At 41.7% G+C, this 254,690-nt stretch overlaps 1 protein-coding gene across 1 annotated transcript; it reads left to right on the top strand.

Moving 5' to 3' along the window:
- Positions 1–99,333: 99,333 nt before the first annotated feature.
- Positions 99,334–243,429, top strand: LOC126198545 (mitochondrial mRNA pseudouridine synthase RPUSD3-like). The gene is made up of 5 exons (XM_049934954.1): positions 99,334–99,914; positions 127,245–127,437; positions 181,869–182,067; positions 182,161–182,430; positions 243,179–243,429. Exons 1-5 carry the CDS (start codon positions 99,734–99,736, stop codon positions 243,386–243,388), a joined length of 1,053 nt encoding a protein of 350 aa, XP_049790911.1. The 5' UTR covers positions 99,334–99,733; the 3' UTR covers positions 243,389–243,429.
- Positions 243,430–254,690: the final 11,261 nt, after the last annotated feature.

Here is a 254,690-nt window from a genome sequence, read left to right on the forward strand (position 1 = left end):
TTGTAACAGCTGCAAACAATAAGTACACAGTTGGAAGCATTTCCTTAAAAGCCTCCAGACAGACAACATTGAAAGTGAATCATTCAACACGTCTTCACCACTCTTCTGCTAAGTGACGAATAGTGCTCACATCGAACATTTGTAGGAAAAATTATAGATTTGCTCTCTCATTTTATGTATTATTTGTAATTGTAAATTGAATGTAACAAATACTACAAAGCCTTAAAACCCAATATTCATTTTGAAACATCCAGTACTTGGACCAAAATAGTACTAATCAACACACTTTGATAATCACTTTTATTGTCATCTGCAATCAATCACTTCATTAAATGAAAACATGGCTTTTCATTAATTTTTTTATCTCTCATATTTTGAACCACAGCAGTCTCATTACTTACCTTTTCTTTGGTGTTATGATGAAACGTGAGGGAGTGGATGATGGCTGTTGCAGAGCACCGAAGTCTCTGTGAACAACATCCGATACCACCATTTTGAGAGGTAGCCTGCTTCTGGACATTTGACAAAGGTGAGGGCTGTGCATCACTGGTGCTGTGGCACCATAATTAGGAGATAGTATCTGAAATATGAATCTTCTTAAAGCCAAAACCATTATTTTTTTAAAAAAAAAAGGCAATTACTTCATAAGAAGATTTAATTAAATAAATTGCAATAAATTCTATATGCATTTCACATTGCCTCTCACTTTCTTTACTTGCAGCCTTGACCATTCAGTCTCCTCACCCTCTTCTCAGTACCAGTGTGTTTCTGTACTGTTGATCAGTATTTATTTCTGTCCATGCATCATAAGATGTTCCTATTAGTTCTCTTGTGGCATAGTTAATTCAAATACATTATTTCCTTGTACAGACACACACACACACACACACACATTTAAAATGCAGTAAATACTACAGTTAAAAGTACATTTAATGATAAAAATTTACCAGGGTGGCGATTTAATTCCATCAGATAATTTGCCTGACATCTCTGACTATTCTCAGGTTGAAATTTAAAATTACCTTGAATCAATTTCTCTTGTATGTGACATATGGTTCTTCTTCACTAATGCTCACTGAAAACACACAGATTTTTGAGCTACCTTATCACTTATTAGTGACCAGCCCAAGTTCAGCTAGGATTTAAAATAACCTTGATATGAAGCCCTTTTTTATCTATGTTACTAAACTGCTAAAATGGTGCAGGGCGCTTGACCCAGTTGCATCTTGCCTATTTAATGGTTTCCAGTGGCCACAAAAATTAGACTTTCAGTATGTCATATAATTACTGACCAATTTAAAATTCTGTCTTAATTACCAATTTAAAGGTAAAGCATTAACACAAGAAGACAAGAATTGACATTAGAAACTATGTGTATGTCTTTACACACCATAATTCATGGCACACGAATTAGCCAGACTATATTCATCTTGTATTTGGGAATGAGAGCACTTGGTTAACTTCCGAGAAATTTTTCACATACTTTCAAACATGTCTGAAACTTTTTTCTCATTGACACCCCCTCCCCCCCCCTCCCCAATAATAATAATAATTTTGCAGGCAGTATTCAAATATATCACTGAATGTATCTGAATATTTATATCATTTTGTGACACATAGTTCAGGAAATAGGATGTCACAGACATTGAGATGCATTTTTCTTTCATTTTCTTCATTAGCATGTGGTTGTTTTGATTTGATTTATTGATCATTTTTTAAGCATTTTCCATGCAACTGATGTCGTCATTTTATGTACATTGTATAGCTGCATATAAGGTCATAATAATTTCCCAAGGATTGCACAGGGTTCAATACTGGGTCTTTACCTGTTCTTGCTGTATATAAATGATTTACCATTAAAAATTGATGCTCATTCAGTCTTGTTCGCAGACGACACCTCAGTCCTGATAGAAAATGATACAACAGAAAAGATTCCAGATAGTATAGAAAATGTTCTGGGGAAACTGGAATCCTGGTTCCATAAAAATGGACGAAAGCTCAATGTCACTAAGACCCAGATAACACAATTTGTTTTTTATCATGTTGAAGGAATATACATGATTTATACGTGACACATTCAGTAATCATTAAATATAAATCTATTACACACAATGACAAAAGGAGAATCAGTACCATACATGTAACACAATACACATACTGAGAAAAACATAACGGTCTGAAACTAATATACCCGACATAATTAGTTTTTCTACCTTCAAACGTACGGGTTTTACATGCTTAAAATCAAATATTTAACAAATTAACTCATTTGTAAATTTATCAGACATCTGAAGCTGTTTTATACATAGGAATTCAGTTCTTGAAAGAGTACTGTGTGGAGTGGGAATCACTAGCTGTTTCAGAAATAACAGGCAAGTGTAATAATTTGAAACAAAGTTAATGCAGAAAACTGAAATGATTTCTTACAAATATTATTTTCACTCAGAAAACCCAAACTAGACACACAATCTTCGTTATTTTATGTTTCAGACTATATTGAACTTTGGCTTATGGCAAAACAGAAGAATAAATTCCCATAATGTAACAATATTCATTAACACTAAAAATAAAAATAAAAATTTAGGACCTAATAATTTGTTCCACCGTCATCCTATAGTGTAAACTTTTTCAAACCCCCATCTCTCTCTCTGTCTGTCTCTCTCTCTCTCTCTCTCTCTCACACACACACACACACACACACACACACACACACAAACAAACATACTATGTTCCACAAATCCCACCACAATCATGAAGAAGAGCCTTCAGGGTTATGGAACAAGTCAAGTTATGTGTTAATAGGTAGAGGCAGCCACTGTAGGGCATTTCTGCGAAGTACTAAGAACAAATTACTAGTAGGCAAATCTATTCATACAAATAATAAGTGGTAGTTCTTATAGATCACTTTTTACATAGACATTAGGATAAAAGCAGCTACTCTGAAAAAAGTCACTGTTGTTCTTCTAACTCCGATCACTGAGGTGAGAGCAACTGCCAGCAACAGCAGTTCATGCTTGCGCACATTGTTTAGTTTAGTGTTTTTCTAGTGTGTGTTTACCTGGGCTCAGTGGTATTTACTAACATTTCCTTAGTGCTCCACTCTTTTTTTCAGGCATTGATATTGATGTTAATTAACTTAGTAGGCTAATAACTAAAGACGAGATTGTCATGTTGCTAAGAGTACTGTCTAAGAGCAGAGTAGAACCAAATTCTGACAGAAAAAAGCATCACAATTAATGATGCATTTGAGAAAGAAACTGGGGAGGTTACTGTAATCAGATATGTGGAAAATCGTGATTATAATTGAATACTCAGATAACATAATTAAAATATGCTAATTAACTCCTTTTTCCCAGTATGTCATACTTCTGAATAGACTACAACTTCCTTTCATATTTTGTACTTATTAACACTAGGTTACCATTTGTAGGGTTAGTTTTGCTAAGGCGTGTTTCAGTTTTATGGTACAAAGCATACAGAAAATAACGTGGAGAGTGTGTTATCCGAATGCCATTGAAAATAGATGTGAGAATTATTCCAAGAATATAGATGTAGAGTAGAAAAGGTATTAAATAATTAAGTGACAAATGAGTAAATTAATGATTATTTTTCATCCTCTGTTACTACTGAATATGCTAATCAGTTATTTTATTTCAGTAGGGTAATCTATATATAAACATGTCTTGTGATTTATAGAGTAATAATGATTTTATTACAACCCTTTAACAAAAATGTCTATTTATTGCACAAGTACTGGCTTATTTAATGATTAAAATTGTTATATAATTTTCTATATGATATCTTGTACACAATATATATTTTTCTTTAATATTTGCTAAAACTGCCAAATTTTGAACGCATTCCATCCACAGTTGACAGAAATGTATGCATAATTTGTACATATTGAATAATAGTGTAATTAGATACCATAAAAGAAGCTGATTCTTCTCACACTGAAACTAACTTTGAACAATATTGTGGAAAGAACAGATTGCTACTCACCATAAAGATGACACACTGAGTAGCAGACAGGCACAACAAAAAGACTGTCACACTCTTGGCCACATCCTTCTTCAGAAACAAAAACACAGATACATTCACACACACATAACTGCCATCTCTGGGCACTGCAGCCAAAATGCCAACGAACCAACATTTGTATGTACATTTGGCAACTTACTTTCATAATCTGATCTTCGAAAATATTTAAAGCTACTAACAAGCATATTATTCTTGTATCTCAGCCTGACATTTACTGTTTGATCACATTCTTTGTATCTTTCAGGTCTTGAATTTTCTTTAACTCTAGTGAGATCATGTAATTTGTAGGAAAAATAGGAGGCAAATGAATATGAAGTCTAAGCAGGAATTCAAGTGAAGGAGACAAAGATGGATGGAAGATCCCAAGAGACTAGGGAGAAGGTGAAAACTAACTGAAATTTTTCTATTTCAGTGGTTACAGGTACATCTGTAATAAATCAATACCCCTCCTCAACATTATTTGGCATGTGTCAACACAACTTTCTCACATAAAGTTTTTTCATCACTTTCTGTTGCATCCATACTCTGGTGGCATCTCTTGCATAAGTTTTTGCATGAAATTATGGGGGGGGGGGGGGGGGGTTGGAGGTAATGTAACAGATCGAGACCCATAAACTGTAGAACATGATACATCAGTATTCTAAACAACATAATATGCATGTAAATGTATGAGGGACATTCAGTAATTAAATAGACAAATTAAGGAAGAAATAAACAGTTTGTAGAATGAGTTTTTTACTTTCATAGCTTTAGGTTGGCTTAACTGGGATGAGCCGAGAATAGTTGATGGATAAAAATTGTTTTACAATATTGCAGTGCCTATGTTATTTCAAATTATGGTGCATTATCATATTTGTCCGCCAACACCAGGCAAAGAACTTTCAAGTAAAATATCTCTCCTGTACAGGAATATACCTAATGGATGTACGAATACAATTCGTAGTCACATGATTGATGACGTATGGAAGTTTGGGTTTGGCTGCGAGTTGTGCTCGGATAGACAAATGGTAAGGTGACCACTAGTGATAAATGGGAAACACAGGTTCGAGTCCCGGTCCAGCACAAACTTTCATTGATGTCATTTCATTATATAGGTGAGCCATCCTGAACATTATTTGGCCTGAGTCAACACAACTTTGTAACATAAAGTTTTCTTTTCATCTCTTTCTGTTGCATCCATACTCTGGTAGTATCTCTTGCATAAATTTTGCGCATCAAATTCTGCAAATGTGAGAACGATTCCAAATACATTTCATGCAAAAATTGTTTTGTTTATAACCAGAATGCAAATAATCAGCAGCAAAAGTCATGTTGACTGTCTTTTGGTATGCTCAGGGTCTCAACTTTTCTGCCTGTTTGGAAGATCAGTGTAAAATAAACAATGTCTATTACTCAGACACACTGATGAACAAAGTAAAGCCAGCAACAAGAGACAAATGCCGGGGGGGGTGGGGGGGGGGGGTGAAGGGCGCGTGATATTCCTACATGACAATGCTCACCCTCACACTACTCAGTTGACCCAAGCAAACATTGACAAAACAGGTTGGAAGATACTACCTCATCCTCCCTACAGTCCAGGTTTGGCTTCCTACAAATTTTCATTTGTTTGGTCCACTCAAGGAGTTATTATGTAGAAAAAAGTTCAACAAGAATGAAGAGGTCAAATAATTTTTATGAGAAAGTGGCTCAGACAACAAGATAAAGACTTTTTTATATCAGGTACAAAAAATATATAGTTCATTATTGGGACAAGTGTATTGATATTGGTGAGGTTATGTTAAGACGTACTGAAAGTCTCATTTTGTAAACATACACTCCTCCTCCCCTACCAACATCAATTTCTCTCTTTAATTATTGAAAGTCCCTTGTATGTGATCACATTTTATTTTCTGCTTGCATTAATTGTTATTCAACATATTATAAGGAAATTTGCTTAAATAGTATGTTTACCCAGTTTTTGCAAAATCAAGCATATTATTGTCTGTCACATAAATGCATGCCATTATTGTAAACTTTCTTACAAACGTAAGTTAAGATAAAATTATGTAAAATGTAAAAAGGACCCAAAACAAATGAAGGCTAGAGAAAGTTCAATTTAATTATGTACAAAATCAACAGCTTATGACATCTCCCGTTCTAAAAAAAATTAGACTTCCAAATAAACTTCATATACATAAAACACTTGCAAATTAAAAATATGGAAAGACTGAACTTTATTACAGAATACTGTGTTGACAATATTTTGAAGATAGTTGTTACACATTCTAGTATGCAAACTTGAACACTTATGACACCACGCACAGCATCATACCATCCTGTTTATCCTTGAGGTATATATTTTACTTTGCTTGTGTGCCATTAGATGAAGCAATAGACACAAAATGTTTTCCTTCTCTTCTAGTAGAAGTAATCGGCTAGAATATTAAGTGTTTCCTGTGCCTTGTTCTCTCCTTTTTGTTAATGACATGCTTTTAATAAATTGATTTCATTTTGTGAAAAGAATGCTATATTTTTGTACATTCTTAAAGTTCTTTACTATTTTAGGAGAACAATTCATAATCAGTTCAAAAAATATACACATTTCCCTTTAAGGGGAGTTGGAATGCCGGAAAATGGAAAAAATTCACATTTTCAGTTTTTAACCTTATAACTTAATTTGAAATTTTCTGCTTAAAATGGTGCAAAATTTGTTAAGAAATTCCAATTGGAAGTATTTTTATTTAATTTTTCAAAATTACATGTGCGCCCAGCAAAGTTACCCATCTTGTGATTTGTACACATTTAAATCTTCGCATTTCCGAAAACATTACATATAGAAGGCTGTGGATTTCACTCTTCAGTTGTAGAATCTTTGATCCTTCCATAGGTACCATTGTTTTTACGACTAGCTGTGTTTATTGTTCAGTTTTTGATCTGTGAGTGTTTGTTTTGAGCCTCGAGTTTAGTTTGTCGCTCATTTGGAGTTTGTTATCTGTCTTGTTTTGACTTTCAGTGGTGAGTGCGTAGTTTCTACGATGCCTAGGAGTGCATCATTATTTAAAAAGCGAAAGTTTCGCGGTAATAGATTTACAAATAACGTTTGTTCAAGTGATTCTGCTTCAGCACCTGTTGATGCTGGTGAAAGTTCTGACGTTTGTACAGCTGAGATGTGTGAAGGAGACACGCCCACCAGTGCATCAAAAAAGAAGTTATCAAACTGTGCAAGTGAAATTACAGATGAAGCTTCTAATGAACAATATGTTTTAGTCGACTTTCCTGTTTTTACTGAGTTTATGAAGAAATGTTTGTGTTGTAATCTTTGTGGAGGTTCTTTTGATATGAACATAACAAACTCTATAGGACTTTCCTGCAAAATTGCTATAGTTTGTGCCAGTTGTGAAAATGAGACCTGTTTTTGGAGCTCTAAAACATGCAGTAGCAATTTGTTTGAGAGTAATATCAGGCTAATGTATGCAATGAGAGCAATTGGTAAAGGACATACTGCTGCTCAAACATTTTGTGCCATAATGAATCTTCCACCTCCACCTGCTAAAATTGACAATTACACTGAAGTGATAGGAGATGCTGTTCAGTCTGTAGCAGATTTATCAATGAAAGCTGCTGCCAGTGAAGCAAAATATATAAATGAAGGAAACCCAGATATCCCTGTTGCTTTTGATGGAACCTGGCAGAAAAGGGGTCACACATCCAAAAATGCTGTTGCTACTGTTACTAGTGTGGACAGCGGTAAAGTTTTGGACTATGAAGTGCTCACTAAACATTGTTACCATTGTGCATCTGGTAAGAAAGAAGCAGCTCACATATGTAGCAAGAATTATGAAGGTACGAGTGGAGGCATGGAGGCTGCCGCTGCTGTGAAAATGTTTAGCAGATCAGAAAAAGAACGGGGAGTATTTTACACAAAATTCCTTGGAGATGGGGACTCCAAGGCATACAAAAGTGTTACAGAATCCATGCCATATGTCAATAAGACAATAACTAAACTAGAATGTGTCGGTCATGTTCAGAAACGAATGGGCACTCGTCTAAGGAAACTGAAACAGAATCTGAAGGACAAAATTTTGTCAGATGGTAAAACCATTAGAGGTCGCCTGTCAGATAAAATTATAAATGAATTACAACAATACTATGGTATGGCAATAAGAAATAATGCAAATAATTTGCAGGAAATGAGACAAGCTGTATGGGCCACATATTTACATCGATCATCAACTGATGATAATCCTCAACATTTTGCTTGTCCAGATGGTCCTCAGTCATGGTGCAATTATAGAAAATCTCAAGCTACTGGGGATCCTTATCACCATAAAAATTATATTCCATTGGCTGTTATGGAAGTAATTAAACCAATATATAGAGACTTGGGGCATCCTGATCTTCTGCGAAAATGTCTTCATGGTTGTACCCAGAATCAAAACGAGTCGTTCAACAACCTCATTTGGACTCGTGTACCTAAGAATGTATTTGTTGGGATAAAAACATTGAAATGGGGAGTCAGTGATGCTGTTATTTCATTCAATGATGGTCATATGGGTAGGCTAAAGGTCATGGCAAGGCTCGGCATTGCTCCTGGTATCAACACCATCAGAGGTCTTCAGCTTCTGGACAGCGTGCGAGTAAGGAAGGCTCAGTATGCAGCTGAATTTAATACAAAAAAAGCAAGGGCAGCAAGGAGAAGAAAGCTTCTAGGTGAAGAAGAAGAACTAGAAGATGACCCTGATTACTCTGCTGGACACTTTTGATAATAGAATAAAAGGTATTTGTGAATTTTCATAATAAATTACTTTAATCGCATTTTCTGGCATTTGACATTTTTAGTGTTACATGTACCTTTATCTCATAAACCACTCAACCAACAACATTCAAATTTTCAGAAATGCTGCAAAACAGTTCAAAGAGGCCACTGAACTAGAATCATGACAAGAACTGGCTTATTCTCTGAACTAGGGAAGTTTATGTTATACTTTTTCCAATAAAAAATGGCTTAATGGTAAAAAATTCATAAATACTATACCAACAAAAAGAAAACATTGGTTCTAGTTCAGTGGGCTCACAATATATGCTGAAAACCTCTGCCAGAATTTCAAAGTTCTGAAGATAATAGTTCCAAAGAAAAAGGTACACAAAGTTAGCAAATTTAACATTGGCGAGATAGGGCATTCCAACTCCCCTTAAATGCTACACTGTATTAATTTTAAAGTTAAAACATATTTTGATATATCCTCAATATACAACCAGACTGGTTTTGTACTGTATCATGTATCTACATGCCACCTGTACAAACAGAAATGTAAACAAATTGTAACTTCAGGTATAAGGCCGACAGAATATAAAATATGCCTGATATTTTTATAATTGAATAATTGTAATGATGAATTTGGAGGAAGGAGCCATTGCTGGGTTGTTTGGTAGCATGTAGTTATTTTCCCAGACCCCTTTCCTCCTCCCTCCCCCACTAGCTATGATGTTGGGCCAAAAATTTTTCTGCTATTTTTTTTTTAATTCTTGTGTGTGTGTGTGTGTGTGTGTGTGTGTGTGTGTGTGTGTGTGTGTGTGTGAGAGAGAGAGAGAGAGAGAGAGAGAGAGAGAGAGAGAGTGTGTGTGTGTGTGTGTGTGTGTGTGTGTGCGGGAGGGGAGGGGGGCATAAGCAATGCTACAATTAACAGTGGTAAGACATAGTAAATCATACTTATGCGTCTCTGGTTACTGGTTCTCTGGACCTTTTGGAGCTGGGCACACCTCTTTTTCTGGTAGAGGCACTGTCTTAACAGTCACAAGCTGGAATGCTAGGAGTCATTTTTGGGGTTTTGCATGGAATGGTCGCATACAGTTGAGTTGCACTAAAAAGTTATTTGAACAGTTTGCTGATGTCATAAAATATGAATTTGGAAGTTTTCTCACTTGATTAGTGGCTAAATCAGATCGTTGTTCTTAGTCAACAGCATCCAATGACAGAACATACTTGTTACTGGAACAGTTATTAAGTTCCACAGGACCAGCAGCGTGTAAGGGGTATGATTTACCACACCATACATCATAGAAACTAACCCTTACAAGGAGAGTGGGATTCATGAAGATTCTTAGTATCCTTCGTCCACTCGTCAGGAAAATACCTTTTATTTCTTGTTATGAGGAAATACCAATTTACTGGTTGTAATTAGCTTGTATGGTAGAGTCCACCAGTAGATAATGCTAATTGAGACAGTGTAAGAAAAACCCTGACAGCTTGTCAACTTTCAATTGTGAAGTGCTACCAGCTGCAGCCAAAAACAGTAGCAGTCCATAGAGCTGTGACAACAATGAGGCGTTGCTATAGAGACATTTATAAAATCACGTTACGTTATTGGTTAAGGTAGTCCCACGAAGCTGCCATGACCAGCTCAATGCAATTGTCAGAGATCAACTTATGCCAGCTCAACTATAATATTGATGATGCTAGAGGATGAACATCCTTTCTGAGTATTCTGCTGTGAGAGACATCGTCCAGACTAATGAATGTATCAATTCCCTCACAAGAGTATGTATTAAGCTTACCAGTATGTTTTTTTCTTCATAGTAAGGTTTCTTACGTTTTATTTACTGAACAATGATAGTTGATAAAAGGTTTCTACCGTGTGGTATGGGGTGGCAACAATTAACTGGTATAGGATTTTGCAGTGTTTTAATTTTCTGATAGTATAATTATGGTCGTGTTTTTTTTTTTTTTTTTTTTTGTTTTTTTTTTAGTTTTTTTTTTTTTTTTTTTTAGTTTTTACTGTAGCTAGTAAATTTAGTAACAGGCTGCATGGGATGGATGAGTAGTCTGTTCATTTTGTAACCAGATTCATATGTTGAGCATAAGTTTGTGAACTGCATAGCTCCGCATAGGCTTTCCACACCAAGGTGCTGGAAGCAATTTTTGGGGCTGCAGAGAGGAAGGCAGACAGTGACCATTTTGTAGTATTGGTGAACATTACGTCACTGGCCCACTGGTCACATCTCTCCATAAAGAAGGTCCTATAGTGGTATTTGGGAAGGTATCCTGTCATTCAGGCTATCTTATATCCATTTTCAGGTACAACGTACCTTACGTTTCTTTTCCTTTCTTACTTTATCTGTGGCACTGACACTTTATGCCACTTGCAATTTCCACTTGTCTACAAATAATGTTTTACATCCATTTTGTCCATATTTTGTTAATATTAATGTTGATGCATAAGTTAATAGGTTTTTCCATCATCATCATCATCATCTTGGACAGAGTCCAGCCTCTGGCTGGTCTGTATGGAACATAGGCCTCTCCATCGTCTTCTGTCTTGCCACCATCTCTCCGTCTTCACCTTGGTCCAGTCTTCTCCTTTCTTCTGGATGCATTCCTCTACTCCTTTCAGCCATCTGTCTCTTGGCTTTCATCTCTTTCCTTCCAGTTTTATCTCCTGTATCCTCCTGGGTATCCTCTTCTCCTCCATTCTCTTAATATGCCCATACCATCTTAGCCTTGATTTCTCTCTCTCCTGCTGTAATGGTTCACCTTCATTAACTCTCTGATCCTCTTATTTCTTAACCTGTCTACCTTTGTCACTCCAATACTGTTTCTCAAGACTTTCATCTCACTAGCTTGTACTTTGCTTTTCTCTCTTCGTTCCATAACCCAGGTTTCTGATGGATATGTCAGGATTGGGACATAGTATGACTGGTATATAACCTTTTTACTGATTTGGGATACATGCTTGCTCCATATCAGGCTTCTGACACTCTTCCAAAATGCTTCTACTTTTCTTCCACGCTCGTTTATTTCTCTGGCATTTTTTCCATCTTCCTGTATCGGGCTTCCTATGTGCTTGAAATTCTCCACTCTCCACAATAGTTCCTGACCAACTATTATTCCAGTTGTTCCTCTCTCCTTCTTTCTTGTTGTGATAATCATCTCACTCTTACTTATACTAAATTTCATCCCATATTCCTGTACTTTTCGTTCCCATACATCCAACTGCTCTTGTACCACCTCCTCCTTATTCCCCCAAATCATCAGATCACCTGCAAACACCATAGCTTTCATCTTCCTTTCACCAATTACTTGAGCTACTGTACTCATTATATCATCCATCACTACAATGAAGAGTAATGGTGAAAGTTCACTTCCCTGCCTCAAGCCATTCTTATGTTCAATCCAAGCTGATCTCTCTCCTACCACTTTGACACAGTTCGCACTTCCACGGTACATTTCCATTATCCTCCAGATAATTTGTTTTTCTACTCCTCTGTTCTCCAGGGCTTTCCACACTTTGCTTCTATGTACACTATCATATGCTATATGCTTTTTCAATGTCCAGGAAGGACATTAGTAGATCTGTTCCATATTCATAGTGCTGTTCCTGCAGTTGTCTTACAGAAAAAATTAGATCCACTGTGGACCTTCCTGTTCTGCTGCCATGTTGCTCTTCTCTCATCCTTCTAATTTTGCGTGAATTTGTGCTTCCAAAATTTTCTCAAAAATCTTTGCACAATGACTCATCAATGTTATTCCCCGATAGTTCTTGCATTCTTTTCTATTTCCCTTCTTAAAGATCAGGACAATTATTCCCTTCTTCCATTCTTCGGGGATCATCTTCTGTCTCCAGACAATTTTCATTACTCGATATAGCCATTGTAGCTTTGCTTGGGCTCAAACATTTCTTTCTTTTCGCATGTTAGCATGACGACATGAATTCTTGTCACTAGTAATGATACAGGATAGGAATGGTTGGTGCTGTTCGTGGGCCAGTTGATGACAAGGAAGGGGAGATGTATATATCGCCACCCACTGATTTCTGTGATTTTGGCTTAGAGCATGTGTACCCATACACACGATTTTTGAACCTTCCTCTTTGCGTGCAAATGCTGCACAAAGGTGGAACGATGACAGTTAATCACATCTGCTAGTTCCTGAGTACATTGATATGTTTCATTGTGGATAAAGTGCTCAAACGATCTTCATTCAACCCCGAAGCTCTTTCCGAATGTGAAGTGTCACTAGTGTCAAAATGTTGTTGTTGTTGTGGTCTTCAGTCCTGAGACTGGTTTGATGCAGCTCTCCATGCTACTCTATCCTGTGCAAGCTTCTTCATCTCCCAGTACCTACTGCAACCTACATCCTTCTGAATCTGCTTAGTGTATGCATCTCTTGGTCTCCCCCTACGATTTTTACCCTCCACGCTGCCCTCCAATACTAAATTGGTGATCCCTTGATGCCTCAGAACATGTCCTACCAACCGATCCCTTCTTCTGGTCAAGTTGTGCCACAAACTCCTCTTCTCCCCAATCCTATTCAGTACCTCCTCATTAGTTATGTGATCTACCCATCTAATCAGTGTCAAAATGATCTTCCTTAAAATGAGAAAACCATTTTGTTGCTGTACTCTGTCCAGTGACTTTGTCCCCATACATGGCACAAATATTTCTGGCTGCCTCCACTGCTATCACTCCTCTATTGAATTCGAACAGAAGAATATGTCAGAAATTTTCCAATTTCTCCATTTGGCACTCCATATCGTGGCATCCACAGCTCCCCTCAACATCTCTAAATGATAAAATTATAATATGTAAACTCAAATAGCGATAGTGAAGTGCAAATAAAAAATGACAATTGATAAATAAGCCAATAGCAATCAAATTACCAACATGCAAACCAAAAACACTGTGAACTTATGCACGAACCTAATATTTAGGTTGTGTTATAATTTTGTACTGTGTACAGAATTTTACACACAGTAATGTAAACTTCAAAACAAACAGTTTATTGATCCATGTTTAGTTTTACTTTAACAACTGAATATGGAAAGCTGGAGAGAAGTCCGTCTGTGTTACATGTGCTGGGTATTTATTCTCTGTAGAGGCCTAAAGGCCACCCTCATGAGACGTGTTTGTTGAGATCCCTCGTGTCGCAGCTACTAAATGCAGAACTATGTGTCATAGAAACAAAATCACTCTCCAAGTCTGTTCCCATATCACTGCAAAGTTGGACTATCAGAAATGCAGTGAATTAAATAGCTTTAAACTTAAATATTCACAATTACGCTGTGTGTTTTTAAGCACGGAGGAAAGTACATCTATTTTTAATTCTTGTCAGATATTACATTGATGTACAGCCTGCCTCAGGTTTTCCTTTTACATAAAAGGAACTTGTGTATCTTGTATATAAGGAATGATGGGTCTGTTAGTATGTTTGGAATACAACTGATGACCTTGATAAAAACTTAAACTAAAAAAACGTACAGGTTCAGTTGCTTTTATAAAAAGAGCAATGATTAATAATTTACATATTTTAATTCATTAGTGTCATATGAGATAATGTTTAGGGCTGGTAAAAACTATTCATTGCACAGAGGAAAGAAATTAGAATGATGCGTGGGCTTCACAAATTCACATCTTGCAGGCATCTGTGAAATCAACTGAGAATATAAACCACACCTTATGAAATTTGTTGTCAACAATCTGTAGCTATTTGAGAGAAGAGAGATATTCACAAGTACAGCAGGAAAAATCATCTGCACTTCCCTTTGGTGAATCTAGCTTTGACACCCTCAAAAGATTAAATAACATAGGTATAAAACCCTTTTACAATCTGCTCATGGAAATGAAATGTACACAGCAGAAGTGTTTTCAAATGCAGAGTCAACTGTTTATCCTTAACAACTCCTGCATCATAGAACAGAGGGTGCTCAATGCATTGATCGCTGATGACCTGTCGATTGCCCATGGCTTTATGAGTCAAAAATCTTTCTTTGAAATCTATTTAAATGAGCTGTTTTTAAAAAATACCAGTTTGTTGACAATGATTGTTTCATACAGTATTTGTAGGCAGTAAATCTGACAACAGTCTCCACCTCTTTCATCCCCATATGCATTTCGCCACCTTTAACACTTGCGCCAAGCAGCAGTCTTTCCCTCTGCATGGTGAGGTAACTACTCACGAACTGTAACTTAGTGTGTTGTGAGCGGGGCATCAGGATGAGCAGGCAGAGCGCTCAGGGTTTGCTGTGGGATAAGTTGTGTATGTGTGTGTGTGTGGGGGGGGGGGGGAGGAAGAGAGGGGGGGTGACAAGCTCTGTCTCCCTGTCTCCACCAGGCAACACAAACCTCCATTTTCAAGCTTCTAGGAGACAAAACGGGCACGATGGAGGGAACGATCAGTTAAACACTTTGCATTATCAAAACTGAATCACTGTTTGTATTAACATTAAAGGTTTCATTTTTCTTTACGACATATAGCAGAGAACGCGAAATGGTCATGCAGTCGGGTTACAGTTGTATTTTCTGTTTATGTTTTGCCGCAGCAAAACTATAGAATTTTGTTTAATTGTACTTTGCTCTCCCCAGCAATTTAAATGTAGCATACCTCTTCTTTATTTAACTCACATTTCCAGAAAGCAGTGTAAAGTTTAAGTTGTTTCAGAAACTTTGCACTGTTGTTTTTGTTTACATACAGGTACGTATAGGCCAAATTTGTGGAATCATATTTTCATGTTTATCTGTAATTTAACTGGATTATTCTTAATAAACTGTTATGTTTATCATGAGTGAAAAGTGCTTGACTTGCCATAGAATTGTTGGGGCTTTGGTGTGACAGGCGCTGTAGTTTTTTCCATTTGGGTGACTGTAGTGGTGTGGGAATAGAAGAAGTAAATGGGACTCATCAGTGATTTTGTAGGATATGTAGTAGAGATAGGAAGATACTAGAACAGGAGTGGAAAATTGCTGCCCTTCAGGCTGAGTTAGATAAGGCCCGGGGAGAACTTGACAGGTTAAGGAGGGAGAAGGGTAAAGAGAGGTGGGAAGTGGCAACAGGCAAAAGGAGGAACAGGCCTAGAACTTTGCCTGACAGATTCGTGGTGAATGTGGAAAATAGATTTGACCTGTTGCTTCAGTTAGAAGCTGGTGAGCCTCAAGCAGTTGCAGGTGTAGACAGGGCACAACAAACTTTCAGCAGCAACTTGGAAAGTAAGAATGTAGGGAAATCAGTAAAGAGAAAGAAATTGTTGTTCTTAGGTAGTTCCCATGGAAGAGGTGTTGGCCAACTTTTGCAGGATGAACTAGGATCAGAATACCAGATCACCAATTTTTTTTAAACCTAGTGCTGGTCTGGAGCAGGGACAGAGGATTTAGGATCACTTTGCAAAGATTTCACTACAGAAGATACTGTGGTTCTAGTGGGTGGGTCAGGTAATAGTATTGACAGAGATCCTGGGTACAGTATAGAGTGTGATCTGGCAAATATTGCATCAGCATCGAAGCATACTAGTGTTGAATTTGTATCTGTTCTTGGGCGCCTTGACTGACCTCATTTGAACTCTTCTGTCAAGAGAGTCAATTTGGAGTTGGAACGGCTGCTTATATCAGGTGCAGGGTCACACATTGGTGCGGTTTCTGTTGATTCTCTCAATAGGTGGGATTATACTAGGCATGGCTTTCACCTCAACCGGAAAGGGAAGGGTAAACTGGCTGGGGAAATAGCAGGAAAGTTAAAGGTTATTGGGTTCAGAAAAGACCCTTTTTTAGGGTAGGGAGGACAGAAAGAAACAAAGTTTTAAGAGAGGTTAGGATTGAGACAAACCTTCAGTTTGAGAAAGAAACCAAAAAACATAATTCTAGCTTATTACATCAGCATAAACAGCTATTGGTTAAGAATTTTCAACAATCAGCAGAAATTTCAACTCTACCCAATTTTAACTGAGTCAATGTGAAACGTCAGCTATCTTTATTGCATCAAAATATTCGAGGACTGAGAAATAAAAATAATGAATTAATTATCTGCATAAATGAATCAGGGTCCTCAAACCCAGCTGACATAATCTGCCTCTCTGAACATCATGTGACCACTGGTATAGAGCTTTTAAGTGTTACAGGATTTAGGTTAGCATCTCACTTTTGTAGAGCAGAAATGGAGAAAGGAAGAGCTGCCACATTCATCAGGAACAGTCATAAATTTAAGAACATAGACATTCATAAATTTTCCTAGGACAGCATACGGAAGCATGGGCAACAGAAGTAGAATTTCACAAAAAATCCTTCATAATATTAAGTGTATCTTAGAAGAAAGATTAAGGAAAGGCAAACCTACGTTTCTAGCATTTGTAGACTTTGAGAAAGCTTTTGACAATGTTGACTGGAGTACTCTCTTTCAAATTCTAAAGGTGGCTGGGGTAAAATTCAGGGAGCGAAAGGCTAGTTACAATTTGTACAGAAACCAGATGGCAGTTATAAGAGTCGAGGGGCATGAAAGGGAAGCAGTGGTTGTAAGGGAGTGAGACAGGGTTGTAGCCTCTCCCCAATGTTATTCAATCTGTATATTGAGCAAGCAGTAAAGGAAACAAAAGAAAAATTCGGAGTAGGTATTAAAATCCATGGAGAAGAAATAAAAACTTTGAGGTTCGCTGATGACATCGTAATTCTGTCAGACACAGCAAAGGACTTGGAAGAGCAGTTGAACAGAATGTACAGTGTCTTGAATGGATTGGAGGGCAGCGTGGAGAGTAAAAATCATAGAGGGAGACCAAGAGACGAATACACTAAGCAGATTCAGAAGGATGTAGGTTTCAGTAAGTACTGGGAGATGAAGAAGCTTTCCAGGATAGGGTAGCATGGAGAGCTGCATCAAACCAGTCTCAGGACTGAAGACCACAACAACTACAACAATATTAAGTGTATATCGAGCACCTGCAGGTAACTTTAATCAGTTCATAAACCTCCTTGAAGCTGTACTGGTCCATTTAGCAACCAAAAACAAAGAAATAGTGGTAGCAGGAGACTTCAATGTAGATTTCCTTAAAGACTCTCCCAATAAGAACTTATTTGAGACAGTAACACTATCACTCAACTTAATTCCCACTGTAAAGTTCACCACTAGAGTAGCAACTTGCTCATAGACAGCCATTGATAATATCTTTATAGAAAAGTCCAATGAACAAAATTATACTACAAAACCAATAGCCAATGGCCTCTCAGACCATGGCATGCAGTTCCTTCTGTTAAATGTTAATACTGAACAGGATATAAAATCTGTCAAATCCGAGCTCAAGAGGGTAATCAATAAGCCAAAAATTGATTATTTCAGGACACTCCTCAGAGATAATTCACTGGAGTGACATTTACAGTGCTCATGACATGAATGAAAACATTTTTGCTAATAAAGTGCTTACCTTATTTGAACACTGTTTTCCCCCAAAACTAACCAAGGTTGGAGCAAAGTCTACAAAGAAGCCACAGATTACTCAAGGGATAGAAGTATCTTGTAAAACAAAAAGAAAACTGTATCTGTCAATCCGAAACAGATCTGATGTTGATGCTATAACACATTACAAGAAATACTGCAAAATATTAAAGACTGTAATATGGACATCAAAGCAAATATATTACAAGGAAAAGATAGTCATATCAGATAACAAAATAATGACAATATGGAATGTAGTAAAGGAGGAGACCAGTAGAACCAGATATGAAGAGAGACAAATAGCATTAAGAGTAAATGATACCATTGGTGACAGATGTGTATCGTGTTGCAGAACTTTTTAACAAACATTTTATAACTGTTAGTGAAAAGATGGGGTTGTCACATTCTGTAGATGCTGCTGTGGAATACCTCAGACCAGACATTTCAAGTAACTTCCATAATATGAATTTGACCCTCACTATCCCAGCAGAAGTAATGTCCATCATAAAATCTTTAAAATCAAAAGCATCTTGTGAGTATGATGAAATATCAACAAAGTTAATTAAAGAATGTGATTCTGAGTTAAGTAACACATTAAGCTATCTGTGTAATCAGTTGTTTATCAGTGGAATATTTCCTGAATGGTTGAAATATGCTGAAGTTCAGCCACTGTTTAAGAAGGGAGATAAAGAAATAGCATCAAATTTCTGTCCAGTTTCACTTTTGCCAGCACTCTCAAAAATTTTAGAAACGGTAATGTACAATCGGCTTTATAATCATCTTATCACAAATAACATACAGTCAAAGTGGCAGTTCAGATTTCTAAAGGATTCTGATATTGCGAAGGCTATCTACACTTACAGTGAAAATGTACTTAATTCGTTAGACAAAAAGTTACAGGCAACTGGTATATTTTGTGATCTGTCAAAAGCATTTGACTGTGTAAATCACAATATCCTTTTAAGTAAATTAGAATATTATGGAGGAGCAAACCACATAACTGCTGAAGTGTCTTAACAAATCTCTATTTGCAATGCGAATTGTGTCAGACATAGGGGATATAAAAATGAAAAAGCTGGCATACTATGCTTACTTTCATTCCATAATGTCATGTGGGATTATTTTTTGCGGTAATTTATCCAGCCAAGCTAAAGTTTTCCGGGCACAAAAACGTGCAATAAGAGGTATATGTGGTGTGAACTCAAGAACATCCCGCAGATGCCTGTTTAGGGAACTAGGGATACTAACTACTGCTTCCCAATATATTTATTCCTTAATGAAATTTGTCATTAAAAAAATATCACTTTTTCAAATCAACAGCTCAATTCATGGAATCAATACTAGACATAAGAATAATCTTCACAAGGATTTAAAGTCACTTACTCTTGTACAAAAAGGTGTGCATTATTCAGGAACACACATTTTCAATAACTTGCCAGCAGCCATAAAAGGCTTAACAACCAATGAAATTCAGTTTAAGAGAAGCCTAAAGGATTTATTGGTGGCCAACTCCTTCCACTCCATTGATGAATTTCTCAGTAGAACCAACGGATTTGTATATATACAATCTAACTTCTGCACCATTTCAGTGCAGTAACGTGTTCATTGTAAATAAGTATTGTAGTAGTTCTATTATATGTTTATTACCTTATAAATAAATAAAAAACTTTTTTTAAATTTTAAATTCCATGCATTAACGCAATCTTAGTAATTGAGTGTTTTAAAATGATAATGCAATCTTAGTAATTGAGTGTTTTAAAATGATTTTTTCATATAGTGTTCATTAAAAAAAATGATCATCATTCTACTTGGGACCTGTGAAAGTTACATTAGCTTATTTGTTTCAGTTGCAAATATTTGTCATGTATTATTGTTTTTCTGACACGTTCTACACCCTGGAGGACCTCCTCACTACACATCAATTGGAATGAGAGTAAATCTAATCTAATCTAATCTTCTGTTCTTATGAATAGTGAAGAAATCCACAAGTCAACTCTATGAAGGCAGGAAATGCTGCAAAATGGTTCAAATCTTATATTAATAAATGAAAAGCACCAGTTTGCTTTTGTTCTACAATATTGTAGAACAAAAGCAAACTGGTGCTTTCCATTTATTATTATAATGTTGTTCTACCAAGAACCGACGGAAGATTCTGTTAATATGACAAATCTTATATCTCTGGCAGGAAACAAATGGCGTTATTAGGAAAAAGACATGTATTAAGCTATCAGGCATCATCCAACTGGGAACTAATTACATGTGGGGTCCCACAGGCCTCCGTCTTAGGGCCCTTACTTTTTCTTGTGTACATCAGTGACCTTTCATCAGTAACATTACAAGATGCCAAGTTTGTTTTGTTTGCCGATGATACAAACATTGCAATAAATAGCAAATCAAATGTAGTCTTAGAAAGATATAATATTTGTGGACATTAATCACTGGTTACTAGCCAATTCTTTGCACTAAACTTTGGAAAAACACATTACATGCATTTCAGAACTTGTAAGGGATGTCCCATGAGTATATGCCTAACATACGATGACAAGCAGATAGAAGAAGTGGACAGTGTTAAATTATTGGGATTACAACTTGATAATAAATTCAACTGGGAGGAGGACACCACAGAAATGCTGAAGCGTCTTAACAAATCTCAATTTTCAATGCAAATTGGGCCTGACAAAGGGGATATAAAAATGAAAAAGCTGGCATACTATGCTTACTTTCATTCCATAATGTCATATGGGATTATTTTTTGGGGTAATTCATCAAGCCAAGCTAAAGTTTTCCAGCCACAAAAATGTGCAATAAGAGTTATATGTGGTGTGAACTCGAGAACATCCTGCAGAAGCCTGTTTATGGAACTAGGGATACTAACTACTGCTTCCCGATATATTTATCCCTTAATGAAATTTGTCATTAAAATATATCACTTTTTAAAACCAACAGCTCAATTCATGTAATCATTACTAAACATAAGAATAATCTTCACAAGGATTTAAAGTCACTTACTCTTGTACAAAAAGGTGTGCATTATTCAGGAACACACATTTTCAATAACTTGCCAGCAGCCATAAAAAGCTTAACAACCAATGAAATTCAGTTTAAGAGAAGCCTAAAGGATTTATTGGTGGCCAACACCTACTCCACTGATGAATGTCTCAGTAGAACCAACTGATTTGTGTGTGTGTGTGTGTATGTGTGTGTGTGTGTGTGTGTGTGTGTGTGTGTGTGTGTGTGTAAGTACACTCTAACTTATGCACCATTTCAGTGCAGTAATGTGTTCATTGTAAATAAGTATTGTAGTAGTTCTATTATATGTTTATTACCTTATAAATAAATAAAAAATATTTTAAATTCAGTGCATTCTTGTGATCTTAGTAAATGAGTGTCTGTAAAATGATTCTTTCATATAGTGTTCATTAAAAAAATGATGATCATTCCACTTGGGACCTGTGGAAGGTACATTAGCTTATTTGTTTCAGTTGTAAATATGTGTCATGTATTATTGTTTTTCTGACATGGTCTACACCCTGGAGGACCTCCTCACTACGGATCAATTGGAATGAAAGTAAATCTAATCTAAACTAATCTTCTGTTTTATGACTAGAGAGTAGCCAAAGTGAAGAAATCCATGAGTCAACTATATGGAGGCTTTTGCCATTTGTTCTGCCATAATATCTTCAAGTGGCATTGCCTCCACTCATCGTGACACTCTGTCAATTGTCATACGACTGTAGCAGAAACCACTAGACACAGTAGCAGTCCCATGAAGTCTAAATGAAGATGTTGCAGCCTCCCAGGTGGGACATCAAACTTGCCCACTGGTGTGCTTGTATGACTCCCCACCTTGCATCTCTGAAAGTCCGTGCACACTTGAGCCCACTGTCAGCAATCATGCTTCATACCAGGCCATACAAAGGATTCAGTCACTGACTGAACCAACGGACATATACCAGGATGAGCCAAGCCATGCAAATGTTTGAATATAGTCAATCTCCATTGCTTTGGAATAAATGACCACTTGTGGCCCTGCAATGTGTCCTACCACAATTTACAATTCATAGCAGGTAGTTGGAAACAACTTAAGACTAGTTGTATCATCTGTTAATAATTGCCATAGTTCGTTACCATTATCCTGAGCTTTCAAGAATTGCACCATGTAAATGGAGTTCAACAAGGCATTAAGGAAGTCTGCAATCAAACTTTCAGTTTCACAGTTGTTGAAAACTGTTCAATAAAATCTAGATGTCTGAAATGATGGGGAGGACAGTCTCTGTTTCAGTTTCTATATATTTCACAGCAACTGAAAACAGACCAATAAAATCTAGATGTCTGAAATGGTGGGGAGGACAGTTTCTGCTTGGGTTTCTAATTGCATCCACCAGTGAGTGGTGAACCATATACACCCCTGGAAATTGAAATAAGAACACCGTGAATTCATTGTCCCAGGAAGGGGAAACTTTATTGACACATTCCTGGGGTCAGATACATCACATGATCACACTGACAGAACCACAGGCACATAGACACAGGCAACAGAGCATGCACAATGTCGGCACTAGTACAGTGTATATCCACCTTTCGCAGCAATGCAGGCTGCTATTCTCCCATGGAGACGATCGTAGAGATGCTGGATGTAGTCCTGTGGAACGGCTTGCCATGCCATTTCCACCTGGCGCCTCAGTTGGACCAGCGTTCGTGCTGGACGTGCAGACCGCATGAGACAACGCTTCATCCAGTCCCAAACATGCTCAATGGGGGACAGATCCGGAGATCTTGCTGGCCAGGGTAGTTGACTTACACCTTCTAGAGCACGTTGGGTGGCATGGGATACATGCGGACGTGCATTGTCCTGTTGGAACAGCAAGTTCCCTTGCCGGTCTAGGAATGGTAGAACGATGGGTTCGATGACGGTTTGGATGTACCGTGCACTATTCAGTGTCCCCTCGACGATCACCAGTGGTGTACGGCCAGTGTAGGAGATAGCTCCCCACACCATGATGCCGGGTGTTGGCCCTGTGTACCTCGGTCGTATGCAGTCCTGATTGTGGCGCTCACCTGCACGGCGCCAAACACGCATATGAACATCATTGGCACCAAGGCAGAAACGACTCTCATCGCTGAAGACGACACGTCTCCATTCGTCCCTCCATTCACGCCTATCGCGACACCACTGGAGGCGGGCTGCACGATGTTGGGGCGTGAGCGGAAGACGGCCTAACGGTGTGCGGGACCGTAGCCCAGCTTCATGGAGACGGTTGCGAATGGTCCTCGCCGATACCCCAGGAGCAACAGTGTCCCTAATTTGCTGGGAAGTGGCGGTGCGGTCCCCTACGGCACTGCGTAGGATCCTACGGTCTTGGCGTGCATCCGTGCGTCGCTGTGGTCCGGTCCCAGGTCGATGGGCATGTACACCTTCCGCCGACCACTGGCGACAACATCGATGTACTGTGGAGACCTCACGCCCCACATGTTGAGCAATTTGGCGGTACGTCCACCCGGCCTCCCACATGCCCACTATACGCCCTCGCTCAAAGTCCGTCAACTGCACATACAGTTCACGTCCACGCTGTCGCGGCATGCTACCAGTGTTAAAGACTGCGATGGAGCTCCGTATGCCACGGCAAACTGGCAGACACTGACGGCGGCGGTGCACAAATGCTGCGCAGCTAGCGCCATTCGACGGCCAACACCGCGGTTCCTGGTGTGTCCGCTGTGCCATGCGTGTGATCATTGCTTGTACAGCCCTCTCGCAGTGTCCGGAGCAAGTATGGTGGGTCTGACACACTGGTGTCAATGTGTTCTTTTTTCCATTTCCAGGAGTGTAGATCATGTATTCCCGCCTCTCTACATCTGGTTTGAATTACCGAACTCATTCATACACAGCTAACAACTATTGGTCAAAAGCTGACAATTTTTGCTGGGAATCTGACAATTCCTTCGAAAAAATCTAAGGGGGTAATGCTGCCCCTGTATAATCTGATGCAGAACTCCACCTGTTGCCTTGTCATTTGCATCAGCTGTGAGTGTCAATGGCGCATCTGCTACAGGGTAACTTAAAGTAACGATACTTTCAAGGTTACGCTTAATGTCTGTATATGCCTGCTGCATTTCCTCCATCCATTTTTAAAACTCTCTTTCCTTCTTTATCATTACCAGCCAATATATCTGTTAGTGACACTTGTCCCTGTGCAGCTAGGGGTAAGTGTTTTCTGCAAAATTTACTGTGCTAAAGAAATTGTGTAATTCATGGAAATTTGTTGGATGTGATATTTTAGGGATGGTTTCTGTCCTCTCTGTTGTTGGTCTCATCCCCTCATTACTAACAGAGAAGCCTAAAAATGCTAATTGTCCCTTACGTAAATTATATTTTTCTAATTATTATTTAATTAGTAGAACGCCATTTAAGTCTAGTGTACAGGAAATAGAATTTAAATGTTTCTCATGCTCTTCTGCTGACTGGAAAAAAAAAAGAATCACATCCAAACAGCAGAAATAGGATGGCATACATCTGTACATCGAATCAATCAAACCAGGGGCAGCCACGATTTCATCTCTCAGGCTGTGCCCAGGCAAGAGTGCCAAAGCACTCAGCCTCACTGCACATTTCCCTCAATGGCATGACACACCGTATGAGAGCGAGGAGAGGGAAGAGAGGGAGACTGTGAACATGCCGCATATAAATAGCAGTGCAGCTGCACTGCATACGATTTGGTTTTATGTTTCACATTTGTCAACAACATAGAGCACAAACAAAACAAATTTCAATATTACTTAATTATCATTGGAGCGATGAAGACATAATACAGGGTGTGTCAAAAAGAACCATCCGATTTAAAGAAATCATAACTATTATGTTATCTGATTTACATGATTGAACAGCATACTGTTGGAAAGAGCACACTCTAGAGTTTTACATGGTTCCCGCTAGGTATCAGCAGTGTGTGCCCACTTCAGTTCCAGTAAAAATTGTGTCAGGACAACAGAAAGCGTTTTTTGTTCTACGTTTTGTGCAGTGCAGGTCAGTAATAACTGTTCAGTGTGACTTTAATGCCAGGTATGGTGTGGAACCTCCTACAGCACAGACCATCAGACAATGTCATGAACAATTCTGAGAAATAGGTTGTTTCTGTAATGGCAAATCGCCGGGCCATCTCCGAGTCTCTGACGCAGACATTGAACACATCTTCCATAGTTTCACAAGAAGTCCCCAGAAATCCATACGCCGTGCAGTTTGACAGCTCGACATGCCCCCGATGTCCATCTAGGATGTGTTGCATTGACGTTTACATACAAAATTCAGCTACTGAAAGCTCTTCAAGAAGGTGACAAACTCCATTTAAATGGAATGTTGCTTCGTCATGAAACGCTAAGCGTGGAAGAAAACTGTCATCCTCCATCTTGCCAAGAATGAAATTGCAGAATTCCCGCATTGTTAAGGTGAACCATCATAATGTGAGAGGGTGGGGTACGGAACTGCCACATGAAGTTGTACGACATGAGAGAGACTCTCCAAAATTTATTGTGTTTTGTGCAGTTTCACAGGAAAATGTGTATGTCCATTTTTCTTTGCCAAGAACACTGTTACAGGAAGCACATATCTCGATATACTTGAGAACTTTCTTTTCCCACAGTTGGAGACTTACTTGAAAGACCTCATTTAGCAACAGGATGGGGCACCACCACACTGGCATCTGGAAGGGGGGGAATTTTTAAATCAAAGGATTACTGAATGATGGATTGGTTGCACTGGACCAAATGATTCAGCCTTACTTTATAGGCCTCCAAGGTCACCGGACATGACTGTATGTGATTATTTCTTGTGGGTGTTTATAAAAGAGTCTACTTATGTACCTCTGTTACCAACAATAATGAATGAACTGAAACATCGTATTACAGCAGCTGTGGAAGCTGTAACTCAAGACATGCTCGCTGCAGAGTGGAAACAATATGAATACCACACCGACATATGTCGTGCATCTCAAGGGGGGCATATTGAACACCTACGAAAAGCTATGAAAAAACTTTTTGAGTTTCAAGTTCATCAAAAAACAAAATTCATTGCATATGTTTATTAGTTCCATAAATATAAACATGCCAAATTGGATGATTCTTTTTGATACACCATATATAATTTTTATCTGGCATATGGAGAGATGCAAACTACTTCACAGAGTTTAGCACTCAAGTTACCATATAATTCCGTGACTTACTAAGCTTCATAAGAGAATAAAGGTCTTTCACACAAATATGTCAATCGAAATAATGTAGCAGTTTTGTAACTTCATAAAGGAGGCTTGGAAACTCTATCCGAGGAAAGCAATGTAGATGTTCTGGATAGTTTTAATGTAAAAATATTTCTCATTACAACTGGAATTACCTTGCAGATCAATCAGTTACACTTTCAAGTGCTCAAGGAGCTTTCAACTGAAATGGCAGACAGTCTCGAAAACAGCTCAAAAACAGATGTAAGATTAACAGTGTCCACAAAACCTTTATAGATCCCCCTTGTAGTTCTTTCAAGGCCACAATGAATTCTTCAAACCTTGCATTTTCTTTAATGCCACTGAGCTTAGGGAACTGGACTGTCTTTGTCAGCATGTGCCCCTTCTACAAAGTGATTTTCTTCATAAATGCATCCTCATCAAGAGATAAGTTACCTTTCAATGTCTTTCTGTCAGCACCGTGCAGTCAAGTTCACTTAAAATGCAAAGTCTGTAGTCCATTCCTGATGTTCTAATTTCCATTCATGCAATCCTCTTTGATTTGTAAATTCAACAACAGCGAATTTTAAATCTACATCTACATCTACATGATTACTCTGCAATTCACATTTAAGTGCTTGGCAGAGGGTTCATCGAACCACAATCATACTATCTCTCTACCATTCCACTCCCGAACAGCAGGCAAGAAAAACGAACACCTAAACCTTTCTGTTCGAGCTCTGATTTCTCTTATTTTATTTTGATGATCATTCCTACCTGTGTACGTTGGGCTCAACAAAATATTTTCGCATTCGGAAGAGAAAGTTGGTGACTGAAATTTCGTAACTAGATCTCGCCGCGACAAAAAACGTCTTTGCTTTAATGACTTCCATCCCGACTCGCGTATCATATCTGCCACACTCTCTCCCCTATTACGTGATAATACAAAACGAGCTGCCCTTTTTTGCACCCTTTTGATGTCCTCCGTCAATCACGCCTGGTAAGGATCCCACACCACACAGCAATATTCTAACAGAGGACGAACGAGTGTAGTGTAAGCTGTCTCTTTAGTGGACTTGTTGCATCTTCTAAGTGTCCTGCCAATGAAACCCAATGAAATGCAATCTTTGGCTCACCTTCCCCACAATACTGTCTATGTGGTCTTTCCAACTGAAGTTGTTTGTAATTTTTACACCCAGGTACTTAGTTGAATTGACAGCCTTGAGAATTGTACTATTTATCGAGTAATCGAATTCCAACAGCTTTCTTTCGGAACTCATGTGGATCATCACACTTTTGGTTACTTAGCGTCAACTGCCACCTGCCACACCATACAGCAATCTTTTCTAAATTGCTTTGCAACTGATACTGGTCTTCAGATGAGCTTACTAGACGGTAAATTACAGTATCATCTGCGAACAACCTAAGAGAACTGCTCAGAAGGTCATTTATATAGATCAGGAACAGCAGAGGCCCCAGGACGCTTCCCTGGGGAACACCTGATATCACTTCAGTTTTACTCGATGATTTGCCATCTATTACTATGAACTGCGATCTTCCTGACAGGAAATCACGAATCCAGTCGCACAACTGAGACGATACCCCATAGGCCCGCAGCTTGATTAGAAGTCGCTTGTGAGGAACGGTGTCAAAAGCTTTCCGGAAATCTAGAAATACGGAATCAACTTGAGATCCCCTGTCGATAGCGGCCATTACTTCATGCAAATAAAGAGCTAGCTGCGTTGCACGAGAACAATGTTTTCTGAAACCATGCTGATTACGTATCAATAGATCATTCCCTTCAAGGTGATTCATAATGTTTGAATACAGTATATGCTCCAAAACCCTACTGCAAACCGACGTCAATGATATAGGTCTGTAGTTCGCTGGATTACTCCTACTACCCTTCTTAAACACAAGCTCATTCCAGGCATGCCCCTTGACTTAACCAACAAACGTTTCAGTAATATATGAAGTCTCCATACTCTTCGTTCACTTCAACTTAAAACTGTTGCAACTGACAATTAAATAATTCTAGCAACCAGAAATTTTACTATTTGTACCATCAATTTCTTCACGTGCTCAATGCCTACAAATTCAGAACAAAGTTTTTCTTGACGTACAGGAGAATGAATCCCATCTGTTTTTTGTTGTAATTGTTTGCTCTATCATTGTCAACTAAATAAATTCTCTCGACATGGTATTGTGATGTACCCATCACTTATGCAAACTGACAATTCTCATCCACACTGATAACCTCGCTGTTGAGTGGCCGAAAGCTCTCAATTCTCATCCTCCTCTCCCATGATTCCCATTCATTCTAAAGGATTCAATAGATCAATAGGCTGCCTCTTTTTGTACAAACAGCTCCTGGATCTGTAAACATCCTTCATACCATGAACAAATAGTGAAGAGTAAATAGTGCTGACACCACAATTCTGCCAATCTCAGAGAGATGTGGTGACCAAAAAATGCAGCACTGCAATGCTAAATGAAATGTCACATATTAACAGAATCTTCCGTCGGTCCTTGGTAGAACAACATTATAATAAATGAAAAGCACCAGTTTGCTTTTGTTCTACAATATATTGTAGAACAAAAGCAAACTGGTGCTTTTCATTTATTGAAATGTCACATAGTTCCGGGTACTTCCAAGAAGGACCAAGCAAAGCTGAGTGACAGGCCGGGCCTTGACCCACGCATGGCCTGCACATGCTGCATGTATTAAGTTTGGCATTCCATGGCTGGCCCTGGATAAAATATTGCCATGTCTGGACAGTGTTTTTAAATCTGTATGGCATTCAAACAAACTCAAACAACATGACTGTTGTATTGTTTATGTCAGGTGGGAACTTAGGGATCTGGTGGTATGCTTTTGTGTTTATCTATTACACTGAAAATTTTTGTGCCTGCTAAAGCATAAGAGAAGTCAAGCAGATTTGGTATCTGGTACATAGCTAGTACCATACGTGAATTGAGCGCTCTGTAATCCCTGCAGAGGGTGCACAACCCATCATTTTCTGAGACTAAATTGATCAGGGAAGACCATGCAGTGGAGGAAGGTCTAATAATTTCAGAATTTAAAGGGTATTCAACAATTTTCTTAGCCTTTCAAAGACTGGCACGAGTGTGTGCTCTCTAGCGACACCATGAAAACGTCCTCTGTTTGAATGTGATGTCTTGTGTTACGTAAAACTCTTCTCCCGTCGCTCTTAGTCTATATTAGGTAATGTTGTTGTCAGTGGGTAGAAGTGGCTTCTGATGTCACTATCTCTAGTAGCCATTGTTTCGGCCATTGATATGAAGGAGATCGCCACTAGCCCTGCTGAAATTTCTGCTCCTATTGTAGTGGAGTAAGCTGCTGTTGGCGGCTAGGTGGCTGGGATGCCACAAGAAGCAGTTGTGATGCTGCTAGATGACATGGAATTCAACCCCACCAGGATAACTTGCAAAGTGTTTATAGGAGTCAGGAGAACTACTGCCTCTTGTGCTGATGTAGTGATGACTGATGTGTCTGTTGCGATTGATGGGAACATTGCTGCTGGATGCCTTACCCTATGTCTTGTGACTGTTGTTGGGTAAATTGCTTATGACCATCACGATCTTGTATGATGCATTTTAGTGTGAATAAGGCTGTATTCAAATCTTGCAATCTTAATTCTCGCTCTATAAATCTTGCAATCTTAATTCTCGCTCTATCATTCAAGTCTGCAAGGATTCGTTTTCACAACATAATGATGCAACTTCATGACTAACATTCCATAATTGTGAGCTCTTGCCAACAATGCCGCTTTCTGTTTGGTGTCTGGAGTCCATCAAACTCCCCTGCTGTCTTGTTCTGACAGTTTGTCATTGTGCCCAGCATGTTCCATTGCGTGCACTATATTTTTCATACCCACATTGTTAATTTCCATGATATCAAAAATTGTTGACAGTTTATAGTGACTAAGAAAGTTCTGCACCTATAATCATAGCTGACAATTCAGCGACACAAAAGTTCCACACAAAACTGTATTTGTCCCACATCAACTGTTATAAGTGCATAGCCGGAATGCTGCACTGGTGTGTCATTAACAGCCCTTAAGGATATTTACCTACATTCATCGCCTTCACATGAATATTCATAAAGGATGGTTCTAACACTTGAGCCTGAGTCAATAAGAAAGTGTCTTTGTGATACATAATCCCACACAAAAATTCTCGGGTCTCTAGGAGGTGAAACATCATGCGTGATTTTAGCCTCATATCCTGACAATATGGAGTCGTGTGCTGTCACTTTGTTCAGTGTGTCTATGTGTGGTGGTTGCATCTGCTGTGAAAAACTGCAGGGTAAGTTGTAATTACATGCAGATGAGCCAAACATTGCATGGAATCAACAGAAGTGTACCGAGTGGCATTCCTCTGTGTGCTGCTGAGTGATGGACATAGTCTGCGTAGTCAATGCCCTGCATTCCAGGTCTCTTGCTCATAAAGCTTTGTCTGTCGCCGGCACCACTTGTGTAGCCTATATCCAGTGAGCCGGTCTGCCAGTCCAGCTTCTTGTGTACTCGGAAGTGGCTGGGAAACACTTGGACCACGTCCATTCTGTTGTATAGGACTTGCTGCGTGCACCACAATGAGTTACACAATACAAATACCTTGGTCTTCTCTCTTCTGAAGCACAAAAATCCTGTCTGACAAATCAAGTTTGCTGTGAATACGATACCCCTGATTGGTGACTAATGCTATTTTAAAGCCAATGGCAACTTATGAATCCAGATCCTATATAAAGCAAGCTCATTGGCATAGACACTTCATGCATTATCCAGTTAGAGACCATATACTGGATGCTATTTACTACTGGCATAGTTTGCAGTCATTTCCCACTCATGTAAACATATCACTGCCACAATGGCACACTTCGAGCAGTCCAGTATCAACAACAGCTCCATTCAGTTTGTGTTCGGCACTGCAGTAACATGCCACATAGAGGCATACAACACTTTGATAGAGCCAGGATAGCAGTTTTACTTTTAGCATTTCATACACAGCAAGATGTTGCCAATCAGTTACATGTCACTCAAAGTGGTGTGCCTGAGGTGTGAAGAAAGTACACAGAGATGGGAATGTATATGATAGACCTGATTAACACATTCGACACCAGGATAATACTGACTCACCAGTGGTGTGCTCCAAAGATATTTTTTGAAGGGATCAGCAGTACCAGGATTGGATGTGATGGCCCGGGAAATCAGCTTTTTAACAAGGCTGATGGGGTAATTATATGCAGTGAGGCCTGAGGTGAGAATGGTGGTGTATTGCTGTAAAGAGTCTGCCTCCAAACAAATATGTTTGCTTCGGATGCCAAGGCTGTATGGGAGGGAACATTTGACATGGAAAGGATGGCAACTGTCAAAATGTAAGTACCGTTGTTTGTTGATAGGTTCAACGTGGACAGAAGCGTGTAGCTGCCCTTTGGTGATGAGGAGATCAACATCAAGGAAAGGAATGGGATTAGAAATAGCACCATGTGAAATTTAATTGGGAAAAGGTATTCAGAGATCCCAGGAATTTTAGCAGGTCAGTCCATATAGTACAAGATGTCATCAATGTACCTCAACCAAATCAGGGGCTGAAGACTTATGGATCCCAGGAAAGCACCCTCCAAGCACCCCATAAAAAGGTTGGTATAGGAAGGAGCCATCCTGGTTCCCATGGCCATACCCCTGGTCTGTTTGCATGTCTGCCCCTCAAAGGTGAAGTATATGGGGTGTTCAAAAAGAAACAAGCCAGAGTCTGGAATGCGCAAACCAGTGACAGGAGGGTAACATCGTGGCATGTGTAACAAGGTGTGGTTCCAACCAGAGCATGAAAGTTCACAGCTCATCACTAGAGGGCATGCGTACATGTCATGTGACTATACACAGGTAGCAGCAGCATGCATCAATCATCCAACACTGCCAGTCTGACATTCTTCTTTGACCAAGATGGCCCCCTTCCACAAATATATGTAGCACTTTGGCAACAAACATTCAGTAACACGTAAACAAACTGCTTCAACGAAACAAAAGTAAATACTAGCAAAGGTAATCATTTACAGACACTAGAAATCTGCACTGTTACCAACATATACAATGTATCATACATATAATCGCTGGAAACAGAAAGTTCACAGTTATTTTCAAAATAATATTGGTTTCTGTAACAGAAATAAAAAGGGTGTGGCGGCATACATGACCGTAACTTTAAAATTGTGTATATATATATATATAGGTCATTTTTCACCTGAAACCCTATAATGTATACATCAATGTAATCAGGAAAGACTATAGAACTTACTAAAGTCATAAAAAAATTCGATTTTTCCACAATTTATAACTACCCTGTATCCTTAACCAGTTCCGCATGTACAGCTGGACGTCGTCATCCAAGGTGAATCGTTTGCCCCTCAGAGCCTTTTTACGGGGACCAAAAATGGCATAATCACAGGGAGAGAGGTCTGGACTGTATGGAGGGTGGCCGAGAACCTCCCATTTGAATTTCTGTAGGAGTGCTGCGACTGTGTTGGCCATATGAGGCTTTGCATTGTCGTGGAGCAGAATAACCCCAAGTGTTAGATTGCCTGTCGTTTTAATTTGATCACTTGGTGAAGGATGGTCAAGGTTTGCAAGTAACATTGGGCATTCACTGTTGCCCTGTGCTGCAAGAAGTGATAACTGTTTAGTAAATGTCTTCATGGGGGCACTCAGAATATAAATGAAGTGCAGAATGAAGACTATGCTGCAGGAATGTTCTGAGACACAGTTTAATTGAAGTCATATCTTCATTTGCAATTTCCCGAAAGTTGTATTTTTAAGAATTCAGGTACAAATATTTCCTAAAGTTTATAAAGCATTGCTCAAAATTTTTCCTGTAACTTTCAATAGTCCACACTTATGTAGTAGACCTAAGCTTTATTGCAGAATCAACTAAATTATAGTAAAAAGAACATTTTTATTACGAAAAGAATTATAAAAACTAAAATGTAAGATGTGGTATTTTTTATCCTTGTAATATACATAATAGGTGGAATTAAATAGGTCTAGTACCTCAGCCATCATGGCATTGCATATCTGGTAAAAATTTGGTCTCCTGCAAATGAATAACATAGGGTTAAATGGTACCTGAATTTAAGGAAGCATTTTGAAAAAAATTGCATCAATTTTTTGTAATTGTTTTTAAGAACCCTAAGCAGGTTCAAAAATATTCAAAATACTACTGATTTGTTTAGAAAGTGTGCTGCATTACCTGATATCTACAAAAAATCATTGAAACACATACATTACAAACAGTGCCTGGAATAAATAGATGTTGATTTTTACATAACATTGAGCCAGGAAAGTACCTTGTATCCTTAACATCGCAGCCCTGAGAATTTTATGAGACAGCCATTCACCACCTTGTGTCACAGTGGGACAAATGTGTCAACAGCCAGGGTCAATGCTTCTAACAAACAGGTTCTGGTTTCTGTAATTATGCCTCCAGCTTGTTTCTTTTTTAACGCCCCTTATAGTTGTTGGTAATTATAAAGTTGATTAAGGTGAGTAGGTAGGATGTCATAGGTTTGGAATCAAGTGGGCGCTGACTGAGGAAATGTTCAGCAGCAGACAGACCATGTATTGGGGCGGGGATATTGATACAGAGGGAGGTGGCATCAATGGTGACAAGCAAGGGGTGTGTGTTGGGAGTGGGACAGGCACGGATTTCAGACGATCTAGGAAATGGTTGGTATCTTTGACATAGGAGGGGAGTCTTTGTACTATGAGTTGCAGGTGTTGATCAACTAAGGCAGAACGACATTTGTGGGTGCTTTGAAGCCAGCGACTATACGATGGCCAGGATGATTTGGGTTTGTCGGCCTTAGGAAGAAGGTAAAAGGTGAAGGTGTGTGGTCTGGGTGGAGTGAGAAGTTCTATGGATTGAGGTGTTAGTCCTTGTGAGGGGCTTGGGGTTTTAAGGAGGGACTGCAGGTCAGTTTGAATCACAGGGATGGGATTTTGATGGCAGACGCTGTATGTATAGGTGTCAGACAGCTGGCGTAGACCTTAACAAACATACTCCTTTTGATCAAGTATTACAGTGGTAGATTCTTTGTCTGCTGGGAGTGTAATGATGGAGTCATCAGCTTTCAGGGAACATAGAGCTTTGAGTTCTGCTGAAAACGAGTCATGGTCATGTTGTAGGGACCTGAGGAAGAGTTGTGAGGCAATGCTGGATGTGAGGAATTCTTGGAAGGCTTGTAAGGGATGATTGTGAGGTAGTGGTGGCGGATCAAGTTGGGATTGTGGTCTGAACTGTTCAAGGCAGGGCTCCATGTCAGGTTCACTGTTGGAAAAGGTTTTGGGATTGGGTTGCAAAGTGATATTTCCAATGAATACTGCATGTGAAGGAAAGTAGGTCCTTCACCAAAGCAGCATGATCAAATGCAGGTTTAGGGCTGAAAGTGAGACCCTTAGATAATTCAGGAGGGGCGGGTGCTTTAGATGAGAGGTTAAGGACACTGTACTGCTGTAACTGGTTCTTGTGATTGTGGGCTATTCTTGGTCTGGGAGGCAGTGATGAAGGCTGTGAGACATTAAGGAGGTTGGCCAAGCTTGGTTTGTAGGAAAGGAGTTGTGGTAGATGGTGTGGAGCTGCAGAGGGACAGGAAGGGAAACAACACTGTTCAGGCAGTTCAGGAGAATGTGGGATAGCTGTTTGAGGTGAAGTCTGGCATGTTGATGCAGTTTGAAGTTGGCTTGTTGGATGATACCATTCAAGGAAACAGGAGGAGCAGATAACATGCACAATTTTGTAGAAGGAGAGAAGTCTAGTAGAGTGGAAATTGGCTGATGAGGAATATAGATCATGTATTAGCTGGGTAAGAGCGAGAGACTGCTGTATTTGTAACTGTAAAAGACCCGGGTGTAGACTAGGATTACATCCAGGTATAGGGACTTTCAATGTTAGGCCTTTTGGAATAACTCCAAGGGACAAGCAGGTTTCAAGAAACAGAATGTGGGACCTCTGTTTTGATAGAGCAAAAGCATGTTTTCACCAAAGCAACGATTTAATATGAGATGGACTCATTGTGGCAAGAGACGGCACTTTGGAGAGTTAGCAAACGGGGAGTGGCACAAAAAATTATAAGCTGAGGGTGAAAAAGATAGAAGAATGGAAGAAAAGTAAGGAAAAAATTCAGAAAAATTAGAAAAATCAAAAATTTGTACAAAAATTGTTAATAAGCGGTAAAAGTGACGTACGAAATGGCAATAAAAGTCGATCAGAGCGGTTTTCCGAAAAACAAATGCACAAAAATGTGAAAGAATTACGTATAAACAAGATAAGTGGATGGTGGGAAAGAAACTAGCAGTAAAATTTGCAAATAAATTGGCGAAAGACGATCGGGAGAAGGCCATGCAATGTAATGAACTGTAAACTGTTATAAGGAAATTCGTAAATAACAATGGAATTGATACGCAAATAAAAAATGGACCCATCTACAAGCACTAGAAAAGATGTATGGGCAAAGTGTTGATTCATCTTGTGATACAGATAAAAAAACGAATGGATTAGCACATAAGGTAGAAAACAGACGACAGTTTGAACAAGACAGGTGACAACAAAGACTGACAAGAGGGTTATGTAAGTAGGAATGATGGCCACATGAGCTGATATATCAACAAAAACAATCAATTATTCACAAAATAATTTTACTGGCTAGATAAAAAAATCTGCTCACCAAGCGGCAGCAGAACACACACACATAAAAGACAGTTGTAATTTGCATGCTTTCGGAGCCAATGGCTCCTTCTTCAGGCAGGAGGGTTGAAGGGGAAGGAAGAGGGTTAAAGGGAAAGGACTGGAGAGGTCTAGGAAAAAGTGTAGATTTCAGGAAAGTTACCCAGAACGGCGAGTCAGAGCAGAGTTACCACATGCGATGAGAAGGAAAGACTGATTGTTGTGGACTGCATCGCACAAGATTAGAAATCCTGAGAGCTCAAGGGGAGTTGGAACGCCCTATCCCGACAATGTTAAATTTAGTGACTTGGCTTCCCTGTATTTCACGAACCACTGTAGCCATTGACATGAAACTTTTACAGGGCATTAAACTGTGTGTTCCGAGTCTACTGAACTACAATAATTGCATTTCAGCCACTGCTTTCGGAAATACAATTTTGTAATTACATGGTTAAAATTTTGTGTACTTTTTTGTATGTTATTGTAAATAATTTTAATTATAGATAACATTATGTTCTTTTAGTTCAGTAGACTCAGGATATGTATGTCATTACTCCCTGAAAATTTGAATACTCAACTCGAAGTGGTCTCTGAGATTTAGGGAAAAATGCAACAGAAAATGTAAATTTTCTGGAACGGCTTCTAAAGTTTCAAAAGACTGTAACTCACTTAATATATGGTTAATTTTTTTTTTATTTTTAGTCACTCAGAAGCACCCTGAACCATTCTTTATATTATCCTCTTGATCTTTTTCCAAGTTTTTTCTTCTGTTCTTTCTGGACTCCTTAGTGACCAACTGTGCTGCATACTCCGCTTTATCAATGCAAAACCTTGTCCATCCGTTCAAGTACTCTGATGCAGTTTGCTCCAGGATTAATTCCCATATGCTGCAGCACTTTCACCCAACCAATGTTGCCACCATTAAAAACAATAACAGCATCACTGACCCCCCGCTTTAGTGTCTTCATTCCAACAAAACCATTTTTTGGTAAGTGAGTCCACATAAGATTATTGAATGACTCATTGGGGTTTTGAGTCTGACCATGCAGACCCTTCTTCGGTAATTCAGAATTTGCCAGGTCTCTGTAAATAGGTTTTATGATATCCATGACTGCTGCTGGGATGGAATGTTTATGGCTGTAAGAACTGTTTGAGTACTGGGCATTGTGGTAATTGCACCATGAATCAGATCCAGGAGGGTAAATGTGGTGTACTGGTTTTTCATCAGTTGACTATCTGTGGAATAAGGTAGCCCACACTGCATGCTCCATTTTCAACAAATCTCAGAATTGTTTCCAATGACCATCCTATAATACAGCTGTAGTTCATCAATGATTTTGTATGTCTGTCTGCCTCTTATGGTTTTACCATCAGAAAGTTTCTTGTCTCTCAAACTTTGTTTCAACTTCCTCAACCTCGTGACCGTCCTCTTCTGGACATGACCAACACTGTTTACGTTTATAACACAGCTAGAGACAGCCTTCTATATAAAAAATTACCGATTTTATTAGATCTTGAAGTAATGCATGTAAAATTTTTAACATTTTCAACCAGTGCAGATTATATTTTAAAAAATAAAATAAAATACTTCCCATGTGAGTTTATAAGTGATGTCTCTGCCCAAACTCTTTGCTTTTACATATATCTGCTTGTGTCTGTGTATGTGCCGATGGATATGTGTGTGTGTGCGAGTGTATACCTGTCCCTTTGTCCGCCTAAGGTAAGTCTTTCCGCTCCCGGGATTGGAATGACTCCTTACCCTCCCCCTTCAAACCCACATCCTTTCGTCTTTCCCTCTCCTTCCTTCTTTCCTGATGAAGCAACCATGGGTTGCGAAAGCTTGATATTTGTGTGTGTGTTTGTGTGTTTTTTAGTGTCTCCTATCAACATACTAACGCTTTCGTTTGGTAATTTTAGAAAATGGCTTCTCTGAAAACTATCTGGAACAGATAGTTAGGAATCCCACTCATGATGGAAATATATTGGATCTAATGGCAACAAATAGATCTGGCCTCTTTGAGGATGTGCCCATCAAAACAGGTATCAGTGACCATGAAGTGATTGTGGCAACAATAGTTACCAAAAGTACGAAGGACAACTAAAACAAGTAGAAAGATATATATGTTCAGTAAACTAGATAAAAAATCAGAAGTGTCATATTTCAATGATGAACTTGAAACATTCAGCAAAGGTCAGGAGCATGTAGAGGAACTATGGCCTAAGTTTGAAAGAATAGTTGATCAAGCAATTGGTAGATATGGACCCAGTGGAACAGTTAATAATGAAAGAGAATCTGCATGGTACATACAGCCATTGTAAATAAACTAATAAGGAAACAGTAGAAATTATCCACAAAACTACTGTTTAATATTCTTGACACTGACTTATTATGGAATCTTAGAACATATTCTGAGCTCAAGCATAATGAGGTATCTTGAACAGGATGACCTCCTCAGTGCCAACCAGCATGAATTCCAAAAGCTCACACTTTTCTCACCTGACATACTGAAAGCTTTGGATCAAGGCAACCAGGCAGATGCAGTTATTTCTTGATTTCCGAAAAGCATTTGACACAGTACCACACCTACACTTATTGTCAAAAGTACAATTGTAGGGGTATCAAGAGAAATTTGTGGCTGATCTGAGGACTTTTGGTAGGGAGGACACAGCATGTTGTCTCGGATGGACAGTCATCATCAGATGGACAATTAACTTTGAGTGTGCCCCAAGGAAGTGTGTTGGGATCCTTGCTGTTCTTGTTGTATATTAATGACCTTGCAGACAATATTAACAATAAAATCAGGCTTTTTGCAGATGATGCAGTTATCTATAATGAAGTACTATCTGAAAGAAACTGCATAAATATTCAGTCAGATCTTGATAAAATTTCAAAGTGGTGCAGAGATTGGTAACTCATTCTGAATGTTCAGACATGTAAAATTGTGCACTTCACAAAACGAAAAAACATAGTATCCTATGACTATAACATCAACGAGTCTTTGCTGGAATCAGCCAAGTCATACAAATACCGTATGTAACACTTTTTAGCAGCATGAAATGGAATGATCACATAGGTTCAGTCATTGGCAAAAGCAGGTGGTTAACTTTGATTTATTGGTAGAATACTGGGGAAGTGCAATTAGTCTACAAACGAGATTGTTTACAAATCAGTTGTACAACCGATTCTAAAATATTGCTCAAGTATGTGGGAACGTATATTGAGAAGGGCAGCATGAATGGCCACAGGCTTGTTTAATCCATGGGAGAGTTCACAGAGATACTGGAGGAACTGAACTGGAAGACTCTTGAAGACAGATGTAAGCCATCCTGAGAAAGTCTATTAGACAAAGTTTCAAGAACCAGCTTTAAATCATGACACTAGGAATATACTACAATCCCGTATGTGTTATATATATTAACTAACGCCTTAAATTATCTTAGATAATCACTTGATAAATAACTTTACTGAAGTTCTTTCAATTACAATTGGCGTGATTCTGTGGTTTGCTCCACAAATTTCTGAGCACTGGCCGAAAAATAATCCAGGTCGGTTTATTGTGAATGTTCCTTGATTTAGTCGGCCTGGTGTGGCATCAGTTTTAACCCCTAGAGCAGGTAATGCTCACGAGTGAAGGATGAATCATGAGAATAAGATTAGAATAATTACTGCATGCACAGAGGCATTCAAACAATCATTCTTCCCATGCTCCATTCATGAATGCAACAGGAAGAGACCCCAGTAACTGGTACAGTGGGATGTACCCTCTGCACAGTGTAGATGTAAATGCAGATGCACAAATAGGGCTTGACAATGGCATACTTCAGTCTCTATGGAAAAAGGCCTCGAGTTAGTGATGCATTGAGCAATATTTCAGATATGACTGGGCTTATTATAGTGGAACAAATGTTTCGTATTCTACTGAAAATACCATCAAAACCATATGACCTTTTATATTTGAGAGAATATGTAATTTTATTAACTCCATAAGGAGAAGTTGGTGATAAACTGACTGAATTTTTTGAGAGTTACTTTTCCTATATACTGTTGCGATTTTTCTCTTGAACTGTTTGTCCCTATACTTACTACTGTATTTAAAAAGTGACAGTTAAATATATTTGCTATGTGTGACTCTATTTATAATTCTTCCATATAACGTGCAGCGGTGAGAGACAAATATAGAGTGGTCGCAATTTTTATTACACAATATCTAAAATTTTCGAAAATAGATGTAAGCTCATACTCCTCTGAATTAAAACAGAATTCAGTTGTATGAGATTGGTGTATAAGACTGATCCAACAGAATATCATAACTGTCAGCTAGTACAGATCTCAAAATGGTAATAGGCCTATTGGGTAACACAAGGGATTAAAAAATCAGCAACCACCCTTAGAAACCTAAGCAAACATGCTAAAATAAATACAACAATAAAACCATACTATAGGAAATATAGAAGGGTCTATAGGAAGGTTTTACAGGCAGCAAAAAGGCTAAGCAATGATTCATACATTAATAATGGAAGAAATAAATCAAAATCGATTTGGAAGGTTATAAACAATAGCATAGGAAAATGTAAAACCAAGGCCCATAATTTCAAAATTAAAAGTGAGGGTAAAGTGATAGAAGATGCTCAACAGGTAGCTAATATGTTCAATGAACATGGCACCAAACCTAATTAGAAGTCTGTGCAATTTACACAACAAAAACATAAAAGTACCAACTTGTGAAAAGACAATGTTTCTGTACCCAGTAACAGAATGTGAAGTTACAAATGCTATTAATAACCTAAAAAATAAAATGTCCTGTGCTATTGACGGAATTCCAGACAAGGTAGTCAAACAAATAGATACTCACCTAACTGACATTATTAATACTTCTTTCAGGACAGGGGTGTTCCCATCAAAACTAAAACTCTCCATAATAAAACCACTTCACAAAAAGTAAAGTACAGCTGACATAAAAAATTATAGGCCAGTGTCATTATTGTCAGGTTTCTCTAAAGTAATTGAAAGAGTAATGTATGAAAGGCTAGCTGACTTCCGAATAAAAATAAAATACTGACTAATGCTCAAAATGGGTTTAGAAAAACAGATCCACAGAAACGGCAGTCTTCCAATTCATGGAAATGGTTCTAAATGCCTTGGACAAGAATGAATTAAGCTGTGGAATATTCTTAGATTTATCTAAAGCATTTGATTTAATCAGCCACAACTTATTGCTTATGAAACTAGAATGTTATGGGGTCCGGGGACTTGCCTTCAAATGGTTCAAGTCTTATCTCTCTGATAGACAACAGAAAGTACAAATATGTCATGAAGGCAAAGATATCTTTCAGATTTCAAAAAAAACTAGCTATGGAGTGCCCCAGGGTTCCGTGCTAGGCCCTCTGTTGTTCTTGGTATACAAAAACGATTTGCCAAACCATCTGACAGTTGCAAAAACGGTGATGTTCGCTGATGACATTAGCATTTTTATAAAAGGATACACAGGATGATCTACAGCAGAGTGTCTCTAGGACAATAAATGAGACAGGAAAATGGTTTAGTGATAATGCTTTGATCATAAATAAGGATAAAACAGTATTGATGAATTTCAATAATATTAAAAGTAAAGCTAGAAGAAGAGTAAAAGCTGAGTTAGGGAACTATGTTATTGAACAAGCTCTATACACAAAATTCCTCGGTATATTGGTGGACGAGTACTTGAGATGGGAAAAGCATCTAGAAGTTTTGAGTAAAACGTTAATGCTGCTATGTGCTAAGAATGCTTCGGGAATGCTGCAATAATGAATCATTGCTGTGTGTACCTATTATGCTTACATGAACAGTTTGCTTAGATATGGTGTGATCTTCTGGGGAAATACAGATATGGCTAAACAAGCTTTCAAACTTTAAAAAAGGGCTATTAGAATAATGAAAGGGGTTCCCTGCAGAGTTTCATGAAGGGAAATATTTAAAGAATTTAAAATAATGACTCTTCCTAGCTTATACACCTATGAATGTGTATGCCTTCTAAAAACTCACCAGGAATTTTTCAACATTAAATAATCAGGTTCATAACCATGAAACAAGGAACACGGATGATTTTCACAGAGACACCCACAAAGGAGCACTCTACCAAAAAAGTGTAAACTACCAGCCCAAAATACTTTTTAGCGCATTTCCTTCTACAATAAAGAAAATTAAAGAATTTCATAAATTCAAGGTAGATCTTCAACAATTTTTACTAATACATAGTTTTTATAGCATTGAAGAATATCTGAATATGGAAAAGTAATATTATTTATATATTGATATAAAATATTTGTATTTATTGTCCAAGTTTTTGAAACAAACAAATTAAAAACTATATTGTAATTGACTACATCCATACAATGTATATTGTTAACGGATGAATAAAGAGATTTATTTATTTATTTATTTATTTATATTAATTTCTTTATTGAGAAATTTGAACAAACAATGAGAAAAATTCTTTAAATCAAAACAAATGTTGCAATATGTGGTGATTTCAACATAGTGTTATCAGGGTCAAATGAACCTAACTCAAAAACATTTTGAACCCACTCATATCACTAAATTTGTATTGTACTACTAACAATAGGCCTACATGTGGGAATACCTGTTTGAACAATATTATACTATATTTCTCAAGAGACTTACACACTGTTAGCATAGTAGATGTATGTTTGCAGATCATGATTCACTACTTCACACATTCCACTATGCACAGTCAGATATTGATTATGTGGGTGCAAATAAGATGGGTTAGAGGTCACGAAAAGGAATGTGCTAAGTTATTCACAGACTGTCTTGGAAATGCAAATGGGGACTTTCTTTCTGAATATAATGTAGACAAATCAGCTGTTAAAACTCTCTTTAATAATTTCTTTAAGACATACATTGATGTGCGGTACTCTACCTCACCACTGGAAAGAAACAGTACTAAACCAAACAGAAAAGATAAAAAGCTTAAATGGTACACTGATGATCTTGCTGGTATCAGGGAAAAGATGCTTTCACTTTAAAAAATGTATAAAAATAATTGCAAATGTGGTACAGAACAGTGTACTATTTCTTACAAAGCTTGCCTGCAATGTAAAAGACATTAAAAGTAGGAATTAAACTTCTTGCAAATTAATTTGCCGATAAAAAATATGTATCAGGAGCTCTGCACAAATGTAAGGCTGCCAGGGGCATTATAAGTCAAGAATTTACTTCTACCGAAACACAAGATGTTCTGCTACAGCCAGAAGAGCTCAATAAAAAGTACTACAGTAAATGAATTATTATGTGAAATAAACCAATCAAACACATCAGCAACTGATATACTCACTGATCAGCTTTCTACACGTCATGAACTCCATTGGAATCTTGTCACACCCACGGATATAGTAAATGCTGTTTCAAAATCTTCTATCTTGAAAAGCATTGACTGCTAATGTCTATCTAACTACACAATAAAAAGGACCATACACTTTATTTGCAAACTGCTTGGATTTATTATGAATAAATGCCTATAATTTGGAGTTTTCCCTGACCAGCTCAAAATTATGGAACTTACTTGTACCTCTATGCAAAAAGGGGGGAATGCATCTCCCTGAGTACTACAGCTTAGTAACTACTTAACCTTTTCTGTAGTGACCATGGTTTTGACAAGGAAAAAAATACCACTCTTGTAGTCCTTGAAACAGTACATCATACCTGTGCTGGGTAGCGTGTGGTCTGAGACGTCTTGTAATGGTTCCCACGGCTCTCCCCATCGGAGGTTCGAGTCATCTCTCAGGCATGTGTGTGTGTGTGTTGTCCTTAGGATAAGTTAGTTTAAGTTAGATTAAGTAGTGTGTAAGCCTAGGGACCGATGACCTACGCAGTTTGGTCCCATAGTCCTTACCATGGTGTAAACTGCATTTGAAGATAAGAATACAGTCTCTCTTGAGATATCCAATTTGACTGTATCCCTGTGTCCCCTTTGACATCTTACTAATGAAAATATTTATAATATATCTTCAAGTTGTTAGAATTCTGTTAACCATTATTTAAAAAATCTAATCAGTTTTTCCAACTGATGTGCTACCAGTTTGACCACATGCCATTGGGTACATGACCTGAGGGAGTGGGGGACTTGAGAGATGATTAGATTATATGAATCTTTTTTTTCCGTAGAGAAGTGAGAAGATCATCAAGGATCTTCCGCAACACACCGTCAGGTGGCTTGCAGAGTATGGATGTAGATGTAGATGGATGTAGAACATGTTGTAAAATGATAATACTTAATACATATTTACACAAAAAAATATAGATGCTAATGTTCCTTCTGCAGATGCCACGAGAAATGACCTTCATGGATGTGGAATAATTCAAAAATCTTAAACATATACACTTCAAGGTGATTTGCAGAATATGGATGTAGATGTAGAATACTTTCATAATTTGGCTGGACTTAAATCCTGAGTGGAAGAAACGAATCAACTACAATACAAGAGAATTTCTTCCTGAACTGGAAAGTCACTGTAGTAACATTCCTGCTCTTCATTCTCCTTCAGCACAAATGCAAAGGTGGGGAAAACGTAGATGAAGCTCCCTATGCAAATGCTCCATGAAAACAAAACATCCAGAAAAGTGCAGAAATGTTTTTCTTTGATTTTAGTCAACATTCAGAGTTTCTATGTTTTAAATGTAAGAACGAATACATCTAAAATTACTTAAACACTTAGTTTTCTTGTTTTCAATTCAATAATGGTTTTTTATGTCAGTTCATTAAAATAAATGAAATTTCTGCCAATATATCCTGCATAAATTACTGAAGGTATTTATGACCCCAGTGGTACTTACTGTCAAAACAAAAAAGTCCTTGTAGTAAGGGAGTTACGGTAATCGAGTGTGTGAACTCAGTGTTAATATTTTCGTGTATTAATTACCTCCTACAATTTGATGAATACCCAAGAACTTTAAGTTACAGGTTGGTACCATTAATTACAATTTAAATATTTTGTATTTATATCAATGGACTGCAACTGATCTCGTCTTTGTGATGTGATAATTAATTTCTCTCTCTCTCTCTCTCTCTCTCTCTCTGTGTGTGTGTGTGTGTGTGTGTGTGTGTCCACAGTGCTGTCGTCCGTCAGAGGATAATACGTCTGGCACACTTTTGATAATTCATGTCAAATACCCTCTCCAGTCTGCTTGGAAAGGAAAATTTTGGCAATTTTAATTTCTGTTTCAGCACAAAGAGGAAAGGGTGTCTGAAACAGAGTACGAAACTATGTGGCAGACGCATTATAGACGTTTGACGGTTGGTCAATTGCGGTACTTGACAGCATTCAATTCATGAACAGTGCCCAACAGACGAGGCAATATTGTCTTCAAATTGATTGTAAAAATGTGAGATAAAATTATAATAAAATAAGAAATTCAGCTTTTAAGTAAACTGAGTATCATTGTAAAACATTCCTATCTATATTAGTGTTACTGAGTGTATGGAGTATCTAGCCATCTCTCTCTCTCTCTTCCAAGCATTCAAACACTGCCGCCAAATTAAACTCGTGGCATAAATCGTACTGAATATTGTTCCATTTAATTCAAAACTGACTTAATGCTGTTCAAAACTGATTGTACTACATTGTGACATATTTTTCTTTTTTTCGCCCATCTACTCATAAGTTCTTCGGGAAGTTGTTACAAAGAAAAGTTAAGCAAGGACTGGGAGGTTGGGTCTTCCATTATAAATTATTCATACTTAGAAACACTACTGCAAGTTTCAACATTATGTTAACCTTGCTTTGTTCATAAAAAGAACGACGGGGACAGACGATGATTTCCAAACGTAAATATAGGTCGTCAGTAAGCTATATCCCACAAATACCCTAAGGATGTGGTATTAAGTGTATAAGAGAATTATAAACTTGCGTCAGTATCTCGTTATAAATTCAGTCATGGCAACCATGAGTATTACTATATGATGTTCGATTTCAGTATCGAGTGCTTAAAAAAATTTCGTTTCTGACTTACCTCGCTTCTTCCTCCAGAAACACTCCTCGTTGCTTTCCCACTTACGATATGTTTACTGTTCAAATAATTACGATACTTAGAATCAGAGTCATTTCGCCACATTGTGCTTTCTTTCTTTTCTGTTCCAAGACAACAAAGCTCCCTCGTTAGGCAGTTTGAAATGCGCGGCATTCACAGTTTTTATTGTGTCAAGTCAGGATCACAGATATAAAAGTTTTATTAAATTTTTTGGGCTTTTCTATATTAACAATTCAGCCACTATCCAAAACCAAGTTCTATCAAGATTAATTAAAATAAGTCAATCTGTGTTACGCACAAGTTACGTTAATATCGACTGGATGCTAGACCTGAGCAACACCATTAAATTAATATTTTAATGAATCTGTGTCACATATGTATATCATTACCTTTAATGGTGTTTCTTTTAATGTTATATCTGCACCTTTCATGTATACTGCTGGATCGGCAGCAAGCTGGAGGTACTCGTAGGCTAATAGACACTCAGTTTTCTTATCATATAACAGTGCTACACGGTTTTGGTCTGTCTTACTGTCCAGACGCTGCTGATAGATGGACGAGACACCAACTTCTAACGAAGTGCGCCCAAAGGACATGGTAAAAATTGTGATTACAGCAGCACTGGACCTAATTACAAAGATAAAGCAGCGTTTGAAGATAGAGAAAGTGTGGCACTCTATGTCCTCAGCAAGACATTTGACTGCATCCCGCACAAAATGCTACTTAAAAAACTTGTGGCAACTACAATGGCAATAACACTGAACTATGGAAATAATGGAGTAGAATGGGATCGATTTTTGAGCAAGCAAGACTTTCCCGCATAAATGGACTGAGATGCGAAACTTCCTTGTCAGTGTAGGGCCCTCACTCTATCTGACCTTTAATGTTGATGCGCTTGTTCAGATTTATGAATAATATAGTAGTAACTGTGAGTTTCAATGGCGCTAATCGTTCTTGGCTCCAATTGCATTCGCTAGTTACATACAGTGGTGACCATGACTTCATAGATTCTTTATAACTTTTAGGTTTTTAACATTGGGCAAATATGGAACATTTGCTTACAATGGCACATTTATATCATCAGCAAGAGGATGGGTACCCTTTTAAAAAGGAAAAATCAAACGGCGAACTTCACACCACCATTATTTCATCAACACAACAAGACTCAAATCGGAGAGGAAATGTGGCAGTGACTGTTTATTTCATGGGTCATAGAGCTGATGGCGGACCAATAGGTGAACAAATCAATGGACAGCAACATAATTATAGTGTGCATGCAACCATATTTCACGATGCCATGTATAGTGAACAATACAGACAGACACAGACACAGGTGGGTCAGTTTTATAATCAGCCAGCATTATTGCGAGAGAGAACAGCGCCAGGTTCTATCACGGTGGATTCTAGAGTGCCAGTTCATAATTTGACATTTCCGCCCACTTCGCATTGTACTCTGCAATCGTTGCAGCAACGTGATGTTGTAACACGTATATCGATGAGAAGTAGGTTTATATTATGCAACTGTGTATCTGCAGTTATGGAGTGTGTATTCTTTGTTATTTGAAGTCCTAGATTTGTGACAGGAAAAAAGCAAAAAGATTTGTTAAAATAATAAATTATTATAATATGTGTATTTGCATAACAAGAAAATGTTTATTGAAAGCTGGTTCATGCTTAGGGCACTCGTATTTGTAATATATTAATAAAGATGTAGGGATGTCCCTCCACAATAGAAGTGGCATGACGCAATGTAAAAGACGGGTTTGGCGGTCGAATTGAGCGGCTCATTGGTGTGAATGGTACGCAGTATGTGGCTAACCATAGCACGGGACACTTCGACAGTGCTAAGAGAGGCAGTTGGAAGCTTTACAATGGATTTGCCTCGGATGTGGGTCTGGCTATTATTTGGTATTCTCAGAATCCGACGCCAAGAAGAGATTTTATAGAGCATTCGAACTTTAAGAGCCATGAGTACAGTTAGCTGCAATGTTGCTTGCCACCTATCTTCGCCACTGTTTCACTGACTTCATACATTCAGTAATGTAATGGGCAAGGACTATTCAATTTGTGTGTGGTTTTGTGTCCAGAACCATACCTTCTATCCTGATGAACCTATGCAGGGTCCTCACCTAAGTGCTACTAGAACTGAGTATCCTGATTTAGATGAACAATCTTGCATTTAAGTGTTTTAAAGTGATTTTTGCTTAATGTAAAAGGAGTAATAAAAGTTAAAGTTAAAACCACAAAAGTTAAGTTCAATGGGATTTTCCTAAAGTATCCTTAGTTTATTACAAAGTACAGTTTTGCAGGAATACAGTGCAAGATTGTGTAAATATTATTGTCCAAAATACCTTCTTCACAGATTATAAAAAAGCAAATAAGTTAAGCTCATTTTCAAAAATAGTGTGGTTTTGATTTCTATCACGAATGGTACCTTTTCTGAAGTTAATTAGCCCAGTGTTGTGTTTTATTGTCTTACAAAGTAAATTTGAACCACTCCAAGTGAAGTGAATGATTATCTTTTTGAATTAGTCTTTTTTTTACTGTAATAATCAGAGAGAGTTGACTAGAGAAACTATACTATTTTATGGGTCCCCATCATATTCTCCACTTACTAGGAAAAAATTGAACTATTACTGTTGTTAAGGAAAACTGATGTTTTTAGAGGAGCTTAAACAGTGTATTTAAGATATTATTCATTTTTATTGATTTCCTTGTATGTCAGTTAAGATAAAAGCCCCCCATGTCCAAATTTAGTTCTGCGCTTCATGCAGTAACATTTCAGTATTTGATTAAGTAATGCTCTTGGGTGTAGCTGTCATTAGTCTGAACTTGGAGCAAAATTACTTCTTATAATTTATTGATGTGTGCGTTATTGGTAACTGTTGCTACACACAGTTCAGAGTACACAGTGTCAGTTTGTATACTGTTTGCTATTCAAAGGGAAAGCTCAACGAAAGTAACTTCAGTAACCAATATTCCATTTTCTTAAACGTATATTTCCGATTTAATATGCCAAATTGGGTTAGCGACCATTCATTTTTTTCATTCACTTATGATTTTATCACTTTCACTTACAATGTTAAAGTTCTTTTGGTTTTTTTCTGTTAATTTCACCAAATTCAAAATTATTGCCCGACTCCATTGTCCATTAGACACAGGCATGGTCAGTCTTTAAAATCCTCCCAGAGGGTAGCATTAGCTTGTTTCATGGCAAGTTAGTGTTATAGTGTGTGCTCCAATGACTCAAACACTTAGGTATTAACTGCACAGTACTGCGAAGTGTGCATTGGGTGTTCTAGCATGCCAGCAACATTCGTTGTACGAATCTGACAATGCAATGCCTCTCCAGCGAGGGGTTAGTACTGAAAAGCGGCCAGTGAGAATCATTCCAAAGTTACCAACATTCCAGTCCAGCCACACACAGACTTGGTTTCAAATAATTGAATTCCTTTTACGAAGTTATGGATTATTGGATGACAGACATAATTTTGTAGCAGTGCTGAGCAATTTAGCCAAACATTCTCATATCATCTGTGATATTGTTGCCTCTTCCCCTACTTCAAACAAGTTTGATATGATAAAAAAGGCATTAACGTGACACCTGTTGTAAACATCTGAACAAAAGCCATGCGACGACTTGTATGAAGAGTACATTGGAAACACAATACCTTCGCAACTATGGTGACACACATTGCGATCTAATATATTTTCAGATGACACCTTCTGCAGAATATGGCTGCTCAATGTTCCACTGTAGGTTCAAGTTACACTTATTTCAAAGGCGTATGTAACTGTAGACATCAAATTACACTTGGCTGACAGATTCTGCTCAGTATTATGATTGCATAGGAAGTACATTCACACATGAGAAATATTACTATAGTGGCCGGCACGGAAATAGGGCTTCCTGGTCATCTCGCCGTCTTAAAGCATTGCCAGTTTTTTTATAGTGATAATTTCAAATGTTCATAAAAACTGAAAAAAATATTGGGCAACTCTATTTTTAATCTATAATAAGATGGAGTACTTTCCAGAAGAAAATTCTCACTAGCTGCTAGGAAAAAATGAAAATTAACGTTACAAGAAATTTTGGAGGAAAATAATTTTTAGTTAAACCTGTGGTAGTAATAGAATCACTAATGTAATTGGACTGAAAAAAATATATGAACATCCTCAAAGTTTATAGATGCATATGCTGAGTCTTTTATTTCGGAAACCTAAAAGTATTTTGAGATAAAAAATAAATATTATAAGAGGTGTGAAAATGTGCCGACTGCGGAGCGATAAATGTAGTCGCTGATGAATTTTCGTTCTGTAGGACTGCGAAGAAACTTCCCTCGAGAAAGTTGTTAAGAAAACTACAAAATTATTTTTTGTAACATTTCAGACTTCATTATAGTGTCGTATCAGGTACAGAGGCAAATTACTTTAGCGATATTCCGTGAGCAGCAGCGCGCGAGACGTTGTAGGCCATCGCCAAGAGTTTTGTTAGGATGGCTCGCTTTAATATGACCGAGAATATTCCCTAATTCCCGAAAATATTTTACTGGCTGCCAATACATACCCTTCATCATTGCATCCATCACTCAAAACGCCAATATACGCTACTCAAAAGTAATTGTTGTTATTTTGAAGCCAATATTTTCTCTGAAGTCGAGCAAAATATTTGTTCTAAAGGTTTTGTAAAAACCCAAGTTTTATCTAAATTTGCTGTAAGCCTATTATTCTCAGCACGCAATAGGTGCTTGGTACACCAAAACCTCGTTCTTACTACAGCATTTCCCTGTCTTGTGTTACAAATGTCGTCCATCATTACAGTTTCTGAATTAAAAACCAAGTGGGCAGGGAAGACAGTGCATTGAAGTGACTGACCAAAACAGTCAATTTTATCGCCGATATTACCCTGTATTTCTCCAGCAATCGGATACTATCCCCTATCATACTAAAGTAATAAAATTCTAGAGTCTAACTTTTTGTAAAAGTCATAAAATATCATAGATTTATACGCTCTTCTCGGAGAATCAGAATAGGTACTGGGACTATTCTGACGTTACTGCACTGTTTATATATACAGTCGATACAGAAGCACCACAACGTTTTGTCATTTCATGAACTGCATTACCCTTACTACAAAACAGCCAGTAAATCCTTCTACGAAAAAAAGGAGTTAAATTTCAATGTACAAGTAAACCGAATGCAGTAAGATTATATCCGAATGTTAAGACAATCGATACAGGTTTTTAGGAAAAACTGTTGTTAATTAATGCAGAGTTGTCAATCTTATTTTAATTGACAGTTACTGGCGAGTAAACTAATCGCCAGCACTTGTGATAAATTTATCAGAAATCTACTGTAAGCGAAAAACATTTGCAGTATGTCCTCTATAACTCAAATGAATAGAAAAACATCTAAATCAAATGCTTCAAATGGCTCCAAGCACTATGGGACTTAACATCTGAGGTCATCAGTCCCCTAGACTTGTTGTAATTGTTGTTGTGGTCTTGAATCCTGAGACTGGTTTGATGCAGCTCTCCGTGCTACTCTACCCTGTGCAAGCTTCTTCATCTCCCAATACCTACTGCAGCCTACATCCTTCTGACTCTGCTTAGTGTATTCATCTCTTGGTCTCCCTCTTCGATTTTTACCCTCCACGCTGCCCTCCAATACTAAACTAGTGATCCCTCGATGTCTCAGAAAATGTCCTACCAACCGATCCCTTCTTCTGGTCAAGTTGTGCCACAAGCTCCTCTTCTCCCCAATTCTATTCAATACCTCCTCATTAGTTATGTTATCTACCCATCTAATCTTCAGCATTCTTCTGTACCACCACATTTCGAAAGATTCTATTCTCTTCTTGTCTAAACTATTTATCGTCCACGTTTCACTTCCATACATGGCTACACTCCATACATATACTTTCAGAAACGACTTCCTGACATTTACATCTATACCCGATATTAACACATTTTTCTTCTTCAGAAATGCTTTCCTTGCCATTGCCAGTCTACATTTTATATCCTCTCTACTTCGACCATCATCAGTTATTTTGCTCCCCAAATAGCAAATCTCCATTACTATTTTATGTGTCTCATTTCCTAATCTAATTCCCTCAGCATCACCCGACTTAATTCGACTACATTCCATTATCCTCGTTTTGCTGTTGTTGATGTTCATCTTATACCCTCCTTTCAAGACACTGTCCATTTCGTCAGCTGCTCTTCCAAGTCCTTTGCTGTCTCTGACAGAATTACAATGTCATCGGCGAACCTCAATTTTTTATTTCTTCTCCATGGATTTTAATACCTACTCCAAATTTTTCTTTTGTTTCCTTTACTGCTTGCTCAATATACAGATTGAATAACATTGGGGATAGGCTACAACCCTGTCTCACTCCCTTCCCAACCCCCGCTTCCCTTTCAAGCCCCTCGACTCTTAGAACTGCCATCTGGTTTCTGTACAAACTGTAAATAGCCTTTCGCTCCCTGTATTTTACCCTTCCCACCTCCATAATTTGAAAGAGAGTATTCCAATCAACATTGTCAAAAGCTTTCTCTAAGTCTACAAATGCTAGAAACGTAGGTTTGCCTTTCCTTAGTCTTTCTTCTAAGATAAGCCGTAGGGTCAGTATTGCCTCACGTGTTCCAACATTTCTACGGAATCCAAACTGATCTTCCCCGAGGTCGGCTTCTATCAGTTTTTCCATTCGTCTGTAAAGAATTCCCGTTAGTATTTTGCAGCTGTGACTTATTAAACTGATAGTTCGGTAATTTTAACATCCGTCAGCACCTGCTTTCTTTGGGTCTGGAATTATTATATTCTTTGTGAAGTCTGAGAGTATTTCGTCTGTCTCATACATCTTGCTCACCAGATGGTAGAGTTTTGTCAGGACTGTCTCTCCCAAGGCTGTCAGACTTAGAACTACTTAAACCTAACTAACCGAAGGACCTCACACACATCCATGTCCGAGGCAGGATTCGAACCTGCGACAGTAGCAGCAGCCCCGCTCCGGACTGAAGCCCTTGAACCACTCGGCCACAGTGGCCGGCAAATACCCAAATCAAGTTAGCTTTTTACATAGACGGCACTTGCCTAAACTGAAGGATCTTCTGTCTCCGTGTCTTCAGATTCACTGTCGCTTGTTTCAGGCAGGTGTATCATCACAGATTCCAGTATGGTGTCTCTAGTCCCTGGTTCAGAAATCAGTTTCTTGCAATGATTCTGCATGTTTTACACTTCTCTCCCAGTCTTGCTGGGTAACACTGTCAAGAGCTTCGTGTGTTAATTTCTCGACATCAGCAAGTTTGAAAGTAGTATTTCTTTTCTTTACTTCTCGCTTTACTTGGGCTCATGTCAATTCAATGGGATTATACTGGCAGTAATTCGTAAGTCTTTTTGGCACCTACTTTTTTTTCCTTAGGCAGGAGTTCAGCCTTCGTTTCATCAACTGAAAATGAAACATTCTTTTTGTTTAACCACTCCATAGTATCTGCCTTGCGCCAATTTGAACGAGGCAGGTTTTCTATCTGAATGGAGTGGTAGCTGGCGTTATCCATCATGTTAATTGACCCCTCTTCCAGTGCAGACAACAGTCGAATAAACCAATTCTTAAAAACATCTCCATTCGTTTCTGAATGGTAATCGGATTGGCAAGAACTTTTCCCACCACGAAAAACAAGTGTGGCCTCTGGTATGAAGCCTGTGGTTAATGAACCAGCGTGGGCGCTGATTAATCTGTCACCGCTACAAGAAGGCACTTTCAAACCGCCGTTTCCTTTGGAGTCGTGCCATATATACTTATTGGTGCGGTTCTGTGAAACCCAAGTTTCATCCAAGTACACTACAGGCCTGGTGTCTTCAGCACGCAAGAAGTGCATTGTACTCAAAAACTTCGCTCTTGCTGCTGCAATGTCTCTGCGTTCCATTAAGAATTTCCGTCCGTCATTACACTTCTTGAATCGGAAACTAAGGGAGTGGAGAAGACGAAGAATGGAGGCCTCTGAGCCCGAGTAATTAATTTTTTCACGGAGCCCAGCCTGTATTTTTTTAGCTGTTGGATACTCTCCTCTGTCATAATATCCAAGTACAGTTCTATGCACGAGCTGTTTGTTAAAATCGTCAAAGTCGGCTGATTTCCGTTCACGTTCGCATCCCTTTCTTGGAGAATCGGAACATTCATTCATGCCTGGAGATTCTGCCAATGACACAGATTTGCTAATACAGCCTACAGTTGACTTGGAGACACCACACGCTTTAACAGTAAGTTTATAAAATTGCGCAAAATTAAAGTTATTTCTCGCTTCTTCATTGTCGGCCAGATCAGTAAAAAACTTGAGTATTTAGCCACGTACTACTTATTACAATCTTCAGAAAGACTCACGAAGTAGTTAGGCTACAATATTTTATTTTTTTATTGCAACGAAAAGCTCATATTAACATTGAATCAATAACAACAGAACTATTATATATAATCAAAGAATAAACAATCTGTCCCTTGTGCGCGCCGCCACAGAATAATGCTATCCTTCACTGTGCGTCTACGGATGTTCTGCTGGCGACTCCCACACAGCCCCCCTCCGATAGAGCGGAGCTTCGGGAATGTAGGGGTATTTATATTTCACCCGACGCCCAGCTCTTGTGTGTACTGAAGACATTGGTTGAACTTCTTCAGCTTCTGTTGCCGGTAGTGACGGTACCGCTTCCTCTTGTGGTGGTGAGGTGGTGTCATCCTGGTCCAGCGGTGTGGAAGGTGGCGCTTGGTGCCTAACCTCTGTGTCCTCTTCAGTCAGTAACATATGTGCAGGTTTGAGCCATTCCAATGATACCACTTGACTCTTTCCATTTATATCTATCTGCTTGGTATGTTAATCCTGTGAGAGCACTCTGTAAGGTCCAGAATATGGAGGCTGCAGCGATGACTTGACAGCGTCTGTCCGTAGCATCACATGTGTACATGAGAGTAGATCTTTGTGCACGAGCGTATTTACCGCTCCATGTCTCGATACAGGAGATGGGCGAGGTCTGGCCATATGCTCGTGTAACATTTGCAATGTAAACGGCAATTCGGTCTGTCGTTCCCCTTCTTTATCGGTGAAGAATTCTGCAGGCAGTCGTAAGGGTTCACCATAAACCAATTCTGTAGTGGATGCCCCCTAAATCCGTTTTCAATGCTGTGCGTAGGCCCAACAAAACTAGTGGTAACGCTGACGACCAAGATTGTGCATGGCACATTAATGCAGCTTTTAATGTTCTATGCCAGCGTTCCAGCATCCCATTGCTCGCTGAGTGGTACGCTGTGGTGTGGTGATGTTGGAACCCGCAGAGGTTGGCCAATTCTGAGAACAATGTCGATTCTAACTGACGCCCCTGGTCTGTGGTGACATGTAAAGGGCAGCCGAAACGTGTGATCCAAGATGAAAGAAATACGCGTGCCACCGTTTCTGCTGAAATATCCGATAACGGAATCGCCTCTGCCCATCTGGTGAAGCGGTCCACAGCAGTGAGGAGATAACGGTATCCTTCCGACGGCAAAAGCGGTCCCACGATGTCCAGGTGCCCCAGAGAGGAGATAAGTCACCTTCAGAATTTTGGCGGCACCTGCGACTTAGTCAACGACACCGAGTTGCCAGATACGACACTGCAACATGTATGGCGTGTGCAGCTGCCAGAGGCAGTTAGAACGGCTGTGGCGCTCTCAGACGCACAAGATATGTGTGAAACGTTGTGTGGTAAGTGGGAAGTTTCCTACTGCTTTGTACACGTGTCGTCCCACCTTGGCCCTCTGACAGTCCAGGCACATTTTTGCCCAATTACAGCAGTCTCTATTTATACCGGGCCACACGAATCTGTCTGTCATTAGTTTGACGCTGGCGTTTATTCCCGGATGAGCCAGTCCACAGATGCTATCAAATAATTGTCGTCGCAATCTCTCAGGTACGAATGGTCTCAGTTTTCCTTGCAATACGTCATACCAAACTCAGAAGTGTTCACCCGTAGATTGTATTTGTTGCAAGCGTAACCCGAACGTACTATCACAAGAGACTTTAGCAAGTTGCTGGTCTGTTTCCTGTGCTGCAGCTATTTCCCTGTAGTCAATAGTCTGAGAGATTCTTTCCAACCTAGACAGGAAATCTGCCACGGCGTTCTCAGCTCTCTTTATGTGGACCGAGCGAGGTGGCGCAGTGGTTAGCACACTGGACTCGCATTCGGGAGGACGACGGTTCAATCCCATCTCCGGCCATCCTGATTTAGGTTTTCCGTGATTTCCCTAAATCGTTTCAGGCAAATGCCGGGATGGTTCCTTTGAAAGGGCACGGCCGATTTCTTTCCCAATCCTTCCCTAACCCGAGCTTGCGCTCCGTCTCTAATGACCTCGTTGTCGACGGGACGTTAAACACTAACCACCACCACCTTTTATGTGCTGCAGGTCTGGCGTAAACTGGGCGATAAACTCGAGTTGTCTAAATTGTCGTGGTGAGCAACCATCCTTTTTCTTACTGAAGGCGAAGGTAATTGGCTTGTGGTCTGTGAAAACAGTGAATGGTTTGCCTTCTACTTGCTGTCGGAAATGTCTGATGGCTTCATAAATTGCCAGTAGCTCCCTATCATAGGCACTCCATTTTACTTGTGATGATGTAAGCTTGCGGGAGAAGAAACCTAGGGGTTGCCAATTGTTTCCCACCTTCTGTTGTAGAGCTGCACCTATTGCCTGCTGGCTCACATCCACAACAATTGCCAGTCGAGCTTGAGGAACCGGATGTGCAACATTATTGCCTGACGTAGATAGATCTTGTTGAATGCCATCTGCATCTCTGATGTCCACTGTAAAGGTCGTTTGCCTACTGCATACTTGCCGACTAGTGCTGACGTAAAAGGTGCTGCCGCATTAGGCAGATGTTGTCTGTAGAAGTTAACTCCTCCAAGAAACCGGCGTAGATGGCGATAGTCGATGGGGCGACTCTTCGATAAGGTCGAGTTTGTCTTGCAGTGGCTGGCTCTGAGCACTATGGGACTTAACATCTGAGGTCATCAATCCTCTAGACTTCGAACTACTGAAACCTAACTAAACTAAGGACATCACACACATCCATGCCCGAGGCAGGATTCGAACCTGCGACCATAGCGGTCACGCGGTTCCAGACTGAAGCGCCTAGAACCGCACGGCCACATCGGCCAGCCTGTCTTGCAGTGGGCTGATACCGGCTACTGTCACTGAGTAGCCCAAGAATGGCACCTGACGTCGTCGACGTAAACACTTTGATTCATTGACCGAAATGCTATATGCCTCAATACGTTGATAAACAGTCCTTAGATGTAATTCGTGCAATTCCTCAGACAACGAAAAAACCAAGATGTCGTCGAGGTACGCGAAGCACTATGGTAAACCTTTGAGGACTTCGTCAATGAAACGCTGCCAAGTTTGTGCCGCATTTTTTAACCTGAACGGCATACGGAGGTATTCGAATAAACCGAATGGTGTCGTGACAGCCGTCTTCGGTATATCAGCAGGTGCGACCGGTATCTGGTGATACGCTTTTTTGCAATAAATGACACTAAAAATAGTCGCGCCTGCAAGTGCGTGCGTAAAATGCCTGATACGTGGTATTGGATAACGATTGGGGATGGTACGAGTATTTAGTGCCCTGTAATCTCCGCATGGTCTCCAAGTCCCATCTTTCTTCTTTACGAGGTGAAGGGGCGATGACCACGGATTGTCGGATGTACGGACGATTCCCAAGCGTAATAATTCTTCGAACTCTGCCTTCACTGCAGCAAAACGATCCGGAGCTAACCGGCGTGGGCGTTGAGACACTCGTTGACCGGGTGTAGTCCTGATGTGATGTACCTTATTGTGCTTTACTGTCTGCCCACCAGACATGGATTCGCAGTTTGCTACTTGTCTGCAATCAGACATGGACATAGGGTTTCGTCCTATGGTGCCTCTAATGCACGGTGTCCCCCGTCGAATGCTCACTGAGCTAATAGATACCTCAAGTGCATAATGAAACAAGAAATCTGCACCCAATATTGCGTCTGAAACATCGACAACTACGAAAGTCCATGGTAAACTTTCATGGAACCCGAAGTCTACCTCTATCTGACGTTTTCCATAAGTCGCTATCGACGTCTGGTTTGCTGCTGTGAGTTTCAACTGAGATGGAGGGAGCTTCACATCACAGTTTCTAACAGGCAATGCATTAACGTCCGAACCTGAGTCGACTAGATATTCACGGTCGGACTTAACGTCTGTAACAAACAGCCGATGGGACAGTGAAGGTAAAGAAGACAGGTTACTCACCCGTAGCTGCCCCTCGTCGGTGTCACCTCGTAACAGTAGGCGCTGGTGCTCGAACTCGCGACAGGCGGCGTCTAACGCCGGCCGCTGTCCCCATTTGGGTGATTGCAGGGAGATTTGCAGCGCGTCGCCTCGCTTCCGAATCGTCGACGGTACCAGCAGATACGCTACTTAGACACAATGTCATCTTCCTTGCTCTTTTTGTTTGTGCCTGTCTTGCCTCCGAGCAACGTCGATATCTGCTGCTTCAATCCGTCAACTTGTTTTCGTAGGTCATCCAGTTGTTGAGAAACGTCCGGCTGTTGGCGTCGTTGTATCGCCGCCGTTTCCTGTGAGTCTGTACTGTTGTGTCCGAACATCACCGTCGACGTATGCGCTGCGTCTAGCGAGGTGTAGACCTTGTCGACTAATGAGATCAACAACGAGATATCTTGTGCGTCTGAGAGCGCCACAGCCTTTCTAACTGCCTCTGGCAGCTGCACACGCCATACATGTTGCAGTGTCGTATTTGGCAACTCTGTGTCGTTGACTAAGTCGCAGGTGCCGCCAAAATTCCGAAGGTGACTTATCTCCTCTCTTTTCACCGTGCAATACTTGCTGGATACGTTGTTCCACCGGCCGACGTAGTCACTCAATGAGTAACTGCTTAAAACGCGTATACTTTTGCGTGGCGGGCGGCTGAAGTATTATATCTGCGCTGATAGTTGCTGTTTGATTGTCAAGCGCACTAACGCCGATCATAAATTTTGTCTCTTCGTTTACAATGCCATGATGCTGAAAAGTCAGATCACGCATTGCAAGCCACAGTTCAGGTTTATCAGGTATGAATTGCGGTGGGCGTAATTTCATTTTGCTACTGTTCTCTGTCGAAAGGCCGTTACTTGATGGCGCAGAAAAATTCAACACAGCGTTTTCTTGTTCTTCAATGTCGCGTCGTAATTCCTCAATGTTCTTTAGCGCCGATCCGTAATACTCTGTGTGCCGCGCGGACTCGCCGATCTCCTGGTAGACGAAATTGAACTGGGCTGCATTTGTTCATCTACAACGAAATTCTTTATACGGGGTCACCACTTTAGCCACGTACTACTTATTACAATCTTCAGAAAGACTCACGAAGTAGTTAGGCTATAATATTTTATTTTTTTATTGTAACGAAAAGCTCATATTAACATTGAATCAATAACAACAGAACTATTATATATAATCAAAGAATAATCTGTCCCTTGTGCGCGCCGCCACAGAATAATGCTATCCTTCACTGTGCGTCTACGGAAGTTCTGCTGGCGACTCCCACAAGTACGAGTACATTCGATATGATTATTTTCGATTGTTTACGAATGTCTTTCCGCCCTTTACGCCCACTGACTGGAAGAGTACTACAAGTAGGCCGTTGCTCGTGCATTGTTGTTCACCACCGAACACACGTCAAAGCACCTTTCTAAAGACAATAAGACACTGAGATCAGACGGGAACACTCGATATAGCATGGTGCAACTGAGCTTTCAGATGCTCTTACCTACCACACCGCTAACGGTACCTACATGGCAACAAAGCAGAGAGGCGGGCAAATCACAACCCACTGCACCTGCTGACGGCAGGCAGCGGCCGTGACCTTGAGGACTCTTATTTTCGTGCCGGCCACTCTAACACTACTTAGGGAGCCATGTTTCCACAGCAGTAGAGTAGTAGTTCTGGGGAAGTACGAACATTTAGGAACTCGCAAGATGCTAACATTTTCCGGCGTGAGGGTTCATGGGATGCACAGAAACGACACGGAACTCTGATTATGGATACAGGGTACCTTTCTGGCTCAATATTATGTAAAAATCAACACCTATTTCTTTCAGGCATGTTTATAATGTATATGGTTTACAGAATTTTGTTGATATCAGGTAACGCAGCACACTTTCTAAACAAATTAGAAGTATTTTGAATATTTTTGAACCTGCTTAGGGTTATTAAAAAAATTACAAAAAATTGATGCAATTTTTTTCCCCAAAATACTTCCTTAAATTCAGGTACAATTTAACCCAATGTTAAACATTTGAAGGAGACCAAATGTTTACCAGATATGCATGACATGATGGCTGAGGTACTAGACCTATTTAATTCCACCTATTATGTATATTACAAGGATAAAAAAATATCACACCTTACTTTTTAATTTTTATAATTTTTTTTTCCTATAAAAAAGTTATTTTTTCTATAATTTAGTTGATTCTGCAATAAAGCTTAGGTCTACTACGTAAGAATGGACTATTGAAAGTTACAGGAAAAAAATTAGAGCAATACTTTATAAACTTTAGGAAATATTTGTACCTGAATTCTTAAAAATAAAACTTGCAGGAAATTGCGAATGAAGATATGAGTCCTATTAAACTGTGCCTCAGAACATTCCTGAAATATAGTCTTCATCCTGCAGCATTTCTTCATCTTCAAGCTTCCTCTTGGCATTTCTTTTAGCACTTATTGCTTCATTGGTAACTTGAACAGCCAATCTTTCAGCTTTATGCACCCATTGTCTGTCACATGCAAGCAATTGATCTTCCATATTAGAGCCACATTTAATGCCTAAGTATTTCAGGACTTCCAACCTTCCTACCAGTCCATCACTGAAACATATCACTGCATTTAGTACACAAACTTGTAATATATTTAGTCCTACAAAAACATTCTTGGGTAATCTTTCCCATATGCAATGGTTGAAACTTTCATTTGTATTCTGAGTGCCCCCATGATGAAATTTACTAAGCAAAACAAAGTCACTAAGGTCTCTAAAAATTGGTTTTATTTCATTCATAACAGGCTCAGGAAGAGAATGTTTATGATGGTATATTTGATCACTTTCTTTTGCTTTTTGGTAACCACACCAAGAATCTGCTCCTTTAGGGCAAAGTATGTGAGCAGGGTGGTCATCTGTGGACAACTTATGAAAGTAAGTGGCCCATACAGCTTTCTCATTGCTGTAACATCATTCAGAGGTACAGTTCGTCTAATGACCAGTCCATAATAACTCTGAAGAAGGTCTATTTCAGTTTCTGTCAATCTGCCTCGGCCAGACAGAAATTTTCCATCAGATAGCAACTTTCCTTTCATTTCCCTTCGTAGCTTCCTCAATCTAGCACCCATCCTCATTTGCACATATCCGCAACACTCCAGTTTTGTTACCAAGGTATCACCATAAACATTGAACTCATTCATTTTGTTGAAATACCCATCGCCTTGGTACTTCTCATATCCAGCATTATAAACGGACACCGACGTCAGAAATATTTGTAGAGCTTCATCACACTCCATACATCCACTGTAACCATCATAATTCTTAGAACACTGATGTTCAATATGTCCTTCAGTGTTACCATGGCAGGTGTAGCAGTACTTAGATAAGTACTCAACATCAACAACTTTTCCATTCTCCAGAGAAGTAGCGCTTACAACACCATTCAAGGAACAGTGTCCTCGACATTTCCATGTCCCATGAAGTTCAGCAGCAATGTCCCTGGTTCCACTAATATTTACAGTTTCTTCTACTGCACGTTTCATAGGTGCTTTAGACACAACCGTCAAGGCACCTAAAAGTATTTTTATGTACTTGCTGGACCTACTGGGAGGAGGAGGAAGGACCATCAAACCACAAAACGTTTGAGCAGCCTTTATACCTTTTCCTATTGCATGCACTGCATACATTAACTTCAAATTCACATCATATGAATTATGCACAATGTTCGAAGTCATTTTCTAGGTAGATTTATTGCAGGATCTACACAGAACAACTAATTTTGACGCTAAACCCTTCCTGCTACTTTGTTGTCCAGCTATTTCCAGGCAGCCTACACCATCACAGTGTTTACATTTCGCCACTTCCTTTATCAAAGAAGAAAAGATGCCCACATCACCAACAACAAATCCAGTACATACAGCGTCATTGTTAACACAAAAATTTGAATCACCAGGAGGTGTGCCATGTGAGAGTTTCTTCCCTGAAGAACTGGTACATAGATTACTTTCAACAGTGTGGCTTGCTTTGTTTTTGAAATGGATACCATGAAATTTCCTTTCATTGAATTTCTTGATGCATGGCATAGCTCGTATTTATTGCACACTGAAGGATATGCTCTTCCACAAATATATGTACCTCTTGGGCAACAAACATTCAGTAACACGTGAACAAACTGCTTCAGCGAAACAAAAGTAAATACCAGAAAATATAATTATTTATAGACACTAGAAACTCGCACTGTTACCAACATATACAACGTATCATGCTTATAATCGCTGGAAACGGAAAGTTCACAGTTCTTTTCGAAATAATACTGGTTTCTGTAACAGAAATAAAGAGGGTGTGGTGGCATGCATCACTGTAACTTTAAAATTGTGTATATATAGGTAATTTTTCATTTGAAACCCTATAATGTATATATCAATGTGATCAGGAAAGACCTCAACATTTAATAAAGTCATAAAAAATTTCGACCATTTATAAGTACCCTGCATCCATACCCAACTTTTAACAGAAGCAGCTGACTCCCCCCGATGGAAGACCATTGGCCCAAGGTTCTTAGATACACGAAGAGTGCTTATCAACACCATGTGTAATGCGGGCTCATTAGCAAAGGGCATACTTTATTTTGGCTTCAAGAGAAATTCTGAGCAACAACGCAAATGTATTTCTCCTTGCAGTTTGGCATAGCAGCAACAACATACTATCAGTGTGTTGGACGACAAGACTCAAGAGGAGTGCACTCTACAAGGTGTAAAGGAGCAGAATAACATTTCGTTTTTCCAGCTTAAGATTCCAAGGAGTTGTGTGCAAGATAGGATGTCTGATCGCAGCTTGCTGGTAGACTCTGGTTCCACAGTAATCACCATACCATGGGATCAGTGCCACTCAGGCTGCAAATCACTAAGGACCTTGCTACATGCCGTTAACTACAAACGATTGCATGATTGCGGAACATATCATCTCACAATAGACTATGAACTGCAGTGCACTTTGAACTGAATTTTTGTGATAGCAGATATATCTATGCCAATTATAGGAGCATATTTTCTTTGCCACCATTCACTTTCACTGGACTTAGCAAAGGGAATGATTAATTGTTCTATTATGTGACATTCAGAGAAGATGCACATGCACAATATAGGCACAACAGTACAGGGAGACAAAAGGAAACGGTTGACAAAATTATAGTCGATAACGAAGGGGAGATCATCAAGACTCACACCAAATTACAGTAGGTGGCACAGCAGAAAGCCTTACAGCGTCAATAAAATTCAGAGTTATAGGAAGCAATAAGGTACTAGGCTGGAAGAGGCAAAATACACAGGTCAGTGGAGTGCAAGCCATCAAGAATGAACCTGGTTATGTCGGCAGAAGGATATATGCGGTCAATACAAAACGTGGGCAAAAATCATCTGGAGATGTTTGTTGTTCAAGGAACAAAGCATTACCTTCATACATCGCAAGGTCGCCCAGTCGACGCCAAGGCAAGGAGACTTGCACCCGACAGACGTCAGGTGCTAAAAAGTTGTAACAGGACTTTTCCACTTAGGCAAGATTCGTCCTTCTTCTTGTAAATAGGCATCGCCGATTGATTTAATATCTAAGAAGGACAGTTTTTACAGATTGTGTGGAGATTATAGATCACTTAACTCCTGTATGATACAAGACAGATATTCTTTTCCCAACTTAGAGGACTTTTCACACACTCTGGCAGTTTTAAATACATTTAGAGTGATAGATTGTAAAAGCACCAACCATCACATTCCAATGGCGCTTCAGAAACAGTGAATTCGTACAAAAGCCTTATGAGTGAAAGAAAAAATTCAGCTCAAACATGGCAGTGTTGTATCAACTCAATAGCAGAGTTTCTGTTCTGTTTTTGTTACTTGGATGATATACTGCTTTATTCAAAAGCAGCACAATGGCATGAAACACATTTAAAAATTATCTTTGCACTCTGTCTTATATCTTCCTTGGTTGCTGTGTGGTTCTTAAGTGGATACAGGAACGAGGAACAGATGCTGTTCATGGACATGGAATTCAGATATTCATGTATTCTACATCTAATATCAAATAGTAAAAAGAATACACAACTTTGTTGCTTTTCTTGCAGCATCAGTTGCTAACAGTAGATTTGAAAGTGTATATATAGTGAAAGTACTACTGTTAGCAACAGATATATAAATATGTGTCTGGGAACACTTCCAATTATTTATTGCACAAGAACCAAACATTGTACAGATATCATATATATGCCATTTTGAAAGTTTTTTTTCGTGTATTCTGCCACAGCACAGTTTGGTAATTTGTCGATAGTCAGTGCTAGTCAAAAATATGCCGAGTTAAGGTGCGGAGCGAGCTGTTTCATGTAAAGGCCTCCCCAATCACCAGATCTCACTCTGTGTGTGACTTTTTTCTCTGGGGACACATTAAAGATCTGGTGTATGCACCACCTTTACCACGTGATGTAGCAGAGCTCGAGGAGAGAGTACGGGAAGTGACTGCCACAGTTGACGATGCCATGCTGGGATGGGAATGGCAAGAATTCGATTATCATAGTGACATCTGCTGGGTCACTCATGGTTCACATATCGAATGTTTGTAAAAAAAACTTTCAGAGTTTCTCTTCAAAATGCAATGTGTATGACATCTGCACAATGTTTAGATCTTGTGCAATAAATAATTGAAAGTGCTCCCCGACTTTATGTAGTATCCCAAAAAATGTATACACTCTTTGAAACTGAACATCTCTGTAATGAAACGGGTTAGAAATACAATTTTAGTGGTGTTAGCTGCCTCGTGCTCCGACTTAAGGTGGTAAATGTTCAAACTGGTGTCCGTCCACTGCAATACACCGTCGACGGCTACGGCTGAGCGACATGTCAACTTCACTATTTCCAACGGAATAGCATCACAAGCTTGCTCAATTTGCTGTCTATGTGGTCTCGCTGTGTGGTCTTGCTGTGTATGTGGTCTCGCAGCATAAACTGTGTTCTTGAGAGTACCCCACAGAAAGAAGTCTAGAGGAGTTAAATATAGAGATCGAGTGGGATACTCCACACTCCTTCTTCGTCCTATCCATGTGGCAGGGAATGTACGATTGAGAAATGCCCTCACCTCCAGGTGAAAGTAAGATAACGCTCCAGCCTGTTGAAAGTAACATTCATTTCCAAACACAACGTTAAGACCAGGAGTTATCATTTCCAATATTTCCAAGTGTGAGTCGCCCGTGATAGTGTTGTCAAAGAAGTACGTCCTGATTAACCTTCTAAAGGACAGACCACACCAGACTGTTACTCCTGGTAGATTAACATGCCTTTACTCGGTTACGTACGGATTCTCCCTGGCCCAGTACACGAAATTATGATGGTTAATTGTTCCATCAAGTTTCAACGTCGCTTCATCTGACCAAAGAATTCGCTCTTGGAAACGTTGCTCTTCTTCACATCTGTTAATGAACCACTCACGAAATTCGCTCTGCCTATCAGTATCATTCTCGTTAAGAGCATGGAGAAGTCTTGGAATGTAAGGCTTAAACTTCTGAGACCGCAAAATTCTATGAGCACTGCTTCAGCAGATCTCAGTCTCACGAGAGCATTGCCTCACAGATCTCTTTGGTGATCGTGTGTATGCCTGGATTACTGCACCAACACTCTCATTGTCTGTTGAACTTCTCTTTCGTCCACTGTGTCTCTTCTTCATATCATGCACCGTTCTTCCGACGTCAAACTTATCTCTGATTCTTTTAATTGTTACTCTTGTCGGTGGTGGTGTTCCAAATTCAACTCTCCAACGTCACCATACTGCACTCACATCCTCTGTTTTACAGGAACACTTTAGCACCCATTTCCGTTGTTCAAAAGATAACGCCATGTTTGCTGACAATCCTGAAACAAAAGAAAACACTGTTATATTTATCACCGCCTTCTAAATTATTACCAATAAAAACTGTATTCCTGTCTCCTTTAATTAAAGAGATATTCTGTTTCAAAGACATCCTGTATATGTACACATATCAAAGAAAGTTTTGCATTATCCCCGTTTCCCAGAATTCCTGAAGACAGACGTTGACTGTGGATATTGTATCACAGACAGTCCCTTTGACTGTTCCGAGATGCCACTAAACCCGCCCAAAGATTTGAACAACCATGCCTGAGCAGCGCCTATTAGACTGGGCTGGGGGTTGTCCGACAGCCGATCAGTTCTAGTCATTCCACAAGGAAGGAAATACATGGCTCGTGTTGTCTGTAGTTCAACCATGCCTAGACGGTCAATACCGCGGTTCGATGGCGTCTGCATTGTTACTTTATGCCAGGAAGGGCTCTCAACAAGGGAAATGTCCAGGCGTCTCGGAGGAAACCAAAGCGATGTTGTTCGGACATGGAGGAGATACAGAGAGACAGGAACTGTCGATGACATGACTCGTTCAGGCCGCCCAAGAGCTTCTACTGCAGTGGACGACCGCCGCCTATGGATTATGGCTCGGAGGAACCCTGACAGCAACGCCACCATGTTGAATAATGCTTTTCGTGCAGCCACAGGATATTGTGTTACGATTCAAACTGTGCGCAGTAGGCTGCATGATGCGCAACTTTACTCCTGACATCCATGGCGAGGTCATTCTTTGGAACCACGACACCATGCAGTGCAGTAAAAGTGGGCCCCACAACGTGCCAAATGGACGGCTCAGGATTGACATCACGTTCTTTTCACCAATGAGTGTCGCATAAGCCTTCAACCAGACAATCGTCGGAGACGTGTTTGGAGGCAACCCATGTCATATATATAACTTTATATAAATCTGTCAGTCTTCAATACAATATCTGTTCAGAAGATGTTGAGCCCTGGACGCTATGAACCTATGAACGTCTGTAAATGCTATTCAACTGGCAAACGCACAAAATGTGGTCAGTGCATGAATATTTGAATATTGTTCCTTTGTTTGTCTTTGTCTGCAGATGATTACGTTGTCAAGATAATTAAAAACAGGAAGATCCTTTGGACCTTACCTGTTCGAGAAATTTTTGAAATACCACAGTCGCAGGTGCACTTCTGTAAGGTAGGCGTTGATATTCAAACAAGCCAATATGAGTATTCCCAACAAAAATGCGTTCTCTCCATCCAATGGTAATTGCCATATGATTCTGTAAGATCAATTGTTGAGAAGAACTGTCCTCCTGCTGGGCGATCCAAAACTTACTCTTCATGGGAGTGGTAGAAACTAATGCTTGTCTGCGAATCACCGTGCATTTAAAATCTGCACAAAAACGCATTTTCCCATTTGGCTTACAAAAAAATGTTCAAATGTGTGTGAAATCTTATGGGACTTAACTGCTAAGGTCATCAGTCCATAAGCTTACACACTACTTAACCTAAATTATCCTAAGGACAAACACAGACACCCATGCCCGAGGGAGGACTCGAACCTCCGCCGAGACCAGTCGCACAGCCCAGGACTGCAGCCCTCAGACCGCTCGGCCAATCCCGCGCGGCCATTTGGATTACAAATGACGACTAAGGGTGACGCCCACTGACTTGCTGAAATAGGTTTTAGGACACCAGTGGATTCCAGTTTCTGAATTTCTGTAGCCACGTCGACATGTAGTGCATATGGCACAGGGCATCCATGGAAAAATTTGAGCTGCACATTAGCTCTCTACATAATGCGAGAGTGAAAATCTTTTGCACATCCTAGAGTACCGTCAAGCAGGTGTTGATACTCGACACAGAGTTGTTGAATTGCGGCAGGGAAATTTTTGTGCCAATGGCATGCATGTTGTTCTGTAGTCTAAAAATGGTTCAAATGGCTCTGAGCACTATGAGCCTTAACATCTATTGTCATCAGTCCCCTAGAACTTAGAACTACTTAAACCTAACTAACCTAAGGACATCACACAACACCCAGTTTCTGTAGTCTATGTCTAATCCGAAGGAATCAAACACATCCATGGGACTCTTGCTTGAGTGAACTACAGTTGAAGGTACTCCCTAAGTCGTGTTTTTGTAATTTGCAGTTAAATGAAACGTTTCAAGCACTGAAATACGGCCGGCCGTGGAGGCTGAGCGGTTCTAGGCGCTTCAGTCCGGAACCGCGCGACTGCTACGGTCGCAGGTTCAAATCCTGCCTTTGGTATAGATGTGTGTGATGTCTTAGGTTAGCTAGGTTTAAGTAGTTCTAAGTTCTAGGGCACTGATGACCTCAGATGTTAAGTCCCATAGTGCTCAGAACCATTTTAACTACTGGAATACTGTAATCGTTGTAGACAGTGGGATGCAGACTTGATTTTTGCGAAGGTCGTTGGTCAATTTTTTCATATGTATGTAGGTGACAGAAGCTCCGGTGTCTGTCTGAAAAGGCATTTTGGTTACAAATTTTCAATGTAATCCACAGTCTGTGATGTGTTCGCTGAATACATTTGTCCATTCCGTGTTGTGAGAAACTGTTCTCTATTTCCACCTGCGCACTGAGGCATTGGTGAATTTCAAAACTGGGAGAGCTTTATGAAGTGTGTGGTATTCGCATAAACATGTGTGTGAGTGTTTTCTGCATCTTTGCTTGTCTGATGTTTGAGCAGGAGAAGAGGCAGAATCTGGACATGAAATGACATTGGTTTCCACCTGTTCCTGCTTTGCTTTATTCCAAGGTGAAATAGAGGAGGGCTTTCTAGTTTTCTGCGGGCAAACCGGTTTTGTATGTCCCGTGCTATGAAAAGTTGCATTCAACTTGTCTGAAGAATCAGTTCTTCTAGTCATGGGTGACCTAGCATTTCAGCCGGCCTGTGTGGCCGTGCGGTTCTAGGCGCTTCAGTCTGGAACCGCGTGACCGCTACGGTCGCAGGTTCGAATCCTGCCTCGGGCATGGATGTGTGTGGTGTCCTTAGGTTAGTTAGGATTAAGTAGTTCTAAGTTCTAGGGGACTGATGACCACAGATGTTAAGTCCCATAGTGCTCAGAGCCATTTGAACCATTTTGAACCTAGCATTTCACACACGACTTCGTTGTGTGCGGAGCCGGGCCAGTGTTATCAACGTTGCGCCGGCGCGGCAAACGCTATATATACACTCCTGGAAATTGAAATAAGAACACCGTGAATTCATTGTCCCAGGAAGGGGAAACTTATTGACACATTCCTGGGGTCAGATACATCACATGATCACACTGACAGAACCACAGGCACATAGACACAGGCAACAGAGCATGCACAATGTCGGCACTAGTACAGTGTATATCCACCTTTCGCAGCAATGCAGGCTGCTATTCTCCCATGGAGACGATCGTAGAGATGCTGGATGTAGTCCTGTGGAACGGCTTGCCATGCCATTTCCACCTGGCGCCTCAGTTGGACCAGCGTTCGTGCTGGACGTGCAGACCGCGTGAGACGACGCTTCATCCAGTCCCAAACATGCTCAATGGGGGGCAGATCCGGAGATCTTGCTGGCCAGGGTAGTTGACTTACACCTTCTAGAGCACGTTGGGTGGCACGGGATACATGCGGACGTGCATTGTCCTGTTGGAACAGCACGTTCCCTTGCCGGTCTAGGAATGGTAGAACGATGGGTTCGATGACGGTTTGGATGTACCGTGCACTATTCAGTGTCCCCTCGACGATCACCAGTGGTGTACGGCCAGTGTAGGAGATCGCTCCCCACACCATGATGCCGGGTGTTGGCCCTGTGTGCCTCGGTCGTATGCAGTCCTGATTGTGGCGCTCACCTGCACGGCGCCAAACACGCATACGACCATCATTGGCACCAAGGCAGAAGCGACTCTCATCGCTGAAGACGACACGTCTCCATTCGTCCCTCCATTCACGCCTGTCGCGACACCACTGGAGGCGGGCTGCACGATGTTGGGGCGTGAGCGGAAGACGGCCTAACGGTGTGCGGGACCGTAGCCCAGCTTCATGGAGACGGTTGCGAATGGTCCTCGCCGATACCCCAGGAGCAACAGTGTCCCTAATTTGCTGGGAAGTGGCGGTGCGGTCCCCTACGGCACTGCGTAGGAGCCTACGGTCTTGGCGTGCATCCGTGCGTCGCTGCGGTCCGGTCCCAGGTCGACGGGCACGTGTACCTTCCGCCGACCACTGGCGACAACATCGATGTACTGTGGAGACCTCACGCCCCACGTGTTGAGCAATTCGGCGGTACGTCCACCCGGCCTCCCGCATGCCCACTATACGCCCTCGCTCAAAGTCCGTCAACTGCACATACGGTTCACGTCCACGCTGTCGCGGCATGCTACCAGTGTTAAAGACTGCGATGGAGCTCCGTATGCCACGGCAAACTGGCTGACACTGACGGCGGCGGTGCACAAATGCTGCGCAGCTAGCGCCATTCGACGGCCAACACCGCGGTTCCTGGTGTGTCGGCTGTGCCGTGCGTGTGATCATTGCTTGTACAGCCCTCTCTCAGTGTCCGGAGCAAGTATGGTGGGTCTGACACACCGGTGTCAATGTGTTCTTTTTTCCATTTCCAGGAGTGTATTGTGTCTGGCCTTGTTTATGCGCTGCTGACATTCGAATGCTGTGGCTGGGGCGCAGTTTGTTTCTGGGACACGGGTTATTTGTCGCAAGTGAAACGATAATTGGAGACAGAAATCTCGGTCTGTTACCTCTTGAACTTTGTGTGCATCTATAACTTGAAGCACTACACTGAGGCTAGAATTTCGGCCCTCTGTCTCGGATCTGGTATTCTCAGTGATAGTATCGCGAAACATTTCATCCCAATAAGTTGCACAATGGACACAATTGATTTTACAGTTTTGGTCAAGCTTTGCAATTCCGGAGGGAGGGGGAGGGAGATTTTAACGTCCCGTCGACAACGAGGTCATTAGAGACGGAGCGCAAGCTCGGATGAGGGAAGGATGGGGAAGGAAATCGGCCGTGCCCTTTCAAAGGAACCATCCCGGCATTTGCCTGAAGCGTTTTAGGGAAATCACGGAAAACCTAAATCAGGATGGCCGGAGACGGGATTGAACCGTCGTCCTCCCGAATGCGAGTCCAGTGTGCTAACCACTGCGCCACCTCGCTCGGTGCAATTCCGCAATCCATTTTTCATTTTACTATGATGTTGTGTGCGGAAAATACAGGGTGATCAAAAAGTAAGTATAAATTTGAAAACTGAATAAATCACGGAATAATGTAGATAAAGAGGTACAAATTGACACACATGCTTAGAATGACATGGGGTTTTATTAGAACCAAAAAGATACAAAAGTTCGAAAAATGTCCGACAGGTAGCGCTTCATCTGATCAGAATAGCAGTAATTAGCATAACAAAGTAAGGCAAAGCAAAGATGATGTTCTTTACAGGAAATGCTCAATATGTCCACCATCATACCTCAACAATAGCTGTAGTCGAGGAATAATGTTGTGAACAGCACTGTAAAGCATGTCCGGAGTTATGGTATGGCATTGGCGTCGGATGTTGTCTTTCAGCATTCCTAGAGATGTCGGTCGACCACGATACACTTGCGACTTCAGGTAACCCCAAAGCCAATAATCGCACGGACTGAGGTCTGGGGACCTGGGAGGCCAAACATGACGAAAGTGGCGGCTGAGCACACGATCATCACCAAACGTCGCGCGCAAGAGATGTTTCACGCGTCTAGCAATATGGGGTGGAGCGCCATCCTGCATAAATATCGTACGTTCCAGCAGGTGTTTATCAGCCAGGCTGGGGATGATGCGATACGCATTTCCATCTGTCGGACATTTTGTGAACTTTTTTTTTTTGTTCTAATAAAACCCCATGTAATTCCAAGCATGTGTGTCAATTTGTACCTCTCTATCTTCATTACTCCGTGATTTATTCAGTTTTCAAGTTTATACTGACTTTTTAATCACCCTGTATATACCACGCAACAGTAATGTGTATTTGACTCTCACAAAATTCGTCTAATCTTGCAATGACTATCTAGGACTGGATTTGGGCTCGCTCAGGGGAAACAGTTTCACTAGGAGTATACACTCCGACGCATGAAAAGAAAAAAAGGACGACCTGATTCACATGTGATTTTTGTATGCGTCGAAGTGTTTGTGCAGGTGCATATATATATTCTGTCCATGTTTGCTTCGTCTCATCGAACTGTCGTAATGGCGGAGGTGGCAGCTGAATTCCTCCTTTAGTTTCTGGCGCCTTATGCTGCTTGCGCTTATACGAGGCAAGAACAACCACTGTGTTATTTGTTGACAGACTGAACAAGAGGTGATACACGCTGCTCAGTACTCTGATGTTGCTCTCCCTGGTTTGCCATGATTCCTTCAATATCTCAACTTAAATATTTCAGCTTACGTATTTTAACTTAGTACACGCACACACACGTAAAGGAGTCAATAGAGAGAGAAAAAATTGACCTACGTCGTTGTTCCACTTCCTTTTGCTCGTCACCAGTCTGATATGTGTTCCATGCACACTGTGTGGTTCTGCAGTGGATACAGGAGCGGGGAAAAGAAGTTGGTCATGAATGTAGAATCCAGATATTAATTTATTCTAGATCTAAAATCAAGTAATAAAAATAATACATAACTTTGTTGCTGTTCTTGCAGCGTCAGTTGTTAACAGTATATCTGAATGTAGAAATATATACAGATACAAGGATTATAAATGAGTCACTCTTCAGTGCAATGTCTATTCAGAGGATGTCGAGCCCTGGCCACTATGAAAGTCTGCAAATGTTATTCAATCGGCAAACACACAAAATGGGGTCACTACTCGAATATTTGAACTTAAGTACAACAACCACTGGAGCTCCGGCGAGGGGTGCTTGCGTCTCACTGGCAGCGGCGTAATCGTCGTGGCAGTGCAGCCTAGTCTCACTCTGGTGGCTGCAGGCAAGACCACAATAATATATGGTAGGTGGTCTCGCTGCTGGGAACTCGGCGGTGTAACTGGCTTCGCGCGTGTTTGAAAGTGGTGCCTATCAGATACTGGCCGATACCGCACTCTCAAGATACATGGTGTCGAGGTCATGAAGAGAAGTGCCAGCTTCTGAGAAATGAGGCAACCTTTTTCGGTCACTTTGTTACTGGTCCCACAGCTGATAGGATTGTGTAACCTCCCAACAGAAAAAAATAATTATAACATTCACATTTAGTGTAACGTCCCAACAATTTATTATTCCGTAACCTCGCAATAATAACGTGACTAATCTCCCAATAAAAAATATGACTCATATATAACCTTTCAATAATTAACTGACTGTGAATCTAAACTGGTAAATTTGGACGTGAGCAGTGCTGCGTCATAGCCCTGAAAGATCATTCTGAATAAATTGAAAATTCTTACCTCAATGAAGTCGCCAGATAACGCGTATAAATCTGCTCCTATAAGAAATTTTTCTGGCACAGCCCAATGCAATGCTGGCCGCTAGATTTGTCATGTATAAAAAGAAACAACTGATTTTTCTTTACGATAATCGGGATGACCATGGAATGCAGAAATTAGTAAATTCTTTAAATTCAGATAAATGATTGTCAAAAAGCTAATTTTATAAAAAAGATTATTATTAAAAGATTTTAAAAAACGTTTACATGGGACTTGATATAACAATAGTACTAATAGCGGTTGCTTTTACCCTATACTACATCGCTCAGGCACCGCCATCGCTCCCCACGACCGGTCCCGCCAACTCCATACACCAGACTGCTAGCTACTACTTACTCCTACTGACACTGCCCTTACTGCAGCCAACACTGCTCTCTGGTCTGAGATTCTCTTATAGCTTACATGTCGCAGGCAGCGCGTGAGCAATCCATCGAAATTACACGTGCTCGAGTGCGCTAGCAATAAATTCCTTAGTCATGGACCTCTTACAATTGAAACTATCCGCTCCATGCCTATACTTAACAATCTTCGAAGAGGTGCAACGATTTCTTGGAACAGTCAACTTTTACAGGAGACACCTTTGACGCACACCTTAATGGGCAAACATAATCGTGAGAAGCGTGTACTGAAGCAGGCAGATGATATGCCACAGGCTTCTGAGAAGATCGTCAACAACTATATCTATACTCTGCAAATCACCGTGATCTTAGAACAGTTAGTTACACTAGTACATCCACCAGAGGATGCCCCTTTAGCTATGACAGCAGACGTGAGTGACGTCACAATCGGAGCAGTTTTACATCAGATAATCAATGGAAAACCTTACCCCCTGAAATTATTTTTTAAAAATGGTTCATATGGCTCTGAGCACTATGGGACTTTACTTCTGAGGTCATCAGTCACCTAGAACTTAGAACTACTTAAACCTAACTAACCTAAGGACATCACACACATCCATGCCCGAGGCAGGACTCGAACCTGAGACCGTAACGGTCGCACGTTCCAGACTGTAGCGCCGAGAACCGCTCGGCCACTCCAGCCGACTATCTCAAAAAAAAAAAAAAAAAAAAAAAAAAAACTGTCTGTGGCTCAACGCAAGTGGTCGGCGTTTGACAGGGAATTGCACACGGTTCCTGAGGCAGTCAGGTGCTTTAAGGCTGACATCGAACGACGACAATTCACAATGATAATCGATCACTGTCTCCTGCTGGACGCGACAAGGAACCTTAGTATAGATTCTCCGGCTCGACGGTATCAGCACTTGCATTTGATCACCCAATTCTCGATGGATGTGGTATACATTAGAGGGGCGGATAATATTGTGGTGGATTACCTTTATGGAATAAATTCACTTTTAATATGCCTCGACCTCGAATACATTGCAGCAGGCCAAGAAAATGACGAGGAGCCCTAGTAGTTGTTACTAAACAACACAACGAGTCTAAAATTTGAGCACAGGTTATGGTGTGATGCATCACAAGGACGCGCCAGAAGGCTCGTTCCTAAAAAGTATAGTCAAACCATCTTTCAGAAACCCTCAGATTATTGCATCCAGAAATATGCCCATCTACCAGACTAGCGCCAAAACGTTTTGTGTGACTTAACATGAAAAAATACTTTAAAATTTAGACACAAGCTTGTTTATATTTTCAAAAAAGCAAATTAGGAAGACACACGAGCCATGCATTAGGCACAGACGATGTTGCAGCTGGTTGTGTACAGAATGTTCACTTGGATTTGATTATCCCCTTTTCCATGTAAAGAGGCTTTAAACACATCTTATCTGTCATTGACAGAATGACAAGATGGAAGCCAGTCAACTAAATGTCACCACACTTGAGTTTACAGCGAAAGCATTCATTGAAATACGGATGGCTTACTTTGGATACCTAGTGTTATCACAATAGGTCAAGGGCAACAATTTGAGTCATCATTGTTCAGCAATCTTCGTAAAACGTGCGGTGTGAAATGCTTTAGGATCACTGCTTACCAACCCCAAAAGCAATGGGTTGGTAGAGTGGTGGTGTTGTGCATTAAAGGCAGCATTAATGTGCCATGGGAGTGAGGGGCATGAACCTCCCCACTGGATCTTATTAGGAATGAGATCAGCATTCAGAGGAGACTTTCAAGCATCATTAGCAGAATTTTTGTGTGGTCAAACTCTGAGCCTTCTGGTAGAGTTTGTCAAACGAAAAGCCTTACCAGATTCTGGGGAATTGCTGAAATTAGTACAATGTGAAAAACTTCGTATTAGCAATATCCACTCTCTTCCCCTGTGTTCCACAGGCTTTTGTACACACAGAATTGCAGAACTTAGATTTCGTGATGTTGAGAGATGATAAGAGTGAGACAGTATTCCAACAGCAATATTCGGGCCCACATACAGTGATGCTGTGAGGTGACAACACTTGCGACGTTATACTCAATGGAAAACCACCTACAGTCTTGGTACAAAGGCTAAAACCAGCATGGATACTGCAAGTTGAGTACACAATACAAGATTCACAGGCTATTTTCAACAAGCAGGATGACATCAGGGATTCGCATTATGCGCAGCACTAACTGTCAACCCCACACCACGCCAAAGAGACAGCTGACTCGACCTGGTCACACCCATTGGGTGGGCAACGTGGTGGAATAGTTGTAAGTGCTATATTACGCCAAGCAGCGACTATTACATGTGTTCACAAATAATTTTTGTTCTTCCTTTCTCTTTTTATTACATTACTGTGATAATATGACTTGGACCTCAAACTTATATGACTGATGAAGTGGGATCATAGTTGTATTCATACATAATTGTATTAGTACATAACCTAATCCAGGTTCGAGACCTGGCCCAGCATATATTTTCACTGTCGTCATTCTGTTCTACAGCTGGAGGGGTCCCATATTCGCAACTGCGAATTTATTTCATTTATTTCATAACAGCTGTAGTCGCTGCAGTGGGTGTTCCTTCGGATATGTATGCACATCGAAAGGAACATTGTCTGATATAAGGAACTATTATTATTATTAAGCATCAGATTGAGAAGGGGAAGCAACATATACTTACGTAGCTCTCTTTCCCGTTTAGAAAGTGCCGCATACCACTGTGGAACAGCAAGGCTTTGTGCGAGCGTTGTAGGATTTGAGAAGTGAAGTTTGCTAAGAAATACCCGGACGTCACTCGCACTGAAAATGTAGCTAAGGGCCAGTTTACAACAGAGTTTGAAGAATATTACAAGGGGGCGGAATAAAAGTAGTATGTCAACGTCGGCCTCGACTCTTCTGTCCAACAATGACACGTCGGACTCGGTTGGCTCTGTGAAAAATACTTGGCACATAGAAAGTAAATGATGTCCAACAACTAAAGCAAACACAAATTTGAGGTAATTGACAATATAATTACGAGCTTGGATTTAAAACACATATAACATGTTAACACTTGCGTCAATAACAATGACAGAGCCTGAGTGGTTTGAAAAGTTTAGAAATCATGTAGAAATGTTCATTCATTAACCACTCTGCGTTTTTCTCACATACTAGTCTCACATGCAACAAAATAACAGTATATCTCTGTAGATTTAAACAAATTGCAAATCTTATAATGACGCCTATGTAATGGTGCGTCCGTATTACACAGAAAATAAGAAGAGATTGACATCGTCCGGCGCGCTTGTGGCCTAAAAATTTGATCTCTTGTTTCCCGAATTTTGACTTCCTGAGGTTAGCAGTAACTCCGTAGTCCGTGAACCTTCTGAATACCTCTGAATACCTTCTCTATCAGGTGGCTGTGCTTTTCCCATGAAGCAGTGGCAATTAACAAGTCACAAACATACACCGTCACTTCGTCTAAAATTTCTGGTCCCAGAACGTGAACCAAAGCCACAATAATGATTCTGGAACTTAACATTCAAACCAAACGGAACTACTCTGAACTGATATTACTGACCGGCGAAAATAAATGCAGTGTACTTCCTCGATTGTTGTGACAGGCGGACCTTCCAGTAGCTACTTGTTAGGTCAACACTAGACTTACACATCTAAATTTCTGTAATTGCTCTTCGAGCGGTTCAGGCCTCATGCAAACTGGTGGTATTATTTTATTAATGTTGCGAGCATCCAGTACCAACCTTACGCTGCCATCCACCTTTAGAACAGGAAATAAGGGGTTGCAATAGGGTGAATCAGAGTTTTCAATAATGTTCCACTTGAGCATTTTTCTTATCTCGTCTCCGGTGCCTGCCTTCTTGTATTGCGGAACCAACCATAGGTGGTCTTGCATTATGTGTCATGGGGAATGACCTTCATGTCGAACTCAAAGCCTCTTATATCTCTGGCTTGGTAGAAAATACGCGTGAATATCTCATTAAAATATTCATCATTTTGATTTGCAGCTCCTGGTGTTGGCTGTGTTTGCAGTTAAAACTGTTGGATGTGAGGTCCGTCAGTTAGGCAAAACACCGTTTTCTCTCAATACCCAGACATGTTTTGGCACCACTGGGCCATCATCAGTGAGTTTTCGTTTTTTTTTATTCTGTAATGTGAACATTTTTGTTAAATGATAATAAAATTATGTGTCACGACGTTTTCGCGCTTATATTCGATTTTACTTACATTTTCGTGTGGCAAGCACTTCCATTCTCTGCATCATGGTGAGGTGTTGTGATGCACACGTAAGTATAACAAGTATTTTCCACAAATAACGTAGTAAAACACTTTTCACTTCGCCAAAACACAATGTGATTGTGGTTTGTTGTGTCTCCCAGCCCAGTCAGTGTTCATTTGTTCACCAGAGAATTCGGTGCCAAATTTGAATTTTGTTTGCATTTTATCTTTGTGTGTGTGTGTGTGTGTGTGTGTGTTTTCTGTACGTTTCTTAGCTGTCTGTGTTGTCTTTTGTATGATATTCGTTTTGTTTGTAAATGGTGTGTCTTTGCAGATTTTAGTGTATCTATTTTTCATGTGTGTGTGTGTGTGTGTGTATGTGTGTGTGTGTGTGTGTGTGTGTGTGTGTGTATGTGTGTGTGTGTGTGTGGGTGGGTGTGAGTGTTGGTGTGTGTGTGTAGAGTTTATCTGTTTGTGCTGTTTTTATTTGTAAAGTTCCTTTAATTTTGTTAAATTATGTGCCTTTGCAGAGTGTAATGTATTCGTTTAAGACCTGTTTTACTTCTGCTATTGCCTTCTGTATATGGACGTTTTCCTCAATGGTCAGTTTGCTGTATAGGCTGTGGCTGGGTTTTAGTATTCTTAAGTCTGTAATTATGGATGAAAAAGAATACATAGAGAAAACACTAGATTTTCTCAAAGACAACAACATCACCAAACTGATCAGTGACCCAACAGGAAGATACCAGAAAAACATTCAAAAGACTCTGAAAAACATCAATAATACGTTCTCAAAAGGCCAGGTAAAGAGGATGACACAGAAAAATCCAAAAACACCCACCCTGAATTCTCTACCAAAGGTTCACAATGATAATATCCCATTAAGGCCTGTCATTAGCTTCCAAACTGCTTCATCCTACCACCTAGCCCAACAAACACACACACTACTGAAAGAACTGTACACTTTTGACAACAACAGGAGTCTGGAAAACTCAAAGGAGCTAATTGACAGAATCAAGAACATACACATACCGGACACAGCAACTCTCATATCATTCGACATCACATCAATGTACACTTGTATTCCAATAAATGAAACAATCAACATCAACACACAAAGATTAAAACAACAAGGGAACACACCAGACACACACATCAATGAAATAACAACCATACTCAGGACCATAACATTACAAAAGTATTTTGTGTTCAACACAGAATTTGATTCTCAACATGAAGGACTGCAAATGGGATCACCAATTAGTGGCCTCCTGGAGAACATGATCTTCAGACACATAATAACACCAAAAAACTACAAAGTTATATACTGGTACCATTATATTGATGACACAATATGCCTGATTGATGAACCACTTACACACACAGAACGGCTACATGATGAAATAAACAACTTACACCCAAAAATTAACTTCACATTAGAAAAAGAAACCAACAACACACTACATTTTCTAAATCTCACCATAGATAAAACAAACAACACACACAGCTTCACAATATTCAGGGAATGGACAACCACAAGCACCATCATTCACAACCTAAGAAACCACTCATTGACACATAAGCAGCAAACTTCAGATTCTTGCTCCACAGATTAAACAGAACACACATGAACAAACAGAACTACATACAAGAACAAAACACAATAAAACAAATAGCAGTAGAAAATGGTTATATGACCCATATGTTAGACAAGTTAAATAAAAATATATGCAAACAGTATAAAAATGAACAAACCACACACACACAAATCCTCACCCAACATAGAACAACACAAAACACCAACAATGACCACACACAAGACACAACAGAACAACAACACACACACAAAACGAAATCGCACGTAGTATGTTAACATCGGCCTCGGCTGTTCTGTCCACACAATGACACATCGGACACGATTGGCTCTGTGAAAAAAATTTAGCACATAGAAAGTAAATGATTAAGGTTGTCCAACTACCAAAGCAAACACAGATTTATGCTAACTGACACTATAATTACGAGCTTTGATTTAAAACACATATAACATGTTAACACTTTCATCAATAACAATAACAGAGCCTGAGTGGTTTGAAAAGTTTATAAATCATGTAGAAATGTTCATTCATTAACCACTCTGCGTTTTTCACACATACTAGTCTCACATGCAACACATAACAGTATATCTCTGTAGATTTAAATAAATTACAAATCTTATAACGACGTCTATGTAATGGTGCGTCCGTATTATACAGGAGATAAAAAGAGAGTGATATCGTCCGGCAGTGGACGATGGGTTGCGCGTTTTTTTTTTTTTTAATATTCTTATGTCTTCAGAGTCTGTCTTTAATACCCATGTTTTTACATGTGCACTGAATTAGTCTATAGTTTCTTAGGCGCGTCAGTGGCACTGGATTCATTTCTCCTTGTACATCTCATCGATGAGAGTTTGTATTTTGACACCACCACATCTCGTCACATAAATCACTGATTTGAGAAATGAAAGAGGCCAAGAGCTATTTATTTGCCAATGTATAATATTTAACTACGCATTGTAATGATTTATTTTGACGATTGACAAGGAGAAATGAATCCAGTGCCACTGACATGCATAAGAAACTATAGACTAATACAGTACGCATCTAAAATCATCGATATTAAAGACAGACTCTGAAGATATTTGAATATTTAAAAAAAAAGAAAACGTGCACAACCCAACATCCTCTGCCGGACAATATCACTCTCTTTTTATCTCCTGTATAATACGGACTCACCATTACATAGGCGTCGTTATAAGATTTGCAATTTGTTTAAATCTACATAGGTATACTGTTATTTTGTTGCATGTGAGACAAGTATGTAAGAAAAACTCAGAGTGGTTAATGAATGAACATTTCTACATGATTTCTAAACTTTTCAAACCACTCAGGCTCTGTTATTGTTATTGATATAACACGTTACATGTGTTTTAAATCAAAGCTCGTAATTATAGTGTCAATTACTCTAAATTTGTGTTTGCTTTAGTTGCTGGCCAACCTTAATCATTTACTTTCTATGTGCCAATTTTTTTTCACTCAGTCAACTGTGTCCAATGTGTCATTGTGTGAACAGAATAGTCGAGGCTGAGGTTAACATACTTTTTATTCCCCCCCCCTCCTACCACCTTGTAATATTCTTAAAAGTCTGATGTAAGCTGGCCCTTAGGTGCATTTTCAGTGCGAGTGACGTCCCTGAATTTCTTAGCAAACTTCGCTTCTTAAATCGTACATTGCTGGCACAAAACCTCACTATTCTACGATGGTACACGGCACTTTCTAAACGGGATAGGGAGTCACGCAAGTATATGTTGCTTCCCCTACTCAATGACGCTTAATAATAATAATATTTCCTTACATCAGATGTGACGCCCGAGCGGTGACTTGAATCCAAATCATAGCTAATCCTCTTGGTTTTAACTTCATGTGGGACCGGAGATGGGAATTTTCTGGAAAGGACGGACGTGGAAAATATTATGGTGCCTACCAACAGAACGATAAAATACAATTGCAGGCTGTAATTGCACTTGCGAGTCGCTGTTTCAAGACAGAGGAGGAGATTAGTGTTTAACGTCCCGTCGACAACGAGGTCATTAGAGACGGAGCGCAAGCTCGGGTGAGGGAAGGATGGGGAAGGAAATCGGCCGTGCCGTCTCAAAGGAACCATCCCGGCATTTGCCTGAAGTGATTTAGGGAAATCACGGAAAACCTAAATCAGGATGGCCGGAGACGGGATTGAACCGTCGTCCTCCCGAATGCGAGTCCAGTGTGCTAAGTTTCAAGACAATTCTAAGTGAGTAGGATCCTTTGTGTTTGCGAAAACCCCACTTCCATCTTGTATTTTCTGACATTTAGGTGCTGTGCTCATTTAAAATCCAGCTTTCCCAACAAACCCCGCTCCGTTTCGTAAATTTGTTCAGATTAGTTATCTCAAAAACATTTCTTTGCAATTTTTAAAGTCAATTTTATTAAAGTGCAAAATTTTTATTGTTGTACTGTAACTGTCTGTATATGTTTTCTTGATGTCATTCTTGTCATTTAAATCCAAAATGGTGGAAATACAGCATTGGTGACAGACAGCAGCGTTTTCTTCAATTGTTTACATTCAGTGGAATCCATATTGCCTTTTTCGTGTTGTGCTATTCAGTTTTCATTGCCGCCAGTGACAATTGCCTCAGAGATAGACACTCCGTGTGAGCAGTACAGTAGTGTATCTAAAAAGATGACCAGTGGTTCTATAGTGAAATATTTGGTTGCAAACATGGCACAAGACGAGCGAGTGGATAATTCTCTAGATGAACTTTCCGAAACAGACGCGGGTACTTACCTGCTCTGCTCGCGTATAATTTCTAATCGCCCGGAGTCCTGGCTAAGCGTGTTAAACATTGAGGACAAGGAGCGTGAGCTAAGATTTGGACAAACATCGCAGATGAATCAATTAGATAAACTTGACATGTGTATCGAAATGTGGCAGAGAGATAAACGCGAACGGGAAGTGGAAAAACAAAGAGATACACGCAAACGGGAAGAGGAAAAACAGAGAGAAAAACGCGAACGTGATGAGTATGAAAGGCAATGCGAAGAGAAGGAGGAGGAGTGGGACGAGAAACAAGCCTTGTTATTCTCTAATTTAAAATCGGACATGGAGACTAAATTTGATTAATATGATTCTGTGGCAATTAACTTGAAGACAGATTTAAGAACTGACTTTAAGGCAGACTTAAAAGCAGAAATAAGTTCGGCAAAGGCAGATGTACAAACTAAACTTGACTCAATGAATAATAATTAAAAGTGGATATTGGTAAACTCGGATCACAAATGGTTACAGTAATGGCAGAAATCGACTCAGTAATGGGTAATATGAAAACCAAGTTTGGTACAGTGACAAGCAAGACAGATTCTGTAAAGGATGAACTAAAAGAAGGTTACAAACGTGAAGTAGATGCTTCTTGATGCAATAATTTACCCACAGCCGCATGTATTGTAGAAATTTATTTTATTATATGAACTTCTATGTGCTACCAGTTTCGGCATTACATTGAGGTCATCTTCAGCACCACACGTCATAGTCGTAAAATCGCTATACACAGAAGGAGCCACATAACTGGATCCGTGAATCAAATCGTCCTGCAACAGCTCTTTGTGGCCAGGCGACACAGATTCCGTCGTCCCACGATCCATAATGGATCAATGAAGATGAAGTAGATGCGGTCAAAACCGTCTTACGCGCGCAAATAGACAGTAACATTTCCACAGTAGCCGAGCAAATTGTGAGGTTGAAAATGGCATGAAATCAATGGCCGACCGACTTCAGCTTCAAGTAACCGCTGGCCAGTCTGAGGCGGCGAAGACGCTGAAAAAGTATGAAGAAGTGTGTGGAAAGGTCAACAAACCTGAAGACAATATCAAGAAAATAGGCGAAAAAACGACAGAATTGTCAGATGACATGGCTAAGTTGAATATGGAAAGTAAAATAAAGCATGGCTTAGACACATACACCACGGAACTGAATAAGAGCTATGAAGATTGAGTGGAGGCCAAAGAAAGAGAAATTTCCGACAAGGTAATGAACGAGCTCAAAGGCGTTGTAAAATCAAGCACGTTAGAAGTTTTAGCTGCTCCCGCAACTTCAGGAGACAGTCTGTAGCGAGTTCGGGCAGACTCGACGTATCTTCATGAGATTTACCGGAGCGGAAACGCAAACCAGACGGTCAAATTGAGACAATGCAACACCGCTTAGATAATCTCCAAAACAATGACGTGCAGGGTGAATCCCAAAGCGAATTACTAACCGCAAATAACTCGCCGGTATATTTCGACCGCCAACAACAACCTTCCGCACGATTAGTACCGAAGCAGGACTTCCAGCTTTTCCAACTCGAACAAATCGCTCAAGTATCGCTTGCGAATCTATTGAAAGAAGAGAGCGTATTGAAACATAGAGTCTTTCAAACATTCATTCCAGAGAAGAGAAACATTCACCCTGTCGTATTTTTAAAAGGATTTTATGGCGTGTTCCCAGAAAGTTGGTCAGACCGCCAACGCATACAGTTTGTTATCGGATTCATTCAAGGAGAAAATGCCTAATGGGGGACAGATAGATATGCTCGATAGATGTCATATTTATGCTGAATTCGAACACCAAATTTTGCATAAGTTTTGGAGCACAGGAGTACAGCAGAGACTTCGGAAAGAAGTGTATAATGCCGAACCTTTTCATGCCAAATTTAGGAGTCTAAGGAGGTATTTCGAGAAATACTTGAGGAAGATTCGCTATAGCGATACACAAGTCACCACTAAAGATGTAATAATGATTCTCAAGTCGAAATTGCCTATATCGATAAGGGAAAAATTGGTAAACGTTCCGGATGACGACCAGGAGATGTTCTTATCCGTGATGGACAGTTTATACCTCATCTATGAAGACGCGCATGTTCAGAACAACCACAATTACGGATATCAAACGCCAAACGCACCGGCCGCCGACATCCACGCCAGCGTGAGCGGGAACAGTCAGGGTAGCCAACAGGGAAACGCTAACTGGCAGCAAAGCGTCGGAAAGAATAATGGCAACTATAGCAATGGAAACCAGCGGATCAGACGTAACAATAATTACAGACACAACCCCATTGATAATGACAGTCAGAAAAACTATGGCAATGGCTACAGGTGAAATAGATACGGCAACGGTTACCAACGTAACAACCACGGTGGGAACCAATACGGCGAACAAAACGATGGATGCTACCAAAGTGGGTCACGAAATAATAACAATTTTGAGCAGCAGATCCAAGTCATTCAATACCAACAAAATGCGCCACCACAGCAAGCAACGAATGCAAATAATCAGTAGCAGTTAAAACAAAATCAGAAGCCGCATGGAACATACAATCCGCCCATATTCTACGCCCAAGTCAGAACGCAGCCGAACTTTAATTTTACCAACTAACCGGAATTCTTACCAATGGGAACATGGTATCCAAGCCCTACCGTAACGATAACTGAAGACAATAGCATGTGGGTTAATTCAAACAGCAGTAGCTCAGCCCAAGTGAAAGTGGAAAACTAGAAGTACCTAGTCCAAGTCTCATGCGTTGGCTGCGGATGTGCAGGGGGCGACTTGATGTCGGAGTCAATAAATCTCATGCGCTGTGATCAAAACTGAGATATACGTGAAGAATTAATAGGAGAAAAGGTGACTAAAGCAACAGAAGCCTTATGGGAAGACCGAGTACCAGCTTCTGCGCAGATATATATATCGCTGATTTACCCATCATTACGATTATTGATACAGGTGCGAACGTGAATTCAATGTCGTTGTGTGCTTGCAGAAAAGTATCTGCATTAGTCAAAGTACCCACTTTACCTGTTCAAGACTGTACAGTCACTGGTGCTGTCGGTTTCATGATTCAAAGAGTAAACCTTAAAACGCAAATACCGGTCCGAATAGAATCAGTAACAATCTCATGTGTGCTTTTAGTTGTGAAAAGTCCATCCATTCCTTGCATACTCGGTATGGAGTTTCTCCGCAAGACAAGAGCAGTAAATGATATTTATAACGGTACATGCAAGTAAACAGTCAACGACAAAGCACTTATGGTTCAACTTTTGCGTGACAAGATAAGAGAAACAGATCGAGAATGTCATGTTTTGATGCGCAGACTATACAGGAAGGGTAAAGTATGCAACGTTCACATGCTGCATTTCAGCCAACACATTGCCGATTGCGACGAAGACGAGCAAATACCGGCTCAAGAAGAAATAATCCAGAAAACCATGGAATCACGTGAACTAACAGACCCCCAACAGCAAGACTTATTCCATCTTTTAATAAGATATTCACGCGTATTTTCTACCAAACAAGGGATAATAAGAGACTTTGTGTTTTACATGAAGGTCATTCCCCGTGACACATGCTGGAAGACCACTTATGCGGTACCGCAATCCAAGAAGGCAGCCGTCAGAGACGAAATAAGAAAAATGATCAAGTGGAATTTGTAACCCCGTTCGAGCAGATAGTCAACAACCAACCCCACATGTCAACCAGTTACACGCCAGCAGAACTGATGTCGAATCAAAGGGAACACAACGAGTGGATCGATCCAATACCTAAAATTCAAAGCGATGAAGAAGAACTCGATGAAAAACTCAGACAGGCCATGATTTCACTTACTGCTCATGCGAATACCAGAAAGAGAGCACACGATAAAAAGATTGGGACAGTGGTAGACTACAAACTTAATGAAAAAGTATTAGTGAGGACGCATTACAAACCTTCATTAAAAAAAATCAAATGGCTCTAAGAACTATGGGACTTAACATCTGAGGCCATCAGTCCCCTAGACTTAGAACTACTGAAACGTAACTAACCTAAGGACATCACACACATCCATGCCCGAGGCAGGATCAAACCTTCATTACTGTACCGTCTCGATAAAAGGTGGAGGTACTTGTACGAGGGTCTGTACATAATTCTGCGCAAACCACACATTGATTGCTATCTAATAGCCGATTCCGTGTCTGGAAGAATAAAGGGTCTATACCACCATCAGGACATTAAGAAGTATGCTTCGAGCCGAGGAAATAATAATGACCATTGAGGAAAATGTTGCCGATCACATCTACAAAAGATCTCTGAAAGACAAGAAGAAGAGTTAATCTACGAGTCAAGACACTGCCGCACAGAGAGAAAAGAAAATTACTAAAGAAAGTCGCCGACCAGATTTTCAGAAGAAATTATCGGATTAGTTTGAAGTTAGGTATTAAGAAGATGAGGTCCTACACGGCTGAAGGCCATGGATGCATATTTATATTGAGGTTTTATTTGAATACCAAGGAAGGACGTAGCCGTTGAGCCGACTTCTGACATTCTACATGATGACTTTTGTTAGATTTAAGATGAAGATAATTTTATCCGAGGAACAGATGGCACGTCACAATTGGGAGAGAACAATTATTCGTCACCACTGCATGTAACGACAGATATAGACGCGCGGATGATGAGAGGAACTCCAACGGCAGGTGAGATAATGAAACACGTGGACTGAGCGGTAAGAAAGAAAACATGGCAACGTACGGCGTGACCCTGACGGCAAACACGCACGGAATTTATCAGTCATTTGTCCCTTGACACGCCCAGCTTAAATACACTCCTGGAAATGGAAAAAAGAACACATTGACACCGGTGTGTCAGACCCACCATACTTGCTCCGGACACTGCGAGAGGGCTGTACAAGCAATGATCACACGCACGGCACAGCCGACACACCAGGAACCGCGGTGTTGGCCGTCGAATGGCGCTAGCTGCGCAGCATTTGAGCACCGCCGCCGTCAGTGTCAGCCAGTTTGCCGTGGCATACGGAGCTCCATCGCAGCCTTTAACACTGGTAGCATGCCGTGACAGCGTGGACGTGAACCGTACGTGCAGTTGACGGACTTTGAGCGAGGGCGTATAGTGGGCATGCGGGAGGCCGGGTGGACGTACCGCCGAATTGCTCAACACGTGGGGCGTGAGGTCTCCACAGTACATCGATGTTGTCGCCAGTGGTCGGCGGAAGGAGCACGTGCCCGTCGACCTGGGACCGGACCGCAGCGACGCACGGATGCACGCCAAGACCGTAGGATCCTACGCAGTGCCGTAGGGGACCGCACCGCCACTTCCCAGCAAATTAGGGACACTGTTGCTCCTGGGGTATCGGCGAGGACCATTCGCAACCGTCTCCATGAAGCTGGGGTATGGTCCCGCACACCGTTAGGCCGTCTTCCGCTCACGCCGCAACATCGTGCAGCCCGCCTCCAGTGGTGTCGCGACAGGCGTGAATGGAGGGACGAATGGAGACGTGTCGTCTTCAGCGATGAGAGTCGCTTCTGCCTTGGTGCCAATGATGGTCGTATGCGTGTTTGGCGCCGTGCAGGTGAGCGCCACAATCAGGACTGCATACGACCGAGGCACACAGGGCCAACACCCGGCATCATGGTGTGGGGAGCGATCTCCTACACTGGCCGTACACCACTGGTGATCGTCGAGGGGACACTGAATAGTGCACGGTACATCTAAACCGTCATCGAACCCATCGTTCTACCATTCCTAGACCGGCAAGGGAACTTGCTGTTCCAACAGGACAATGCACGTCCGCATGTATCCCGTGCCACACAACGTGCTCTAGAAGGTGTAAGTCAACTACCCTGGCCAGCAAGATCTCCGGATGTGTCCCCCATTGAGCATGTTTGGGACTGGATGAAGCGTCGTCTCACGCGGTCTCCACGTCCAGCACGAACGCTGGTCCAACTGAGGCGCCTGGTGGAAATGGCATGGCAAGCCGTTCCACAGGACTACATCCAGCATCTCTACGATCGTCTCCATGGGAGAATAGCAGCCTGCATTGCTGCGAAAGGTGGATATACACTGTACTAGTGCCGACATTGTGCATGCTCTGTTGCCTGTGTCTATGTGCCTGTGGTTCTGTCAGTGTGATCATGTGATGTATCTGACCCCAGGAATGTGTCAATAAAGTTTCTTCTTCCTGGGACAATGAATTCACGGTGTTCTTATTTCAATTTCCAGGAGTGTATTTACGGACTGCCATGTGAAGCGAATACTACACAGCGCAGGAAGACGGAATAATGCGACCACACCTATTCAAAATGAAAGTGTCCTCATTTAGAGATTGATCAAGCTACTAGAATATTTAAGCGTTACAAGAACGAAGACCAAAATCTTTTGCTATATATCAAGAAGCGTGCAACCAATACAAAAGAGGGGTTTAGTGAAGCAGGGGATACAACCCGTCGGCTTTGACCAATGACGTCATACATCACTCATAGATAGTAATGTCTTCACTTTGAGCCATAGATAATGAAACAGTTCTGTGTTCAGGATAAGCACTATCATTGTACACTAAAATAATTGAATGTGAAATATCGCCACATACTGCTGAAAATATTCTTCATGTGCATTTATTAAATTGGTTGTTTCTAATTCATTCGGTACTTAATTTCATTCTTAGTGATACTGAGGTAATTTGGACTATTAGTTTTTTATTTTAGAACAATTTTTAGTATTTTATTTCCGTTTATAGGTATGGATTTATCTGTCCTGATGAACTTTGATGATTTACGAGACGCTATGGGCGAAAGCATGTTGACAACGATTTGTTTTTTTTGCAAATGTGTGGTCTCATTGCTGAGGATGTTCGATGTCGTGAGTGCGGCGAACATATGCGCCTAGATTGTGGCGATCCATTATAAGAGGGACGTGGTTCGAAAAATCTAAGATCTCCTTGAGAGACATTATGAAATCACTTACTGTTGGTGTTTGAGATATCCTGTGTGGCTGTGTGTGCATTAATGTCGTGTGAGTAAGTGTACTGTTGTGGATTGGTATTCTTTATGTAGGGAAGTGTGTGGAGAGTACATGAAATATAGGGGGCCGTTGGGGTGGGGGGTGTTATGGTCGAAATTGACGAATCACATTTAGGTAAAAGGAAGTACAATAAGGGGGAACCTCCGGTGGGATTATGGGTTTGGGTGGCAGTAGTTTCAAGTCAGGAGTGTGACAATATAGTGTTCAGGGTAGTACCCAATCGAAGGAAGGAAGTTTTGGTCAGCTTAATTGAAGATCACGTTGCAGAGGATTCCATTGTAATTTCAGACAGGTTTTCTTCATATAAGGATTTAGGGGAAAGGGGTTATCAGCATCTCGTAGTAAATCACAGTATTGAGTTCAGATCATTATACACAGGGGCTTGCACAAATAGCATAAAGGGTTAATGGTCAACTGTGAAATCTCTTGCAGGGAAAGAGAAACGCCAGATTTCCACACTTCAAAGTCACCATATTCATGGAGACATAGTATTCCCCAAACATATTGCCCATTTAAATGTTTTATTAAACATGTTTGGCAGATGGACCATCCGAAATATGTTAGCTAATTTCACAATAGGATGAGTGGTGGGGGAGGGGGTGAATGTGTGTGTCTGTGCATGTATGTATGTATGTATATATGTATGTGTGTGTGTGTGTGTGTGTGTGTGTGTGTGTGCGTGTGTGTGTGTTTTCGTAATATTGTGTATGCACGTGTGCACTGCTCATGTGAATCAACAAGTGACAGAATTATAAAGTTGTGTTTTCCTCATGTGAATTGGAAGTGACTAAGTTCAAGTGTATAATCACCAATTAACACAAAACATCACAAGACACATTAGGCAGTGAGAATTTTAACCAGTGCTACTATTTTCACTACAAAGTGTATGCTGAAAATTTTAAATGTACTTTTTTGTTCCAAGTCCCGAACATCAGGGACTTGGCTTTATGGCCTAGAACCTGTGGCTAACTCGGGTGTACTTACCTGCAGGCGAGTCTTGCAGCTTGCAGACGATGAACCACAGCAACGATCCAAGGACCACAAAGTGAAGTTCGCCCTGTAGTGAGCTTCACAGATGCGTCGAACACACTCATGATGCAGTCAAGTAATCAGTTATCAACGAAAAGACAATACTTCAAAGGCAACTTAGCTAACCCGCAGATATGGGCAACAACCGCCAAGCCTGTACTGCACGTGAATGGCTAGGATAGTTACTGCAGCAGTGGCATGTATCGCCTCTGACAATGCTAACTGATTGACTTAACAGCTGCGTGCCCAGCGGTAGTTCAAAATATGTACATGGACATTTCCCAGAATATAGAGACCTGTATAACAATAAATGCATCCAAACTCTGGACTTATATCAAGTACCGAGTGTACACTAAACACGAACAGCGGTATAGTCATTTCGGAGCGAAAATAAGATATTACTGAACAATGTATAAATGAAGTGAGCGAGTACTCACGCTAGCTTTGTAAATCTGATGTTCACATCCTTATCCCTTACCCTATTAGTGATGTAAGCTTAGCGTTAAGCAGAGCCTAACTCAGGTTTTCTTTGTTGTTTCATGATAAAAAAAATGCACCAAAACGAACACATGTCACTGACATTTATCTACATGGACGAACATTTAACATAATGAGGATCCAGTTTCGCAACAGCCTTCTGTTGCCCACCTAACCAGGCCAAGATGCAGTGATTCATGACCACAAACTACCATCGACAACCCACAGCGAAGAATGTCAAAGTGCTTTGTGTTTGTGTGCAACATGAAAGTTTATTACTGTAAATTTAAGCGATAAGCAAATACTATGCAATTCACACATAAAAAAACTCTACAAAAGAGACAAACCCATGAACTAAATAAAACATCGTACAAATGTACAGACAATGGTTAGTGTATAAGTCATCTACCTTTGATTTTCATATTAGATTATAAGTTTCTCTCTTTTCAGCAGGACTGAGTTTATTAAATTTAAGAATATTGAAGCTAGATCAATGTGTTGTACAATTATTTTTCAGACAATGAAGGTCACCGCCTGTCCATTGACAGACGAACACAAATGACCATGGCATCGGCCACAATGAACAGAAGCATAATAGTGCGAAAACAATGGACTTTAAGTTCAAGGCATAAACACTTCTATGCACCTATTTGATAAATATTATGGATATTATGATGTATATGTTATATTAATTAATTTAAGAGTGTGATTTTGACAATTTACATGAATGCATATCCTGTGTGCAACTACAACATCACTGGAATTACGTGTGTATCATGAGAATCCAGTAGGAGTTCTCATTCTCCGCATGGTAGGCGATGAACCACATCTCGTCACATAAAACACTGGTTTGAGTAATGAAAGAGGCCAAGAGCCATTTATTTGCCAATATATAATATTTAACTAAGTATTGTAATGATGTATTCTGATGATTTACAAGGAGAAATGAATCCAGCGCCACTGACATGCCTAAGAAACTATAGGCTAATTCATGTATGATGTAAAAACATCAATATTAAAGACAGACTCTGAAGATAATTGAATATTAAAAAACAAAAAAAAACAAAAAAATACAAGTGCACAACACATCGTCCACTGTCGGACGATATCACTCTATTTTTATCTCCTGTATAATATGGACGCACCATAACATAAGCATCATTATAAGATTTATAATTTGTTTAAATCTACAGAGATATACTGTTATTTTTTGCATGTGGGACTTGTATGTGAGAAAAACGCAGAGTGGATAATGAATGAACAACATTCTACATGATTTCTAAACTTTTCAAACCACTCGGGCTCTGTCATTGTTATTGACGTAAGTGTTAACATGTTATATGTGTTTAAATCCAAGCTCGTAGTTATAGTGTCAGTTACTATAAATTTGTGTTTGCTTTAGTTGTTGGACAACCTTAATCGTTTACTTTATATGTGCCAAGTTTTTTTCACAGAGCCAACTGTGTCCGACGTGTTATTGTGTGGACAGAACAGTCGAGGCTGACGTTAACAAACTACTTATATTCCTCCCCCCCCCTGTAATATTCTTCAATCTCTGTTGTAAACTAGTCCTTAGGTACATTTTCAGTGCGAGTGACATCAGGGAATTTCTTAGCAAACTTCACTTCTCAAATCATACATCGTTGGCACAAAGCCTCGCTGTTCCACAATGGTACGCGGCACTTTCTAAACTGGAAAGGGAGCCATGAAAGTTTATGTTGCTTTCCCTTCTCAATGCTTAATAATAGTAATAATAATAATAATAATAATAATAATAATAATATTTTCTTACATCAGAACTGTATTATTCTTCTTAACAACAAAGGCACTGCAATATCATGTTAGTTTATTGAGATTTATTGGATTCATATTCAGATACAGGTATACTAAGGAACAACCTTTATTACATCTTAATACAAAGCAAAGTGTATTGAATGGTCAACATACAATAAGTAAAGGAACTGAGGCTGTGCCCAAGGAGCATCAAAATAAATGTAACTGACAATATGACAATCTTAAGTGGGGAGATTTTAAAACCGAAAACAACATTTTCACTCCCACTGTTTGGCCATCTTAAAGTCTACTTCTGACAATATTAGAGCTTGTGTGCAACATCACAAACCTATCGTTGCTCAATAGTTTTGTGAAAATGTCTACATACAGTTTTTCCTTTGGAACGTACTCGATAATGATCTCTTTGTCTCCATACTTTTCTCTTGGGAGATGATACCTGATATCAATGTGTTTCGATATTTTATGCAATTCGGGATTTTTTTACGCGTCTTATCGCGCTTCTATTATCCGTTTAGTGGTTTGTTGCTTGCTAACTTTGATCTCCAAAATCACTTATGTTTCACAGCCATATAACGTCTTTTACAGCTGTGCTGCTTGCCATATATTCTGCTTTTCTGGTGCTCAGGGTCATCATTCTTCGATGCTTAGAGGACATAGCTATCGGTCTATTTGATAAAAGAAAGAAAGAAAAAAACCTAAAAGTCGTCCGCCTTTTCCAATATTTTCTGCGTAATTTTAGTCGCTGGACCCGAAAAGGTGATTCTCGTCTTCTCTATTTGTGTACAATACCTTGCGCCTTGCACATACTTGAAAATGCGTAAGACAGCATGGCAGTGACTTTGTCATAATTGTCCCAGTATTTGCTCGCTGCATGCACTGTGAAAGACAGATCTGGTCCACTAAAGTCGCGAGATATTAAAAAGAACCAACTGGATCCCTGAATGGACATTTCGCTGCAACTGACACAAGTTCATTCGCTGAGTACAATTTCACATTTGGATCCGCCAGAAAGAATACAGGATTAGAATTTTCCAAGTCAAAACGTTTCAGGATTCGCGTCGCTTACGCCGTTTTTTCTCTATTTCGTTCAGTTTCCACACCACAAACACTTTCTCTTTTGAAACGGTTATTACAAACATTTTCGCCATTTCTTGTGGAATGACCTCAAGGGATTCTTTGCTTTTTGCAATCAACAGCTCATCGTCTACGAACAAAGCAAATAAGACCAGGTCATTGCCAACTTTCGCAACGAAATAGCATTTATCAGAAATCGAACTTCTTTAAGAATTTGCAAAACATTAGATTCCAACAATGGGAAGCCTCCTTTAAACCATGCATTGACTTTTTAATCTTACGTACATATTAGTTCCCATCCAACATCTCACGTTGTGGTACTGAAAGATAAATTTCCTAGTTTAATTTTCCATGTAAAAACGCAGATTTTTTGCATCGGTCTGCAACATTTCAAAATCTTTTACAGCCGAAATTGTGAGCAAAGTGTGCAGCGAGTCTTATATCGCTACTGGCTAGAATGTTTCGTTGTAGACCAGTCCAGAGTGTTGAATAAAGTCTCGACTGTCAACTCCAGCTTAAAATCGGGGTCAATTTACGGTTTACGATACTTGTATTTTGAAAACCCACTTTGAATCTGTCGTCATTTGGGCACGATGACCCAAGTTTCATTCGTTTGATGCACTTTGAGTTCCTATTCAATTGCCCGTTTCCATTTTTCTTCGTCTGGACTCAAGACTGCCTCTTTAAAAGTGTTTTGGTTCAAGACTATCTTCACAGTTCGCATTATCTATGACTGGAGGGAGAATCTAGCTCCTGTCAAGCAATCTTAAAACTGCTGCTTATCTTCGAGTGGTTGTCTGGGGTCTCGATCCCTCCACTCCTTGTACTTTTTTCTCATCTTCAGCTGGTGGCCTAAAATTGTGTTCTTCATATTAACCTTCAGATCTTCGGTATTAGAGTTCAAAATAGGAAACAGACGACGTAAATCGACAGAATCCTGCTGTGAAATGGGTTTATGGTTGGTCCGGATTCCCTCAGTAAAATTCACGTCGTGGTATTATTTCCTTGTTTTCTGGATCAAAAAGTCTGTAATAGTAAGACTCTCCTTGACACCTGACCATGATAATTTTCTTGGCTTCCAAATTTAGCTTCTTATGCAACAGTTTAGGAAAATAGACGAATGCTTCCTCTCTGAAAATCCTCATGTGTGGGATTTGGAGTTTTCTGCCTGACCATAATTCGTATGGTGTCACGTTTCTTCCCTTTTTGTTTAATTCTGATTCGATGTATAAACAGCATTGATAACTGCCTCCACGTACAGAATTTTCGGAACAGTCACACTAATGAGCGTGAACCTCGTGGTCACAATAACATTCCAGTTCTCGCGTTCTGCCTCCTTGTTTTGTTGTGAAGTATACAGTGGTGTTGTCTCAGGTGCTATCTCGTGTTCGATGTTATAGCTTTTTGTGTACTTCTTTAAATAGTTCGTCCCTCCATCGATCCTCAGGGTCATCATAATTATGGAGAACCGGTTCAACATCATCTTCTAATTCCTTGAAACGATCATAAACGTCATATTTATTCCTCAAGAAATATGCATGATGAAAATTAGATCTGTCGTCCATGAACATTACAAAATACTTTACACCACAGAGTGTTTCGACCTGCATTGTCCGCATGCTTAGCTATGCATAAACTCACCGATTTCCGAATTTCATGCTTCGATTTTCTTGTTAAAATGTAGATAGTGAGACTTTCCATTTTGACACAATTCACAAAAGAATGATGCATCAGACTTGCTTTTTGTTTTGATAAGATCTGTTCTGATCAAATTCGCTATTAGTTTGATGTTTACATGACCAAGTATTTTATACCAGATTTGAGGTTATTTGTGTATGGCAAATTAATGTCACATTGGGTGTTTGACACAAATCCTGCAAATTTCGTTTCCCTGTTTTATTCTTTGGGCAATGACACATCTATCGCAATAAACGTTTACTAACGTATCTAAATCCTCAACTCAGAACCTTTCGTCGTACAAATACCGACAGAAAAAAATTCTTCCTTATTTTTGGGGTGTACAGTACATCATCAATTCGTCCATCTCCCCAACGCCCATTGATGCTTTTCTCTATTTTAGTTGATTCAGTTCTCTTCGCTGCGCAATCACCATTATCTCCAAGTGAAATTTCAATCTTTTGACATTCACTAACTTCATCTAACCATTCCCGCCGAAAAGTTATGTAAGACGATGTCCTCTGTCAAAAACGCAGGTATCACTTATGTCAGTATTCAGCTTAGTCTTACAAATCACTTTATAGCATCGAACTTTCTTGTGCGACCCTCTATTTTGCTTGCTATTTTTCTTCTTCTTAGAATGGCAATTTCTCGACAAATGGCTTTCTTCCTAGAGGTCCAGCAAGTACATTTTCCTCTTGAATTCGCGTGATTCGGGTTCTTTTTCTTCCCGCCCGTATGCTCTTTCTTCCATTCTTGAGAGAAAGTCGCTGTCAGGAAGTTGGACGCCTCGTCTATACCTTCAATCGATTTTCTTTGGGCCCCAGAACACTTATCCCCAGGAGCACTGTCCTCGCCCGTGACTACAGCATGGTCTTCCGGAAGGCTGCAGAGTGTCTTGGCCATGATCACCACGTCCAGGTCCAACACGGTTTTTCACCCACGTTCTTGAGTTGACTCTCAATGATCATGATTTTCACAACACGCCACGCACTGGATCACTTGCATTCGTTTGGTATCTTTGGAAGTTTTTCATGAGAGAAAGTTTGTTTGCTTCGGATGTTTGTTCGTGAATCGTGAATAATACACAATATCTCCCTCATTTCACGAGCAGTAGTGCACATTATCAAAAATTCGAGCTGCGAGTGGTCGATCGCGGTCGAAATACAACATGTGGCAGGAACATTTTCCTATTTCCTCTCTAGCTGTCCACCACATCTCAAATGCTGCAGGTATTAAACAAGGCTTGAATTTGAAATTTCCACAGCTGGAAATTCTATCCGTCCAGTTTTACAATGTGATTCCTTCACACTAAATGGTACCGAGCGAGGTGGCGCAGTGGTTGGACACTGGACTCGCATTCGGGAGGACGACGGTTCAATCCCACGTCCGGCCATCCTGATTTAGGTTTTCCGTGATTTCCCTAAATCGCTCCAGGGAAATGCCGGGATGGTTCCTTTGAAAGGGCACAGCCGACTTCCTTCCCCATCCTTCCCCAATCCGATGAGACCGATGACCTCGCTGTCTGGTCTCCTTCCCCAAAACAACCCCAACCCCAACACTAAATGGCAAAAAAAGGACTCACGAGATGTCTCGATTTGCATATCAAACAAGTCATAAAAAGTTATGTGGTGAAATGCTTCGACTAATCTGGGCCCATACCGTATTAAGGTTTATGGAATCCAAATTCACATACAGGAATACAAGGAAACAACTTCTATTACTTCGTAATACAAAGCAAATTGGATGGAGTGGCGGACACACAACGAATGAACCAAAGTGGGCTATGCCCAATGCACATCAAAAGAAATGCGACTGTAGCACTATCAGTATCTTAGGCAGGGAGATTTTTAACGCGAAAATAGCATTTCAGTTTCGACTTAGTTTCTTGAGCAGATAATCAGTATGTTCATTCCCTCGTAATTTATTATCCATTTTTAATCCTAGAAATCTTATATATGAAAATTTTCTTTTTGCAATTTGAAAGCAATTTCAAGAGCTTGTACCTTCTTATTTACTGTCTAAACCCGCATTAAATTTTTTTGAAAGGTTTAATAGTAGCCTATTTGCTGCAAACTATTTGTATGTGTGTTTTGTTATTCCTTCAATAGTAATATGCATTGAGGCTGCCACACCCTTGTATCATCTATAAATATAACTATATTTGCATTACATTATTATTTACTGGTGTCAGTAGGTGATAAATATACACTAAGAAGATAAGAAGTCTAAGAATCGAAGCGTGAGGAACACATTACTTAATAGTTCTCCACTCCGATTTTACTGTTTCCCCTACACCTGTTAGGGCTACTCTTTGTTTCCTGGTATGTAAGCAGGGTTCTAGGCAAGCTAATATTTGTTCTTTGTTGCCATAGTGTGACAGGTTTATTATTATTATTAATACTATTATTATTATACATTTTTTCTCTTAAGACATTTGATTGAACTTGAATGTTACATGATTATTCAGTTTTTCCCCTTTTTTAATGTTTTCTTCTTCTTTTTCTCTTCTCAAAACCGCTTAATTCCTTGACTGTGTTCGTGTTTCCTTTGTCTCTTCCTTTCTTTTACTTCAAATTTCGTGTTCATAATTTTGTTTCTGAATTTGCCTCTTTTCTCTATCATTTCTTTCTTGATTCCTGCATGTCTTAGGTCTTCTTCTATTTCATGAAACCAGTGAGTTTTTTTGATTGAGCTGTTAACTACATCAAAAATCCTCTTTGAGAGTCCGGTGTTGTTCATTCTGTGTATGTTAATCGACGTTTCCTGATTATGTCTGATTATGTCTGATTATGTTCGAACAGTTCTTTCATTGGCCTCTTCATCCATATACTATCTCTATGTACTGCTCCAAAAAATTTTCGAATGATTTTACGTGCTTTTCTGTCTCTGAGATGCCTAATGTGGTAGTTTTTATAATAATATGTTATGTTTTACTCAGTCAAAAGCTGTAGCGAGCTCAAGGAATAACCCTACAGGCTATATTCTACAGTTCAGTTCATCTATAATATCTTTTGCAACACTGAATATTGCACCCTCTGTCGTGAGCCCTTTGCGAAAGCCTAAATGGGAGAGTCATTTTTGAGTTATGTGTTTGTACAATCTATTGCACAATGCCCTTTCGAAAATTTTTAAAAGAACTGGCAGCAGGGAGATAGCCCAATAATTAGTTTCATGGATTATTTTGCACGATAAATCATAATGATATGAAACGAGTCTTACAGCCACATCAGAAATTAGTTTTCAAATATGGCTACATGCTGAACATTTGAAAGACTTTAGTAAATACAGATGAGAGTTGGTGATTCCTGCCCTCCACTTTTTACACATTACAGTAGTAGAAATTCAACTAAGGAATAGAAGGACTTGATGAGGAACTTTTCCAGTTAATTTTCAAATTTTACTTTGTCTATATCAGACTTTTTATATCACTGGATAAATGATCAAAGATTTTAATTGGTGCATTGTGTACCTGCACCCCTTTTGTGCTAAAGAGGACGTTAAAATGGAGTAATGAATGTTGTTTTCCATGTTACATATATGCAAAAAGACAGATAATACATAAGTAGCACAATATGTTGCTGATTAAGTCACCACATTATTTTAGTGCCCTGGTAGATACTCCGTCGCACCCGGACGAATCATTGCTGTTATCGATAGGTGTCGATGTTACCGCAAATCAAAGTTTACCGCGAATCCTATGAATGGAAATATGATTTTGTGTTGTTATGATGTGTTTAGTGTTTCGTCTTAGTGGAATTTACAGATCACTAGTGGAAGCCGCGCAATTGAGAGTTAATAGTACTGTGGTTTTGTTTAAGTGAGAGTAGAAACAGTTTCCGATAGTTTTCTGTCTACCACCCGATACTGTCATTGTAAAGGAGAAGCAGTGAAGCACTATGATGGCTGTTAGGGATGGTTATAAGTTCATCGGCGCCCCACATGGGATTTTATTGAGGCGTCTACGCGCACCATTAGACTATTTTAAAGCAGCGAAGCATGTCTACAGCCAGTTGTGCCCCTGGAACAACGTGAGAAGTTTTGTGGACTATTTGCTGGAAAATATCTGTTATAATAAAGGTAAGAGATTAAATGTTAAATAACGATTTTCACGAGTGTACAGTTCGTTTTGATGGTCTGAACAGCATCTTGAACATGAAATTATTTGCTCTCGTAGCCACAAAGAGAATACGAATTTTCTTTAAGGACACTGTCTGTAATAACTGGGACTTGAAAATCCTTCATTACCGGTATCATAATACCCGTACATACTTTTGACCCACGCCACAGCGAAATATTGCAGATACCAACCCATCTGTCAGTTGAACATTATGGTAGCTACTGTGGTATCTTGTAGAAGACTGAAAACAGGAACGTAAGAACGAATGAGGGGATCAGAGTCAGGAGATGTGTGTGTTTAGCTATTCTAGTTGTTTCCAACAGAATATGTTCAAAGAATGTTTGGAATGTTTATGATCAACTGTTCAGTGTAGTTTGATAACCGTCAACATGTAAAGTACAGTTAACAGTATAACTCCAGGAGTAAGTTCACTTTTAATTGTAACTTAGCCTATTTAGATCCCCACTGGGAAATTTTGAATGAGTGATCTGGAATCAATACTGTGCTTTCTTATAGACAGCAGCAAGTCATTAATAATCAGTGGTGGCTTCAGTGTAGATTTTCTAAAGTATTCTGATAGGGATTTTATCTGGAAACCTTATTTGGATCCTACAATTTGATCTCAGTAATTAACTTTTTAGTATGGGTGGATAAAGACGATAGGCCCTGATTTATATTTTCTTAGATAAAGCTCAAAGCAAAAAAATAACTGTACCCTGTAACAAATACTCTCTCTGATCATCATGCACCGGTCGTTAGGATAAGTTGGGTTGGGGGTTGTTTCGGGAAGGAGATCAGACAGCGATGTCATCGGTCTCATTGGATTGGGGAAGGAAGTCGGCCGTGCCCTTTCAAAGGAACCATCCCGGCGTTTGCCTGGAGTGATTCTTAGGGAAATCACGGAAAACCTAAATCAGGATGGCCGGACGCGGGATTGAAGTGTCATCCTCCCGAATGCGAGTCCATTGTGTAACCACTGCGCCACCTCGCTCGGTAGGATAAGTAACATTGTATCTTAACAGTATGGATACTCCTTGGAAATCAGAATAATTAATGTGTCCGGGACAAATGGTTTTTAAGAATGATTTACAAGAAATGATGTGGGATGAAATTTATAATGAACCAAATATTAACTTAAAATTTAATCTATTTCATGATATTTTACTTTCCGTGTCCAGGCAAGAACATCTAAATACTCTTCCTTCAAACCACAGCAGGTTTAATGGCCCTGTCATTGCACAAAAATATATCTTCCACTGTGCAGTCAAACTCTATCTTTGGGCACATGAGCAGATGTTTAGTCATCTGTGTTTCTTCATATTCACACTGCTCATCTTCATAGTAGCTCCACTTACCCATGTTTACATTGTATTCTGCGACTCTTTTTCTTAATCTATTCAGTGCTCTTTGTGTACTATACTGTAATTGCTGCCCTTGTTTGATTTTCTCTTTGCGGTGCAGGTTTGCATTCTGCTGAGAGTCCAGACTTAAAGAAAGGTGGCGGCTCTCAGGTTGGCCTTCTTGCGGTAGGCCTACTGTCTGTTAGCTATAGGTCTTTGTTGATTTAAGACAGCCGGCCGCGGTGGTCTCGCGGTTCTAGGCGCGCAGTCCGGAACCGTGCGACTACTACGGTCGCAGGTTCGAATCCTGCCTCGGACATGGATGTGTGTGATGTCCTTAGGTTAGTTAGGTTTAAGTAGTTCTAAGTTCTAGGGGACTTATGACCACAGCAGTTGCGTCCCATAGTGCTCAGAGCCATTTGAACCATTTTTGATTTAAGACAAATTGGGACTGTTTGGTGGTTATACTTTAAGTGCCCTGGGTCAGTTTGCTGCTTTTTCCTCTCTGTTTCACCGGTTACTTTGAGTCTGATATTTGACGGTGCCATGGCCACAAGGAACCAGATGGTAGTTAAGAGTCGAGGGACATGAAAGAGAAACAATGGTTGAAAAGGAAGTGAGACAGGGCTATAGCCAATCCCTGATATTATTCAAGTTGTATATTGAGCAAGCTGTAAAGGAAACTAAAGAAAAATTTGGAGTAGGAATTAAAGTCCATTGGGAAGAAATAAAAGCATTGAGGCTTGCCAGTAACATTGCAATTCTGTCAGGGATAGCAAAGGACTTGCAAGAGCAGTTGAACAGAATGGACAGTGTCTTGAAAAGAAGATATAAGATGGAAAAACAACAAAATCAAAACAAGGATAATGGAAAGTAGTCGAACTAACTCAGTTGATGCTGAGGAAATTAGATTAGGAAATGACTAAAGTAGTAGATGAGCTTTTTGGGCAGCTAAATAACTGCTGATGAGGATAAGGAGGACATAGTGTAGATTAGCCATGGCAAGGAAAGTGTTTCTGAAGAAGAGAAATTTGTTAACATCGAGTATAGATTCAAGTGTCGGGAAGCCTTTTCTGGAAGTATTTATATGGAGTGTAGCCATTTATGGAAGTGAAACATGTATGATAAAGTTTATACAATAAGAAAATAGAAACTTTTGAAATGTGGTGCTACAGAAGATTGCTGAAGATTAGATGGGAGCTACTGAATAGAATTGGGGAGAAGAGGAATCTGTGGCACAACTTGAGTAGAAGAAGGAATCGGTTGGTAGGACATGTTCTGAGTCATCAAGGGATCACGAGTTTAGTATTGGAGGGAAGTGCAGAGGGTAAAAATAGTAGAGGGCGACCAAGAGATGAATACACTAACAAGATGCAGAAGGATGTAGGTTGCAGTTGTTACTCTGAGATGAAGAGGCTTGCACATGGTAGAGTAGCATGGAGAGCTGCATCAAATCAGTCTTTGGACTGAAAACAACAACAACAAAGGCCACAGGTGGGTAAATTGTGTGGATGGGTGTATGCCTCGGGCATCCAGTGACAATCCTGATAGTCTCATTTAAAGTGATGCTTGCTTGTTCGGAGTGGCTGGATGCCTACCATACTGGTGCCACATATTCTCCAGCTGCAAAACCGAGTCCCATTGCTGATGATTGAAGAACTTTGGGTTGTGCTCCCCATGTTGAACCAGTCACTTTATGTATAATGTGTCATGCACATAATTTTCCTTTCAGATCAGTGCAGTGTTTTTTAGATGACATTGTGCGGTCTGGTGTGACTCCCAAGTATTTTGGTTTGGTGTGGTGTTGTAATCTAAACCCTTTGCATTCTATTTCCTTGACACTTACCTGCTATGCAGGTCGAAAGCACATACTTCCATATTTTCCAGATTAAATCACAGGTGGTTTTATTCATAGTAGTCCTCCAGGGTGTGTAAAGCCTGTGTCAGTTTTCTTTTAATCTTTTCAAATGTTTTTCCTTGGACAGTAATAGCAGAGTCATCTGCATATTTGAATCTCTCTATATATGGCTGGTGTGGCTGGTCGTTTGTATACATATTATAAGAAAACGAGGGACGAATAGTCCCTTAAGGTAATCTATTCTTTTGGTTTCTCCATCTACTTTCCTTCTCTTGGGGAGTTTACATAGAATCTTAACATGTAAGTCAGTCAAATGTCCTTTGTTATTTTGCAGGTTTTCATGATGAGCCATTGGTGGTTTACTGTATCATATGCAGCAGGAAGATCAACAAATAAAGTGGCAGTTATCAGTTCCCTTTCAAAACTGTCTTCAATTTGTGGAGTTAGATTTAGTATTTGACTGCAACATGCTTTCACTGTTCCAAATCCAACTTGTTTAGGGATAAGTTTCGTGTTAATTTTAGTTGCTATTCTTGACAGAATCATTCTTTTGAATAACTTACATGTGTGGCAGGTTAAGGAAACAGGATAGAAATTTTTTGGCTCTGTCAACTCTTCGCCAGGCTCTATAAATGCTACTAGTTGGATCATTCCATGTCAAGTCACCCAGGCCTTGACACCAGCCATGTCAGATTTTGATGAAACTTGGTACAATTACTTCTTTTATCATCCTGAAAGCACTTGTAAAATGTTTTTGCTCTCTCTCTTATAGTTTTTTTTTTTAAATAAATTTTAAAGTTTTTAGATTTGGCGTTGTTTCAGCAGTCGGAAATCGTAATTTAAACGTGTCCTCACAACAACAACAAAAATGTATATTAAAGAATACTCAAGATATCAGTATGGAATTTTGGAATAAGTTTGTGTATTATATCTAAATGTTAAAAAAAATTACCAAAAAGATATATTAAAATCTTCTAAATGAAAAAAAATTACAAGTTTTTTATTTATTTTTTAGCTAACGGATGTTTAGTTTTACAAAAACTGCAATATCTAGAGTCTCAGACCTGATAGAAAGCTCAAAATTGTTTTAAAATACTCTTAATTGTATAGGCTATTAGATAAAAGAAAAATTATGTTGGCTTTTTAACCTGTTTATTAGTTATCTAATTTTTAAAATCATATTAATTATATTTTAAAAATAAAAAGTACCAAGTGACTTAGACACCGAAAATAAGTTTTTGTCTTCTTGGAGTAACAATGTACGCTTGGATTTTGTTTTTTTACTCCTGTGTTTGAAGTAAAAACTTATTACAGTGGTAAATAGTGCTTGGATAGTATTTTATTAGGCTAAGTTTATTCGAACTTTCAGTAAGTACTGTTACTTAGTTTACAGAGATTCTTTTCCAATATCCTATAAAAGTAACCAGAACAGTAATCAAACCAAAAGTGAAATCAGTATGTCAGATATTCAAACCTGTAGCTTAGGGTTATTTAAAAAATCTGACTGTTTCCAAACAACCTACACACCTTCAAAAAAGTTACAACCGGTATCTGAATAGAGTGAGGAAGAAAAAGATTTGATCCACTTACGATTGGGAATTAATCTGCGTGAATTTAAGAATATATGTTCACACCACAGCTACTACTTTTTAAATGTTTTTGAAAAGTATCAAACAACATGTTTAGACCCACTAAAAAAACACAAAAAGCTCATCAAAAAATCATTGAGAAGTGTAGGCTTGGATCTATCTAAACAATTACTGACAAAAAATATTAGCATAAAACCTGGACAAAAGCTTTGCTCAACATGCAGTAACTTTTGTGAGGAAAAATTAAGAGTTGAAGTCAATGAAAGTGAAACAGATGATGAAGTCATGGTTGAATTAGAATCATTGGTATCCAGAAATGAATCCCTCGTACAAACAAACATTGCTCTTGATAATTTAGGTTTAACACCGATAAAGCTTCATGGCTTGTCAGAACAAAGTAAAGGGTATTATTTTAAAAGGCAGGTTAGCAGTATTGAAAAGACTGCAAAAAAGGCGGTTTCAAAAGCATTAAAATATGATGCACCAAGTTCTGATGATGACGAAGAAGATACAAGTGTGGTTGAGAAAGCAAAGAATTTTGATGTAATGATTTCTCTTATGAAAGAGAAGATTTCATCTGCTGGGAGGTCTAGAAAAATCCAGATTCTGACCTTGGCTCCAGATTCTTGGAGTCGAAATAAAATGATGAAAGAATTTAATGTAAGTGAGTACATGGTGCGACAAGCTAGAAAGCTAAAATCTGAAAAGGGTATTTTGGAAACTCATGGTCCAAAAAATGGTAAAACTCTTTCTGAAAATACAGTAAGACTTGTAACAGATTTTTATGATAAGGATGAAAGTTCCAGAGTGCTACCTGGAACAAAAGACAAAGTAAGTGTTCAAAAAAATGTGTACATGCAAAAAAGACTCATTTTGTTTAACTTGAGAGAACTCTATTATTCTTTCAAATGGGAGAATCCCGAGGTAGAAGTAGGATTTTCAAAATTTTGTTTCTTGAGACCTAAATGACATATCCTTGCTGGTGCTGCAGGCACACACACTGTATGTGTATGCAGTATCCACCAGAATTTTAAACTATTACTGGATGTTGAGTCATTCCATGTCAAATCAACACACCTATTTTACCTCACCCTCTTAGATTTTGCTGAAAGTTGGTATACTTATAGTGGGCACTGAGACTAAGAAAAATACCAAATTTCAATTTTTTATCTCAAACCATTCCTGAAATACGGCTATGTAAACTTTTCAAAAACCAGCCAAAAATGTGTGAACGGACTTTTTTTAAATTGTCCTAGGAGCTGCCCTAATTGAGCTAGAGAACTGGGAAAGGTGTCATCTTGCAGCATTTTGCATGCTCTTTCCAGGGATAGACCAAAAAACATAGCTTCTAATTAATAACCTTTTTCAAAATACTAATTAATATTTTGATTTAATTTTTTTACAAAAAGTACATAATTGAAAATTTTCAAAATATTTCCATAACTACTTCATACTGTTGTAAATCACATGGCAAAATATACATGTGGGATGATGATGGGTTCATTGTTAAAAAAAAAATTATTCCGGACTTTTGTTTTTCACTAACGGCCCTAGTTTGACCAAATTGACCTTTAACTAACAGGAATTTCTTTAAAAGTATACTGAAAGGTAAGTAAAAAAAGTATTAGAAATATCAAAACATCACTTTTTTAAACCAAAACTAATCAGCATATTTTATAATTAAGTTGATTGCTTATTTTAATTTCATACAACTTCACTAACAGTATATTAACCGATATAACAAAAACAAGAAATTGAGCATTTAACTACAAACTGAAATAAAGTATGAATAAGTACAAGTATTTACATAATAGTTCTGGTCCATGATGTTTGAAATGGAACTATTTAACAAATTAAATACGTAAAGCTTGTTTTTGAGTAACAGGTATCTGTACATAGCTAAATTTAACACAGTAGGTACTAACAATAATTTTGAAACAACTTTCTATAAAATATACATTAACACTAACCTGAGACAAAAATTAAGTTTTGAGCTGAAAGCAGTTTTCCAATAAATTGTCTTGGAACTTCACATATTACATTTTAATAAAGCTGACTGAGTTTGGTTTACATCACTTTCATTAAGAATGTATGTTCTCCTGTCGGAGTAAATGGATTCACTTTTGTGAGAACATCCACAACTGACACCCACAGGACATCTGCATGTGCAGGATAAGAGAATGACTTAGCTGGTCCACATGGATGAAGAAAAGTTATTTGCACTTCATCAAGTTCTTCATTTTTTTCTAAAATGTACCCATGCCACCAGTTTCTGCCATATACAGTGGTGACATAACCTGATACATCTTGTAACTTCAGTCTGTCTGGTGATGTAGTTACCTCCCTCTCCCAACTCTGCATATCACCTGAGAAGTATTTGACTATTAATTTTGATGTAGTGTTGGAAATGAAAGCGTGAAATTGCTGTGTTCCTTTGATTGTCAATGCCTCTTCAAGTCGGCTTTTTAAGAATATTTCTGAAGCAGCGTAGTCTTCTTGAGTGGAATATGCAAAATCAATATTTGTCATATTATCTACTGCCCACTCAAATAGATCTCGTGCGGTTTGGATCTGATTTTGGTATGGCCTTTGCAAACTTGCACGAGCTGCCAGTCTCTTGACTTAACCCCCTACTCCATCACAAGGCCCTTTCCCATGTGCTGTGGCTGAAAAGTGCCACTCAGCTTTTATGTTGAAGTCTTCCTCATGAAGGCAAAGGTTGGGGAAGTTTTTCTTATTTTTATACTGAGTGGCAGAACCGCCAGAATAATAGTATATCTTTTTGGAATCTTTTGAAATTTGTTAGATATGAAATTAGCTTCTTTTGAAAGGTGTAAACTGCAGTTGTATTGTGCTCCAGGCAATTAGAAACAATGACAAAGCTCATATGCTCAATTTTGTCTTCCTGTTTGTAATATATAACAAAAGGATGAATAGTAATCTGTTGTCTTGTCCAGTGGAAACTCTGACCTTCATCCTGTAGAACTATACCATAATTTTCTGAAAAATCACATATGACAACAAATTCAGATTCCATAAGGTTTTCTCTTGTGGAGTTAAGGAATGTTTGTTGTTGCTTGGCAATGAAGTCATGCCGAATCATAGTCGACATCTTACTACAAAATAAATATATGAATTCTTCAGAAGTTTTCTGAACAATTTCCAGATTCCATTGGTCAACTGACATCCACTGTTGGAACGGAACTTGTTCAATTAAGTTTTCATGAAAAGAGTCTTTTAAAATTTTATGTATCACAGTTTCTCCTGGGCAGTATTCACAGTTTCCCATGTTGCAATCAACTGATGATGGGTTGCAAAGCATTTTTGCCATGCACTGCTTATAATTGTTTAAGCTGCTGTTTGTTACTGTATTTAGTTTGGCATTTTCTATCATTATTTTTATGTTTTGGTGAGTTGTGCACACACAGACAGTGTGTGTGCCACTCCGTCTGGCTAATACACAATGTTTTGGTCTCAGCTCAGCAAATTTAGAGAAACCTATTTTTATGTTCGGAAACTTGTATTTAAAATGTTTGTAAGCTTCTTTAAGGTTACACAAAATAAGTCTTTTTGATATTTTTATTTCCACCTGTTTCTGTAATTGTCACACAATCTTTAATGCCTGGCATTGCCCTGCTAACTTCATCATTTTCATAAAATGAATGTACAGTTTTGACAGTTTCTGTTGGTAAACACTTCCCTGGTTTTGGGTTTGGACCTTCCATGAATCCTCTCTCTTTTAAAATTTTTTTTGGAATGCTGAACAACGTAATTAGGAGCATTAAATTCCCTCATTATTTTCCTGAGACTCTATTTTTTCAGGTAAACTTGTAAGAATCATTAGTTTTTTTGCTCTACTTATAGAATTTTTAAAGTTTCTTTTAAGATTTTCAAGAACGGATTCATCAGTATCTGACGAAGTAGTTTCAGGAGCAACAAAAAGTTTGTGTCATTGATGAGATTTTCTTCACTTTTGATTTGGCGTAATGCCTAGATGTTAGTTTTCTCTTGTCAATTGGGGACTCACCTAGTTCTTGAAGTGTTGTGTTAAATGTGTTAACAGCTACTGAAGTTGGAGTGAAGTCAGGGTCTTGGTCTCGGATGATTATCTCTGATCCAGAAGATTCTTCTTCAACACTTTCATCACTGATGGGCTCTGGTGTATTTTTCAATTTGGTTACATCTTTCCTACATTTATCACAAATATTGGCACCACTTGGTATTTGAGGAAATAATTTGGGCATCCATGTTGTGACACATCTCAGTTTTTTTCTGTCTCTGATAAAATGATTTGACTTCTTCAATGGATTACAACACTGCACTTTTTACTTGGTTCCATATTTATACAAAAACCACTTATAAACTGCCCTTCAATGTATAGATTTACTTGAAAATGAACTATTAAATATAATAGATACAGACTGGTCAACACAGAGGTAACAATTGATTTTCACAAAAACCGCAGTGCACAATAATGCCATAGGCACTCAAAGCCTTAGAAGGTAACAGTGCAGACTGCATCATCTCAACAATGGCTTATTGTACAGACATCAAGCCCTATGTATACGGTCCTCTGCAGACGTACTACCTTAAAGGTCAGTTTGGCGAAAAACAAGAGTCCGGAGTATTTTTTTTAACAATGAACCCATCATCATCCCACATGTATATTTTGCCATGTGATTTACAACAGTATGAAGTAGTTATGGAAATATTTTGAAAATTTTCAATTATGTACTTTTTGTAAAAAAATTAAATCAAAATATTAATTAGTATTTTGAAAAAGGTTATTAATTAGAAGCTATGTTTTTTTGTCTATCCCTGGAAAGAGCATGCAAAATGCTGCAAAATGACACCTTTCCCAGTTCTCTAGCTCAATTAGGGCAGCTCCTAGGGCAATTTTAAAAAAGTCCGTTCACACATTTTTGGCCAGTTTTTGAAAAGTTTACATGACCATATTTCAGGAATGGTTTGAGGTAAAAAATTGAAATTTGGTATTTTTCTTAGTTTCAGCACCCACTATAAGTATACCAACTTTCAGCAAAATCTAAGAGGGTGAGGTAAAATTTTTATTTGAAGTGTGTTGATTTGACATGGAATGACTCTGCTGTGAAAATTGAAGAATCTTATGAAGACCTAATTAAGATGTTTGTGTGCAACACGGAAAACCAAAACTGCATGCTACATCATTGTGACAGCTGTCCTGCAAATACTGCTCTAACTGAGTACTTAACTGAAAAACTAAGTGAAGATTATGATTTAGAAGAAGAAATTGTAATCAGTCAATGGGTTAACACAGACAGGGCAGAAATGATCAGTGTTGAAGACTACATTTCTTTATTGGTTAGGTCATTGGAAAAGCTCACCCCGCACTCGTTTATAGCAAAATCCCAGTCAGCGGCCTTTGTAAGATTGAAAGAAGACCCACCACCCAAAACAGCAATTATTGTGATGGATTTCAGTGAAAATTATTCCTTTGTTATACAAAATGAGATCCAAAGTTACCAATGGAATAGAAGTGGTTGTATTCTACACCCAGTTGGAGTTTTTCTAAGAAATGAGGAAAACAATGTTTTTGTTTCCAACCACTGTTTTATTAGTGATGACCAAGAACATGACACTGGTTTTGTTAACTTTGTACAAAAAGAAATTACAGAGTGTCTGTCATTACATCATACTGACATTGACTCAGTTCACTACTTTACAGCTGGTTGTGCTGGGCAGTACAAAAATAGAAACAATTTTAAAAATTTGACTGAACACTTGAGAGACTAATTTGAAGGCTCACCACTCTTTTTTTGCAACAAGTCATGGGAAGTCAATTTGTGATGGCCTAGGAGAAACTATTAAAAGAATTTTAAGGAAAGCCAGTCTACAGCTTTCAGACGAAGAACAAATAATGACAGCAATCGATGTGTACAAGTTTTGTGAAAAAAATATTGAAAACATTCATTTTCACTTTATTGACAAAAAAGAAGCTGATTTGCTACGGTTAAAACTAGAAAAACGTTTTTCAGCAACCCGAACCATTCCTGGAACAAGAAGTTTTCATAACTTCAAACCACTTCCAACAAACAACCTTGAAATTCGAAGGACTACAGATAGTGTAAAACCCTCCTTAGTCTTTTCTTTCCATTCTTCTTCTGATTGGGTTCATGTTGAACCATCCATAAATAGCTATGTGGCTGCAAATTATGATGGTAACTGGTACATTGGACTGGTAAAAACAATATTCAATGATGAAGAAGATGCAGAAATTCTATTTCTACATCCTTCAGGACCAGCTGCATCATTTTATTGGCCTGAAAGAGAAGATTCTTGCATAGTGCCTTTGGAGCACATAGTCTGTGTAGTAGACGCACCTCAATCAAGCGGCCCTGGAAGAATGTATTACTTCAAAAAAGACTGTATCAAAAGAACTGAAAGCTCTTGGATGAAGTGGAAAAACAGTTTGAATCAGCATTAATGTTTATTAAAAAGACAAAATTACTCAAAAAATTCAATGTTTCAAGCAATCAGTTGGGTTATACATAAGTGTCGTAAGTACACTATCTTTGTACATAATTCTAATGTAATCTACTATAATTAATAAACATGTTAAAAAGCCATCATTATTTTTGTTTTATCAAGTAGCCTATATGTTTAAGAGTAAATTAAAACAATTTTGAACATTCTGTCAGGTCTGAGACTCTAGATATTTCAATTCTTATAAAACAAAACATCCGTTAAAAGAAAAAACATATTTTTTTTCATATAAAATATTAATATATTTTAATAGTATCATTTTTATCTTCAAATATGTATAATAAATAGACTTGCTGCAAAAGTTCATGATGTTATCTAAAAGAGTTTTTAAGATGAGCAATTTTAAAGTTTTGAATACAAATTAAATTTACCATTTCCGAAGGTTCGGAAAACGCAAAACATAAAAACACAAAAACATAAAAAATTTATTAAAAAAAACTATAAGAGATACAGCAAAAAAAATTTGCAGATTTTGTCAGGATGGTATTAGAACCATTTGAGCCAAATTTCATGAAAATCTAAGGAGGTGGGTGTAAAATTTGTTTTTTATTGGGTGATTTGATATGGAATGACCCAGTTGTGCTTTCCTCCACAGTTTGGGAATCTGATATGTTTGTGAACATCTGTTCATCATCCTTGCCAGCCATTCATTAGTTTTCATACCAAACTGCTTCATATTCTTTATTTTCTTTGAGTTCTCGCACTATTCTTCCCAGTTCGTGAGGTGTGAATGGAGATTCTAGAAATTAACTCTCTGCTTGTATGTTTCACTTGAGATACAGTGTATCTGCCTCCTGTCTTGCCTTGTTATTCAGTAGTAGTTATTGAGCAGTCTGTTTCGGAGTGACGTTCGTACTCAGTGGCAGGCTCGTAGGCTCTTTGCTAGGACGTTGTATCACCTTCCATGCTCTTTGACTGTTCTGTTTCATGCCCAGTCCAGGTAATAGTTTAGCCCATGTCTCCCTTCTTTACTCAGCTATGCTTTGGAATAGTTCTTTTCCCGTTTCAGTTGTATCTGGGGAAAAAGAATCTGCATTGTACTTGTTATGATAGTTGCTTTTAAGAGATATTTGAACTTGAGTCAAGGCTAGATATAAATTGGTTCCTCATTAACATTTTCTTTACAAATTCTTAGTTGTTTGTTAGCACTGCTTTTATATTTTCAGCTTTGAGATCCAGTTCTTCTCTGTAAGCCACTCATGTCGATTTCTTGCAGTTAAGGCATTGTTTCAAAGATATATTTTCTACCTGGATAACTCCAAAAACTATACAAAATGCAGGGCAATGCTGGATCCAAGGAAAAGCTGCTTCTGCTTTTTTTTTGTAAAATGATAAGCAATGTTGTTAGTTATGAAGATGATGGGATTATATCATCTCTTCTGCCATCTGCCGCTGCTGAAAAATGCTCTTAGTTTAGGATAAAGAATAATCTTCAGTCCCTCTCTTACTGTCCAGTTTTCTAGTTCTTCCGCCTTTTTTTTTTTGTTGTTGCATTGTATCCCTGATTTACACTTAAAATCTCCCAATACAATCTTGATGTTTTTGTTATGAAACTTATTTGGCCTGTGGAAGGTAAAATTAATATTAGATGGTTTGTACACTGATATAATAGTGCACGACTGTAGCTCAATTGATAAAATTTCACTGTTGTTTTTGTCCATGAAACTGGTTGACTTCGTCCTTATATCTGGTCTATCAAAGAAGCGGAAGCGTCCGATTCCACCCATCTGCTTAGCTCCATTGCGCAAGGGTGTTATGGTGTGTGACATCATTAAGGTGCGAAGTTTGAGTTTGTTGTATTTGTAGATGTCGTCTTGTTGTGTTTGATGACACCCTTTGTGTGTGTGTGTGTGTGTGTGTGTGTGTGTGTGTGTGTGTGTGAGAGAGAGAGAGAGAGAGAGAGCGTGGTTTTTACTGTAGGCGTTGATGTTTTGGTAATGTCAGCTGCGGTTGACCTATATAGGTCAAGGGAAGTGTCCCATTCCTGTAGATTTTGTAATTATTTTTCTTGTCCATCATTTTGTGTGTTTTGGAATTGTGGTGTTGTTGTTGTTTTTTTTCCTGTTATATTTAGCTTGTCCCTTCCCTAAAACCCCCAGTTTCCCGCAGTTGTCCCACTAGTTTGATTGTATTTTAGGAGGGAGATGTTATTGTCTTATTTATACATATTTTTGTGTTTGTTGCTGTGTGTATGTAGTGACATCATTGGCGCCATATTGGAGACGCTTAGAATAGCCATTTCCGCCATGTTGATGACGTCATTGGTCAAAGCAGGCGGGTGGAATCGGACACTTCCATAATCCCAAGACAGCACTACCATATTGTTCATGAGGGCATTCTAATACCATAGTCATGCCTTCAGGTTTTGGTCTGTGGTCATTTACCTCTCTGTGTGTTGCTTGCAATGTTAAAATGTCCCATGAATATTGTTTGCACTTGTCTCATGATAAGACTTCTTTCTCTCTTGACAGTCCTTCAATATTTAATGAAGTTGTTACAATTTTTGTTCTTCATGTGGTCCAGTTTTGTGTGCTTGCCATTTTTCTTCGATGTTTCCCGGTAGTAGGACTAGCTGTTCATGCTAGTTCGTTTCCAGGGTACACCCGATTGTGTTCTATGTACCCTTATTGCATTATAAACCCATATCATTATTTGGAAATTGCTTTCCACATAAGTTCATCAGAAAGTTCGGTAAATAACCATGTATATATAAAAAAAAATGTGTAACTAGAGGGATTAAAGTATCTTGTGAAAGGAAAAGCGAAATGTATCTGTTGGCAGGAACAAGTAGAGATCCTGCAGGAGTTGTACACTACAACAACCACTCAATATTACTAAAGAAAGTTTTTAAAAAATGCAAGGAAGGTGCACATAATGTCAGAAATCAGTAATTCCAACAGACTTAAGGCTAAATGGACTGCAGTGAAACAAGAAACAGAACAACCAACCACAGATCAGGATAACATCACTATTGAACTAAATGGAAGGGCTATAAGTGATGCATCACAGGTATCAAATATATTAATCATTTCTTAAATGTAGTAGAAAGCATAGGGACAAACAGCTCAAGATAAGAATAACAGCAGTATGTAGGAAAAGTAACTCTCATAAAATTCAGTCATATGAATGCATCACCAACTTCTTCTGAAATTAAGAAAATTATACAGTACATCCTTCCAAAGATAAAAGCTCATCTGATTTTGATGGTGTTTCGAATAAAGTACTAAAGATTTGTTCCCACATAATAAACCCAGTCTTACCCAAAATATATAATGCATCACTAACTCCAGGCATTTTTTCAGAGAGACTGAAATGTACAGTCGTTAATCCCCTCTTTAAGAGAGGTGATAAGAGAGATTCAATAACTATAGGCCTATTTCACTGCTGACATCATTCTCCAAAATTTTTGAGATGGGGATGTATTCTAGAATAGTATCTAACCATAGCAATAATAATATCTTCAGCAGATCACAGTTTTCATTTTAGAAGAGTTACTTTACTGAGAGAATACCATTTACATGTTCAGTCATCAAATTTTGCAAGCATAGATAACAAATAATCACCAGTTGTTTATGGCTATTGTGTGTGTGGGACGGTCCTGAGTGTGGTAAACGTATCATGTGGCTATTTCTTGTATTGTGCAAATGAACATTATTTCTTAGTCTAAGTTTGTATAAATTTTCTTTGGCATGAATTGGGAACCATACATATAAAGACTGGGAACTGTCAGTACGTTAAGTGAATTGAACTAACTTCTGCAAGTCTCTTTAGTGAGACAAACCCAGAATAGATGTAATGGCTTTCTTCTGCCATTGGAAAATGAGAGTTGACTCTGGTCCATTTCCCCATGCAACAGTATTCCTTATTACAGGTGTGAGTGGAAGAATGTATAATAAGAGTATAGAAGTAGATTCTTACAGATATTTTATTGTAATTTATGTAACAAAAAAGTTACTCTTGCTAGTTTGACCCTTATAATAAATGCGTTCATCCCACAAAAAACTTGTTTAGATCACAACTCCAAGTAATGTCACATTCTTATCTCATACTTTATTGCACGGAGAGAGATAGAAATTCTTCCATCCTTGTTCTGTCAGTGGATAGCTGGATGGCCATACAGCAGTAATTAGTCATTCCAATTATTTCTCTGTTGTAGTTTTGAACACTTTCTATGTTGCCACCTGTTATCAGTGTTATGTCGTCAGCATATAATATGTTCTCACATATGTGATTTGAGAAATCCTTTTTGTAAACAATGAGAAGGGAGGGTCCAAGAACCAACCCCTGATATCATGTTTCATTTTCAACAGTTTTGACATCTGATTATTTGCATAACCTTTCAGATAGATAGGTTCTAAATATACATATTAAATTAGCTTTTATGCAATAGTGCACAGATTTTATTACTAGCCCCATGTGATACTGAGTTGACGGCTTTGCTCAAATCTATAAGCGTAGCACATTTAGTTTCTCTCTTTTCAGCATGATCATATTATTATCTATCAAATTTTCCTACTGCTTTCAGTGTTAGGTAGTTTTACGTTCCATGGAACATTTGCACAATAAATTGTAATGATGTGGCATGGGACATTTTACATTCAAATCACAGTGACAAACTGGTCTGTAGCATAGTCTGAGGCTTAGCTGTGTTGGAAGCTGGCAGTTTGGTTGAGAGTTGGTGAAGCCAGTGAATGTCTCATGACCACTTTAATGGTAGAGGGCAGTACGTTTCAGGTTTAGTTGCCAGCAGAAATGGCCGCAGAACTAAAATAGTGTTATTGACTCTGAGGCAGCTTATTTGTTAAGCTCAGGTGTGACTGGCTGTAAATTGTGGCAGTGGTGCATTCTTGGAGTGTAATTCAAACCCATTCTAAAGATGCTTGAATTGAATTCAACTGAGTTTTATTTGATCATGTAGGATTTTACTGTGTGCAGCGATTGTATGTTTAATGTAAGACATGTCAAAAAAAAGTATATACAAATTCAATGTAAAGGCGCGTTTACACTGAGTTCACAACATTATTCACAACATTGTTTGCAACATTGTTTGTGGCTAGTAATGGACAACTGATGTTCGCAACACAAAATCAGTGTTCCACGGCTGCATCGGTAGAGATCAAAGAAACATTGTTCGTGGCCTGCTACCACTAAATTCCGCTACGCAGCGTGAGTATTAGTTTGCTTTCAGTGAGAATCTTGGTGTTTGTTTTGCTGTGAGTGTATTGGTGCGTTTATTTTATTTCCCTTAATTTTTATCTGAAATAGAGTGGTCACGAGACAAAATTTTCCAATTGATATCGCAGTATGAGGCAGAGGAGTGCCCGTAGAATGTACATTGTGGAGGTTACAAAAATACTAAAATCAAACACGATTCAGCTTGGCAACAGCAGCAGTGATGTGGACAAAAAAATTAAATATCTCTTGTCTCAGTACCAATGAGAGAGAAGAAAAATAGAGGACAGTAAAAAATCTGGATGTGGTACTGACGCACTTTACAAAACAAAGTGGTTCGTATTTAAATATCTACATTTCCTGGATGATATCCAGGAAGCAAAGGAGACCTGGGACACAATTGAAGAGGTAAACAAGGTTATACTTGCATATGATTAATTTTATTCTCTTGTACAACAATTTTAACAGTAATTATTTTGCCATGGAACAGCTCCTTGTGGGCTCACAAAGTAGTTGGCAAATTCGTCGCGAATTTCCTTGAATGTTTGAGAAGTTCCCCATGGTATATTTGGGAGTGTAGTAATAGAGGTTACATTAGCATCTCGTCTCCATGCCCCTGGAATGACTTCTCCTGTTTGTGGACAAAAAGAATCGAAGCTTCCTGGTGGGCTGTAATAACTTCTTGACTCTGATTTTTTTCTTAAAAAATTATGCAGACACTCTGCTGTCATTGTGATGGTTTGTGCCTTCTGTGGTTGTAATAGCTTCGGTTTGCTGAAGACCCAGAACACTGAAGCCATAAAACCAAATGTGTTTTTCACACTCATCCTTGCCTTTGACAATTTGTGGTAAATAAATTATCGTATGGCGTAGACTCTCTCTTTAGAGCCTCTGTTGTGCCTACCTGGATACGGCTTCATAATGTTTTCATGTAATGGAAAAGCATCATCTGCCGTAAATACATATGGTAGTGGCTTTGTCCCTCCAGGTAAACACTCGTGACGTGGCAAGTTCAGTTTCTTTTTCTGAATTAATTCACTTATGGAGGCTTTCTTGAAAACACCTCCATCAGAAATCCTCCCTTGGCAGCCAACATCAGCATATAAAAAGTTGTAGTTGGCGTCAACTACAGCAAGCAACACAATACTAAACGATCCTTTATAGTTATAAAACTCGCTCCCACTAGCAACAGCTCACTGTAGAACAATGTGCTTCCCATCAATTGCTACCACGCATTGAGGGAAGTGGAGTGCTTGGCGGAACACACTTTCTTTTGAATGCCATTCGTCTTCAGTAGCTGGCATCTGAAACAAGTAAATTTGGCTTCAGGTTTCGCAAGAGCTACCTCAACATGCAGCAACTGAAACAGAGGAACCTGCAGAGAAGGGTGAAGAGGACAAAACACCACCTCCACAAAAACTGGCTAAAGGGTGGGGGGTGGAAGAAGAGACCCCTTACTTAATGCAGCAGAAATGTTGCATAATATTATGCAGTAGCAACAGCAACGCCAACTGAATGCTCTGAGGAAGCAGCAGCATACAGTAATAAACATACACACAGCAGCATCATCAGCGTCAACTTCAACCGTAGATTTCCCTGTCACATTCATTGTCACCATATCTGATTTGGATTCTGAAGAAATTATCTTTATGGAATGATGCAAATGTGTAAATACTAATATAAAAATAAATATCTAATCAATTAAATACGCCGCAACCTGGCAAGAACAGTGACACAACTCAAAAATGCAATATTTGAGGAAATACTTTTAAAGAATTATACGAAACTTTTAGTGAAGTAGTCCTAGCTTCTTTTACATTTCAAGTGAGTATTTAATGGCAGTATATTCTGTTATATTATATACAAAAGTAATACTGTAATTGTATCCATATTTTTCAGTGACATAAACTCAAAACTGCCATTTTTGAGTTGTCACTTTTCTTGCTGGGGTATATGTTTCATTGCTGTTAACATAGCTTAATTACCTTTACATAATCCTTCAACCAAAGCTTCACAAACTTCCATAACTATTTGAGATATGGCTGGCTTTGAAATGTGGAATAAATATGCAAGGCTTCAATAGGAGTCTCCTGATGCCAGAAAACGAAGAATAACAGCAAGTCTTTATTTCAAAGGGATTCCTTTTCTGAAATTTGTGTCTTTCTTTGAAACAACTGGTCCTATAATATTCAGCAACATTTCAAAATCTGACGGCGACATCCTAGTGAAGTTACGAAAGCCAGAACTGTCTTCCAAATTCAGCTCACAAAGCATGTCATTCCCGCCATGTCTTCTATAGTATGTTTTGGTCCACCAGTGATGACTATGTCGTTTTCTTGGTCTGTTCATTTCGTTAAGTATTATTATTGCAGCACCAAATGTCATTAATTCTTCCTCTTCACTTGACATAGCATATCTCTTGATGTGAATACGCAAAGTAACCTATCAGTTCACCGTAGCAGACTATGCGAATACGTAGAAATGTTGGTCGCTAGTGTAAACAGGAATGCGAACAACGAACAATGTTGTCAACATGTTGAGGGGACAAGTTGCACACAATGTTCCAAACAAAAACATGTTCTGAGCTCAGTTTAAACGCGCCTTAATAGGTACTCTTCAACACTGAAATTCTTTTTCCGCCAGGCAGTTTTCTTTTGAAAGTTAATGTCATATGTATGACCACATAGGTTTTGGGCAGCTAGTGGAATTTGTGCGGACATTCTGGAAAGTAGGTTAGGCCCTAATGCTAAATGAGCTTAGGTATACAATTTTTAAATTGTGTCTATATGAGATCTTAAATGTTTGTATAAGTAAACCAGTTGTAGTGACAAGGCACAGGTTGAGAGTGAGGTGGGTGCTTCCTAAGAATAGATGCTTTTCAGTGCTATACCTAAGTTGCATGTGGTGGGTAAGTTCAGACTGTAAATCCAAAGGTCCTGCTTTCAAGTCTTAATTCGTTGTAAAGATAAATTTTTGTTAAGTGTTGTGTGCCTCACCCCTGATGATGATTTAATAACATAAAAATTGCTAAGTTGCTCAGAGGTTTGGATTGGTGCAGATGGGAGAACGTTTTAAACCCATCACATCCACAATGGGGAACGGCAAGTAAATGTCTTCACTTTTTGTTTGGGGCCACTTGTTCCTTGGCAGCATACTTTGGAGGTGTTTAGAAGACAAGAAGAAAAAGAAAAAAAAGTCATGGCTATAATGGATGTCATGACAACTGACTGGTTATTGTTGTTGTTGTCTTAAGTCCTGAGACTGGTTTGATGCAGCTCTCCATGCTACTCTATCCTGTGCAAGCTTCTTTATTTCCCAGTACTTACTGCAACCTACATCCTTCTGAATCTGCTTAGTGTATTCATCTCTTGGTCTCCCTCTACGATTTTTACCCTCCACTGCCCTCCAATGCTAAATTTGTGATCCCTTGATGCCTCAGAACATGTCCTACCAACCGGTCCCTTCTTCTTGTCAAGTTGTGCCACAAACTCCTCTTCTCCCCAATTCTACTCAATACCTCCTCATTAGTTATGGGATCTACCCATCTAATCTTCAACATTCTTCTGTAGCACCACATTTCGAAAGCTTCTATTCTCTTCTTGTCCAAAGTATTTATTGTCCACATTTCACTTCCTGACATGGCTACACTCCATACACATACTTCCAGAAACGGCTTCCTGACACTTAAATCTACACTCGATCTTAACAAATTTCTCTTCTTCTGAAATGCTTTCCTTTCCATTGCCAGTCTGCATTTTATATCCTCTCTACTTCGACCACCATCAGTTATTTTGCTCCCCAAATAGCAAAAGTCCTTTGCCACTTTAAGTGTCTCATTTCCTAATCTAATTCCCTCAGCGTCACCCGACTTAATTCGACTACATTCCATTATCCTCGTTTTGCTTTTGTTGATGTTCATCTTATACCCTCCTTTCAAGACACTATCCATTCCATTCAACTGCTCTTTCAAGTCCTTTGCTGTCTCTGACCGAATTACATTGTCATCGGCGAACCTCAAAGTTTTTAATACCTACTCCGAATTTTTCTTTTATTTCCTTTACTGCTTGCTCAATATACAGATTCAATAACATCAGGGAGAGGCTACAACCCCGTCTCACTCCCTTCCCAACCGCCGCTTCCCTTTCATGCCCCTCGACTGCCATCTGGTTTCTGTACAAATTGTAAATAGCCTTCTGATCCCTGTATTTTACCTCTGCCACCTTTAGAATTTGAAAGAGATTATTCCAGTCAACATTGTCAAAAGCTTTCTCTAAGTCTACAAATGCTAGAAACGTAGGTTTGCCTTTCCTTAATCTATTTTCTGAGGTAAGTCGTAGGGTCAGTATTGCCTCACGTGTTCCAACATTTCTACGGAGTCTAAACTGGACTGCTTTTATAAGTTTTTCCATTTGTCTGTAAAGAATTCGTGTTAGTGTTTTGCAGCTGTGACTTATTAAACTGATAGTTCAGTAATTTTCACATCTGTCAACACCTGCTTTCTTTGGGATTGGAATTATTATATTCTTCTTAAAGTCTGAGGGAATTTCGCCTGTGTCATACATCTTGCTCACCAGATGGTAGAGTTTTGTCAGGACTGGCTCTCCCAAGGCCGTCAGTAGTTCCAATGGAATGTTGTCTACTCCCGGGGCCTTGTTTTGACTCAGGTCTTTCAGTGCTCTGTCAAACTCTTCGCGCAGTATCGTATCTCCCATTTCATCTTCATCTAAATCCTCTTCCATTTCCATAATATTGTCCTCAAGTACATCGCCCTTGTATAGACCCTCTATATACTCCCTCCACCTTTCTGCTTTCCCTTCTTTGCTTAGAACTGGGTTTCCATCTGAGCTGTTGATATTCATAGAAGTGGCTCTCTTTTCTCCAAAGGTCTCTCTAATTTTCCTGTAGGCAGTATCTGTCTGACCCCCGGTGAGATAAGCTTCTACATCCTGACATTTGTCCTCTAGCCATCCGTGCTTAGCCATTTTGCACTTCCTGTCGATCTCATTTTTGAGACGTTTGTATTCCTTTTTGCCTGCTTCATTTACTGCATTTTTATATTTTCTCCTTTCATCAATTAAATTCAGTATCTCTTCTGTTACCCAAGGATTTAGACTAGCCCTCGTCTTTTTACCTACTTGATCCTCTGCTGCCTTCACTACTTCATCCCTCAGAGCTACCCATTCTTCTTCTACTGTATTTCTTTCCCCCATTCCTGTCAATTGTTTCCTTATGCTCTCCCTGAAACTCTCTACAACCTCTTGTTCTTTCAGTTTATCCAGGTCCCATCTCCTTAAATTCCCACCTTTTTGCAGTTTCTTCAGTTTTAATCCACAGTTCATAACCAATAGATTGTGGTCAGAATCCACATCTGCCCATGGAAATGTCTTGCAATTTAAAACCTGGTTCCTAAATCTCTGTCTTACCATTATACAGGGTGTGTCATCTAATGTTACCGCTGGATATATTTCGTAAACCACATCAAATACTGACGAACCGATTCCACAGACCGAACGCGAGGAGAGGGGCTAGTGTAATTGTTTAATACAAACCATACAAAAATGCACGGAAGTGTGTTTTTTAACACAAACCTATGTTTTTTTAAATGGAACCACGTTAGTTTTGTTAGCACATCTGAACATATAAACAAATACGTAATTAGTGCTGTTTATTGCTTTGTAAAATGTTAATTACATCCGGAGATATTGTAACCTAAAGTTGACGCTTGAAACCTCCGACGTTCAGTTGCGTGCTGTAACAAACACGGGCCACAGTCGGCGAGCAGCATCTGCAGCGACATGTTTACGATGACGACCGTGTTTACGAGTGTGGCTGTAGTGCACTGTTGTGCTTTGGTCTACCTGTCGCAGTGTCCGCATGTAGCGCTTGCTGCTATTGTTACTCTGCATTCGTCTCCACACGCAGACCAACTGTAGTACACCGTGTTACCAGACGTCTGTGATAGTGTAGTGTTGTAGGAACTGTGACCATGGTGTATTCGAACTCTGAAAAGGCGGAGATGATATTCATCTATGGCGAGTGTCGACGAAATGCAGCTGAAGCCTGCAGGGTGTATGCAGAACGGTACCTGGACAGAGAGCATCCAACGTGCCGCACATTGCAAAACATCTACCGCCAACTGTATGCAACAGGTATGGTCGTAGCACGCAAACGGGTCCGTAACATGCCCGTCACAGGAGAAGCGGGTGCAGTTGGTGTGTTAGCTGCTGTTGCCATGAACCCACACATGAGTACACGGTACACTGCGAAAGCCGGTGGACTGAGTCAAAGTAGTGTCATGCGCATACTGTATCGTCACTGCTTTCACCTGTTTCATGTGTCGCTACATCAGCAATTACATGGTAATGACTTTAATCATCGAGTGCAATTCTGTCAATGGGCATTAACAGAGAATGCATTGCAGTTCTATCTGTTTACCGATGAAGCGGGTTTCACAAACCACGGGGCAGTGAATCTACGGAACATGCATTACTGGTCCGTGTACAACCCTCGCTGGCTCAGACAGGTAGAGCGACAGCAACCGTGGACTGTAAATGTATGGTGCGGAATCATTGGCGACCACCTCATTGGTCCTCAGTTGATTGCAGTGGCCCAAACAGCTGCAACATACATCGCGTTTCTACAGAATGATCTGCCAACGTTGCTCGAAAATGTCCCACTGGAAACGCGTCGACGTATGTGGTATCAGCATGATGGTGCACCTGCACATTCCGCAATTAACACTAGGCTGACCCTTGACAGGATGTTCGACGGGCGTTTCATAGGACGTGGAGGATGCATAAATTGGCCAGCCCATTCTCCTGATCTTACACCTCTGGTCTTCTTTCTGTGGGGTACGTTAAAGGAGAATGTGTACCGTGATGTGCCTACAACCCCAGAGGATATGAAACAACGTATTGTGGCAGCCTGCGGCGACATTACACCAGATGTACTGCGGTGTGTACGACATTCATTACGCCAGAGATTGCAATTGTGTGCAGCAAATGATGGCCACCACATTGAACATCTATTGGCCTGACATGTCGGGACACACTCTATTCCACTCCGTAATTGAAAACGGAAACCACGTGTGTACGTGTACCTCACCCCTCATGGTAATGTACATGTGCGTCAGTGAAAAAGACCAATAAAAAGGTGTTAGCATGTGGACGTAATGTGCTGTTCCAGTCTCTTCTGTACCTAAGGTCCATCACTGTTCCCTTTGGATCCCTACATAATTCGGTGCTCTCCGATACACACGATCGAACAGCGGAGGAGTGGTACTCAAGCGTCAACTTTAGGTTACAATATCTCCGGATGTAATTAACATTTTACAATGCAACAAACGACACTGATTATGTATTTGTTTATATGTTCAGATGTGCTAACAAAACTAACGGGGTTACATTTAAAAAAACGTAGGTTTGTGTTAAAAAACATACTTCTGTGCATTTTTTTATGGTTTGTATTAACCAATTACACTAGCCCCTCTCCTCACTTTTGGTCTGTGGAATCGATTCGTCAGTATTTGATGTGGTTTACAAAATATATCCAGCGGTAATGTTAGGTGACTCACCCTCTATAATCTATCTGATACCTTCTAGTATCTCCAGGTGTCTTCCATGTATACAACCTTCTTTCATGATTCTTGAACCAAGTGTTAGCTATGATTAAGTTATGCTCTGTGCAAAATTCTACCAGATGGTTTCCTCTTTCATTTCTCACCCCCAATCCATATTCACCCACTATGTTTCCTTCTCTCCCTTTTCCTACTCTCGAATTCCAGTCACCCATGACTATTAAATTTTCGTCTCCCTTCACTACCTGAATAATTTCTTTTATCTCATCATACGTTTCATCAATTTCTTCATCATCTGCAGAGCTAGTTGGCATATAAACTTGTACTACTGTAGTAGGCATGGGCTATCTTGGCCACAATAATCCATTCACTATGCTGTTTGTAGTAGCTTACCCGCACTCCTATTTTTTTATTCATTATTAAACCTACTCCTACATTACCCCTATTTGATTTTGTATTTATAACCCTGTATGCACCTGACCAAAAGTCTTGTTCTTCCTGCACTGAACTTCACTAATTCCACTATATCTAACTTTAACCTATCCATTTCCCTTTTTAAATTTTCTAACCTACCTGCCCGATTAAGGGATCTGACATTCCACGCTCCAATCCATAGAACGCCAGTTTTCTTTCTCCTGATAATGACGTCCTCTTGAGTAGTTCCCGCCCAGAGATCCGAATCTTGGACTATTTTACCTCCGGAATATTTTTACCCAAGAGGACGCCATCATCATTTATCCATATAGTAAAGCTGCATGCCCTCGGGAAAAATTACGTCTGTACAGTGTGTAAACTTTTAGATGGCAGACCTCTCCCTAGTCCTGAATCAGTATAAGTCGGTAAACGTCAGGAGGCTTCGGTAGGCACGCAGTTTCGACTGCTGCCAACATTACGTAGCTGACTGTGTTGTACAAGGTAGCCATTGTTGTCCGCGTCGTTACTGTTTTGCGCTGTACTGTTCTGCGTGTTTTTATTGTGCAGTTGTGCTAAACATTATCAAAATGAATGAAGAGGCATTTGCTCGCCCATCTTGGGAGTCGCCAACAACCCCTACCGGTAGGCCTACGGTTAGAAGGAAGCCAGTATTACGTAGCAATGCTCGCAAAATTATATTGCGTGTGATTGAATGCTGCGAAAGGGAAAGGGAGCAGAACAAATTGCGAGCAGTGGGAATCGAACCTGGGTCCGCTGCATGACAAGCCTTTACCTAATCAATTGTGCTACGCATGCTACAGTGACCTAACTGTTGAACCATTGTCCATTACTCTTTTCGGGCGTTCGGAGAACAACTCACCAAAGTTTCATTGCAATCGGATGAATGGTTTGTGAGCGCATGGTAGACAAACATACATACATTCATTTTTATATATATAGATTTTCATGTACATGACGATTTCAGTTTCGTTTACCAACAACATTTACAAGAGTTTTACTTCCAAGCCTTTCGTCTGCTTTCGTGTAAGCATGACGTGCAATTTGTAGTGCCAGCACTGCAACTGGTAGGCGTGCCTTGTCCCCCCCCCTCCCCCACCCCCACCCCCCACCCACCCAACGGCTCCTCTCCCCTCGCCAGCCAATGCTTGCTACCTCCTCTCCCCGCACTCCCCTCACAACTCTGCCGTCTTACAGTTAACACACTGTAATGTCCCCTTGCTTTCAGCCGTTCGCAGTACCAGCACAGCAAGGCCATTTGGTTAGTGTTACAAGGCCAGACCAGTCAGTCATCCAGACCATTGCTCCTGCAACTACTGAAAAGGCTGCTGCCCCTCTTCAGGAACCACACGTTTGTCTTGCCTCTCAACAGATACCCCTCCGTTGTGGTTGCACCTACGGTACTGCCATCTGTATCGCTGAGGCATACAAGCCTCCCCACCAACGCCAAGGTCCATGGTTGATGGGGCAACTGACTGGTAAATAGGCTTATGCAGGGACTACTTACTACTTCCTGTTTTTACTGTAACGTCGTCACATATTTTGACAATCTACTGACAAATGATGAGGGAAGTGAGTATTATATTCAAATGTTCTATGTTTTTTATGTTATACTTTCTGACGTGCTCTGTGCCCACAAGAATCATGTCATTTTTGGGTCTTTGGAACGAAAACTGAATCTAATTGTATCTCTAATCTAACCTTGATCTTGCCGAAGCCACATCAGTTTTTAAAAAGACCCGTCAATACACATTGTATACAAGATTGTGTACTACGAGGTGCTGTTTTGTAAGAGAAAATGTCAGCATAGGTGGCTTGGAGTTCATTTATGACATGCAAGTAGCTTGGAAGAAAACAAACTATCTCTTTCAGCACATGTCCATGCTCAAGGAAGCAGAGTCCTGTGAAGACTGCTGCAACACTGTTAGGTGGAACTGAGTAGCAAGGCCACCTCAGCAAACATCAAGAATGGTGATTGAGAGAAAGTTTAATAAATAAATCTACTGACATCGAACATAAGAGGCTTACAGGTCGCACACAGGAAGTGTAACATCAATACCTTACACAGAAAACCATCAGTGTTGCACTTCAGATGGTGAACATCATTGTTTTCTTTTATGTTGACTGTAAAAGTGTTTGTTATAGAGTTAGCAGAAACTTAGCTCTGATGTCCAGACCTGGAATTCTCAGTTGTGGTCAATGGATATTACGCGTACAGATGGGCAAAATGTTTAGCCCAGTCTCAAAAAATTGCAAGTTTGGTGACATATTGCATAATAATAAGAAGCTGGAGCAGAGAGGAATGTGGAAGATAAGTGTTTGCCATCGAGATGTTCTCCCATCCGTTGTTTCCTTATGATCTTTGTAGAGTTATTTGCGAATAGCAAACCACATTGAATGTGTAGTGCCATTGGATTGAGAAGATATTGAGGAAGGGTAAGGTGCTTTGCAGACTAATGTGTACCTTTTAGGTAAAACTGTTTCATCAGTTACTTGAATGTGAGTGTGGGCAATGATCTAAGTATAAGCACATCTGGTGTTCTCATAGACAAAAAGTGCTCTGCTACTGCTGCTGCATTTAATCTCGTGGCAATAGTCCGTATCACCAACGTGTGTGTGTGTGTGTGTGTGTGTGTGTGTGTGTGTGTGTGTGTGTGTGTGTGTGTGTGGTCAAATGAGCTGTCTTATTCCATATTTGATCTTTCTGTATGTTAAGTAAAAATAAGGTAAATTTTCATACTAAATCATAGTGTACATCGGTAACACATTTTAGATCCATAAAGTTATTTTTGTATTCACAGATGGACTGGTAATTCTTAACAAGCCTTATGGCATAAGTGTGAAACCACCAACTAAGAAAAATTTTTTATCAGAATCGTATCTGTTGAACACAGCAGTTGTGGGAGACTGTCAGGAAACTCTTTTAGATGCCTTACCATACATCGCTGAAGAATTGGGGTACCGCTCCCTCAGTCCAGTAAAAACCCCTGGAAGGTATGGCTAATGTTTGCACATTGGAAATAGCTTGTAGTTATACTTTCTATATAAGTTTGTACCCTCATATTCATCTTTTTACTCATTCCTAGTATCATTTATCTGATTATTTTTTTAGTGTAACACTCTTTTTAATCTCCAGAAAACCAGTACCTTCTCATGAAAAGCTTAAATGAGAACAGGTGGATAGATAACCCTTGGGATGCCAAACATGGAAATTTTATGTGATTCTTCGTGCTTTTCTGGTGGATATGCTCCATATATACCACATGGGACTGTCAACGGATCATGTTTGGAGTATTCCACAATATTTCCTGAAGACTACTGCTATACATTATTCAGTAGTGGCTGCTTGTTACTGCAGGCAAGTAGCAAAAGCTGGTATCAGCACTGTGACGACCTGTTATGGGGACATCATTTGAAAGTTGCAAATGCGTGGTGAAGGTGCTTACAGACCGATGACAGTAGTGTGTTCAGATACCCCTGCTGGCTTGAACTTTTGGGCACAGATATTTTTCAACCCAAAAAGCTTCTGACACATTACGTATTTCTGTTTATTCCAGACTCTTTTTCCATCATAAATACCAAATAGGACTAACAGGTGATACTGAATGTATGCAAAGGCGGCTGGCATGAATAGTCACTGGTTTGTTTCAAACATGGCTGACTGACTGTCGTGGGAATGTTGAAAAAATTGAACTTGCAGGCTCTTGAAGGCAGAAGACAGAAATAAATTATCCCACAGGAGCTTGCTTACAAAGTTTCAAGAACCATTTTTAAGTGAAGAATCTAGAAATATTCTTCAGTCACTTATATATTGCATCCACAGGTATTGTGATGAGAAGATTAGCCTAATTAGAGCAAGCACAGGGGACTTTAAGCAATTATTCTTTCTGCACTGCATACTTGATTGGATCAGGAAGAAACCATTATGTATGGTGGTGAGTCACTAAGGAGAGAATGAGAGTGACTAACAAGATAATTTTAAAAAGTGTTCAGATAGACTTTTTTGTGTGATGCTGTCTCACTCACATGGTTTTAACATAATGGCCCAGAATGCCATCTGATAAAACCGGCAGAAATTATAAAGGTGCCTTTTGGGTAGTGGAAGAATGTAATTTTTAAATTATGCTGATGACATAACAGCCCTGCCCAAGTTGGAAGCCGCGGTAGTGGCAACAGTGAGGAACCTAGCCTATAATGTTAGCAAACTCAACCTTAAAATCAACTCTGAGAAGATGGAAGGATTGTGCTATACAGTGGAGCATTACAGGCATGAGACCTGAGTTTGGCTGAGGAAGGAAACTTCAAGTAAATGTATACCTGGTTTGAGAATCACAGCAACTTAAAGCTAAATATAAAACAGTGGATTATTAATGCATCCAGAACGTATTTCGGCATTAAGTATATTGGGTCTTCACACACAATTTCCAGCAGAAGCAAACTCACGTATAATGCAGTAACAGCTCTGAGTGGCATTATGTGGATCAGAAACTGTATTTGCACAAATGAGGATGAGAGACTGTTAGTATTTCAACAAAAAATCTTGAGGAATGTTTTTATGCAATGCAAGATGCTGTTAGCTGCAAAAAGCAGAGCCAGGAATTGTATGAATTGATGTGGCAACTCAACATAGTTCAGTAAATGGAGGAAAAAAGACTGACGGGCAGGATGTATCACACATGTTTGAATACCCTGCCAAAACTGTGATGGTGGAAAGACCTGATGGAGACATCTTTGTGGCAGACCCAATAAGTGATAGATGAATAAAATTTTGAAAAGATTTAGACAGTTGGGATTAAATTGACTTGGGTGCAAACTTCTCAAGAGAGCAATTACTAGAGGCAGAGTATGAGGTAATTGAATGATCTTGAAGGTTGATAAATGTGGTATGAATAAGTTCTTTATGTTCCTTGGCCAGATTTCACAGAACATATTTCAAAAGACTTGACGTGTAACTCTGGTTTTACACTTAAAAAAGAAAAATAATACAGTGCTCAATCTGGACTGTGTATCACTTGCGGCACACCATTACACTGGTCAACACTCATTTTCTTGCCAAGGATATTTGAGTGGCTTTAGGATGGGTTAATGGTGCTGAGGACGAATATAGCAACCATTTATGCAGTTTGCCTCTAGTTTTTGAGATAATGCATGATTTATTCAAAAAATTAGAAAAAATTGCTAATACTGAACTCGAGCGCTACAAACTACAATGAAAAAAGAAAATAATCTTTTCCACGTATAAAACATAATTGAAAAGTTTCTCTATAAGTATATCATTTTCCGTCCATGACGAACCGCTTCCTGCACGCTTTCCTTTTATAGGTCTCTTCAGAACAGTCGCGTTGCAGATTCCAGCAATAATCTGCCATCATATGCCTGTCCCATCTTCCTTTATATCTTTCCTCTATTCCTTTCATATCTTGATGGAACCGCTCTCCTTGTTCCTCACAGAAATCACCTAGATTACGAGGAAATCGATCCAAGTGGCTGTGAAGGAAGTGCAATTTTATGCTCATGTTAGCTCCTAAGTTTTGAAAGTTAGTGAGCATGTTTTTGACCAGTTCCTCGTGATTGGGAGCTTTATGATTGCCCAAAAAACATTTTACAACAGCGACAAAACTGTTCCAGGCCGATGCTTCAGTGACAGTCATGACACTTGTAAAATTGGTATCGTTGATGAGCCTGCGAATTTGAGGACCATCAAATATTCCTGCCTTAAGTTTTTCACTACTGAGTCCAGGGAACGTATTGCAGATGTATGTGAAGCAATTACCATTTCTGTCTAAAGCTTTGGTGAATTGCTTCATTAGTCCTAACTTAATATGTAATGGTGGAAGAACAATCTTGTCCCTACTAACCAGAGGTTCATTAATGATGTTTGGTTCACCAACAGCCATATGTTCCCTTGGAGGCCATGTTTTCTGCTTCCAATGTTCGTGCTTTGCCCTACTATCCCACATGCAGATAAAACATGGGTGCTTTGTGTATCCACTTTGTTGTCCAAGCAAGAAGTTCACCATTTTCAAATCAACACAAATCAACCACTGGTGCTGCATATACTGAATTTTCTGCAGAACCATCTTGATGTTAGCATATGCTTCACAAAGTTTTGTTGAGTGGGCAATTGGAATAGATGCGTAACGATTGCCATTGTGTAGGAGAACACATTTTAAACTTCTAGTGGAACTGTCTATGAAGAGACGCCAGTCCTCTGGTCTATATTCCGGCAGCCGCAATTCAAGTAAAAGTCCAGGTATATTGCTGCAATACACTATAACCTCTTCTTGGTTGAAGTATGGAAGAAGGTTTTCTTCTCTCGTCCGGTAAGCTGTTATTTTAACACTTGGATGAAGACAGTTCTTTTCCTTAAGCCTGGATGCTAAGAGTTCTGATGCTTGCTTTGAAAGATTGAGTTCTCGTATCAAGTCACTGAGCTCTTTCTGATCGAACTGCTGGGGTTGTGTCTCACGTCCTTCGTATTCCGAACCACTACTTGTACATTCCTCGCCGTGCACATCGTCATCTGATGATGTTAGTGTGGGTAATGTTGTGAAGGTTGGTACAGGAACATCGTTGCTGTGCACCACCGGTCTTCTTGCTGACTCCAAATCGGGATATTCCCACTTTTGTTTTTTGAACCTATTAAAACCTTTCACATTAACAATGCAAAAATAGCAATCATCTGTATGGTTCTTCTGCTCTCGCCATACCATAGGCACTCCGAAGTTTAAGCTTTTCCTTTTTCGTTTTGTCCACTGCCTTAAGCACTCCACACAGCATTTACAAACTTTATGGGGTGCCCACGCCTTGTCTTGATCTCCAAGTATAATTCCGAAATATGCCAGATACGCTTCCTTCACAAAAGGAGTGATACTCTTCCTGTTCTTTTGAAGAACGTATTCACCACAAATGTAGCAGAACTCATCTGGATGGTTCACGCAAAGACGGCGTGAAGAACTCATGTTTTCCTAAAACAAAATTGCACAAATACTGCATATTATGCAGAACTTTCTTGTATTTGCATGTCAATCACATCCAACAAACATCATTAATTGTTTTGTGTGAAATGAATACTCACCTCTTATTTGCTACGTCCCGATGAAAAGGTTCTATCTCCTTGAAGCTGCACTGCACATGTGTGTGACTTTCGACCATCGCCATTTTTCATGTTTACACTGAACGCTACCTATCGACTGTTGCGGGGATTACCTCGGCCAACAAATGAATGTCGAGTACCGCCGAATTCAAATCTGCACAACCCTCAATATCTTCAACACACGCACCGCACAACAGGACTGAACACATGCTGACAGTGTGATGTTTGCATGATGTAATCCTCAACCACACAGATGCACTCCCTGAGCACAATTGTTTAATAAAGATAGTACAATATCACTAATTAAAAAACAGGTAGCAAATACATTACACCATATATGGACCCTGCAGTCGATATTATCCACATGACACTCTCATTTCCACAAATAACCTATATCTCAAAAACCAGAGCCAATTTGGAAAAAGTACAAATATACTCGGAATGAGTATCATAACAATATCCCATTTTCGTTCAAACTTCCCTGGCAACGAAAAAAAAAAAATTATTTTGTAGAGCTGTGTTATTATTGTAATTGGTTAAATATTGATTAGTGTTATTAGCACTTTGGGGGGAAGCATTATTGTCATGTGGACATTAGGCAGACAAGAATTAAATATTTATTATTTCGCTTTTCTGTGGACCCATAAACTCTAGAAATTGTGTGAAGGAAAACATGATCTGTAGTAGGCTGTGTTATTATTTGTGCTATCAGTCTGTTACTACATTTATGTTATTATCAAGCATCTAAAATAAAACATACCAGTGTGAAACCCATTGCAACAACAACAACAGCAACCTAAAAGACATAATAACAATCTTGTTACAGACATAGAATAATCCTTTACCTCTACTTTCATGTGGATGCACACCACATAATGTGTCATATTAAATGCGGAACATAATTTGAAATTACGTTCCACACTTGAGGCCACATTTTACGTAGTCCACATCTAACATCATTGTGAATGAAGCCATGTCATTACTTTTATATGACCACATGACAATATGTGTAAAGTTGTAGCCACTTGATACATAAACTGACAGTTACAATTGGCCATTACTTTATGTTGTCAAAGATGTACTTTACGTCACCGACTCTTGACTACAGCATGTCAGAGTGCACAAACATCTCCATTGGTGTGCCAGAAAAGGTCAGTGTATCTTACATTCAAAAATGGGGAAACATATGACTAAATTAAAATATACAAATGTGTGTAACAGATACCTGATGTGCAGTATGCTGTATGTAGCACAAGGAAAAATGACCCCCCAGGGGGTACACAACTCTTTTGTGGATACGTGCATTGCAAGCATGGGACCCCAAGCTATTGTGGCTCTCTTTCCTTTCCGGGCTGCATACCTTCCTTTTCCACATCCTTCCCCACCCACCACCCACCTCCACCTCTTCCCTTCCCCTTCTCCCCCTATGGGAGTATGTTTTGTGCCTACGTCTGGAGACGGACGCTTATAACCATAAGACAGTCTCTCTTCTTTGCTTTCTATGTTGGAAAGTCTGTCCTCCCTTTGTCCTTCTCTTTTCCTTGCCTCTTCTCTTTACCCTCTTCTCCACTGCGGCGTATGAGACCTCTCTTCTTCCCTTTTCTTTGTTCCTCCCTTTCTCTTTCTTTCCTCCCTGTGCATGTCTGAAGGCCGATCCACACGTTCCCATGCATGCGTAGCCGGTGACGGGATAACACACAATTCCCCGCCCTGGGTAAACAGGTAGGACACGTACGTACCCCCTGGTAACGGCCAGGCCCAGGGAGGGGTGATTACCAGAGCTGGTACCTTCTGAACGTGCGAATTGGTCCCTCCGTCCGTTTCTCGGGAGGTGTGACCTGAGGTGTGAACAATCACCTAAGGCGGAAGTGCCCTCAGAGAGTTCTCCCCCAAGGAAGGAGCGCACCATCGGAGACACCGGTAATCATGGGGGGTACTTCTGCAATGGTTTCCTCTACGTCTACAATTTCTGCTCACAAACGAAAGTTTAATGAGTCCCAGCCACGGACAATTCTTCCATCAGTGCCACAATTCCTTGTTGTTTCTCGGTTGGACGAAGGTCAAGACTTCTCCACGGTCAACCCCTTCGTTATTCAGAAAGGTGTCGACACAATTGCGGGTCCTGTAAAGTCTTGTTCCTGATTACGAAATGGCACCTTGTTGTTAGAAACAGTCAGTGCCCTCCAAACCCAAAAATTGCTGGGAACTTCACTGCTACACACCTTCCCTGTCCGGGTGGAAGCGCACCGCACTTTAAATTCATCAAGTGGGATGGTTTATACACTCTCACTCGACAGATTGTCCAATGAGGTAATTCAAAACTACCTGTCTGCCCAGGGCTTAACGGCTGTACATCGAGTCACGAAAAGGGTTGACAAGAACTTGGTACCAAACTGAACTATCTTCTTGACATTTGACGGAGTTCAACTTCCACCGAACATTAAAGCGGGCTATGAAATAATTTCAGTTCGCCCTTACATCCCCAACCCTATGTGTTGCTATCGGTGTCAGCGGTTTAATCATACCAGCCAGTCATGTTCCAATCTGGCCAAATGCGTTGTGTGTGGCAAGGATGCCCATGAGGGTGCTTGTCCACCTCCATCCCCTCGTTGCATCAACTGTATGGGTGACCACGATGTTTCCTCCAGCGATTGCCCCATTTTCAAAGATGAACAGCTTATTCAGGAAATCAGAGTGAAGGAAAAGGTGTCTACATTTGCTGCTTGTAAGTTATTTGCCAGTCGAAAGCCCACTGTGCCTCCAGCAGGTAAATATAGCACTGTCCTTGCATCTCCTCGGCCTACAAAGGAGGCACCCATGCAGACTTGTGATCTCACATTTAGTGCCACGGTCGTCAGGTTGGCCGGCACAAAGATCGCCCGTTCAACCTCCCTACTATCACCTGCTCACTCTATGGCTCACCCTTCATCGGCTTCTGCTAAATCACGAGCCCCAAAATCAGACACCCGGACTTCCAAAAAAGAGCCTGCTCGCTAAGATTTTTTACGTACCCTGACTTCACAACCATCGATTCCTCCCTCATCTCTACGTCCTGTTTCCAATAAGGCTCATAAGAAACCAATTTCCTCTCCTTCTTCGACACGGCGTGTCTCATCTACAGTGCCACCTGGTGGTAACCGCCCTCGGCCGTCCTCTGTGTCGCCAAGGTGCACTGTTGGCGGCCGATCAACCGGCCGATCGCTGGTGGCAGGAGCTGCCCCCGAACAACCTATGGATCAGGATCTTCTGCCTTTGGCTGAATGCCGTTCCACGCTGTTGGCCGCCAGCTCTCCGCTGTCGTTGAGTTGAGAGCAACCGTGGTAAGATTCTTCCATTTTCTGTCCACCCTATGTCAATTATCCATTGGAATATCCGCGGCATTAGAGCCAATGGGGATGAATTGTCAATCCTCTTATGATCCTACTTGCCGGTCATCTTCTGTCTTCAGGAAACAAAGCTGTGTCCCCACGATGCTTTGTTTCCCTTCATTTTCAGTCAGTCTGGTTTGATCTCCACTCTGTTGATGGCACTCCAGCACATGGGGGACTCATGATTTTTCTCCATGACACCGTCCATTATCACCCAATCCCCTTAAACTGTTCCTTCCAAGCTGTTGCTGTCTGTCTTTCCCTTTCTGGATACACCTTCTCTCTTTGTACCGTATACATAACATCATCCACACTGATGGCAAGAGCTGATCTCCTTCATCTCCTTGGTCAGCTCCCGCCCCTCTATTTGCTGGTTGGGGACTTCAACGTCCACCACCCGCTTTGGGGATCTTCGCGTCCTTGTCCGCGAGGCTCCCTATTGATCTTCCACCAAGCGGATCTTGTTCCCCTCAACACTGGGGAACCTCCATTTTTGTCTGCCTCCATGACGAGTTTCTCTCATTTGGACCTTTAGGTCGGTACTGTTCAGCTAGCTCGGTGCTTTGCATGGTTCACTCTTGCTGGTACACACTCGAGTGACCATTTTCCATATGTCCTTCAATTGCAGCCACAATTGCCATCTATGCACCCAAGACACTGGAAGTTTGCCCAAGCCGATTGGACACTTTTTTCGTCTAGCGACATTCGATGACCGTCATTTTCCTAGCATCGACAATCAGGTCACTCATGTTACAGAAGTTGTTCTTACAGCCGCGGAACGTTCAATACCTTGCACCTCCGATTTGCCCCCGTGCCCCCCCCCCTCCCCCCCCCCCAGTTCCTTGGTGGAACGAGGCGTGCCATGACACAATACATGAGCGGCGATGTGCTCTTCGCGTTTTCCGCCACCATTCTACTTTGGCCAACTGTATCTGCTTATAAGCAGTTACATGCTCGATGCCGTCGCGTCATCCACGATAGCAAGAAGGCAAGCTGGGACTTCTTTACTAACTCTTTTAACACCTTTACTCCCTCCTCAGAAGTTTCGAGTCAAATTCAATGGTTTTCTGCCGCGCCTAGTTTCTCCCCGATCTCTGGGCTCACTGTCGAGCATGATACCTTAGTGGACCCCATCACAATTTCTAACTCATTGGGTCAACACTTTGCTGAGATTTCGAGCTCTTCAAATTACCCGCCAGCCTTTCTCCCGAAGAAACGTGCAGCGGAAGTGCGACCTCTTGCTTCTCCTCTCAAAATAGCGAAAGCTATAATACTGTTTTCTCCATGCGGGAACTCCAACATGCACTCTCTTCTTCTCGCTCTTCCGCCCCAGGACCAGATATCCACATCCAAATGTTGCTGCATTTATCATATCATAGTCTGTGTTACCTCCTTCGCCTTTATAATCGAATTTGGACTGACAGTACTTTTCACAGAAGACGGAGGGAAGCTATCGTCATTCAATCTCCGAAACCTGGAAAGGACACACATCTCCCCTCTAGCTATTGCCCCATTTCCCTCACGAGTAGTGTATGTAAGGTTTTGTATGTAAGGAATTGCCGTTTAGCCTGGTGGCTGGAGTTCCGAAGCCTTTTAACACCTGAGCAATGTGGTTTCCGAAAGCATCGTTCTGCAGTTGACCAACTTGTTGCTCTCTCCACTTATATCATGAACAATTTTCTCAGGAAACTCCAAACAGTAGCAATATTTTTTGATCTGGAGAGAGCATATGATACCTGTTGGAGGACAGGCATCCTCCTCACACTTTTCTCTTGGGGCTTTCGAGGTCAGCTGCCCCTTTTTATTTGTGAATTTATGACAGCGCGCACATTTAAAGTGCGGGTGAACACTATTCTCTCCTGTACTTCCTCCCAAGTAAATAGGATGCCCCAGGGCTCCGTGCTAAGTGTTGTACTGTTTGTCATCGCTATAAATCCAATTACAGATTATCTCCTTCCTGATGTCTCGGGCTCCCTCTTTGTGGACGATTTTGCGATCTACTACAGCTCTCAATGGACCAGCCTTCTTGAACGACATCTTCAAGGATGTCTCGATCGCCTCCAGTCTTGGAACATCGAAACCGGCTTCCGCTTTTCTCCCAGTAAGACCGTTTGTGTCTATTTTTGGCGTTGTACGGAGTTTTGTCCGCCTTCCCTACATCTAGACCCTGTCGACCTTCCATTCGCGGATGTCGCTAAATTCTTGGGTCTTATGATCGACAGAAACTGTGCTGGTCCTCCCACGTTTCCTATCTTTTGGCCTGCTGTCTGCTATCTCTCAACACCCTCTGTGTTGTGAATGGTACCTCCTGGGGTTGGACCGAGTGGTCATTCTCCGTCTCTTTCACGCCTTAGTGCGCTCTATAATGAACTATGGAAGCATAGTTTACTCCTCTGCTCGGCCGCCTATTCTTCGGGCGTCTTGACTCTGTCCACCACCATGGATTGCATTTAGTGTTTGTAGCTTTTTACACCAGCCCTGTGGAAAGCCTTTATGCTGAGACTTGCTGAACCTCTGATGTCCAATCGGTGAGCTGTCTTTCTGAGTCGTTATGCTAGCCATCGCTCTTCCATGCCTGCTAATCTAGCCCATGACCTTTTTTTCAACGCCTCCTTGGATTTAGGGTATGCAGGCCGCCCTTCCTCTCTACTACCACCGGGAGTCTGTTTCCTTCAACTGCTACGTTCTCTTTCCTTCCACTTTCCTAAAACTTTCTTGACAACTGGGGGTACAGCACCATCTTGGCTCTGCCCCCGGACCTGCCTGCTCCGTGACCTTTGTCAACTTCCAAAGGATGGTACCCCTTCTGTCGTTTATCATCAGGCATTTGCTGCTCTATGCGCACAAATGAAGGATGCCACATTTATTTACACTGGTAGCTCAAAACCATCATTTGGTGTTGGGAGTGGCTATATTGTTGGCGACACCCGTAACCGATTTCGGCTTCCCGCTGTTCTCCAGGCTTTCCAATACATCTGTCGCCATCAGTGGATACAGTATATTATATGCTCAGATTCGATTAGCTCTCTGCTCAGTCTCCAAGCTCTTTACCCTGTCCACCCTCTGGTCCACCAGATTCAGGACTGCCTTCACTTGCTCCACTTGGGGTGCGTCTCTGTGGCATTCCTCTGGATTCCAAGACACGTTGGTGTCCGTGGAAACGAGGTGGCCGATATAGTGGCCGAGGCTGCAGCCTCTCTTCTTCAGCCTGCTGATTGCATGGTTCCCTTCGCTGATCTACAGAGTGTTTTATGTCATTGTATTGCTCTTTTATGGCATGCACATTGGTCTACACTTCCCAATAATAAATTGCGGGACGTGAAAGCTCTTCACTGTGCTTGGACCTCTCCCTCCCGAACACCTCATCGGGAGGAGGTAATTTTAATTAGACTCTGGATAGGGCCCTGTCTTTTTAGCCATCAATATATTTTAAGTGGCTGTCCTCCTCCACTTTGTCCCCATTGCTTTCAACTGTGGATGGTGAGACACCTTTTACTTCAGTGCTCCTATTTTACTCCGTTACACGCCCGTCTATAGCTGTTGCCTGATATATCTTCCATTTTAACTGATGACACTCGCTCAGCCGATCGCGTCCTCGAGTTTATCAGTGTCAATGAGATGACGTCGGTCATTTGAAGCTCTTTTTGGGGAAAACAACCCTCTTTTTTTTTTTTTTTTTACCTATGCCACAGACCGGGTACTAATGACCATAGCAGTTTTGCGTCTTAAAACCATGACAAACAAAAGGAAAAATGAAAATTCTGTTATCAGGCTAAAAAATTCTGTTAATTTTTCATCTATTACAGATAGCTTTACTATCATAACATCTGTAGCTTTACTACTTAAATGTCCAAGTTGGGCTGATATAAACTACAATAAAAATAAATTAAAGTATTTAGAATAGAAAAGACATCTCTCTGCATATCTATTATTAAACAAATCCAGGTTTTGAACACTTGTAAAATAGCATGTGTATGTATGTTTTTAACACCCCTTGAATGAATAACTCTTCTATATCTGCGTTGAGAGTATATTCCACGTAAATCACCGACTGTGAATTGCTCTAAATATGCAGTAAAGCTCTAGTAATCAAACAATGGAAAATCCAGGATGGAATGTAAAAATGTAATTAAAAGGGTAGATGCTACTCATCATATAGCGGAGATGCTGAGTTGCAGAAAGGCACAACAAAAAGCCTGTTGGTATGTTAGCCATCAAAGTGTTTGTCAAATATAGACCCCCCCCCCACCACCACCACACACACACACACACACACACACACACACACACACACACACACACACACACACACACACACATAGAGTGAGTCTCTGGCAGCTTTTTTTGTAATGGGCATATAACTGACATAATTTTTTGCCTGATTATAATAGAATTTTCATTTTTCTGTGTGCTTTATATAGCATACTGTACTGCAGGTTTCTAGTTACAGAAATTAGTATACCATAATTGAGTTATCGGCTTTCCTATTTTGGAATGTAAGATATGTTGACATTTCCTGTCACACCAGCAAAGATGTTCATCCCCTCTGACATGCGGTAGTACAATGTCGGTGATGATGTGTGGAGTATGGCTTTGACAACATCGAATAACAGGTGATTGTAACTGAAAGCTTGTGTATTGAGTATCCACAGCATTCACATATTGTAATGTGGTCATGCAAATGTAATGACATGATTTCACTCACATAGGAGTTAGACATGGGCTGTGTAAAATGTGGCGTCAAGTGTAGAAATTTGGATTATGTTCCACGTGTAACCTAATACATCATGTAATGTGTATTTTCATGTAAGCAGAGGTAAAGGATTGTGCCACATCTTGTTTTATGCCTTGTAGATGTTTACAAAACATACACGGATGGATCATGTCACAGGGACCAGGACTCCCCACTCATCCATCTCCAAATGTAATCAAATTTGGTGTGAAGGTTCTATATTGTCTTTGACAGTTACATACCAAATTCCAATTCAGCATCTTCAGTGGTTGAAGTTTTAGGGGCTTTTAAAGAGAGGCTACTCATCTTCGCATCATGTATGAAGGTGCAAACGTGCCAAGTTTGTTAGGCTTTTTTAAAAGTTCTAGCAAACATTTGGTCATAGCAGTAATATACAGAGACAGCTTTTTGTGCTGAGTCCCACCATGGCAAAAATCAGGTATTTAGCCACACCTAAATACAGACACAAGCCTCTAAATTGGCTGAAAAATTCATCGCACTATTCTGAGAGCCAAGCTTTGACCATCCACTATTATTTTGCATATGAACCAATCACACAAAAACTTAAAGAGGGTTATTCGTACCTATGATGTCTATATATGGATCAGATTTAATAAACATTGGATGCCTAGATGAAAAGGTATGCAGCTGCAAAGTTGGCCAAAATTTTCTATGTGCAAATTTTAGGGTATTTTTTGGGGTGTTGGGGGCAATAAATCAACTGTGTCTTGTTCACTCCTTTTTTTCTTGCCACAGCTGTAAAGAGCATGCCTTAAGCTTTCAAAGCTATATTGTTTAATTCCTGGATCTTGCATTTTGATGAGTAAGAATGTGTTTCTAAAGTTATTATTTTAGCACTTCGAGAGGATTGAATAGTGAACTGTTTTGCTCATTAAGTCCCATAATTAATTTTTATATTCAAGTATATAAATCAGCTTAAAACATTAATTTAACACATGCCATAAAAACAGGTATAATACACAACACAGCAAATTTGGGGGCGGAAAAAAAGGTCAGTTCACTTTTGGTTAAACAGTTTTGCAATTTTGTCAAGAACAGACTGTGGGTAACTGTATTGTCTTCCTGGTGATGATGTTGTTGGTGCATCTATAGTCATGAAAATATGCCGCTCAGGAATCCAGCAGGTGCCTATAGCAGTTGGCCAGTGGAAGGAATGAGCTGAATCGTATTGGTGCATAAAGCTCATGAGGACACCTTGTTGTTCGTGTGAAACATTACATGCATTTCCAACCCTCCAAAAATTGTCATATATACATGCAACATACTGTCCTGATTGTAAACTTGCAATAGAGATTGCTGGAATTTCATCTGCTCTGAAGGCATTAACTGAGAATGCTGTAGCATCATTGAAAGTTGTGCTTACTCTGAACTCATTACAATTAAGTGGCTTAAATTAATGATTTTCTCTTGTTCCAAAAATGGTATGTCCTCTGGCAAACCTGGTTTCCTGATGAAGCTGATTTTTTTCAGTTCTTCTTTTGGTACATAAGGAAACTATGCCTGTAATAATATCATCACAGAATTTGAACAAACCATATGGAGTCAATATTTTGTTATCTAAGGGCCTCTGCAGACTAGTAAAGGCTGCTAGTCTTTTTGGGAGTTCCCCCAATGCCATCACAAGGTGAGCCATGCATGGCCACCCATCCTATGCCTCCTTTTTCAATGACTCCTTTGATCGCCAGTATAGGGCGTGTCCCTCTTCTCTGTTACCTCCTGGAGTTCGCTTTCAGCTCTTGCTCTGGTAGCTTCGCTTCACGCGACCTGCATCTTTCCCGTGGGTGTGAACCCTTCACTACTCTGACCTCACTCTATCACCTTCAGTTTCATGACCTTCACGTGGAACTTTGCGACAGCATTTTTGTGTACACTGATGGCTCTGACTGACCTTGCTGTCGGGTGTGCCTTTGTCATTGGCTCTGAAGTTTTTCATTATTGGCTTCTGGAACACTGTTCAGTATTTACAGCAGAGCTCTTCACCCTCTATCAGGCTACCCAGTACATCCGGCGACACGCTTTTCATTTGCATGATCCACTCTGGCTCTCTTAGTGCCCTTCAAAGCCTTCGTGTGCTGTGTACCGTCCATACCTTAGTGCAATGGGTCCAGGACAGTTGTCACTTGCTCACTCCTGACATGTCACTCTGGCAGGAAACGAGGCCGCTGATGCTGCTGCCATGGCTGCCGTTCTTGTACCTCAGCCCATTGGCTCTTACATTTCATTTGATGACCTCTGTGTTGCTGCCTGTCAGCATGTGGTGTCACTTTGGCATCACCACTGGTCCTCCGTTCAAGGGATCAAGCTCCGGGTTATTAAACCTCTCCCAGTGACTTGGACGACCTCCTCTCAGTCCTCTCGTTTAGTGCACAAACTATGCATCAGACGCTGGCTGCCCATGCGTTACAACAGTGCCGTGTGCAACCTTGTCTTTGTTAGGACAGACCACGTGTACCGATCGCACTCCTGCGACACCAGAGTTCTTTACTTCTTCATCGGTTTACAAAGTGGACAACGCCCAGTGTATGTCATGAACATTTCCAGGCCAGTTTCTGCCTGCAGTAACCATTCAGTCCCTCAGTGCAATTTACTGGCCCCCACCTGAGGTGAGAAATGTGCGGTGTGCCGATACTGACTGGTTTCCACCTCTCCGAACATCCCTCAGCTCGTCACGTCGACAGCCTGGTAGGAACATTTTACTGTGCTGCTCCACATACGTTCGCTCTTCCACCCCCTCACCAACGCAAGTAAACTTGCAGGGGATTTCTCTTGCTTTTCACAGGGCGCCAGCCATGCCTTCCATGCTGGACTTCCGTGACGTGAATGTTGCATCGGGCAGTTCTACAGTATAATTTCCTAGTGCTTCAGTGCCATTCTCATCCGCTCAGACAGACTGCTTACTCGCACCCTATGAAGTACCATCTGTGTGGTTGCACTGGTCTGGCATCCACGTCATACGAGTGATACGAGGGACTCAGATACAGAACTAGCTGTGACTTCATCGCCACCACTAGGCCGCTTACCGAGCCTGCCCCCGTTACCCAAGGACAACCCAGCAATGTGGTTTGCACTGGTGGAGAACTTGTTCGAACTGTATCAAGTCACCGACGACAATTCAAAATTCCTGTGCCTCACGACTCAACTGCATGAGCACACAGACCTAATCTGCGACCTCCTTCTGATGCCGCCGCTAACTTTGAAGTACAATTTTGCAAAACATACTACCATCAAGGGCCTCTCGTGTTCCCCACAAGAGGTTATTCTGCAAATACTGTACGAGGAACATCTCGGCAACTGCACCCTGTTCGAGCTTCGGCGCCGGCTACGCCTCCTGGTCAGCAAGCAAGTGATGCCAGATGAAACATTGTGGTCAGTGTGCTTATCAAAACCGACTACAGATCTCCAGGTTCATCTCGTCCCTCACACCCTGGAATCCATTGGTTCGCATCTGTGGATGGCTGACCAGATTTATTCGCTCACACACCAGCACCACCAGCAGAAGCTCACGCAACAGGTTGGCACTCCTGCACCAGTAGCTCACCTGGCGACAGGCAGGGGCAGGCTGCACTCCGTCCCCGAGACTGCTACACCACCTGACACTCAATGCACTCGCTCTCTGCCCACCGAGCCACTGCATATTGCACCTATGCTGACCTACCCGGTGCACGAACCCCATCACATAGAGGACAATTGGCTGCCTCCTCTCTCAATGTACCCTCACTGTTGGCACCACACTGTATCCTTCTCGCGGGTGCTAAAATTTTCGGTGTACTGGATTGCAAATGTGCTTATCACCAAATCCCAGTCGCACCCGAAGACATTCTGAAAACAGTGATTATTACTCCTGTCGGGTTGTACAAGTGCTGTTTCGTGCCATTCAGGTTAAAAAGTGCCACCCAGACACGGCAACGCTTTATTGACTTTCTCTTGCTCCAGTTCGACTTCTGTTTCGAATATCTCGACGATAACCTGATCTTCAGCAAATCTGCGCAAGATCACAAACGCCCCATCACAATAGTAAAGGACGCACTCATCAAATGGATTTGACATCAACACCGACAAAATGCAACTGCGCCAACAATCTGTCCAATTCTTAGGCCACCTGCGGGTCTGGGGGTTAGAATAGGTGCAAAGTATTCCTGCCTGTCATAAGAGGTAACTAAAAGGAGTCTCACACATTTCGACCGTTGTGTGATGGTCCCCTGTAGGGTTTGACCTCTGTTTTTCAAATTTTTCCCGGAGAGCAAGCCAATTGGGGAAGGGCGCCTTATATGGTGTCCATCACGCCTTATATAGTGTCCATCACGCACTGAGACCTCTCACATCCTTTGTTGACGTGGATCTGCATTTCCGCTCATTCTCCAGCTGTTGGGTGAGGTCACCCTCCTGGGTGCGTTTTCCTCCATCCAATGTGCAGTATCACTTTCGGCATTGTCGACGATAATGGACTTCTTAGCTCATTTGCACCTGTCATCCAGCGTGGTAACCAGTCCATTGTGGTGGGGCCGCCATGTACCCTGTTGGTTGTAACCCTCTTACCACACAGGGATCGCTCTGCTGATGCCTGCGCTGTTAACTCCCCATGTATGCCAAGGAATAGATGCCTGTCACCCTGGTGCATCGGGACTCCCAGCAATGGCCATCCTGCCAGGTAGCCGTTGCTGTGGCTGGGTGGTGACTGTGGGGAGGGCCCTTGGTTGGAGTGTGTCGCATCAGGGTGGATGAAAGGGCATGAAGTGTAGTATGTCACCTCTTGCTGGTGGTCAAACACCAGCAGTCTCCAAGTTATCAAGCTCCAACTTCAATGCTAAGAAATACGACCCAAAATCGTTGTAAACCCCCCCCCCCCCCCCTCCGCTCCCCCTCCGGCCACATCATGGGAGGAATGGTAGGCTAAGGATGGCGGCGAAGCTTATTCATCCTGGTTCCTTGTATGTATGAGTTCATGGGGAATCTTTCTTGTCAATGAAACCTCAGTTTTTTGTGGAGCATTTAGAGGACAAGTTTGGGGAGGTGGAGGGCTTGTCCAAAATGCGTTCAGGGTAGGTCTTGATCAAAACAGCATCATCTGCCCAGTCACGGGCACTACTTACCTGTCACAAGCTGGAAGATGTTTCTCCCCCATAAGAGCTTAAATATGGTCCAGGGTATCATATTTGACAGGGACCTTTTTCAGCAGTCTGACGATGAGCTGTGCAACATTTTAGAGCGGCAAGGTGTCCATTTTGTCCTGCGTGTCCACCAGGGTCCGAAGGGTAATCAGTTTGCCACTTGTGCCTTCACCTTGGCCTTCGAGGGTGACACATTACATGAGAAGGTCAAGGTGATGGTCTACCACTGTGACTTAAAGCCCTATATCCCTCCCCGATGCGGTGCTGTAAGTGCTGGAAGATCGGCCATATGTGTTATTGCTGTACATACAGCGTCTCGTGCCGGGCATCTCGTGCCGGGCATCTCGTGCCGGGCATCTCGTGCCGGGCATCTCGTGCCGGGCATCTCGTGCCGGGATTGTGGACGTCCTTCACAGCCCAATACTCCCTGTGCCCCGCCTCCCATTTGTGTCAAATGCGGAGAGCACCATTTGCCTTGCTCGCCAGACTACATGATTCTCCAGAAAGAAAGAAAAATAATGGACTGACTGACCTACACTGAGGCTAAGAGAAAGTATGAGAGGCTACATCCTGTGCATATGACGTCAATCTATGCTGCCGCTATGGCAACGGTTCCACCATCTTCTGTTCCGCCGCATACAGTTGGTTCTCAAATCCATCAGACTCCACTTGCCCCCTTGATGGTGGGGGGCACATCTGTCCCTGTTGCTCCTGCACAACCTACTTCAGGAACACTCCCCCCCCCCCCCCCCCCCCCCGAAAAAAACATTGGGGACATCAGTCCCCACTTCTCAGCCGGAGATGCAACCACAGGTGCCTGAAGCAACCACAGGTATCTGGTGGTAGTGCTTCACTGTCCTCCTCAGTCCCGGAGACTGACTCAGTGAAGCCCTCCCAGCTGGACAAACCTAAGGAGCAGCGAGAGAAACCTAAAAAGAAAAAGAAGCCCAAGAACCAAGGCACTGTGGTGGCACCCACACCACCATGACCTACAAGCTCTGTGTCTGAGGATGAGGTGGATAAGCTGGCATCTGCTGAGCACCTAGATCTCGCTGGGCCCTCAGACAGAATGGATCTTGATCACACAGATACTCATCTGGTGGCAGCAGGTGACCCTGAGGCGTAGACTGCTTCATTGTGCTTCACGATCACCTAATCATCCAGTGGAATTGCAGCGATATTTTTCCACCACCTGGCTGAGCTACAGCAACTGTTAAGCGTTACACCTGCTTTCTGCATTGCCCCCCAGGAAACTTGGTTCCCGGCAATGCGGACCCCTGCCCTCTGCGGCTATAAGGGATATTACAGGAATTGTAGTGACTATAATCAAATGTCAGGTGGAGTTTGGGTCTGTGTCCTGAACTCAGTACATAGTGAACCTGTGCTCCTTCAAACCCCTCTTGAAGCTGTGGCTGTCAGAATCAGGACGATGCCAGAAATACCAGTTTGCAATGTATATCTTCCTCCAGATGGTACAGTACCCCTGAATGTATTAGCTGCACTGATTGATCAGCTCCCTAAACCTTTCCTACTTCCGGGAGATTTTAACATGCATAACCCCTTGTGGGGTAGCGCCATGCTTACTGCCCGAGGTAGGGAGGTCAAAAATTTAGTCACAACTCGACCTCTGCCTCTTAAATACAGGTGCCCCCACACATTTCAGTGTGGCACATGGCACATATTCGGCCATTGATCTCTCGGTTTGCAGTCCTGGCCTTCTCCCATCTATCCACTGGAGAGCACATGATGACCTATGTGGTAGTGACCACTTTCTCATCTTGCTGTCACTCCCCTGGTGTCATGCTCATGGACGTCTACCCAGATGGGCTTTAAACAAGGCAGAATGGGAAGCCTTCACCTCTGCTGTCACCACTGAATCTCCCCCACATGATGCCATCTATGTTGTTTTTGAGCGTGTCACTAGAAGGATTGTTTCTGTGGCGGAAAACGCGATCCCTCGTTCTTTAGGGGAGCCTCCGGCGAAAGACAGTCCTTTGGTGGTCGCTGGAATTCTCTGAGGCAATTAAAGTGTGTCGGCGAGCTCTACAGTGACATAAGCACACCCTTCCCAAGAACACCCAATAGCCTTTAAGCGTCTCCATGCCCTCGTTCACCAGCTTATAAAATGACAAACAGGCATATTGGGAGAGGTACGTCTCGACCATTGGGTGCCATACGTCACTTTCCCAAGTCTGGACGAAGATCAGATATGTTTGTGGATACCAGACCCAGACAGGTGTTACTGGCATTAACGTCAATGGTGCGTTATCTACGCGATTGCCAAGCACTTTTCTGAGCACTATGCTTGATCCTTTGCATCGGAGAACTATCCCCTAGCCTTTCGCACCCTTAAATGGTGGATGGAACGGAAAGTCATTTGGTTCACTGCATGCCACAGTGAACCCTATAATGCCCCATTTACAGAGTGGGTGCTTCTCAGCGCCCTTGCACATTGCCCTGCCACAGCTCCTGTGCCGGATTGGATCCACAGTCACATGACTAACGCCTCTCGCCTGACTACAAGCAACATCTCCTCGTTATCTTCAACCTTATCTGGTGTGATGGCGTCTTTCCATCGCAATGGCAGGAGAGCACCATCATTCCAGTGCTAGAACCTGGTCAAAACCCACTTGATGTGGATAGCTACCAGCCGATCAGCCTGACCAACTTTCTTTGTAAGCTGCCGGAACGTATGGTGTGTCAGCAGTTGGGTTGTGTCCTGAAGTCACGTGGCCTACTGGCTGCATGTCAGGGCGGCTTCCGCCAGGGTTGCTCTACCACTGATAATTCGAGTCTGCCATCCGAAGAGCCTTTTCCAGACTTCAACATTTGGCTGCCGTCTTTTTTGACTATTGTAAAGCATACGACATGACCTGGCAACATCATGTCCTTGCCACATTGTATCCAAAACTTCCTGTCGCCCCATACTTTTCATGTCCAAGTCGGTGTCTTCCATAGCTCTCCCCTCTCCGTATTCATAAGAATGATGATCCACAGGGCTCAGAATTGAGTGGTTCTCTATTTTTAGTGGCTATTAGCAGTCTAGCAGCAGCTGTGGGGCCGTCGGTCTCACCTTCTCTGTATGCGGATGACTTCTGCATTTTGTACTGCTCCTCCAGTACTGGTGTTGCCGAGTGGCGCCTACAGGGAGCCATTCACAAGTTGCAGTCATGGGCTCTAGACCATGGCTTCCAGTTTGTAGTCTCGGAGTCGTGTGTCGTGCACTTCTGTCGGCGTCGTACCATTCATCCCGAACCAGAACTTTACCTAACCCATAACTTCCCAGCATGTCCATATGGACACAATTGTTGACCAGTTTTGTTTTCACTTCATTGTTGGCTTACAATTATTTTTAGCTTTGGCGGTCACATATTGTTTTCAGGGATGGTTTGAATTTTACGTACATTGTGTTAACACTTCATTGTTACCATTTACACTGTGATTGTGACAGCCTGTATTTCAGGGAGTGCTTTGGCATCCGCAATGGAGCATGTTGATGTAAAGTAAGTAATGTTTCGTAAAGAACTTCTTCATTCTGGCATGTGAAACTGTTTGCAGTATATCTAAATATGTTTATAGAGATTTTCATTTGAGAAAAGTTGTTATCCATCGATTCACTTTCTGTTTATGAAGTGATTATTTCAGCCGTGTCCATATGGACACGCTGGGCAGTTGCAGGGTCAAAAATGATTTCGTTTCTTTTTTCTCTTTTCATATCATGACAGAGGTCTGGCAGAATCTTTAGAGCCTGGTTTGACTGTGTGGGATGTTTCAGACATCCTGTTTGAGGATTCAAACGCCCCTCAGGCTGATGGAATTTACATCATGCCCCTGATCCAGCAGTCCTCACGGATGAGGATTCGGGTGGTGAGGATGAAGGAGGAATAGCAGATAATCTCAATCCTAAACAACTCTGGGCTGAAGCTGAAATAAGATTCACACACACACACACACACACACACACACACACACACACACACACACAGAAACAGATTTCAGAAATATAGATTACAGGAACAGAAATATGCAAAAAAACCTGGGTTCATGGTCCACTAATTTGGAATTTGAAGTCTTTACCTGATCCATGCTTTGACACGTATGTTGATAAGTCTGCAGTGGAAATTTTCGAATTATTCTTTGATCACGATCTGATACAATTCCTAGTTGTAGAGTCAAACAACTACGCACTTTTCAAGAACTTTCCAAATCCTAATATAACTTGTGAAGAAATGAGGTGTTTTCTGGGAGTCCTCATTCTAAGTAGTTATAACTCTCTCCCTAATAAGAGGTTATACTGGGATTCCAATTTAGACACACGAAACGATTTTGTATGCAATGCCATGAGGAGAAATCGTTTTGAACAAATTCTTAGATTTCTGCACTATAATGACAATAACAAATTTGATGAAAAGGACAAGATGTGCAAAATTAGACCCTTTATTGAAATAGTAAGAGACAAATGTAATAAGCTGTTTGTTCCTCAGCAACATCTGTCTTACGATGAATCAGTGATAAAATATTTTGGGAGACACTCTTGCAAGCAATTTATCAGGGGGAAACCGATAAGATTTGGATATAAAGTATGGTGTCTATGCACTACTTCTGGATGTCTGGTAAATTTTTCCTTTTATCAAGGAAAATCACCCAATCCAAATACAGTATATGAAGCACAGTTTGGTAAGGCTACTGCCCCACTCGTTCAGATGATAGATGATTTGACACTGGATGTAAAGCTACTGCCATTCCACTTTTTCTTTGACAACCTATTTACAGGTTTTTCTGTTCTGCCATACCTGAGAGAAAAGGGCTATGGAGCAACAGGCACTATCAGAGGAAACAGAGTTCCCAAATCATGCCCAATTTCCTCAAAGAAAGTGCTAGTTAAAAAGGAAAAGGGGTATTTTGAATCCTCACTTTGCAAGGATGATGGTGTTATAGTCACAAAATGGGTGCACAATTCAGTGGTTACTGTAGCTTCTATCTGTGAAGGAGTTGAACCTGTATCATTTGTAAAAAGATATTCCGCAAAGGAGAAGAAGACAGTTCAAGTACATCGTCCTCAAATTATCGCAGCCTATAATAAACACATGGGAGGAGTGGATAGGATGGATGAAAACATTGCCATGTGCACAATAAACATTCGAAACAAGAAGTGGTACTGGGCTTTACTTTCTTGGCTGATTGTCATATCTGTACATAATGCGTGGCAGCTGAAGAAAGGAACAGGAGCTAGGACTACTCAACTTGAATTCAGAAGAGAAATTGTACAAGTTTACCTAAAAAGATATATGAATCCCATAAAAGGAGCAGGCAGGCCGTCTATCACTCCTATGTGTGGATACAAATCACGTGTTCCAAGTGATATCAGATATGATGGTATAAAGCACTATATCAAGAAAACTGAGAAGAAAAGAAGATGTGTAGGTTTGTACTGCAAACAGAAATCATCAGCTGTTCGCTCAAAATGTGGGAAATGTGATGTAGGACTGTCTAGAATGCTTTGAAGTGTACCATGAAAGTCAGTAAAACAAATGATTGTGAATTATTTTGTGTATGGTGTTATAAATTGGTTTGTAAGAATTATTTTGTTCAAATTTTGCCTTACTTGTATTAAAAATCTGATTAATAAAACATATCTTCAAATGTATTACAATATCACAGAAAATATTTTAAATATGCATCTGAGTGTCCAGAGTGTCCATATGGACACGTTATGTTACAGACAAACTAAGACAGAGAAGAGTCAAATAATAGCTTATATGCGCTACTTATATGCACAAGAAGTCAAAAAATTGAAAATAAATTTAAATATCCAATTTTGAAAAATTTGGGCACTTAAGGGTTACTGATGATTCACTCACTGTAGGATAGACATATCGATTCTTAGGACTGGTTTTTGATGCACGATTGGCTTGGCTACCTCACCTTCATCAGCTTAAGTGGAAGTACTGGCAGCACTTCAATGCCCTCCACTGCCTGAGCAACTATAACCGGGGTGCAGATCTCTCTACACTGCTGCAGCTCTACAGATCCCCTGTTCAATCCTGCCTTGACTATGGCAGTCTGGTTTACAGTTGGGCGGCGCCCTCAGCATTGCATTTACTCAACCCAGTACACCACTGTGGCATTTGCTTAGCGACAAGTGCTTTTAGAATGAGTCCGGTGACCAATGTCCTGGTGGTGGATGGAGTCCTTAGATTGAAGGTTAGGCACGCACAACTGCTCGCCAGTTACATTGCACATGTTCGTAGTTCTCCTGTGCATCCGAATTACCGTCTCCTTTTCCCAACCGTGGCAGTTCATCTCCCGCATTGGCGGCCCCGGTCAGGGTTTACTGTTGCGGTTCATGTCCTACCCGTTACCACCTCTCCTTGAGGTTCATTCACATACACCTCCATGGTGTATATCTAGGCCGCAAATTTTTCTGGACCTTTCGCATGGCCCTAAGGACCCTACGGCTCTCTGCTATCACTTCCTCTCGATTCTCGACATGTATCGGGGCCATTAAGTGGTTCACACTGACAGCTCAATGGCTGATGGTTCACATAGGCTTTGCATATGTTCATGGAGGACATATTGAACAGTACTCGTTGCCAGATGGTTGCAGTGTTTTCACTGCAGAGCTGGAAGCCATATCTAGTGCTCTTGAGCACATCCGCTCATGCCCTGGTGAGTCATTTCTCCTGTGTACTGACTCCCTGAGCAGCCTACAAGCTATCGACCTGTGCTACCCACACCATCCTTTGGTAGTGTCCATTCAGGAATCCATCTATGCCTTGTAACGGTCCTGTCCATCAGTGGTGTTTGTGTGAACCCTGGACATGTCAGAATCCTAGGCAACGAACTAGCCAACATGCTGGTCAAACAGGCTATGCAGAAACCGCTTCTGGAGATGGGCATCTCCGAAACTGACCTGTGTTCTGTCTTATGCTGCAGGGTTTATCAGCTTTGGGAGAGGGAATGGCTTAACAGTACACACAATAAACTGCATGTCATTAAATAGACTACGAATCTGTGGAAGTCTTCCATGCGGTCCTCTCACACGGAATCAGTTGTCATCTGCTGGTTCCGCATTGGCCATACATGCCTAACGCATGGTTACCTCCTCTGACACGAGAACCCACCTCGGTGTTGCTGTGGGTCACCAATGATGGTCGTCCATGTCTTGCTGGATTGCCCACTTTTAGCGGACTTTTAACTTTCCCAGCACATTACCTTCGGTGTTGGGCGACAGAGTCTCAACAGCAGCTTTAGTTTTACATTTTATTCATGAGGGTGGGTTTTATCATTTGATCTAAGTTTTAGCACATGTCCTTTGTCCCTCTGTGTCCTCCACCCTAGTGCTTTTAGGGTGGAGGTTTTAATGTTTTGCAGAATGGCTGGCTTCTCCTTTTTATTCTCATGGCCAGCCAGCCATGGTAATCTGCTCTCTTGTTTTGATCTCTTCTGCATGTTTCGTGTGTCTCACTGTGGTTTTGTTGTCCGATTTTGTCCATTTTATTGTTTGTTGCCCTTGTGTCATTCTTATAGTTTTCACCTTTTTTCCAGCTGTGTTTTGTATGTCTCGGTTATTTTTCTTCCACCCTTGTGGAATTATTTTGACCGGAATGAGGGACCGATGACCTAGCAGTTTGGTTCCTCCCCCCCCCCCCACCCACCCCCCTCCACCCCCCTCTTTTAAACCAACCAACAAATTCTTTGAGTACACAGTCTCAGCCGCTTGTATAGGCCCCCCCCCCCCCCCTTCGAATTGAAGGTGTAATCAATCTTATCCACGCCACATTCTGCCACATACAAAGAGCTCCTTCGATTCCTGGGAACGATAAGTACTACCGTCGTCATTTGCCTGCAGCTGGCCAACATCCAGACCATCCTCACTAACGCCCTTGCCGGCAAGCAAACTTCAGGGACGTGCCCCGTTCCGTGGATGGAACCAGTGTGCACAGACTTCAAGGCCTGAAAGACTCTCTTGCACGAGCTATCACCCTCGCTCATCCAATCTATGATGCTGAGCTCTTCATCACCACGGATGCCAGTGACTCCGCGGTAGGTATAGTCCTACAACAATGCCACAACATCGTTGTCACGCCACTTCAGTTCTTTTCAAAGAAACTTTCACATGCCCAACAGAAATACTCTGCCTTCGACCACAAACTATTTACAGTTTATGAGGTGGTGAAACACTTCTGCCTCGATGTCGAGGGCCGACCTATCCATATCCTGACCGACCATAAACCAGTAGCAGATGCCATACGCAATCCCCGTCTCGACCCTCCCTGCCCCGTCGCTTTCAGCATATCGATTTGACCTCTGAGTTCTCTACTGATGTCCGCCATATCAATGGCGGCGACAACATTGTTGCAGATTTCCTTTCCCGAATTAGCACTGTCTCAACGGTCATCAACATTTCTGATCTCGCTTCCCTACAGAACCGGGAGGAGGATACACAGCAACTTCTCAACAGCACCTCCACTTCGCAATCTTACACAAAAGCAAAAGTTGCCAGTGTCCAAGAGGAAGTCTGGTGCGACTCCACTGGCACCCTCCGACCCCTCATCCCCACCCCCCTATGCTGTTCAGTGTTTGACACACTAGATTCTCTAGCACACCCCGGAATTAAGTCATCGCCATACCTCATGTCCGAAGATTCATGTGGTGAGACATGAATCGTAGTTGTCAGTCCTGGGCTCGGAACTGCATCACCTGCCAGTGCAACAAAGTCACCAGGCACACTGTTCCATCTCTCTGCAAATTCGACATTCCATCTGGCCACTTTTGCCACGTACACCTGGACCTCATCGGCCCGCTTCCATTATGTTCTTTTGTGCATCGATTGTTTGTCGCAGTGTGTAGAGGCCGTACCTCTCACCAATATAACTGCCGAAACTATGACTATGGATTTTGTGTCTTCGTGGATTTCCCACTTCGGCTGCCCCACTACTGTCACCACCGACCAGGGCCGGCAGTTTGAATCAGCACTCTTCACCCAACTGTGCCAGCTGTGTCATATCAACAAATGTTGCACGACTGCCTACCACCCCCCAAGCAAATGGACTGGTAGAATGGTGGCAACACACTTTCAAGATAGCACTGTGGTGCCACTACAGTCTTTGGACCGAGGCCCTCCCGTGGGTACTTCTCGGCCTACTGTTGTCGTACAAACCAGATATCAAGGACAGCACGAGTGATTTCATCTATGGTGAAAATCCTGTCCTCTGTGGGGAGCTGTCACAACCTACCTCCCCCAACAATCCCCCCCCCCCCTTCCCGACTTCGTAGGCAGGATCCGAATGCATTTTGCAAACATTTCCCTGACTAGCCATAACCGACCCCCCCCCCCTCCCACTCCTACATGCCCTCCGATCTCCTTTCATGCAAGTTCAGTTTTCTCTGCGACGACACCGTTCGGGCCCCACTTGCCCCACGATATTCAGGCCCATACGAGGTCATAAAGTGCACCGCTAACTCGATGGACATCTGGGTTAAAGATTTGCAGCTCACCGTTTCTCTCCACCGCAGGAAACCGGCATACCTCGACCCAGCATCTTTCATGCCCATCGACGTTATGCAGCCTCCCAGCGCTAAGGACTCGCGCTCAAGCTATAGCCCCCCAGAGCTGCCGCTGCAGCCCTCACCCGAACATGTGTCACCATAAACGCCGTTCCTTTAGGTTCTCGCCTTCTCTCTCCACCTCCTCCCCCCTGCCTCCTCTAGTGGTTCTGCAAACCGACGTCCCACCCGAATATGTGGAGGACGTCACCATCCTCATCGACGACAACCACATCTTCGTCCTGCTCCAAGACATTCCACCCCACTCACCCCCCACTGGTTACCTGGTTTGTCAGTCGATCGCCAGCTCCTGTGTGGGGTTGACCACACGCTCCTCTGAACTACGGTAACCCCCCCCCCCTCCCCCCATGGTTGCCTCTCCCATAATGCCCTGCTGCTCACAGTCGGGGTGCAGCTGCAAGAGACTGTGGTCATGTGTGCGAGTTGTGTTTGCATGAGTGTGTGTATGTTGTGTACTTTTGATAAAGGCCTTGTTGGCCGAAAGCTGACTTTCCAACAGTCTTTTTGTTGTGCCTTTCTGCGACTCAGCATCTCCGCTATATGGCGAGTAGCAACTATCCTTATCATTATATTATTACATTCTGTCCTGGAGCCTCTATTGTTCAATAATGAAATTTGTAATTTTATTTATCCTGGAGATCAACATTGTGTGCAGAGAAGCTCATGATGATGTAGGACAAATTAAAAATTTTTGGCTAGTGCTTTTTTGTTCATGTTTATCTTCTTGGAACTCTTGAGCTCCTGCTCCTGCTGCTGCTGGTCGAAACTGTACTCTCAGATGGAATGTGAACACCTGACATACATTAGAATCTGCAGAGGACTTGCAGGTTTTGCTAGTTGGGCTCTTGATTAGATTTCTTGGTTCTGGAATAGCAGCAAGCCCCAACTGGAGTTTCATCTGTTTTCTTGAGTGGTGGTTTTTCATTTTCTGTTGCTTCAATTGAAGTTAGTGGAAGTTTTGGTGATGCTGTTTTTCTTTCGGAGTTTCTCAGCAGTGATGGAGTCATGAATTTGCGTTGAAGTTGAAGGTAAGTCTTCTATCGTAGTTGATATAATTTCACTGCTTTAATTAGTCATTTGAGGGGGCAGTGTAACCATGTCTTCAGGTGCTGAGGGGTAATAGGTCAGAAATTTGGATCTGTGCATTCCGCATTAATGGCTTGGCCATTTTTTTCACTGATATGTGGTTTACCCTTTCCATTGAGGTTGTAGCGGTTCTGCCTGCTTTATCTATTTCTTCGTTCGTTGTCCTCAGTGTCGACGTATTGTGTTGCTACACTGGCTGAAAAATGGGTTGTGGATTCTGACACTGACTACTGTAAATAATGTAGCCGACAGGTGCACAGTTGCGTTTCACAGTACTTTAATTTCACTGTTGACAACCCCCTAATAATATACAGTTATATGGCCAGTGCACTATTGTTTAACTTTCGATAAGCCTCATTAATAGTTTTCAGGCAATCCTCCACATACTGTGACAATAGTTTACCATTGAACATCTTCGAGCAGTAACAACCTAACCGCAAAGTTCACGGTTCTTAAAGAAGAGAAACATACGTATGGAGCAGACACTGCCAGTGTTTTAACACGTGGCCTATTGGTGTAACACTTATTTCACTGTTAAGTTTATGCATTGTTGTCATTTTAAGCAACACAGATTCCTCATCTGAAACTCGGCTGTGGACTGACTGTCTCGTGACCAAAAATCAGGCCCTTATATATCATCACAATAATAGGCCCTGAAACTACACATTATTCGAAATTAAATTTACAAAAATTACAATTAAAACTTAACTCATTAAATTTACTGAATACATCGAAAAATTGATTCTTTTTAACAGTTTCTTCTACTACAATGTTTAGGCCGAAATATATATGTTTAAATGATGAAATCAACAAATATCGCTACACAAGCAATACTTCTGTCAAAACTGTTAATTACTTTGGAATTAAATAAGGTCTGGCTTTGCTAACGTGTTTTTGAGTAGAGCCAAATAAATACTTTAAGAATATTTTTAGTTGTTCCTCCAAATGTTCATAATAAGTCCAGAATTTATATTGGGTTATATGTCAACAATAGAATTTTAAGTTACAAAACATTTACTGATTTCTCCCTATAATGAAAGATACTAATTAGTAATAGTCAAAATAAATCAGAAAATCAATTACATACATAAAACAGCTCAAAATTATATCTGGTGTTAAATTCTTTAAAACTGAGGGCCGGTCTTTTTCTATTATGAAAATACAGATTATATTCACGTATGTTAATGGTAAGTAGTTAAAATTAAAAAAAAAAAAAGGAATTTAAGTAGGCAGATGGCAAAACAAGAGGGGAAGTAAAATTATCCCAGCTTGTTTCGTCACATCACCCACTCATTCGATTGACGAGATATATATTGCAAATTAGGCAATTCAGTGACGACAAGTGACACCAAAAATTGGGTTTAAAATATTACACACAAAAAATATTACATAAGAAATCTTATCAAAACTGCAGTAGCCTCCATATGTCTTTTCAAATTTATACTTATGTGAACTGGCCATATGAAAATCGCCGTACAAAATGTTTACATACAGTGTATTGCAAAGTTACGCAAAATATCCACAAGTTATACTTTTAACAAAATTTAGCATCTTCATCATAAGTGATGTCCTTTATGGATAAATGAAGATTACATTTAAAGATACATATCATTTTATAAAAGTCCCGTCTTGCTTAACAAAAAAATTAATCCTCATGGGTAGCAAAAAGTTGAATTGCACTGCGCATTGCAGTTGATGTTTAGACAAAAAATTTCACTTGCTCAGTGTTCAGTAATTTTCATAAGCACTTTCACTTTTTCAATGAGCTTTAACACACTTTCTCACGAAGCTGTCCACACCTCCAACAGGTCCAAGTGGCAGTTAGCACAGAAATGCACTGCGATTAGTTCCCTTGGAGGTGGTTCTCCTTGGCCACAGTAAATGAGAAAATGAGGCAAAATACCCTACTTTAGTACACTTACTACTACTTCTAACTTAAGTCTAAGGAAAAAAAAATGTTTAACACTAATGGCAAATGGTAGTCATTACATCATAAATAAATACATAGTTCTCATAACATTACAATAATTATCACTAAATTTGACTATAGTACAAAAGGTGTGGACTAGTAAAAATTTAAAATAAAGTGCACATTACACTACAAAACATTACTCTAAGTCATAACTGTCTCAAAGTGCTTAAACTTGAAAGACTTTTGTTTCTTTCCCATTTGCAAAATAGCAAAAACTCAGGATGTGCAGTAGCAGAGATTAATCATTGCGTTATGAAAAAAAAAATATTCACCATTACATGGCTTAATTACTATTCGAATCAAAATTAAGGTGATGGAAGTTGTACCAAATCATAGCCCCACTTGTCTACTCAACTCTGAGCTCTACTCTCATTCAACCAGAAATTAAATCCTCACAAACTGTTACCAAATGGTTAACCTTCATCAGTTCAGCACCACATTTATCATTTGAACAGCAAAATTACTGTTCTTTGTTTCCAGTATTACCACTCTAAGCTCATAATTCCTCAGAACACTAATAGAAGTTTTCAGATGAGCTATAGATCCAATGATGCAGCATTATGTAACTTGTACCTCACAAAAACATTGCTCTTTATGTTAAGCTCTCATTCCCAGCCGCAATGTCATGAATTGCACAATATATACAGTACCCAATAGTATCGAAGGAAATGGACGGAGATCTGAAATGTGAAATAATTTGGGTGAAGGTCTCAGTTAAAGCAGGCTCGAACATGGTAATTGGATGTCTCTATAGGCCCCCTGCCTCAGCAGATGTTGTATCAGAACACCTGAAGGAAAATTTGGAAAATATTTCGACTAGATTTCCCAATCATGTTACAGTTTTGGGTGGAGATTTTAATTTACAAGATATAGACTTGGAGACTCAAACGTTTGTAATAGGTGGCAGGGACAAAGAATCCAGTGAAATTTTTTAAGTGCGTTATCTGAAAGCTTCCTTGAGCAGTTAAACAGAGAACCGACTCGTGGCGATAACATATTAGACCTTCTGGTGCCAAACAGACCTGAACTATTTGAAAGAGTTAACGCAGAACAGGGAATCAGTGATCATAAAGCAGTCACAGCTTCGGTGATTTCAGCCGTAAATAGAAATATTAAAAAAGGTAGGAAGATTTTCCTGTTTAGCAAAAGTGACAAAAAGCAGATTTCAGAGTACTTGATGGCTCAACACAGAAGTTTTATCTCAAGTATAGTTAGTGTTGAGGATCAATGGAAAAAGTTCAAAACCATCATACAATATGCATTAGATGAGTATGTGCCAAGCAAGATCGTAAGAGATAGAAAAGAGCCACCGTGGTACAACAACCGAGTTAGAAAACTGCTACGGAAGCTAAGGGAACTTCACAGAAAACATAAACATAGCCAAAGCCTTGCAGACAAACAAAAATTGCACGAAGCGAAATGTAGTGTGAGGAGGGCTATGCGAGAGGCATTCAATGAATTCGAAAGTAAAGTTCTATGTACTAACTTGGCAGAAAATCCTAAGAAATTTTGGTCTTATGTCAAAGCGGTAGGCGGATCAAAACAAAATGTCCAGACACTCTGTGACCAAAATGGTACTGAAACAGAGGATGACAGACTAAAGACCGAAATACTAAATGTCGTTCTCCAAAGCTGTTTCACAGAGGAAGACTGCACTGTAGTTCCTTCTCTAGATTGTCGCAAAGATGACAAAATGGTAGATATCGAAATAGATGACAGAGGGATAGAAAAACAATTAAAATTGCTCAAAAGAGGCAAGGCTGCTGGACCTGATGGGATAACAGTTCGATTTTACTCAGAGTACGTGAAGGAACTTGCCCCCTTCTTGCAGTGGTGTACTGTAGGTCTCTAGAAGATCGTAGCGTTCCAAAAGATTGGAAAAGGGCACAGGTCATCCCCATTTTCAAGAAGGGACATCGAACAGATGTACAGAACTATAGACCTATATCTCTAATGACGATCAGTTGTAGAATTTTGGAACATGTATTGTGTTTGAGTATAATGACTTTTCTGCAGACTAGAAATCAAATCTGTAAGAATCAGCATGGGTTTTGAAAAAGACGATCACGTGGAACCCAGCTCGCACTATTCATCCACAAGACTCAGAGGCCCATAGACACGGGTTCCCAGGTAGATGCTGTGTTTCTTGACTTCCACAAGGCGTTTCATACTGTTCCCCACAGTCGTTTGATGAGAGTGATTTCAGGTGAGCCACAGGGGAGTGTCATAGGACCATTGGTATTCACAATATATATAAATGACCTTGTGGATAACATCAGAAGTTCACTGAGGCTTTTTGCGGGTGGTGCTGTAGTATATTGAGAGGTTGTATCAATGGAAAATTGTACTGAAATGCAGGAGGATCTGCAACGAATTGATGCTTGGTGCAAGGAATGGCAATTGAATCTCAATGTAGGCAAGTGTAATGCGCTGCGAATACATAGAAAGAAAGATCTTTTATCATTTAGCTACAATATAGCAGGTCAGTAACTGGAAGCAGATAATACCATAAATTACCTGGGAGTAGGCATTAGGAGTGATTTACAATGAAATGACCATATAAAATTAATTGTTGGTAAAACAGATGCCAGACTGAGATAAATTGGAAAAATCCTAAGGAAATGCAGTCCGAAAACAAAGGAAGTAGGTTACAGTACACTTGTTCGCCCGCTGCTTGAATACTGCTCACCGGTGTGGGATCCGTATCAGATAGGGTTGATAGAAGAGAGATAGAAGATCCAATGGAGAGCAGCGCGCTTCGTTACAGGATAATTTAGTAATCACGAAAGCATTACCGAGATGATAGATAAACTCCAGTGGAAGACTCTGCAAGAGAGATGTTCAGTAGCTCGGTACGGGCTTTTGTTGAAGTTTCAAGAACATACCTTCACCGAGGAGTCAAGCAGTATATTGCTCCCTCCTACGTATATCTTGCAAAGAGACCATGAGGATAAAATCAGAGAGATTATAGCCCACACAGAGGCATACCGACAATCTTTCTTTCCACGAACAATACGAGACTGGAATAGAAGGGAGAACCGATAGAGGTACTCTAGGTACCCTCCGCCACACACCGTCAAGTGGCTTGTGGAGTATGGATGTAGATGCCTAGTTCACAATTAGATCATCAGTACAGCTACACAACATTTGTTTGTATACAGTTACCTTCTTTATTCACCATGCCTGTCAGCTGCATTATTTTATTTGCATTTCTTGCCTTGTTAGTTAGTGGAGTGCATTCTCAAAAAATATACCGACTGCAGAGACAGGTTCCCTAACCATTAAGACCCTAACATTGTTCATTGTTATATTATTCCATTATTGTTTCATTATCTAAGAAATAAACACCTGCTCTGCTTATCTAATGCAAAATTGACTCTACTGAAAAACACCCCACAGAAACAGATCATTATGCTAAGGCAAACTTATCTCTGATTACCGATCAGACAAAATCATCACTTCGACAAACTATTACTTCCCTGTATTCCATCAAATTGCTTAAGATCCCAGCCTGAAGCATGATATACATACAAACATTGCTTATTCTTTCCACATACATTACTCTGGGCAACTATGTCTAAAGTTGTAATTCCTTAATGTTAAACAAAGCTGTACCATGACACTTCTATGGGTAGGTAGTTATCTTCATATACTGATTGCACCGAACACACTTGTATTATACCACAATTAATATTAAGATCTAGTATTCAAGATGGTTTTTACTGCCTACTGCTTCTGCTGCTGCACCAATTTATACTAACATCACGCATGAGCTGATTACTTCAGATGTTACTTATCCTCCACGTATGCTGACAACTTTCATTTTCTGTTTACCTTACCTCCTTGTTTGACAGAAATTCTTTCACCATTGTACCACTTTATTTTCTTCCATCCTCTTACGATTACCTTACTTATAACTAACACAGCATAATATACATACACACACAGATAGAAACAATGGAGAAACCTTTTCTAAAATATTCCTATACTTAAGTATCCTGCTGTAGTGATTTACTTATGAACTACAGATAGGATAGGAGAAGAGTTTGACAGCCTCAGCAAACATGAAGAAAATGAGACAGGCAGCTTGGGTAAGCCCTATCGCCACATAATGAATCCAACACAGATCGTTGACCCCCCTACTTGCTAATTGCACAAGAAATTAGTCCCAAATATTACGTAACTGCTGAGATTTTTAAACACCGAGAAATTGTATTTCAACAGCTCTCCTGCCAATTCCACAGTTAATAGCACATCTTGTTTCACACTCTTTGATAGTTTAACTGTAGCACCAATAATTTCAATTTCTCTATGCTTAAAATTTTGTACTTCTTCCACCTATTTCTCCATTTCTGTCAATTTTGAATCTACATTTTCATTTACTTTTACCTTTTTATTCGTTCCTTTTTAATGGATCGGCAGTTCAGGGTACGTGTGGGTTCTGTCCTGTCAGACACCTTTCGCCAGGAGAATGGGGTGCCACAGGGCTCAGTTTTGAGCGTCGCTCTCTTCGCCATAGCGATCAATCCAATAATGGATTGCCTCCCAGCTGATGTATCAGGCTCCCTTTTCGTGGACGATTTTACCATCTATTGCAGCGCGCAGCGTACGTGTTTCCTGGAGCGCTGTCTTCAGCGTTCTCTTGACCGTCTTTACTCCTGGAGTGTCGCCAATGGCTTCAGTTTTTCTGCCGAGAAGACGGTCTGTATTAACTTCTGGCGCTACAAAGAGTTTCTCCCACCGTCCTTACGACTCGGTCCCGTTGCTCTCCCATTCGTGGAGACAACAAAAATTTTAGGCCGTACTTTGACAGGAAACTTAGTTGGTCTCCACATGTGTCTTATTTGGCTGCCCGTTGTATCCGTTCTCTCAATTTCCTCCGTGTTCTCAGTGGTATGTCGTGGGGAGCGGATCGAACCGTCCTACTTCGCCTATATCGGTCGATCGTCCGCTCCAAGCTGGATTATGGGAGCTTCGTATACTCCTCTGCACGGCCATCCATCTTACGCCGCCTCAACTCCATACAACATTGGGGTTTACGACTTGCGATCGGAGCGTTTTATACTAGTCCCGTCGAGAGTCTTCATGCTGACGCTGGTGAGTTGCCACTCACCTACCGGCGCGATATACTGCTTTGTCGGTATGCCTGTCGGCTACTGGCAATGCCTGACCACCCGTCTTATCGTTCCTTTTTTGATGACTCTCTCGACAGTCAATACGGGTTGTATGTCTCCGCCCTGCTACCCCCTGGAGTTCGCTTTCGTCACCTCCTTCAACACCTTAATTTTTCACTCCCTGCCACCTTTCGAGTGGGCGAGAGCCACACGCCACCTTGGCTCCAGGCTCAGGTTCGCGTCCACCTTGACCTCTGCTCGCTCCCGAAGGAGGTTACCCCTGGTTCAGTCTACCACTCCCGTTTTGTCGAACTTCGTTCGAAGTTCATTAATATGACCTTCATTTATACAGATGGCTCTAAGACCAATGACGGGGTCGGGTGTTCTTTTATTGTCGGGGCACAAAGTTTCCAATATCGGCTCCATGGCCATTGTTCGGTCTTCACAGCTGAGCTCTTTGCCCTCTACCAGGCTGTCCTTTACATCTGCCGCCACCGACATTCTGCATATGTCATCTGCTCCGATTCCCTGAGCGCTATCCAGAGCCTCGGTGATCCGTACCCGGTTCACCCTTTCGTGCACCGGATCCAACGCTCTCTTCAGCAGCTGGTGGACGTCGGTTCTCCGGTTAGCTTTATGTGGGTTCCTGGCCATGTCAGTATCCCTGGGAACGAAGCTGCAGATGCCGCGGCCAAGGCTGCGGTCCTCCAGCCTCGGACAGCTTCTTGTTGTGTCCCTTCGTCAGATTGTAGCAGGGTAATTTGTCGGCGCATTGTATCACTGTGGCATGCCGATTGGGCTGCACTTCCAGACAACAAGCTTCGGGCCTTGAAAGCTCTTCCCGTGGCTTGGACGTCCTCCTCACGCCCCTCTCGGCGGGAGGAGGTAGTTTTGGCCCGGTTGCGAATTGGCCACTGCCGGTTCAGCCATCGCCATCTGCTGACGGCTGCGCCGGCGCTGTTCTGCCCATGTGGGCAATTGCTGGCGGTCCGCCACATTTTAACGTCGTGTCCGGATTTTAACACCCTGCGTCTCGATCTTGGCCTGTCATGTACTGTAGAAGCCATTTTAGCGGATGACCCACGAGCAGCTGCTCGCGTTCTTCATTTTATCAATTTGACAACCCTCTCAAAGGACATTTGATTATGCTGTTTTCTTTTTTAATCCTGTGCCTGTCAGTATGTCTTTCATCGTGTTTTCCGTTTCGTTGCTGTTTTAAACTTGTGACTCGCGGTGCATTCCTAAAGTAGTCTGGGCGCTAATGACCGTTGACGTTGTGCGCCCTAAAACCACAAAAAAAAAAAAAAAAAAAAAAATCTTTTACCAGTTTTTCCTCTGCCACTACTGTACACTTGATTTCTACCTCAGTTTCTGAATCATTTGTAATGTGATCGTTTGGTTCTCAAGTTTAAGTTAAATTAGATGTGGTGTTAAATTCTTTAAAACTGAGGGCCGATCTTTCTCCGTTATGAAAATACAGATTATATTCACATATGTTAATGGTAATTAGTTAAAACTAAAAAAAAAGAATAAAGTAGGCAGATGGCAAAACAAGAGGGGAAGTAAAATTATCCCAGCTTGCTTCGTCACAAAGTGTTGTAACAATCGAAAGTGGTGATTCAGAAATGTATTGCTGCTTTATAATGCCAATTAAAATTGAGTGACAGTGCATATATGCACCACCACGCATTGTAGAGTTAAAACATGCTGAAGCAACATAGTGTTCCATCATGATCTTCTAGATTTTATAATCTTAAGAGCATTTTCTGAGGTTTTATTATATTTACATTCTGTACTTTAAAATAACGTAAAAAAACTTCTTATTGGCATAGTTACATTCCATAAACATAAGACAACTTCCAAATGTAGTAATTTTTTGTATTTGTCGGCAATCCATTTTCCTTACTTTTGATAGGTGTATTTACTCATCATCAAAATACAAGATACAGAAATTAAACAGTAAAGCTTTGAAAGCTTAAAGCATGCTCTTTACAACTGTGGCAAGAAAAAAAGGATTGAACAAGACACAGTTCAGATATTGCTCCCCCCCCCCCCCCCAAAAAAAAAAAATAAATAAATAAAAATTTGCACATAGAAAATTTTGTGCAACTTTGGAGAAGCATACATTTTCATCTAGGCATCCAATGTTAATTGAATTTCATCCATTTATAGACATCATAGGTGGAATAACCGTCTGCAGTTTTGGTGATTGGTTCGCATGAAAAACAGCAGTGGTCGGTCAAACCATGGCTCTCAGAATAGCGTGACAAACTTTTTAACCACTTTAGAGACTTATATATAATTTAGGTGTGGCTAAATCCCTAATTATTGCCATTTGTGATTCAGCATAAAAAGTTGTCTATGCATATTAGAGCAAGTGACCGAATGTTTGCTAGAACTTTTAAAAAAGCCTAGCAAACTTGACACATTTTCACCTTTGTAGCAGGAAAGCTAGAGAATTCAAAATAGGAGATGAAAAAGGGTTTGTGTGAAATGAGATGGGGAGATAGAAAGTGCAGATTACAAGCTCTTTTAACCAGGGGCAATCAAGAGTGATGAAAACAGAGTAGGAATATTGATAGGGCAAAAGCTGAAAACTAAGGTAATGAAAGTACAATATATTGATGGAAGACTGACGATGATACAACTGAAGGGTAGTTATAAAGATTTGGTGTTAATATAGGTATATATGCCAACCAACCAGCATAGAGATGAGGAAGTGGAAGAATATTATGAGAAAATACAAGAACTCATCGAGAAAGAAAATAAAAATACCTGCATTATCATCATGGGGGACTGGAAAGCAGTGGTGGGTGAAGGAAGAGATGAAGATACAGTAGAAAAATTTGGATTAGGAATAAGAAATGAGAGAGGTGAACGACTAATTAGTTTCTGTAAAGAAAATTCAGTAGCAGTGGGTAACATGTTATTTGAACACCACAAAAGGAGATGTTACACATGGATATCAGATTTGAATAGGGAAAGATATCAGTTGGACTACATCCTGTCGCAAAAAAGGTTTAGGAACTGTTCGAAGAATGCCAAAGCTTATCCAGGATTGTATATAAATTCAGACCACAACCTAGTAGTGGGGGAAATACAAGTGAAGTTGAAAAAAGTCCGGAGAGGTAAAGCAAAAGAAAGACTAAACATAGAAAGACTCAAAGAGATAGGAAAGGCATCAGATTTGGAAAACAGATTTATGGAAAAATGGGAAAGAGGTAGTGTTGATGAAAGTGTTAATGACAAATGGATAAAAATGAGGGAAGGACTCATGGACGCTGCCAAAGAAGTACTAGGAATTAGAGTATCCCAAAGCACCAGGAAAGAATGGATAACAGAAAACATGTTGAGTGGAGAAAGTGGAAAAATGTAGAAACTGAAGAAGGCAAAAAGAGGTACAGGAAACTGAATAATGAATTAAGAAGAGAAACTGAAGAAGCAAGGAAAAATGGATGAAACAGAAATGCGACAAAATAGAGAAAGAGGGAAAGTATGAAGTTATATATAGACTGGCTAGTGAGATAGTTTTTGAATGTAAAAGAAAGGAATAACATGGAAATAGAAAGAGCGGATGGTACTCTAGCAGAAGAACCACAGGAGGTTTTTAACAGATGGCAAGAATATATTGAGTGTCTGTATAAGGGGGATGAAATACAAAGTGAAATTAAGATTGAAGAGGAGCAATATGTGCCAGAAGATGGAAAGGGATTCACCATCTTGGGAGCAGAAGTAGAAAAGGTGCTGAAGAAGATGAAGAATAGGAAGGCATGTGGAGTTGATGATTTGCCAGCAGAACTGTTGAAGAGTCTGAGAAACAAGGCAAGAAAAGAAATAGCCTACCTCTGTAATGAGATATATGGCAAAGGAGAATGGCCTGAGGACTTCCTTGCAACAGTTACAATACCAGTAGAGAAAAAGAGAAACAGTAAAAAATGTGAAGAGCATAGGACCATCAGTTTAATTTCTCATGCAGCTAAAGTCTTGCTGAGAGTGTTGAATAGGAGGCTGTATGGCAAGCTGGATAGAGGGATTGCAGAGGAGCAGTTCATATTTAGAAGAGGAAAAGGAACAAGATATGCTATTGGCCTGTTAAGAACTATAGGGGAAAGATATATGGAAAAAGGTAGAGAAATCTTTGCTGTTTATAAGATTTAGAAAAGGCTTTTAACAGAGTTCAGTGGAACAAGCTGATGGGTATTTTGAAGAGGAAAGGAGTAGATAGGAAAGGGAGACGACTGCTACAGAATGTATAGTTACACCAGAAAGTAAGGATAAGGATTGGAAATGAATGTCAGAAGAAAGCAGCATTGGATGAGGCATTAGACAAGGTGCTGCTTTTCCCCACCATTGTTTAATGCGTACCTTGAAGAGATTATTGTGTAAGGCTTAGATGGGGAAACAGGAATATGTATTGGTGGAAAGAGAATAGAATGTATAAGATTTGCTGAGGACGCGATATTAGTGGCAGAAAGTGAGCGGACAGTGAATAACATGCTGAAAGATCTGAATGAAGCTTGTGTGGAATATGGGATGCAAATAAAACAGAAAAAACAGTGTGTGGTCATCAGTACTAGATGCAGACTGTCCAATATTAAAATAGGACAATCTACCATTAGCCAAGTAAGTGCATTTAAACATCGTGGAAGCACAATAACTGAAGACTTGAGATGTCACCAGGAGGTGAAAACTCGAATTGCCATAGCGAAGGAGGCATTCAACAGAAAGAGGAGCCTGTTATGTGGCAGGTCTAAGGAAGAGGCTTGGCAGATGTTTTGTCTGGAGTGTGTCACTGTATGGGGCAGAAACATGGACGCTGAGACGAGAGGATGAAAAAAGATTAGAAGCATTTGAGATGTGGATATGGACGAGAATGGAGAGAATAAGCTGGATGGAAAGAGTGAGTAATAGAAGAGTACTGGAAAGGGTTGGTGAGAGAAGATGTGTGCTGAAGGTTACAAGAGAAAGGAAAAAGAACTGGTTGGGACATTCATTGAGAAGGGTGTGCTTGCTAGCAGATGCTTTGGAAGGACTGGTTTGTGGGAGAAGACTGAGAGGAAGAAGGAGATACAACAAGGTGTATACAACCTGGGAGATCTGGGAAAAACCCGCGAATTTTTTCATCCAGGAGAAAACCAGGAAAAACCCGGGAATTTTTTAGAATTCCGGGAATTTTTCATTGTTTTAGTTCTCAGTTAAATTTTTGTGATTTTGAGTGGTAAGAATCAATAGTCCAACAAAGGATATTACTGTATCCTGCATCTGCAGAATAATACTGCAGCAACAAAACGTGAATGAGAGAGAGGAAAAAAAAAGAACTTAAGTCGCAAAGGAAATACGCCATATACAACAAAAAACCACAGCGCTTATAAAAGCGTCTGCCAACAGCAAAGTGTGTCAAAGGCTTTAGGAAGACTATGCAATGCTTCCTAACAACAAATTGCCTCGGATGAGCGTGACGTGACAGCGCTTTACATTAGATTCTTTTGAGCAGTTGCGGGCGGGCTCTTGTGCATGTGCAGTTCAGTTGCATATGAGTAGTACCTTCTCCCGCTTCTGGCTACAGATGGGCGCCTCTATCTAGTATTGCTCCAGTTCGGAAATATCGTAGATCCGGGGCTGATGCACAGAGCAGTCTGAGTTGTAGTGGGGAGGTGGGTAGTCTCCACGTGACCTTGTTTCCGTTTAGTGATTTTGCTGTTTCCTCTTTATTTATTGCTCTCACATTAAATGAAAAGAAAACGGATTTCTGTGGCCGGGAGCTATCAGATGAATTAAAAAAGTTCGCATAATTACGCCCTAAATCGCTCCAGGCAAATGCCGGGATGGTTTTTTAAAGGGCACAGCCGACTTCCTTCCCCATCCTTCCCCAATCCAATGAGACCGATGACCTTGCTGTTTGGTCTCTTCCCTCCAACACTCCAACTCCACATAATCACGGAAGGCTAAAATATGTTATTAGTTCCAGGTTTTATTTCAACCTTTCTGACAATCGAGCGTTAATCGCCTTGCAGAACAATGAAGTTATTTTTGTCATTGCAGAACAATGAAGTTATTTTTGTCATTGCAGAACAATGAAGTTATTTTTGTCAGTTTGCTAAAGAGATTTGGCTTTTATTAATCTTTTCTGTGAGGTAGTTTTCCATCTTCTACCTCGTATGGCATTATGCCATAATTAAGAACCAAACGTGAGATAACTCAAGAAAATTTACATCTGAATCTGGACATACGAATGTGCACTTTAAGCCGAATTATGCATTTCAGAATGGTTCATGAAATTCCGATGCTCTTGAAGTATCCTTTGATGTCTTTTATTTCTTTTATGACATAATGCAAGATCTTTTATTTTTTTATACTTACAAACATACTGGCTTCCTGCGTCATCGTAGCTGCGCAAGCGCAGTGACGCCTGTTATCTGGCGCTCTTTGACAATGCTGAAATGAACCAGTTTCTAACAGGTCACGGGAAAATATTGTGAATGGTGGTTTGAAAAGCGTTACTTTCAAATTAAATTTCCTTTTACGCAAGATGAACTACGTGCGAAAATGTAAGATGAATTTCTTAAATCACAGGGCGTTTGACTCTCATTTAAAAATCAACTCCTTGAGGACGACCATCTAGAAGAATTTTGCGCCCAGAAGATCAGACATTTACGTCATTATTAAAAATTTTACTGGCACATTTGTGTGATGAATCTTAAAGTGTAACATGTGCAGGAAAGATCATCATTATATGTGGAAGCTTAGCTTCTCTTGCAGCTTATTAATCTTAGAGACCAATCTTATATGTGAAAGCTTTTCGTTTCTTGTAGCAACACTATGTATATTAATTCAAACCATTAACTTTTCTTATTTGTGTGTTCGCGCTACTTAAGAGTGACCTTGCTATTGGCTGACTACATCACGTGTCCTGTGCTGTCATCAGCTGGCGAGATCACGTTACATGAGCTATGACTGGCTTACAAAAGCACGTCGCAGTCTCGATTTCAATGCTTCGGAAAGTAACATGCGTTTGGTGGTATTCGAATTTATACGTTCGTAACACGAAAATATGCAGTGTACATGTTGCTGCACATCAATGATCTTTCCAAAATGTCCCCCCCCCCCCCTCCCCCTCTCCCGAGTTTCGTTTTCTAAGGTGTCGGGAAATTCTACATCGGTGTATAAGGCCATAAACATTCCAAGGAGTGATAAGTTTTACACTGCTGAGGAAAAGTGTACTGTCATTTAACAAGGAAAAACTGTATTTTCACCTGGGAGAAAGTGTATTTTCAACAGGTAAATCCGGGAATTTTTTTTCCCATGTCCATGTATACACCTTGTACAAGATGATAGACTACGTGGACCTGAAGAGGATGGCAGAAGACCGGACAGCCTGGAGAACTACCTAATGAAAATGTGCCTTTTGGCAGAACACTAATGATGCATGTTATGTGAAGGTGAATAGCCCCTAAAAATTCAACCACTGAAATTTGGTAGACTGTGTAACCGTGAAACACCATGTAGAACCTTCACACCAAATGTCATTAGATTTGGAGTTGGTCGAGTGGGGACACTTTTTAATATTGGCCCCATTGATGTGGAATGACCCTGATGACACAGGGTGTTCCACATTAATATGTTATATTGTGGGTGCTTGATAATGACATTTGTGTCAAAATCAGCTGATAGTGCGATTAACAAATAATAATTCACCTACTACAAACCTTGTTTTCCTCCACAGAAAAGGTTGAAGGCATTTTTCTTGGAGGTCTTTGACAAGGACCTTGAGAATTGAATAATAAACTTGCATATGAAGAGGTCTTGTTACACTCTGCTGAAACAGATGATGCTCCTACAAATCTCAGATATTTATGTTCAGACATAGGAGTCTTTATTACTTATTGCATCTCATGTCGAACAGGCCACAGAAAATCCTATACCACATTAAAGTAATGTCAGCATAAACACTTATGACTGCATCCTTCTGCATACTTTTTCTCATAACATACTGCATAAATGGCAGGATTAATCATGTGACTACCTTGCATGTATTTTTCAGATAGATTACTAAAAATAATGGCTGCCTCCATAATTATTTTGTGGCTGAGAGCAGTGTGTCATACTCTAGTTTCCATACCAGAAGAGACAAAATGTCATCTGTTTTCCACATTGGATCTCACTATACATTACACCTTTCTCTCATGACATGCTGAAAGCTTTGGATCAATTCAGTCAGGTAGATGCAGTATTTCTTGAGTTCTGAAAAGCATTTGAGTCAGTAATACACCTACGCTTATTGTCAAAAGTATGATTATATGGAGTATCAAGTGAAGAAGCATTTGCTAGGATGTAGCATGTTGTCTTGGATGAAGAGTCATTGTCAGATGTATAAGTAACTTCAGGTGTGTCCCAGCGAAATGTTCAAGATATTTACTGTTCATGTTGCATATTAATGACTTTGCAGACAGTATTAATTGTAAACTCAGACTTTTTGCAGAAGGTGCAGTTATCAGTAATGAAATACTGTTTGAAAGAAGCTGCATAAATACTCAATCAGTTCTTGATAAGATTTCAAAGTGGTGCAAAGATTGGCAACTTGTTTTAAATGTTCAGAAATGTAAAATTTTGCATTTCACAAAACGAAAAAACATAGTTTCCTATGACTACAGTGTCAGTGAATCACTGCTGAAATCAGTCAAGTCATACAAATACCTGGGAGTAACACCATTGTAGGGGTGTGAAATGGAATGACTACATAGGTTCAGTTGTGGGTAGAGCAGGTAGTAGATTTCAGTTTATTGGCAGAATACAGGGGAGGTGCAATCAGTCTACAAAGGAGACTGCTTACAAATCACTCGTGTGGCCATGTCTAGAATATTGCACAAGTGTGTGGGATGTGTACGAAATAGGACTAACAGGGATATTGAACGTATACAGAAGGAAAGCACAAATGGTCACATGTTTGCTTGATCCGTGGTCTAGTGTCGCAGGGATACCTACAGGGATGGTGCAGTGTGACTTTTTAGGCAAACGAGATTTCTCACTCCCTGTGTATGACAAGGAAAGATGATCATGACAGAATAGTTAAGTGGTATTGGTAGAGAATAATTCACGAAACACATACTGTGCATGGTTGTTTTGTTTCACATTTGTGCAGATTGAATGGAGAGGTGTGTGGTTCGAGTAATCAGTGACGCACAACGGTGAGTAAATGTCTTCAACTGATGTGGGCAGGTCTTTTTATGTTTTGACATAGTGGCTTGGTGGTTTCTTGACTATCAAGGAGCAGACACCTTCTCCAAGAAAGAAAGAAAAAAAAAAAAAACAACAAAAAAACCCTCTAAAATGAAAAGTCACTTACTACTTGTCGAGCAGTCAAGGTGGATGTTGTATGTAATTTACATTGTATCTGCTCCAAGTTATGAAGTTATTGTGATCTGTAGACTCATTGAAACAGAAACAAGACAGTCAGTGAAGAAATGTTGACAGTGTTTCTTAGCGTACATTTCATTTTTTCCTTCCATGAATAACAGCTGCAAAGGAGATGAGTTGAAGTCTTTCCTGGGCTACACACGGTTCTACAGAGATACTGCTTTGCAGGACCTCCACATAAAGAAGATAATTAATGACAACCGACTTACATTAAAGGGACATTAACACTCGATACTTGGAGTGACAGATCGAATTTGAGTGTTCTGACTTGACTTCAAACACACAAAAAGTGTCAGTGGACAAAAATGGAAGCACTAAAAATATGACATGTTACCATGTCACACACTGTGCAGAAAAACTGTTGGCATTCAAAACAGCTTCCAGTTACCTCAGAATGGATGAATACATATCCTGTATCGATTTCAAGGGTGTCTTATACCATTATTCCTGGAAAATAGTGATAAGTTCAGGTAACAATGATGGAGTTGGATAGCGATCATGCACCCATCTCTCCAAAGTATACCACAGAGGCTCGATAATACTGAGATGTTGTGACTGCAGTGGCCAAGGGAGTTGCGATATTTCATCCTCGTGCTCACGAAACCAGTCCAGGATTATACGAGCTGTGTGAACAGGGGCCCTGTCATCTTGGAACACATCATCACTATTGAAGAACAAACATTGTACTGTGGGATGAAACTGATCACACGGGATGAACCTGGTCACATAATCCTCGTCAGTGGTGCGGCCTTGCAAAGTAAACATAGGCCCATTGAATACCATGATATGACTGTCCATATCATATCATATCATCAACGAACCCCCACCAAGTTTCACTCTTGGGACATAAGTGAGCCAGAAGTTGGGAACAGTGTGACACAAGACTCATCCAACCAAATGACATTCTTCCATTGGTGCATCGTCGTCATTGGTGCAACAGCCCGTTGTGAGCTGTGGCCTTCTATTTAAGATTACTGGATTCTTCCCTGTTTAGTGCTTAACTCCAGTTCTGAATTCCAGTTTACCTTATGTCCTCCTCACCTTCCTTCCACCTTGGCTTTGGACTTCCCACACTTGTGGTTCCTTCAGGTACTGTGCTGTATATCTTCTTAATCATTCTATCACTTGTTCTCAGTATATGTTGTGCCCATTGCAGACTTTTAAATCTTAATGTAGCTGACAGTGCTGGTTCATTATACAGAGTATTCATAGTTGACCCTCCTCCTTCAGACACTATTTACTTCCATTGGCTCAAGAACTTGTCTTGTGATCTTTCTTTCAAATGTGACCCGTTGCTTTTCACAAATTTTGTTAGGGTCCATGTTACAGCACCGTATGTTAGCACCAAACTTACTAAACCTTGATGCATCATAGCTCTAGTTTCTCTGAACAGCAGCTTAGATTTCAGATGTTTTCTGAGGCTTTGGTAGCACTTGTTGGCAGACAGTCTTAGTATTTATAGATTTCAGAGCTGACATGGTTCTTATAGTTTACTTCTGATCCAAAGTAAGTGAAACTACACACATCATCAAAGCTTATACAAACCAATTTCTATGGATGGAAGCTCATGCAGATAACCTTTTTAACTAAGGATATGTACTTAATTTTCCCTTCATTTACCTGTAAGTGCATCTTTGTAGCAGCTCTCTCAAAACTTGTAAAGGCTTCTTTCATTGCTTTTGGCATTCTTTCAATTTTGTCAGTATCATTCGCATATGTCAGCACCAGAACTGATTTTTACAGGATAATCCCCTTTGTATTGATGCCCACATCAAGGCAGGAGAATGTCTTCCTTCCCTAACCCCCTTTTTTTGTGCCCACGGCCCTTGATAACATATTTTGGATTTGAACTTGTGTTTTCCATAGTAGCTTTCTCTAAGGCAATCAATGTATTAGGAATCTCTAACTTTACCATTGCTATGTACAGCTTCCTTCTGTCAGTATTCTTGTAGGCTGATCTTAAAGCCTATAAGGAGGTGATGTGTATCAGTCCCAAGTTCTTTGCTTTTTTCTAGTATTTGCATTATCATGAAGATCTGATCATGATAGTCATCAACACAGATTATACCTGCTGCCCAGAGGCTGTGGCATGGATGTGCATGCTCTGGGTTTGGTTGGGATATGTGGTATTTCCTCTGTTATGTTAGTACATATTACCAGCACAAAATGCACCCACAAGACCATCCCACCCTCCTCACCCATGCCCTCCCACACATCCGTTGCACCATAGTCTATGTTTTATGTTATTAGTACCATGTTTCCCTCTTGCGGGCATTTGCATCACTGATGAATGGTTTTGGAATTCCAGCTCACCTTGCAATTCTCTGCTGATCAAACTCCATTAATATTGTTTTGGTGCTTACAGGGTTTGCAAGTTCAACGTACATTTCTGTAGTGACTTTTGCAGCTATAATCCTGTTCTTTTTGTCACAATCCACTTAGATTATGTGAACATAAAGTTACATATTACAGTTTATGGATGATTATTTGGCTGTTGAGGGCTGTTTTATATATCTATTCACAGTGTAATAACTGTTGTTGAACAAATGTTTTTGAAGCCATTGGCCAAAGATGCTGGTATTATATCCAGTGGCAGCCTGTTGTACAGTTTAAGTCTGTGATATGACACACTGTTTTGCATTTTAGACTCCTCTTTCCTGGGTAGATGGAAATAGTGACTTTCTCTAGTTAGATTAGATTAGGTTCACCATTGTGAAGTTGATGGCAGAGGGTGCTTCCCATTGTACCACATATTAAAGTTCTTCCCATTTCATTTGCTTATGGAATGGGGGGAAAAACAACTTCTTAAATGGGTGTTGCAGGCCATAATTTGTTTAACCTTGTCTTCGTGATCACAGCAGGTGCAATACATAGAGAGGCTATAGTACATTCCTAGATTCCTCACTTAATACTGGTACATTGAACATGGGAAGTAGACTTTTGAGAGGCAGTTTGCAATGGTCTTCAAGCATCTGTACGCTGATGTAATCTCCCCTCCCACCATCCTTATGCTCTCTTGAGGATCAAATAAACATGTGGCCATTGGTACCACCCTTCCTTTTGTATATTCAGTGTCTGCTGATAGTCCTATTTGGTATAGACTCTACATCCTTGAGCAGTATTCGAGGGTGATCGCATGACCCCCCCCCCCCCCCCCCACCTCGCAGTCTCCTTTGAAAACTAACTGTGTTTTGCCAGTATCCTACCAATGGAATCACCATATACAAACCGGAATTTTTTTTTTTTTTTTTTTTTTTTTTTTTTTTAGCTTATGTGATAATTTTAAGAGTGAGAACTACAAGTGATGATTTTTAAACATACACTTACTTCGGCCACTTTTGGGTGCGATGATATCTAGGACTAGGTGCATACAGATTATGACAACCATTTCGTGGTGGATGAAATTAGCTGTAATAGTTTTTGTAAAATGAGTTTCTCCTGTTCGTCTAATTTACTGTCCCCACCCCCACCCGCACCCTATAGAAGATCAGTAAGAAAATTCAAAAGTGGCAGTACATGAAGTAGACGTGGGTAAAGACTGACAAAATATTAACTCAAAGTTAATAGGCCCACGAATCACCATTCCACAGAATTTAAATTAATAATGTTCAATCGAGTCTTCATTTATTGAACTATTCTGGTTTGATAACATTTAAAATAAAAGTGGAAAATTTGTTGCAACATTCATAACTGTTGATAAAAGAACTCTGGATAAATTTTGAGCTATTTTTGGAACTGGTAAAAGTGTTTGCAGTGTGGATGATCTTCATACAAAGTATGTCTCTGTGCCTATTCTCCTTCTTCATTGTCAATAACCACATTTTTGGCATGAGTAAACTACTAATCCTACTGCCAGATAATGCAGAGAATATAATTCCAGATAATGCAGAGAATATAATTTTTGCATCATGCACAATGCAAATACACCACTCAACTAGTTATATGAAAGACCTTAGAGTAAACGCTCCCGGTAAGACTGTGATGCCTGCATGACCAACAGTGTACCAGCAATGAGACTGCAGCATAAACGTAACAAGGCTCGCTGTGAGCAGCGAGGTGCCAGCTGTGAGGCTGCAGCATAAATGTACCATTAGGTACATTTTTGCACTGGCATGAGTGCACCCATCACTTATTATAATAATTAAGCAAAGAAGGAAATAAAAATTCAATAATTTGTGTTCCTGAAACTGTTAAAAGTGCATGCAGAAAACTACAGAGTTGTATAACACACTGAGTATACTGTTTCTTACCAGTCCAAGTGCACCACATCAGTTAGACTGTACTATGTAAATTTCTAGCAATAAAACGGTAAAATAATAAGTGTGATGTAAACTTGAAATGTAAAATTGTCGACTTAATCATATGTAGACTAACGACAAATAAATAAATAAATAAAATGTACATAAATAGGTGAAAGGACCCAATCTAGTTTGACCACATGATTTTAATCATATATGTGTCAGTTAAAATGTTCAGGTATGTGAAAGTTTCTCTCTGGAGTGTTTTAAGGTTGAACAGTCACATAAATGTAGTTCTGGGGAAGGCATACTACTGACTAAAAGGATATTGAAAAAATCCTGAGGAAATTTAACTCGTACACAAAAAACGGCCACTTACAAAAATATCGTTTCACTGATTCTTGAATATTGTTTACTAGTCTTATACCTTTACCAAGTTAGATTAATTGAAGAGAAAGAAGAGTTCCACATGGATTTGTGTAGTCAGCATGTCACATGCAAAAACAACATTGGGTATTAAGGAGATCCTTAGTCACAAAATTCTAAGACCTGTGTTACAAATTGGGTCATGAACTATACTATCTTGTGCAACATATATCTCACATAAATACCATACAACTAAAATTAGAGATTCAACGGCCATACAAAAGGATACCAACAGTCTTTCTTCCCATATTCTATTTGTCAATAGTATAGGAAGGTGGGAACTGATACTAGTCAACAATATATTCTTTGCCCACACTGTACAGTGGCTTACAGAGTACAGCTTTAGATATCCTGCTTCTGATGCTAGCTGTGAAAGAAAAGGACCAAGACATTCCTTATGATTTTGTGAAAAGCTTATTATCTTTTCTCTTTGACAGACTGCTTCTTGTGATATGTGAAGGCTGTACAATAAGACTCTTTCTGTTTCACATGAGGCGTGTCAAGAAAGAAAGTACCTTTTTGGTAAAAACACTCATAAAAACATTTTTTCAAACCAAAATTTATTTTTACAAGAAAGAGCATTTCTTAAACTACTTTTCTACATAGTTGCCATCATTTTTCAGACATTTGTCATAGCGAGAAACGTACTTTTCTATGTCCTGTTCATGGAAAGCTGTCACCAGTGAAGACAGCCACTGCTGAACACAGTTTTTTGCATTGTCATCACTGTCAAAGTGTCTTCTTCCAAAGTTGTGCTTAAAGTTCAAGAACAAGTGGTAGTCAGAAGATCTGAGATCGAGGCTGTGCGGTAGGTGATCGAACTGCCCCCAAACAATTGTTGTGAATCAATGTTATACCTTGACTGAGCATTCCACATCTTTTGTTTTGAATTGTGTGCTAAACTTTTCTGTGTTTGACGCTTTTAGTGCATTGACTGTTTCACATCTGGGAAGGAACTCAGCAGGCACAACACAGTACACATTTTTGTGCCTCCACTCCACCAAATGTTGTTTTGGTTCTGGAGTGACATGACAAACCCATTTCATCACCAGTCAGAATTCTGTTTAAGAATTCATCTCCCTCATCACTGCATTAGGTAAGAAACGTAAAAGCACTGCCAAGTCACTTCATTTTTGTGGACATCCATAAGAATGTTCAGAACACAATTTCCAAAAATTTAAGCGATTTGTGACAGTCTGGTGCTAAAGAGTTTTTTAAATTTGTGTAAACTTTTCACAAAGCATTCTATTGTTAACTCTCTGTTTTCACAAATTTTCTCAGTTAGTTTCTCAACCGAATCATCATTGACAACAGAAGGCTACCCGCTCTGTGCTTCATCATGAACATTGGCTCATCCATCATTAAACTATTTGACTGATGACCTCAGATGTTAAGTCCCATAGTGCTCAGAGCCATTAAACTGTTTCACCCACTTTTTCACCATTCTATCAGTCATTAAATTTTCACAATAAATCTCTAAAAGCTGACAATGAATTTCAGCTGGCTTACCATTCTTTGCATTCAAAAACTGTATTACAGAATGCACTTCATGGCTTGTGGGCTCACAGGTTCTCTTAAACATTTTAAACGATCACAAACAAACGTAAACACAACATAATTCTGCTGTATTGGCATCAATGGAAAGACAATCGGCCAGAGAGAAGAATTGTGACACTAGTGCTGTGGTGGCAGTAGAACAAAAAGGACAACTTTCCGGACATGCCTTGTATTTAATCTGTTGACTTATACAGTATATTTCTGGAGAAGGTGTAAGCTATACAAAATGCAGACAACGTGTGTGTGTGTAGGGTGCATATCTGAAGATGCACATAAAAGATGATGCTCAGAAATGTCAGACATCTTTCAGCATAATCAGAGCTGTGACGTGATTTTGCTGGAGATTGGACATCCACAGAGTTCCAACACTTTATCAGGCATTGGAATGCTCAGTTGTTGATTACAGGAGTGGATTGTATGAGCCAGTTGACCTGAGTATTCAGGCAGCTTTTGAATTTATTGATTTCGCGATGTGCAGCATATTTAGCAAACAGGTGCTAGAGTTTGTGGTTGGTCACATTTCGGCAGTGGCATTTAATGCAGATGCATGGCCAATTGCCCTGTCCACATAGGACACTGCACAATAATTATAACACAGTTGGTACATGATGTGACTGCTTCCACATACAGCCATGCCTGTGACTGAGTAGGAAATACGAGGTGCTATCCAAAATTTTCGGGACTGGTGCTGCCATCTGTTGAAAACCTTACCTTTAGACTACTGCCACTGGTCATACGTTTTCTGGAAGTCCTGTTCTTTGAGGGTGTTTATCACCACCAGCGATGCTTCTTGAATCCTCTTTAGAGTGTCGAACCGACTGCCTTTCAACTTGAGTTTCAGTTTTGGGAATAGCGCGAAGTCCCAAGGTGCCAAATCTGGCGAGTACGGTGGGTGGGATACAACCATCATGTTGTTTTTTGCCAAAAAGTTCCTGGTGAGCAAGGACGTGTGACAGGGCATGCTGTCATGATGCAGCAACCAGTTCCCTTGATGCTAAAGTTCGGGCCGTCTTTGCCCCAAGTTTTCATGGAGCCGTCGCAAAATGTCACAGTAGTAGGTGGAATTCACTGTTTGGTTGGGTGGGACGAATTCTTGTGCACAATTCCCTTGGTATCAACGAAAATGATGATCATGCTCTTCACTTTGCTCTTCACCTGGCTTGCTTTTTTGGATCTTGGAAAGCCCGGGCTCTTCCACTGGGACGATTGTTGCTTTGTCTCTGGGTCATAACCATAAATTAAGCTCTTGTCACCGGTGATAACCCGTGACAAGAAGGTTGGATTATCAGATGCGGTCTGACGAAGGTTCGTGCACACTTCAACACGCTGTGCCTTCTAATAGGCAGTCAAGATCCTTGGAACAAATGTTGCGGCAACACTACGCATGCCCAATTCATCAGTCAACATTCGTTGATATGTCGCATAACCAATACCCACTTCATCCACAAGGTCTGGAATGGTTCGACGTCGATCCGCACAAACTAATTGTTGAAGTTTGGCAACAATGTCTGGCATTGTGTGGCTAATGGGCCGTCCAGTGTGAGCATCATCTTAGATGCCTGTACGGTCAGCCCTGAACCGAACATGCCACTCAAACACACGCATACAGCTCACGTTCTGTCCCCCAAACACTTGTTGAATCATTGCAACTGTCTCCGTAGCACTTTTCCAGAGATTCGCACAGAATTTGATACACACGCACTGTCCTGTTCACAGGTCCATCATAAAATCACCACACATCAAACACAGAGTAATACAGAAATCACTGTGGACGCGCAACACGTCCTCCCAGCTGAATGCCACTCTGCACACTGACTCATCAGATATGCAGCTCTCGCCACCTAGTGGTGCAAATATCTACTATTCCTATTTTCCAGATGGCAGCACCAGTCCTGAAAATTTTGGATTCCACCTCACATGTGTGATTGGACAGCAGTAGCAAGTGGTGATTGAATACAGGGGAGTAATTCATGGTGAGCAGACAAAGAGCAGGAGTGGCATGGAATGGATACTGTATAGGTTGGATGGGCAACAGAATACTAATTTGATGGATGAAGGTAGGATTCTGGTAAATTAGCCCTCATCCCAGGATACAAGAAGCAGTTTTAATTGTTGATGAAGTAAGTGATCAATGTTTTCATGGAATGATTGTCATTGAGTGATAAAGGCAATGTGAAGGATGAGGGAGAAAAAGTCACACTTTATACTAATTTTATTCAGCACCATGAAGTAAATCAAAGTGAACTGATACAGTGAATTAGCCTGTGATAGTGAATTAACCTGTGATTTGTCCAGGGTAAGTTGGCACTGTATATATCACAGGCCAACCCTAAACATAACCACCTAGCACCAGACCCATCACAATAGCTCATCATGGCCCAAGCAATACCGAATCAAAGAGCAGGGCCATGCATAAAAACTCTGATTTGATTCAGTGATCAACAGCCAACTGAGAATTAATCAGTGTGCAAAATAACACAATGGTGATTGCAATATGATGGTGGCAACTATTCATCCAGCCAGGTAATAAATAGGTGGCCCAGTTCCTATGTCACTAGTAATGCTGTGGAGGGGCTTGGGAATTAACCTGTAGCAGTGTTGCCTGGATGCTGTCCACTAGATCCTTGTCTGACAACACTGATGTACCTTGCAGACAACAGTGACTACTGTTTAGTGAATGGCTCACAGTGATGATAGGGTATTGATGTTACAAGAAGAAATAGTGTAGGAAATCCATTTTCGGGTATGCTGCTTCTGAACCACAGTTTGGGGACAACTGCAATATCTTCCGGCGAATGTGACGGGATTCTCTCAAATGAATCTTACAGGCACATCATACAGGTCATCTATCCTTGTACGGACAAATTCTGCACTGCTGTTTATCAGGATGGTAGGGCCTCCTCTCACTCAATTCAAACGTAATAAATATGAAGATTCATGGGTGCTCCAAGGTTGTTATTCTGCATTTTATTACAAAAGCAAGAACTGCTCTAGAAACAATGTGTGTGCGCTAGAAGTATGATAAAATTGTGGAAGTAACTGGAATAACATCATCTTTGGGTGTACCGGAACCTTGTCTTTCAGGTAAAAAGCACAGGTGACCACTATCAGTTTTACTGTAGAGAAGTAAACCCAAGCCATTGTGTGTGCTGGCATTTCAGAAGCAATGATCAGGGAACTTTGAACAACAGTCATACAAGATGGAATCTCGGTATCATTATTTTAAGCAGCTCCCAGGTTCACCATGCTGTTCATTCACTTGACTTGCATTATTGTCTGCTTCACCTACTATCTACCTACTGCTTAATATCCTTCCTCTTCCTCAGCTGGTACTTGCTCTGTTTGCAAGCTTTCACTTTTTATTTCTGCTCTCCTCTCTGTTCCATACCAGTATTCCTCTCTTTGCCCTTTTATGTTTTGGTTCCGTGTTCACTACAAGTTTGATGCTATCATTGGACTTCTTATTTCTCTCTTTTTGTTTCGCCATTTCCTAAAACTTTGCAGTATTATTCCAATTTGTTTCATCATACATATTTGTCTTGGTTCTGGTTCAATTCCATGACCAGGCTGAGGCTTTGCATCTACAGTGTTTTTGTTGTCTTTTTGCCAAGTTACTGATATGTTTGTTGGGTATTCAACAGATTTTCCATTTTGGTACAAAATATGTCTGTCAAGAATGGCACATTAATTTATAGTTCTTGCAATTATTCACCATTTTTGCAGGTATGCTAGTGGAATCACCATTTTATCATCAGATGAGAGTGTTGCTAAAAATGTAAGGAAGTCAATGAATTACGGCAAAGTACAGGACAAAGTGATCTACAACTATTGGTTGGTTGTAGTAGGGCAGCCCCAACCTGATTCCGGCTCTGAGAACATTGGTATCACATTGAAAAAAGGACCTGGACAAAAGGAATCACAGGTAATTTGTATAACAGTTAACAGAACATTATTGCACTCTTGTTCTTCTCTCCTTTTTAAAAATTTGTTTATTATAATTGTGTAATATTTACAGGTGATTCTTGAGACAAAATGGTCAAAGAAGTCTGTGAAACGTCAAGAAATTTTTCCTACGTTTGTAGAGTACTCCACATTGGAAAAGGGGTCTCTTTGTAGCCTGGTAGAATTCAAAACATCACGGACAAAATGGCATTTTATTAGGATTTACTCAGCATATTTGTTGAGTCCAGTGTTAGGAGACCACCTTTATGGCGGAAGAGTGCAGCATGTTCTTGGTATACCTGTAGCTATAAGTCCCTACAGTGATCACGCAAAGTTGCCTCAGGTAAGCACAGAAAAATTTACTCTTACGCTCATTTATTTAATTTTTGTAGACACTGTATAGCATTGGTGTAATTAATATATAAGTGAAATTTGCAAGGGCCACGTATGGTTCATTGCAGTTGGGAAACTAACATTTTTGTTGGTTTCTTAAGAATGGGTTGATTTTCAAAAACTTTTATGAAGGCACATTTCTTTTCTATTTAGCAATTACCAGCACAGTGATTGAAAGCATAGGATCATTAATTCACTCAGCATATTTCTACAGAACGTTAATGGATTTCCAGTTTTGACACAAGTTTTGCTAAATTTCACTACCACAGCTTTTGAACACTTCACAAGCACAGTATAAATGGGAGATATCCTGACGTACCTGAACGTATGAAATCTGCATTTTATTAAACATCTGTTATGATTCTCGCTTTCTCAGTGGTCACTGTTGCAGAGCGAAGTTTCACAGATATTCATCATTAATCTCTTGGGTATTTGCCACACCCCAGCTTTATTAGGCTTACTCAGCCATGTGGAGCTATCAATTTTTCATTCATTTCTAACTTATCACAGGTTCCGAATGGCTCCCAACAATTATGTTCTCAGTCAACTTCCAGTGTCAGGGGTGTGACCACTGGAGGTTTGTAATAACTACTCTACACAAAGACTTCAGACCAACAATCCTTCCAGACTGCCATTGAATGTAAATAGTAGTAACAGAGCATACCACTGCATAATAATATGTAGAAGAGACATTCAAGAGAATTGCTGGAACTGCTAAATACACTGAAAGGTTACATTCACTCAAGTGTCTGAATTACTTGTTGAACTTCGTGTTGATGTTGAGTCATGCTGTTAACATAGAACCAAAGAACAGTGAAACACAGGGGCAAAAGTGGAAACAAAATTACGAAGTTAGTTAATAGTGATTTGTGTTTGCCAGAGAAACATACCACTATGTGCTCATCGCTTCCACAGAGTTAAAAGTTTTAGCGGTCACAGTACATCTGCCATTTCAATTTATAGTATGCTCTGTATATATTCCATCACAAGGTTCTATAGACAGCAAAACATGTAAGGGCTTCTGAAACAATTCTCTTTTGAATTCCTTTTATTTAGAAGACCAGTGGATACTGTGTGCTATGAGACCCTCCCCCATTCACTCCAAGGACAGAGCAATTGAGAGACTGTTACTGTAACAGGTCATTTGCATATTACATTCTGGACAAATATCTGCACGAGTTGTTTCCCATTATGGATCTCTTCCTATACTATCCAGCCCCCACAGATACTGTTTATTGGAAAGTGAACAACATTTACACTCCATTGGCTACTTTACCCTCTGGCTCCACTTATCAGAGACAACCCTACTCAAAAGAAGGCCATTGTAACGGGATGATCAGAAGAGTAAACTGGACACTGTGGAGCCAACACTACAGCAGCACTCAGGACTAGGTGATGCCATAATACCATTATCTTTCAGCCAGCCCAGAAGAAAACCAGACTCAGTGGAATTGGAAATCACGTCCAGCAGTCAGTAATAGGAGAATGACACTCAACGCATGTGTTTAAGAGTAGATCAAGTAGAGAGAACTTTGCAGCCTTTTGGAAAGAACTGTGTGGATGCATTTCACAAAATTTATAAACAGCTCTACACCATCAGCAAATGTATGGGAGTTAATCAAGAGTATATTAGGGAACAACAACTTTTCCCAAATATCTGCCAATTGAATAATGGTGTCCCAACAAACAAGCTGTAGGGATATAATGTAAATGATGGTGCATCATCTATGTGATTTTACTGCCTTTCACAGTATTAGGGGAGAGTGAGATTGGAGTTCTCATTCAACAACTCAAAAGTACAGAACTGCCCCTCTCTGTGTGATAACTGTAGTTTGTAATGCATAACACAAATCCTTCAACACAGTGTGTGGTGGGGTTTCCTGCGCTAACCAAGAATATACCAAACTCTTTAATGAAGATTTGTATCTAGACATAAGAGGAGACATTTGATACTGCTTCTGAAGCCAGGGAACAACAGATTCCCCATGTACTTCTAACATAGTGTTAGCCCACAGAACCAGAGGGTTAACCAGACACTTTCAATATGCGTATGACAAACAGCGTTCCACACTCCACCTCGTCCAATTAGATGGAACACTACCTGAATATTTTCTTACAAAAGAAGTATTTTTATTGGAATCAGTGTATCATGGCAGGTGAAGATGTATTTAATTCATTTGTACATCATGTCCCAGAAGCAGCAACTGCTGTACACTTCAGTAAGGTAGGCTAACAATAAACTGACTAGTGTTGGAAAGAAGCTGCTGCTACTTTAGTTATTTTAAGTAGATGCTGTTTATCTTCTATCAATACTCCTTTTTTCAATATCAGTGCAATCTAATATTTATTAGATTGCATTGATATTTTTCAAAGAAAATAATTACATGTGAGAGTGTGCTGAAAAGTAATCCTGTTAATTTTTTATCTGAAAACTCATAAAGCTGTTCAGATAAAACAAACTTTATTGATTTTCAACATCTTTATGCTTCAATATAGTCACCCTGGCATCGGGCACATTTCTCCCAACAAGAGACCAGTTTGTTGAGACCATCACTGTAGAATGATGGACATTGTTGACGGAGCCACAACCTCCCCCTTGCTTGCATTACTTTATCACTATCAAAGTCAAGTCCTCGAAGGTGTTCTTTGAGTTTTGCAAACAAATGAAATTCGGATGGGGCCAAGTCTGGATTTTATGGAGTATGAACAATGAAAGTGAACCCAGGGCATCAGATTGTTGCAGATGTCACAATGCACATGTGTGGTATGACATTGTCATGCTGAAAGAGAGGGTGCTCCATGTGTGGACGAACTTTAAAAATTTGTGCTTTCAGTTTTGTGAGGTTCCAGGACCTTGCAGAGTTTATGGTGTTGACTTCAGACATGAATCCCAAATGCACCACACCTTGAACATTCCAGAAAACTGTGAGCATGACTTTGCCTGCTGGTGGCACAGTCTTGACATCGGTATTCCTTTGTGGCGGAACTCCATTGGTGCTTTCTTGTTTTTGGAATCAAAATGGTGAACCCAGCTTTCATCACCTGTCACAATGTTGTTAAGGAACCCATCACCCTTACATTCAAAACGCAAAAGAAATTGTCAATGTGTGTGCAGTATTCTCTGTTTCATGTCAAGAGTGAGCATTCGGGGCATCCACTGTGAAGTATTCCAGACCACAGTTCTATAATGATGGCCTGTACTTGACCTCATGCTAATGCTGCACTTACCTGAAAGCTGTGTCCGTGCTGTCTATTTCCTTTGATGGCTTCATCAACTTGATACTGACGAGTGTCGTTGGTTGTCGCACACAGTTGTCCACACTTGCTCTGTCACACATGTTGAGATTAGCACGAGGCCATTTCCTTTATGAAGAGCACAAACAATCTGAGATCGCACATTACTGATGTTGATACAATTGTCACTGTACACCCCTTCATCTTGTGTGGATTTCAGCTGGAGGCACGATTTCTGTGGCTATAAACTCAATTACAGCATGCCGTTTCTCACGCACCGACGTATTTATGTTACACACTACAGTTTGAAGCACCAGAGGGTTGCAACTTAAGTCAACCTCTCAGGGGGCTCGTGGTTCTTTCATGAGTTCATGCACACAGCGCTCCAAGCTATTTTGGCCTAGTCTTCGATACCAGGATGCCTAGTCTTCGATACCAGGATGCGTTTCCTGCCTAGTGCCCCTCCGTCCCCGTCCTCGTTCCTTCCCCACTGCTTCCTCCTTCCCCTCTGCTCCTTCCTTTCCCTCTGCTCCTTCCTTTCCCTCTCTATGTTCTTACTTATGCTGGCTATCCACCTGGTTTCTTGTATTCCTCCTGGTTTTGTTCCCCTTGCCTTTTCCTTTTCATCCTTCCTTTTTGGCATTTTTGATCCCCCTTTGGAGTTTGACCTCCACTTCTAAATTTTATCTTCTTAGTGTGAGCTGTTTGGGGAAGAATTCCCCCATAGCAGCCTCTCTTCCTTTTCTTGCCGTAGGCCCCCTCCACCCTGCTAGGTTGCCAGTATGTGTAGCCAGTCGGAGTGGTGGGACTGTTATGTACCCGTCTGACTGAGACCCCTAATGACAACACAGGTATCACACTTCTGATATATGAGCTGTTGCCTCCCCATGTATGACAAGGAGTTGTTTACAGGGTGAATACGACCCGGGACAACCGGGAGATCCGGGAAAAACCCGGGAATTTTTTCATCCGGGAGAAAACCGGGAAAAACCTGGGAATTTTTTAGAATTCCGGGAATTTTTCATTGTTTTAGTATTCAGTTAAATTTTTGTAACTTTGACTGGTAAGAACCAATACTCAACAAAGAATATTACTGTATCTCTCTACTGCAGCAATAAAAAAAGAACGAGAGAAAAAGAAACGAAAATAAAATTTAAGTTGCAAAGGAAATTCACCATATACAACAACAAAACACAGTGCTCTTACAAGCGTCTGCCAACAGCAAAATGTGACAAAGGCTTTAGGAAGACAATGCAATGTTTCATAACAACAAATTGCCTCCGATGGGCGTGACGTCACAACTTTACATTAGATTTGTTTGAGCGGTTGCGAGCGAGCTTTTCCACATGTGCAGTTGAGTCTCGTAATTAGTAGTACTTTCTCCTGCTTCTGGCTACAGAAGTGTGGCAGTTAGCTGCATAAGCAATAGCAGCAAGCAGCCAGATGCTATCCGGAAAAATTTTACTGGTGCGCCTAAGCTGCCAGGCTGGCCGGTGTGGCCGTGCAGTTCTAGGCGCTCCAGTCTGGAACTGCGTGACCGCTACGGTCGCAGGTTCGAATCCTGCCTCGGGCATGGATGTGTGTGATGTCCTTAGGTTAGTTAGGTTTAAGTAGTTCTACGTTCTTGGGGACTGGTGACCACAGATGTTAAGTCCCATAGCGCTCAGAGCCATTTGAACCATTTTGAACCTAAGCTTCCAGATTCACATATGCGCAACAGGCCCAGAACTCGGGGACGGGAGCAAACGGGTTATCTGCCCCAGGCGATAGTTTCAGGGGGGGGGCTCCAAATTCATATTATTGAGGAAAAAGACCTTGTTTCACAAAGCCCCTAGCAACCAGCGCACGTTGGTCTATCGATTTCATATGATTTTGAACGCGTCCATGTTGGTTTTTGAACAAATTCTAATTCCATTTCTGAAAGAATCGTAAGTTGATTTTTGAATGCGTGCATAGTGTACGTGATGTCTCTGCCAGGGGAATCCCCATCGCATCTAGAAATAAACTTTTTTGCAGACAAATGGGGATGGGTCTATATGAGCTGAGTGGAATAATGCCGAACGGATGAATGCCAGTCGCTGTTTATGTGGTTGACTGGGTTTGCAAATGATCAGCGTTGTTATAACTACTAGCAAATTCCATAGATTTAAACTACCAGAGTGGAACAAAACGACTAACAGGAATAACAGGCAACAAAGACTGTATTTCTCCTCCGTGTGTCCAAGAAAATGAAATTTTGACAGAAAATTTTTGGCCAGACCGCTACACTGCTAAGGGGCAGTTATACTGTCCTCGGCTAGCAGCAGCTAAAGTTCTATTCTGGGAGTAGCGTGGTAAACGCGTTGTACGAACACATAATAACGCCCAACCTGATAACTAAACTGTTGAAGAAATTAACCAGAGAATAAATTTTGACACTGGCAGGAATAGTTACAGAATTAGTGATAAGATTGCTTGTTAGAACGAGGAAGGAGAAGAAACGGGGACTCTCACAAATTATGGGAGAATATGATGATTTGAAATTTATTTAAAATTTAGTACTATTACTTTTTGATCTGATGTTTCAGAAGCTAGAGAGTATGAATGAAATGTGAAACTACACTCCTGGAAATTGAAATAAGAACACCGTGAATTCATTGTCCCAGGAAGGGGAAACTTTATTGACACATTCCTGGGGTCAGATACATCACATGATCACACTGACAGAACCACAGGCACATAGACACAGGCAACAGAGCATGCACAATGTCGGCACTAGTGCAGTGTATATCCACCTTTCGCAGCAATGCAGGCTGCTATTCTCCCATGGAGACGATCGTAGAGATGTTGGATGTAGTCCTGTGGAACGGCTTGCCATGCCATTTCCACCTGGCGCCTCAGTTGGACCAGCGTTCGTGCTGGACGTGCAGACCGCGTGAGACGACGCTTCATCCAGTCCCAAACATGCTCAATTGGGGGCAGATCCGGAGATCTTGCTGGCCAGGGTAGTTGACTTACACCTTCTAGAGCACGTTGGGTGGCACGGGATACATGCGGACGTGCATTGTCCTGTTGGAACAGCAAGTTCCCTTGCCGGTCTAGGAATGGTAGAACGATGGGTTTGATGATGGTTTGGATGTACCGTGCACTATTCAGTGTCCCCTCGACGATCACCAGTGGTGTACGGCCAGTGTAGGAGATCGCTCCCCACACCATGATGCCGGGTGTTGGCCCTGTGTGCCTCGGTCGTATGCAGTCCTGATTGTGGCGCTCACCTGCACGGCGCCAAACACGCATACGACCATCATTGGCACCAAGGCAGAAGCGACTCTCATCGCTGAAGACGACACGTCTCCATTCATCCCTCCATTCACGCCTGTCGCGACACCACTGGAGGCGGGCTGCACGATGTTGGGGCGTGAGCGGAAGACGGCCTAACGGTGTGCGGGACTGTAGCCCAGCTTCATGGAGACGGTTGCGAATGGTCCTCGCCGATACCCCAGGAGCAACAGTGTCCCTAATTTGCTGGGAAGTGGCGGTGCGGTTCCCTACGGCACTGCGTAGGATCCTACGGTCTTGGCGTGCATCCGTGCGTCGCTGCGGTCCGGTCCCAGGTCGACGGGCACGTGCACTTCCGCCGACCACTGGTGACAACATCGATGTACTGTGGAGACCTCATGCCCCACGTGTTGAGCAATTCGGCGGTACGTCCACCCGGCCTCCCGCATGCCCACTATACGCCCTCGCTCAAAGTCCGTCAACTGCACATACGGTTCACGTCCACGCTGTCGCGGCATGCTACCAGTGTTAAAGACTGCGATGGAGCTCCGTATGCCACAGCAAACTGGCTGACACTGACGGCGGCGGTGCACAAATGCTGCGCAGCTAGCGCCATTCGACGGCCAACACCGCGGTTCCTGGTGTGTCCGCTGTGCCGTGCGTGTGATCATTGCTTGTACAGCCCTCTCGCAGTGTCCGGAGCAAGTATGGTGGGTCTGACACACCGGTGTCAATGTGTTCTTTTTTCCATTTCCAGGAGTGTATTTCCTAACACAAAACGTTTTGCTTGTAGTAGGCCTAATAGGCATTTGATATTGGTACTACATGAATTATATTCCGTCGTGTTATAAAAATGACCATTTGTGCCAAAACAGTCTCTTTTATTTGGTGTGTGGAACAACTGCTCCAATATTGGGCAGGCCTATTTCGTTTTATATAGCAGTGACAAAATACACGTAATCAGATCGAGAAACCACACCAGTCTTGGGTACAATTTGTATTAACAGCTTTTCTAGTATTAGACAACATTTCGTTTTTTCATGTAGCAAAACGTTAACGAACTTTCTCAGAAAGGGAAGTACACCATATAAAGCTGTGGCAAGATAAGAGAGAAAAGAAGCTAGGACTTAACGATTATGAAACGTGTATTGTCTTGCTTGTCACTTTGTAGGGAAGCAGCCTACTCACACCGTAGTATATTCACATCAGTCTTTCCATTGTGTGCCAGCCAGTCCGCTGTAACTAGCTCTGACGTCATAAATGTTGCGCAATACTTTAAAAATCAAGCAAATAACCTAAAACATTTCTAGCATGTCAGGAGTAATACTAAAGTAATGTGTGTTGAATATCAGTTCGATAACTTTAGCCATTTTCGAAATTTGGACGTTTTTCTGTAAAACTCATTGGCGCAACAGAAAAGAGCTAGAAAGTTAAAAATTTATATTTAGATTCATTTTTCATAATTATTTAATAAAAACAGTCTTCTGGATCTCACAAATTAAGATTTTAATTGAAATTCAATATTTTCTGGTTTTTGTCTTAAAAATTAAGGAAGCAAGATAGATTAAGTAGGCTAATAAATAAGTCTAGGATGTTTATATTTAAGTAGGTTGGAGATCCGCTATAACTATGAAGATGTGAGAAGTTTCATTTGAATACCTATAAAACTATAGCGATAGCGTATCTCCAAAGGGCCAGTTCAGAGCTCCTCTACTGCGTGCAGTGTAATTAAATTAATTCTCTCGCCAAAATATTTAACTTAGCCACGTCAAAATTTTATTATCAATACTTACCTGCGTGCTGAATGCACATTTAAATTAAGAGCTTCATCGGCCATCAGCAAGAGAAGCTAGGATTTATTAGGTAACTTAAAGTGGTGCGTTACTAGCCCAGCGGCTAGTCGGGAGAGCCGATTTGATCAGGCGTTCCCTTAGCCGTCCGCACCGCGGCTTTATATATAAGAACGCTGCGCGAGGAAGCAAGGCATTCCGACTTAGTATTCCTCTGCTCGACTCGCTGCGACACACTTGCTACTGTCACCGCGCACGTACCGCCATGGCTATGAAGCAGTTTGCCGCCCCACTCGAAGCTCTCATCCATGCGATGGGGTTCACCGGCCGCCGCCGACGTCAGCCAAAGCGCAGGCGAACGCAGCAGAACTGGAAGGGCCTCCAGTGCTACAATTGCCAGCAGCTGGGGCATGCCGCGCGGGAGTGCACGAACGCCGTCGCGTGCTTGAAGTGCGCGGCTGCTCACGACACCCGCCGTTGTACGAAGCCTTGTGGCGTGGCCAGCAGATGCGCGAACTGTGGCGGGTCACACGCCGCAAACTTGCGTAGCTGCGGCTACCTTCGGGAGTTCCGCCGTCTGTCTGCCGCACCACGTCCTGCTGCGGCATCAAGCGCCACGCCGGCCGCCCCGCCCCCCCGCTCCGGCGAGGGGTGCGAGCCGCGCCGTCTTGAAGCCGCCACCGACCACATTATGGCCGGCTTCCAAGCCGCCTTTGCGGCCAAAAGGGCCGCCCTGAAGGAGGAGCTCGCGGCCGTGCATCGCCAGCTCCAGCAGCTGCGCGATGAGCTGCGAGCCATCAAGAAGACGTCGGCGGTTCCCGCCCCCCCCCCCCCCCCCCCCAGTGCGACGGCCGGTGGGGGTCGATGCGGCCACGCAGACCACCGCCGCTCCATCCCCTGCAGCAACGCAGGTGGTGGCGCCTATGGACACCGACGTTGTGCCGCCACAGTCGTCCCACTCAGTTCCGACGTCTGCAAGCCAACGTGCTGTGACAACGACCGACTCCTCCCGTGTAGAGCAGTCAATCGTCAAGAGGTTGCGGCAACCAAACCTCCCAGCTACCCACATGGACACCGACGATGTGCCGCCACAGTCGTCCAACTCCGTTACGACGTCTGCAAGCGAACGTGCTGTGGCAACGACCGACTCCTCCCATGTCGAGCAGTCAACCGTCAAGAAGTTGCAGCACCTGCGGATCCCAAGTTCTTCACGCGAGTTGCAGCCGTTCCTTAAGGGCATTGCGGCGTCGCTCCAGGACGGGTCCTACCCATTCTCCGACCAACCGTACCCCTACACGTACCCACCTGTTCGGCCTCCCCTCCCCCACTACCCTCATCATTTCAGCCAGTCTCAGCTCCGGTGGCTTAATTTCTTGACCAAGGAGGAGTTAACCCTCCTTAACAACCATCCCATCTTCACGCCAAGCGACTGGCAAGTTCTGGCCCACCTCTTCAGAACTCCATGTGACGGGCCGTATCCCCCCCTCCCTGCTTGGGGGACCTCGGTAGCACTGCAGTGCGAGTGCCTCATCATCATGCAGCGGCGTGAGTCATTATCCACCTCCGGCCAGCCATTCCGGCCGTTCGTTTTCACCATCTCTAACTATTCCTCTGACTATCCTTTCATCTTAAAAAAAAAAAAAAAAAAAAAAAAATATGCACCAACAGTCAAGCCCCAAGTCCAAATGCCATGGCCTCTCATCATCTCATTCCATTCTTCAAGTTCGAAGGAGAAGCGTCTTTGTTACACTAGAACTTCGCCACCCGCAGAGGGTACGATCCCTCAGTCTTGTGCCTCTGAGGAAGCAAGGCCCCAGTTCTCTCCAGACGCTGAATAGCACGTCATCTGTGTCGGGAGTCGCGTCGCGTCGGTATCATTGCTACAAACAGCCTCGGATGCCGTATTAAGTTACTCGAGATACGCGTAACCATGAAATCATTTTCGAGAGAAGTGTTAATTCTGGGATGACTGTAATTATCGATCTTCAGTTTGCGTATGTCGTATTTTCACGTGCCGCCGCGGGACAAACATTCTACCATTATTTAGCGTGGCGTTTGATGAACCTAATCATCAAATTATGGCGAGCATTCATTTAAATATTTAATTTGGACAGTTATAGTTGCATCAGCGCATTAGACTCTGAACTGCTCTGTTAGTCAGATTGTGTGGATTCTTTGTTTTATCTGTGATTTTCAGAATATAGAGAAAGTTTTTTCACGATAGTTTTTGATTATAAATCCCAGACAATCTCCTAATTCCTCAGAGCTATAAGCTGTAACTATAAGTGTATTCTCAGACGAAGTGGGCACAAGGAATTCTAATTACAGGCTTCACGTTTTGCTAATCACTTTCTGGTTGCCAATATTGTAGTTAGAGAGCCAGTGTTGAGAACGGCGAAAGACAGCATAAATAACATTCTAAATAATAGGAAATGCAGTGTTTCTACATTCTACAGAATTTTTAAACAGCGACATATTTTCCTACCGCCGCCCCACAACTTGTCTTTTGTCTTTACTCGTTTTCTGTATCCTATGTTTAATTTTATGTCGCACAAATCAGCAAGTTATTAGCTAATAGGCAGTAAAGACTGCAAATTTTCTGAAGAGTTTTTGTTCTGCCGGTTACAAATAATCCCAAACAGTATTAATTCCGAAATTTTTTTAAAGAGTAGCAGGATGTCAATGAAGAGGAGCAGGATGTCAAACCAGCTGACTGGGAGCAGGAGAGGCACCACAGGACTTTTTAGTTTCCACTGGTGTGAATATAGTTTGATGGCACCCATTCCATTACAAAATATTACATGTTTGAATTCCACAGAGCGTAATACAAGAGACGTGCGATTGAAGAATGCTGTGTGGAGAGGCGTGGCACTGCACTTTGCCACACTTAAGACCAAATATGTCTTACGTTCCCTTGAATATATATGTTTTATGTATCAGACTCTTCAGAAAGATGTGCGCTACAAAATGAAGATATTTTTGAAAAGTCGATTTTTAAATTTTTGGCGTCCTACCTCAAATGCTCAAGGGAGGGGGGAGCGCCACTATCTAATATCGTCCCCGTTCGGAAATATCCTAGATCCGGACCTGATTCACAGAGCAGTCTGAGTTGTAGTGGGAGGTGGTAGTCTCCAGGTGACCCGTGTTTTCGTTAAGTGATTTTGCTGTTTCCTCTTCGTTTGTTGCTCTCACTTCAAATGAAAACAAAACGGATTTCTGTGGCCGGGAGCTATCAATTGAATTAAAATACATTCACATAATTACGGAAGGCTGAAGTATGTAATTAGTGCAGATTTTATTTTGTTTCCGCCTTTCTGACAGTCAAGCGTTAATTGCCTTGCAGAACAATGAAGTTATTTTTGTTGGTTTGTTAAAGAATTTGGACTTTTACTAATATTTTCTGCTGAGGCAGTCAATTTATTTGAAACTAAGTGTTTAATTCCACACTATTGGCTAGTTTCAACTGTTCGCTGCATTTCAAGTTCACGTTTTCATCTTCTAGCGTGTATGGCATTATGCATTAATAAAGAACCAAACATGAGATAATACAGTACAGGTACTCCAATAAAATTTACATCTGAATCTGGACATACGAATGTGCACTTTAAGCCGAATGATGCATTTTAATATAGTTCACAAAATTCTCATGCTCTTGGAGTGTCCTCTAATGTCTTGTTTCTTTTATGACATAATGTAAGATCTTTTAATGTTTTACACGTACGAACATACGGGCTTCCTGCGTCATCGTAGCTGCGCAAGCGCTACGGCACCTGTTATTTGGCGCACTCTGGCAACTTCTAAAACGATTCTATTTCTAACAGGTCGCGAGAAAGTATTGCGAATGGTTAATTGGAAAGCGTTACTTTCAAAGTAAATTTCCTTTTATGCAAGATGAACTCTGTGCACGTGAATGTCCGATGAATTTCTTAACTCACAGAGCACTTGACTCTCATTCAAAAATCAAATCTTTGAGGGCGACCATGTAGAATATTTTCGAGCCCAGAAGACCAGACATTTACGTCGTTAAAAAATTTACTGACACATTTTTGTGATGTATCTTTAAATTGTAACACGCGCAAAAATGATCATTATGTATTAAAGCTTAGCTTCTCTTGCAGCTTATTAATCTTAGTGACCAATATTAAACGTAAAAGCTTTTATTTTCTTGTAGCAACACTATGTATATACGTATATTAGTTTAAACCATTATCTTTTCCTATTTGTGTGTTCGCGCTACTTTACAGTGATGTTGCTATTGGCTGACTACATCACGTGTCCTGTGATCTGAATATCCGCTATCATCGGCTGGCGAGATTGCTTGACATGAGTAACAACTGGCTTACAAAAGCGCATCGCAATCTGGATTTCAATCCTTCGGAAAGTAACATGCGGTGTTTGGTGGAATTCGAATTTAGACTTTCGTAATACGAAAATATGTAGTGTACATGCTGCTGCACATCAGACATCTTTCTAAAACGTGTTTTTTCTCCTGAGTTTCGTTTTCTAAAGTACCGGGAAATTCTGCGCCGGCGTATAAAACTACAACTATTTAAAGGAGTGATATGTTTTATAGTTTCCAGGAAAAGCATACTGTTAATTAACACGGAAAAATGTATTTTCGTCCCGGAGAAAGTGTATTTTTAACCGGGAAATCTGGAAAAAATCCGGTAATTTTTTTTCGTCGTCCACATATACACCCTGTGTTTATCATTCTGGGGCATCGGAACTCTGTGCAACAGCCGCTGTGTCACACACCATTGCTGTGGCTGGGTGGCACCCATGGGGAGAGCTGCTGGTGAGACTGGGTGGTATCAGGGCAGATGCTTCTTTGCATATGAAATGTATCGAGCTCCAAAAATCTCTTCAGTTAGTAATGGTCTCACCTACCCTGGCTACACCCTGGAAGGAGGGCCAGGCACGCGAGTGTGGGATGAAACACTTTCCCCACTACCTGGTCTGTACTAGGACTGACACTGCTACTGAGTCATTAGTTTTTGTGGAAAATATTGAAGACCAGTTTGGCAAAGTAAAGTCTTTCGGGAAGATGCAGTCAGGTTCACTGTTAATCAGAACTATTTCTGCTGCCCAGTCAGCAGCCCTTCGTGCTTGTAATCAACTTGGAAACTTCCCGCTTTCACTTGCTCTTCACCAGTCTTTGAATATGGTTTAGGGAGTTATTTTTTTGGGACCTCATCCTTCAAATTGATGAGGAACTCTGGGCCAATGTGGAACAACAGGATGTTCATTTTGTTTGACATGTTCACAAAGGTTGTAAGGATAATCACATTGATACCAGCACCTTTTTTCTGGAATGTGAGGGAGATACTCTCCCGGAGAAGATCAAGGTTGTGTGTTATTGGTGTGATGTTAAGCCGTGTGTCCTGCCACCTATGAAGTGTTTTCGGTGCATGCGTTTTGGACACGTCTTCCCCCCTGTACAGTGGACCCTGTATGCAGTGAATATGGACACCCACTCTGTGAGGGGAACCCCTGTGTTCCGCTGCTCACGTGTGTTAATTGTCACAACCGTCACTCTCCAAGGTCGCCAGACTGCCCAGTTTGTAAGTCCTTTGGTTGTTTGTCCTACACTAAGGGTCGTCTGAAATATGACTGACTTCACCTTGTGTCAATGATCTCTAACTTTGCCTCAGTTATGACCTATCTCCCTCCTCATCCCTCCTTACCCCAGTTCTGCTCCCCTCTCCTCCTCCATTTGCCCTGCACTTCCCGAGTCCTCACAGCTGGGTACCACTGCCCATCCCCAGCCAGAGAAGTGTCCCCCTCCTACAGCACATGCAGTTGATGGCACTCCCTCCTTGGACCCCTTCCCCTAACATCTCCCAGTCCAGAGGTCTGCTACCATAAGTCAGCTGCGGGACACAGTTTGTGCGCCCCAAGATCGCCCACTCTGTTTCAGTTTCGGAACTTGCAGAGGCCTGCCATCTCTCCGTGCCCTGCCCTCCCCAACTTTCGAAAGAGGTCAAGGTCCCTCCGATGCCCCCCCCCCCCCCCCCCCCCCCCAGAGGTGCCGATTCCCCTCGCAACCTGGGTCTGACCTTTGATTTATGGATGTCACCCTGTTGTCGTTGGTGATCGATGGTGACCTGACGGCATGATTGGCCCCAGCCTGTTCACCTCTCACTTGGATCGCCATTCTGTGCTTATTCAATGAAACTGTAATTTTACTACCGTCAGCTCCCAAAGATGCAATCCCTTATTTCCTTTTAATTGGCAACTTGTCATTCTCCAGGAATCTCATCACCAACCCTTCCAAGCTTTCTGTTAGAACTGGCTCGGTCCTTGAAGGTTTCTGGTGGTGTTTGCACGTTGGTCTGTATGGGCATTGTTAGTACATGGATCCCCCTTTGTACCACATTGCAAGCAGTTGCCATCCAGGTCCACATGGACTCTGTGGTCACAGTTTGCAATCTCTGCCTCCTTCCTGACAGACCACCTATGCAAACTGCCCTAACTGCACTGCTTTAGCAACTACCCCCTCCCTTCCTCCTCCTCCTCCTCCTCCTCCTCCTCGAGGATTTTGATATCCATCACCTTTGTGGAGGCAGTGCTTTTTTGTCTAATCAGGGGCTCCTCATTGACCAGTTGCTTGCAGACCACAACCTCTGCCTTCGTAATGATGGTTCTACTACTTATTTAAGTACCAGATATGGCACTTTTTCGGCCACTAATCTTTCGCACGCTTCTCCTCCACTTCTTCCTTACACTGGTCGTCACATGATGTCCTGTTGATCCTCTCATGCCCTTCTCATCTCTCAATTGCCAGGTTACCCTGCTGGGCTTCCATCATGCCAGTTGGCCTATGTAGATCTCCCAGGTCATGTTTACACCTTCTTTGCCAGTATGTATTGATGAAGTGCTCTGTCCAATAAGATAATTCACATTGTTGTTCCCTGTTTGCTAGGCCCCATTCACTGTGGCCTTTGTACAGATTTGTTGGTTCTCGCGGATCACTTCATGACTCATTTTGCGACGGCATCGGCATCAGCCTCCTATCCACCACCTTCCTCTTTCAGAAATAGCGAGCTGAAGCCATCCACTTTTGTTTTAGCCTTTATCAGGTTGACTTCTTCAATGAAACTTTTACTGAATGGGTACTTTTTCTGACCCTCTCTTTTTCCCATGATTCAGCCCCTGATCCTTATTCCACTGCTTCAACACCTGAGTGCTCTACGATGACAGCATCTCCTCCAGATGTTTAATTGCCTTAGGCTACAAGAGATTTTCCTCTCTCAATGGAGAAACAATATTGTGGTTGCTGTCCTTAAGGCTAGCAAGGATCTGTTGTCCCTTGATAGCTACTGGCCAATCAATCTGACCAGTGTCCCCAGCAAGTTAATTCAATGGATGGTGGCACAGTTGGGTCCTCAAATCATGGGGTCATTTATCTCTGTAAGAGTGGGGCTTACGGGAGTTGCGGCCTCCGATCAGTCATCTGCTTTGATTGGAAACCGCAGTTTGGCAGGCTTTTTGTCAGTGCTGCGGGACCCCCTCCTGATTTTTATTCACTGGTTCGTGTCCCACTGGCCATTTGGAGTTCGGGTTGGCACACCATATTAAGTGTCCTTTTTCCCATCACTATTAATGGACTTATGACCTCCACCAGGCCATTAATTATCCCTGCTCTGTATGTCGATGATTTCTGTATTTGAGCTTGCTGCCTCTGCAGAGTGCCATTTCCATGGTGCCATCCAGTATGCTTCCATGTGGGTACTATCACACGGTTTTCAGTTCTCTCCCCTTAAGTCAAGGGTGGTGCATTTCTGTCGCCATACTACAGTCCATCCTGATCCAGAGCTCTACCTCCAGGCCAAACACCTGACCATGATCCCCAGTTCCATTTCTTAAGTCTTAAGACAACAAGCTTACGTGGTTGCCCACATATCCGTGATCTGAAGGTTGTTTTCGTAAACTCAATGTCCTTCACTTCCTTGTGCACACCTCTTCGGGCATGGATTGTTCAATATTTCTCTGTCTTTATCGTGTATTACTTCTGTCTCATCTGGACCATGATCGTCAAGTTTATGGATCAGCTGCCCCTTCCACTCTGCTCCTCTTAGACCTGGTTCACTATCGTGGTATCTGTTTAATCAGCAGTGTCTTTTGCACTAACCATGTTGATAATCGTCTGGTTGATGCTGGGATCCCTTCCTTTTAGGTCCAATGGTCACAGCTCCTGGTTTCTTACGCCATCATTATCCCCTCTTCCCCTCCTCGCCCCTGTTCTATTCTTTTTGTGGCTTTGGGACGTCACACGCTCACTGCCCATCCTTGGGCGGGTTTACTGGTTGGGCTCTGCCTCGCTTCTCTCTGCCACGATTTCCACGTTCTCTACCAACCAACTCCCCTTGTTTAGGTCCACTGCCCATGTTTCAGATGGATCTCATCTGGGATCAAAAAGCCTCCATTGCTCCAGTGGTGTTTCCATTGTTTGTTCCAAATGCTCTTATGAGAGTTACGGGGTGCCATTATTTTTCACACCAATTGCTCTAAACTCACTGATTATATGGATATGCCTTCACACCTTCTTTTGGCATGGAACACCATCTCTTGTCTGCTACGTATGGGGTGTTTACTGCAGAATTTATGGCCATCTATGGGGCCCTCTGCTTTATTAAATGGTCCTCCCTCACTCGAGTTTTGTTATGTACGGACTCGGTGAATGGTGTTCAGGCTATTGCTTGGTATTTTTTCCACTGCCCCATGGCCACTGCCATCCCCACCTACACCAACATTCTCTGTGACCCCTCTGGGGGCAGATTTGTGGATTTGTCAGGTCCCTTTTTGCTTAGTTGCGGGCCGACTCTTCAGAGGCTACACCCCTGGCTAGTAAATAAACTTTATGCAAGCAAGGAGATTCCCACCACGTGGAATTTTTCCCTCTGCCATCGTCATACCTGCCATACTAGGTTGACCTATGGTTTTTTTCTCCGCAGTGAGTCGCCTCCCTTTGTAGTTACAGGTCGTCCCGTATGGTGATCTATATTTTGCTGGAATGCCCCCTCCTTTTGGCCCTTCGCACTGAATATGCCATCCCACTTCTTCGTCCGGATGTTAGGAGATGACCCTTCACATGGTTACATCTGTCCTCGGTTTTCTTCGCAAAACTGGTTTGTTCTCTAAGGTTTAAGTCCTTGAATTTTCCTCTGGAATTGGATTCTCCCAGTTAGCGTTTGCATTGGTTATGGAAGTCTTGGCTGTGCCCCTACACCAGCCAGGTTCTCCAGCCTTTTTCGCTATCTGTTCTCTGGTCTTTCGTGCAGTTTTGTTTCCCCATTTCTTGTATCTTCTTTCCCCTGGTGGCGTCTCTATTATGTTGTGATCTTGGTTGCAGTGCTGGTACCCCAACGCATACAGCATTTCTGGCACACCCCTTCTCTCCCCATTTCCCCCCACCCCTCTCTTGTTCTTTCTTCTTTCTGTTGACCCAATGTTCGTTTTACATCTTTGTTTGGCCATTTCCCCTTCACCTTGACTGGTTTTTGCTGTTTGTGTCATTCCTCTCTTGGTTACTGCTACGTTAAATCATGGGGCCGATGGCACTGCTATTTTGTCCCCACCTGGAATCAACCAACCAACCAACCAATGTTAAGAAAGTGAAGCGGGATAGTTGAGTGAGTAGTATGCATGACATGTTACACATTTATCCTTTTAGGCCGACAAAAGATGTTTGTGTAGGTTGAAAATGTAGTCTTAGGTGCTCTCATTTTATGAATGAGCAGGTCAAATGTACATCATATCAACACTGGACATAGCCAAGGTGTGGTGGAGAGGACTGTTTGTTCACTGGGTGTCACAGCTTTATGGCACCTTCAAGGCCAAAGAGCAGAAGGGCTCATGCAAGAATGCAACACCTATAAAAAATAGTTGAAATTTACTTACAAGAAATGTAATTGGTTGAATGAACTTGATAGCTGATGTGAAAGCAAGCTACATTTATTGTAATCTATCATTGAGCCAAGAAGTTAGATGGATCTGTTCATCCACTATTGTAACCAAATTATTCAAAAATAATGTTGTCCATAAAATACAGAAGAGTTGGTGCTAAATTGTTTGTCATTTGGTAGTTTGGTCACATGAAAGCTCCCTTCCTACATCCATGCATTGCAGAAAGGAGGTAGTCCAACAACATGGATCCGTGACAGTGAATGGCAGGAAAGTGTACTCGCCATCCAGATCTCTTAGTGCATGTAAATGCTACTGATGGTGTTTGTGTCAGTGCCAGTGCTGGCTGATATGGTCATGAGCTATTGATTGTTGTGCGGAATATATGATGGTTTTACTTAGTCTGTGGAGACTGTAGTAGGCTTGCCGTTTACCGGTATCTCAAAGGTGTGTTCCTCCTGTTGGAAAATCATGTGGAGGCCATTATACAGTATGCTGTGAAATTCTGACACTGTCTGTGCGGAATGTGACGTGGATGCATGTCGGTAGGTCCCGATGCATGTGGATAGCAGAGGTGCCATTCCCTGAAGCTCAATATTTGCGAAGTCGGGCAACATTTTCCTTCAGTCGAAGTATGAAGTTGCTATCATCAAGATCATATAACTGCGACAGTTGTGTTTGTGCGAACTCTCCTGGTAGGCATAGGGTTTCGCTGTAAACAAGTTCTTCTGATGATGCTTCTGAATTGGGTGTACATATTCATTGAGGCCTGTAATACCATTGGTAATGCGATCATCCAATCTGAATCTTGGCTCATGTTTGCTTCTTTGAGTGAACAATGCCAGCTTTCAGTCATACCATTACTGGCCGGGTGATAACTTGCTGTCATTAGGTGCATTGTGCTGCAGAACTTAGTTAGTTTGGAGAACAGGTCCGACTCAAATTGGTGGCTGTGATATGTCTTTATGTGCAGTGGGCAATCAAAGTGAGAAATTCAACTTCAAGTAAAGGAGGACGTCAATGTTTCTGCAAATGTGTTATCCACCAGAACTGCTTCAGGCCAGCGTGCAAGACGATTGATCATGGTAAGGAATATCATTGTCTGTTGAAAGAAGGTGGGGGAACCATGACGTCAGTGTGTATGTGTGCAAATTGTGCATTAGTAATCAGGAAATTACCACCTGGTCTGTGTACGAGACAGTTAATCTTGTTTCAGGTGTGGTCCATTCATAAATGCCTTTTTGTATTCTCACCCACACAACGGGTTGTTGAAGATGGGCTTGCGAAACGCTTCTGGGCCTTGTTTTTCCAGTCGAAAGTATATTTTGGTATCAGCACCAGGCACACCAACTACCTCAATTCCAGTGCTGTGCTTGGATTGCTGAGATAAGTTTTGGAGCTCTTAGTCAGATTTCTGTGTGCCTCGGAGATTTGGGCTAAAAATCCATAGTGCTTGAGCAGTTTGGAACACCGCAGATGTGCAAAACAGGCAATCGACAGCCACATTGTCAGTGCCTGATACATGCCTGATGTGTGTGCTGAACTGCGCTATGAAAATGAGTCCGCTGTGTTTGCGGGGGGCGCAGTTGTTCAGCCAAGATACGTACACTATGTGATCAAAAGTATCCAGACACCTGGCTGAAAATGACTTACAAGTTTGTGGCACCCTCCATCTGTAATGCTGGAAATCAATATGGTGTTGGCCCACCTTAGGCTTGATGACAGCTTCCACTCTCTCAGGCATACGTTCAGTCAGGTGCTGGAAGGTTTCACAGAGTGATGCACTCAGGAGAAGTATCGATGTCAGTCGGTGAGGTCTGGCACGAATTTGGTGTTCCAAAACATCCCAAAGATGTTCTATAGGATTCAGGTCAGGACTCCGTGTGGGCCAGTCCATTCCAGGGATGTTATTTTCATGTAACGACTCCACCAAAGGCCGTGCATTATGAACAGGTGCTCGATTGTGTTGAAAGATGCAATCACCATCCCCAAATTGCTCTTCAACAGTGGGTAGCAAGAAGGCGTTTCAAACATCAATGCAAAACAACAAGGCATGCAAGCCCCTTCCATGAAAAACACAACCACACCATAACACCACTGCTTCCGAATTTTACTATTAGCCTACACAGGCTGGCAGATGGAGATGATGTTCACTGGGCATTCGCCATACCCACACCCTGCCATCGGATTGCCACATTGTGTACCGTGATTTGTCACTCCACACAACGTTTTTCCGCTGTTCAGTCGTCCAATGTTTACACTCCTTACACCATGTGAGCCATTGTTTGGCGTTTACCTGCATGATGCATGGCTTATGAGCAGCCGCTCAATCATGAAATCCGAGTTTTCTCACCTGCCACCTAACTGTCATAGTATTTGGAGTGGCTCCTGATGCAGTTTGGAATTCCTGTGTAATGGTCTGGATGGATATCTGCCTATTACACATTACGACCCTCTTCAACTGTTGATGGTCTCTGTCAGTCAACAGATGAGGTTGGACTGTACGCTTTTTTGCACTGTACATGTTCCTTCACGTTTCCATTTCACTATCACATTGGAAACAGTGGACCTAGGGATGTTTAGGAGTGTGGAAATCTCACGTACAGATGTATGACAAAAGTGACACTCAATCACCTGACCACGTTCGAAGTCAGTGAGCTCTGTGGACTGCCCCATTCTGCTCTCTCACAATGTCTAATGACTACTGAGGTCGCCGATATGGAGAACCTGGCAGTAGGTAGCAGCACAATGCACCTAATATGAAAATTGTATGTTTTTGGGGGCGTCTGGATACCTTTGAACACACAGTGTATGTCAGTATGTCGTGGCTTGTAGAAACTGTGAACTCCCTTGCTTCCAGCTGTGCGTGGAAATTTTATTGTCTCATTGTGAGGAGTCCCTGATCGTAAGCACACCTCTCCTACTGAGGTGATGGCAGCTTATGGATGCAGAAGGCCGGAGTTTACTTGTGTGTCCTCATGGATCTGTTGCAGAGCGGCCCCAATAGCTAATCCCCCCCCCCCCCCCCCCTGCTGTTCTGGGGGTTAGAATAGGCCCGGGGTATTCCTGCCTGTCATAAGAGGTGACTAAAAGGAGTCTCGCGCATTTCGGCCTTTATGTGTTGGTCCCCTGTGGGGTTTGGCCACCATAGTTCAAAATTTTCCTGGAGAGCGAGCCAATTGGGGAAGGGTGCCTTATATGGTGCTTCATGTCCATCGTGTGCTGAGACTTTTCACATCCTACGTCGATGTGGATCTGCATTTCCACTCATTTTCCAGCTGTTGGGTGAGGTCACCCTCCATCCATTGTGCAGTATCATTTTTTGCACTGATAATGGTAATGGACTTGTTTGCACCTGATATCCAGCACAGTCGCCAGTCCATTGTGGTGGGGACACCATGTAACCTATTGGTTGCAGCCCCCTGACCACAAAGGGATCGCTCTGCTGATGACTGCACACTTAACTCCCCATGTATGCTGAGGAGTTGATGCCCATCACCCTGGGGCATCGCGACTCCCGGCAATGATCATCCATTGGGTGGCATCAGGTCGGATGATATGCGATGAAGCATAGTCCATCATCTCTTGCTGGTGGTGAAACACCAGTAGTCTCTAAGCATTCACGAGCTCAGTTCAATGCACAGAAGTACAACCCCAAATTGTTCCCCCTCCCTGGGGGGGGAACATCAGGCTAAGAATGGCAGTGGCTCTTATTTGCCCCGGTACCTTGTATGTTCGAGAGCTGATGGGGACTTTTTCATGACAGTGAAGCCTCAGTTTTTTGTTGAGCATTTAGAGGCCAAGTTAGGGGAGGTGGCGGACTTATCCAAAATGAGTTCTGGGTCACTCTTGTTCAGAACAGCATCCTATGCCCAGTCATGGGCGTTACTCGCTGGTGACAAGCTGGGGGATATTTCTGTAATCATTCTTTTGCAGTCTGACAATGAGCTGCGCACCAATTGAGAGTGGCAGGGTGTACATTTCATTCGACGTGTCCACCGGGGTCCGAGGCGATAATCAAGTTGCCACCGGTGCCTTCATCTTGGCCTTCAAGGTTAATACATTACCTAAGGAGGTCAAGGTGATGGTCTACCGCTGTGATGTAAAGCCCTATGTCCTTCCACCAATGCGGTGCTTTAAATGCTGGAAGTTCAGCCATATGTCTTCCCATTGTACTTCCAGCGTCACATGTCAAGATTGCGGATGCCCATCACATCCCAATACTCCATGTGCTCTGCCTCCAATCTGTGTCAACTGCGGGGAGCACCATTTTTTTTCTTGCATGACTGCAGGATTCTCCAGAAAGAAATAAAGTTAAAGGAATACAAGACCCTATAACGACTGACCTACACTGAGGCTAAGAGGAAATTTGAACGCCTGCATCCTGTACTTATGACATTGTCTTACACCTCCGCTACAAAAGTTCTAGCCCCATCAGCTCCGCCAATCCCAGTCACCTCTCAGAGCCAGAAGACTACACCTGTCCCCTTGATGGTGCGGGGCACTTCTCTCTACTACTTTGGGAGGCAGCCGCCCCCCCCCCCCACTCCCCCCTCCCCAAACCATCGGGGATATCAGTCCCCACTTCTGCACCAGAGAAGCATAAGGAAGAGGTGCCTTGGGTCACTCCCTTCCCAGGTTTCTGCTTGTGGGAAAGATGACACTCACCAGTGGCTGAAGAGCCCAAAAGCAGCTGGTTGCAGGGCTTCATGCTTATCCTCAGTCCCGGAGGCTGAATCAGTGAAGTCCTCCCAGCCAGGGAATCCTGAGGAGCAGCGAGAGAAATCCAAAAAGAAGACCCCCAAGACCAAGGAAATTGCATTGGCATCCACACCACAGCTACTTACAAGCTCTGCGTCTGTGGATGAGGTGGAGATTCTGGCCTCCGCTGAGGACCTAGATCTCGCCAGACCCTCAAACAAAATGGATATGGACGGCCGGGCAATAGATCGGTGGCAGTAGGTGGCCCTGAGGCATAAACTACCTCATTGAATATTCCACCCCCTTCCCAGTCTCACGATGTCGTCATCCTCCAGTGGAATTGGGGCGGTTTTTTCCACCGCCTGGCTGAGCTGCGGCAACTTGTTAAGCTTTACACCTGCTTTCTGCATTGCCCTCCAGGAAATCTGGTTCCCAGCAGTGCGGATCCCTGCCCTCCACGGCTATAAGGGACATTACAGGAACTGTAGCGTCTATAATCGAGTGTCAGGTGGAGTTTGCGTTTATGTCCTAAGCTGAGTCTGTAGTGAAATGGTGTCCCTTCAAACCTCTCATGAAGCTGTGGCTGTCAGAATAAGGACGACACAGGAAATAACTGTCTACAATGTATATCTTCCTCGAGATGGTGCAGTACCCCTGAACACATTGGCTGCACTGATTAATCAACTCCCTAAACCTTTCCTACTTTTGGGAGATTTTAATGCAAATAACCTCTTGTGGGGTGGCACTGTGCTTACTGGCAGAGGCAGAGATGTCAAAACTTTACTGTCTCAGTTCGACCTCTCTCTCTTGAATATTGGGGCCGCCACACATTACAGTGTGGCTCATGGTAGTTACTCGACCATTGATTTATCAATTTGCAGTCCAGGACTTATTCCTGTATCTACTGGAGAGCACGTGACGACCTGTGTGGTAGTGATGGACTGGGAAACTTTCACCTCTGCTGTCACTGTTGTTTCTTCCCCACATTGGAACATCGATGTGATGGTTGAGAAGGTGACTACAACAATCCTTTCTGCACTAGAAAACATGATCCCTCACTCACCGGGTGCCCCCCCCCCCCCCCCCCAGTGAAAGGCGGTCCCTTGGTGGTCGCTGGAAGACACTGAAGCAATTAAGGAGTGCTGACAAGCTCCTACAGCAGCATATGGCTCCTTGCCCGTGTTTGTCAACTTATCTAACGACGGAAGCAGGAGTGTTCCGAGATATACGTCTTGACCATTGGGTGCCATACGTCACCTTCTCAAGTCTGGGCAAAGATCAAACATGTTTTCGGGTACCAGACCCCAACAGGTGTTAACATAAATGACATGTTATTTACCTATGCAATCACACTTGATGAGCACTATGCTTGAGCCTTCATTTCGTACAGCTCCTCCAGTACTGGTGTTACTAAGTGGCACCTACAGGGAGCCATTCACAAAGTGCAGTCATGGGCTCTAGTTCACAGTTTCCAGTTTTTGGCCCCAGAGTCGTGTGTTACGCACTTCTGTCGGCATCGAACTGTTCATCCGGAACCAGAACTTTACCTTGATCATGATCCATTCACTGTAGTGGAGACCTATCGATTCTTAGGACTGGTTTTTGACACCAGATTGACTTGGCTTCCTCATCTTCATCAGCTTAAGCGGAAGTGCTGGCAGCACCTCAATGCCCTCCGCTGCCTGAGCAACACCAACTGGGGTGCAGATTGCTCTACACTGCTGCAGCTCTACAGAGCCCTTGGTCAATCCTGCATTGACTACGGGAGTCTGGTTTATGGTTCGGTGGCGCCCTCAGTGTTGCATTTACTAAACCCAGTTCACCACTGTGGCTTGCGCCTAGCGACAGGCACTTTTGGGATGAGTCCGATGACCAGCGTCCTGGTGGAGGCGAGAGTCCTTCCATTGCAGGTTAGGCGTGCACAACTGCTGGCCAGTTACGTTGCACACATTCACAGTTCTCCTGCGCGCCTGAATTACTGTCTCCTTTTCCCACCTATGGTGGTTCATCTCCCGCATAGGTGGCCCAGGTCAGGGCTTCCAATTGCAGTTTGTGTCCGATCCCTTCTTTCCGAACTGGAGTCCTTGCCTTTACCACCTATACTTGAGGTTCATTCACGTACACCTCCATGGTGTACACCTAGGCTGTGGCTTCGCCTGGACCTTTCACGTGGCCCTAAGGACTCAGTTAACCCGTCGGCTCTCTGCTGCCACTTCCTCTCGATTCTTGAAATGTACAGAGGCCATGAAGTGGTCTACACCAATGGCTCGATGGCTGATGATCACATTGGATTCGCGTATGTTCATAGAGGACATATTGAACAGCATTCCTTGCCCAATGGCTGCAGTGTTTTCACTGCCGAGCTGGTGGCTATATCCCATGCTCTTTAGCACATTCGTTCATGCCCTGGGGAGTTGTTTCTTCTGTCTACTGATTCATTGAGCAGCCTACAAGCTATCAACCAGTGCTACCCTCGTCGTCCTTTGGTAGCTACCATCCAGGAGTCCATCTATGCCTTGGAAGGGTCCAGTTGTTCATTGTTCAGTGGTGTTTGTCTGGTCCCCAGGTCACTTCGGAATCCCAGGCAATGAACTTGTTGACGGGGTGGCCAAATGGGCTACGCAGAAACTGCTTATGTAGATCGGCTTCTCTGCAACTGACATGCGTTCAGTACTATGCCACAAGGTTTTGCGGCTTTGGGAGACTGAATGGCATAACCTCAGTATGCACAACAAACTGCGTGCCATTAAAGAGACTATGAATGTGTGGAAGACAGTGTTCGATTTGTGCTTTTACCAGTGGGGGGGGATGTCTTAGTGGGTTAGTATAATTATATATGTTACTAGCTTGGACCGTGGCGTTACCCATGGTTAAACAGTTATTTATAAATAGATGTTAGTGCCGAAACTCACTATTCACGTGTAAGCGCTATCAGAAAATCCATCCCTTGTTATATCTTTAAAAGTACATTATAGGTAAAGCTTATTTACAAAATCATCTACATACAGGTATACGAGGGGAATTCAAAAAGTAAAGGCACATTTGTGAAAAGCTGTACTTGTTCTGATGATAGGAAACTGAAACATGAGTTATTTTTCTATGTAACCTCCCTGGACTTCAATGCAGTTTTCCCATCGTTTTACGAGTTTTTTTTATTTCATCATAAAATACGTTTATCGGTTTGAAATGCTAACCTACTACATAACACTTTTTCAAAATTAATAAGCAAACATATTAATAGTATTAATAGTAAGACTGTATTAACAACTTTCGGTGTTCGGCTCCACAAATTTAAATTATATGTAAAGTTTTACTCCAGTGCGTGGGAAATAAGCATCCTAGGTTGGGATGCATAAACTAAAACCAGAGGGGGGGAAATCCCCCCCATCCCCCCCTGCAAATCGCACACTGGTGGAAGACCTTCACATGGGCCTCTTGCAGGGACTCTGTGGCTCTCTGTCGACTCTGCAGTGGCCACACTTGGGTGACAAACAGCTACCTCCTGCGCCGTGATGATCCACCTCAGTATCGGCGTGGCACCAGGCTGACAGTGGCCCATATACTGGTGAGCTTTCCTCCTTTGGCTGCCCTGCGACGGACTCTTCAGTTACCGGCCTCGTTGCTATTAATTTTAGTACAACACCTCATCGGCTAATTTAGTTTTACATTTTATATGTGATGGTGGGTTTTATCATTCTATATAAGTTTTTGTGCATGTCCTTTGTCCCTTTGTGTTCTCCACTCTAATGCTTTTAGACTGGATGTTTTTGTGTTGCAGAGTGGCTGGCTTTTCCTTTTTATTCTTGTGATCGGCCAGCCACGGTCATCTGCTTTCTTGTTTTTATCCCTTCTACCCATTTCTTGCTTCTTTCTGTGGTTTTCTTTCCCTGTTTTGTCCATAATAGTGTTGGTTGTCCTGGTTCTTCCATTCTCCTGTTATTGTGCTGTACATCTTCTTTTTTCTTTCTCTTGTGTAATTATTTTACCAGGAACAAGAGACCAATGACCTTGAAGTTTGGTCCCCCCCCCCCCCCCCCTCTCAACACACACACACACACACACAAAACTGGATTGGCAAAGTTCCCTAGGTTTTCAGGCTGGCCACTGCTGAGGTAAGAGGTTCTTGTAATGAGGCCAAGTGTGGCAGATGTTGATGACAGAAGTTCAGTAACTCCCGAGCAATGCGTGGGCACGTGATCTGCAAAATGGCTTCCACCTTTTCAGGCAGGGCAAGTGGGCTCTTTTATTAAATTTGGTGACCTAAACAATTCATCTGTGGCTATCTAAAAATCCGCTTGGCGTATTCAGTACCATGCTGTATTTATGGAGCTGTTGCAAGTCTTGCATCTGGTGTTGCTCATGTTGTTTTGTGGTTGACAATAAGACAAGAATGTCATCTGAGTACAAAAAACAGAAGGGTAGTCCTTTTAGTACTGCATACATAAACTGCTGCCGTGTTTGTGTGGTGTTTCGCAAGCAGAATTTACACTACTGATAATTAAAATTGCTACACCAAGAAGAAATGAAGATGATAAACGGGTATTCATTGGACAAATATATTATACTAGAACTGACATGTGATTACATTTTCACGCAGTTTGGGTGCATAGGTCCTGAGAAATCAGTACCCAGAACAACCACCTCTGGACATAATAATGGCCTTGATACGCCTGGGCATTGAGTCAAACAGAGCTTGGATGGCGTGTACAGGTACAGCTGCCCATGCAGCTTCAACACGATACCACAGTTCATCAAGAGTAGTGACTGGCGTATTGTGACGAGCCAGTTGCTCGGCCACCATTGACCAGACATTTTCAATTGGTGAGAGATCTGGAGAATGTGCTGGCCAGGGCAGCAGTCGAACATTTTCTGTATCCAGAAATGCCTGTACAGGGTCATGCGTTATCCTGCTGAAATGTAGGATTTTGCAGGGATCGAATGAAGGGTAGAGCCACAGGTTGTAACACATCTGAAATGTAACGTCCACTGTTCAAAGTGCCATCAATGCGAACAAGAGGTGACTGAGACGTGTAACCAGTCGCACCCCATACCATCACGCCGGGTCATACGCCAGTGTGACGATGATGAATACACACTTCCAATGTGCGTTCACTGCGATGTCGCCAAACATGGATGCGACCATCATGATGCTGTAAACAGAACCTGGATTCATCCGAATAAATGACATTTTGCCATTCGTGTACCCAGGTTCGTCGTTGAGTACACCATCGCAGGCGCTCCTGTCTGTGATGCAGCGTCAAGGGTAACCGCAGCCATGGTCTCCGAGCTGATAGTCCATGCTGCTGCAAACGACATCGAACTGTTCATGCAGATGGTTGTCATCTTGCAGACGTCCCCATCTGGTGACTCAGGTTTTGGGACGTGGCTGCACGATCCGTTACAGCCATGTGGATAAGATGCCTGTCATCTCAACTGCTAGTGATACAAGGCCATTGGGATCCAGCACGTATTACCCCCCTGAACCCACCGATTCCATATTCTGCTAACAGTCATTGGATCTCGACCAACGCGAGCAGCAATGTCGCGATACGATAAACCGCAACCGCAATCGGCTACAATCCGACCTTTATCAAAGTCGGAAATGTGATGGTACGCATTTCTCCTCCTTACACGAGGCATCACAACAACGTTTCACCAGGCAACGCTGGTCTACTGCTGTTTGTGTATGAAAAATCGGTTGGAAACTTTCCTCATGTCAACACGTTGTAGGTGTCGCCACCGGCACCAAACTTGTGTGAATGCTCTGGAAAGCTAATCATTTGCATATCACAGCATCATCTTCCTATCAGTTAAATTTTGCGCCTGTAGCATGTCATCTTCATGATGTAGCAATTTTAATGGCCAGTAGTGTATATACAGACTCGCAGACAATCATCACTGAGTGATGCTTGCATCTTTTGGAATGTATTCTTCCACCATGGGTATCGATGTATACGTCTTTGCACAGTGCAGCACACTAAAAATTGTCACACCACAAAATGCATAGCAGTAGAGGAAGGGGATACTGATCTGGCATCATCCGGGCATTGTAGGTGCAATAATCCACACATGGACGACATGCTCTGTCTTTTTTTGGTACCAGATGTAAGGAAGAGGACTGCTAAATGGCCATATAAACCCTCTCTCTGTATAGCATATTAAATTCTGCCTGTGCAACTGATAACCATCTGGGACCAGACTTCATGGATGACAGGACACTGTTATCTTGATATGATGTATCATGACATCCCACTTCCAGTGCTCTTTGGGGTTGCATCGCGACTGGGAACTCTTGTAATAGGTACACATACTCCACGGAATCTGCCATCACAACTTTGGCTGAGTTCACTACTGCACAGCAACAGAAACCCTAAGTCACCAGGCCATTTATGCCCTCAGTCAGTTGGCATTCCCCACATCCAGTAGCAGGTGGCAGTCTGCCAATAGATCAGCACTGATGATGGACACAGTGCATCTGTGGTCGTAAAATCCCATATGAATGCCATATTGGCAGCATTGGGGAGTTGTTTGCACTGGACAGACAGAATAAAATTGCTTGTCTAAGACAACATGGCAGTCTCTGAGAAAGATACACAAGTCTGACTTGGTATAAACTAGATATCTGTAGCCTGAATTCTGATCACTGATGAAAAGGCGCTGGGACAAGACTTGGCAATCGAAGGCAGCACTTACGTCAGACTGCCACCAACATTTTGGTACATGCATAGTGAGTGCACCTATGTTCTGTGATACCGGCAAAGTGAATGCTGTTCTTGTCCAGATGTCGACGAGGTAGTGAAGGAATGACTTATGAACATCATGTGGTACAAGTTTCTGTCACTGCTGCTGTCATGCTGGGACAGCAACTCGTTGATTCACTTAGTGAGGGCCTCGACCTTAGCTGCCATGTTGTCGAAATCTGCCCTTGTGACCATTGCTGATGCTAGGCCATGACACGTCACAGTCAGGGAAGAGAAAGTCATCAACAATACTGTATTACTAGGCATTTTCAGCATGCTGTTCCACATAGTGATTGTCACATGAATCAGGGCAGGAACTATAGTGTCTGCTATCCTGTCAGCCACCACGTCCACAGGCATCTCCATTTGCAATGCCGTTATGGCTTTCACCTTTGGCAGTAAGCAGTTGCTCCACAATTTGCGCAGTATGTTGTCCAGCACAGTTCCAGCGTCCACATTGCTGCAAAAAATGCTGTAAATATTGGGAAGGTTTTTGGTCCACTATATCCTCTTGGGTTAACACTTGTAAGAGGCTTTCTTCCTGTGATGGGGAAATCCAACATATCAGTTTCAATTTCAGCTTTTCACACACATCGGCTCCAGGCTGTGCAGTGACCTCATCTTACACTTCAGTGGCATATTGTTGTTCCAGCTGACTAATGATTAACGTGAATTTAGTGGAGCCTGGCGTAATGCCTACATAGAGGAAACTGGCTATCAGTTGCGTGAACCACTTGTGGCCAGAATGGAGAAAGCACACTGCAAGTCGTGGAACTGATGGAATCGTCACCTCTGATGGATACGTCGTACCATATCCAGCATAGTCACACCTCCTGTTTTTGTATTCTAGATCATGTCGGGTCACCACTGTGGTTGTACTGATAGATTCATCACTGACCAATTTTTTGTTTAATGTATCTGAACTGAAAACTATTCCTAGTTGCTAAGATAAGAACACATACCAAGAGTGTGGATTATTACCATTACTGGCTGGGTGGTAACTGCTAGTTCTATGGTGCACTGTGTCGCAGAACGTAAGTTGTTGGGAGATGGGTGAGACTTGAAATGGCAGCCACTGATACTGCAGTATTATGAGCACACCATCGAACTGCTTACTAAACATCTTAGCAAGACCAGGCCGTCCTGGGTGCCAAATTACTGACACAGCATTAAGATGGAGCATCTATGACTCGGACAGCTTGATTTTCCTGTGCCCAGGTCTCAGCTGTGTTATGAATTCAGTTAATGTATACATTTTGTGTGTCCAGTACTTAGATGTACAAAATAATTAAAATGCAACATGATAAATAAAAGCACAGTACAGTAATACAAGATTCTGAAAGTAATAACACAATACAGCAAGACACATATGGACTGCAAGTTCCAGAATTCCACAGTTTTGATAGCCTTATCACTTTATTCATAAAGATCTTTTGTAGCGCAGGTATCAGGCAGGTTTCTGCAGATCAGTAGAGTTGTGTGACCTGTAGCTCCTGTAGGTTGGCACGCTTACATAAGTCCTCCTCAGTGGCATAGTCTCACTTCCTGAGGTTCGCCTCCCATCTTGACACTCCTGTTCTCAGCTGGTTTAGAGCCTTCCATGTCACATATGGTAGATGAAAGCCCATGGCAGGTTTTTCTGTGATTGTCTTCCTATCTCTGATTTACGATTTCAGGTGGTGACAGAATTGCTGATGATGTGTGCATAAAGCTCCTCCTTGACCTCAGCCTAGGTCTTTGTGCTTGTGCATGTCCAAACAGGGGATGCCTGGGGCCGGTTTCCTGCCCCTTTTCCTCAATTTCTGCAGCTGTTCTTCTGCGTATTTCACGTGACATTGTACCCATAATTTGATAGGTTTTGGTGAAAGGAGTTGGCCGTAAGCAGCCAGCCACAATGTCTACAGTCTCATTCAATGCCATGTCCTCCTGTTTGCATGTGTGGAGTTGTGCCAGACTGGTGCTGCATATTCTGCTGCAGAGAAGCATAGTGCCAGGGTGGATTACAGAGTACGTTAGGCTATGATCCCCAAGTGGTGCCAGTAAGTTTACGTATTATGTTTATACCAAAAATATCCTTTCAGCCTTGTTTCTTGATAGTGATGTTTGACTGTGAGCATGCAATCCAACTTTACCGCCAGGTATTTAAGAGTGTCATAGTTGTTGCCCTCTCCATGTAATACTCAACTTCCTCCTGGCTTCCCAGTTTCTCAGATGAAAGGCACAGACCTGCATCTTTCTGGGATTTGGCTTCAGGTGGTTATCATCATAATAGGTGCCGAGATCCTTGAGGGCTGCTGCCAGCTTCGTGTACACTACTTCAGAGGTTTAGCCTTGAGCTGCAGTTGCTGTGTCATCTGCATAAATAAATGTTCTTGTTCCAGAGCTGATTGATTCGTTGTTAGTGTAGATGTTGTACAGAAGGGTGCTAGTATGCTACCTTGAGGGAGACCATTCTTCAAGGCTCTCCATCGGTTCTTCCTGTTATGCAGAGTGACAGAAGACCTCTTGTTTTGCAGCAAACACTGTACGACCTGTGTTAAGTCGTAGTCTTTTGTAACTGAATATACCTTTCTAATCAACTTTTTGTAGTTAATGATGTCATATACTGCTGACAGATCTATGAATGCCACTTCTGTGACTTACCCTCTTTTGTATCCATCTTCTGTATACTGAGTCAGATTGAGAATTTGACTGCTGCATGACCTTCAAGGGGGAAACCTGTGAGATGCAATTGAGGATCAGTCTTTCCAGGACCTTTTACATTTGCAGAGAAGAGAAACTGTTCGGAAGTTCTTAGGATGAGGTGGGCACTTTCCAGACTTCAGAAGTGACACAACTTTGGCTTTGCACCAGATCTCAGTGATGTGTAATTTTGAAATGCAGGTGTTCATTAAATTTAAGATCCATTGCTTTGTTACTGGCCCAAACATTTTCTGGTCTTAGATCATCTAGGCCTGCAGCTTTATTGTTCTTCATAGATCGGAAAGTTGCTTCCAGTTCTTCCATCAGCATTTCTTTGAAGCTTCCTGTCCACAGTTCTTTTAGTTTTCCATTTCAACAACAGTTGACATGCTTTTATTAGGTGATACATTAAATAGGCTTGGAGGAGAACTTGTGGGGTCACTGCTAAGTTTCTTTAGCAGCCTCCTCGTCTTGCAGCTGTTCTATTTCATGTCTGGTCATGTCATTTTCTTCTTGTTGCTAATACAGCATTCAATAGCTCCTCACCTATCTGAGTCATTTCTTCAGGGAATAAGTCAGCTTCAAATAGATGTTTGTATTTCCAGAGGAGAGCTTGAATCGCTATTAAGTCCACAGATGTAAGATAGTGTGCATGCTCTAGGAATGTATCTTAGAGAGATGATTCTAACTAATTTGATAAACCTAGCATAAATCTCTGGGTTTGGCTCAATTTGTCGCTGAACTTCTCCCACTGAGCTCTCTTAAAATTCAGTCTTTTAAACTGGGCAGTTTCTGGCTTCACCACAGCTACCACTGATCGATGCTGAGTGTGAGGGAGAGGCCTCAAAAGTTGGTTCTTTGCATGCTGGGCAATAGGATCACTAACATATGTTGTTTGGGTTGTACTGTCCACGCATTGTTGGAGGAGGATGGCAGCTTTGGGTCATGTATTAACATCAACCCCAGCTGTTCAGCCCATTCTTCAAGATCCTCTCCATTCTTATCAGTCTCCCGGTTACCCCAGGATGTGCTATGGCAGTTGAAGTCACCGTGACCAGGATTAAAAATTAGGGGTTTCATGAACTTGGTGGTTTTTACACTGATGTCACCATGCATGACCGGATCTCAACAGTCAGGATCTCTATATCATATTCAGAGGTTATACCTGTTAACAGGATGTTTAGGCCAGCTTTCACAAATGCAGTACTATCATACTTTGTATCATACTTATTAAATGATAAGGTCCATTCCATTTATTTGTAGCCTTCAGTCTTGTGGTCCTCTTTGGGTCTCCAGTACCAGCAAAAAGTCACAATCTGTATTTATTCAGATCTGATAACACTACTTCTCTATCTGGTGATAAGCCTTCAATGTTAACTGATTTACCATGAGAGTTGGCTTTGAGAAAAGCCATTGTAATGGAAGCTGATCTTGATCTGCTGCTAGGATTCCTTCTAACAGTGCCCGGAGTACACCCAATCATTTTTTGTTCCATGTTTCAATCACAATCTGCTGTCTCCTTCCTTGTACCCCAGGTGAAGAAACCAGTACAGTAGAATAACAAACACAGGCCAGGCCTTTATAAATATTGTTCATTTTCAATATGTGTGTAGTGTGCTGGTGACCTGCAATGAGCAACCTATGTCGGTTCATAATCTACTCATCTAGCACTCTACAAACTTCCATGTTGCTGCAAGTTCCACCCTAGGGTTTTGGATGCTGTTAGCTGCAACACTGTCATTCATACCAAGTCAGATGTGGAGGACTTAGGTGCCCTCGAAGAGCAGGTCATTTGGTGGCTTTGGCACAAGCCTGGATTTACAGCCACTCTTTCATCAATGCTATGGTGAGCCGTCTCCCAGCTGCCCATTCTGTTCCTGTGGGCATAATCCATTGCTGCTGGCTATATCTCCTTTCCAGAAGCTGCAGAGTGAATCAGCGCCTGTGGTGCAACCCATGCAGTGCTGTCCATCTGACACTGGGCCGAGTAGCTGATGTGCCATGGATGACCTCCAACATCTGCAGCCTTAGGCACATCTTCCACAACAATGTGGGACATGTGCTGACGTCGGTGCCTTTCTGGCTGGGCATTCGCTCCTGCTGCCATACGTGGCCTGATGGATCATAATTGCGTCATCTGTGTATTGTTGAACAGTAAATGTTTGATTCTTTAATGCCATTTTACTAATGTCCATTAGGTGTCGGAAAGGTAGCTGCTTACCAGGCCACTATTCACCTGTGCCTGACCTCGACCCACCAATAACTGCCACCTAAAATAACATCCAACCATCGATTATTACATCTAGCATCATAAGAGTTGCTGTCTGGCACCGTTTCATCTTGTGGGAGGACTGGTCATTGGCATCTGCAGCTGGTTACAGGACAGCATCTTTAGCTGCAGTGTGCAAGCCATCAGCAGTTTTGCTGAACGTCTCCTACATTTTTCTTGTTGTGTAGCCGTGGTTGGTAAGCAGGATAACCAGAGAAATTTAAGTGACACTTGTGAAGCTGCAAGATCCGATAGATCTCTCACAATTTAGGAATAATTATGGTGAGTCCTTTTTGAAACCACTGAGATGCCAGTATAGCAACTTAGATGGGCATGAGTTGCAGTGTATGCAGAAAATTTGGCCATGAAACACATCAATGCTTTGAATTGTGTTGGACTATGTTACATTGTAAAGATTTTTCCCCCAGCCTCATTTTTATTGTATTGTTAAATGGAGGTTCTAAAAATGCTGGAAACACAAACAGCAGCAACGCAAGAAGTGACTGAAATTTTTAGGAGACAAATGGCTGAGTTGCAGGAAAGTAGTGCTGTGTTTTAAAGACAGGTAGGTACTTTGAAAATCATTAATGAGTGTAGACAGTCAGTCAATGGAGGCAAAAGCTTTGGTTAATATACCTGTTCCTTCTATGGAAACTATTGCAGCTAATCTTGTAACTCCTTTTTTGGGTGAATTGACTGAGGATGTTTCAATGCTTATTTGTTATATAGCTACCACTAAGTTAGGTAATTGATCATGTAGTAACCAAGTAATTCACAAAACTGATCCAAGTAACACAAAAATGGCTATATTCATAGACCTCTGAACAACAATGGAAGTAAGCCTCTTGTGACTCCACACAAAAAAGACAAAATAATCATACAGAAAGTACAACATAAGTGATGCACAGAACAACTGATGTATCAGTACAAGCTAAAAGAAAATAGTGAGAGTGAGTCAGTGCTGCTCCACGTGTATATAGGCGTGAGTCATCAATAGACAGTGCGGTAATGAACGTGTTGTGTATATGCTTACTACAGTTGGCATCTAGTGGCTGGACCACACTGATACAGTTGGTAGTTGATTTAAGTACACACACATGGCAACTCTACCCTTGCCGCACTCACTCTCGTATGCAGTAGGAGCAGGATACAGCACACCTGTCCCTTGTGTGAAGAGGGTGCCTAGGCAATGGAGGAGACACACCCACTGGACCCAGAGCAGTGGCGGCCGAAGCCGATGTCTGGGTAGGGACAATATGCCAGGCAGGCATCTGACCATAGGACTGGAACGCGCAGAGATGCGAGCATGCCCGAGGGTAGTGGGCCCGCGCGGCACCTGACAACAGCACTGGGGAGGACGGTGCCATCACCATCTCTGCATCATCATCAGCAGGTAGGTCCTAGTGCGGAGGGGATGGGGCTGGACCTACCAGCAACAATGGCCGTTGCGATGATGGCAAGGGGCCACTGGAGGCAGCTCGACTGGAACAGCAGGCTGCAGCAACCGACCCACAGCTGGAGACAGACTGGTGCCCGGTGCTGGGAAGTTGTATCTCGATGGGGTCGCCTCCACAGCAGGTGATGGTCAGCTCGAGGAGAAGTGCGGTGGGTCAAGCTGCAGAAACGGGGGCCATAGCTGTGAACTGGCAGTGAGTGGGGGAACAAATGATCAAAATGGCATGCCACCAGCTTGTTGGCCGTATGCGTGTCACAAAGACAGTGTCCCCGGTGGTGGAAAACAGTGGTGGCGGTGACTTGGGCATACTCACACCAGCGATCTCAGCATGGAGCAGCTGGATGAACTCAACAGCAGCAGGTGCAGTGCAGGCCGCAGAAGGGGGAGGAGCATATGTGGCTGCCAGCTGTGATGCAACTCAGCTGGACTCCGCTTCCCCATAGGTGTGAAGCAATAGGTACTAACAAAACGGAGAAGGGTGTCATGCAGCAAAGAATCCATAACAAACTTTTTCATGTGGGACTTGAATAAATGCATTAGTTGTTCCGTCTTGCCATTTCATTGAGGGTGGAATGACGAAGCAGTAACATGATGAATGCTGTGACAGGAAAAAAACACTCGAAAAATGTGAGAGACGAACTGGGGGTCATTATCGGAAACTAAGGTACAAGGCGGCTCCTCAAAGAAACACTGAAAAGCATTGAATCATGACCTCAGCCGACATTGACACACACTGGAGAATGTAAGAAAACCAGGAAAATCCTTCCACAACCAAGAGACAATAGGAATTCAAGAAGGGACCCCCAAAGTCTACATGAATGGTTGGTTGGTGGGATTAAAGGGACCAAACTGCTACGGTCATCGGTCCCTTTTTCCAAAACTTAAAAACACCCACTCAGAATAAAAACGAACAATGGAAAAGATGACAGATGACATAGGACAAGAGAAACTTAGACAAAGACCAGACAAAACGAATTAAAATCACACAGTGTGTGTGATGGTGGTTGGCCGACCACAGAGAAAAAAAAGGGAAAAGCCAATCACCAAGAAACATATTAAAAACTCAGTCTAAAATCATAGGCCAAAGCCAGACTCAACACTAAACAAAGATAAACACTTAGAGCAAATGATTAAAGCCCCCTTCCCGAATAAAACGCAAAACTAAGCCCACCTTAGCAGTGTCATCAGTTAAAAGGCAGGGAGCGTATCAGGCAGCGCAAACGTGTGCCTGAGCACACTTAAAAGTGGACAGTCCAACAAAATGTGGACCACCGTCAAAGCCAACCTGCATCGACATAGAGGTGGGTCCTCATGCTGCAGTAAAAAGCTGTGTGTCAAGCGGGTGTGGCCAATGCGGAGCCGGCAAAGGACTACTGAGTCCCTGCGAGTGGCTCGCAGGGATGACCGCCACACATCCATCGTCTCCTTGACAGCACGGAGTTTGTTAGGGGTGGTCAGATCGCGCCATTCAGTGTACCAAAGCGAGAGAACGGCGCGGCGTAAGACTGCCCGCAAATCAGTCTCCGGGAGGCCTACCTCCAGAGTTGGTTCACTGGTGGCCTGTTTGGCCAAGCTGTCAACATGTTCATTGCCGGGTATCCCAACATGGCCTGGGGTCCACACAGACCACAGAGCAGCCGCAACGGGCAAGAGCATGGAGTGACTCCTGGACAGCCATCACCAGACGAGAGCGAGGGAAACACTGGTTGATAGCTTGTAAACCGCTCAGGAAGTCGCTACAGATAACGAAGGACTCACCTGAGCAGGAGCGGATATACTCTTGGGCACGAAAGATGGCGACCAGCTCGGCAGTGAAAACACTGCAGCCAGCCGGCAAAGATCGTTGTTCGTAATGGTCCCCTAGAGTTAGAGCATAACCGACACGACCAGCAACCATCGAACCTTTAGTGTAAAACACGCCAGAGCCCTGATACGTGGCTAGGATGGAATAAAAGCGGCGGCGGTAGGCCTCCAGAGGGACTGAGTCCTTCGGGCCCTGTGCCAATTCGAGCAAGGGTGGGGCACACACCATGGGGGTGTACGCAGAGGGGCCCGGAAAGGAGGTGGAAGAGGGAAAACCCCAAGCCCAGAGAGAAGCTCTCTGGGCTCGCGGAACGTGATCGTGCAACCCGACCGGGGCCAACGTTCTGGGAGACGATAATTAGGATGCCTGGGCAAGTTACAAACATGCGTAGCATAAGCGGCCAGTAAACGTTGACGCCGTAACCGCAGTGGAGGGACACCTGCCTCCACAACTATGCTGTCCACAGGGCTGATCCGGAAAGCACCAGTCGCAAGTCGGATCCCGCTGTGAAGGGTTGGGTCCAGCTCATGCAATGCAGATGGGGATGCTGAACCATAAGCCAGGCTCCCATTATCCAGACGGGATTGGATTAATGCCTGGTAGAGGTGTAAGAGGGTAGAGTGGTCGGCACCCCAGCTGGTGTGGCTCAAGCATCGCAGAGCATTAAGATGCCGCCAACACATCTGTTTAAGCTGCCGAGTATGTGGGAGCCAAGTCGACCGGACATCAAAAACCACACCCAAAAAATGATGGGTCTCCACCACAGCAAGATTTTCGCCGGCAAGGTAAAGCCGCAGCTCAGGCTGAACTGTTTGTTGCCGGCAGAAATGCATAACGCAGGTCTTAGCAGCTGAAAACTGGAAGCCATGCGCTACAGCCCAAGACTGCGCCTTACGATTGTTGGCAGCTGACGTTCAGCAGCTGCAATGGAGCTATAGTAGAGGCAGAAGTCATCAGCGTACAAGGACGCTGAGACAGACGTTCCCATCGCCACAGCGAGACCTTTAATGGCTATTAAAAACAGGCAGACACTTAAAACAGATCCCTGTGGCACCCCGATCTCCTGAACTCGGGAGGAACTATGGGAGGCTGTGACTTGCAAGTGGAAGGTTCAATGCGACAGAAAATTTTGGATGAAAATCGGCAGTGGACCCCGAAGACCCCAACCGTGAAGCGTAGAGAGGATGTGATGGCGCCATGTCGTATCGTACGCCTTTCGCATGTCAAAAAATACAGCGATGAGGTGCTGACGGCGGGCAAAGGCCGTCCGGATGGCTGACTCCAGGCTCACCAGATTGTTGGCGGCAGAGCGGCCTTTACGGAACCCACCCTGAGACAGAGCCAGGAGGCCCCGAGACTCGAGTACCCAACTCAATCGCCAGCTCACCATCCATTCGAGCAACTTGCAAAGAATGTTGGTGAGGCTAATGGGGCGGTAGCTTTCCACCTCTAGAGGGTTCTTGCCAGGTTCCAAAATGGGGATAACACTATTCTTCCTCGACCAGAGAAGGTTGTAAAGGTCGAGGAGGCGTCGCTGGCAGTCCACTGAAAGGTGTTTCAGCATCTGACAGTGGATGTGATCTGGTCCAGGAGCTGTATCAGGGCAAGCGGCTAGGGCACTGTGAAATTCCCACTCACTGAATGGAACATTGTAGGATTCAGGATGGTGGGTGCGAAATGAAAGGCTCCGACGTTCCATCTGCTCTTTAATGGAGTGGAAGGCCAGTGGGTAATTCGGAGAAGCGGAACTCAGTGCAAAATGCTCTGCCAAGCAGTTTGCAATTACATCGGAGTCAGTACAAACTGCTCCATTCAGTGAGAGCGCAGGGACGCTGACAGGGGTCCGATAGCCATAGAGGCGTCTGATCTTGACCCAGACCTGCGATGGAGAGACATGGAGGCCAATGGTAGAGACATACTGTTCCCAGCACTCCTGCTTGCATTGGTGGATAAGGTGGCGGGCCCGCGCACGCAACTGTTTGAAGGCGATTGAGGTGTTCTATGGAGGGATGCCGTTTGTGACGCTGGAGCGCCTGCCGGCGATCTTTAATCGCCCTCAGCAATCGCTGGTGACCAAGGCACAGTCCTCCGCCGAGGGGACCCAGAAGAACTGGGAATGGCAGATTCTGCGGCAGTAACAATGCCGGTGGTGACTGAGTGAACCACCCCATCAGTGGCTTCATGAGAAACAGGTTCAATAGTGGCAGTGGAGGAGAACAAGTCCCAGTCAGCCTTATTCATAGCCCACCTGCAAGGGCACCCAGAAGACTGACGCTGTGGCAGTGACAGAAATATCGGAAAGTGTTCACTACCGCACAGGTCATCATGCACTGTCCATTGGACAGACAGTAAGAGGCTAGGGCTGCAGATTGAAAGGTCGATGGCGGAGTACGTGCCATGCGCCACACTGAAATGTGTGAAGGCACCATCATTTAAAATGGAAAGATCGAGCTGTGCCAATACATGCTCAACGGTGACGCCTTGACCTGTTGCCACTGACCCACCCCACAGAGAGTTATGGGCATTTAAGTCGCCCAGTAACAAGAAAGGTGGTGGCAATTGGGCTATCAGCGCTAGAGATGGGGGATCCGCTCTTGAACTAATTCATAGAGTTCAATCTTTCAAAGGAGTGAACAATCAGTGATTCAGAAAAAAAGAACGGTAGCTCCAAACGTTTCCCACGGCAGAGAGAGAGAGAGAGAGAGAGAGAGACGGAGCATATCAGCAGCGCCTCTGCTGGTCAGAGCACAGTGCACGCCACACAACACAGCCAGCGCCGGCCTCTGCCCTGCTTCTACCTTGGCTGCCTGCATTGTGCAGTGCCCCATTGGATTTTGTGTTTCACATATGCCGGGCCGTCTCTGTGCGTCGTCTGCCGTGTGCACTGTGCAGTGTCTGGCGCAGCTTAACTTCGCATCGCACTCTGTCGGCGATCGTTTCAGTCGCACGTCCTGCCCTCTGGGCAGTTGATGCGAGCAACAGGACAGAGAGCCACCTAGCGGATAACATAGGAACTACTTGCAAAAACCTGCTCGCAAGGGAGCGGACGATTTGGCTCCGAGCGGGTGAGTTCACCGCTTCCCCCACCCTCGGAACTCGCCCGCTCAACGCTCACCCCACCGTCTCGACTCGAGCCAGAGCGTCGAGCAAAGCGACTCTGGTGTCACTCTGGTCTCTGCCGTCTCAGCTCACGCAGTAATAAAGCTCGCGGCTCGACCTGCTCGACTCAGCGCCTCTGCATCGGAGTTTGTCCCCACTGGATATTGTTCTTCGTAGTAATACCGCTATGTATATTACATTATTATGTTATGTATACATCAATTGTTTTTATTTGTTTAAACTGATTAGATTAGGTTCCTGATGACTCCTCTTACTATAGGATTTTTATTATGGACACTCGAATTTACGCTTTAATTACGAGCGAACCGATAAACGTATCGCAAAATGTGATACACCAATATTTTCCTTGTTTTATTCTGCGTAAGGCTATATGCAGCACTTTCGTTTTACAGTCAAATTTATATTTGTTTTTTATTATTCTGGTACGGATTTTGCGATTTTAGGCGTCTTCGAAAGGAAAAATATATGGCTTGCGATGTATTTGTATGAGGTTAATGAAATTTTAATACAGTATAGCCAAATATATTGTTAATGTAAATCTCAAGTTACAACATTTCCCGATCACCCAAAAAACCACGCTAGTGCAAAATAAATCAATAATCAAAAACTTTGTCATATCGTGGAAATTTCAATAAACAATACAAAATTCTTACTCATTATCTGTGTTACTTCAAAATAGGATCAAATAAGATCAAAATACAGGTATAGTACTGGAATAAACCAAGTTTAAAGGGCAATGTGCCTTTTATTTATTTTCTTTTGTAAATGAGTGTTGAGTCATGAAAAAGAGCTAATTCATTTCAGGGAGTGAACAGTTCTGATCCAATCTCTGAAAAGAACAGTTTTGCCCATCTCTAATCAGCGCAGCGAGGACATGCTGTGGGACATCACCATCCGGTGGAAGATACAGACTGCAGACAGTAACAGCCTGTGACGTCCACACCCGAACAGCGACAGCCTCTAAAGGTGTTTGTAGAGGGACAGACTCGCTGTGAAGAGAGTGGAGGACATAGATGCAGACGTCACCAGACACCCTTTCATAAGCTGCCAGGTTCTTATAATAACCCCGATAGCCACGGAGGGTGGGGGTTCGCATCACTGGAAACCAAGTTTCCTGAAGAGCAATGCAGAAGAAAGGGTGAAGGCTGATAAAGTTGTCGGAGCTCAGCTAGATGGTGGAAGAAACCACTGCAGTTCCACTGGAGGACGATATTGTCCATGGCTCAGAAAGGCATGAAGGGACTGGAGAGGCAGATTACGCTACTGGGTCACTTGCTGCCATCGATTCAGTACCTGCGCGAGTGACATCCATTGCGTCCGAGGGTCCGATGAGATCCAGGTCTTCAGCAGATGCCAGAATCTCGACCTCATCCTCAGATGCGGAGCTTGTAGGAAGCGGTGGGACGGGTGCCACCGCACTGTCGTGATTCTTGGGAACCTTCTTCTTTTTCTGCTTCTCGCACTGTGCCATCGGTGGTTCAGGCTGGGAGGGCTTTACTGGGTCAGTCTCAGGGACGGACGACGACCGTGAGGAGGCCCTGACTGGTGGTTGTTTCAGCCACTTGCGGGTGTCTGCTTTTCCGCGGGTCGGAACTTGCGAAGGGAGGTCCCCAAGGGACCCCTTCCTGGCGAGAGTAGCTAAAGAAGTCTTACTCTTCTCCGGCTGGGAAAGGGGAACTGATGTCCCCTATGGTTGGGGGGGGGGGTTGCTCTTGGAGTAGATGGAGCAGGAGCAACAGGGAGTGAAGTGCCCCCCCCCCCCCCCTCACCATCAAGGGGGCAGGTGTGGTCCTTCGACTCTGAGAGCTGACTGGATGTGTTGCAGCTGATGTAACTGTAGCAGGAGTGACAGTGGCGGCATAAGAAGATGTCATGCGCATGGGATGAAGCCGCTCAAATTTTTGTTTAGCCTCCATGTATGTCAGTCGGTCCAGGGTCTTAATTTCCCTTATTTTCCTTTCCTTCTGCAGAATCGGACAGACCGGCGAGCAAGGGGGATGGTGCTCTCCACAGTTGACACAGATGGGAGGCGGGGCACATGGAGTATCAGGATGGGATGGTTGACCACAATCGCGACATACGAGGCTGGAAGCACAGCGTGAAGACATATGGCTGAACTTCCAACACTTGAAGCACCGCATCAGGGGAGGGATATATGGCTCTACATCACAATGTTAGACCATCACCTTGACCTTCTCAGGTAATGTGTCACCCTCGAAGGCCAAGATGAAGGCACCGGTGGCAACTTGATGATCCCTCGGACCCCAGTGTACGTGCTGGACGAAATGGACACCTCGTTGCTCTAAGTTGCCGCTAAGCTCGTCATCGGACTGTAAAAGGAGATCCCTGTGGAAAATATTGCCCTGGACCATATTTAAGCTTTTATGGGTCGTGATAGTAACTGAAACATCCCCCAGCTTCTTACAAGCGAACAAGGCCCGTGACTGTGCGGGGGATGCTGTTTTTTATCAAGACTGAACCGGAACGCATTTTGGACAAGCCATCCACCTGCCCGAACTGGTCCTCTAGTTGCTCTACAAATAACTGAGGCTTCACAGATATAAAGGATTCACCATCAGCTCTGGCACAGATGAGATACCGGGGCGAATATGTTTCACTGTCATTCATAGCTTTTCATTCCTCCCATGGTGTGGCCAGGACTTGGGGGTCATACACATTAGCTTTAAAATGAGCCCTCGAACACTTAGGGACTGTTGGTGGCTGGCCACCAGCAAGAGATGATGTGCCGTGCTTCATTGCGTGTCATCCACCCTGATGCCACCTACTCCGACCAAGGGCCCTCCCCATGGGCGCCACCCAGCTACAGCAAGGCCCACCTGGCAGGATGGCCATTGTCGGGAGTCCCGATGCCCCAGGGAGATGAGTATCTACTCCTTGGCATACATGGGGAGTTAACGCGCAGGCATCAGTAGAGCGATCCCTGTGTTGTCAGGGGGCTACAACCAACAGGGTACATGGCGGCCCCACCACAACGGACTGGCTACCATGCTGGATTTTAGGTGACATGTAGTCTATGGGTGCCGTCAGTGCAGAAACTGGCACTGCACATTGCATGGCGAAAAGTGCACGCAGGAACGTATCCATGCCCAAGAGATGGAGAGCAGGCAGGACTTGCAATGCAACGACGAATAAGCTGGCGAAAGTTCTCAATGTAAGGTGCCGTTCCCCAATCGGCTCGCTCTTCGGAAAAATTTTGAGATATGGAGGTCAAACCCGACGGGGGACCATCACATAAGGCCGAACTATTTGAGACTCCTTTTAGTTGCCTCTAACGACAGGCAGGAATACTGCGGGCCTATTCCTACCCCCGAACCTGCAGCGGGCACAGAGGCCTTGGGAGATGCCTGTTGCAGGGTACACTGCCCACAAGCTGTGACAAAACAGACAATTTCACCATCAATCCCTGGCTAGAAAACATGTCTCCTAGCTAACAGTTTAGTTTGCGAAACTCCACATTGGCCATGGTGGAGAACCTTGTGCCATAACGAGGCAGGAATGACTGCTCTGGAGAGAGGTCTTCAGTGGACAACAATAGAACACCATCAAAAACAGAGAGGTGATACTGTAAGGAAACATACTTGTGCAGGGGGTCCGAAGCCCATCCCATCAGTTTATTTGGCCAGCCCTGTTGAACCTGGATCAGGACCTACAGGAAGGCGCGACAAGGCGTCCACATTGGCATGTTTGGACGTAGGTTGAAAATGGATTTCGTAATTGTAGCAAGACAAGAACAGAGAATTGTAGGCAGTGTGCTGCCTTGTCAGGCAAGGAAGTGTGAGAGGGACTAAACAAGGAAACCAACGGTTTATGGTCAGTAATGAGGTGAAACTTGGAGTCATACAAAAAAAACATCAAATTTCTGGAGAGCATGGGCAATGCCGAGAGCTTTTTCCATCTGATAGTAATGCTGTGAGGGACCAGAATGAGAGATTTAGAGGCAAAAGCAACAGGTCATTCAGATCAGTCAGCATATTGGAGCGCTGGGATCCCGCCGAGGCTGTACTGTGAGGCATCTGTCGCCGGAGAGAATGTAGCTAAACAAGGGGCCAAGAGTCGTTTAGTTGTCAACGTTTGAAAAACACATTCACAGTCCGGGCTCCAGCAAAAAGGTATGTTCTTGCATGCAACGGGTGGGCCATTGTGGATGCCCCAGCAGGAGTTTATGGTAGGCTGTCTTCCCTACGAAGGCCCGAAGCTCGTTCGTGGATGAGGGACGAGGCCTAGATATAACAGTGGGAGATGCGGTCTGGCAAAGAGCAAATCTCACCCCATGAGACCTCAAACCCCAAATAAACAACAGAAGGTTGAAAGAACTGAGATTTTGCGAGGTTAAACCGTAAGCCTGCAGACTGTAAGACAGAAAACAAACTGTGCAAATTTTTCAGGTGATTGGCTGTGGAGGAGCCTGTGAAAACAATATCATCCAGATAATTCATGCAACCTGAGACAGGCGTAGTCACTTGCTCTAAAAATCATTGGAAAATAGCAGGGACACTAGCCACACCAAACAGAAGGCTTCAAAAATGTAATGGAATGAACCACCAATGTGTAAGAGGCAGATGCCGTAAAGTGTTCCAGCAGCGCAATGTTCTGTTTGCTATAACTGACTAGCTTCCGTGTGACTGGTGTTAACGGTGGAAAGCCTGAACTCATCAGTTTGAGAATTTAATAACGTCACTGCAGCGCGTGTGTTGTCCTGTAGCTGGAGCACTTGGCAAAAGATACTGAACTCGATAAACAACCTGGGAGAAGTCAGAAGCATTGGGGTCACACAGTTTACGTCCACATTCATATTCTGAGCAACCTTCAGCAAACGACACATGGATGCAATGTGGCCTTATTTCTGGTAAGCATTACAAGTAGCCCAGCATTGAAATCTGCAGCAATTTGTGGAAGAGTTGCACATTTGTCACGTCAAATGATTCTCTTCACTCATCGTTGGTTCTGTTCTTGCAGGATCTTTTTTCCGGCCACAATGACGTCGGAGATTTGATATTTTACTGGGTTCCTGTGATTCACAGCACACTAGTGAAAGAATCGTACTGGAAAATCAGCGTCCCATCGCTTGTGCACCGACTGTAACACCATGTTCAAACCCACTTAAATGTTGATAACCTGCCATTGTAGCAGCAGTAACCAATCTAACAACTGTGCCAGACACTTGTTTCTTATACAGGGTGTTACAAAAAGGTACGGCCAAACTTTCAGGAAACATTCCTCACACACAAATAAAGAAAAGATGTTATGTGGACATGTGTCCGGAAACGCTTAATTTCCATGTTAGAGCTCATTTTAATTTCTTCCACCTACGCTCAATGGAGCATGTTATCATGATTTCATACGGGATACTCTACCTGTGCTGCTAGAACATGTGCCTTTACAAGTGCAACACAACATGTGGTTCATGCTCGATGGAGCTCCTGCACATTTCAGTCGAAGTGTTCGTACGCTTCTCAACAACAGATTCGGTGGCCGATGGATTGGTAGAGGCGGACCAATTCCATGGCCTCCACGCTCTCCTGACCTCAACCCTCTTGACTTTCATTTATGGGGGCATTTGAAAGCTCTTGTCTACGCAATCCCGGTACCAAATGTAGAGACTCTTCGTGCTCGTATTGTGGACGGCTGTGATACAATACGCAATTCTCCAGGGCTGCATCAGTGCATCAGGGATTCCATGCGACAGAGGGTGGATGCATGTATCCTCGCTAACGGAGGACATTTTGAACATTTCCTGTAACAAAGTGTTTGAAGTCACGCTGGTACGTTCTGTTGCTGTGCGTTTCCATTCCATGATTAATGTGATTTGAAGAGAAGTAATAAAAGGAGCTCTAACATGGAAAGTAAGCGTTTCCGGACACATATCCACATAACATATTTTCTTTCTTTGTGTGTGAGGAATGTTTCCTGAAAGTTTGGCCGTACCTTTTTGTAACACCCTGTATAGGCATTGCCGACAGCTCTGCGCTGTATTCTGTCTGCTCACATCTCTCTGTATTTGAATATGCACACCTATACCAGTTTCTTTGGTGCTTAAGTCTAGTAAAAAGTGTGGGGTCACATTAACTAGAAAATATCTTTTCAAATATGATGTGTGAGTGAACAGCCATTGCAAATGTAAGTGCATGTAAACAGCAAAGGAAAACACAGTAATATTCTGTTTAAAATCAGTGTGGTGAAGTTTTGTAATTGTGATTGGTGAGAGGACTGTCGAGTCCTTTTACAAATAAGTTAAGATGTTCTTTCAGGTTAGATTCGAACCATCAGTCTATGGACATCGCCTTAAGAGATTCGACAGTTTGTCGCTCTGATAATTGAGGTGTAGTTAGGTAGAATGACAATTTTCACTAGGACTTTAATCTCTTTGAATGATGCTATCCTTTGTTGTAACAGTCGGAGAGCACATCTCATAGATAAATTAATGTTAACTTCACAGTTCGACTTTTTTTCAATTAAGTTAGTGGACTTGTGCATTTACATGGTGGCAAGTTGCCAGTGCAGTGCAACCACATTTTAGGCATCTTCTCATTGTCTGGAATACTCAGAAACAACTTTTCAGACATTTCTGTAGCTGTGTTTGTACAATATGGTATTACACAGCATTTGTAACCCATTTCCCAAAATGTGACATCACTGTGAATTAGCATTACGACAGTAGGAGCAGCGAGCTAGCCAGTGACTTTCACAGGTATCACGAGCCAAATGGAGAGTTTTAGTGGGTGTTTAAGTTATTTGAATTTCATTTCCATTTTTATAAAAGAATACTGAAATTCAAGAGCAAAAACAGCATGTTGGGAGCATAAAGTGACATAATTAATAATTTAAGAAGGTAGTCCCCGGCGAATTATTATTATTATTATTATTTTTTTTTTTCTTTCTGCTTTATTGTAGTGTTCGCCCAAAGTTCACCGGAAACTTTGTTATCGAGTTACAAAGTGATCTGTGAAAAAGTGTCTCCAAAAACCATTCACAGCAGGAGGACAAATATAGTTGACATTGCAACCAGTGTGGCAAGGTGTAATTTCTACGATGGCCTACAAGGCATTATGTAAATTATGAATGTCCTCGAACTTCAGATCGGACCAACCTGTTGTACCTTCTGCACAAAATCGGGTGAAAAGCGTACTGAACAAACAGGGGAGTGGATGAGGGCTGCCACACAGGCCCACACCACTAACATGAACATAAGTGTTTAACGTCCCATCAACAATGTGGTCATTAGAGACCGAGTAAAAACTCTGATTAGGGAAGGAAATTGGCCATGCCCTTTCAAAGGAACCATCCCGGCTTGAAACGATTTAGGGAAATCACAGAAAACCTAAATTAGTATGGCCAGAGACGAGTTTGAACTATCATCCTCCCGAATGCGAGTCCCGTGTGCTAACCACTGCCCCGCTCAGTAAAGACATGATTTTGATCAGAATTTGAAACTGCATTCTCTACCAGCATTCATAGCTATTTTGTGTTATCTTAAAAAGTCTATTTTTGGTGCATGCTTTTGTCTCAATGTTTTGGGCAAAAAACATGACATTTGTCTCAACACGTCACTGTTAAAATTTTTAAATTGTCCTGTAAAGGACTTAACAAAATTATTTTGTTATGGATCCAATAGGAGGTCTTTGGGAATTTTCGTCCATGACTGATGCTCCAGGTGCAAGAGATCCTTACACCTGATGCTGCAGTTACAAGAAGCATCTGATGTGGACACAAAAATGATTTCTTAAAAACAAAAGTGTCAGGAATAAAACTATATCATCAAATTTAGAGTTACTTTTTTTTTTAACTGAAACAAGAAGGCTCTCCCGTTAATAGTACAACCTGCAACATAGTGGGCATGACATTCTGTCGGCCATCTACTTTCACGGGAAAGACTAGTTAATCTGACACAACTTTAGTTGTATTCGCTGGAAAAGCTGCTAGATGTGTTGTCTAACCAGAACCAAACTTAGTTAAATGATACCCTGAAACCAGAACTCCTATATCCATTAGATGGGTCACAAAAAGAATGGATCGCAGTGAAACAGATGTTTCAGCATATACAGAAGTATCGCAAAAAGTAACACAATGAAGTTATGACTATAAGTGTCACAGGTTTTAGTGCTGTATTGTTTCAACCTACACTTACCTTAAGCAAAGATCTGTACATGGCCACAAACTGGCTGTGCATAAAATACCAATAGATTGTGTAACCAGTAACAAATAAATATTAGTTAAGATATAGTTAGGATAATTGGTTACCTGGTAAAGGAGACTGAATTATAGGATGTTCGAGAATTTTGTTGTGGGACAAGGATTGTACTGGCTTAGAGGTAATATGTTTCTGTGGGAATACGAGTTCATTGTTTTAGGATTGTAAGAAGCTGAGAAAAGCGGGTTAAACTATAACAGCCTGATGGAATTTCAGCAAGGAGAATCTGCTGGTATTGCAGTATTATGGACACTCCACTGAGCCAGTCACTGCACACCCTAGACAGGTGGGGCAGTCCAAGGTGTCAGATGGTGGACATAGCTGGAAGTCTATGACTCAGGTGGCCTAATTTCCCCATGACCAGGCCACAGCTCTGTTTCAAGTTGAGGTGAAGAAACCAGTATGGTAGCACAACAAGCACAGTACATACCGGGTGATCAAAAAGTCAGTATAAATTTGAAAACTGAATTAATCACAGAATAATGTAGATAGAGAGGTAAAAATTGACACACATGCTTGGAATGACATGGGGTTTTATTAGAACCAAAAAAATACAAAAGTTCAAAAAATGTCCAACAGATGGCACTTCATCTGATCAGCATAGCAATAATTAGCATAACAAAGTAAGACAAAGCAAAGATGATGATCTTTACAGGAAATGCTCAATATGTCTGCCATCATTCCTCAGCAATAGCTGTAGTCGAGGAATAATGTTGTGAACAGCACTGTAAAACTTGTCCGGAGTTATGGTGAGGCATTGGCATCGGATGTTGTCTTTCAGCATCCCTAGAGATGTTGGTCGATCACAATACACTTGCGGCTTCAGGTAACCCCAAAGACAGCACACAATCACCAACAAACAATGCATGCAAGAGATCTTTCATGCGTCTAGCAATATGGGGTGGAGCGCCATCCTGCATAAACATTATACGTTCCAGCAGGTGTTTATCAGCCAGGCTGAGGATGATGTGATTCTGTAACATATCGGCGTACCTCTCACCCATCACGGTAGCAGTTACAAAACCAGAATCACGCATTTCCTCGAAGAAAAAAGGCCCGATAACAGTAGATGTGGTAAATCCAACCCATACTGTGACTTTCTCGTCATGCAATGGAATTTCCACGACAGTTCTAGGAATTTCAGTAGCCCAAATTCTGCAGTTGTGGGCGTTGACAGACCCTCGGAGCGTGAAATGAGCTTCGTCGGTCCACAACACATTACTCAACCAATCGTCATCTTCCACAATCTTTTGAAACGCCCACACCGCAAATGCCCACTAAATCGCCAGGTAACAGCTCATGATGCCGATGGATTTTGTACGGATAGCATTGGAGGGTACGCCTCAGTGCCAACCAAACAGTAGTGTATGGAATGCCGGTGTGACCGCACGAGTGCTGACTTCCCCGTGCATAGACGAACCCGCCACAGTTTCCATTTCTTCCTGAATTGTCTCAGCAGCATTACGCCTTGTGCTCGGTCAGCCACTACGGTCGGTGTCTGTCGTCTAAACAACCCGTGGCTTCGAACTTTGAAATCATTCTCGCCACATCTGTCAACGAACCTTTATCCATTCGAATCCCCTTCCTATGGCAATAGGATCGTAACGCTGAACTAGCACATTCCCCATTCTGATAATACAGCTTCACTAAAAGTGCCTTTTCAGGTAATGCCAACATGCTGCGACTGCTGGCGCATCTGATTCCTGCGACTGCTGGCGCATCTGATTCTCTCTCTCATTACAGCTCCTTTTATACACGATTGTCATGCACAGTCACTGATGTTTTGCTGCCCAGCGCCATCTGTCGGACGTTTGTGAAGGTTTTTGGTTCTAATAAAACCCCATGTCATTTCAAGCATGTGTGTCAATTTGTACCTCTCTATCTACATTATTCCGTGATTTATTCAGTTTTCAAATTTATACTGACTTTTTGATCACCCGGTATATTGAGGAGGACCTGTGCTGGCCCCCCATCTACTCAAATAGCCATCTACAATTTTCCATGCTGCAAGCCCCACTGTTAGCCGCAATGCCGCCATTCGTGCAAAGCCCGAAAAGATGACTTACGTGCCTTCGAACAACGAACTACGTGGTGGTCTCCACTACAAGCCTGGACATGCAACTGCTCTTCTGCTGTTGCAGTGGCAAGCAGTCTCTTGGATTCCCGCTTCTGCTCCTGTGGGCAGACTCTGCTGATGCTGGCTGTCTTCCATATTCGAAAGCTGCAGCGTGAATTAATGGACCATGACATGACATGCCATGTGCAGTGGGCGACACAAAAATGTGGGCCGCACACCGATATCAGCGCCTTCCTGGCTGGCCGTTTGCTGCTACTGCCACAGATGATCTGGAATATAGTCTGATTGCCTGTGTATTATTAAACTATAAATGTTGGGTTCTTTATTGCTGCTTTGCCAGCGCACATCGGGTGTCAGAAAGGCACCTGCACCCAGGTGTTGTGGTCCATCAGCATCCCACCCACAACCGCCATCCAGTGTAATGTCAGACCTCCGGTCATTACAGAAGTGATACAGGTGTAGCAAAATATGTAACAAAGAAGACGAAACTGTACCAGACACCAAACCAGCTATAATCAAACAAATAACACAGAACAGTGTCAGATGTGAGCAAGTTGTTAACAAACCATTTTGGCAGTAATTGGAGAAATACTTACAACCTGCAGTTTTACAAGAAAATAGAATAAGTTTTCAAGATGTATAAAATTATGAAGACTAATTATACTATCAGCGTTGGATCAGTGTGTATTAGTGGAGTGCATGTTAGCTTCCAAATAAAGAATTTTTATATTCTTTTCAGTGTTGTCTAAATATTATTTAATGAGTTTAAGGATCTTCCTTATACGAGGTTTGTATTGAGTAAAACATGTTGCACAGTTTGCGAATTTTGAGATGGCATAATTAGAGGAGCAACTCGTCTCATTAAATTTTGCGTGAAACTCGAGAAAACCTTTACAGAGAATCACCAAATTATGCAGGAAGCCTACGGTGATGAGTGCTTGGACCATACTCAATGTTACGAATGGTTCACATGGTTGAAAGTGGCCAGACTGAAGTTAAAGGTGACCCTCGTTCAGGATGTCCTTTGACATCTACCGACAATGCTCATGTCAGGAATGTCATCAAAATTGTGCATGCCAGTCAAAGACTGACTGTTGGAGAAATTGCAGAAGAATTTAAAGTTTCAGTCGGATCGTGTCGTGGAATTCTGACACAGCATCTTGGAATGCATTATGTTGCCGCCAAGTTTGTCTCGAGGCTCATGAATCAAGGTCAGAAAGACCTTCGACTCGCAATCTGTGAAGAGCTTTTGGACCGTGCAAATGAGAATGAGATGTTCCTTAAGAGAATCATAGCTGGTGATGATGAGACGTTGGTCTACGGTTATGACGTTGAGGCCAGGGTCCAATCTTCACAATAGGTTGGAAAAATTTCTCCAGGACCAAAAAATGCTCATCAGGTGAGGTCAAAGCCATACTGATAGTTTTCTTTGACTTTCAAATGAATTCATGCCAACAAACTTAATTGATGGTACTATCGGGACATGTTACGTTTCCTACGAGAAAATATGAGAAGGAAATGGCCTGAAATGTGGCAAGACAATTCATGGCTCTTGCATCACAATAAAGCATCTGCACATTCATTCCTGTTGGTGACTGACAATTGCACGAAAAACAAAATCACTGTGCTGCCTCATCCTCCATACCTGGCCCCTGCGGACCTTTCTTATTTCGCGAGTTGAAAACCCTGTTGAAAGGATGAAGATTTGCAACTGTAGATGAGATAAGTGCAAATTTGCAGATGGTGCTTTGAGCACTCCAGCAAAAAGTGTGCCATGACTGTTTCCGGAAGTGGAAATGGCATTGAGAGCGGTGTATCAATTGTGGATGAGAGTATTTCGATAGAGACCTTGCACAATAATTAAAGATAAGTATAGAAAAATTTTGTAGATAAAGTTCTGAAATTTTTTGAAAAGACATTGTATCCCCTTCCAGAAAAAAAAAAAGTGAGATTCAATTTCCTCTATGCCAAAATTGAGTTTCAAACCCCTCCATGTGCATACTTCACAGTCGCGTTGGATCGATTTGGGGGAGGAGACCAAACAGTGAGGTCATCGGTCTCATTATACCATTCTTCCACCAAAACAGTGGCACATTCAGGTAACGATGGTGGAGGCGAATAACAATCAGGTACTCTTCTCTCCAAAGTACACCACAGAGGCTCAGTAATATTGAGATCTGATGACTGGTGGTAATATTAAGATCTAATGACTGGTGGCCAGTGGAGTACTTCGATTCATCCTCTTGCTCACAAAACTTTGTGAACAGGGGCCCTGTCATCTTAGAGCACTGCGTCACCATTGGGGAATAAACATTGCACCATGGGATGGACCCGATTGATCAAAATAGTCACATAATCTTTTGCAGTAATGCAACCGTGCAGAGTAACCATGGGTGGAAGGGGAGGGCGGCAGAAATATACGGCTGCGCAAATCATCACTAAATTCCAGCCATTTTTCACTCTGTATTCTAGGCGTGGGACAGCATGCAAAAGATGTAAGCTCAGGCAGAAGTTGAAAGCAGTGTGAAACAGGACTCATTGGATCAAATTACATTATTCCATTGCTCCAATGCAGGTTTTTATGGATTGTCACCACATTTTCCTGCTGCGGGCATTTACGTTACTGACGTGGTTTAGGAGTTCCAGCTGTCTCAGCAATTCACAGCTTATAGAGCTCCTTTCATGTTGTTTTGGTGCCGACAGGATTCATGAGTGGGACATTCAATGCTACAATGACTTTAACAGCCATTATCCTCTTCTTTTTTGTCATAATACTCTTCAGTGACAGTCTGTCATGATCCCACAACACACTAATGACTTAGTGGATGATGATTTTTCCACTTTCCCTGTATGCTGTATAAATCTTAGTTATGGTGCCTCATGGAACACCACACACTTTGGCTACTTTAGTTACGGCAGCACTCACCAGACGAGCCCAAACAGTTTGTCCCTTTTCAAATTCACTAAGCTCTCACATAACAACACAGTTGCCAGAATACTTCTTGCACTTTTAAAAAGGACAACGGCTGAAATTTTAATTTTATTTGATTCTATGGTTCATTTTTAATAATTGTGCATACTTTGTATGTAAAATAAATGCTACATCTACAGTCTGCAGTGCAAGTTCTTGTTAACACTGCCATAGTTGCTGCGACCAAATTCACTAGCTAATACCAATTGAATGTATCTGAAAACTTTTGTGTTCTGACACAAAAGCAATATGATATTGAAGGTAATTTAGTAATGAATTACTGCAACAGTATCAATGTACGGAGAAGGCTGAAAATCTGATATGTGACTTTATAAAAGTGGAAACAACTTTAAGAAATGAATAAATAGAAAAAGTAACACACATTATCATCAGAAGCATGTCTTGCATATTCTGTGTAGGTACTCCTTGGGATCATTTATTGACTGCCAGTTTCTATGCATTCACTGTTGATGTTTTGCTCCAGGCTTCTGGAAGTGGCTTCATTGTATTGTTTTTATTTTCAACATATGTTAAAGAGGAAATGAAATGAAAGTGAAATGTCGTGTGGCTAGGGCCTCCCGTCGGGTAGACCGTTTGCCTGGTGCAGGTCTTTCGATTTGACGCCACTTCGGCGACCTGCGCGTCGATGGGGATGAAATGATGATGATTAGGACAACACAACACCCAGTCCCTGAGCGGAGAAAATCTCCGACCCATCCGGGAATCGAACCCGGGACCTTAGGATTGACGTTCCATCACGCTGACCACTCAGCTACCGGGGCCAGACTGTTAAAGAGGAGACTGAAGTGTATTTACAGTACGAGAAAGGGTATACTTCATGTACCAGTTTCCAATGCAATTCTTTCGCACTCATAAATTTGTGTTGATACTTTTGGATTAAAGGATACCACTCACCGAAATGCAGAAGCTGTGATTTGTCGATAGGCAAATACAAAAAGGAACAAAAATTGCTATGTAAGCTGATACCTGACAGTTGAAGTGGGGTGGGGGTGGCAACTTCATGGAGCTGCCTCTACCAGTAATGGAACATAATTTTGTAAATGTTTCCATGGCAATGCCTCAGTGTTGTCACATATCTTTAGACAGCTACAGTTTTCACCTACAGGCATTAATGCTTCGCAGTTGAAAGCTGGCAACAGCACTATGAACTGTCGGGAATCTACCTATGCTGTCTCGACTATAGCTTTTATAATCATTTCTTGAGCTAGAATAAAAGGTGCGCATGTGTACTGTGCCGGCTGGATGCAGTGCAAACACTGCATTTCAGCAGGTGGTCTGGGTTGTAAAGCTTTGGAATGTAGCATGTTATAATGAGTTGCATGATGGGCCAACAGATGGTGAACTTTGTTCTTCACAACAGTTTGGTGGTGGTCATTCATCCTGTTGACAGTTGGTTGGTAGTCATATTAATATAACAAGCTGTGCAGTGTTTTTCAGCAGAGATGATGTGACATGCCTGCTTTCACTGGTGGCCCAGCCTTTGATGAAGTAGGATTATCCTGTGACAGGACTGGAGAAGAAAATGGTGGGTGGGTGGGTGGAATGGGCAGATCATGCACCTGTCTTCCACATGGGATATGATCCTTGTGGAAAGGGGGTTGGCAGTTGCATAGTGGTGGACTAGGTCTTGCACCTGGGTCTTCCTCAGGGATATGATTTTTGGGTGAGTGATGGAAATCACTATAAGAGGGTGGGAAGGATCTTAGGTAGGATGTCCCTCATTCCAGGTCATGTTCCAGTCCAAGGTGATGACAAGTATGCTGCTTTTTAGCTGATTCTTGATGGTGATGGGAGGATTGGGGGTTTGTGAGGATGGGGCATTATTGATTCATTGAGAGAGTATGGGACCAAACAGCGAGGTCATCAGTTCCATGATTCCAAAGGGGGTACGTAAGAAAGAGAGTCTGCTAAAAACGAATGGAATCAGTCAGAGGATTCAAATTGTAAAAGAATGAACATTAAACACACACAGTATAAGCATAAAAGGTGAGACCAAATGTAAAAACTGGAAAAAGAGACGGGGGTGGGGGGGGGGGGGGGGCGGTCATGGGGTCACAGAATGTGAAGACTGCTAAAAGAGCCCCAATCACAACCAACCCACCCCTGCTCCAAGACTAAAGGAGAACCTTACATCTGGAAATAAAAACCACTTTCACAGAGGAAACCGAGGACCAAGTCAACCATCCATGGATCGTCCGCTAATGTTAAATTTAAGGAAGCAGGAAGACTATATGTAGCATGAAGGGTCGAAACATGGGGACATGCCACCAGTATGTGAGACATCGTCAATCGGGTGCTACAACTACATTGTGGGGGTGGGTCTTTAAGTAGGAGGAAACAATGGGTGAACCAGGTATGGCCAATGCGTAAATGACATAAAACAGTGGACTCCTTCCGAGAAGGGTGGAAAAAAGTGCCCCAAACTGCAGTAGACTCCTTGATTGTGCGGAGTTTATTACTATGAGCAGTAATACTTCAGGTGGCATTCCAATGGTGGGCAGACAGAGATTTGACGTAGATCCGCATATCCGCAGCTGGAATGGGGTGGGGGGGGTTAAGTATCTGCTTCTCGAGCCAAGTGGTCAGCCAATTCATTCCCGGATTCACACATGACTCGGGACGCAGAGAAAGATGACTGAACAGGTGGCATGCTCAAGGGCAGAGAGGTGGTCATGGATGGCAGAGACCAAGGGGTAGCATCAATCGATAGCCTGAAGGTTGCTCATGGAGTCGGAACAAATTAAAACACTATGGAGGGAGGCATGAGAAACAAAAAGGAGGCCCTGTAAATGGCTAGAAGCTCTGCTGTAAATACACTACATGATACTGGCAACAAATGGTGCTTGAAGCTGGTAGGAGACGTAAAAGCATATTCCACCTTATCAGTAGTCTTAGAACCATCAGTGTAAAAGACAGTGGCACGCTGGAACTCTGCAAGGATGGCACATACAAGACACCAGTAAACCATAGGAGCAACAGAGACCTTAGGACCCTGGAAGAGAGTGACCCTAATCCGTGGTCTAGGCACCATCTAAGGGGAGGTACGGGAGGAAAGACATGGGGCACAGTCCAGTGAGTGCAGATGGAGATCCCAGCAGAGGGTAATGAGATGCATGCCAACCAGCAATCCCACCTGTGGGCGGGTGTTAGGAGGGAGACATCCCTCATTGGCAAAGAGCACAGGGTATACAGGATGGTCAAGGAACTAGTGAATGGTGACTGCATAAGAAACAAGGAGTTGGCTCCGTCGGATGTGTAGAAGGGGAATCCCTGCTTCTGTGAGGAGACTATCAACAGGACTAGTGTGAAAGGCACCAATAGCCAGACGCACCCCTCAATGACGGACAGGGTCAATGAGATTCAAAGCGGAAGGAGCTGCTGAGCCATAAACTTTACTACCATAATCGAGTGTGGACAAAACCAGAGCACGGTAAAGATGGGGAAGAGAGGAACGGTCTGCACCCCAAGATGTGTGAGCCAGGAGGCAGAGACCATTAAGCTTCCGCATGCATGTAGTCTTTAGGTGGCGAATGTGGGGCAGCCATGTCAGCTTGTTATCAAAAATAAGGCCCAAGAAACGGGACTCATTACAACATCAAGAAGCTGGTTGCCTAAGTAAAGTTCTGGATCAGGGTGTACTGTGGGTCAATGATAAAAATGCATAACCCACATTTTGGAGGAGGGAAGCCATGGATGGTGGCCCACATAGAGGCACGTCAGACAACGCCTTGGAGCTGGCACTCAGCAGACACCATCGAGTGGAAGCTGCATCAGAGGCAAAAATCGTCAACATACAACACCGGGGTAACCAGAGACCCAACAGAGGTCACAAGCCCATTTATGGCAATGAGGAAGAGCGTGGCACCAACTTGAACCCAGAAGAGCCGGTAAAATAAAAACTTGTGGATAAAAATCGGCAGGGGACCATGGAAGCCCCAGTCATGGAGGGTAACTAAAATGTGATGGTACCAAGCCATGTCATATGCCTTATGTAGGCCAAAGAAAACTGCAACAAGGTGCTGGCAGTGAGTAAAAGCCTGTCGGATGACTGATTCCAATCGGAGTAAATGGTCAGTTGGAGATTGCTCTTCCTGGAAGCCACACTGATATGGTGACAAAAGGCCCCGAGATTCAAGTACCCAACATAATCTGGAGTTGACCATCCTTTCAAGCAGTTTACAAAGCACATTTGTAAGGCTAACGGGGTGGTAGCTGTCGAGAGACATTGGGATTTTCCTGGGCTTAAGGACAGGGATAACTATACTGTCTTGCCATTGTGACGGAAAATCACCCGTGAGCCAGATGTGATTGAAGACCCTGAGGAGCTGTTGCCTATGGAGAACATCCAAGTGTTGAATCATCTGATTGTGAATGGAGTCTGGCCCTGTGGCTGTGTCTCGTGAAGAGCTAAGAGCCTGCTCCAGTTCCCATTCAGTGAAAGGAGCATTGTAGGGCTCAATGTGGTGTGGTGCGGGATGAAATGGGAAAGGGGGGGGGGGTGTCTGTTACACTCTGCATTTCCGAGGATGGGGCGGGGGAAATCTCTTGCTGAGGGGGAGGGGGAGTGGGAGTAATGCCTGTCTGTGAGGGCCCTCTTGAGACTTTCAGCATTACTAGCACTGTGCATCCTGCCAGCACCATGTAGGGGCAAAGGAAAGGAAAGGTGTGTGTGTGTGTCTCAACTTCTCTATAGCATTTATAAATTTGTCTTCAGTACAACAACATGGCATGTTCTCCTGTATTTTACAATGAATTGAAGGTTTGTTTCATCCCCAAACAAGCACTGACTCACTTCTGCACTTCACTGTTGAAATTATGGTACATTTTTTTTTATTGCAGTTTTGTGAGCACTGAAATAATATGTTTGAAATAAAAAGAATTTTTTTTCCATGAGTAACTGAGTTATTTGTTATTTTGTCTCACTGATGATAGAAGGACCTTAACATTTCTCTGACTTTGAAAGTCAGCAGGGTTTCGAAAAAGACGATCGTGTGAAACCCAACTCGCGTTATTCGTCGATAGGACTCAGAGGGCCATAGACACGGGTTCCCAGGTGGATGCTGTGTTTCTTGACTTCTGCAAGGTGTTTGATACAGTTCCCCACAGTCATTTAATGAACAAAGTGAGAGCATATGGACTATCAGATCAATTGTGTGACTGGATTAAAGAGTTCCTAGATAACAGAATGGAGAGAAGTTTTCCAAAGTAAGAGTGATTTCAGGTGTGCCGCAGGGGAGTGTCATGGGACCGTTGTTATTCACAATATAAATAAAAGACCTTGTGGATAACATTGGAAGTTCACCGAGGCTTTTTGTGGATGATGCTGTAGTATATCAAGAGGTTGTAACAATGGTAAATTGTACTGAAATGCAGGAGGATCTGCAACAAATTGACGCATGGTGCGGGGAATGGCAATTTAATCTCAATGTAGATAAGTGTAATGTGCTGCAAATACATAGAAAGAAAGATCCTTTATCATTTAGCTACAATATAGCAGGTCAGCAACTGGAAGCAGTTAATTCCATAAATTATCTGGGAGTACGCATTAGGAGTGATATAAAATGGAATGACCATATAAAATAAATCGTCGGTAAAGCAGCCAGTGGAAGACTCTGCAAGAGAGACGCTCAGTAGCTCGGTACAGGCTTTTGTTGAAGTTTCAAGAACATATCTTCACCGAGGAGTCAAGCAGTATATTGCTCCCTCCTACGTATATCTCGCAAACAGATCATGAGGATAAAATCAGAGATTAGAGCCCACACAGAGGCATACTGACAATCTTTCTTTCCATGAACAATACGAGACTGGAATAGAAGGGAGAACTGATAGAGGTACTCAAGGTACCTTCCACCACACACCAGGTGGCTTGCGGAGTATGGATGTAGATGAACATTGTAGATGTAGATGAACATTGTAGATGTAGATGAACATTTCATTAAATGAAAAAGCAAAAATAAAATGTGAGTTTTTTCTGAATACCATCCAGACTGGGTTTACTTCTATGTATTTTTGTAAATAATCTGTTCCCATGTTAGCTTAGAGCAATTCTCTTCTGGCAGATCAACAAAAAATAGATGTGACTACAGCTTGTGACTGTTCACGATGCGGCTGGGTAATATGCAGCTTAACCCGAAAGCTGCACTCATACGGAGTAATTCTTGTAGTAACATTTATTGTATACCCAATCAAGAGGGGGACCCAAAATTCAACACTCTTGGAAAAACAAGATCCCACCCCCTAGTTTCAGGTCAGTGATGTACACTGACCAGTTTCCTTAACAGTGTTATGCTCGTATGTAGGCCTACATTGTGCCACCAGAGATTACAGTGAAAGATTGTGTAAATTGGCAATCTCTTAGAATGAAAATTGTATAATTTTTAATGAAAGCCTGTTCTTACTATCACAGGCAACAAGAATTTATTATCAGAACAATGTATAACAAGATTTTTATTTTCTTTTTCAGAGGTTAAGTAAACAGTTAGTTGCTGCCCTGGAGCTAAAACCTGGTGAAGATCTGATTATACCAGCACACATTCACTTTAAAAGCTTGATTTTAAGAAGTTATGAAGGCAAAAACAATGATCTGATAATTGATGCCCCTCCTCCAGACTATTTTTTGTGGTCTTGTAAAAAATTAATGCTAGAGAGAGCATCCACAAGAACCATGGCATAGCAGTTATTTATTTTTGTACAAGCAAAATAAATTTTACAATATAACAGTTTCCAAAAATTTATTACTTAACTGTACAATGCTACTGTTTTAGCATTAGATTCATGTGCTTAATACACATAAGAATCACATCAATAATGTCTTACAAGTCTTTCATCCAATGTGAACTAACATAGCTGAACACAGTTTCTGCTTTTTGTAAATTTTGTAACTAATGTGAGAGAACATGTTTCCCCTTCAGAATTCTCCTCATTAGAATCTTACGTCCTTCCAATGTAGACATGCGTGTCCTCCAACCATGTATTTTGATTCTTTTAGTTTCTTTGGGCCGTGGGAAATTATTTCTTACTTTGCAGCGGATCTGAGTGACAACTCCTGAAGGAGGATGCAAAAGGGAAGGCGCATTTATTGAATGCATAAATGCATATTGTACAGTAGTCATTGGGTAAAACATGTTAGCAGCATTTCTTGTGCAGCTCCTGAAACCAAAAATTAATGTTACAAAATGCTTCAATAAGAAAGCAAAAGTAAAATTACATTCTGAACTGCTGTATATATTTCTAATTGTCATGAGAATTTAAATACAATTATATTTTCAAACAGTAGTTACTCAAAGGAGAAATGTACATGCAGCTAGATTTATGCAAATGTTCACTCAATAACTACAATACATAGTTGATGTGTAAATCCCCTTCAGCCTCACAGTAGGACATCCAAGATGAAGTGCAAAAAGTGAAATATCCAATACGTTTGAGGCAGATGATAATCATAGTTCACAGCACACTCCAGACCCCATAATACACTGTATAATAGTTAAATATTTACAACAGGATCACTTTATATAATTTATTCCATTTGGTAATTACACCTGAACTTCTTTCAGTGAAGAATTGTCCAAGTTTCGCCAGGTCTGAGGGCTTATTCATAGAACTCTCAAGAATGATGCTAGGAAAGTAAGTGAAAAACTTAGCATGACAATACTACTGTCCAGTCAAAATATTTTGTAATTTAATGTTGAAAACTAAAATGTTTAGAGTTTGGCACTGGTAACTCTACACTGTTGACGATGATTAAAAAGAGAGAACTTGTAAGAATGGCTAAACAAGAGGTTGTAGAAAGATTCAAATAACGCAGGACTCAGAGCGAGATTTGAAACTTTCCCTGCGTACAGATTGTTCAACAAAATTTCTGGTGAACTACCAGATGTCTGCAACTTGCTGCCATGATATTTCGGCACAGAGTCTTTTGGCCATCCTCGTGTGATTACTGATAGTAAAGGCACTGAGCTTACATTTGTAAGACGCCACCTGCACATGCGCAGTGTGTCTAGTCGGTGTCGCGCATGCACTATTTGTCTGCAAGTATGTGTGCTGCGTTGTGCCCTCCATTGTGAAAGCTGCCACCACCGATATCAGATAGATTGTCTTCACATGGCAAATGTTGCCACCTACACCAGAATTCAACTGGAAACTGCCATCTAAATTAATAAGGTACTCAGGCAGTCTTATTTCCATTGATTCACTGATGCTGGAACTCCAGAGGTTTGGCGTGGAAAAGGTGAGTATACCACTGTTCTACAGTGCATTCCTGCCCTGTGCACATCATTTGTCCTATTAAGATATGCCACATTCACATAGAATTCTTCGAACACCTGCCTTACACAACTCTAAGTAGTCTTTAACAGATCCCAATAGTCCCGAGATTTTAGGAGGAGGATGAAAAACTGCTTTAACTTTGCCCCTTCTTAATATTCTGCCTATTTTGGCTGAAATCCAATATATGGTAACTACTGTACCATCTTTGATGCTGATAATCTGCAAATGGAACTGGACCACCTACAAACTGTGTTCCTGAACAATGGATATTCATCACAACAAGTACAGGGAATGCTACAGATGTACAAACGACAAGACAAAAAAGAGGATGAGGCCTTCAAAACGACTGCCTAGTTACCATAAATTTGAAATATTTCATCTCAAAATAGGCATAATATTAAGAAGACAAAGTTAAAGCAGTTTTCCGTCCTCTTCCTAAGATCTTGGAGCTATTGGGATTTATTAAAGACTACTTAAGAGTTGCACAAGGCACATGTTTACAGAATTTGATGTGAATGTGCAAATCTTACATAGGACAAAACGACACACACAGTGCAGGAATTCATCATATAACATCAGTCGTATACTTGTCTCATCTAAGCCAATAAGTCCGCTATTGCATATGTCAAACTTTTGAAGCTCCACCATCAACGAATCAGTGGAAATACAATTTCCTGAATCCCTTATTAATCGAGACGGCGGTTTCCTGTTAAATGCTGCATGGAATTCTGTCATAGAAAAACTTTGTGCTCTGCACAGGCAGCATCGTTGCCATGTGAAGACATTCTATCTGATATTAGTGAAGCCAGCTTTCATAGCGGAGGGTGCGCAATGCAGCAAACAGACTTCCAGACAAACAGTGCATGCGCCACACCAACTGGGCATACCACGCATGTGCTGGCAGGGTATTTAATTCATGAGCTCAGTGCCTTTCCTATCAGTATTCACCTGAAGGTTGCCAGAAGACTCTGTGCCGAAATTCTGTGGAACAAAACAAATGAGTATTGAAACATAGACTGCTTGGAATACGTCCAGAAAAGAAATGTAACAGTGTTACAAAAATGTTTTTGGTGAAACTAATTAAGGTTTACTGATCAGAACTACTGATTGGTTGCAGTGTACATTCCCTTCAAGACTCGAAAAATGTGATACAAAAGATGTCTTCAACATTGATGTAAGTGGTACACATCATCACCCCTTAAAGCACAATCGTAATCAAAGGGGGGAGGGGGGGGAGGGAGAGAGAACTGCTAGGTGCAGTTCAGATATGTCTGAAAACTACTCTTATTTGCCAGCAGTTTCAAACTGCAGTGTTTTAAAATGGTAAGAATATTATGGGTAGAATACATTTGAAACAAAATGTGAATGGTGGCCCCTCTACACTAATTGGTTTCTCATTTGGGTAAGAGATTTTTTATGAGTAAAACATAAAGTTCGAATTAAGGTTGATAATTGTCCAGCACACTCAAATATTAGATTAAAAGCTATAACGCTTATATATTTTTTACCACTGTGTGATGGAGGTTCTGAAATTTTTCCATCAAAAGCAATTGCTCCAAAAATACACTCCTGGAAATTGAAATACGAACACCGTGAATTCATTGTCCCAGGAAGGGGAAACTTTATTGACACATTCCTGGGGTCAGATACATCACATGATCACACTGACAGAACCACAGGCACATAGACACAGGCAACAGAGCATGCACAATGTCGGCACTAGTGCAGTGTATATCCACCTTTCGCAGCAATGCAGGCTGCTATTCTCCCATGGAGACGATCGTAGAGATGCTGGATGTAGTCCTGTGGAACGGCTTGCCATGCCATTTCCACCTGGCGCCTCAGTTGGACCAGCGTTCGTGCTGGACGTGCAGACCGCGTGAGACGACGCTTCATCCAGTCCCAAACATGCTCAATGGGGGACAGATCCGGAGATCTTGCTGGCCAGGGTAGTTGACTTACACCTTCTAGAGCACGTTGGGTGGCACGGGATACATGCGGACGTGCATTGTCCTGTTGGAACAGCAAGTTCCCTTGCCGGTCTAGGAATGGTAGAACGATGGGTTCGATGACGGTTTGGATGTACCGTTCACTATTCAGTGTCCCCTCGACGATCACCAGTGGTGTACGGCCAGTGTAGGAGATCGCTCCCCACACCATGATGCCGGGTGTTGGCCCTGTGTGCCTCGGTCGTATGCAGTCCTGATTGTGGCGCTCACCTGCACGGCGCCAAACACGCATACGACCATCATTGGCACCAAGGCAGAAGCGACTCTCATCGCTGAAGACGACACGTCTCCATTCGTCCCTCCATTCACGCCTGTCGCGACACCACTGGAGGCGGGCTGCACGATGTTGGGGCGTGAGCGGAAGACGGCCTAACGGTGTGCGGGACCGTAGCCCAGCTTCATGGAGACGGTTGCGAATAGTCCTCGCCGATACCCCAGGAGCAACAGTGTCCCTAATTTGCTGGGAAGTGGCGGTGCGGTCCCCTACGGCACTGCGTAGGATCCTACGGTCTTGGCGTGAATCCGTGCGTCGCTGCGGTCCGGTCCCAGGTCGACGGGCACGTGCACCTTCCGCCGACCTCTGGCGACAACATCGATGTACTGTGGAGACCTCACGCCCCACGTGTTGAGCAATTCGGCGGTACGTCCACCCGGCCTCCCGCATGCCCACTATACGCCCTCGCTCAAAGTCCGTCAACTGCACGTACGGTTCACGTCCACGCTGTCGCGGCATGCTACCAGTGTTAAAGACTGCGATGGAGCTCCGTATGCCACGGCAAACTGGCTGACACTGACGGCGGCGGTGCACAAATGCTGCGCAGCTAGCGCCATTCGACGGCCAACACCGCGGTTCCCGGTGTGTCCGCTGTGCCGTGCGTGTGATCATTGCTTGTACAGCCCTCTCGCAGTGTCCGGAGCAAGTATGGTGGGTCTGACACACCGGTGTCAATGTGTTCTTTTTTCCATTTCCAGGAGTGTATTTCTCCATTAGTTTATAAGATACATTACACATATTTGACACAAAAGAGAATTTAATTTTTTTCCACCAATTTTCAGAGAGCCTGATTCTTTGGCTCTTCTTCAAAAAGCTGATGGCTATTTAAATGGAGTTGACATTTAATGACCTGGTCCAACTTCATTTTGCAAGGGAATATTGTTGATGAGAGTCTAACAATGATGAGTCACGATTTGGCCTGCAGTCACCTTGCAAGAAGTCCAGGAAAGGTATTCCCCTTGCATATTCTCATTCAGGATGCCTTTTCAGGGTTGTTCTCTGATGGTATGACTGTAAAAACAGATTTGACCTTGGCAGAGCCTTACAGTACATAAGTATGTGAAGGAAACCCTTTCAGAGCCTATTGTGCATTTATTACGGTGGTTTTAACCCTAATATACACCCATAGGTTGCCAGAGTTCTTGGAGAAGTGCAGATTCATGGTATGGCTTGGTGTGCCTAAGGCCCTGACTTGAATCCTTTGTGCACTTAATGGGACCAGACGGGCTGTTGGTACTATTTTGAAACCCCACAGTACCTACAGGAAGCCCTCCTGAAAGTAATGGGGGATGATTCCACAGGAGAACATTGCAACATTTATCAGAAACATGCCTGAAATGGTGGATGCCAAGACTGATTCAAGAGGAGATAATACATAATGAATTCCCTCAAAATTTGCTTAGAGTGTGAATCCATTTCTGTTAGGCCCCACTTCCTTATCTCTGGCTCAGTTTGTTTATAAGATTAGATTAGACTAATACTTGTTCCATAGATCATGAATACGATACTTCGTAATGATGTGGAACTTTTTTTTTTTTTTTTTTTTTTTTCATTTCCAAAGGAAGAAAAATTATTAGAAAAATATAAACTAGCTCTCCCAAGGGAAAATTTAATAATCAGCAAAACAACAATGGTAAGTCATTTAAGTCCGTTTACGATCATACTGTAGTATAAAGTAAACAATGTGAGCCATAACCTTAAATTTACACACCCCCTGGCACTTACTGTGTAAATCTTTTGAGAGTATTGTATTATTATTGTTATTACCACCACTTAAATTCTGTAAGGGGAAATTAAAGCTAAACACCATTCATAAAGGTTTCCATTATGTGCTTTAGCGTTTTCCACATAATGTGTTTAAAGAGATTGTTTTAATAGTGTAACTACAATTTTAAGGCATTCAGGGAAAGGACCATCATCAATAATTTTATTTATAAAATGGAGCATTGGCTTTCTAATTTCCATAAGTATACATTTTAGAACATAGTTGCTGTGCCCATGGTAGTCCTCTGTTCTGGAGCTGTAAAGCTTGTTTTCTGAGTTGGGAAGATCTGTAGCAGTAATTTTTGTCCACATCATCCTTTTATTTGTTTTACTCTGTAATCACTTTGTGATACAAGGAAACTTTCAGAGTTCACAAAATATTCATGGAAGTTAATTGGGATAGTGATTTCTTCCCTTCCCATGTTTGTTTCACTTTTTATCACATTCCAGGATGCTTTACGTTTCTTTTTGGAATTTAAAATGTACTCATTAGCTTTGATTTTTGCTGTTTTAATTTCAAATATGTACATTTCTTTCAAGCTTATAGAGTTATTCACGTTCTTACAACTGTCAGCAGTTATGTTCTTATGTTATATCCTCATTTTACATTTTTTAGTGTGTGGTGTGTAATTATGGTATTGCCAGTGTTGCATCTTTTAGAAACAAGAGGGCAGTTACTGCCTAGTGTGTTTTTCATGATGAAAATGAATGTGAGGAAGCTGGCCAGTATAATGGACCATTCAATTAGTTTGAAGTCATTTATCATTCTTTCATGTTCTCTTCATTGAGAATTCTGTATTTAGTTAACATCTTGAAATTATCAGTAGACAGTTTTCCATCTTCAAGCCATATGCCATCATGTCATATATTCCTAATTTGATGGTATCACATTCTGCTTATTTCTGCACATTGCTAATTGTCAAGCCATGCTTCCATCCTGGTTGGTTTTTTTATTTAAGCAACATAAATTCATTGAGCTTACCACATTCAGCAAACAACATTTTTTCTCTTTACTTGTTATTTCTAGGTTAATATCTCCAGTGACAAAAACTTTGTAATGATTATATTTCGCAGTTATTAGAATTAAAGTGGAGAACCTTCTTGTGAATGTTTCTTCATCAGTAGCTGGCATTTGGTATATGGATGCAATAAGAAGTTTGTGAGTGTGAAATGCCACAGCAGATGCTTCAAAAACATAACTTCTTGTCACTGAATAAGCAAATGGTACAAACAAGTTCATTTCTGTACTTTTAATCCAATGTTCAGTCACACAGAGATTGCTGCACTTAATTTCATCCAGTCAGTACTGGAATTAAGTAACTATACTACTTAAGGATTGTACATTTACATGTAACAAAATTAGCTCATTTTCGCTACAACAAGGAACTGGGCCATTTTAGTGTGTCTTTTGTACTATGTTCTGATGTTCCTTGTCATTGCCAAGACCAATATATTTCTGGCTTGGTCAGACTTATACATTTCAGGTTCTGATTGTTGAGACATGTGGTACTACTTTCTAGGGCAGGCTAATTTATTATTTCCCATGTTAAATATTTTTTGGGTTAGTTTTAATGAATGAACTGCTCTGAGAGAGAGAATGTGGTACTCACAGCGCTCAAGATATTTGCAAAAAGTAATGAGGATTTCAATCAGCTTTTTTAATAACGTGACTCGGGAAAGAACAGGTAGCCTTATATGAATGGTCAGACACTGAGGTCAAAGATAACTCAACTAATAGTTCCTAAATATCTGCCAGAAATAGTTATAAAATGTAATATTCAGCATTTACAAATATGAAAGTTTCTTTTTGATTTAGTCCCTCAGTAATATTAGTTCCTTTACTAAGATCATTGTAATTGGTCCTGCATTGTCATGTGGACTATTGGTTGTAGGTGTGTGAACAGCATTTTCACCCACATGAAATTATAACATCATTTCAAGATATCAGAAGAAATGGGGACATTCCTCGCACACTTGCAATACCAAGTTTGCTTTCAACAGCAGTTCCTTCTGTTTTTCTGAACTGCCCTCACTATTTGAGCAAACCTTCAAGCTACAGAATTGGCCCTGAGGTAAAGAGACAGAAACTTGAAGAGCAAAATATTCAGGCAGTTGTTCAGGATAGTCTGAAGGAAAGGGAAATATATTTAAAAGCTCAGTCCATTGCATCACTGTGTGAGTTAAAGGCAAAACTGTCAATGTTAAAGCTATCTGGTTTCTGGAGTATCATGACAAAACCTACATTTGTATTGTTTGTACACATTCAAACAGTTCCTTCTCCTGTGATAAAATATTCTGTTCTTGTTAATGAAAACCTTTATGTATCAGTATTTGTCCTGAACAAGCAAACAAACAAAACAGGACTAAATGGGGACAAGCTTTTAACAAGGGTTTCAAGCATTGTTGAATTAGGTAATCTGTTAGACTGTGTGGAAGAAGCTGACATGCAGATTAATGTTCCAAATAATATTGAGAAAATTTTGAGTCATGTATGTGACATTCTGCAGACACTTAATTTATCTGAGTATGAAAAGAGCAAAAACATACACTTTATCTTACAACAGTTGAAATTACTATCATCAAAGAAAATGTCATATACTCCATCATTCATGATATTTTCTTGTTTATCTTGTAGTATTTCCCCATGTGATTATAGGTTTAATAGAGATTAGGTTTTTAAGCCCTCATCCATCAACAATTCAAAGAGTGTGTTCTAGTATTAACATAGGCCCCTAGAAAGAGCAATGTGAAAATAATTTTTATCATACACAAGAGGTGAAGTTAAATTTCTTGAGCCACATGAATATCATGTCAACCTTTTAATAGATGAGATACATCTACAGGAATATTTTGACTATAAAGGAGGAAGTGGTGTGTGAATGGTGAATGTTTGACAGCAAATTCAGCATATGTTTTCATGATCAGCAGTTTACTGAGTAACTTTAAAGATGATGTTCATATTTTACCAGTTAAGAAATTAACAGGTGATAATTTGCATCAGTGGATCAAAAGAATTATATTGGGTCTTGAAGATACAAGATTCAAAGTACTGTCTGTAATTTCAGATAATAATTCTATTAACAGAAGGGAAATGTCATGATTTTCAAATCCCTCTTCAGTCTCTTATGTATATAACCGCCCTAAAGAGTCAATGAGACCATTGTTTTTTTGTAATTGAGGCCGTGCATCTGGCATAACTGGTTAAAGCAAAAAAATAATTCCTGTATGATGTATCCCACATTTCAAAAAAATTATTCTTGCATACATTATGCCCGTTTTGATGCCGTACTGAGGCTATATGATGAAAAACTGGCAAAATATTGTTATGGTCTGACTTTGAAAGCTATGAGACGAAGTAACTTTGAAAAACAAAATGCTAAACTAGCTCTGCAAATTTTCAGTGATGTCACCGCTAATGACCTTCAAACAATGGGTCCAAAACACTCCTTAGATCACTGTGTGGAAACAGCAAATTACATTAATTTGTTTATCAAATGGTGGAAAATAGCTAATGTGAAAACACCATTTAAAGGTAATAGGTTAAATGATGAATTTATGAGCCCTTTAAAACAATGTAAAATAGATGACCCCAAGTATGCATATCTTACAGGAATGTTAGAATGGCTAAGCAGATGGGAAAAAATAAACATCTGATATCCTGAGGGCTCACTAACAATAGAAAAATGTTCAGCATTAATTCAGACAACACAGGCCTTTATAAAATTGTCTGAATGTTGTATTAATGAATTACAGTTTTCCTACTTTTTACCTGGAAAATTTCAAACTGATTTGCTCAAAGAGAGATTTGAAAAGTACAGACAGTTATGTGGAGGTCAGTACAATGTCAGTATCAGGCAGGTGTATGAGGTATGAAAGAAGTTTCTCTTGCAGTCTGTAATTAGTCTAAATTTAAAATCCAATATTTTTGGCGAAGTTAAATCCATACAGGATATTTTCTCAGATGACCCGAATACTGACATTGACTACTATTTCATCATATATGGAAGGAATCTCAATTCATCAGAACTTACTGAAAATTCCAGTGAAGATTTGCCTGTTCTTACATATATAGCAGGGTATTGTTGCTACTCTGTTTTGAAAAATACAAAATGTGAGTTTTGTAAAGATATTCTGGTGTTAGATAACATTTTAGATGATCAAGAAATGTATTCCCTAATACAGAATGAAAGTAGAGGAAAACTATTCATTCCTTGCTCTCAAATTATCAGTGTGGTTGTCACTACTTACCTGACTCTTATGAAATTGTGGCATAAATTTGAAGCTGAGTTCCTTAAAGTACCAAACCAAAGAGAACTGGTTTCAAACCCAGCGTGGAATTCAGTTTTAATGAATGAACTGCTCTGGGAAAGAGAATGTGATAGTCACAGTGCTCAAGATACTTGCAAAACAGTAATATGGATTTCAACCAATGTATTCCTTAATAATTTCACCAAAAAGAAAAATCAAAGCATTGTGAAGGATGCTGTCCCTAGAAAGAAAAACATATTCAACAGAAGTAAGTTAAGCCTGAACTGAACTTCAATTGTAAACAGCATGCTGAATTTATGCTTCCCTGAACTCTTAAGATTAATGAAGCTATCACTTACAAAAGAAGACTGATTAATTGGTCAGTGCATGTGAAATCAACCATTGGTCTGGTTCTTGAAACCTTAGATTGTCATAAATTTTTTGCACATTGTGTTCAAATTTGCTCCAGCTATCATTAATTTCCATTTTGATGATTTTAAACGAATGCAAACAGTGAGTATCCCACTAGCCCCAGCTATAATACAATTTATTGGCCTTAATACAGCAAATTTTGAGAGTGCAATTTGATATGAAAAGTTTGTACACTTATCTTAGGTTTCCTAAAATTAATCTGTTTTGAATATACATAGGGTTGCTATCACCATCGTTTCCCATAGAAATGTAATCATGTTAGTCAGGCATTCACCCGCTAGTATTATCATTACAATGAAACTTTTTCACTAACAGAACAGTTTTAGCAGACAAACACTGTCCAGGTTTAGGGTCAGGTGTAAAGAGTAGGCCCTTTTCTTCCACTTTTTTCTTTTTTTTCCTACTCTTCTTCTTCATACTTTGCAGCTGCTTACTCCAGACTCTTTTTCTATATGAGTTAGGTAGGAAAGTCAACACCGAAAATTTTTCACTTTTACTAGTTGCCTTTAAACTTGTCAATCATTTCTGTTTGTGTATCATCACAACCAAGTATTTCCAGATTTTCATCGGTTTCTTCCTGAAAGAAGATTTCACTTAATTTCAATGTTGTTTTGTCAGCTTTATCTTTACAATATTTTTTGAGACAATACATTTCTTTATTACTGAGGATTTCTGTAATGAAGGCAGAGGGTTTCAACAAATACAAGCCTTCTTCAGCATCCACAAACTCAGGGCCATTAGACATGCTTAAACTCAGTTGTACCTTTCCACAATTTTTTTTGCTTTCAATTATCAGTAGTTCAGGTTTTCTTTCATTAGATAATTTCACTCTACATGAAGTCTTTCTTAAATACGCAAGTTCAGATCAATCGTCCATAAGTTATATTTCCACGACATTTACTCATGCAGTGTAAGTTTCTTTCTAAGGGATTGCAACAAAATTTTGACCACTTTTTATCCACAGTTTGTCTTATTAAGAAATC

The sequence above is a fragment of the Schistocerca nitens genome, chromosome 8 (genome assembly GCF_023898315.1).
Source record: "Schistocerca nitens isolate TAMUIC-IGC-003100 chromosome 8, iqSchNite1.1, whole genome shotgun sequence".
NCBI lineage: Eukaryota > Metazoa > Arthropoda > Insecta > Orthoptera > Acrididae > Schistocerca > Schistocerca nitens.

Bases quoted from the DNA above. Each gene is read 5' to 3' on its own strand.
- LOC126198545 (XM_049934954.1), top strand. From the start codon at position 99,734: ATGATGGCTGTTAGGGATGGTTATAAGTTCATCGGCGCCCCACATGGG. The intron at 99,915-127,244 runs GTAAGAGATTAA...TTGTATTCACAG, and splicing joins AAATATCTGTTATAATAAAG to ATGGACTGGTAATTCTTAAC. The intron at 182,068-182,160 runs GTAATTTGTATA...TAATATTTACAG, and splicing joins CTGGACAAAAGGAATCACAG to GTGATTCTTGAGACAAAATG.